Source organism: Melanerpes formicivorus, unplaced genomic scaffold (genome assembly GCF_026170545.1).
Source record: "Melanerpes formicivorus ecotype bairdi unplaced genomic scaffold, bMelFor1.0.p_v2 SCAF_135, whole genome shotgun sequence".
Classification (NCBI taxonomy): domain Eukaryota; kingdom Metazoa; phylum Chordata; class Aves; order Piciformes; family Picidae; genus Melanerpes; species Melanerpes formicivorus.
Window position 1 is genome coordinate 313949 of NW_027142487.1, and position 208481 is coordinate 522429.

The 208481-nt window shown below is 57.2% G+C and overlaps 4 protein-coding genes across 10 annotated transcripts; 2 read left to right on the forward strand and 2 right to left on the reverse strand.

Annotated features, from left to right (window-relative positions):
• Positions 1-4285: 4285 nt before the first annotated feature.
• On the forward strand, positions 4286-95116 carry LOC137456745 (polycystin-1-like). 3 transcript variants are annotated; one of them, XM_068168340.1, is made up of 46 exons: positions 4286-4715; positions 35024-35095; positions 35802-35873; positions 37227-37396; positions 39013-39681; positions 40182-40365; positions 45787-46001; positions 47451-47563; positions 47641-47767; positions 48753-49030; positions 49852-50601; positions 51829-51960; positions 52610-52785; positions 53150-53283; positions 54094-57716; positions 60069-60218; positions 63541-63684; positions 64897-65176; positions 66063-66279; positions 67125-67275; positions 67748-67900; positions 69313-69457; positions 70192-70794; positions 71229-71385; positions 72265-72517; positions 73589-73784; positions 76680-76850; positions 77411-77554; positions 77938-78148; positions 78578-78704; positions 79177-79293; positions 80185-80234; positions 80389-80591; positions 81273-81378; positions 81982-82100; positions 82364-82566; positions 83352-83546; positions 84064-84203; positions 85074-85201; positions 85924-86092; positions 86738-86863; positions 87460-87634; positions 88100-88387; positions 89195-89329; positions 89887-90201; positions 91096-95116. In XM_068168340.1, the coding sequence occupies exons 1-46, from the start codon at positions 4462-4464 to the stop codon at positions 91663-91665; spliced, it is 13110 nt and encodes a 4369-aa protein (XP_068024441.1). In that variant the 5' UTR covers positions 4286-4461; the 3' UTR covers positions 91666-95116. The 3 variants fall into 3 exon arrangements, with proteins under 3 accessions (XP_068024441.1, XP_068024440.1, XP_068024442.1); XM_068168339.1 differs by having other exon boundaries at positions 60072-60218; positions 78575-78704; XM_068168341.1 differs by having other exon boundaries at positions 60072-60218.
• A 99-nt stretch (positions 95117-95215) lies between these two features.
• Positions 95216-136862, reverse strand: LOC137456747 (tuberin-like). 3 transcript variants are annotated; one of them, XM_068168343.1, is made up of 42 exons: positions 136793-136862; positions 134473-134636; positions 133230-133316; positions 131945-132055; positions 130781-130925; positions 129642-129759; positions 129135-129183; positions 128270-128395; positions 127340-127413; positions 126850-126976; positions 125807-125950; positions 125555-125692; positions 124829-124932; positions 124490-124571; positions 123631-123786; positions 122869-122985; positions 122324-122446; positions 121386-121492; positions 120525-120678; positions 119054-119176; positions 118319-118453; positions 117398-117587; positions 116722-116815; positions 116001-116103; positions 115752-115846; positions 113651-113782; positions 112082-112246; positions 111555-111707; positions 111280-111392; positions 110403-110624; positions 109624-109839; positions 106959-107027; positions 104708-104868; positions 103503-104005; positions 102688-102763; positions 101842-101928; positions 101106-101292; positions 100191-100330; positions 99904-99982; positions 98690-98781; positions 98383-98481; positions 95216-97536 (listed from the first exon to the last, which is right to left on the reverse strand). In XM_068168343.1, exons 2-42 carry the CDS (start codon positions 134608-134610, stop codon positions 97369-97371), a joined length of 5502 nt encoding a protein of 1833 aa, XP_068024444.1. In that variant the 5' UTR covers positions 134611-134636; positions 136793-136862; the 3' UTR covers positions 95216-97368. The 3 variants fall into 3 exon arrangements, with proteins under 3 accessions (XP_068024444.1, XP_068024443.1, XP_068024445.1); XM_068168342.1 differs by lacking the exon at positions 136793-136862 and adding an exon at positions 135019-135041; XM_068168344.1 differs by lacking the exons at positions 106959-107027; positions 136793-136862 and adding an exon at positions 135019-135041.
• Positions 136863-136949: 87 nt separating this feature from the next.
• Positions 136950-143273, forward strand: LOC137456704 (endonuclease III-like protein 1). 2 transcript variants are annotated; one of them, XM_068168285.1, is made up of 6 exons: positions 136950-137058; positions 137796-138043; positions 138779-138949; positions 139570-139729; positions 141256-141361; positions 142756-143273. In XM_068168285.1, exons 1-6 carry the CDS (start codon positions 136992-136994, stop codon positions 142877-142879), a joined length of 876 nt encoding a protein of 291 aa, XP_068024386.1. In that variant the 5' UTR covers positions 136950-136991; the 3' UTR covers positions 142880-143273. The 2 variants fall into 2 exon arrangements, with proteins under 2 accessions (XP_068024386.1, XP_068024387.1); XM_068168286.1 differs by lacking the exon at positions 138779-138949.
• A 1383-nt stretch (positions 143274-144656) lies between these two features.
• On the reverse strand, positions 144657-186642 carry LOC137456733 (Na(+)/H(+) exchange regulatory cofactor NHE-RF2-like). Of its 2 annotated transcripts, none has more exons than XM_068168321.1 (7): positions 186252-186642; positions 180917-181174; positions 155345-155521; positions 153415-153568; positions 151415-151458; positions 150698-150760; positions 144657-148152 (listed from the first exon to the last, which is right to left on the reverse strand). In XM_068168321.1, the coding sequence occupies exons 1-7, from the start codon at positions 186459-186461 to the stop codon at positions 147994-147996; spliced, it is 1065 nt and encodes a 354-aa protein (XP_068024422.1). In that variant the 5' UTR covers positions 186462-186642; the 3' UTR covers positions 144657-147993. The 2 variants fall into 2 exon arrangements, with proteins under 2 accessions (XP_068024422.1, XP_068024423.1); XM_068168322.1 differs by lacking the exon at positions 186252-186642 and adding an exon at positions 183390-183419.
• Between the last annotated feature and the right edge of the window lie 21839 nt (positions 186643-208481).

Genomic DNA, 208481 nt, shown 5'->3' on the forward strand with positions numbered 1-208481 from the left:
TGCTGCTCCAGCCTTTACCCCACCCCGGGTGCGGCTGCGGAGCAGGGCGAGAGGGCGCCCGGGGACCGCGGTGCGGGGTGGGAAGGAACCCTTAAAGCTCATCCAGCAGGGACATCCCCAGCCAGAGCAGGTTGCTCAGAGCCCCAGCCAACCTGACCTGGGATGGTGCCAGGCATGGGGCAGCTCCCACCTCACCGGGCAACCTGGGCCAGGCTCTCAGCACCCTCCGTGTCGAACATTTCTTCTGTGCAGTCATCTGGGTCATGGGTTGCAGCTCTTTTACCGAGAGGTGATGCAGAAGCCAGGTCTGGGTGGAAGGAGGTGGCTTCTGGAAGGGTCGTTCTCCAGATACCCTCTTAGCAGGATGAGCATGAACAATACATTCACACAGCAACAACCTGCAGGGATGGAAACAGCTGCATCCTCCCATGACAAGGAGAGATCTTCACCTTCCCTGGGTACCTAGATCCCCTTCAAAAGCTCATGGGACAGCTCTGTCCCCCTGGACACCTTCTGAGAACATGCTGTACCACTTCCATCAGGCTAGAAAACTTCTAAGCAGGGAAATAAAAGCAAACAGAGCACCATGGCCATAGGTGGGCAGGGACCTCCCCTCCAAAGGGACCAAACACAAGGAGAGAGGACAAGTCCAGTGTTTGTCCCAGCCTGTTTTCAAACACAAGGTACAGAGGACACAAACTGCTGGAGACAGAAGGCTCCCTGTCCTGGCCCAGCTATCCCAGCCCCAAACCAACCTCCAGTTGAGACACAGAGCTTCCCCTCCATGGGCCAGAGATGCACCTGTGTGATGAGGTGTCCCCATCCCTCCAGCCCATGCATAAATGTGACAGAGTATTTCTGGATGAGAGAAAAAGCAGCAAAGTAAGGCTTTAATGCCCAGAAATGCAGTGCTGAAGAGGGGTGCCGCAGGGTTTGGGGCTGCCGAAGGCATCTGCAGTGTCTTTGGGATCTGGATGGAGGGGCCTGGAGGCAGTAGTGACATTCCCAGCTGGCCATAGCTCCATCATGTTTTGCTGACCACAGTGTATCTGCTGCTGCTGCTGTCCTGGGTGAGTTCAGCCTGCAGGACTGGTGGGACAGTGAGAATTAATACTCTCTTAGTTGGGGGGTGGAATTGCACTGCAAGTAAACAGCATTGAGAAACTCTCTGCGTGCTTGCCAGTAGGAGGACCCAGAAGAATCCCTTCCCCAGGAGCAGCCGTTCCCAGCTTCACCATGAGCAGCAACCTCCCCACTTGCATTATTTTTAAGCAGCTTGGGTTTCTAAAACCCATCCCAACTCCGCCACAGGACCTTCCTCCAGGATCAAACATTGTGATCCTGTATGAGCACAGAACGTCTGTGGCTGTGTTGAGATTTGCTGTCTCCTTTCCCACTCACTCAGTGACTTCCTTGTTCCTAGCCCTCATTCCAGCTTGGCAGCTCCAGCCTTCTGAGGGAAGAGCTCTTAGGTTCTCTACATCTGCTAGGTAACATCAGCTATCTGAGCTGCTGATTACAACTCATACAGAGGGTGGTTTCTCCTTGCTGTTATCTGAAAAAAAGTACAGACATCGGTACAGCAAAAAGGGGGGAAAAAAACCAAAACACCCCCCAAAAAAAGCAATTTACAGCTGAGGGAGAGGAAATAAATCCACCGTAGTCACATGAGGAAGTAGTAAGCACTGAGCTATTTTGGGCACAACGCATCCTGCAGGAGCCTGTGTGTCTTTCAGGCAGGTTTGGAGTCCAAAAGGCACAAAATGGTTTTTTGGAAAGTAAATTCTCACATACATTAAAGCACCTTGTGAAGAAGTGAAACTGGAGTCTGGCAGGTTGCTCAGCATTAGGGTAAGGAAATGTGGAGCCCCAGCTGATACAAACCGATACCGTCCCTAGGGTTTCAGTGGGACAGTACCTAACACCATGTAGGCCCTTCTGGATTTTATGGGATCAGCCCCATCCCGAATCGATCACTCTGGGTAGAGCCCCTCTGGGGTGTAAAGCAGCTCCCTAACCACAGTGGGTCTACAGCCAGTGCTGTCAGCTCAACCCCTTGTTCCCTGGAGAATCACTGTGTCCAAAAATAAAAGCACCTTAAAAACTCCTCCATGGTTCAAACCCCCTTGGCTGGTTGTCCTCCTCTCTCCTGAGCTCTCCAAGGGTACCTCATGCCAGAGGGAGAGTGAGCTCAGCAGTCATCAGCTCTTTTCTCTCAGGTGAAGGAAAGCTGCCTGTGCCTCTGAGCTTGGAGGAGCTGTGGTGCACAGGACCACAGCAGCCACGAAATCCCATGCCCTGGCCCCAAAGTGAGTGTGTGCCCATGGGGTGACTCCATTGAGGGCACAAGCACTAGGCAAGGCCAGCTGCCAGGAGAGGCAAGCATGCCTGCACATCCCTCCTCTCCCCCAAGTCTCTTCTGAGAAGAGAAGCAGGCTTGGAGGCTCCTGTCCTTCATCTGGTGCAACCAAAGAGCTGTTCTGGCTCCCTGATGCCTGAGCTCAGCAGATGCCCATGGACAGCTAAAGTGTCTCTTTCCCATCCCACCACTCCTCCTGTGGTTTCTGCCTTGAAAACTGCCAGGCAGGTTTCCTGAGCCTCTCTGTGGATGGGTGACTTCGCCCAGGGGTGCTGGTTGGACAGCCCAGACTGAACAGGCTGTGTTGTGACAGGACAAGGGGTGGTGGTTTAAGAAAACAGAAGGAGATTTGGACTAGAGAGAAGCAAGAGGTTTTTGCCCCTGAGGGTGGTGAGACTCAGGTCACCCAGAGAGGTGGGAGATGCCCCATTCCTGGAACCATTGCAGGTCAGGTTGATTTGGGCTCTGAACAACCTGCTCGAAATTGAACATGTCAGCTGACTGCAGGGGGTTGAACTGGATGGGTTTTAAAGGTCCCTTCCCAGCCAAACCAGTCTGGGATTCTGGCACATGGGTAGCGCTGGGGACTCCTGGGGACGCCTGCATGGCTGACACCAGGGCTGAGGGGCTGAGGGCTGATGTGCTGTGCTGAACCTCAGCATTACAGAGGAATATTTGAAAGGGTGTGGATTGCTGCAGGAGTTAATGGGATCACAAAAATTAAGAGAAAGATGCTCATTTGCATTTAGCAAAACCCCTGCTGAAAGGCTTGCCCGGGTCAGAGAATCTTTGGTTGGTACTTGAGATACCAGCCCCCACTGAGCAAACCAGCCGCAGTGTCTGGAGGATGTGCCTGTGTCCCCCAGGGATGGTCCCTTGGGATGCCACTGTCCCCCAGGATCTCCCTGCCCCTCGGGATGCTCGTGTTTCCTGCACTTCCACGTCCCTCGGAATGTTCCCGCCCTCCAGGAGTGCCCATAGCCCCTTGATGCTCCTGCTCCAGGAATGCCTTTGCATCTTGGGATGCTCCTGCCTGTCCCCAGAGACGGCCCCTGCCCCACGCGATGCCCCTGCCCTGGGATACTCCTGCCCCATGGCATCCTCCTGCTCCCGGGACACTCTTGCACCCTAGGACCTCTCTGGTTCCCGGTAATACTTGTGCCCCTCGGGATCCTCCTATCCCTGTGATCCCCCTGCTCCCCAGGATTGCCCCTGTGCTCCGCGATCCTCCTGCTCCCTGCGATGCATCTGTTTCCCGCGATGCCCTTTCCCTCCGGGTTCCTTACGCTCCCGGGACACCCCCGACACACGGGATCCCCTTGCTCCCCGGGGTGCCTGTATCCCCTGGGATGCCCTTATCCCCGGGATGCTCCTGTCTCCCGGGATCCCCGTTACCCAGGCATGCTGCCGAGATCCCCCCCGGTCCTGAGACCCCACCATATCCACAGAATCCTCCTGCTCCCCGAGATACCTGTGTACTCAGGGATAGCCCTGTTCCCCAGGGATTCTCCGGCCCTTCGACATCACCCTGCTCCCAGGACCCCTCTGCTCCCCGGCCCCCCTGACCCGAGGGGTTCGCCCGCATCCGGGATCTCCCTGCACCCCCGCTGCCGAGCAGGGAGCCGCGGCCCGTGTGTGCCCCGCTGCCCGGCCCGGCAGCGCTGCCGGGAGCTCCGCATCAGCCCCCGGGCTGGGTAGCGGAGCTCTCCTCTCTCCCCGGCGAGGCTCGGGCGGGCGGCGGGGGCGGCCCGGGCCGGCGGCTGGGCTGGAGCGGCGCCGGGTTTCCGCCGGGCGGGAGGCGGAGCGGGGGAGGTGGCGGCCGCGGCCCGGGCGGAGCGGAGAGCGCAGAACCGAGAGGCACCGGGCCGGGGCTGTCAGCGCGGCGGGGAGCAGCAGCGGGCCGGGCCGGGCCGGGCCACCGCAGCGCATCGGCAGCCCCGCGGCGGTGGCCGCCATGCCCGGCGCGCGCTGAGCGGGGCGCGCGGCGGCGGGAAGCGGCGGCGGGCGGCGGCGGAAGGGAGCGGAGCGCAGCGGAGCGGGGCGCGGCCGGGCCCGGCCGGGGGAGCGGCGGGGCCGGGGCCATGCCATGCCCGTAGGGAGAGATGCCTTTGGGAAATGCAGACACTGGATCACAGCGCAGACATGGCGCCCCCGCGGCGCGGCTGCCGCTCTCGGGCTGGTGCCTGCTCTGCTCCCTGCTGTGCGGGGGGATGGCGGCGGCGCGGGCACCCCCGGGCCCCGCCTGCCAGCCCTGCGCCGCCGACTGTACCTGCACCGGCCCCGCCTGCCTCCTCAATTGCTCTGCCCGAGGGATGGAGCGGCCGGGAACCGGCTTCCCCTCGGCTGCCACCGAGCTGTGAGTACCGCGGTGGCCTCGGGGCTGGGCCCGGGCCCGGGGCTCTGCTGCGGGTCGGGGGCTCTTCCCGGGGCCCGGGGACTCCTCTCTGGACTGGGGATCGGCTCTGGGCCGGCAGCCCAGCAGTTCCAGTCGCCCTCGAGCGTTGCTCAGCCTGATGGATGGGGCAGGGACGAACATCGAGACAGAGCAGAAAGTTTGCTAGGAGCCCGAGGGGGCAGGCGTGGGCAGAGAGGAGGAAAGGGGAAAACCTGCTTTAGGAGGTGCAGGACGTGGGCCCGCAGCCCCTAGGAGCTGTGGCTGGGTGGATGTGCTGCCTTCACGGCTGGGGACAAGTCTGCAGGGCTGAGCCCAAGCTGGGTCATCTCCTAACGCGTTGTCTTGCCAAGAGCTGGTGCTGAGGGAAGTGGTCTAGAACCAGACTTGGTAGAGAAGAGCTGGACTTAATGATCTTGAAGGTAAATTCCAACCCAAAGGATTCTATGAACTGGCTGGGTAACACCAGGGAGTGAGGTTAGAAACAACCCAACAGGTATGTTGGGGGGACCTTTGGACAACATTCCCCATGAGAATGGGGTCAAAGAGAGCTGGGAGCTGCTGTGATGGAGGTTTTGTGCTGAGAGTTTAATTTCTGAGGTTTTGGGGGAAATGGCAGGGGGAGAATGGTGTCAGGAAGCGAGCAGTTGGATGTGGTTTGAACACTGCTAACGGTGAACCCAGAAGACTCAAGAAACAAGGTCAAATATAAATTTATCCATGGAAGTGCTGGGATGGGATGACAGTTTTGTTTGTGCCTGGATGCCGAGTCTGCTGTTTGGGAAAATCATTTGGAAAGGTGTTTCTTGGAGGGGCCTGAGAATGATCCTTGTGCTCAGTCACTTCTGTAAAGTTATGACACAGAAAATAGAGTTAGGGGGAAAGTGCTTTGGGTAAAAACCCAAAATGATTTTTGAACCTCAATTTGTTTTCCTTAGGGAGCAACTTTTCTGTCCTTGAGAAGACAAAAGCGTGGAGTGATTCATGTAGGCGAGGTGACATGGGGCCCAGCAAGCAGAAAAATCTCAGCAGCACTAATTGGTGCTGGTATTTCAATAAGCTAAAGATCTGCTTTTCTATTCACGTATTCCAAAGTTTCCACTTTCTAGTGTCAGCCTGGGCTAAGGCACATTGCAGAAGCACCACAGTGAACATGAAATTGGAGGTCAGTGAGATGTGTCTGGAAAGTGTGTGTCTAAATCCAGCAGGCAAGGTGTTTCCCCACTGTGCTCTTACAAGATACTCTTAGGCTTTTCCAGAGAGCCCAGCCGTTGGTTGCTGCAGACAGTCCCTGCCTGGGGCAGGCTGATTTCTGCTGCAGGGTTTCTGGTGCTGTGTTGTCTGCGGTCCCCTGGCCATGGGGGTCTGCAGCTCTGGAGACCAAACGCGCTGCTGTGATGGGCAGAACGTGCCTGTGCCTCGCTGGTGATCACAGAGCAGCCTGCTGAGGGCTTTGGAAGTATTTGGGGTTGTTGCAGTGTGACTCTAGGATTATTCACTTAGGTAGTAAGTGTTTGAGACTGTTTATATTATTGTTGTTCAGAGGCATCGAGTGGTAGAAGCTCAGCTCCCAGAATGTCTTGGATCAGATTCTGTTGTGCAGTGACAAAGGGAAGTTGGGCATAAAGCTCTTGCAGGTTCACAAAACGATGTGCCCAAAGCTCATGCAGATCTACAAACAAAGTGCCTGGAATATGGAAAGGGGAAATCTGCTGAAGCAGAGAGAACACTAATGGACGTTTGGATGTTAGGAAGAAGGTGGTGTGAAGGTGGTGGGATGCTGGAATGGCTTGCCTAGAGAGGTGGTGGAAGCCTCATCTCTGGAGACATTGAAGGTCAGGCTTGATGGGACTCTGAGCAATCTGCTCTAGTTGGGGATGTCCTTGCTTACTGCAGGGGGGTTGGACTGGATGACCTTTAAAGGTCCCTTCCAACCCAGTGTGTTCTTTGACTCTGTAACTGAAATGGGAGGATGGTGTTTGTGACATCTCCCTGTGATTTCAATAGGGAAATGTTTGTTTGCAGCAGTGTCAGATCAGCGTGATGAGAGGAAGAGCTCTGCTGCGCTGAGGGATGTGTCTTGGAATTCAGAGAGTGGAGCCTTCTTTGTCAGCCAGCAGATCATCTTCTGTGTCTAGTCTTGGCTCAGCTGAAGGAGTGTGCGCTGGTCACACTTTGATGACTGGTCTAGGATGTGCTGGAGCAGTCTGTGGCACATGGATTTCCTTTGGGGAGAAGTTCACTGCCCTGCTTGACCTCCTGATGAGGGGAAAGAAGGTGGGTGTGTGTCTGTGTGTCATCACTGTGCCCATGAAAGACTGACAGATTGATTTCTGTTGCGATGAGAGGGACTCTGGCTCTGGCACAGTGACATTATGCAAGCAGTTTTGTCTATTCATTTCATGTTCTCTTGACTGAATGCTGACAGATAAAGTCAGTAACACTTTTAATGATTGCTGTCTGGTCTTTCATTAGAGAAAAGCATTTTAGTATCTCAACAAAACATTTTTTTTTGGTTAACCCAACATGACAACAGCCTTCAAAAGGCTGAGTGCAGAAAATTAACCGAGACTGGAGCTTCCTGATTCTGCGGCAGAAGCCTGCATGAGCAGTTGCTCTCAGCAAATGGGACACCTCTAGCTGTAGAAGCAATCTGCTAGGAAAAATGTCTTCACTGCAGGAGTGGTCAGGGATTGGAACAGGCTGCGCAGGGAGGGGGTGGAGGCACTGTCCCTGGAGGTGTCTGAGAAATGTGTGGCCATGGCACTTGGGGACATGGTTCAGTGGCCGTGATGGCCTGAGGTTGAAGGTTGGACTAGGGGACAGGCTATGAGAGCTGCAGTTGTTCAGCCTGGAGAAAAGAAGACTCCAGGGAGACCTTAGAGCTACCTTCCAGTACCTGAAGAGGGCTACCGGAGAGCTGGAGGGGCCTTTTACAAGGGCTTGTGGTGACAGGACAAGAGGGAATGGATTGAAGCTGGAGGGGGGCATATTTATACTGAATATTAGAAAGAAATTCTTTCCAGTGAGGGTGATGAGACACTGGAAAAGGTTTCCCAGGGAGGCTGTGGCTGCCTCCTCCCTGGAGGTGTTGAAGGCCAGGCTGGATGAGGCCTTGAACAGCCTGGGCTGGTGGGAGGTGTCCCTGCCCATGGCAGGGGGTTGGAGCTGGATGAGCTTTAAGGTCCCTTCCAACCCAACCCATTCTATGAATCTATGATCTTAGAGGTCTCTTCCAACTGAAACAATTCCATGATTCCATGGTAAGGCCTAGGAAATGAACTGCTCTGCTAGCAGACGTTCTGGACGCAGCAGCCGCGAAGGAGCAAATGCGCCACGCTGTTACTAGGAGCAGAGAAGTGCCCCATCCAAAGAATCACTAAGGAAATGAGCTCTGCTGCTTGCAGACGCTACAGAGCTAGCTGGAAGCGGTCTCCAGGCAGAGTGAGTGGGAATATTGGCCCTTTCCCACCGCCAGAGTCGGGTTCTTGAAGCGTAACGCAAAGTCTGGCTGGAAGCAAGAGCAAAAGTTCTTTTTCCAAAGCATCTGCAGACAGGGAAACAAACTCCACTTCCAGAGCAACGTGCTTCAAGTGGCAGCACTGCACTTCCAAGTCCCTCTGTCTGAGAAGCTCTCTGATCCGAGCTCTTTTCAAGTGTTCTGCGTTCAGAGCTATGGATTTTCTTCATGTTCACTGTGAGACTGAGCTGTTTCAACCAGCCCATGTCCTTTCTTTTATTCCTCAACTGGAAGTAAACCTTGTAAAGATGTTCTGACTTTTCCCTTGCAAATGCTGGCTCCCTCTGTCACATCTTCAGGATGGTGACAGTTTTGAAGTGGAGATTAGAGTCTTGATTTATGAGACTAGAGGTGAAACTCCCTTCATGAATGTGAAATACTACTGAGAATCGTAGAATTGTTTCACGTGGAAGAGACCTTTAAGATCAGGGGGGTTGGACTGGATGACCTTTGGAGGTCCCTTTCAACCCAAGCATTCCATGATTCTGAGATTCTATGATCATCCAGTCCAACCTTCAACCTGAGACCACCAGGGCCACAGGTTTCTTGAAAGTGTCAAGGGACAGTGACTCCACCACCTCCCTGGGCAGCCCATTGAATCCACTCATGGATGGGTGAGAAGGAGGAAATAACAGAGCAGTTCTGCCATCAGCCTACTCGTCAGGAGCTTCACAGATCTGGAGGGCCTGAGCTTTCATCTGAACCCCTGTGGGGCTTGTGTGCATTTGTGAGTCCCCAGCGCTATGCTGCCCAGCAGTGACTTCACCTAAGCAAACCATCCTAAAATGAGCAGATTTTCTGATCTGGGGTATTTTAGTCTCAGGGGTTGGCAACAATCAGTAGATTTTGGTATGGTTATGTGATGCTGTAAAAAACTCTTAAAGGCTCAAGGGATGTTCAAAATTTATCTATCTATCTATGGGGGAAATTACAATTAAGACTAAAACCCAGTTCAGGTAGAAGCAGAAGAGGTGCAGTGTCTATACAGCAGTGCTCAGGCTGGTCTGCCGAGTTCCTAGAGAAAATTCCTGCAGCCTGGAATGTCATTCTTATAGGAAGCCACATCCCCCTCAAAACAAGGCTGTGCTTCTCTGTTGTAAGGGATTTTGGAGGGGGGAAAAGCCCAAATGAGGTGCTAGATAAATATTTTGCAAACGAGGGTCATTCAGCCTGTGGAAGGGGCCAATCACGGAAGCAGACTGTAGATTAAGCCCCAGACAAAGAGGTAGTTCTGTACTATTCTGTGAGAGCATAATGATCCCTGGTGTTCCTGGAGTGTCACCCTAATGCCATTGCAGCACCAGCAGAAGGGCTGGCTTGGTTACTGTGCTCCATCCTGAAGCCTCAGAGAAGTCCAAGTCCCATGAGCAAGAAACTTACTCAATTTCAAATTAAAACCTTGGATGTTTGTTTTTTGGGGCATTTTTATGGTGTTTAAAGATGTGCTAACACAACCATCCTTCTCGGTAAGCAAAGGCTTCCCTGGAGAGGCAGTGTTTGGAGATGTTCCTGCACCATGTTGTAATTAAATAATCTCAAGCAGCACCCAGGTGTTTCACTCCCTTGATGTTCATGGAAAGACTTGGGATTTGCACTTTGGTGCAGCTACAGCTGTAAGCCCTGGTAGTGACAGAAACCCACACATTTAAACCCAGGAGATTCCATCTGAACAGGAGGGGAAACTTCTTTGGTGTGAGGCTGCTGGAGGCCTGGAGCAGGCTGCCCAGAGAGGTTGTGGAGTCTCCTCTGGAGAGCTTCCAACCCCCCCTGGGCACTGTGCCCCTGGGCAAGCTGCTGTGGGTGCCCTGCTGGAGCAGGGGGGTTGGAGTGGATGATCCCCAGAGGTTCCCTCCAGTCCCACCATGCTGGGATTCTGGGACTTCATCATCAACATCCAAAGCAACTGCACAGAGCCAGATGAGCTTCTTGATACAAGGAGCTGTCTGCATGAGCAACTTTAAGTTGCAGCTGTTAGGACAAAAAAGAAGTTGCCCAGGTGACCAGAAGGAAGAAGGCCATGGATTGGTGTCTTGGTACAGTCTCAAAGACCAGGAACAGGCTGGCAGAGTCCTGGCTTGGATCCACAATTCATGTCACTACAGACAGTCCCAGTGGCTTGTCAAAGGCAAGAACAGCTGCAGACAGCTGCTGTTAGAGGGAGCACAGTCTTCTGACAATGCTCAGGAGCATCTGCCAGCACGACTGTGTACCTGGACACCGTTCTGTGGCCTTTTTCCTTCTAGGGGGGGGGCTGGGCAATGTATATTCCTTGCACCTCTTCAGGCAGCTCCTTGTATCAAGCAGCACATCTGGCTCTGTGCAAGTGTTATTTTGCATGTTGATGATGAAGTCATGAGGTCTAATCCCAGAATCCAAGATTGTGGGGCTGGAAGGGACCTCTGGGGATCATCCACTCCAACCCCTCTGTCAAAGAAGGGGCACTGACAGCAGCTTGCCCAGGGTCACAATGACTAGAGGGGGTTGGAATCTCTCCAGAGGAGACTCCACAACCTCTCTGGGCAGCCTGCTCCAGGCCTCCAGCAGCCTCACACCAAGGAAGTTTCTCCTCCTGTTCAGATAGAACCTCCTGGGTTCCAGTTTGTGCCCCCTGCCCCTTGTGCTGTCCCTGGGCACCACTGAGCAGAGTCTGGCCCCAGCCTCTTGCCGAGCAGTGCTCAGATCCCCTCTGGGGCTGCTCTTCTGCAGGCGAAACTGCTCCACTGGTTTGAAACTGAGATTTCCAGGGTGGAGTTTGTAGCCTGGCTGGAGCCTGTGCCCACCTCCTTGGATGGACATCACTAATGGTACTTGCAGATCCCCAGCAGCGGCCTCCTCACAGCTCCATTGCAACATCCCCTGGCAGGACTTCGGCCCTGGCTCCCGCAGAATCCCTGCTGTGCTGGGCTCCTCTGGCAGGGAGGAGAACTTCTGCAGATCCAGAAGCGAAAGAGCAGTTTTCTCTGCAGCTGCGACTGAGGCGGGCAGGGAAGCTGCTCCTTGCTTTCCGTGGTGCAGGGCTGTGGGGTTCTGTGAGCACCTTTCCTGCTTGTCCCAGGGCACGGCTCCTGCTGGGAATGGGTTAAGTAGGTCTTGCTACAGCCTAGGCTTCTTGGTCGGGAGAGGTGGGAGTGGCTGTCTAAAAAGAGGATGAAGGGTGTGGGTTGAGTCCTCCTGAGGGAGGAACCAGAGGAACAGCTAAGCCTGGGAAAGCAGGAGCCCAGACCAATTGTGTTGGCCAAAGCTCTTCGTTTCTCTCTAAAGCCACGCCTCGGGAAGGGGTGGAGTGACCCTGGCCTGAAGTGTGCAGCTCTGGGTTGGGTCAGGTCGGTGAAAATAGCCCTTTGGGGACCACGAGTGGCAGCGGCTCTGCACACAGCCCCGTGGTGGTTAGCTGCGGGGTGGTGGGGAATACCCCATGGGTCTTGAGAGGATCGTCCCTGTGCCGCGCCGCAGCCCTCGGACAGCTGCGAACCCCCCGAGTGCTCCTCCTCTGTGTTTGTTTTTGTAGGGCAGGCTCGTGTGGCTTAAAAGAGCACGACAGGAGAGGCTATTTTTGTCCTTCTCTGCTCATCTGCTGGCCTCACAGCTGGGCTGCTTGTGTTCTAGGGCAGGAATACTGCACAGCTTCTCCAAGTGCGGCTCAGAGAAAACCCAGATGCTGCAGTCCCTGTCTCTGCTGCTGCTCTCAGATGCCATGTTTTCAACCGCAGGACATAGGTGCTGGCACATGCGTTCTAGACTGTGCACAGGAGTGTTTCTGTGTGCCTTCTCTAGGGGACCCTGCCTTGGCCAGGGGGTTGGACTCGATGATCTCCCGAGGTCCCTTCCAACCCCTGCCACTCTGTGATTCTGTGAATCCACCTTCTGGGGCTTAGAGAGCTGAGGAAAAGCTGGAAACTGCAAATGACATGCAGAGTGGTGTCCCTAAGAAAAGTGTTGCAGCCACATTTGTTATTAGCTAGGTTTTTTACAGACACCTCTGTTCAAGCTACTCTTCTTGAGAGAGAGGAGTGGGATGAAGGTTTGGGGACAGTGTCTTGCCTTGTCACCCACAGACATATTTCAGGAGCATTGTGAAGACCTTGTGAAAGAGTCTGTGCTGTGCCTGGGCCAGTGCAAGGCAGCATTGTGTGGAGCTGGCCCTCAGCAAAGAGCTGTGTTTCAGCCCTTCCCAGGTGAAAGGGGATTGGAAAGCTGTCTGGAAAGAGTGAATTTTTGAAAGGAGGATTTGGATATGGAAAGTGCAGTCAGCTGGCACCTTTAGTATTTTGTACTGCTGTATCACCTCTGGGAGCTTGTAGCTCCTGCACAGTGCAGGCAGGGCAGGGGGCCAGCCCTTACCCAAGAGCTGCAGGGGGTCCAAGCAATGTATTTTGTACTGCTGTACCACCTATGGGAGCTTGTAGCTCCTGCACAGTGCAGCCAGAGCAAAGGGCCAGCCTTATCCAAGAGCTGCAGGGAGTCCAAGCAATCCTGCAGAAGCTTAAGTTGTGGGATATGGGCACTTGGCTTTGAGGTGTTAGCCGAGCTGCTGCCATTCTGGGCTCATAAATGATTCCAGCAGTGATTTGTGTCACAAAGCTCTCCTCCCACCTAAGCACAGCACAGTTAAAAGAAATCTTCTCTCTCCTGAAAGAAAACAAAGCACTCAGCTGAAAGAGGATGCAGGGTGATTCCCTGGGAGAAGAGTTTCCAATGGAAAAGATGCTGGCTCTTGGCCAACCTTCTATAAGGGAGCTGGAGAGCACAGGTCGTTCTTGCAGCCTGGGCTTTCTGCACGAGGAGTGCTACATAAGCAACAGGTTGGTGAAGCCATTGGTCAGGAAACCTTCTCTGCTACCTGGTGACAAAAGGGTTCCCTGTCCTGGACGCAGGAGACAGCTGGGAGCAGAGAGCCACTGAAATGAGCGGTGACGTTGGCCAGAGATTCATAAGTAATGAATTAAATCTGTGTGGAGCAAAGGTTTCTATCAGAGTGTGGGAACGTTATTGTACTCCTGCAGAGGCAAAACATGAAGTCATTTTGCTTTATAGACTGCCTAGATGTGCAGCCTCTGAGTACATGGAGCAGCACAAAGCTTCCAGCGGGGGCCTGAAACCATTTGGTGGAGTCAAAACTGAGGTGGCAAGACAAAAGCTCTTGGAAGAGGCCAAGATCTGGGCTGTGTCAGTCAGCTTGTTGTGTTGAGGAAGTTTGCTGCAGCCCTCGTGTGTGGTGGGTTGTGCTCAGAGCAGCGAGAAATGGCTGCACTTGGAGAGCGAACAGGAAAACTGCTTTGTGCAGGAGAGCTGTTGTAGGGCACAGTGCCGTGGAAACAAAGCTTGAGCTGTCTGGGTGGTGCTCCAGACTCTGCTAGACTGACACAAGACAATTCCCAAGTTTTAGAGAGAAGACACTCCCCATTTTTTGGAGGGTGTGCCAGAAGCATCACTGATTCTCAAGTCTGTGTTTCATACAACAGAAAACAACTTCAGTAGCTCAGCAGCCAGAGCTTGAGCTCCAAGATTCCTGGTCCTCACTGCTTTGCCTCACGTCATTGATTGCAGCCAGTAGCTGGCCAGATGTTCATCACCTTTCTGCCTTTCTGGTGCTTGCAGGAGACTAAATTGTCAGTGCAGCAGTGTCACTGTCCTTGGGTAATTTAATTTTGATTGCCTGCATGGATTGCGCCTGACACAGCTTCCAATTTCAGTTGTGTTGCCATGGGCTTGCTTTGCACTGATTGGAGTGATCCATGACCTGATCCCTAGTCTCAGGTGATAGAATGAGAGGAAAAGGCCTGAAATTGTGCCAGAGGAGGGTTAGATTGGAGATCAGGAGCAATTTGTTTGCTGCAAGCGTGGTCAGGGACTGCCACAGGCTGCCCAGGGAGGTGTTGGAGTCCCCATCGCTGGAGGTTTCAAGAAAGGTATGGCCATGGCACTTGGAGACGTGGTTTATGGCCGTGGTGGTGTTGGCTTAATGGTTGAACTGGATGAGCTTGAAGGGCCTTTCCAATCCAAACCATTCTGTGATTCTGCCAGCAGTCAGACTGGGTGTTTTCCTCTGGCATCATTTGGAACAGGCAGCATTTAAGGGTTTATTGCTGCTAGCCATCAGAGCTCTACAAGAAGACAGCAAGGCTACTGCTGTGGTCTGTCCTCCAGAGAATGAGCTGTGACACATCCTGTAGCTTGATCCCATAGCTCCAGAGAGAACTGGGAGTGGAGACTGGGTTTGGAAATCAGTCTCCAACACCCCCATTCCCACAGGACACAAGCATCTCCTGAAGTAGTTTCAGTGGTATCCCACGATAGGACAAGGGGCAATGGGCACAAACTGGAGCCCAGGAAGTCCCACCCCAGCAAAAGGAGAAACTTCTTTGGCGTGAGGCTGCTGGAGCCCTGGAGCAGGCTGCCCAGAGAAGTTGTGGAGGCTCCTTCTCTGGAGCCTTTCCAGCCCCATCTGGATGTGTTCCTGTGTGCCCTGCCCTGGGTGATCCTGCTCGATGATCTTTTGAGATCTCTTCCAGCCTCTGCCATTCTCTGATTCCTGGAAGGTGCTAAATTCTGCAGCAGCCAAGGAGACTGCACATGGTGTGCTTAAGGCCAGGGTTTACTTCCCACTTTGTCCTTCTCCCTTCCACAGCCAGGGAATTGCAGTGCATACCTTAGCTTGGGAAGGAAGCCGAGCTACTGGGGGCAGTGTTGTCTAACATCTGGAGCACAGAGCGGGACCTGGGGCTCGGTGTTTTGTTTCCAGCTCTGACCCCGGTGGGGTGAGCTGGGCTCTCATTGCTTCCTCTGCCCTCAGCCTGCCCTGGCTGGGCAGTGGGGCTGGGGGTTATTTATGGGAAGCCAGTGCCTGTGGAGGGCTGGAATGCTTGGCTACTGGATGAATGCCCTGGATTGCTGATTCCTGCTTCCTTGGTGCTGTGCCATTCTTGTGGGAAGGCAGCAAAGGGTTCTCCTAGACTAGCTCTTTGGGCATCTGAATCTTGTCTGAGCAAGATAAAGAGCACAAAACACAGACTCATCCTGACCATCTTGTTGATAACCTTGGTTCTACCTTCAGCCCCTTCTTGCCATCATCCTTGAGCTAAACACTTAACCCTGTGCTTTGGTGGCACGTGCTGTGACTCTGACACTGTGGCAGGCAGCAGGAGCTCACTGTGCCATCCTTGCTGGACAGCCATTTGTTTTGCTTTTAAACCACCTAAAATAAAGCAAAGTTGTGTTTTCTGCACAGCTTTGCCCTTTCTTTCAAGGCAATGCCATCAGTTTTCCAAACAGAGACATCTCAGCTCCAAACAGGGACTCAGTGCTGACTCCAGCCCAGTCTGTCAGCTCCTGAGAGGATGTGGCTGCTCCCTCTGGGCTCCTCAGGGATGAAGGACATGGAGCTGGGACCTGAGCTTGTAGCACCAGGCTGCAGGTACAGAGAATGATGTACAGAGCCAGAGGAATTCTGCTGGGACAAGGTGGTCCATCTCAGCAGGCCTTGGCCATGTTCCTGGGTCTTGATCTGCTCAGCAGGGTGATTTTTCAGTGCTGCCAGCACCTCCAGTCTGTCTTTAACACCGTGAAACTCATTTCAGTACCAGTTTTTGGGGTTGTTTTCTTTTTCCTTTATTAATGATCTAGAGTAAAAAAGCCCTCAGCAGGAGCTTGATCCTACTGCTGGGATGAGACATGGGCCTGTGGCATGGATGGTCTCAATTCTCTTTCTGTCTTCAACCCAACTTTTGCATTTGTTTCTTTTAACTTCTTGGGGTCCTAATTCTTGTTTCTCCTGGGCTGTCTGGCAGTAGCAGAACCAGTCATTGGGTGATGAAGCACAGAATCATTAAGGTTGCAAAAGACCTCTAAGATCATCAAGTCCAACCTTCCACCCAACACCTCCATGGCCACTAGACCATGTCATGAAGCACCACATCTGCTCACTTCTTGGACACCTCTGGGGATGGTAATTCCACCACTTCTCTGGGCAGCCTGGGCCAGTGCCTGACAGCTCTTGCAGCAAAGAAACTATTCCTAATATCCAAATGAAGCAGCATTTACTGTGTGGAGGGACCAGAGTGCCCAATATAAAACACAGAGGTTTGGTATTCTCTCTGTTGCATGGTACCTGTGGGCTTGTGCATGGTCTGTGTGGGCTTGCAGAAAAGACCCAGAGCTCTAGGAACTGGGGTGGTGGGGCTTTTGGGTGTTGTGCTGAGAACTCTGGGCAGGATTGGGACCTCATGGTGCTGGCCACTGTGCACAAGCACATGGAATAGCAGACCTTATCCTCAGGATCTGGCAATGAAAACAGACAAGGCAGAAGCAGAAGGAAGTCTTCCTGGTTTTCAGCTGGGTGAGACTGCACAAGTTCTATGCTCACAGAGAAGGGAGTTGCCTGAGGTCATACAGCGAGCTTATGTCCCAGCCCAGCACTGAGCCCTCCCAGCCTTCTGAGGGGCAGCTGAGTGTGATAAACACGTGGGCTTGCACGTGGGGCCAACCTGATGTGAAGGTCCTGCTGTGTGAGGGGACTTGTTGGGGATTCAGATGGATCTTAATGCCACTGCTTGGAAGCATCTGCAGCCTGGCAGAGCTTGCTGTCCTTGTAGAATGTTTTTGGATCTCAAAGATCATCAGTCACCAGCCCCCTGCTGTGGGCAGGGATGCCTCCCACTAGACTTCCAAGGTCCTGTCCAGCCCCAACCATTCTAGGATTCTGTGACTGTAGACCAGGTTGCTCAAGGCCTCATCCAGCCTGGCCTTGAACTCCTTCAGGGAGGGATTCCACAGCTTCCCTGGGCAACCTGTTCTAGTGTCTCACTGGAAAGAACTTCTTCCTAATCTGCAGTCTGAATCTCCCCTCTTCCAGCCTAGAGAGGTGGTGGAGTCACCATCCGTGGAGGTGTTCAAGAAATGTGATGGTTTGATGGCCACGGTGGTGTTGGTTTGATGGTTGGGCTTGAGGGCTTCGAGGGCTTTTCCAGCTGAAACAATTCTATGATTCTATCCCAACAAAGCCTTGTAAAAGGTCTCTCCAGAGCTTTCTTCAGGTACTGAAAGGCTGCTCTAAGGTCTGTCCAAATCCCAAAGGTGTGCTTCATTTCTGGGGTGAGTAGAGGAACATCCTAGGCAGTGCCTTCTTTCGCTGCCTCACAGGGGGCTGTCCTTGCAGTAACCTTTGCTCCTGGTGGTCATGGAGGTCCTGCCTCTGCAGTCCTCTGCAGAGACCTCCAGGAAGCAGAATTTACTTAGATCTGTTTGGTGTGACAAGAAGAACACCATTTCACCATGAGCTGAAGGCAGGGTTGTGGATTAATCATTACTGCACTTAATGAGGTTTAACTCGAAGCTAGACCCATCTGCATCACCTGACGCCTCGGCAGGTCAGGCCAGTGGGGTATCAGGTTTTGGCGTGGCTTTGCTACCTGGAGCTGGGCTTTCTGCAGGGCATCAGGGAATGGAGAGCAATAGTTAATAGGTTGGATGGAGTTAATCATTCACTGAATTTCTTCCCTACAAACTCTCTCCTCGCTACGTTTTTCTTGGTGTGTTGCTGGAAGGGCAGTGGGGCTGTGTGAAGCAAACCCATCCTTTCCTAGTCACAGTAGCCCTGGTGTGTGGAGCATTCCTTGCTTTTTGCTGAGGGTGGAGCTCCCCTGAGGCAAGAGATGCTTGAATGGTCTGTTAGAGCTGAGCAGGGCTGGCAGACCCGAGAGATCTGCACTGTTTTGGGATGCTTGGGCCTGAGATTGGAGGAGGAATATCTGACCTTTCTTTCCCCTCCCTGAGACCAGAGATTGGTATTTTTCTCACAGCAGCCAGTGGCATCCCCAACACCTCAAACAGAAGGGGGAGAACTTATCTTAATTGATGAAATAACAAGGATGCAGTTACTTAGAAGAGACTGTCCCTGGCAGCCAAAACATGAGTCAGCTCCCTCTCATAAATCCTGAGATTAAAAATACACCAAAAAAGGTCAAATGTTGCTGCCTTCTGGGTTTTGAGCCTGAAATGTTATCTAGGAGACACTTGAAGGCATCTGTACTTCTTAATAAGGAGATGTGGAGGAGAAAGAAAGACTTTAGCACAATAAAAGGGGAGGGGAAATTAGAGATTATCATTGAATGCCATGGTTCTAGGAGACAGCTATAGGGATCCCACTGCTTCTTCTACAGCAAGGCTGAGTATGGCTTCTGATTCCCTTTTTGGGGTAAAAGTGGGACATCTGGAGCCAGCTACTATGGGACTAGCTACAGGAGCTGGTTAGGGTTAAGTGAGGTTGCTAGAGAGGCAGCTGAGGGTCAGTTTTCACAGAGTCACAGAATGGCTTCAGTGGGAAGGGACCTAAAGGTCACCTGGATTCAACCCCCCTGCCATGGGCAGGGACACTTCCCACTAGCCCAGGCTGCTCAAACCTCATCCAGCCTGGTCTCAGACACTGCCAGGGATGATTTGTCATATGACCAGATGGATTGTCCAATTTTTCTGCTGTTTAGAGGTAAAGATTTCATCTGCAGCTAACCCAGGGCTGTGCCAAAGCCTCTGATCCAGGAATCCGAGTCATCCTTCCTCTCCTCCCTAGCCCTGATACACCTCCCAAATACCTCTCAGACATGGTGAGCTTTTATCTCTGATCTTCTGCCTTTTCCCTTTTTCTGAGTTTGTAGGCTTGGGGATGGTGGTTGCAAGGGTGGTTCTCGAGTTGGGAGTGTGATGTGCCCAGCCCTGACTGATCTCTGCCCTTCCTTGGGAGCGCTGTCTGAATCCAAGGGCTGTGACTGCAACTGGGACCTGTGGGTTCAGGATGTGTTCAGTAGCTAGCACCAAATTCAAGCACTCTGAAGTATTTAAGGGGAAGGGCAAGCTCCTGCAGCTCACTCTTTGAGTTCCAGTTCTCCCAACTCTGCCACTTCCCTGGGCAGCCAATTGGAACAGGCTGCTCAGGGAGGTGGTGGAGTCCCCATCCCTGGAGCTGTTCCAGAACCCTGTGGAACATGTGCAACCCTGGAACATGGTTTGGTGGCCATGGTGGTGGTGTGCTGAGGGTTGGACTGGATGACCTTAAGAGGCCTTTGCCACACCAAACCATTCTGTGATTTTTCCAGCATCACCTTCTCCCCATGTTCAACAGGACTAACTTGGCACTCTTTCCCTCATGCTTCCTGAGGACTCTAGTAAAAATTGGTGACTTGCAGCCTCATTCTGCTCTGCCTCCCAGCAAGGATCCCAGTGTTGTTCAGCTGAGTGCTGTAAGCTCACACCAGCAGCACAGAAGTGGAACAGATTCAGACTTTTCTGTCCATAGAGCTCATGATCCTCTAAATGCCAACTCTAACAGCTCATACCAGACACCCATGGGACACCTAACAGAGGTGGATGGATTGCTTGTGCAGCTGTTTGTTCCCAGTTTGAAACTACCCCCTCAACTGCTCACTCTTGAGTTACCCAGACCCCCCTGTGGAACCTCATTAGAGAGCAGAGGTCATGGGAGAGCAGGGGGAGCATTTAAAGTGTGTTTGATGAGATGTTGAGCTAAGGAAGATTAGTCCAAGAGTACAGATGCCACTAGAAGGGGAAATCTTCCTGCAGTTCCATTCCCCACATCTGAGTTGCAGGACTGGGGCTGTCTTCACATCATGAAAGGTAGATTACTACAAGAAAATGATAGATTTAATTTACTGGCATGGTTTTTTTGAACCTTTTTAGATCCCATCTAGGATGAGCATGCTGGCTGCTTCAAGGATCCTGTGGGAGCTGCTGGTTGTGCAGGGAGGGACTCCTGGAACTGGCTCTGTGGTTGCATGTCTTGGGAAGTCTCTCCCATTTCTCTTCATGCCATTAGTGATGTTCCCAGCCCAGTTTGCCTCCTCCATTAAATGAAGCCACAGCCTGGCAAGGAGGAGGGGAGGTTGTGGAGGGAGAGCTCTGAAATCAGAATCCACAGTTTGTGAAAGGCTTTTCCTGGTAGGGGAAAGTGTTGGTTCCACAGGGTGTTCCATACACCCCTGCATGCTTCCTGGGCCTCCTGTCTCTGGCCAGTCTTCTACAGGTATATTAATGGGAAGAAGAAGACTAGGGAAGGTGTGGGCCCCCTCAGAAAGGAAAATGGTGACATGGTTGCAAGTGATGAGGAAAAGGCTGAGGTACTTAATAACTTCTTTACCTCAGTCTTCACTGCAAGGGCCTCTAGCCACACTCCTGATGTTATGGACGGGGAGGAAGAACTGCCCATTGTAAGTGCAGATCAGGTTGGTGATCACCTGAAGAACCTGAAAGTGTTCAAGTCCATGGGACCCGACGGGATACACCCACGGGTACTGAGAGAACTGGCAGAGGAGGTTGCTGAACCCCTCTCTATTATATTTCAAAAGTCATGGCAATCTGGTGAAGTCCCCACAGACTGGAAAAGGGGAAACATTGCCCCCATCTTCAAAAAGGGCAAGAAGGAGGAACCAGGGAACTCCAGGCCAGTCAGTCTCACCTCTGTGCCTGGAAAGATCATGGAGCAGATCCTCCTGGAGTCACTACTCGCTCAAAAGAATAGTGAAGAGGTGATTGGGAGCAGTCAGCATGGCTTTGCCAAGGGCAAATCCTGCCTGACCAACCTGGTGGCCTTCTATGAGCAGGTGATAAAAATTAATAGCTGAGGGGCAAGCAACTGATGTCATCTACCTGGACCTGAGCAAAGCCTTCGACACTGCCCCGCACCACATCCTGGTCTCCAAACTGGTGACACATGGGTTTGATGGGTGGACCACTAGATGGATAAGGAACTGGCTTGATGGCCGCACCCAAAGAGTGGCTGTCAATGGCTCCATGTCCCAGGGGAGGCCAGGGACAAGCGGAGTCCCTCAGGGATCAGTCCTGGGACCTGTCTTATTCAACATCTTTGTGGGTGACATGGACAGTGGCATTGAGTGCACCCTCAGCAAGTTTGCTGATGACACCAAGCTGTGTGGTGCAGCAGACACGCTGGAGGGAAGGGATCCATCCAGAGGGACCTTGACAGGCTGGAGAGGTGGGCACAAGCCAACCTCATGAGGTTCAATAAGAGCAAGTGCAGGGTCCTGCATCTGGGTCGAGGCAACCCCAGGCACAAATCCAGGCTGGGTAGTGACTGGCTGGAAAGTAGCCCTGAAGAGAGAGACTTGGGGGTGCTGGGGGAGGAGAAGCTCAACAGGAGCTCTCAGTGTGCACTTGCAGCCCGCAAAGCCAATCAGATCCTGGGCTGCATCAGGAGAAGTGTGGCCAGCAGGTCGAGGGAGGTGATCCTCCCTCTCTGCTCAGCTCTGCTGAGACCCCACCTGGAGTACTGTGTCCAGTTCTGGAGCCCCTATTACAAGAGGGATCTGGAGGTGCTGGAAGGTGTCCAGAGAAGGGCCACAAGGATGATCAGAGGGCTGGAGCACCTCTCCTGTGAGGACAGACTGAAGGAGTTGGGGCTGTTCAGTCTGCAGAAGAGAAGGCTCTGAGGTGACCTCATTGTGGCCTTCCAGGATCTGAAGGGGGCCTACAGGAAGGCTGGGGAGGGACTGCTCAGGATCTCAGGCAGTGATAGGACTAGGGGGAATGGAATGAAGCTGGAGGTGGGGAGATTCAGGCTAGATGTGAGGAGGAGGTTCTTCACCATGATAGTGGTGAAACCCTGGAATGGGTTGTCCATGGAGGTGGTTGGGGCCCCGTCCCTGGGGGTGTTTAAGAGCAGGCTGGATGAGGCTCTGGCCAGCCTGATCTAGTGTGGGGTGTCTCTGCCCATGGCAGGGGGGTTGGAACTAGATGATCTTTGTGGTCCCTTCCAACCCTGAATGATTCTATGATACTATGATGCAGTCAGCCAGGCTGTTGGTCACTTTTCAGGGAGAAAAAAAGGAAGGGAGAAGATCCCCAAACTCCTGGAAGCACAGAGCCAAGCATGGATTGTAGAAGCATTGCTGAAAATGCCACAGAACTCAGCTAAGGCAGCAGGGGTCCTGCAGCTCTTCACTGGTCGGGGGGCTGTGGCACTTGGCCTGTGAAGATGGTCTGAGAGAGTTGGGGTTGTTCAGCCTGCAGCAAGGAGACCTTCTGGTGGCCTTTCACTGCTTAAAGGGGGCCTGTGGAAGAGACAGGGAAGGACTCTTATCAGGGGCTGTAGTGATCAGACAAGGAGCGATGGTTCGAAATTAGTAGAGGCCAGGGTTAGGTGAGATTTTGGGAAGGAATTCTTTACTGAGGGTGGGGGAATGCTGGGATGGGCTGCCCAGGCACATGGCAGTGTCCCATTTCTGAAGCCATCCCAGGCCAGGTTGTTTGGGGCTCAGAGCAACCTGCTGTAGTTGCAGAAGGCCCTGCTGACTGCCCGGGGGGTTGGACTCGGTGAGCTTTAAAAGTCCCTTTCCACCCAAACCAGTCTGGGATTCTGTGGTGGGCTGAGGGCAGCCTTACGGGGACAGTCACCTTCTTGCTTTAGCTTCTGTAGCAGTGACCTTCCTTCTGTACTTGTGTCCTGCCCAGCCTCATGGGCTGCAGCTGCCTTTTGTCTAAAAGAAAACCAACGAATCATGGAATGGTTTGGGTGGGAAGGGACCCCCAAAGGCCATCCAGTCCAACCCTCTGCAGGCAGCAGGGACATCCTCCACTAGGTCAGGTTGCTCAGAGCCCTGTCCAGCCTCACCTTGAATAGCTCCAGGGATGGAACCTCTACTGCTTCCCTGGGCAACCTGTTGCAGTGTTCCAGCAGCCTCCTGGTGCAGAACTTGTTCCTCACATCCAGTCTCAGTCTGCTCTACTCTCATTTCACACCATTGCCTCTGGTCCTGTCCCTGCAAGCTTTTGGGAACAGTCTCTTTGCAGCCTTCTTGTAGCCCCTTCATGTACTGGCAGGCTGCTGTGAGGTCTGCCTGGAGCCTTCTCTCCTCCAGGCTGCACACCCCCAGCTCCCTCAGCCTGTCCCTTCTGCTCACTGTGCTGGGGAATGCAGCAGCTTTTCCCCACACCTCTCCACTCACAGATTTGCTGGTGAACTCTCATCCCTGCTCTGCCCACACCCTGCATAGTTTATCCCTCACCTCTTAACTCTGCTGCTCTCTTTGACTCTCCTCTCTGCTGTGACAGGCAGATGGAGCAAAAGATAAAAAAAAGCAAAAAAGAGCTGAATGAGAGTGAGAAATGAGGCATCTGGAGTTAGCCCTGCTGCAGAACACTTAGCAGCTCAACAATGGCCTTAAACACTTAGTGGGATCCAATTTAAACACATAAAAGTGAGGAAGTCTGGACTTGGAGCCTGTTGTTCTACCTGTGGAAGCAGCCATGTGTGTAGTAGCTGTGGCACAAGCAGCTTCCCTGAAATTCATCAATTTGATCATAAAAATAGATGAAAGCCACGGAGCAGGCTGCCCAGGAGGTGGTGGAGTCCCCATCTCTGGAAGTGTTGGGGAAACTGTGAGCATGGCAGCTCGGGACATGGTTTGCTGGCTGTGGTGGTGGTGGGTCAGTAGTTGGATTCCATGTTTTCCAGCCAGGCAGGTCCATGATTTTGAAGGCTGGGCTGCAGCCACGAAGAGCAGAACCTCTCTGCAGAGAGCATGCTTCGGGGAGCTAAGCTGGCAATCCCTTTTGGATCAGGAAAGAAGGAGGGTGCTATGGAAACTGACCTTGTTATTAGGAATGAAGTTTGTTACGTTGCCCTTCTGCCTCACTTTGTGATTACACCATGGAACAATTCTTAGCCTTGGCGAGAAGATGATTTAATGTCAGAGCAAAGATGAAGCTTAGCTTCTTGTCTGCCATAAATCCTGGGAAGTTGTGCTGCTCTCTGAGCCTTGATGTACCTCAAGAACTGGGCAGATGTTCTTTCTGCTAAGAGAGCTGTTGTAAGGGCTGATTCATGAGTGTGACACTTCCCAACACGGCTGTGCTGTTCAAGGATTACTAAGGATGTTTACCAACACTCTCCAGAGTCTCCATATGGAGTCCCAGTTTGCCCCAGGGCAGGTGTAGGTTGGAGCTGTCAGCTCTTCCACTGCAAGAGCAGAGAGATGTTCCTCGAGAGATGTTATGCAGGGGACAAGTGGGTAACTCACTCCTGTGCCTTTCACCAGGCCTTCTAGAGGTAGCAGCTCTGCTGCAGAGCTTGGGATCCTGTGGAGGCCCAAGCAGGCTGCACATTTCCCTTTGTACCTACTTTGGGGCCTCTGAAGATCAGCATTTTTGGAGCAGAAGTATTTTGCCTGCATCACAGAGGACTTTCTAATGCTAAAAGGAAGCAACCCAACCACAGATTATTAATGCCAGAAACATGCAGATGCATTTTGCACTGGAACCAGCAGGTCTCTATTGGGTTCTGATTGTTTTTTGTTTGCAGAAGGAAGATGTTTAAGTATCTTTAGTGAACATGCTCCAAACACATTCTGAGCAGAGCCCTCCAACCCAAACAACCATGCTGGAAAACATAAGGGGAGCTCATCTCAGCAGCAGAGCACAGGGATTAAGGGCAGGCCTGTCCTTTGGCATCTGGTAAAGCAGTTCCCTCTGTCTGTCTGTCCAGTTGCAGAGCAGGCTGGCTCTGGGTTTCTACTGTGCCCTGTGATTTATGGCACCGAACGTGGAGCACAGCTGCTGTTTAATGAATTCCATGAGTGTTTCTGTTCCAGGAGGGCTTCATGGCCTGACTTGGAATGATGGTGCCCTTGTGCTGGGGATGTTTGTAACAGAACAAACTGGAAGCCCTTTCTCCCTGGGAACTGTGGAAATAATGTTACCTCCAGCTTCAGAAGGAACTGTGGTGCGTGGAGACCACCCCAAGTGCAGACCCTCCTGCCTGCAGAGCACCTCTGCCTCTGCTTACACCTCCACTTGCTTTGGGTGGCTTAATTAATCAGCTTTGAGGTTGGTTGGGTGTTTTTTCCCCTTAAAGAGAGGAAATCTCTAGGCTTGATTCTAGATCTCTGTTATTGCCCAGCAGGCCAGGGTGTGAAGCAGACATTTAGGCAGGTTCTGCAGTGTTGTCCCCTCCCTGGAGGGGCTCAAGGCCAGGCTGGACAAGGCCTTGAGCAACCTGCTCTAGTAGGAGGTGTCCTGGCCCATGGCAGGGGCTTGGAACTGGATGAGCTTTAAGATCTCTTCCAACCCAAACCATTCTAGAATTGTGTGATTCTGTGAAGTGTTTTTTTGTAGCTGATAGACACAGCAACTCCTGCAGAACTGCTGCCTGGATCCTCTAATGAAACACATATTTAGGCATTTGAAACAGCAGCCCCAGCTTGTTTCTGTAGTTGATAACATATACTGGAACAAGAAAGTCCAGTTAAGGGCACAATCTCTGTCTGCCTGCCTGTCTCTCTGATTTCAAACACGGAATGTTTGGGTTGAAGCCATGGCTTTGCCAGCTGATGCCTCTTCCTACAGGCTCTCCATAAAGGAGCCCATCAGAAAATGCACCAGGGAGAGGGCTGGAGGCCAGCAGTCTTCTAATTTTCATCCACATGACAGAGAAAAAGAGCTGAGAGAGAGCTTTAAGCATAAGGAAGGGAGTTGTAGACTGGAGACACTGGCACAGGCTGCCCAGGGAGGCTGTGGATGTCCCCTCCCTAGAGGTGTTCAAGGCCAGGCTGGATGTGGCTTGAGCAGCCTGGGCTGGTGGGAGGTGTCCCTGCCCATGGCAGGGGGCTGGGACTGGATGGTCTTCAAGGTCTCTTCCAACCTAAACCAGTCTATATAACACCCAGGGATCCAGGGAGCATAGAAGTGAGCCAGGAAGGGGAAGGAGATGTGCTCTAGGAACCAGCCCCTGGGGGTCTTTAGTGTGGAGGAGGCTGGTGAGCGGAGACCTCGCTGATCTCTGGGACCCCTGAAAAGATGCTGGAGCCAGGTGGGCATTGGTGTCTTCTCCTAAGGACCAAGTGACAGGACAAGAGGAAGTGGACTCAAGTTGCCCCAGGGGAGGTTTAGGTTGGACATGAGTAGAAACTTCTTCCCTGAAAGTGTTGTCAAGGCCTGGAACAGGCTGCCCAGCAAGGTGATTGAAATCCCTGGAGGTGTTTGAAAGAGGCAAAGGTGTGGTGCTGAGAGACATGGTTTAGCACCAGACCTGGCAGAGGTAGGTGAAGGTTGGACACAAGGATCTTAGAGGTGTTTGCCAGCCCAGGTGACTGATTCTCTGGTTGCTGTGGCACTGGACTTGCTCCCCTTGCATATTCATTCCACTTCTCTTCCTCTTGTTCTTCAGGCTGCCAAACGTTTTGTTCCTTCCTCCCCCATAGCTGTGTCTGCACCCTCTGCTGTTTGTGTTGCTGCCTTCCTTTGGAGGCTTGTGTTGGGGGTTTTGAATGTCAGTTGCATTTTCATCATGTTTGGCTCCTGTGAGTTTGAGATCAGTGCACAGTGCGGGGCGAGGACGCTGTGCAGACAACCTCCCTGCTCTGGCCCCTGGCCCCTGCCAGCTGACCAGCTTGGCTGCAGACAAATGCCAGAGGGTTTTACCAGCAGACCTGTAGTTCTTCCTCCTCAGCAGGCCACGGTGGGAGGCAGCCAAGCTTCTCTTTGCCTCCCATTGTGCTTGCTTTGATGTAGAAGTGACTGAGAAACCTCTTGTCTGTGGCTGTCCTGAAGTCTGGTTTAACACTAGAAGAAATTGGGCACCAGCAAGGAGTGTGGCTACCAGGCCACAGAAGGGGTTTTTTGTCCTCATGGCCAGTGGTAGTGTGGCAGGGCAGCAGGTGGTGAGACCCTTGGTGTCCCCTGGCTCTTGGTGAAGAAAGGGAAGCAGGGCACTGGGACTGGGACAGAGAGGAACTGGGCACCAGGATGGGGCTAGAGAGGAGCTGGGCACTGGGGCAGGGCTGGAGAGCATCTGGATGCCAAGGTGGAGCTAGAGAGAAGATGGGCACTGGCATGGGGCTGGAGAGGAGCCAGGCTCCAGGACAGGGCTGGAGAGAAGCCAGCCAGAGAGGAGCCAGGCTCTGGGAGAGAGCTGGGCACAGGGAAAGGGCCGGAGAGGAGCCCGGCTCAGGGCTGGAGCAGCATTACATAACGCAGTGCCCTGCTCCAGAGCCATGTTCAGATGATTAATCTGAGGCTCTGGCAGCCTCTTCCCTGTAATAATATTTTAAACGTTACTTTTCCACTGCTCCCTGCCAGCGATCGCTGCTTTGCGCCGTGCAGGCTGTAAAGTTTCACTTCAAGGATGGGTTTCACTCCCCTTACAAAATGTGTCTGGAATGTGCAGATGTTTCCTTCAGGGACCAGGGAGCCAATGGGCTCTAGCACAGCATCCCCATGGGGAGGACTCAACGTGCTGAGCAGCCCTATTCACAAAATCACAAACAAACACACACACAGAGCCTGTGGAGCTGGACCTGGGCTGGGCACGGTGCTCAGAGCCCTCTCGGTGTGAAAAGCTCAAGGTCTGGGCTGGCGCTGCAGAAGCGTTTGGGTTGGGCTGCTGCTGGGCTGCAGGGACGTGTGGAGTGGTGGCAGAGAGGTCCTGCTCTGCAGTCTGTGGGAGCTATGTGTGGTTTCTGCAGTTGTGGCTTTTAAGTCTGGGCCTCTCACCCCAAGAAGGACATTGAAGGGTTGGAGCCTGCCCAGAGAAGGGCAACAAAGCTGTGTCCTGTGAGGAGCAGCTGAGGGAACTGGGAGAAAATGAACCGGAGGAAAGGAAGCCGAAGGGAGACCTCACTGCTCTCTGCAAGGAGGTTGGAGCCAGGTGGGGCTTGGTCTCTCTTTCCAAGGAACAAGTGATGTGACAAGAAGAAACAGACTCAAGTTGCCCCAGGGGAGCTTTAGGTTGGACATGAGGAACAGTTTCTTCACCAAAAGGGTCTTTGGGCAGGTATCCAGGGCTTGTGCAGGCCAAGGACAGAGAGGTTCTGGAGTTAATGGGGAGATGGGATTTCAGGGGAGAGTGGAGAACACTGAAAGACGTTTTTTGTGGAGCAGCCACCTTGTGTATGGGAACCCCAGTGCCTGGGACCTCACAGTGAGGCTGTAGCCATGCCTGAGCAATGTTTGACCAGGCTGCTCCTGGCTTTGCAGTTCTTCACCAGGAGGCTGCTGGAACACTGCAGCAGGTTGCCCAGGAAGGCAGCTGAGGCCCCATCCCTGGAGCTATTCAAGGTGAGGCTGGAGAGGGCTCTGGGCAACCTGACCTAGGGGAGGATGTCCCTGCTGCCTGCAGGGGTTGGACTGGATGAGCTCTGGAGGTCCCTTCCAGCCCAAACCATTCTGTGATTCTATGAATTCTCTCCCTGAGGTCCCTTCCAACATGGCATTCTGTGATAGATGGAACTGCCTGCACCCTGTGTCCAAACCAAGTAGGACCTGGAGAAGAAATGAAGGCAGTTATGGAAAATAAATAGATGAGCTGCAGCACATTGAAAGAGAAATGTGGATAGTGATGAGTGTGGACAGGGAGCTCGAGCCCATCAGACACTGATAAGCAAAGGAATGGGAGGGAAAGTCTGTGGCCAGCAAAGCTGAGAAGAAGAGAGAGTTTTTCCAGTTGGGAATTAAAGGAATTAAGTTCTCCTGGTCTGTTACTAGATGGCCATGGTCAAATCATCAATGAAAGCAGAGCCCAGGCAAGAGTGTTCAGTAAATATTTCTGTTTGCTGTTGGGCACAAGCCAGGTGATGTATTTCTGTCATATGAGGATGATGAAACGCTTCCCACTCCAACCGTAACTGAGGAGGATGTTAAACAGCTGCTATTAATGTCAGATCTTCTGAGACAGCAACTTCTGATGGGTTCCATCCAAGAACTGGAGCAGGTCTGGCTGAAGAGCTCTCTGGGCTATAAATGGTCACTTGCAGTGGGTTTGGGGGGCGTTTGGGGAACCCGAGAACTGGATCTCATTGTATCAGGTGATAGAATCATAGAATCAGTCAGGGTTGGAAGGGACCACAAGGATCATCTAGTTCCAGCCCCAACTCTTTCAGTCTCTCCTCATAGGAGAGGTGCTCCAGCCCTCTGCTCATCCTTGTGGCCCTTCTCTGGACACGCTCCAGCACCTACAGATCCCTCTTGCCATAGGGGCTCCAGAACTGGAGGCAGTACTCCAGGTGGGGTCTCAGCAGAGCTGAGCAGAGAGGGAGGATCACCTCCCTCGACCTGCTGGCCACACTTCTCCTGATGCAGCCCAGGATCTGATTGGCTTTGCAGGCTGCAAGTGCACACTGAGAGCTCATGTTGAGCTTCTCCTCCCCCAGCACCCCCAAGTCTCTCTACTCAGGGCTGCTTTCCAGCCAGTCCCTGCCCAGCCTGTATTTGTGCCTGGAGTTGCCTCGACCCAGATGCAGGACCCTGCCCTTGGTCTTGTTGAACCTCATGAGGTTGGCTTGTGCCCACCTCTCCAGCCTGTCAAGGTCCCTCTGGATGGATCCCTTCCCTCCAGCGTGTCTGCTGCACCACACAGCTTGGTGTCATCAGCAAACTTGCTGAGGGTGCACTCAATGCCACTGTCCATGTCACCCACAAAGATGTTGAACAAGCCTGGTCCCAGGACTGATCCCTGAGGGACTCCACTTGTCCCTGGCCTCCACTGGGACATGGAGCCATTGACAGCCACTCTTTGGCCATCAAGCCAGTTCCTTATCCATCTAGTGTCACCCATCACACCCATGTGTCACCAGTTTGGAGACCAGGATGTGGTGTGGGGCAGTGTCAAAGGCTCTGCTCAGATTCAGGGGAAGGACATCAGTTGCTGGCCTGGAGTTGGGAATGAGGAGAAGGAGTCAGTGCAGTGTAAGAATAATTTGTAAGTGGAGCTGTGCTGTGGGTCTGCTGCATGCAGACATGCAGCAGTGCTCCAGTTCCTGGGAGCCTCCTGCCTGGAATGCCCAGCCTCAGCCCTCCTGGCCAGAGGGGAGAGGGATGGGGAGCACACGATGCCATGTCCTGGGAGCTGGCCCTGGCAGAACACGCTCCATGAGGTCACACATCCCCCTTGCTCCGGTGGCTCCATCCCTGCTCGGACTTCATAACCATATTTGGGAAAGGCTGCCAAAAGCTGCTGGCTGTGGGATCTGAGGAGCTGTTCCTTGAGTCTCTGCTGCATTGCAGACAGCTCCCACCTGGAGGGTCAGGATGCCCTGACTGTGGTGGCATGGCCTGGCTCAGACATCCTGCTGGCACTCACAGTCACAGCCTTGCTTCCTTTGGAGGTGGGACATAGGCAGATGAGCACAGGGAGTGTGGATGAGCAGTGGATGGGTAGGGACTGCCCAGGTGTCACCTAGGGTGTCCCAAGGTCTCAGCTTGGTTTTGTGTAGGGCTCAGGGATTGGTCTTTCCCAGCTGCTTGAAGCACAGGCTATGACAGCCCCTGTTCTTCAGGGTCAGGTTGGACAGGATCCTGAGCAACCTGCTCTGGTTGGGAATGTGCCTGCTGACTGCAGGGGTTTGGACTGGATGAGCTTTAAAGGTCCCTTCCCACCCAAACCAGTCTGGGATTCTGTGATACTATTATTGCTGTCTACAACTCCCTGAAGGGAGGTTGTAGCCAGGTGGGGGTTGGTCTCTTCTCCCAGGCAAGAAGCACCAGAACAAGAGGACACAGTCTCAAGCTGCACCAGGGGAGGTTTAGGCTGGAGATGAGGAAGAAATTCTTCACAGAGAGAGTGATTGCCCATTGGAATGTGCTGCCCAGGGAGGTGGTGGAGTCCCTGGAGGTGTTCAGGAGGAGGCTTGATGGGGTGCTTGGTGCCATGGGTTAGTTGATTAGGTGGTGGTGGATGATAGGTTGGATGCAATGATCTTGAAGGTCTCTTCCAGCCTGGTCTGGTCTATTCTATTCTATTCTATTCTATTCTATTCTATTCTATTCTATTCTATTCTATTCTATTCTATTCTGTTCTGTTCTGTTCTGTTCTGTTCTGTTCTGCTGCCAGCATGACCAGCAGGATTTACTCCTGGTGCTCTGGGAAAAGCTTGCAGCAGGATGAGGTGGGAAGGGAACACAGCTCCACAGAATCACTGCTGGGGTTTGAAGTGATCTCTGAAGATCATCTAGAACAGGATCACCCAGAATAAATCACACAGGAGCTATCCAGGTGGGCTCTGAATGCTTCACTCCATTGCTCAGAGCAGAGCCTGCAGTGGTGGAGTGAACTCGTGGTCCTGCAGCAGAGCTGGGAGTTACATCTGGGTCTGCTTCGAGTCAAACCCACTGTCTCCTGGCACAGATGCTTTCAGGGGCATGTGTGAGAGTGCTTTGGAGCTATCCCAGGGGAGCACAGAGTGTTCAGAACATTGCAGAAGTGCTGTCTCCTTGCCTTCCACTTTCATATCAGCAATTAAGGACTCAGTTGTGGGGAGGAAAATGTGAACTTTTCAGATGGCTGTTTGTGACCAAAGTCTTCTGGGGCAGGTTCCTTAGAGAGGGTGAGGATGTGGGCCAGCATTTGGCACTCATAAATTCACAAGGAGCAAATGAATTGTCATCATGCAGTGCCAGCTGCAGGGAGACAAAGGAGCTGGCTGCCAGCAGGCAGCTCTGCTCAGGACTCGCTCACAGCAGCTCCTGCTGTCTTCCACTCAGCCTTTCCCTGGACAGTCCCCTTCATCCTGAGCATTCTTTGGGTGCTGATCTCTGCAGTAGAGTCTTATGGCATGTGGGGCAGCATCCTGGCCTAGATCAGGAATAGTAGTGGCCAGCAGGAGGGAAGTTATTGTCCCCCTGCTCTCAGCACTGGTGAGGCCACACCTCAGATACTGGGTTCAGTTTTGGGCCACTCACTCCAAGAAGGACATAGAGGGGCTGGAGCAGGTCCAGAGAAGGGCAATGAAGCTGGGGAAGGGTCTGGAGAGCAGGGCTGGGGAGGAGCAGCTGAGGGAGCTGGGGGTGTTCAGCCTGGGGGAAAGGAGGCTGAGGGAGACCTCACTGCTCTCTGCAGCTCCCTGGGAGGAGGCTGCAGCCAGGTGGGGGCTGGGCTCTGCTCCCTAGTCTCAGGTAACAGAAGTGAGAAGAAATGGCCTGAGATTGTGTCAGAGGAGGGTTAGGCTGGAGATGATGCAAGAGTGGTCAGGGACTGGAAGAGTCTGCCTGGGGAGGTGGTGGAGTGCCCATCCCTGTGGGTGTTCAAGAGGCCGTGGCGGTGCTGGGCTGATGGTTGGACTGGCTGCTCTCAGAGCACTGTTGGAATTGAAACAATCCCACGATTCTGTGGAGCAAACACAGCCTCCCCAGGGCTGGGAAGCACCGGGTCACAGTGAGCTGCTGCATGGCCCTGGGGAGGAAAGTGGTGAAACCTCCAGGGAATGGCCCCATCTTTGTGTTCAGCTGCACTGGGTGATGTGTGGTGGAGCTGGAATCCCTTTGCCCCGAAAGAGTCCTCCTTCACTGTGACTGAAACCAGGAGCTGGTTGTGAAGCTCTCCAGGTGCTGCTGCCCGTCTGTCTGCATGAAAGGCTGAAGGCTGCTCGCAGAGCAGAGCTGGTGAAACCCTTCCTGGTAGCCTCGTGCACGGTGCCAGCATTGCTCCCTGTGCCTGGCGCTCTGAAAGAGCAGAGTTGGTTTCAGGTTTCTGTAGCCCCCGTGGCAGGAACCTCCGTTCCCCTCCTGCACAAGTCCTGTCACTTCTGCTGTGCTTCCTAGGGGAGCTGCAAGCCAAAGATGAGGTCCAAAAGGAGCCAGGTCAGCAAAAAAACCTCATTTTTCCTGGCTCAAGCATGCAAAAACACACAGGGTTTGTCCTCCTCTCTTCTGGAAAGTCTGTTATGGACTCAGGCAGCTGAAGCCCAGCACAGGGGGCATGGGCTGCCCTTTGCTCCTTGGCACTGACACCTAAGGCAGTGGTTGGTACCTCCTTGGTGGTTTGCTGCCTAGGGAGCACTGGGCTCCTTGTGTCTCACAAGCCATCCTCTGTGCCCCTCTGGCCATTGTCCTCTCTGGTTGCCTGGTGTGGAGTGGTGCAGCCTGGCTTTTGGTGGTGGCATTGCTGGGATCACTACTGGATGTTTCTGGGCATCACTGGGAGCATTACTGGACTTTGCTGGATATCACTGGGCATTGCTGGGAGCATTGCTGGGCTTTACTGGGTGATGGTTGGACTCAGTGATCTTGGAGAGCTTTTCCAACCAAACCAATTCCATTATTCTATCTCCAGAGGTCCCTTCCAGCCCTTCCATACTGAATTTTCTGGGATCTCTGTCACTCTCCCTGAGCCTGCACTCAGTCTCCTCTCTGCAGTTGCTTCACCCTGTCTGTGGATGCTTTTCCCATTACTCTTCTGGCTGAGCTCCACACACCAAAAGGGCTGGGGAAGGCAGAAGCCAGCAATGTTCCTCCCTTTTCTTTCCTTTCCTTCCCTTTCCCTTTCCTTCCCTCCCTTTTTCTTTTGGTGAAATGGAGGCAAACTGGGGCCACAAATGACATAATGAGAGCATGACATCAGGCTTGGCAGGCAGGGGCTGCTATCCTCTGCTCCACGCTGGCTGTTCTCTGCAATCCAGAGAAACCAGCAGTGCACCAAGAAAAGCCTGTCCACCACCACAGCTGGGGAAAGAACCCCCAGGCTGCCAGCTGTGAGGCCATGGAGCCCATCTGAGCAGCAGGAGTGGGTCCAGAGAAGGGCAATGAAGCTGGTGAAGGGTGTGGAGGGGCTGGTGCGAGCAGCTGAGGGAACTGAGGTTGTTTAGTCTGGAGAAAAGGAGACTGAGGGGAGACCTTCTGGCTCTCTACAGCTCCCTGCAAGAAGTTTGGAGCAGGTGGGGGTTGGTCTCATCTCGTAAGTCACAACTGATAGGACAAGAGGAAATGGCCTCAAGTTATGCCAGGGGAGGTTTAGGTTGGGCATGAGGAAAAACTTCTGTATCAAAAGGGTTCTCCTGGCCCTTCCTGACCACAAGCTGCAGGCCACAAGCACAGCACCAGGCGTCCTGCACCCTTTGGGTTCCTGTTGGATCACTCCTCTTCGCCAGGAGCCCTTCCCTCGTGCTCAGGCAGTGACATCTAGTGTCAGCCCATCACGCTGTGGGAAGGGCAGCACCAAGCTGGGAGCTCCTGCCTGAGGTTGTGTTGTCCCTGGCTCTTGAGGCTGACGGCAGCAGCTCTGCCACTGAGCATCTTCCTGCACAGCTTCCAGGTCTCAGTCATCTCTGATCCTGCTCTTGTGTGAGAATGGAGCTGACTGACTCCGGGGAGTTGAGGGTTTGGGGTCTTAGCCTTCACTTATGTGAAGTTTAAAAGCTCTCTCTGAGTTGGACTGGAGATGATGATTCCAAAGGGATGTTTGTAACAGTCTGGGGGAGGCTCAGGTCCAAAATCAGGGAAAATAAACTCCAGAGACATCCATCCTTGTTACCTGTCCCCAGAGCTCCCTGGAGTCATCATCACTCTCCTGCCAGTTTGGAGAATTCTTTGAATTGGGATAATCTGAACTTGAAACGTCAGCTCAAACCAAGAGCTGGTACTGGGATCAAAATGAGAGGGGAGGCAGCAAGGAGGAGTAACAGAAGAGGGACATAAGCCAACAGTGTGAGCTTGCAGCTCAGAAGGCCAAGGACAGCCTGGGCTGCATCCAAAGCAGTATGGCCAGAGATGGAGAGAGGGGATCCTGCCCCTCTGCTCTGCTCAGACCTCACCTGCAGGGCTGTGCCCAGCTCTGGGACCCCCAGCACAGGAAGGACCTGGAGCTGCTGGGAAAGATCTGGTCTTTGTCTGCTCCACTTGGCACCCTACATCTGTCTGCTCTGGAGTCTGGCTGGGGTTTGGGGTTTGCAGCTCCAGTGAGAGTGCTGGGGGAATGGCAAAGTGAAGTTGGAGGAAAGCTGAACATTGTGTTTTCTTTCCCTAGGGACCTTTCCAGGAACAAGATCAGTGGTTTGGGTGTTGAGATATTCGAGAGCCTGACTTCTCTGCAGAAACTGTAAGAACATCCTGGGCCCTTCATCTCCCCACTTTGAGCACATCCTTGAGTTCCACAGGCCTGACCTCCTTTGCTGAGTCCCAGATTGATGTACCAGTGGACTTCTTCCTCAAGATCTTTCACTGCATGGTCCAGTGATTCACTTACTGGCATTCAAGAGAGTTGGGCAGGATTTGACCCTGCAGGTCAAACTGATGTGTCAAATTGACCCTTATCATTGCTTATCAATATCTAAGGAGCAGAGGTCAAGAGGCTGGGGCCAGACTCTTTGTCAGTGGTGCCCAGGGACAGGATGAGGGGCAGTGGGCACAAACTAGAACCCAGGAGGTTCCATCTGAACAGGAGGAGTAAATTGATTGGTGTGAGGCTGCTGGAGGCCTGGAGCAGGCTGCCCAGAGAGGTTGTGGAGTCTCCTGGTCTGGAGAGCTTCCAACCCCCCCTGGGCATTGTACTCCTGGGCAAGCTGCTGTGGGTGCCCTGCTGGAGCAGGGGTTTGAGTGGGTGATGCCCAGAGGTCCCTTCCAACCCCCCTGTGCTGGGATTCCATGACTTAGTGCCTGGCTGAACATTTTGCTGTCATGTGCACCAGACTGAAGATGCTCAGAGAGTAGCTAGCACCCAAGCAGAGCCTGGAACAGGGGTTGGTCCTGCCTGTTGGTCAGGCTGTTGTCACCATTGTGATGAACTTCCACTTTCTCTTTTACAGAGATATAAGCCACAACAAGATTTCTACATTAGAAGATGGAATATTTGATAATTTATTTAATTTAAGTGAAATGTAAGTTCCTCCTCTCTTCCTCAGCTCTTCCTGTAGACCTTTCCTTGAAGCAGCTGTCTATGGGTGCCTTAGGGTGCTATGGAGCATGCACCCAACCAAACAGCTGCCTTCTGCACTCTCTCCAGTTTCTTCCTTCAGTTGTGTCCTGCTCCTGACTCTTCATGGTGCCCTTCAAGCCTGAACTATTCTCAGTCTTTGCTTCTTCCTCCTGGATTCATCCAAGCCTTGCTACTGCTTTGTTGGTTTCCTTTCTTCTTTCCCACACCAGCCCTAACTATTTGTTCGTCTCTGGCAAGAAGTGTGAGTGGCAGATCCTGGAAAGTTCTCTTCCCCCTCTACTCTGCCCTGGTGAGGCCACATCTGGAATATTGTGTCCAGTTCTGGGCTTCCCAGGTCAAGAGAGACAGGGACCTGCTGGAGAGAGTCTAGTGGAGTATACAAAGCTGCTGAAGGCCCTGGAGCAGCTCCGTGAGGAGCAGAGGCTGAGAGCCCTGGGGCTGAGAGCCTGCAGCAGAGCAGCCCCAGAGGGGAGCTGAGCAATGCTCAGCAAGAGATAGAGGCTGGGGGGCAAGAGGCTGGGGAGCAAGAGGCTGGGGCCAGGCTCTGCTCAGTGGTGCCCAGGGACAGAACAAGGGGCAAGGGGCACAAAGCGGAGCCCAGGAGGTTCTGTGTGAGCAGGAGGAGAAACTTCTTTGGTGTGAGGCTGCTGGAGGCCTGGGTGAGAAGGCCCAAGTAAGGCTGTCCCTCCTTAGGCTGGCCAGTGAAGTGCTGCTTGCAGTTCCAGAGCTGGTGGGCCCAGCCCCTGCAGCAGCCCAGCCTGGCTGGCGTCAGTTGAACAAACATCCTCCCACCCCTGTCCCGCTGGCAGCAGAGTGCCGAGGGCTGTCATTTGCATCCAGCTTGGCTGCAATTAAAGTTTCCATCTTGTCATTAAACTGCCACATGGAAGGATTAGCACTGACTTGGCCTTTCTTCTTGACAGATCAATTTTGTTCTCCGAGCTATTTTTTGTCATGGAGCTGTAAATAGTCCCCCGGTGGCTGCAGGAGCTGCTGCTCCACCACCAGGGCTCTTCTCTGGCAGACTGCTTGAAATATCAGGCTGGGGCTGTAATTTGCTTCTAATTGCAACAATTATTTGCAAAGTTAAAAAAGTACTTGGAGTGCTTGCCTAATTCTAGCCATCTAGAAAGATGATGTTAATTGTTGCTTGATTCCCTATTCAATCCTTCCCCTCCCAGCCCTCTCCCAGGCTCGCAGATGGGAGCAGGGAGGGATCTGCACGTGGCTGTGATTAATGCTCCACACGTGTCACCTTGGGGCTGAACTTCTCCCTCTGATCTCCCTCTTGCAGAAACTTCAGTTGGAATCCATGGGTTTGTGACTGCAGACTTGCCTGGCTGCCCCGCTGGGTGGCAGACAGAGGAGTGAAGGTGATGCAGGTGTCAGAGACGAGGTGTGTCCAGCCTCCAGAGCTGGCAAACCTCTCCCTCTTTGATGTCTCCTTCATCAATGCCACTTGTGGTAAGGAAATGCTGTGGGTTGTGGTGGGAGAGACAGCCAAAGGGTGCAAAGAAGGGGCCCAGGGGCAGCTGGTGATCACATCCAGACCCCTTCAGACCTCAGCTCACCAGTTCTGATCTGATTAAACAAATAATGACAGTGCCTGACTGTAGCCTGATGCCTTAAGGATTGAGTCCATCTGAAAAGGAGGAGAAACTTCTGTGGTGTGAGGCTGCTGGAGGCCTGGAGCAGGCTGCCCAGAGAGGCTGTGGAGTCTCCTGGTCTGGAGAGCTTCCAAACTCGCTTGGACATTGTGCTCCTGGGCAAGCTGCTGTGGCTGGGTTTAGCAGGGGCTTGCACTGGATGATCTCTGGGGGTCCCTGCCAACCCCCCGTGCTGGGGATCTGGCACTCTGTGTAAGCTGGATCTTTGCAGGTGACAGAGCTCCTTGTTGGGTGTGTTCAATGAGCACTGCCCTCATCTACAGCCTGTCACCTCCTGTCTACCTTGGCTAGCAGAACTATTGGGCAGTGTTTAACTGGAGGGTGGGAAGGGGAGCCTTAAGGAACAAATCCTGCTTGGGTGCTCAGCTGTCTGTAAGTGAGAGAGGCAGGGAGAGGGAGTCCTTCCCCCCAGCATGCATCAAGCATCTTCTGTGATGCTTGATGGGATGATGCAGTGTTGAAAGCTGAGGGAACCAGGGCTGCAGGGAGCCAGCTGAGCTGCCTGGTGAAGTGCAGAGCTCCCTGGAGAAAAAACCTGGGTGGTGGTTGCTCCTCTTTCTCCAGCAAAGCTCTCCCAGCCTTGCAGCACCTTGAGGAGATAGCACCAGTACTGTCACTCCCCTTGATAATGAGTTCTTCCCTACTCTAAGTTAGTATGGGGTAATGTGGGGCTGCTTTCTGGGTAGTTCAGTGCAGTGGGAGGTGGCTGGGAACACCCTGCCAGCTACTGACAGAAGAACACCAGGCTGGTGTCGAAAGGCAAAGCAGTTCCCATGCCGAGGTCCTCCTCGGGGGCCTGCTCTTAAGAGAAGTGGCTCAAGTTTTGCAGGAAGGCTGTGGAGAAAGCTGGGCAGTTGGATGGATGTCTTGTGGGAAGATCACACAAGGCCAGAGCTGTTGAGATGTTTGGGGTAGATGTTGTAGCAACCAGCAGAAACAGAGGAGCAAACACGCCTGGGGTGCGTGGGCAGAGCTGGGGAGGAGGCCAGGCGGTCCCAGCTGGGCTGCGGCTCCGCAGCGTGCTGGGGCCTCTGTCTTTGTGGCAGGGGAATGTCCCTCCCCTTCCAAGGGAAGGAAGCTTGAGGGAGGGAGCTGCTGCTCTGAGCTGCCGTGGCTGTAGGAGCCTGTGCGTCCCTGCATGTGTGTGGCTGTGCTCCCTGCAGCCAGGCACCTGGCTGTGCTCTGCACCTTGCCCACCCTGTGCATCCCTGCACATCCCCTGGGTGCAGGCTGTGTGTGGCACCACAGAATCCCAGCTTGGGGTGGGGGGTGTGTGTGTAAAGGACCTCTGGGGATCACCCAGTCCAATCCCAAGGCCTCATCCATCCTGGCCTTGACCAGCTGCAGTGAGGAGGCAACCACAGCCTCCCTGGGCAGCCTGACTGCAAGAGAATCTTCTGCTCTGTCCCCCAGGAGCTCAATACATAACATGTCTGGTGAGCAACCATACGGAAGGAGCTGAATTTGTTATCCTCTTCACATCTGTTCACCCTGGGAACCTCACAGAGGAGACCTGCAGTGCGCTGTGCTATGCTGAAGATCAGGAGTATGGAGGTTTCAGCCCTCAGGGGCAGTGCTGGTGTGGAACTGCCCAGGAAACAAACTCTTCCTCCAGCTGTTTGCCATTTTGCACTGAGCCTTTGTCTGGGCAGGCCTGTGGTGGCCCATCCCTTGTCCCCTCTCCTTTCCAGGCACAGCTGCCTGTGTCTTTCAGAGGACTCCAGTCCCGCTACAGCCTGCACCAGGCCGTGCTCTTCAATGTCAGTATTCCCATTGCTGCCAGCACTTTACTGTGGGAATTTGGGGACCACACAGAGGTTCTCAACACCACTGGAAATGCAGCTGTCCATGTCTATGCCTTACCTGGGCAGTACAACGTCACTGCCACTGTCTTTGTGGGCACCAAGATCTTACCTGTGCAGGCAGAAATTGAGGTGGTGGCTTCACCTCAGGAGCTGGAACTGCAGTGTCCTTCCTTGGTCAAGACAAATGAGAGTCTGGACATAAGGATCCGCAACAGAGGTGGCACTGGCCTGCTGGTGCTGTCTGGTATCACCACGGGGGCTGGAGAGCTGGGCAGAGGTAAGGAGGGTTGGCTGGATGGGTGCTGGACAGGGAGGGATGGCACTGGGTCCTGGGCCTTCCCTGTCCCTTCCTACAAGGAACGAGAGATCACAGATTCAGAATTGTAGATGGTTTGGGTTGGAAGAGACCTCTAAGAGCACCCAGACCACCCCTCAACCCAGTGCCACCATGGCCACCAAACATGTCCCAAAGTGCCATGGCCATGCCTTTCTGGAACACCTCCAGGGATGGGGACTCCACCACCTCCTTCTGACCTAAACCTCACCTGGCACAGTCTTAGGCCTTTTCCTCTCATTCTGTCACCTGATTGAAGGGAGTGGACTCCTCTGGGCTCCCTTGACAGCATTTTGCACCCTCCTTGGCCACAGAGTGCACTTCAACAGCAGAGGGGCTTTGTGGGCTCCAATGAGGACAGGACATGCCTGGAAGCTCACGCTTCACGGGGGTTGTGAGCCCATAGGAAGGACATCCTGTTTGTGTTCTTCCACCTCCTGCAGCAGTTCACCCCCTGTGTCCCCCTGAGGGCCTGGTGTTCCCGGGAAACAACCATTGCTACCAGCTGGTGGTGGAGAAGGCTGAGTGGTGGGAGGCCCAGCAGCACTGCCAGCAGCATGACAGTGGAGATCTGGCCTTCGTGAGCAGCCCTGAGATCCAGAGCTTCTTGGTGGCTCATGTCACCAGGTAAGTGAGGAGGTCATGCTATCATTTCCTAGGGTCCTGGTGTGCCTGGGGTCACATCTGAAGAGGGCTCTAGGAAGAGGGATCCTGCTGAGCCTGGCTGCTGACTCAGGCAGCAGAGGCACACAGGGACAGGCTGAGGATGGGGAGGTGGCTCCAGCAAGACCTTCTAGTGGTCCTCCAGTACCTGAAGGGGGCCTACAAGAAAGTTGGGGAGGCACTTTTGACAAGGGCTGGGAGTGCCAGGATGAAGCAATGGCTTTGAGCTGGAAGAGGGGAGACTGAGACTGGAGATGAGGAAGAAATTCTTGAGAGTGAGGGTAGGGAGACACTGGAACAGTTGTCCAGGGAGCTGTGGATGTCCCCTCCCTGGAGGTGTTCAAGGCCAGGCAGAATGAGGCCTTGAGCAGCCTGGGCTGGTGGGAGGTGTCCCTGCCCACTGCAGGGGCTGGGACTGGATGATCTTGAAGGTCCCTTCCAGCCTATTCTGTGGTAGAGGTGAAGCTGCTGAACAAAGAGGAGGAACAGGCAGAGCCAGAGTGCTTGCTAAAGGTGGCTGTGGATGGAAGAGGAGGAATGGGGCAGAAAGGCCAGAAGTCAGAACTGGGAATTGCGGGGTGCTGCTTGTGGGCTTCTGGTACCTACCTGTGTGCTTGTAGGTGCATCTGAGATGGTGTAAATGGTGCTGGGCTGAGCACATCTTCCCCTGGGACTTCAGCAAAATCTGCAGGCTCAGGCTGGGTGATGGAGAGGGTCAGAGGTACTGGTGTCCAGAGGATGTGTGTCTGACAGACTGGGCCTGGGGGTGATCTTGCAGCCAGCTCCTTCCATCACCAAGATCACAGCTGGATTGTCCCACGTATGACACCACAGTGTGGAGCAGCTGGGATCCTGCACCCTCCCAGGCACAACTTGGAGCCCTTCTCCTCTTCTTTCACCTCTTGAGAAGGAGCAGAGCTCCTCTCTGAGTGTCAGGCTGCAGCACCATCTGTTCCACTTCACACCTTGGGCTTTATAAACAGATAGCACTGGAGCTGTCAGCCTGTGCTGAAGTCCACATCTGCGAGTGCCCCTCTGCACCCAGCCAGTGCCTGGGGGGAGGACAACCAGAAGAGCCTGCAGGAAGCTGACAGCCCTTGTCAGCACTCCCAAGTGTTGGAGATGTTGGACAAGGCCTCCTTGTAAATAGCTCAGGAAGCACATGTGCAGGGAATCACAGAGACATGGGATTGTTCTGCTTAGAAGAGTCCAGCCATCAGCCCAGCCCCACCATGGCCACTGGAGCACCTGCCCAGGTGCCATGGCCACAGGGTTCTTGAGCATATCTAGGGATGGATATGTGGACATGTCCTTGTGTGGAGAGCTTCCAACCCTCCCTGGGCATTGTGCTCCTGGGCAAGCTGCTGTGGGTGCCCTGCTGGAGCAGGGGCTTGGAGTGGATGATCCCCAGAGGTCCTTTCCAACCCCCCTTGCTGGGATTCTGGGCTTCTGTGTGATTCCTCTTGTTCCTCTCTTGAAGCTGTGGGCCCAGTAGTGTGGCAGGGTTGGGTAGCAAGCCAATGAGACTATTCATCTCGTTTCGTCCTGCTGCCTTGCAGTTAGGTCACAGCTGGAATTGGAAGAGGAAGCTCTCCATCGAGTGGCTGGGATGGCAGCAGCAGAGGGGCAGCCTCCTTGCCCCTCTCCCTCATCCCCTGCCAAGGGGTTGGGAGCAGAGGTCATTTGGTTTCTCACTTTATCTGCAAGGACAGACACTGATTCATGGGGCAGTTATTTTCATCCTTGTCCTTTGTCAGCATGACCTCACCCAGCACTCCATCTGGCTCAGCCCAGTGGTGCAGAAACACCAACTGCCTCCCTGGGCTGCTTGTTGCAGAGCAGTGGTAGCACCCTGGGAGCACACAGGAGCTGAAGGCAAGGCCAGAGCAGAATTGATTGCAACCTGCCAAGAGAAGGAGCTGGGGGCTTTGAAGTGCTCAGATAATCTTTCAGGTTGCTTCCAACCCAAACCATTCTATGATTCTATGATCATGAGACTATTTCCCCCTACTCCAGAAGTTACTATGGAGCAAATGCCTCACTTTCTGCTGGGTGTGATTAGAAACAGTTGTCCAGGCTGTTTGTGGCTGTGAAAGACCACTCAGCACTTTCCACCACTGGGCTTCGGCCAGTTTCCAAATGTGGAAGGGACAATTTCATCTTAGAATCATAAAATCCTAGAATGGGTTGGGTTGGAAGGGACCTTCAAGATCATCCAGTTCCACCGCCCTGCCATGGGCAGGGACACCTCCCACTAGCCCAGGTTGCTCAAGGTCTCATCCATCCTGGCCTTGAGCACCTCCAGGCAGGAGGCAGCCACAGCCTCCCTGGGAAACCTGTTCCAATGTCTCCCCACCCTCCCTGGAAAGAATTTCTTCCTCCTCTCCAGTCTCAGTCTCCCCTCTCCCAGCTCCAAGCCATTGTCCTTCAGCCTGGCACTCCCAGTCCTTGTCAAAAGCCTCTCCCCAGCTTTCTTGTAGCCCTTAAGTGATTCTGGAAGTTCCTCCTGCATGTGGGGTTCATCTGCCTGCTGTGCTGGGCTCTTGTTCCCCCCACAGCTGCTGCCTTTTGGTGGAGGCTGAGAAGTTGGTGGTCTTCCAGCAGCTCTATCAAAGACCCCCCAGTTTGAATAGGAGTTCCTATACCTGGGACCATCCAAGGTTTAATCCTACACTGGTGCCAGTTCCACTTGCAGTGGAGAGTGACCTGCTGGCAGATTCCACAGGTCTGCAGACATAAAGCAAAGGCTGCAGCTCTTTCAGATGGATCTGCGTGACCATCCTTCCTCTGGAGTGATGGCTCACTGTGGGCCTGGAAGTGTCTGTCGGGGGCACTCCAACTGGGGCTTGCACTGGGTGACCTTTAAAGGCCCTTTCCAACCCCAAGCACTCTGTGAGTCTCCATGCAGTTGGAGGTTGTCCTGGGAATTTCTGGAGGGGAACACAGTTACTGAGGATGAGGATAAAGCTGAGGTCCTGAACACCTTCTTTGCCTCAATGTTTAACAGCAAGGCAGGAGTTCAGGACGAGTGGTCTCCGAAGCTGGGCGTTGGGGTCGCGGAGCAGAGTAATACCCTGGAAATCCATGAGGAGTTAGTTCGGGACCTGCTGAGCCACTTGGATATCCACAAGTCCATGGGACTGGATGGGATCCATCCTAGGGTGCTGAGAGAGCTGGCGGATGTGCTAGCTAGGCCACTCTCCATCATTTTCCTCCAGTCCTGGCTCACTGGTGAGGTCCCAGATGACTGGAAACTGGCCAACGTGGTCCCCATCCACAAGAAGGGTCGGATGGAGGAACCTGGAAACTACAGGCCAGTCAGCCTGACCTCAGTGCCAGGGAAAGTGATGGAGCAGATTATCCTGGCAGCAATAACTGCGCACCTGAAGGATGGCCAAGGGCTCAGGTCCAGCCAACATGGATTCAGGAAGGGCAGATCCTGCCTCTCCAACCTGATCTCTTTCTATGATCAGGTGACTGCCTGGTGGATGTGGGGAGGCCTGTGGATGTGGTCTACCTAGACTTCAGCAAGGCCTTTGACACCGTCCCCCACAGCAAACTGCTGACTAAGCTGTCAGCCTGTGGCTTGGACCACTACACTCTGTGCTGGGTTAGGAACTGGCTGGAGGGCCGGGCCCAGAGAGTGGTCGTGAACGGTGCCACATCCAGCTGGAGGCCAGGCACCAGTGGTGTCCCCCAGGGATCAGTGCTGGGCCCTGTCCTCTTCAACATATTCGTTGATGATCTGGATGAAGGGGTAGAGTCAGTCATCAGCAAGTTTGCAGATGACACAAAGTTAGGGGCAGATGTTAGTCAGTTAGAGGGTAGAAAGGCTCTGCAGAGGGACCTCGACCGACTGGACAGATGGGCAGAGTCCAATGGGATGGCTTTCAACAAGTCCAAGTGCCGAGTGCTGCACTTTGGCTATGGCAATCCCATGCAGAGCTATAGGCTGGGGTCGGAGTGGCTGGAGAGCTCCCAGACAGAGAGGGACCTGGGTGTGCTGATCGACAGCCACCTGAATATGAGCCAGCAGTGTGCTCAGGTGGCCAGGAGGGCCAATGGCATCCTGGCCTGCATTAGGAATAGTGTGGCCAGCAGGAGCAGGGAGGTCATAGTGCCCCTGTACTCTGCTCTGGTTAGGCCGCACCTTGAGTACTGTGTCCAGTTCTGGGCTCCTCAGTTTAAGAAGGACATTGAGACACTTGAGCGTGTCCAGAGAAGGGCAACAAGGCTGGGGAGAGGCCTTGAGCACAGCCCTGTGAGGAGAGGCTGAGGGAGCTGGGATTGTTTAGCCTGGAGAAGAGGAGGCTCAGGGGTGACCTTATTGCCCTCTACAACTACCTGAAGGGTGGTTGTAGCCAGGAGGGAGTTGGCCTCTTCTCCCAGGCAACCAGCACTAGAACAAGGGGACACAGTCTCAAGCTGTGCCAGGGGAGGTTCAGACTCGAGGTGAGGAGGAAGTTCTTCACCGAGCGAGTCTTTCGGCATTGGAATGGGTTGCCCAGGGAGGTGGTTGAGTCATCGACCCTGGAGGCGTTCAAGGGGAGATTGGACGTGGCACTTGGTGCCATGGTCTAGGCATGGGGTCTGTGGTGTCAGGTTGGACTCAATGATCCTCGAGGTCCTTTCCAACCTAAGTGATACTGTGATACTGTGAGCACAAAAGCAGCCTGTGGTTCTCCTGTCCAGCTACTGTAATTTCCTCCTGTGCTGCGTTACCCTCTCTGGTAGGGTCACAGAATGGATTTGGGTTGGAAGAGTTCATGGAGTCCAACCCTTAGCCCAGCACTGCCAGGGTACTACTTGGCCTCCAGTCCCGTATCTTTGTGCTGTACCAGTTGTGGCTGGTAGGAATAAGTGCTTACCAGTGTGTCATGGGCTCTGTGGCGCTGATGGGGCCTTTGGCAGCTCCTCTTGTTACCCAGGCTAGAGGATGGCACTGTTGCCAAGGAAGAGTCAAGCTGTGGGGCAGGGAACATCAGGTGTCTGAGGCAGTGACACACATTGGTCCTCTGAGCTGCTTCTCTCTCTTCTGCCCTGCCCTGTGGTGTTGACTGCTCTGCCTGTGTCCTTCTGGCTCAGTGTCCCCTCAGATTACCAACGGGCAGGTGACTTTCTGCAGCTCTCAGGCCAGGTCTGAAGGGCTGGCAGGTAACCAGGGTGGTGTGTTATGAACGAGGTGCTGGTGGTCTGATGGATACTGAAATCCCTCAGGAACTAAAAGGCTCTGTTGAGCACAGCCTGTGACATGTGGCTGGAGCTGTTGTTGTTATTGTCACAGAGGAGCTGTGGATGGCATCTGGCCCAGGCCTTCCTCATGCTCAGGATTCTCTCAGATCCCCTCCCCCTACTGGTTTTTTGTTGTTGTTTTTTTTCTTGAAGGGGCCTCGATGTCTGGATTGGATTCAATGATTTTGCAAGCCCTGGAGCACAGCAGCGAGGAGAAGGATTTAATCTGGAGAGCTGTCAGAACTGGCTGCCAGGAGAGCCCCATCCGTCCCACGCTGACCACTGCGTGCGGATGGGCCCCGCGGGGCAGTGCAACACCGACCTCTGCATGGCCAAGCACAGCTACGTCTGCCAGTACAGGCCTGAAGGTGGGCTCTGCTGCACGGGGGCAAGCAGCTGCCCTGCTCCCTGGCACGTGCCAAGGAGAAACAGGGCTGCAGGGAGGGGATCATCCTGGGCACCACCCCCAGAGCAATTGGGAGGGGCAGCAACTGCCAACGAGCCCCCTCCAGTTCTGGGCTTGCCAGATAAGGAGGACAGGAACCTGCTGGGGCAGGTACAGCAAAGGGCTATGAAGATGCTGAGGGGACTGGAACAGCTCTGTGAGAAGGAAAGGCTGAGGGACTTGAGGGCTTTTAGTCTGCAGAAGAGCAGACTGAGAAGAGATCTCACCAATGTTGATCAATACTTACAGGGTGGGTATCAGCAGGATGGGACCAGGCTTTGTTCAGTGGTGCCCAGTGATAGGGCAAGGAGTAAGGGCACAAACTGCAGCATCAGAAGTTCTGTCTAAACATGAGGAGGAACTTTATGTTGAGGGTGGTGGAACCTGGAGCAGGCTGCCCAGAGAGACGGCGGAGTCTCCTCTAGAGAGCTTCCAAACCCAGCTGGACAGGTTCTGAACCTGCCTGGACACCATGCTGTGCAACCTGCTCTAGGTGAACCTGTTCTGGCAGTGGGGCTGGAGTGGATGATTTCCAGAAGTCACTTCCAAGCCCTATCATTCTGTGATTCTGTTTGACTGGTGCACTTCCAGAAACATGGCCTCAGGCTGCAGATAAGAATTTGGCCCACTGCAGTCTTTGCCCTCAGTAAAGCAGAGAGAGGAGCAAAGCTCTGAGACAGAGCTTTAGAAATGGCTTTTTGCTTTTATTTGAGCTGCTGCCAGGATCTGAGGCCCTGGTGCCAGTTGCCTTTGTGAGAGGCTATCTTGTGGCTTAGAAGATTGTAGAGGCCTGGAGGTCATGAGGTGTGTGCTGTGTGGCTTTGTGTTTATGCAGCCTCTCAGATCTCCCAAAGCTTTGTAGGGAGTAAGAAAGGGAAGCAGAAAGAACATGAGATATAGGAAAAAGCGTAGGTAAAAAGGAAAAGCTATCAGTAGGAGGAGGGCACAGTTGCCCTGGGAACTGGGACAGCATTAGCTAGTAGTGTTCAGTCCCCAGAGCCTGACCTGGCTTTGAATCATCCAGAAGTGTTTGCCACTGGTAAAAACCAGCTGGTCCTGGCCACATTTCCCATGATCCAGGGGGCTGGGAAGTGCACCTATGCTCAAAACCTCAAAGTACATGATGTTGGAAGGGAGAGGCACTTGCAGGATTCCCAGAAGTCAGGGTTGCTGAGAATGCAGAGACTGCTGGTGTCAGAGCAGCTGTAAAGGGGAAGAAGGAAGCAACAGGATGGCAGCAGCTGCCTCTCCAGCGGAGCTGGAGCTAGAGTACTGCCACAGCTTTGCTGAGTGGGGTGAGCAGGGTGGGGGGAATCTCCTCAGGCCTTGGTGAGTCTCATGGGCTCTGTTCAAACGTGTCCTTTGCAAACAGGAGTTCTCTTAAACGCCGAGAACTTCTTTGTGGGGGACCCTGTGTTTGAGGCGCGCGAGGCTGAGAGAGCTGTGGCCGAAGAGGTGGCGTCCGCTCCACGGCAGGCTCTGGAGGTAAGCAGTGTTTGCTCAGCCTGCTGCTCCCTGAGCCCAGGGAGGTGCAGCTGGTGAGAGCCTGGTTTGTTCTGCAGGTGCTGGTGTTCCCTGAGCTGCCATTCAGGCATGAGGGCTATCTGACTGCCCTGGAGTTGGTGACACAGGAGCTGCAGCAGCCTGTTCAAGTGAGGTTCCAGGTGCACAGACCCAGAATCAGAGAAGGTGAGGCCTCCCCTGCCCTCACTTGTGGGCAGGAGAGCTGATGCCATCAGGGCTGCATCAGAGCATTCTTGGCCATTGGTGCCTTGTCTGTCTTCAGAGCAGCATCCTTACAGGATAAGAGATTTGCTTTGAGAGGACTTGCAAAGTCTGCAGGGGTGGTTGGACAGCCTGAGGTTGCCTTGGAGTAGTGATTGTTCTGGGGAAATTAATTAGTCTCAGTGTGAGAGGAGCTTGTGAGTGCAAGGAACACATGTGAAAGTGAGGTCGTCTTCTGAGCTGGACTCCTGTGCTGGGGAAGACATGACGTGGCCAAGGGGAATGTTCTGGTCCCTCTGGCCCCCCAGGTTAACAAGGAAGAATATTTTCCTGAGCCCATTCCTTCCCCATGGATGAGATAATCCAATAAGCTCTTTATTCCTTGTACACAAGCTCAGCAGTCACAGCTCTGGCAAGAAGGAGTCCTGCAGCAGAATGTTTGCTCTTAGCTGTAGAGTTGGCTGGTTACAAAAGGACCTTTTTTTGACACTGCAAAGCTGATCCTTTGACAGGGAAACATTAACTTAAGAGAAGTTGCTTAATGTGTTTTGAGTGTCAAAGCCAAGCTCTGCTCTTGCTTGGACTGGCTTTGGCTTCAACAGAGATGCTTTTCAGATTGCAAAGTGGTGGTATTCTTAGAGGGAGAGATTTGGTGCTTTGTGAAACAGGACCCTGAGCTTTTCTAGCACCAGGGCTTGGTGTAGGTGCAGCTTTTACTCAGCACAGAATGGGGGGGGGGTTGGAAGGGACCTCCAAAGCTCATCCAGTCCCAAGCCCCTGCAGGCATCAGGGACATCCTCCACTGGATCAGATTGCCCAGAGCCTTGTCCAGTCTGAGCCAGCCTCGAAGTGGGAAAAACCAAAAAGGTCAATTTGAAGGAAAGGAGAAGTCCTCTAGAAGTGTTCCTGTGAGAAGAGTGACTGTTCCTTTCTCTTTCACTTCTTCCAGACTACCAGGAGGAAGAAAATGCCACAGAACCTTTTCACACTGCTCAGGATGATAGAAACTGGACACTACCTGACTGTCGTCCTGGTTTCCAGTGGTGTCCTTTGACTAATCTGTGTTTGTCCCTCCATGAGTGCTGCAACAAGAGCGAGCGTGCCAACAGCTCTCTTGCCAGCAGCCCTGCCCTCCTGGCCCTTCAGCAGGATGAAAGGCAGCTCAGCTATGAACTCATCAAGGACTTCCTCTTTACACTACCAGCTGGCCCTTCTTCCCCATATCTGGTCAGTGTTTGTTCACTGCTGTACACAGGGAGTAGATGGGGCAGTGTCCTCCTGAGTGCTGAAATGTCCCAGTTTGCAGGGGGAAATACCAAAGTCCATCCAAATGAAGTGACTTGCCTTGTGTCACACATGCCACCAGAAGATCACAGAATGGAAGGGATCAGCTCCCCTGCCAGAGCAGGGCCTAAGGGAGGTCACACAGGAACACATCCAGGCAGGTTTTGAGTATCTCCAGAGAAGGAGGCTCCACAACCTCTCTGGGCAGCCTCCCCCAGTCTTCTGCCACCTGTAAGATCATCACGTCCAACCCTTAACCCAGCACATCCAGGCCACCACTAGACCATGGAATCCTAGATCTTTTGAGGTTGGAAAAGGCCTTTAAGGTGTAGTCCAACCCTTACCCCAGCACTGCCAGGTCACCACTAAGCCATGGCCCTCAGCACCACACCTCTGTGGCTTTGAAGCTCCATTCAGAGATGGTGAAGCATTTCTATCTTCCCCAACCCTTAGCCATGGACTTGCTGCAGTATCCTGCTGCAGCATCACAGTTGGTCAGAAGGTTCTGCAGATGTCCTAGGCTGCACCCATCACCCTCACACAGTGGAGATGGAGCAGAAAGCAGTTTCCATGTCAGCACTTTGGATTCAGAGTGGCCGAGGAGAGCAAGGTGCTGAAGTGTCTCCTCATGCTGTGGCTGTACCTGTGGCTTTTCTGTTGGTTTCCACTTGGCAGGGCATCCATCCGCCTTGCCCAGGCAGGAGTTGGGTGCTGAGTCCTCTTAACATGAGACATAAACCCAGGAATCTCTCTTCCTCCTGCAGGTCTCATTTAGAAAGGAGAACATCTTGGTCAGGGCCGAGGATATCTTCAGCATCCAGCACGACGCAGGCCCGGGCTTGCTGCTGCGCTGCCAGCTGAGCTCCACCTCCCCTTACAGAACCAACATCCTCAGCACAAACTCTTCAGCATGGGCAAGCAGCCTGTCCCCGGGCTGGCTGGGTGGCTCCTGGCTGCAGGACACCGTCTGCTCGCTCCGCGTGCGCTACGCCCAGGAGCAGCTGGTGCCGGTGCTCCAGCCCCGCAACGCAGGCCTGCAGCGGCCAGGTCCCTACACGCTCAGAGCCAGCGTGGGCAACGGCATCTTCAGCACCAACCTCTCCTGCAGCTTCTGGGTGGCTTCCTGGGTGTCTGGCTTGCGTGTCATCCACCCTGCTCCTCAAGGCAGCAAGGTCTACCTCCCATCCAACCACACCACCCTGGTCGTCAAACTCTCCTCGGGGGTGAATGCCACAGCAAGCTGGCTGGGGGACAACTACACCTTCCCCTTTGAGGGCTCCTGCCCAGCAGCAATCACCCAGCTGACAGCGGAATGTGCCAGGGAGACTAATGACACCTGGTTTGCTGTGGTCACCCTGAGGGGCCTCAGGGAGGGGGTGAGCACCCACGTGCTGATTGCAGAGAACGCGGTGAGCCGGCAGAACATCACCATCACAGTCAAGGTGGAGGAGCCCATCCGTGGGCTGAGGGCCACCCCTGACCCCGAGAACAGGGTCCTGCTCAACACACGAGTGGTGAGTGCTGGCTGCTGCTTCCTGCTGGGTGGGTGCGGCTGGGGAGGAGAGCCAGGGCTCAGCTCCACACCCATGAGCTGGGGCCCTGCTTGCTGCTGAGGCCATACAGACAGCCTGCTGTGGGCACAGGGAGGAGGCACAGAGCCCTGGTACTCTGCAGCCAGAAGGAGCTCAGCTGAACCTTCACTTCAGTCCCCTCAGCTACAAGGCAGCACCTCCTGCAAGGGGCAGGCTGACTTTGCAGCTCCATGGCAAACCAGAGCCACCTTCTTTGGCTGGTCAAGATGGTTATTCCTTTAGGTGCTCAGATTTGCTCTACTAAATCCTCACACCCTATAATGGTTTTGGTTCAAAGCAACCTTACACATCATCCAGTCCAACCCCTACCCCAGCACTGCCAGGGCACCACTAGACCATGGCCCTCAGCACCACAGCTACACAGCTTTAGAAGCCTTCCAGGGATGGGGACTCCATCACTGCCCTGGGCAGCCTGGGCCAGGGCTTGACAACCTTTTTGGGGAAGAAATTGTTCCTTACATCCAACTTAAATCTGCACTGCTGCAACTTGAGGCTTTTTCCTCTTGTCCTATCAGATGATTGAAGCTACTAAAATATTCCATCCATCCATGTCTGGTAGGTGCAGCCTCTTTGGTCTCCAACCCCCAGTCCCCTCAGCTACAGCTGAACCATGGGGAACTGTTCAGGAACTGCCTGTTGGTGACTCTGAAATGCTCTGCTCACCCTCTGGCTACTTCTAGCAGATCCCTGTGCCTCCAGTATCTCTTGGCCTCACCCTTCCTGGCTGCCAAAGAGGCACTGTATGAGTGAGGAGGAAGCCCACCCTGTCCAGTGCAAGTCAGCCAGCCACTGGGTCAGGCGCCATGCAGGGATGAGGGCCAGAGACTTTTGAAGCTAAAGCTGAGTTGTTCCTGCAAAGACCTTCAGAAGTTTTGCAGCCATCAAGAGAGAAACCTGATCCCAGAGCAGGAGGCTGTGGGGCAGGCATCTGGGTTCTGCTCCCTGCTCTGCTCTTCGTTTGGGGAGTCAGGGTCTGTAATTTCCCTGCCAGCAAAGCCACAGCTGACCTTGTGCCTCAGTGTCCTGCTCTGAGTACTGGTGTGTGATGCCTCCCGGTCTGGCCCTGCTCCCTCTCCAGCCGCAGATCTCCCGGGAGGCACTGGAATACCTCTCTCTTGCCCTAGTCTGAAGTGCTCTCCTGCCTTTCAGAGCTACATCCCAGTGATGGAAGCTGGGTCAGACGTGACCTTCCGATGGACAGTGGATGACAAACCATCTTTCACTTTCTACAACGTTGTCTTCAACGTCATCTACCAAAGCCCAGCTGTCTACAAGCTCTCGGTGAGCCCAGGCCCTTCCCGCGGCTCCATTTCCACCCTGCCCTCGCCTCACCCCGTCAGCCGAGCAGGACAGGCAGCAGGCAGAAGGGAGGGCACAGTTGAGGCTTGAGCTGCTCCTGCCAACCTGAAGTCCTTCCCTTACAGCTGACTTCTGTCTGCCTCCTCTCTCTTTGGTTTCTCACCTTTTCTCCATTTCCTCTCTGGTCATAGAGTGTCCTTCCTCCTCCCCAGCAGCAGTGAGGCAGGAAGCTGCCACAAGCTCCTCTGGTCTCTGTCCTGCTCTCTTGTACTGGTGCAGGCCAGAGTGCTGGGTTTTGTCATGACCCTAGAAGAAGGGTGGAGTGGAGACCCTGCAAAGAGAGAGGTATCTGTTATGGAACAGGAATTTCTCTCTGACCAGAGCATCTTTCTGTGTCATGCCCTGTCCTGCCATGCAGAGCCCTAGTTGGCTCCAAGCTGTTTAACTGCTGGTGGGACACCAGCCCAAGCTGTTGCCTCTGCCTTCTTGCCCCAGAGACAGCTCTTCCCTGACCTAAGCTGCTCACCTGCCTGGTGCAACCTCCTCAGTAGAGTGAAACCCCTGTCCTAGGAGAGTGGTCAGCAGAGCTAGGTGATGCCAACTGTGTTCTTTGTCCCACTGTCTTCCCCAGCTCACCGCCTCCAATCACGTCAGTAACTTCACAGTCAATTACAATGTCACAGTGGAGATGATGAACAAGATGAAGAACCTGACTGTGTTGGGTGTCCTGCCAGTGCTCCCCCAGAACAGCAGCGTGGAGCTCACAGCCAGAGTTCAGGTTGATTCTGCAGTGGAAGCCCTGTTCCTGTGAGTCCTTTGCAAGTTGCTCTAGCTTTGGGTCTTGCTGCACCATTTCTCCTGCCAGGGCCAGCTGATGCCAAAGGGTCACCTGTTCTCCTGCAGGTATGCTGCAGGCACCTGCCCAGCTCCCCTGCTTCAGGCTGAAAGACCTGAGATTGGCACATGGCTTTGCCCTTGGCTTCCTCCTCCTCTTTCCAGTGCCGTGCTCTTCTCACAGGGACTCCTTTCACTGCTTTCATGCTCGACATGATGCTTCCTCTGGAAACACGACCCCTGAGCCTGAAGGGAGGCCTAGGCCCAGCCAAGGCTGCTCTGGAATTTTCATGGTTCTCCTCTTGTGCAGCTTCACACAGTTTGCTTATTTCTGCAGGTGGGACTTTGGTGATGGTGCCCAGGAGACATGCCTGTTCAAACCTCCCTACAACAAGTCCTTCCTTGTTCCTGACCCCAGTATCCATGAGGTTGTGATTGAGCACAATGTCTCACACATCTATCAAGACCCAGGTATGCTCAGCATGGTTCTCTAGGGACAAAGGGGCTCAGGGGGTAACTCTATCCTGTCTCTGTTGGAGAGGAAAAAGATCAATTTCATTTAGAAAATCTACCATGGTACTGACATATGGAACCTTGGTGGTGCTCAGCATCTTGTATGGATGTGGCTCCTGAAGTGCTGGAAAATAGTTAGTGGTTACCTTTCTAACTGCAGTCATGAAGTTGTTCTGAATTCCAGCAGCTGATAGGATCTTCTGTTTGTGGAGCTGGTGGGAACACTCATGAGAATAAGTTGTAACCACGCTGAAGAGAGCAGCAGGTCAATGACAGATTGCTTGGAGGGCCACAAAGATGCTGAGGCACCTGGAGTGTCTGAGGGGCACAGGCTGAGAGCCTGCAGAAGAGCAGCCCCAGAGGGGAGCTGAGCAATGCTCAGCAAGAGATAAAGGCTGGGGGGCAAGAGGCTGGGGCCAGGCTCTGCCCAGTGGTGCCCAGGGACAGGACAAGGGGCACAAACTGGAACCCAGGAGGCTCCATCTGAGCAGGAGGAGAAACTTGTTTGGTGTGAGGCTGCTGGAGGCCTGGAGCAGGCTGCCCAGAGAGGTTGTGGAGTCTCCTGGTGTGGAAAGCTTCCAAACCCAGCTGGATCCTGGGCAAGCTGCTGTGCGTGCCCTGCCTGGTCAGAATTCTTGCTGGTCCTGGTTGGAGGAGGGGAGCACAGTGCAGAAGCAGAGTCCCCTGTCATGCTGCCCACACTGCTGCAGCACTGTTGCCACCAGCATCTTCCCATGACTGCTCTTTTTCTGCTCTCTTCCCACACAGGTGAATATGTCCTGATGGTTCTTGTATCAAACCAGTTTGAGAACCTCACCCACTTCACCCCGGTCCATATCCACAGTTACCTGGTTGATGTGAAGGTGGAAGCAGAGGAGGATGTTCTGGTTGTGAGCCGTCCAGTCACCTTCAGAGCCAGCCCACTGCCATCTCCTTACAGTGTGGTGTACACCTGGGACTTTGGAGATGGGTCCCCACCGTCCACAGGGAGCCAGCCCACAGTGACCTACAGCTACTCCCAGAGAGGTGTGTACAACGTCACCCTGACTGCAAACAACACCATAAGCAGTGTGGAGGCAGTGGAGACATACCAGGTGTTTGAAGAGGTGACTGGGCTCCAAGTCTCCGCAAGGGAGGCAGCAGAGCTGGGGGCATCTGTGACCTTCAATGCCTCTGTGGAGACAGGGGACAGCATCACCTGGACCTTTGACCTGGGGGACGGGACAGTGCTGAGGAGCCTGACGCCTGTGGTGGAGCACGTCTACGTCAAGGATGCCAACTGCACTGTCACCGTGACCGCCTCCAACCCAGTCAACAACGTCTCCCGGGCGCTGCCGCTCCGCATCTTTGTCCTGGAGGTGCTCAGGATCGAGCCTGCGTCCTGCATCCCAGAGCAGCCCGAGGTGCAGCTCACTGCCTACGTGACAGGGGACCCCCAGGACTACACCTTCGACTGGACCTTTGGGGACGGCTCCCCCAACGTGTCGGTGCGAGGGGCGCCGGTGGTGAGGCACAACTTCACGCGCAGCGGCACCTTCGCGCTGTCGCTGACACTCTGCAGCCGCTTCAACAGGGCTCACTACTTCACCAGCGTCTGCGTGGAGCCACCGCTCACCAATGTCACCCTGCTGCCGCCCAGGCAGTTCGTGAGGCTGGGAGAGGAGAGCAGCTTCCAGGTCAGCGCCCTACCCCCCTACCACTACCGCTACCGCTGGGACTTCGGCAACAACGACTCTGCCAGGTCCGGTGGCACGGAGGTGACCTACACCTACCGGAGCCCGGGGGTGTTCCTGGTGACTGTCACCGTCTCCAACAACGTCTCCTTCAACAACGACACCGCCTTTGTGGAGGTGCAGGAGCCGGTTGGGGTGGCCAAGATCGACTACAACGGGACAGATGTCTTGGAGCTGAACCAGATCTACCTGTTCTCAGCCACCATGAACGGCACCAATGTGACTTACTGCTGGGACTTTGGCGATGGCACCGTCCAGCCTGGCCGGGTCGCTGCCCACGCCTATGGCAGGACAGGCGACTACGCCGTCAGTGTGCTGGGCCGCAACCACGTCAGCTTCAACCGGACCGTCCTGCACCTCACAGTGAGGCGGCGGCTCCAGGGGCTGACCATCAATGCCAGCAGGACAGTGGTGCCATTAAATGGCTCGGTGAGCTTTGTAGCCACCCTTGTGGCTGGCACTGCCACCCGCTACTCCTGGATCCTCTGTGACCGCTGCACTCCCATCCAAGGCTCCTCCACCATTTCCTACACCTTCCGGTCTGTAGGCACCTTCAATGTCATTGTGACAGCAGAGAACAAGATCAGCTCCTTGCAGGACAGCATCTATGTCTATGTCCTGGAGCAGATTGAAGGCCTGCAGGTGCTCAGCAGTGACCTGGTGGAGGGCCTCTATTTCCCAACTAACAAAACACTGCACTTGCAGGCAGCGGTGAGGGAGGGCACAAACATCTCTTACAGCTGGGTGGCCCAGCAGGATGGCAACGCTGTGCAGACCTCCACAGGGAAAACCTTCTCCTTGAGCATCCTAGAGGCTGGAAGCTACACAGTCTACCTGAAAGCCACCAATATGCTGGGGTGTGCAACCACCAACAGGACACTGGAGTTCATTGAAGCCCTTGGTCTTCTAAAGCCTTGTGCCTTCCCCAGCCCAGCGGCCATCAACGCCTCTGTCAACATAAGTGCCACCATAACCAGTGGCACTGGCATCACCTACATATGGTACCTGGTAGATGGCTTCTCTCAAGTCACCTCTGAGCCCTTCATTATACACTCCTTCCAAAGCCCTGGGGTGATGGAGGTCACCATTGGTGCAGAAAACAAGCTGGGCTCAGCCAATGCCTCAATTGAGATCTGCGTGGAAGAGGTGATTGAGGGGCTGAGCATAAGCACTGCAGAACTGGACTGTAGATACGTGTCCTCGGGCTCCACCGTGGTCTTTGTGGGGGAGCTGCAGAAGGGGACCGCAGTGACATGGCTCTGGGAGGTCCCAAATGGCACCTTGGCTGGCCAGTCCGTGGCAGTCACCTTCCCCACAGCAGGGATTTACACGGTGCACCTGAACGCGTCCAACGACATCAGCTGGGCCTCGGCCAGCAGGAACATCTCTGTCCTGGACAGGATTCAAGGCCTGGAAGTTCTTGCCAGCAGGAAGGTGGTGGAGCCAGGAGAGCAGGTCACCTTTGTGATCAGGATGTTGTCAGGGACCTCTGTGAGTTACTGGGTGAGCATCAGTGGGGACTACTCTCTGAAGCTCAACAGCTCCAGGTACACTCACCGGTTCCCCGAGAGCGGCGACTACCTGGTGACAGTGACTGTGCAGAACCAGATCAGCATCGCCCACGCCCAGCTGCTCATCTCTGTGCTGGAGCCCATCCGTGGCGTCAGGCTGCTGAACTGCTGCGAGGCTGCTATCCCCACGGGCACTGAGAAGAGCTTCAGTGCCCAGGTGGGCAGCGGCTCCCGGGTTTCATTCTCCTGGCACTTCTTCCTGTGGAAATATCAAGGTCCATCTGTGGTCACCATGGCAGGGGAAACTGTTTCCTACACTCCAGAAGCTGCAGGGCAGCTGGAGATTCACCTCCATGCCTTCAATGACTTGGGAGGTGTCAATGTCACCAGGACCATCCAGGTCCAAGACCCAATAGTCAAAGTCTCCCTGACTGCCTCCAACACCTTTGTCAACAGGACAGCACTGTTTGAAGCGGTGGTGGTGCCCAGCAGCAGGAGTGTGGAGTTCCTGTGGACCTTTGGGGATGGCTCTGCTACTCAAGTGACCAGGGCTGCAGTAGTCAGCTACTCTTACCTGAGCCCTGGGGACTATCTGGTGGAGGTGAATGCCACCAATCTCATCAGCTTCTTCGTGGCCCACCTCACTGTCACTGTAAGAGTCTTGGAGTGTGAGGAGCCTGAGGTGGAGTTAGCCTTGCCCCCTCAAGTAGTCATGAAGAGGTCCCAGAGGAACTACCTGGAGGCACAGATTGACCTTCGAGGGTGCATCAAGTACCAGACAGAGCACCTGTGGGAGATCTACCGAGCACCCAGCTGCCTCAGCCTGGATGCCTCCAGCAGGATCCACCTGCCGAGTGTTGATGTGAACAGGCCCCAGCTGGTGATCCCCAAGCTTGCCCTGGAAGTTGGAAACTACTGCTTCAGCTTCATTGTCTCCTTTGGAGATACCCCGCTCTCCAAGAGCATCTTTGCCAATGTCACTGTGATACCAAGCAGGCTGGTGCCAATCATTGATGGGGGCTCCTACCGTGTGTGGTCCAACACCCAGGACTTGGTCCTGGATGGGGAGAAGTCCTACGACCCCAACTTGGATGATGGTGAACAGACTCCGCTGCTGTATGACTGGTCTTGCACCTACTCCTCCAAGGTAAGGGCAGTTAAGGGCAACTAGACAGAGGGAACCGTTGGGAGCTGCCCCTCAGCTCCACACAAATGTGGCTGCATTGAAGTGGTATTGAGGGAAGCTTTTGGGAGCATCTTTAAGAAAGCCACTCCAGAAGGAAGGTTGCAAAGGTTTCCCAGTTTCCAGCTTAGTGCTTTACCAGGAGACTGCTGGAACACTGCAACAGATTGCCCAGGGAGGTAGTTGGGGCCCCATGCCTAGAGATAGTCAAGGTGAGGCTGGACAAGGCTCTGAGCTCTCCTGGTTCCCCCAATCCCCTTCTTCATCGTCCCAAAGCAGCTCCTGCTCCCTCTACGCCATCCTCCACCCTGCCTAAACAGCTCTTGCTCCACCACTACCATTCTTGCATCCATCCCAGAGACAGGGGCAAGACCCTCAACCAACCCAAGAGACCACACAGAGAAGCTCAGCCCCAGCCAGCACCCGTGGATGGTGTTGGAGTAGCAATCAATTCTGGTCCTAACAGCCGGGGGGCCACCAGGCCCCCCGGCCTTTTGTCACCACCACCATCACCCAGTGCACACCATGGGGAGGCCATGGGTACTCACCAGAGATGAGAGGAGGATCCTCCAGCCCCGAGGGGCTCAGCTTAGGGCTGCTGCCCTTCCTGGTGGGGATTACATAGGGGAGTGGGTGGGGAGGGCCAAGTGGCCACACCTGGGGTGGGAGGAGACTCCAACAAAGCCCAGGTGCTGTGGGTTTGAGGAGAAAAAGGGGGGAATGGGGTGGGTGGGATAGGAAAGTGGCAGAGATGGTGGTGAAAGGAGGAGATGCTAAAATAACTTTATTTTCCATCCATCTTCCATGATGCACAACTGCAGCTCATGGTTTGCTTTGCCTCCATACAAAAACACCAAGCCCATCCATGCTTCACAAAGCAAAGCACAGTGGTGGCCAATACAGTGAAACCTTTCCCTCAGTATCATTCTGCTTGGCAGCAAAACCTGTGCTTTTCAGATCAAAATAACAAGTTTTAACAACAACAACAAAGTTCTCCAAGAGTGAATTTTCTCCCTGGATAGCAGTAGACAACACCAGGATGCTGAAGGGACTGGAGCATGTGCCCTGTGAGGAGAGGCTGAGAGCCCTGGGGCTTTGTAGTCTGGAGGAGAGAAGGCTGAGAGGGGATATAGTAAATGTTTATTAATATCTGAGGGCTGGGGGTCAGGAGGGATGGGACAGGGACAGGCTCTGCTCAGTTACACCCTGTGATAGGACAAGGGGCAATGGAGATAAACTGCAGCACAGGAGGTTCCACCTCAGCATGGGGAGGAACTTCTGCACTGGAGTCACAGAGCCCTGGAGCAGGCTGCCCAGGGAGGCTGTGGAGTCTCCTTCTCTGGAGCCTTTCCAGCCCCATCTGGATGTGTTCTGTGTGCCCTGTGCTGGGTTCTGTGCTCCTGCTCTGGCAGGGGCGTTGAACTCAATGATCTCCTGAGGTCCCTTCCAACATCCTATGATCTAGGGAATGATGTCCCTGCTGCCTGCAGGGGATTGGGCTAGGTGACCTCTGGAGGTGCCTTCCAACCCAAACCATTCCATGACTCTGTGAAGTGGTTGTCAGGAGCTGTGCAGTAGAGGCTGCTGAGGTCAAGTTTGTAGTTGGTGTTTCCCTTGTGCTTGGCCTCTGGGTCATGGTTTCTGTGTAGCTCTATGACCTTCCATGACCTGAAGGAATTAGAGCTGCTGATCACAGCTGAAGGTTCTGGTTCCTCTCCCATTAACAGGTGAATGTTTCTGAATCCAGCAGGGGCCAAAGTTAGGCTCTGAAGGAGTCAAGTGACCGCAAGCCGTGGTCACTGTGGTCACTGTCCTCATACACTGAAATAGTCTAACTCTAGAGAAGGGCAAGGAGGAACTGTCCTTCAGATTGTTACAGGAGATCCACCTCAGGAGGGGTTTCTGGTGGGATTCTTTTGATTATTAACACTCATTAATTCCTATTTTTACCTCAAAAGAGAAAGATCAGGAGAGTTTGAGCCTGGTGTGAGCCTTTTGTCTCATTTGCTGTTTAATGAAGCATTGAGTTAGTGAAGAATTAAAGTGGGGTTGGACTGGATGGCCTTTGGAGGTCCCTTCCCACCCCAACCCTTCCATGATTCTATGATTAATTGCTGTAAAATAAAGAGTCTGAAGCTCACCTGAGGGCATCCTACATGCTGCTTACTAACCAGCTTGCTGTTGTCCACACACCACCTCGTCTGTGCAGCCCCTGTGGCGGCTTTGCGCAGCAGGGTCTGTGGCAGTGGCTGTTGTGGACTGACCTGATGTGGACCCTTACCAAGGAGGGTTTGAAAGTTCTTTTCTCCTTGCAAGCAGAGCTCGGCTGCAGGGTGCTCTCTGAATTTCAGTGCCAAGGAAGGAATTGTCACAATTTCCAAAGCTGCCTTAGAAGCAGATGTGGAGTACACCTTCGACCTCACCATCAGGAAGGAGGGGATGAGTCCCGAGGCCACCAACCAAACCGTACGTACCGCGGGCAGCTGCCACCTCCTGTCCTCTGGGCCTGCTGTGGCCACTGCAGCTCCACAGCTCTGGAGCAGAGCGTTGCTGCCTCAGGACCATGCCCAGCCCTGGTGACTCCCAGGCTGTGTCCCCCTGGCCCCATCCAGAGCTGGTGCCCTTTCAGCTGGGGGTGTGAAAGCAGCACTGCCTCCCCGCAGCAGCCAGTGTGGGGAAAGCAGACTTTAGGCCATTGCTGGGGCTCCATAGCTGATCCTGTCCAGGCCATTGGAAGGAGCAGACATGGCCAGGCTGGAGGTGTGGGTGCAGGGAACCTCATGAAGTTGAACAAGGGCAAGTGTAGAGTCCTGTACCTGGGGAGGAACCTCCTGCAGCAGGACAGGGGAGGGTGACCTGCTGGGAAGCAGCTCTGGGGAGAAGGACCTGGGAGTGCTGGGGGACAACAGGTTCTCCATGAGCCAGCAATGTGCCCTTGTGGCCAAGAGTGTCCTGGGGTGCATGAAGAAGAGTGTGGCTGGAGAAGGGCAGCCCCAGAGAGGATCTGTTTAATGCTCAGCAAGAGATAAAGGCTGGGGGGCAAGAGGCTGGGGCCAGGCTCTGCTCAGTGGTGCCCAGGGACAGCACAAGGGGCAGGGGGCACAAACTGGAACCCAGGAGGTTCCATCTGAGCAGGAGGAGAAACTTGTTTGTTGTGAGGCTGCTGGAGGCCTGGAGCAGGCTGCCCAGAGAGGTTGTGGAGTCTCCTCTGGAGAGCTTCCAACCCCCCCTGGGCAAGCTGCTGTGGCTGCCCTGCTGGAGCAGGGCTTGGACTGTGGGATCCCCAGGGGTCTCTTCCAGCCCCCCCATGCTGGACTCTGGGATTTCCCTGGTTTCATTTTACGCTGCCTTCGGCAGCTCTTTTCACTTGTCCTGCCAAGTCCTTTTGGCTTCCTACTTCCTTTAGACCTTGTGTTAGTCCCTGTCTGTGCAGAGTCTGCGCTGGTGACCCAGCCCTGCACAGTGCTGGCAGCCAGTTCTGTGACTCTGTGACCACCAGTCTGCTGTGGGAGGACAGCTCAGGAGTCCAGGGGTGGTAGCTCCGTCCCTGTGTGCAGGGCTGGGCCCTTCACCTGTCACAGCACCAGGCTCTTCCCTGACTTTTTCCCCAGAGGGAGCTTCCCAGGGACTGTTCACAGTCTCTCTCCTCCTGGATGTTTCCTGGGGAGGTTTTCCTTAAGTGCACATTGTTTGTGTCACGTTGAGCCTGAGGCTGAGCTCATCTGCAGGCTGACAGCACTTCTGGCTTATGTCAGAGGCATTCGACGTGGTGCCTTTGGCATCAGAGATGGAGTTAGCCTGGAAGTGGAAACTCTTACTGCCTGTGTTTGAAACCAAAGCTGGAGGATGAAAGGCGAAAAAAATAGCCCTAAATTGATAGTCTTTCCAGGACATTCTGTACTATCTGGTTTCCATGCCTGAGCACAACACAGTGATTCCAGTGCACAGACTGCAGCAATGAGGGAAGCTTCTCTGTGCTCCACCTTGGTGAGGCCACTCCTTGAGTCCTGGGGTCAGTTTTGGGCCCCTCACTCCAAGAAGGACATGGAGGGGCTGGAGCAGGTCCAGAGAAGGGCAATGAAGCTGGGGAAGGATCTGGAGAACAGGGCTGGGGAGGAGCAGCTGAGGGAGCTGGGGATGTTGAGCCTGGAGGAGGCTGAGGGAGACCTCATTGCTCTCTGCAGCTCCCTGAGAGAAGGTTGGAGCCTGGTGGGGGTTGGTCTCTTCTCCCTAGTCTCAGGTGATAGGAGAGAAACTGGCCTGAAACTGTGTAGGTTCGAGATGAGGAACAATTTCTTTGCTTCAAGAGTGGTCAGGGACTGGCACAGGCTGCCCAGGGAGGTGTTGGAGTCCCCATCCCTGGGGTGTTCAAGAAACTGTGGCCATGGCACTTGGGGACATGGTTTGGTGGCCATGGGGGTGTTGGGCTGATGGTTGGACTGGATGAGCTTAGAGGCTTCTTCCAACCAAAATGATTTGATGCTTATGGTTCTTTTACACATCTGCCATATTAAACAGTGTCTCCAGGGCTGTCTTTGGGTTCAGAATATTCCTTATGCCAGGGCAGAGGGCTCTGCTGAATGCTGGCCAACCTCATGTCCTGGGGATTGCAAGGAATTTAGATCAAGTACAGGGATCAGAGCTCAACAGCCACGGTGTGTGAGCCACCAGAGCTTGTGAAGCTCTCCTCTCCCTGAGTGCTTGGCCAGGGAGGTGTGGTGCACATCTCGAGATGTGCAACTTAGGTCTCAACTACAAGCCTAGAACAATGCTGGTTGGACTCAGTGACCTTTAAGGGAGCCTTCCAACCAGCATCACTCCATAGTTTTGTGACTCTGATTTCCTGCTTCTCTGAACACACCACCCCCTGAAAAAGGTGGTTCCTGCAGGCTGCACAGTGGGAGCTGGCTGTCTTTGTCACCTTCCTGCCTCTCAGGGACATCATAGGCAGTGTCACAAAGGATGATGGTGATGATGGTTCTGCACAGGCAGGGCAGGTCCTGAGGTATGGTTCTGGTCTGAGGTCAGTAGATTAGCATGGAGGCAGCAGGACCATGCTGGGTTTGAACAGGGCAGCACATCCTCAGCAAAACCCAGGCTCTTGATCCTGCTCTGGACTGGAAACACTTCCCATTTAGCAACCTTCCAAGTCAAGGACAGGGACCCACAGTCTCACACTCCTGTGTCCATTGCAGATGTGCTCTGTCCCCACCAGGTCAGTCACTCCACATCTGCAGAGGGAGGACCAAGAGTTTGGCCCACAAGAAACAAAGGAGAGCTGCAGTTCCTTCCCAGGGCAGGTGCTCACCAGCTGTGTGGGCTTTCCTGCTCCCAGTTAGACTGCTCCTCTTCTCCAGACTCAGACATGGATCCCCTTTCTCCAGGGCTGACAGCTGTCCTGGGATGGTGGGAGCAGCAAAGTGCTCCAGTTAGCTTCATCCCAAGCTGGACTTGCTGGCAATTCAGCACAGGGTACTGGAAGGACTCCCTGGAAGTGATTTCTCTTGTTAAAAAGTATAAATTAAGGAAATCCAGAACTACCTGGGCTGGCCCAGCTTGGGACTGTGTGGCTTTTGCAGATGAGTAGCAGGAGAACTGGGCAGAGTGAGACAAGTGAGGCAGCTTCACCCTGAAATCCTTTGGGAATCCCTTTCAGCTGTTCCCTTGCACAAACTGGGCTGGTGCAGAGTGATTCCCCTTGCAGAACCAGGTGCTGAGAGGTCTTCTTCCCTGTTGGATAGCTGTGTTTTTGTCTCAGGCTTTCTGATTGAGGCTCTTACTTCCCCAGGTATTCATCAAGAGGGGGGGCATCCCCATTGTGTCCCTGGAGTGTGTTTCCTGCAAGGCTCAGTCTGTCTATGAAGTCAGCAAGAGCTCCTATGTCTACCTGGAGGGGACCTGCCAGAACTGCCACGACGACTCCAAGCTGGGGGTAAGGTCATCAACAGCATTGGGCTTTGCTTCATCTTTGGTGGGCTTCAGAGAGAATGGGAGAGTTAGAGAGGACAGGGTGGAAAGAGCTGTGTGGGAACTAAAGTCCTGGACCTAAAGTGCTGTAGCTGCAAGGAGGGGGAACAATCTGTGAGCATAAATGCAGCAGCAGGCTGGGTCTGGCTGAAAGGAGGCTGACACCTGGCTGGTGCTGGCCTCTTCATCCCAGTCTCTGGAACTGGCTACAGGACAGGCTTGCAGAGTCACAAGTTTAGAAGAGGCCCTTGCCTGGTGTGCTGTGGGGCTCCCACATGCTGTGCCGTGTCTCAGCAGCACAGAGGATGCTGGGAGAGCCTGTGAAGCAGGGTCCCCATGTCCTGTAACCTCTGAACCCCTTGTGAGATGTCCAGAGCTTCCACTTGCCCTGGATTGTGACTGTAGGCAGCAGGACATGGACTCGTGGCCTGTTAGTGCTCCATCAGTGCCTGCACCTCCCCCAAGGCAAGGCCTTGCTGTCACTTCCCAGCCAAGGCCAGCACTGACCACACCAAAGCCACTTTTCTTCCTAGGAGACATCTGCAGAGCATTTTCTTCTGCCTGCTGCTTGCTGGCTCATTCTGGTGGCTGAAGCAGAGGTGGTTCAGTCTCTTCTATCTCCCAAATCCCTCCCTAATTACAGATTCTGCTCCACAGCATCTCTGCAACCTGCTGAGCAAAGTAGGTCTCAGAGGTGGCAGTCCTGTGGTGGCAGCCAGCCTGTGTTGCTCCCAGATGCCTGGATGGCATTTTCTGGTTGGCTTCTCACTGCTTCTTGTTATCCCAGCTGCCCCTCAGTGCTCAGAGCAGTGACCCTGCAGCACAGGGTCAGCCTGCAGCACATGACCCATGGTGTCCCTTGGAGACTCCACCACTGCTTAACTTATTTCCTCTGTTTGTGTCCTCTATCATGAAATCTTCTGCTGGAGGGTGATGTAATCCCAGAGCCCAAAGTAGATCTCACAGGGGAAATATTCCCACCAGACAGTTTGGAGAGGTTCCAGTCCTTGTTGCTGTAGCACACAAGCCTAAAAGCTGAATGATCAACTGCAGCTTTGGCAGCCTCTCCCCCTGGAAATCTGCTCCTGGATCAGAGGCTCAGCCGAAAACATTTTAAGGACGTAACTCCAGATTTAAACCAACCTTCTCCTGTCTTTCCCCCACTTCTTCTCCACAGAGATGGGCAGCACATAGCTTTAAAAACAAGTCCCTCATCCTGGACAAGAGAACCACCTCCACTGGTGACACAGGAATGAACCTGGTGCTGAGGCAAGGGGCTCTGAAGGATGGGGAGGGCTACACCTTCACCCTGCACGTCACAGACCTCACCACAGGGGAGCAAGGCTTCGCCTCCATCGACCTCCTCCCCAACCAGCCACCGGTGGGAGGCTCCTGCCAGCTGTCTCCCAAAGGCCCCCTCAAGGCTCTGATGGCCAAGGTGCACTTTGAGTGTGCAGGTGAGAGCGCAGGGACAGCTGTGCTGGGCACCTGCCACCGCCTCCAGCTCTGCTCCTCAGGGTCAAAAGGTTCTCATGAGCAGCATGTCACCAGCTGCCCTGCTTCCCAAAGAGAGACCCAAATGATTGTGGTGTTGGAAGAGATCTTTAAGATCATGAGGGACCTGGGGGTGTTAGCCTGGAGAAAAGGAGGCTGACGGGAGGCTTCATTGCCCTCTGCAACTCCCTGCATGGAGGCTGGAGTTAGGTGGGGGTTGGGTTCTTCTCCTGAGAAACAAGGGATGGGAGGAAAGGAAACTACAACTAAGGAAACTCTACAACTACCTGAAGGGAGGTTGTAGACAGGCAGAGGTTGGTCTCTTCTCCCAGGCAGCCAGCACCAGAACAAGAGGACACAGTCTCAGGCTGCACCAGGGGAGGTTTAGGCTAGAGGTTAGGAAGAGGTTCTACACAGAGAGAGTGATTGCCCATTGGAATGGGCTGCCCAGGGAGGTGGTGGAGTCACCATCACTGGAGACTTGATGGGGTGCTTGGTGCCATGGGTTAGTTGTTTAGGTGGCTTGGATTGGTTGATGGGTTGGACACAATGATCTTGAAGGCCTCTTCCAACCTGGTTTATTCTGTTCTATTCTAAATCAGAAATGGCCTCAAGTTGTGCCAGGGGAGGGTTAGGTTGGAGATTAGGAACAGGCTGCCCAGGGAGGCGGTGGAGTCCCCCTCCCTGGAGGTGCTCAAGAAACCTGGGGACGTGGTTTAGTGGCCGTGGTGGTGCTGGGCCTGTGGCTGGACTGGATGATCTCTGAGCTCTATTCCAGCCCAAGCCATCTGTGAGTGTGGCAGCTGCAGCCCCAGCTGTGCCCCTGCCCACTCTGGCTTTGCTCTGCAGGCTGGCGAGACTTGGAGGACGCGGAGGGGCCGCTGGTGTACATGCTGCTGGTGTCGCGCCGCAGGCCTGGGCACTACCACGAGTTCTGCGTCTACAAGGGCAGCCGAGCCGAGCACGGAGCCTTCCTGCCGCCCGGCTTCCGCGACAGCGGCTTCCTCGTCTCCGTCTCTGTCCTGGTGCAGGACCAGCTGGGTGCCACCGTGGTGGCCATTAACCGGTGAGCCCCACTGCTGTTAGGCTGGGCTTGGCCAGGCTGGGCTCCTGGGGAGGCTCAGCAGAAGGAACAGAGTGTGGCTCATTGCTCGACAGGGAGACACTGCCCTGAGTTGCAGCTTTCCAGACCGCCTTCATTCGCTGGTGACACCTTGCTTTGAAGGCATCCTCTCACTTTGTGGTCTGTGCCCCACCTCCTCTGCATCAGGAGCCCTTAAAGCAGAGGGAATTAGCTGTGCTGATTGAGAGGCTGGGGCCAGACTCTGCTCAGTGGTGCACAGGCACAGGGCAAGAGGCACAAATGGGAACCCAGGAGGTTCCATCTGAGCAGGAGAGGAAACTTGTTTGGTGTGAGGCTGCTGGAGGCCTGGAGCAGGCTGCCCAGAGAGGTTGTGGAGTCTCCTCTGGAGAGCTTCCAACCCCCCCCGGGCATTGTGCCCCTGGGCAAGATGCTGTGGACTGGATAATCCCCAGAGATCCCTTCCAACTCCCCCATTCTGTGAGAGTTGGTGGCCCCAAGCTGTGGTGCTGTGGGTGGCCTGGTGTCTCACTGCTCATGTAGCCAGGGTGGGGACCTGGACTTACTTTCTTCTCTGGGCTCAGTGTGTCCCCTCCACGTGCAGCTTCACAGAGCAGGACTAGTGAGGACCCAGGCTTCATGTCTGTGATGTTCCTCCATAGACCTGCTGCAAACTGGGCACCAGCACAAGCATCAGCAATCTTGTCTCTGTTGTTTAACCACCTTCTTCCCACCTCATCTTCCTTCCCAGCTGAAGGGCAGGTTCTGCCTTCTTCCCCCTGCTCCATTCGATAGCAAGAACTTAACCCCAGTGCCTCTTCCCTTGGCAGCTCCATGGAGATCAGCTTGCCTGAGGGCTTTCCCAGCCTCTCCTACTGGCTCTACAACCAAACTGACACTGTGCTCCAGGGCTTAGTGAAACAAGGGGACCCTCAACAGGTCATCGAATACTCTCTGGCCCTCATCACCATCTTGAATGAGGTAAAGCAGCTCTCTGCCCAGGAGGGGCCTCCAGGAGTGTTCTTTGGCCAGGTTCTCCAGCAATGCAGTGACATGACTAATGCTGCAGCTTTTGATGTAAACCCATGGGTGTGCATGCTGGGAGCTAGGCTGGAGCAAGGCCCAGGCACCAAAAAGAGCAACAAGCTCCAGACAGACAGGTGACCAGGAAAAGCAGAAGGGTTGCAATGTAAAACAGAGGTCCCAGAGCAGGTGGTGGCCTGGGTGTCTCCCATGCAGCTGCTTTTGTGTCCTCACCCTGAGAGAGCTTTTCCTCATTGTTGCCAACCTCAAGTCTAATTCTGCGTTTAGAAACAGAAAACTTGGCCCAGCTTCCTCCACCTCCTCCATGCTTCCCCTGAGCACCCACCCCACTGTGGCTCAGCAGGCCTGGAAGCTCCCTGGAGCTGCTGAGGTGTTGCCCTCCCTGACCCTGCCTGGCTTCCCTTCCCAGTACGAGCGATCCTCGCTCCCGGAGCCGGCGGCTGGGAAGGAGTTGGAGCTGCGGAGCTGGACACGGAACAACATCACCGACACCCTGAACGCCCTGAGCGTGAACACCCTGGATGACATCCAGCAGATCTCCGCGGCCCTGGCACAGTGCACGGTGCGCTGCCCGTCACCCCTCCTGCTCCCCGGCTGCAGACGGATGTTCTGCAGTGCTGCTCCTGCTTGTGTCTCTCCCCCCTCACACCACGCAGCTATCTCTGGCTGCCGTCCTGAAGGTGACTGTGGTGGTGTCCTGTGTGTATCAGCTCTTGCTACTGACCACAGAGTTGGTTGGAAAAGACTTCCAGGCTGAGCCGGTCCAACCACAGGCCCAGCACCACCATGGCCACAGGTTTCTGGAACACCTCCAGAGATGGGGACTTCATCACCTCCCTGGGCAGCCTCTGCCAGCCCCTGACCACTCTTCAAGTGAAGAAAAAACCTCCTGATCTCCAGGGCTCTTAGAGCTGCCTTCCAGAAGCTGAAGGGATCCTAAAGGAAGGCTGCAGAGGAACTTCTCATCAGGGTGTCTAGAGACAGGACAAGGGGGAATGGTTTGAAGCTGAGACAGACCAGGGTTAGATTGGAGTTGAGGAAGAAGTTCTTCAGTGTGAGGGTGGTGAGACTCTGGAACAGGCTGCTCAGGGAGGCTGTGGATTCCTCCTCTCTGAGGGTGTTCAAGGCCAGGCTGAATGAGGCCTGGAACAGCTGAGTCTATCTGAGAGGTGACCCTGCCCAAGGCAGGGAGGTTGGGGAAGATGATCTCTGAGGTTCCCTTCCAACCTGAGCCATCCTAGGATTCTACAGTTAAAAGAAAAAAATAAGAGAAATAAGAGCTAGGCACAGGGTTATGGCAACAGCTTCCATGTGTTGCCTTAGTCCCTCCCATCCAGCTCAGGGAGCTCCAGGCCATGGCAAGAACATCCTGTTTGCTGGACACATCTGGGAGCAGAGGGAGGGACATCCATCATGCTGGAGTGGCAGGATCCCTCCCACAGCTTTCAGGAGTGTTTGGATACTGAAATGGATTCAGTAAGGGCTAAATCTTCCTTCCACTGGAGATAGAGTGGGTGCAGGAATTCTTCCCAGCATCCTTTGGTGGATTTGTGTAGAAAGAGTGGGTGGCCACAAAGTGCTGCTCCTGAGATGGAAGAGCTCACAACATGCTTGGTCCTTGCAAGTGAGCTCTGGGGAGCTTGGATGTGCTGCTCTGCATCGCTCTTTCCAAGCCCAGTGCTTCCTGCAGCAGAACTTGGCATGCCTGCCCAGGCCCTGGCCAGCTGTAACCTGAGGGGAGGTGGATGAAAGAGTCCCAGAGACCACCAACTTCTTGGCATCTCTTGGTGGAAGCAGAGCAGCCATGGCTTCTGCAGTCACCTGGCTGGGCTTGGAGAGAGCAGAGGTGGCTTTGGCAGGGCCAAAGGTGTTTGAGGATGGTCTCTGCAGCACTGAGCCACCTGAACTTGCTCACGGCTGCCTTCATCTGCCTCTGGGAGTGTTCCTTCTGACCCAAACTGTGTTCCTGTGCAGGTAGTGAGCAAGGAGCTGGTTTGCAAGTCATGCCTGACTAGGACCCTGAACAAGCTGGAGACCATGATGACCATTCTGCAAGGGGAAACTACCCAGGGCACCATGACACCGACCGGCATCGCCGACAACATCCTCAACATCACAGGTTGGCTCTGCTCAGGGAGCTGGGGGGGGCAGCTGACCAAGCCCCATGGGGGACAGGCTTTGCCCAGGGCTGTCCTGGCTTGGGCAGCTGTCTCTGCAGACATTCAGCTGTAACAGCTGTTTCCAGACTCACTGACACTGCAGGGAATTCTGTTTGGTAAGCAACTTTGGCTTCCAGGAGTGGCCCTTCCTGGCTGCAGTTTGAGGAAGCAGCTCAGGCTCACTGCAGCATCTAAGACCACTGTGTGGAACTTCACAGAAGCACAGAATGGGTTGGTTGGAAGAGACCTCTGATGTCATGGAGTCCAACCCTTACCCCAGCACTGCCAGGGCACCACGTTTCCATGACTGAAACCCCTCCAGGGGTGGGGTCTCCACTGCCCTGGGCAGCCTGGGCCAGGCCTTGACAGCCCTTGTGGGGAAGAAATTGCTTTTCAGTCCCAGGCTGTCCCATGGTGTGTGTGAGGGGTGCTCAGGGCCTTGCTGTGGCTTCTACCAGGCTGCCTGACAGGACTGGTGCTGTTGTAGCTGTCCACTGTGCTCCTTTGTCCTTGGAGGAGGCAGCTGTGTCCTGGGCAGGATGCTGCAGACTCCCTACACTCCAGCACTGGCACCTCTGCTACCCTGGCACTCCCACCCCTACCACTCTGTGATTTGATTCTGTGATCCAGACTGCAGCAGCTGTGGAGGCTATTAACCTCTTCTCTCTTTGCACCTTTCTTTCTCCCCTGGCAGGAGACCTCATTCATCTTGTCAACACAGTTTCCCAAGAGTCCAAGCCCCAGGAGCTACTCTCTGATGCCCACAATCTCCTGCTGGCTCCCAAAGCCTACAACCTGTCCTCCAGCCTGATGCGCATCCTCATGAGGTCTCGCGTGCTGAACGAGGAGCCCCTCGAGTTGCTGGGAGGTGAAATTAAGGCCACAGGCAAGAGGTCTGACCCCTTTAACTTGCTTTGCTATGAGAACACACCAAACTGCCAGTTCTCCATCCCCCAGGCCTTCAACACCACCCTTTCCAACCTGACTGATGTCATTCAAGTCATGTTCCAGGTGGACTCCAATCCTTTCCCTTTCGGTTACATCAGCAACTACACTGTGTCCACCAAGGTGGCCTCCATGGAGTTTCAGACACACACTGGGGTGCAGATCCCCATAGGGAGCCTGGACTCAGAAAAAGCCATCACTGTGATGGTGTCAAACAGCACAGATCCAGACAATCTCTCTGCTGGCACTGAAGTCATTGAGCCAAGAACTTCTGTGAACCTGATTGTGACAATGGAGAGCAACAACAGAGAAGCAGGGCTGCACTTCCAGCTCACTTACAGAGTCCTGAATGGTAGGGCCAGCTCCTTGTGCTCTTTGCTGTTTCTTCCAGTGGGAGAGGAGGGCTGCCAGGGGAGAGCTTGTGCATGTCAGGTACAGCCAGCAAGTTCTGTGCTGCATGACTGAGGTTCTGGCTGTCACAGGCATTGTCCAGTCCCCAGTGTCATCATTGGGGCATTCTGTCTCTGAGCAGCTTCTGCTTTCCCCAGCCTTTCTGTTAAACCCTGTTGGCACTGGAGGGACCTGGGCCCAGCTCTCCCTTAGTCATGGACTGTGGTAGTCTCTTCCCCAGGGGTCTTCTGAACTGCAGGCTGAGAGTGTACACTGTGGAAAAGATCCCTCCTGACTTTGTGTTGCTGATGCTTCTTCATGAGCATCCTCTGCTTCTGGTCAAGCCCCCCCTGGTGTTTCTGAAGGACTTTTGCTTTCTCTGCCCTCCCCACACAGAGCAGTACCTGGCTAGGGAGCCCGAGCCATTCATCATGGCTTATCTCCATCACGAGCCAGAGCCCAACCAGCACAACTGCAGTGCCTCCAAGAAAATTGGTCTGGATGCCCTGGCTGGAAGTGACCACAAACTCTACACCTTCTTCACCTCACCCAGGTAGGAGCAGCCTCTCTTGTAAACATTGCCATAGAATTGTGGAATCAGTTTGGTCAGAAGAGACCTTTAAGGTCATGAAGCCCAACCCTTACCCCAGTACTGCCAGGTCACCACCAAACCATGGCCCTCAGCACCACAGCTCCAGGGCTTTGAATCCCCTCCAGGGACTTCTTCACCAAAAGGGTTGTCAAGGCCTGGCCCAGGCTGCCCATAGAGAGGGGAGATGCCTCATCCCTGGAGCCATCCCAGGTCAGGTTCTCTGGGGCTCTGAGCAGCCTGCTGTGGTTGGGGATGTCCCTGCTGGCTGCAGGGGGTTGGACTGGATGATCTCAGGGGTGACCTTATCACTCTCTACTACTACCTGAAGGGAAGTTGTAGACAGCTCTCTTCTCCCAGGCAGCCAGTACCAGAACAAGAGGACACAGTCTCAGGCTGCACCAGGGGAGGTTCAGGTTGGATGTTAGGAAGAAGTTCTACACAGAGAGAGTGACTGCCCATTGGAACAGGCTGCCCAGGGAGGTGGTGGAGTCGCCGTCATTGGAGGTGTTCAGAAGGAGACTTGATGGGGTGCTTGGTGCCATGGGTTAGCTGTTTGGGTGGGTTGGATTGGTTGATGGGTTGGACACGATGATCTTGAAGGTCTCTTCCAACCTGGTTTGGTTTATTCTAAATAAAGGTTATCTCTAAAGGGTCTCTTCCCACCCAAGCCAGTCTGGGATGCTGTGAAGTTACACCACATTCCCTGGGCTCTTCCTCTGTGGGTGCTTGCCTGTCCCTGCAGCAGGATGCTTTCCATGGACACTCATCCATCACAGTGGGCTTTGTGTCCCTTCACCAAGCAGATGAATGATGTTCCCTTCCTGTCCTGCCCTTCTGCAGAACTGATGACCCAATCCAGAAATACTACTTCAACATCACAAACCACTTCAGCTGGACCCCCGTGGAGGTGACCCTGGGGCTGTACACCTCCCTCTGCCAGTACTTCAGCGAGGAGGAGAGACGCTGGAAAACAGAAGGCATCATCCCTTTGGAGGAGACCAGGCCAGACCAGGCTGTGTGCTTAACCCAGCACCTCACTGCCTTTGGGGCCAGTCTGTTTGTCCCCCCAAACTCCGTCCAGTTCATCTTTCCTGTGAGTAGGACAAAGCAGAGGCTCTGCAGCGTTGCCACAGGCTGAGCAGGTTGCTGTCACTAGGCTCCCGTGGGCTTGGTGTGGAAGCTGGGTCATGGCTGACTCGTGCCCAGATTGCAGACCAACACCTGAGAACCTGTGGGAGCTGCAGGTGGGCACAGCTCACAGAGAAGCTTGGTCCTCTGGTTATGAATGCTGCTTGCTCCTGCTAAAACCAGACCTTTGCAGATGGTTTAATTCCCTAGTCTGGGCCCCTCACAGTGTGTTCACCTCTTAGTGAGGTGCAAACCTTCCTTCCAGTATGGTCTTATCTCACCCAGCTTGCACCTCTGACCTGCTGCTTGCCTCCCAGAAAGCTCTGCTTACTCTCTTGGTGTGACATAGGTGGAAGCAGAGAGCCCTTGGCAGCTTCAGCCACCTGCTGCACTTACTCTGCACAGCCTGTGCAGGGAAAGGTCTCTCTCTGAGTATAAAAATGGTTTTGGTTGGGAAAGACCTTTAAGATTGAGTCCAACCCCTACCCCAGCACTGCCAGGTCACCACTCAACCATGGCCCTCAGCACCACATTTCTATGGCTTTGGAACCAATCCAGAGATGGGAACTGCACCACTGCCCTGGGCAGCCTGGGACAGGCCTTGACAGCCCTCAAGGAGAAGAAATTGCTCCTCATATCCAACCTGAACCTCCCCTAGGGAAATGTGATGACGTTTCCTCTTGTCCCCTTCGTTGCTTGTTCCTCCAGAGCCCAGCCCCCACCTGGCTCCAATCTCCTTTCAGGGAGCTGTAGAGAGCAGTGAGGTCTCCCCTCAGCCTCCTATTCTCCCAGCTGAACACACCCAGCACCTTCAGCTGCTCCTCCCCAGCCCTGTTCTCCAGACCCTTCCCCAGCTTTGTTGCCCTCCTCTGGGCCTTGCCCAGCCCCTCGATGTCCTTCTTGCAGTGAGGAAGCATTTGCCTGCAGTGTCTGTGAGCAATGGCACAGCAAGGAAAGAAGCAGCACAGCTCCTGGAGAATGGAGGTTTCCCCCTGGGAAAGGAGTAGCTGCTTTCAGTGTGTTTCTTTTCTTGTAGGCTCAAGGCCCAGGTCTCAACTACATAGTTCTGCTGACTTGTGCTGTCTGCTTTGTCACCTACTCGGTGGCTGCACTGATCGTGCACAAGCTGGACGTGATTGACGTGGCCCGGGTGGGGGTGATCCCCTTCTGTGGCAAGAATGGGCTGTATAAGTATGAGATCCTGGTGAAGACTGGCTGGGGTAGAGGCTCAGGTGAGTCCAGAGTCTGCTCCTCTGCTCAGTGGTATCCCTGTGGCTTCCCTGAGGTCTCCCCTCAGCACATCATAGTCACTGAGGCTGGAAAGGCCTCCAAGGTCAGCATTGTGCACAGGGCTGTTCCTGCTGGAGGTTCAAACCAACACAGGGTGGCTGGGGTTGGATAAGCCCTCTAAGATCATCCAGTCCAACCAGCAACTCAGCACCACCATGACCACATGTGCCCATGTGCCATATCTGTGTGTTTTTTGAACCTCCCTAGGGATGGTGAGTCCACCACCAGCCTGGGCAGCCTGTTCCCATACCTGACCACTCTGTTCCCTTGCAGGCCCCAGCACTGGGCTTGTGCTTGGAGCAGCAGCTCAGCAGTCAGTTCAGGGCTTCCCACAGCATCACCTCCCACAGTGTGGTGATGGGGCAGGTCAGCAGAGCTGTGCAAAAGAATCACAGAATCATAGAATCAATAAGGTTGGAAAAGACCTCAAAGATCATAGAGTCCAACCCATCACCCAACACCTCATGACTACCAAACCATGGCACCAAGTGCCACATCCAGTCCCCTCTTGAACACCTCCAGGGACGGCCACTCCACCACCTCCCTGGGCAGCACATTCCAGTGGCTAGCAACTCTCTCAGTGAAGAGCTTTCTCCTCACCTCCAGCCTGAGCCTCCCCTGGCACAGCTTGAGATGGTGTCCTCTTGTTGTGGTGCTGGGTGCCTGGGAGAAGAGGCCAACCCCCACCTGGCTACAACCTCCCTTCAGGGAGTTGTAGAGAGCAAGAAGGTCTCCCCTGAGCCTCCTCTTCCTGCTCTGGAGAACTGCCCTGTGAGGAGAGGCTGAGAGCCCTGGGGCTTTGTAGCCTGGAGGAGAGAAGGCTGAGAAGGCATTTAATAAAAGTTTATTAATATCTGAGGGCTGGGGGTCAGGAGGAAGGGGACAGGGAGAGGCTCTGCTCAGTTACACCCTGTGATAGGACAAGGGGCAATGGATGGTGTTGGAGTAGCAATCAATTCTGGTCCTAACAGCCGGGGGGCCACCAGGCCCCCCGGCCTTTTGTCACCACCACCATCACCCAGTGCACACCATGGGGAGGCCATGGGTACTCACCAGAGATGAGAGGAGGATCCTCCAGCCCCGAGGGGCTCAGCTTAGGGCTGCTGCCCTTCCTGGTGGGGATTACATAGGGGAGTGGGTGGGGAGGGCCAAGTGGCCACACCTGGGGTGGGAGGAGACTCCAACAGAGCCCAGGTGCTGTGGGTTTGAGGAGAAAAAGGGGGGAATGGGGTGGGTGGGATAGGAAAGTGGCAGAGATGGTGGTGAAAGGAGGAGATGCTAAAATAACTTTATTTTCAATCCATCTTCCATGATGCACAACTGCAGCTCATGGTTTGCTTTGCCTCCATACAAAAACACCAAGCCCATCCATTCTTCACAAAGCAAAGCACAGTGGTGGCCAATACAGTGAAACCTCTCCCTCAGTATCATTCTGCTTGGCAGCAAAACCTGTGCTTTTCAGATCAAAATAACAAGTTTTAACAACAACAACAAAGTTCTCCAAGAGTGAATTTTCTCCCTGGATAGCAGTAGACAACACCAGGATGCTGACGGGACTGGAGCATGTGCCCTGTGAGGAGAGGCTGAGAGCCCTGGGGCTTTGTAGTCTGGAGGAGAGAAGGCTGAGAGGGGATATAGTAAATGTTTATTAATATCTGAGGGCTGGGGGTCAGGAGGGATGGGACAGGGACAGGCTCTGCTCAGTTACACCCTGTGATAGGACAAGGGGCAATGGAGATAAACTGCAGCACAGGAGGTTCCACCTCAGCATGGGGAGGAACTTCTGCACTGGGAGGAACTTCTGCACTGGAGTCACAGAGCCCTGGAGCAGGCTGCCCAGGGAGGCTGTGGAGTCTCCTTCTCTGGAGCCTTTCCAGCCCCATCTGGATGTGTTCTGTGTGCCCTGTGCTGGGTTCTGTGCTCCTGCTCTGGCAGGGGCGTTGAACTCAATGATCTCCTGAGGTCCCTTCCAACCCCTAACATCCTGTGAGCCTGTGTGCTCTTGGGCTGGGACAAGCTGGAAGGAGCCACCCAGGGCACAAATACCCCAGGCCTGCTTCCCTGGACTGGTCTGAGGTTGCAATAACAGCCAAGAGGCAGCAGTTGTTCCTCACATCTGACCTTCTCCCACAACAGCACTCAGGTCCTGTGGGCCCCTTCGACCATTTGCCATTCTCCAGCTTCCATCACTTTGTTCCACCATCTGAATCTTTCCCAGCAGTGTGAAGGCAGACAGCTTGGGTCTCTGATCCAGGGCTGGGTTGGTAGCTAGAGCTGCCAGAAACATCATCCTGGCCTTAGAAATCCAGGCAGCTGGGATGTGGAGGCTCTAAACAAGGTTGGAGGTAGAACTGCCACTATGTCCCTGCCAGAAACCTGCTACTGCTGCTCTCAGTGTAACCACTAGTGTCACTGGGAGCAGCTGTCTCCTGAAGCCACCCAAAGGACCATCCAGGTTGAGCAGGTGGACTAAGGAGCATCTGGCAACTGGTACCAGAGACAAGACAAAGAAAAGAAGTCATTCTTGATGGAAATTCCCTCCACAACAAACATTTTCCACCAGGGTGTTAGCAAGGCAAGGAATGGCAGCTTCAGTCTCCTCCAAAGAGGAGAACCATGAGCATGGCAAGTCTATGCATCAGGCCAAGCTGAGCAGCTGCCCTGCAGGCTGTGTGACACCATCCTGGGGTATGGGGTGGCTGTGGAGCACGTCCCTCCCTCCCAGGTTTCCCTTCCGAGGGCTTGTTGCATCTGTCCACAGGTTGCTGGCAGTCAGGGCTGGGGAACCCCTCTGGCTTGGCTGGGCTTTTCTAACCAAGTCCCCTGACCTCTGCCAGGTACCACTGCGCACGTGGGCATTGCCCTGTATGGTGTGGAGCACAAAAGTGGTCACAGACACCTGGATGGGGAGAACGCCTTCCGCCGCAACAGCCTGGACGTGTTCCAGATCGCCACCGAGCGCAGCCTGGGCAGCATCTGGCGCATCCGCATCTGGCACGACAACAAGGGTGAGGCCTGAGGGGCTGGGGCCCACCACACCTGGGGCAGAACCAGGCTCTGCTCCACCCAGGACCTGGGCCTGCAGTCTGGATCAACCCTGGTGGGACACTGTGGCTTGGGGGGAGGGTGTGTGGGGGAGCACCGGCACAGGTTGTCCAGGGAGGCTGTGGCTGTCCCCTCCCTGGAGGTGTTCCAGGCCAGGCTGGATGAGGCCTTGAGCAGCCTGGGCTGGTGGGAGGTGTCCCTGCCCGTGGCAGGGGGTTGGAACTGGATGGTCTTTAAGGTCTTTTCCAACCCAAGCTGTTGTATGAATCTGTGAGGGTGAAGTCCCCACCATGAGTCATCTGGGCTGCACTCCCATACACACAGGAGGCAGCCTGCTGGCACAGTCTGAATGTCCATATGACCAAGGAGGTGACCTGGCTGTCACTCTGCAGTCCCCAGGAGAAGATGGCATCACAGGATGTCTCTGCCGTCCCACTGAGGGGCTGTTGCCTGGTTCTCAGCTCTGCAGCTCCACACAGGCAATGTCTGCATGAAATACATTCCTTCACCTCTGCACTTGCAGGCCTCAGCCCCTCCTGGTACCTGCAGCACGTCATAGTGCGGGACCTGCAGAGCAGCAAGAGCTACTTCTTCCTGGTGGACGCCTGGCTGTCGGTGGAGAGCGAGGACAGCGACGGCCTGGTGGAGAAGGAGGTTTATGCTGCTAGTGAGTGCTCACCCAGGCTGTTGGGTGTGATGGGGGAGCAGCATGGTCCTGAGCAACATGGCCCTGAGCCAAGAGGGAGATTCAGACTGGAGAGAAGGGAGAAAGGCTTGACACAGGCTGGGGAGAGCCTGGCCCAGGTTGCCCAGGCAGGTGGTTGATGCCTCATCCCTGGCACCATCCTAGGTCAGGTTGTTTGGGGCTGTGGGCAACCCGCTGTGGTCAGGGATGTCCCTGCTGGCTGCAGGGGGCTGCGCTGGATGAGCTTGTAAGATTCTTTCCCACCCAAAGCAGCCTGGGATTCTGTAGCAGCAGTCAGAGGAGGGCCCACTGCTAGGTGCCCTCTGCAGGGCAGGCGTCCCTGAGCGTCCATGTGTGTGTGCCAGGCGAGGCTGAGCTGCGGAGCTGCTGGCGGCTGCTGCGCGTGGAGCTGCAGCGAGGGTTCAGCGAGAAGCACCTCTGGCTGTCGCTGTGGGACCGGCCGCCCCGCAGCCGCTTCACCCGCCTGCAGAGAGCCTCCTGCTGCTGCCTCCTCGTCTTCCTCTTCCTCTGTGCCAACGCCGTCTGGTACGGTGTGGTGGGCAACGCTGGCCTCAGGTACGCCCTGCCCTGCCCTGCCCTGCCCTGCCCTGCCCTGCCCCGTGCTGCTCTCCCCCAGCCCTGCCCAGCCCTGCCCTGCCCTGCCCCGTGCTGCACTGCCCCAGCCCTGCCCTGCCCTGTGCCGCACTCCCCCAGCCCTGCCCTGCCCACGCTGCTACCCTCCTGCCCTGCCTGCGCTGCCCTTCACGGCAGGACGAGGCCTCAGGGCTGCTGTCTGTGGCTGCCCTTGAGTCCTGCTCTTCCTGTTCCAAAGAACATGGGACCAGGACATGGCTGACCAAGGACAAACCAACTTTCCCCTGTCCCTGGCTGACACAGCCCACACCTGTTTCCTTCTCTTGCACATCTGGAGGGCCAGCTGTGCAGTTTAGCTGGCAACCCCGAGTGTCCCTGCTGACTCTGGCCTCTGGTCTTGCTTCAAAGCAGCAGTGTGGCCGTTTCCAACCTGGTCCCAGTTAATGTGGACACGGTGGCTGTGGGTCTGGTGTCCAGCGTGGTGGTCTACCCTCTCTACCTGGTCATCTTATTTCTCTTCCGGATGGCTCGTGGCAAGGTAATGAGGGGAGGTAGTTGCAGGCTGCTCAGGTGGGTGTGGTGCCACCAGGTTTGCTCACCTGAGGCCAGCTCCTGCTGTTTGTGGCTCATCATTCCTCCAGCTGCTCTCTGTAGTTTCACAGTCGTGCCACTGCCCTGCACCATGGCCAGACCCTTGCCCGCAGCAAGTCTCAGCCTCCCTGCTGAGCTGGGAGCAGCCCCTGATCTCGGAGGTCACTGCCTACTTCTGAGCATGCACACACAAACCTAAGTGGGCAGCTTTTACAAGTATCAGAGGGGTGGTGGGCTGTGCTATGTGTGGGTAGCAGTGCTCAAGGTGGCTGGCAGGCAGTGGAGGATGCCTCAGCCCTTCCTGCACGAGCGTGGAGCTCCCCAGCCGAGCAGAGAGCTGATGGGTTCCACTGAGCTGCAGGATTCTGAGGCCACCTCCAACCCTTGCTTTCCTGCTCTAACCTTCCTGCCTCCTGCAGGTCTCAATCACCCCTCCCCTCACCCACTCAGACCAGCAATCCTTGGAGATTGACAACTACCTGGACTCCTCCATCCTCGACAGCTCCTTCCCCACCTTCCCTGGGCTGCGGGCAGAGGTAAGCTGCTTCCCACCCCAGGGCTGGATAAGCTGCAGGGCTCTGTGTGCTCCCCTGCATGGACAATGTCCATCCTCAACTGCCAGTTCAGGAGATGGTGCCTCTGGTGAGGAAGGAGAGCCACAGCCCTTCATCTCTGCCAGCCCCAGGTACTGAGCACAAGCTGACTGCACCTCCTGCTCTGCCTGGGGTTGAGGGAGGTGATGCTGCCTCTCTGCTCTGCTGAGACCCCCTTGCAGTGCTGGGGCAGCTCTGAAGTCCTCCGCTCAGACGGGGACCTGTTGGAGCAGGGCCAGAGGAGGCCACAGCAATGCTGGGAGGGCTGGAAGCCCTCTGCTGTGAGGCCAGGCTGAGAGTTGGGGTTGTTCAGTCTGGAGAAGAGAAGGCTCCAGGAGACCTTCTGGTAGCCTTGCAGTGCTTGAAGGGCTGAGCAGAAAGCTGGGGACAGACTTTTGAGCAGAGCCTATGGTGACAGGAGAAGGGGGGATGGCTTGAACTGAAAAAAGGAGATTTAGACTGGAGAGAAGGAAGAGAAGGAAGAGATTTGTTACACCGAGGGTGTTGAGAGCCTGGCCCAGAGCTGGTACAAGCCCCATGCCTGGCACCATTCCAGCTCAGGTTGGGGTTCTGAGCAGCCTGCTCTGGTTGGGGATGTCCCTGCTGGCTGCAGCAGGGTTGGACTGGATGAGCTTTGGAGGTCCCTTCCCACCCACACCAGTCTGGGATTCTGTGGGTATTCCCAGCATGCCTGGGCACCTCCTGGAGGCGTGGAGCCAGGGCTAGCAGCAGCTCAGGCTTCTGTCTCCACTGCCTGCTGACGGTGACAAAGTGCTGGTTTAGCCAGGCACAAACCAGTGTCAGGTGCCTGAGGTTTCTCCACTCCCTCCACAGGCCTTCTCTGAGCAAACCAAAACAGATCTGTTCCTGGAGGACTCCAAGAGGTGAGTGGGTTTGTGGGGGTGGAGCAAGCAGGGGTTTAGTGCCATGTTCTGCTTTGGTGGCTGGGGTTGTGCTCTTCCCAGAGCTCCTTCACACTGCAGCTTTGCCTTCCCCACACACCCCTGATGCTTGCACTCATTCTCTGTTTCTCCACAGCCTGGTGCGCTGGCCCTCCAGTGAGGCCCTGCTGAGCTGGCCAGACCTCCTCAGCGACCCCTCCATCATGGGCAACACCATCCAGAAGCTGAGGAGAGGCCGAGCCAGCCGCCACCTCGGCCTGGAGGCCCCGCTGCCTGCGGAGGAGGACAGCCTCTCGCTGGCTGTCCACCAGGGCCAGCCTCGCTATTTCTCTGCCTCGGGTGGGTCTGAGGGCAGCCTTGCTCTGGGCCAGGCTTTGAGTGGCCAGGGAAGGGCAGGAGGAACAGTCTGGCCCCTGGCAGAGCCTGTCCCAGCACTGCTGGCTGCAGAGTGAAGGGCAGAAGTCTGCTTCTCTAGAGATTTTAAGTCCCACCTGGCTGCATTCCTGTGTGACCTGTCCTGGGGGATCCTGCTTTGGCAGGGGGATTGCACTTGATGATCTCTGGAGCTCCCTTCCAACCCCCACCACGCTCTGGTTCTGTGGTTGTATTTTCTTAGTTGGGATTTCAGTCTGGGAAGGCAGAAATCCTGGTGTGGGTTGGACTGCAGTGAGTGGCCACCATGCTGCTGGCAGGCCAGGAGCAAGGTCCTGTGTTCCCATGGGATCTGAGACAATCAGAGCTTCTTCACTGGTTGCAAAGCCACAGTAAATGCCTGGGGGCAGAGAACGTGGCCTCCTGCACCACCAGCTTCATGCCAGGCTCTGCAGCCAAGCTGGAGATAGACAGGAGCTGGGGGTCAGGGTGCAGGGGAGGACTGTCCCGTGGAGAAGGAGCTCACCCTGGCCCTCCTCCTCCTCAGTTGCACAATGTGGCTGATCCTGAGGAGTACAGCACTGTCCCCCAGTGTGGGGCTGGTGCTGGGTGCTGGGCTCCTGCCAATGCTATCTGCTCTTTCCCCAGATGAGGACCTGATCCGTCAGATCCTGGCAGATGGAGCTAGTGGCATCTCCCACCCCCAGGACCTTGGGCCATACATGAGGGCTGAAACAGATCTGATCTCAGGCCTGTAAGTATCTGGGGAGTTGAATCCCCCTCTGAGCCTCCTGGCCCTTGGTCTCCAGCAGAGCTCCACAGTGGCTGAGCTGATCTGGGTTTGAGACATTGCAAGATGCCTGGGGCAGCCTTGTCATGGTCACTGTGTTCTTGCTGGCCATGAACCCTGCAGCCCCAAAGCCAGAATCAAAGCACAGGTCTGGTGAGGAGCAGCTGAGGGAGCTGGGAGCGTTCAGCCTGGAGAAAAGGAGACTGAGGGGAGACCTCATTGCTCTCTGCAGCTCCCTGAGAGGAGGTTGGAGCCTGGTGGGCCTTTGTCTTCTGAGTAACAAGCAATGGGACAAGAGGAAATGGCCTCAAGTTACCCCAGGGCAGGCTTAGGTTGGCCATGAGGAACAACTTCTTCCCCTTGAGGGCTGTCAAGCTCTGTCCCAGGCTGCCCAGGGCAGTGGTGCAGTCCCCATCCCTGGAGGGGTTTCAAAGCCCTGGAGCTGTGGTGCTGAGGGCCATGGTTGAGTGGTGCTCTGGCAGTGCTGGGTTGAGTTGGACTCCATGATCTTGAAGGTCTCTTCCAACCCAAAGCATTGTACAATTCTTCACCCCTTTGCCTTGGCAGTTCCAGCATGTTTGGGGAGAAAGTGGAGGCTGTCATGATGCAGAAGTTGAATGACAAGGGCCAGAGCATGGCAGCTCCTCCCAGGGAAGTCAGCAGATCAGCCAAATCAACATGGACAGGTATGAGTGCTGCAGTTTGCTCATCCAGCCCAAGCCCCTGCAGCCAGCAGGGACATCCCCAACCAGAGCAGGCTGCTCAGAGCCCCAAACAGCCTGGCCCGGGATGGTTCCATGGCTGGGACCTCCCAGGTTGGGATAACCTCTCCAAACTCGCCCAGGACTAGTGGAGAGCTTTGTGCTGGGCCAGCGGTGTGCCCAGCCCTTCCTGTGCCACTGGGACCTTTCTGCAGTGGCACTGCCCCTGGCTTCCCTTGCTCCTCCAGTGGCAGACCAGGCCTTCCGGAAGCGCTTGCTGCCGGCCTGGTGCTCCCGGCTGGCTCACGGCCTCAGCCTGCTGCTCTCGGCCGCCGCCGCGGCGCTCTCCGTCTGGATCGGGGTTGGCTTTGCTTCCAGCGTTGCCCTCATGTGGCTCATCTCAGGGATATTCAGCTTTCTGGCATCCTTCTTGGTCTGGGAGCCGCTGAAGGTAAGGAAAACGAGAGGGCACCAGCATGTATCTGCATGTGAGGCCACAGCTGGAGTGCTGGGGCCAGCTCTGGGCTCCCCAGTTCAGTACAGACAGGGAACTGCTGGAGAGAGCCCAGGGGAGGCTGCAAAGCTGCTGAGGGGCCTGGAGCAGCTCTGTGAGGAGCACAGGCTGAGAGCCCTGGGGCTGAGAGCCTGCAGAAGAGCAGCTCCAGAGGGGAGCTGAGCAATGCTCAGCAAGAGATAGAGGCTGGGGGGCAAGAGGCTGGGGCCAGGCTCTGCTCAGTGGTGCCCAGGAACAGGGCAGGGGGCACAAACTGGCACCCAGGAGGTTCCATCTGAGCAGGAAGAGAAATTTCTTTGGTGTGAGGCTGCTGGAGGCCTGGAGCAGGCTGCCCAGAGAGGTTGTGGAGTCTCCTGGTCTGGAGAGCTTCCAACCCCCCCTGGGCATTCTGCCCCTGGGCAAGCTGCTGTGGGTGCCCTGCTGGAGCGGGGGTTGGACTGGGTGATTCCCAGAGGTCCCTTCCAGCCCCTACTAGTCTGGGTTCTGGGATTAGCTGTAATTATCCTCCTGTCTAGGTACCAACCCAGCCAGCCTGGACACTGTCTGCATCCCTGCAGCATCCTGCACACCAGCTGCAGTAGCAGAGGCAGGGCTGGGGGCAGTTTGCTTTGGAGGACATCCAGCTGCTCTCAGAGCGCTCAGGACCTGTGCCCTGGTGGCTGTTGGTGCTCAAGGCCCACAGGAGGTGCTCTGCAGCCTCACCGCTCTGCTTGTGTCCCCAGGTCCTGCTGGAAGCCCTCTACTTCTCGCTGGTTGCCAAGCGCCTGCACCCCGAGGAGGATGACACTCTGGTGGAGCACCCCTATGTAGAGCATGTCTCGGAGAAGATCAGCAAAGTCCGACCCCCACAGGGCTTTGCCCTCTTCCAGGCCAAGGAGGAGGCCAGGAAGGTCAAACTGCTGCACAGAATGCTGAAGGTGAGCCACCTCCTGCCCGTGGTGCTGAGGGCAGAGAGCTGGCTCCAGGAGCTGAGATCAGTCTTTGTGTGTCCTCCCAGTCCAGCTATGACTCCCTGAGCTAGTAGGTGCATAGCTCCAGTCTCTGCCTCAGTTTCCCCATCTGTCTGGTGGTGACATTCCTCTTGTTTGTGAAGCTCTGAGATCTGAGGTGGCTGGAAAGCAGAACCATAGAGGGGTGGTTTGGGGAGGCCAGCATGTTTGACTCCGTAACTGGAGGGTTTGGGGTAGGCTGAGGTTTGCAGTGTGGAGCAGGTGGCAGCTTGCACAAGGAAAATCATTAGCTGAGGTTTGGAGGTATCCTACCTAGGAGCAGGAGTTCCAGTGGCTTTGCAGCTCCTTAGGTCTCATCCTGGGGACACCCAGCTGCTCTAACTGGGTAAGGGCTGGAAACCCCAGGACTGGTGGAAGCTGGGGATGGAAGTGAGGACCAAGCTCCCTGTGCTGGGTGCAAGCCCTTTCTCTCTCTGCATGCCAGAATTCCCTGATCTACATGATGTTCCTGCTGGTGATCCTGCTCACCAATTATGGAGATGCCTCCCGCCACAGCAGGGCCTTTCTCCTGCAGAGCTCCATCAAGCAGCAGCTGGGCAGCAGCGAGTTCCTGCGCATCAAGAGGTGACTGGGGCTGGGCAGGAGCTGGAACAAGCTGTTGCCTTCAACTGTTAAGCTGTGCAGGGCTGAAGTGAGGAGCTGGGGAGCAGCTTGTGCTCCACAGTTGCTCCTATAAAGCAATGCTTTGGCTTGAAAGAGACCTTAAAGCTCAGCCAGCTCCAACGCCCTGCCATGGGCAGGGACCCCTCCCACCAGCTCAGGCTGCTCAAGGCCTCATCCAGCCTGGCGTGGAACAGCTGCAGGAGGGAACAGCCACAGCCTCCCTGGGCAACCTGTGCCATTGTCTCCCCACTCTCACTCTCAAGAATTTCTTCCTCATCTCCAGTCTCAGTCTCCCCTCTCCCAGCTCCAAGCCACTGTCCCTCATCCTGCCACTTCCATCCTTTGCCACAAGTCCCTCCCCAGCTCTCCTGGAGCCCCTGCAGGTACTGGCAGGCTGCTCTAAGGTGTCCCTGGAGCCTTCTCTTCTCCAGTCTGAACAGCTCCAACTCTCTCAGTCTGTCCCCATAGGGGAGGTTCTCCAGTCCTCTGATCATCTTCATGGTCTCCTGTGGCCCCTCACCAGCTTGTCCCAGCCACCCAAAGCCACAGAAGCTTTTACTTTCCATGATTTGCATCTGGAAGGAATCCAGTGAAGTCGATGGAGTTCTGGGGTGAAGGTGGTGTGAAGGGAGCAGAGCAGAATCAGGTCCTTAAATGTTGTCTCTTTTCCACTGCACTGCCACAGCCCCACTGGTCTGCCCCTCCTCCAGGTGCCAGCTGGATCTCCTTTAGGTTAGGCAAGTCAGGCGAGTCCTCTGCTCCAGATGGTGGTGGGTGAGACCTGCAGAGCTGTCCCCGAGCTGTGTCTCTCCCCCCTTTGCCCTGTTGCAGGTCAGATCAGTTCTGGCTCTGGATGTCTCAGGTGTTCCTCCCATACCTCTACCACAACCGCTCCGCCCAGGAGAGCTCCAGCACCACGCTGGGCACCGCCCGCCTGCGCCAGCTCCGCCTGCAGGAAGGTACCTGGGCCAGGAGGGCACAGGGCTCCGCTGTCACCAGCTGGGTGGTGACATTTCTGGAGGGATGAAATGGCCATGGCTGGGTGCAGATGGGGCTGAGGGAAGCAAGGCAGAGGTGACAGAGGCAGCTTGTCCTTTGTGACCTGCATTGGTTCTGCTCCTGTCAAGCTGATCGGCGAATCGCAGGATGCGTTTGCCTGGGAGGGACCTTTCAGGCCATGGAGTCCAACCCTTGACCCAGCACTGCCAGGGCACCACTCAGACATGGCCCTCAGTACCACATCTCCAGGGCTTTGAAATCCCTGAAGGGAGGGGGACTCCACCACTGCCCTAGGCAGCTTGACCCAGGCCTTGACAGCCCTCAAGGGAAAGAAATTGTTTCTCATGTCCAACCTAAAGCATTTCCTCTTGTTCCTTGGGAGAAGAGCCCAACCCCCACCTGGCCCCAGCCTCCTCTCAGGGAGCTGTAGAGAGCAAGGAGGTCTCCCTCAGCCTCCTCTTCTCCACACTGAACACCCCCAGCTCCCTCAGCTGCTCCTCACCAGCCCTGTTCTCCAGACCCTTCCCCAGCTTTGTTGCCCTTCTGGGGCTCACAGGGATTTGAAGAGGGGTTGACTTTGTGGCCTTGTCTCTGAGGACATGGAGGTGGAGTGGGCTTGTGAAGAAGGGAGATAGCAGGTGTGACAGCTCTCTGTGGGGTGACAGTGTTGGTTTCATTCCAGCTGAGTGCCAGCGTAGTGCCCAGGACATCCTGCACAGCCTGGGCCGGGCTGGCAGGAGGAGCTGCACCGACCCTCACAGCTTCTCCACTGCTGACTATGGAGCTGGCTGGGAGAAGGCAGCTGTGAACTTGACAGCTGCATGGTCCCACTCACCACCTGACCTGACAGGGTAAGGAGCTGCCCAGTCTGCATCTACCCCCCTGCTCCATTCACCAGAGATGTGGCCCTCTCTCCAGTTGATCTGGTGCCCATCGTGCTTCCCAGCCTGGTCCCAGTGAGGCCAACTGCAGCCCCTGAGCCTGGCAAGGTGCAAATAAACACGGAAGTGCCCTGGACGTGTGCAGAGTGGTGATAGGAGTGGTGGGAGGCAAGTAGCTGCTGCTCGTCCAGCTTCCCTGGAGATGGACAGTACCACCGTGGGCTGTCTGAAGGGCAGCATCCTGCTGTTCTGGGGCCCAGGGGCATCTCCAAGAGCAAAGCCGAGCTGCAGGACAAGGTCATCCAAGCCCCCATGGGGCCCACAGAGCAGCACTGGCTTTCTGCTAAAGAACTGGGTTGTGGAGATTGGCCTTGACCAACATGCTGGGCATTAAATCAAGGTTAATTTCCGCTCTGGTTTGTTCCTGAAAACATCTTCATTGAAGTCTGAGGGACCAGAGGGGCTTGGGGCTGTTGGGAACACTGAGATGGATGCAGTGTGTCCTGTGAGATGAGTCGTGAGGCGGTTGTCACCCCTGGAGGTGCCACTCTGGGGGCAGGGTCACACAGGAGTCAGTGTCCTTCAGCTCTCCCCCCCGGCTCCTCTTCTCTGCAGGGTCTGGTACTGGGGCTACAGCTCCTTCTACGACAGCAGTGGCTACGTGCAGGAGCTGGGCCCCTCCCTGGAGGAGAGCAAGGCTCAGCTGGAGTTCCTTCAGCAGCACACTTGGATTGACAACATGTGAGTGTGGCAGGGGAAAGGAAGTGTTCTGCTCTCACCCAAGTCTGCAAGGGGTGCTCCTGGGCTGCCCCTGGGGGAAAGGATCTGTGGTCCTATCAAACAGTGACAGCAGAGTTGGGGTTAGAACCACAGGACTGTTGAGGGTGGAAGGGACCTTTGACCTCACCAAGTCCAACAGCTTGCCCAAAGCTCACAGCCCACCCCTGCTGCTGAGCCACTGCCACTGCACCACCTCCCTCAGCACCACATCCATGCAGCCTTCCAGGGACGGGAACTCCACCACTGCCCTGGGCAGCCTGGGCCAGTGCCTGAGAGTACTTTCTGGGAAGAAATTGTTCCTCACGTCCAACCTAAACCTCCCCAGCACAGCTTGACGCCATTTCCTGTTCTCCTGTCACTTGTTGCATGTGAAGAGAGCCCAACCCCCACCTAGCTGCAGCCTCCTGCCAGGGAGCTGCAGAGAGCTCCCCCCAGCCTCCTCCACACTAAACACCCCCAGCTCCCTCAGGGCTCCTCACAGACTCATTCAAGGCCCTTCACCAGCTTGCTTGCTCTTAGTGTTGTCCCAGTGCCCTGAGCTGCTCTTTTCTCCTCAGGAGTCAGGTGGTCTTTGTGGAGCTGATGCAGTACAACCCCAGTGTGGACCTGCATGTGGCCATCACCCTGCAGCTGGAGTTCCTGGGGGATGGCCAGGCCATGGCTGCCGTCACCATCAGCCCCTTCCCGCTGCTGCGGCTCAGCGAGGGAGTCACCCTGCAGCTCCTCATGATGGTGAGCCTGCTGCCTGCCCTCTCCTCCTCTTCCCTCTGGGTCACTGCACAAGGGACCCTGGGCTCCCAGAAAGGCAGTGTTGGTCACTGTGGACCTCTTCCTCAGGCCACTTGTCCCCATGCCTGGCACCACTCTGCTCCCAGGCCTGCACAGCACAGAGAAGCCGTGCCTGGCACCGCTGAGGGACAGGAGGTTCCCTGCCTGGGGCAGGAGGTTCCCTGCCTGGGCCAGGGGTCAGTGTGAGCAGAGCCTTCTGGCTGCTTCCCCCATGCCACCAGTGTGCTGGGCATGGTTCAGGGAGCTTGAGGGAGCTGTGAAGGTCTGGAAGGGCTCAAGGGGTGCCCCAGGTGTAGGCTGCCAGAACTCAGCCTGGGACTTGGAGCTTTTATTGTCCTGGGGTGGTGCAGCACAGCAGCCAAGCAATTGCCTTCTCCTTCCCTGGTAACTTCTCCATTCCTCTCCCAGGTCTTCCTCATGATGTTTGTGGTCTACTTCGTGGTGTCTGAGTCACTGTCCATCAAGAAGGAAGGCAGAGCCTACTTCACCCAGTGGGGCAACTATGGCCAATGGCTCTTCATCCTGCTCACTACCTGCACGGTGCTGGTGCACCTCAGCCAGGCCACCCTTGCTGACCAGCAGTGGCTCAAGTACCTCAACAACCGCAAAGGATTCACCAACTTCTACCAGGTGGCCTTCCTCAACACCATCTTCAGCAGCTTGGCTGCCTCTCTCCTCTTCCTCTTGACTGTGCAGGTATGGAGAGGGTTGGGTGGGAGCAGCACATGGACAGGGATGTTGCTTTGGTCCTCCTATGCCAGTTAGTCAGCCGTGTCCAGCCCCACGGCAGGGGCAGCAAAGGACCTCGATGTAAAAGGAAGTGCAAGGGTTCTTCCTGCCGTGCCAGACACACAAGAGGGCTGCTGCAAGGCAGAGCAGATGCCATCCACCTCTGCTGGAGACACTTCAGGTCTCTAAAGCCTCACAGCCCTCGGTTCCCTTGAGGACTTCAGCCTCACTTCAGCTCATGGCTGAGCTGATTTTGTCTTCAGGGAGCCTTTTGTGGGTAGGATGTGTCCTCCACTTTGCCAGTGTAAGCTTCTCCTGCTTAAAGGAGTCCAGGGGGGGCTGAGTGCTGGACATCCTCAACAGGGAGCACAGATTCACAGCATACTGGGGCTGCAAGTGCCAGAGCTCCCCTGCACCCTGGTGCTTCTTGGAGGTCCTTTGAGCTGGCAGGGAGCAGAACTGGTCCCACATGTGGAGGCTGTGAGGCATTGGGGAAGCAGCTGAGGGCCAGCTCCAAGGACAGCCCTGTGTGCTGATCCCAGGGACTCTGGCACAGTGTGAATCATGGAACCACAGAATCAGTTTGGTTGAAGGACCCCCTCAAGACCACCAAGTCAGAGCATTGTGTATCTGTAGCTGCAGGACAAGAGCAGAGCACACCAAAAGGTCCATTCCTCATGGCAGGGCAGGGCTGGTGTGGAAGAGGCTCTGCAGCAGCACACTGGGCTGGCAGGACCTCAGGGCACCTCACAGCCTCCTTTCTCCTGCCCCCAGGCCGCGCAGCAGCTGCGCTTTGTCCGGCAGTGGTCTGTCTTTGGGAAAGCCTTTCAGAAGGCCATGAAGGAGCTGCTGGCTGCAGGCCTGGTGTTCACCCTCCTCATCCTGGCCTACGCTCAGCTTGGCTTCCTGGTAAGGACCTGCTGTCCCCATGTCTCCCTGGAGAGTGGCTGGTGGCAGCAAGGGCTGCCCAGGCTCCTGCTGGGCCTTGCTCCTCACCACACCTGTGCGTCCTCAGGAATGCTTGTGTCTGCCACAGGCCAGGTATCTTTGGCCAGGGGTTGTGTCTTTGGCCTGTGCCTGTCCCAGCTGATTCATGGCCCCTCCTCAGGGCTCGTGTTTTGCAAGCTGGGGTGATGAGTACTGGGGGTCAGTGCTCGTAGTGATGGGATGAACTGGGAGAGGGGAGATTGAGACTGGAGATTGGGAAGAAATTCTTTCCAGTGAGGGTGGTGAGATGCTGGCAGAGGCTGTCCAGGGAGTTTCTGGATGTCACCTCTCTGGAGGTGGTGAAGGCCAGGCTGGATGAGGCCTTGAGCAGCCTGGGCTGGTGGGAGGTGTCCCTGCCCATGGCAGGGCCTTGGAACTGGATGATCTTTAAGGTCTCTTTCAACTCAAAGTGTGATGCTATGGATGTTTGCCTGCTGATCCCTTCCCATTCCATCCCGTCCCTGATGTCCACTCTGCAGCTCTTCTCCTCCTCCTCGGAGTCCTTCCGCAGCGTTGGCAGCAGCCTCCTGCTGCTCCTCGCCATGCCGCGGGGCAGTGTGAGCCTCCGGCCCGGCCTGCCCCAGCCCTCGGGGCTCTACTGCCTGTTCTGCTCCAGCTACATCATCCTGGAGGTGTGGATGGTGCTGAGGCTGTTCGCCGTGGTGCTGATCCACAGCTACCGGGAGATGCGCTTCGAGCTCTACCGCCCTGCCTTCGAGCCCCAGGACTATGAGATGGTTGAGCTCTTCCTGCGCAGGCTCAAGATGTGGATGGGTTTCAGCAAGGCCAAGGAGGTGAGCAAGGCCTGGGAGATGCTGTGGGGAAGAGCCCAGGAGCAGGCTTGCAGAGTCAGCCTGGGGTTGATTTAGTGGGGGTGGCTTTCTGAGCTCTGGCACTTGGTGACCCCAAAGGTCTCTGCCAACCCAACAGTTCTGTGGTTCTGATGTCCACATCGGGGAACCCCAGGCTGCTTTGGGACCTTCAAACCCCATCCAGTCCAACCCCCTGCAGTCAGCAGGGACATCTGCAGCTAGAGCAGGCTCACAGCCCCAAACAACCTGACCTGCAGTGGTTCCTGGCATGGGGACATCTCCCACTCTCTCTGGCCTACCTAGGCCAGGTCTCAGCACCCTCAGTGTCAAACATTTCTTCTGTGTCTAGTCCACATTTCCATCCTTACCCTTCCTTTGCCTCTGGCTGCTTTCTGCTGCTCTTCACAGTCAGGTTCCTCTGGCAGGTGACCATTCCTGGAGGCCCAAGAGATGGGTTAGCTGTGGGAGGATGTAGGGCCATCTGCTGCCAGTTCTGTCCCACAGTTCCAGGTGTGTTTATCTGGCATCTGTCCCTGACTCAGCCAGGAGTGGCTCAGAGCATCCCTGTCTGGGGCAGGACATAGTGGTGCCTGTGGGACAGGACATAGTGGTGCCTGTGGGACATTGTTCCCAGCTCCAGTGGCAGCCCGGACTGCACCCAAAGCAGTAGGGCCAGAGGTTGCTCAGGGAGGTGGCTGAGGCCCTGTGCCTGGAGATATTCAGGATCAGGTTCGATTTATCCCTGAGCAGCCTGCTCTGGCTGGAGGAGTCCCTGCTGCCTGCCCGGGGGGTTGGTAAAGATGCCCTTGGAGGGTCCCTTCCCACCCGACTCAGTCTGTGTCTCTGTGACTGTGAGGTGTCTCTGCCCCCACCCAGTTCCGGCACAAGGTGAGGTTCGAGGGCATGGAGCCGCTGCCCTCCCGCGACTCCAGCGACTCCAAATCCTTCCGGGGCCCCACGCCCAGCGCCGCCTCCGACAGCTCCAGGGCCTCCACCTCCTCCAGCCAGCTGGACGGACTCAGCCTGGTGCTGAGCACCCGCGACAGCCTGGAAGTGGACGCTGACATCCAGCGCCTGCTGTCGCTCTTCGAGCTGCTGCTGGCTCAGTTCGATCGAGTCGCCAGGGTGTCGGAGGACGTCTGCCGCATCGAGCGCCGGCTGCAGGGCTGCAGCTGCCGCCGCAGCTGCCCCAGCCTGCCCCAGGGCACTCCCGGCAGCTACAGCGTGGAGCAGGGACCCTCCCCGGAGGCCTTCTCCGACACGGACCCGCGGGATACGCCGGGCAGCCAGGGCTCCGTGCCCAGCCGGCTCCTCCGAGCCCGCAGGGGCCTCAGCGTGGCAGCCTCGGTGCTGCCCCCACACAAACCCTACCCTGCTGCGGCTCCTGCGGTGAAGAAGAAACGTCCTGGGCGGGCCAAGAACAGGGTACACCCCACCGGCAAGTAAGGGGCAGGGCGCCGGACGTGGTGGGGAGCAATGCCCTCAGAGGGCAGAGAAGGGGTTTGCAGAGGGTGGGCTGTGCCCACTGCCGTGCAGACCTGGAGCTCAGGAGCTGCTGCTCTGCAAGCTCCTGCCGTGCTGGCTGGACCTGTTGGGGGCGTGCGGTGGGGCTGCTGCCCGTGCCGAGGCTGGCACCACCACCACCCTCCACAAAGCAGCTTGTGCCCGTGAGATGTGCTGACCTCACTGCTGGGGCTGCCCAGCGCCTGGGGTTGGGTGGGGAAGGCTGAGCCTTTTCTCCAGGGAAGGCTGCACAAGGTGTGGTGGTCAGCAGAAGGTCCCCTTGGGACCGAGGCAGTATTATGGACGTTGTGTTTGGTTGTCTTTGGTTCCTGTTCCTGGCTCCCTGTGCACCACAAGGACACTTTACTGGGGGCTGCTGGCACAGGGTCACTGCTACCGAGCTTCCCTCCCTTCCCTGCTGGCTGTGCCAGGTGGGAGCGGGCAGAGGAGAACCTCAAAGTCTTGGAAGGGTTGGACTGAGTCTCTGGAGTGGTGTTGCCCAGTCCCCCTGTGGAGGAAAAGCTGCAGGTTTCAGGATGGTATTTACCCATAGGTGGGGTTTAAGCATAACTATATAAACCTAGCTCTAGCTAAGCGCTCTCTGCAGCCAGCTCAGCTCACTTCCAGTATTGGCTACTTCTACCCTCCAGAAATGGGGACTCTGCTCTCTATTTAAAGAACTCTCAATATTTAAACCCCAAGAGGGGACATTGAGGGTCCTCTGTGCCCACCTCAGGGCTAGGCTCAGAGAGGGGGACCCTGAGCAGCAGCTCAGCCCAGCCTGAGGGCCCTCTGTGCCCACCTTGGGCTGGCAGGAAGCAAGTGTGGGGTTACCAAGGTGCTGGCTTCACTGTGGTCCCCACCCTGGCCCCCTTGCCCGCCTGTGGTGGTCCATGGGGCACTGCTGCCTGCTTGGCTTTTCTAATCCAAGGAATGTATTGAGCTAAATCTCTGGATTTTTGGTTTACTTGTTGGTTTGTACTGCCCAGCACTTTAAATAAGGCTTTCCTCATCTACCCATGACACAAGCGAGCTGCCACCCAGGAGAAGACAGCACAAACCCAGTAGTGTTTGCTTGTTTGTTTGTTTGCTGAAATCATGACTGAAATGAGCTCCTGCTGGTGAAGCCAACACAGCCCCTCCCCTCCCCCCCCTCCCCAGCATGCCCCTTCCCGAGCAGAAGCACAAAGGCCTTGGGGAGGGCAGCTGCAGCCCCAGCAGAGATTTGGTCAGGGATTGGCACAGGCTGCCCAGGGAGGTGGTGGAATCCCCATCCCTGTAAGTGTTCCAGAACTCTGTGGCCGTGGCACTGGGGGACGTGGTTTAGTGGCCATGGTGGTGTTGGGCTGGGGGTTGGACTGGGTGATCACAGAATGGACCTCTGGAGATCATCCAGGGCAACCTCCCTGCCAAGGCCAGGGTCACCTGGAGGTCACACAAGAACACAGCCAGGTAGGCATTGGCAGTCACCAGAGATGGAGACGCCAGCACCTCTCTGGGCATCCTGCTCCAGTGCTCTGCACCCTCAAAGCACTTCCTCCTCATGGTTAGAAGGAAATTCCTGTGCTCAAGGTTATGCCTCTCGTCTTGGAGATCCCTTCCAACCCAGAGAGTTCTATGGTTTCGTGGCCATGGTGGTGTTGGGTTGGACTTGAGGATCTTAGAGACCTTTTCCAGCCCATATGATTCTATAGTTTCAGGGCCAGGGTGCTCTTAGGTTAAAGATTGGACGCCATGATCTGAGAAGTCTCCAACCAAAACCCTTCTCTGATTCTATTTATTGAGGTGTCCATCCCCTTCCCCCCACTCCTGTTACCCCAAAGCCCCCTGAGGACTGGCTGTGTGCTGAGCTACAGCTGGGCTGGGGGGTGCTGAGCAGCATCCCAAGCCCCTTCCCCAGGCCCTGGGCTGCGTTGGCTTCGCCACCCATTTCCCCTTGTGTCTAATGTCAGTAATTTATATGGGGTTGGGGTTTGGGTTTTTTTGTCCAAATGTGTATATTTTTATATCTTTGCTATATTTTCATAGCATCAGGACCATGTTTGAAGTGTCTGTAGATAGGAGACAGAACACTATTGTCAGAGTTATTTAAAGGATGTATGAAGTGCTGCTGCTGCTGCTTCTCCTCCTCTTCTCCTCCTGGTCTTGTCCCATCTGTGCAGTGTGAGGTGTCTGTGTGGACGTGGTGTGTGTGCTCTCCTCCCAGCCCAGGGCTGGCTGGGCTGCCTTGAGGGTTCTACTGGGGTCCATTAGGAGCCCCAAAGTGAAGCAGAGCCTGCTCTATGCTTTGGGAAGGTGATAGAGTGGGAGGGAGCCTCACTGCAAGTGGGAAGCAGTGCCAGGGCTTGCCTGGAGGTGTTTGCCCATACCCATGGCAGGGGAGGCACTTGGTTGCTAATCACATCACCTCTGGAGCCTCCTCCTTCTTCAGCTCCTGGCACTTCAGCCAGGTACAAGAGGAACAGCCCCAAGGTGCCCCAGGGGAGGTTTAGGTTGGACATGGAGAACAATTCGTTCCCCAAAAGGATTGCCAGGCCTGGCCCAGGCTGCCCAGGGCAGTGGGGAGTGCTCATCCCTGGAGGGGACCTCAGGCCATGGTTCAGTGGTGCCCTGGCAGTGCTGGGGCAAGGGTTGGACTCCATGACCTTAAAGGTCTCTTCCAACCAAACCTATTCTACTGTTCCATACTGTAAAAGATTTCATCCCAGCTGCCCCTCTGCTTCCTGGGCTCCAGGCACCTCCCCATGTCCCTCTGGATGGCTGAAGGACACAGGGGTGCTCCTTGTGATGGCTCTGGTGAAAGTTACCTTTGAACTGAGAGAAGGACAGATGCTGTGCAAGGTTGCAGCAGGGTGTGGGTAGAAGTGAGCTGTAGGGAGAGGGTGTTGGTCACTGTGCAGGTTGCTGAAAGAGCAGATTGCAAAGGAGAGAGAGAAACATCCCAGCAGTAAGTAGGAAGCTTCCTCAGTGAGAAGCAAGGGCAGGTAGAAGAGCAGAGGATGAAGAGGGGCCTGCAGTTCAGTAACAGTTCTTGGAGATGAAGGATTCCAGGTGCCTGGAGCAGACAGAACCAGCAGTGAGGTCAGGGATGTGAGCACAAGCCCTGGATGAAGCTCAGGAACACTTCTGACCTTCAAGGCCAAGTTTCTGGCCAAGAGAGATGAACAAGGAGTTACTCAGGGGCAGGTGCTGCTGGCTGGGCCACCAGCCCTTGGTCTCTCTGGGTTCTTACCTGCGAGATCTCCTCAGCACAACTGCACCAGAACAGCCACTCCAATTCCACCCTGGCTGCACCCCAGCAGTGCCTTCCAGCCACCCCTGAGGGTTGTGTGGGAACTTCCAGTGAGTCAAGTCCAACCAAACAGGTCTTGGACACCTCCTGAGTCTTCCAAGAGCCAGAGAGGTTCAGGCCAGTTCTCAGCTGACGTTTGCTCAGTGGAAGAGGCTGTTGGCAGGGGTGAAGTGCAGGAGGGTGGGACAAGGGGAGAAGGTAGGGGTGAGGCTGCTCAGAAGCCTTTGATAAGCTAACAGGAAGAACCAGGATGGTCCCCAGGAGAGGTCAGGGTTTGTGTTCCCAAGTGCCTGTTGCTCTGTGTGTGTGAGACTCTGTGTGACTGAGGTGCAGAAACAGGAGCAGACAACTGCCCTACTTCTTCCCTTCTCCTGAAGTATGGGGAGCAGCTCTGAACCCCACAGTTGTTCCTTCAAGACACTCAACACCTCCCTCAGGGCCCACAGGCAGGATGGGCACCACTGCCAGCTTCCATAGTTCTCATCACAGTGTGGACTTGGACAAGCTGTGGCCACTGCTCCCTGGGCTCCTGCTCTGCCCCAGCTCAGCGACCACCTGCACGCTGCACCTGCTGCAGCCAGAGGTCCTTGGCCTGGGGTTACCCCCACAGTCCACTCCGACTTGCAGCCCCTAGCAATCCATACTCCTGGAGGTCTATTTCTGTGTTTGTAGGCATAAGAGATGGTTCTTATTTATTGGCTCACAAAGATGCAACCAGCATGGAGCTGCTGCAGCCACCCCCTCCTCGGCCCTCAGCTTGAGGGGGAGCTGGAGGGGACTTTGCTAAGTGCTTTGGTTTGTAAGAGAGGAGAAGGTTGTGGCCAACACTCCAACTGTCACTGCCTGGTCAGCTTCACTGCACACAGAAATAGCTTTGTAACTGTGGGGATGTTTCTGAGGTACTTGACAAGGTCAAATAAAAGATGACTGCTGACACCGGGCTCTGGAGCTTCTGTTGTGCTCACTCCATCCCAGCGAGAGCTCAGCGAGGCAGGGACAGCACAGAGGGAGGCAGGGACAGCTTCCCCTCCCCCTCAGTCTTCTCTTGTGCTCAGGGGCTGGCACAGGCTGCCCAGGGAGGTGCTGGAGTCCCCAGCACTGGAGGTGTTCAGATGGTGGCCATGCAGGTGGGGGAAGAACTTCCATGCTCATGAAGCAGCAGGATGTGTCCCAGGCCAGCAGGAAGCCACCAACCATACCAATGTTTTATTTCCTTTACAGTTAGAAACACCCAGAACACAACAAACACCTCGAGGTCCCCAGGCTCCCTGCACAAGCCAGTGCCATCCCTTTGATCCTTCACCCTGCCCTGTGCAGAGGACACTGGGCACCCTCTCCAGGGCCAGGCTGTGGCTGCTGTGTCCCCACAGTGCTGCTCTCCCCCGTGACAGACAAAGCAGCAGATGAAGGCTCCCAGTATCCTCCCTGGGCTCTCCAGGGTGGTAGTGTAGTGTCTGATGAGCTTACCTGAAAGTGGGCTCTGTGATCCTGCTCCACCTGCACACTCATGCACTGGAAGGACATTTCCTGCTTGCTCCAAGGGGCCAGCAGGAGACACTGTCCCTGTGCTTTAGTGCAGCAGGCAAAAGCTTCCATGGCCCAAAGCCATGGCAGAGGTCTCTCCAAATGGGATGTCCCCAGTTGCTACAGCCCTGGGAGATGCCAGGTCTGGCCTCTGGCTGAATCCCTGCAGTCAGGGATCAGGGTGGGCAGCCCAGAATCCACGGCCCAGCTCCACCATAGGCCATCCACCTCCCATCTGTGTGCCAGCTCTGGCAGTGAAATCCTTCCTGCTGCATGGGCTGAGGGTTGCCCTGCATCTGTCAGAATGGAGAGGAACCCTTGGGAGGTGAAGCAGAACCCAGATGAGCTCCCACCACAGCTGGTAGCAGAACCAGTCTGAGCCCCTGAAGAGTTGAAGTGCCGAGAGGCCAGGAGGGGAGCTGGAGTCCCAGGGTGCTTAGAAATAGCAGCTGGATTTTCAGCCCTTCATTTTTCATTCCCAATAAAACCATCCAGATGCCCACAGTTCCTGCACCATCCAACTCCACTATGAGCTGCAGAAGATGAGACTCTGTCTGCCTCCACCAGGTGCTGGTGTGGAAGGAGTCCAAAGAAAGGTTCTGCACCCACCGGAGATGGAAGCCTTGAAAGAGCTGAACCCAAAGCCAAGCAGGAGAGCTGGAGCTGGTTCTCCCTTGGAGCATCTGCTGGGCTTCCTCAGCAGGCAGCTGGAGTGAGTGCAGCACCGGAACCTCCAGCTACAGTCCCATGCCAAGCACCTACAGACCCTGCTCCCCCACCTCCCTGCAGCCTCAGGGAGGCCCAGCACAGCGCCCCCCAGCTGCTGGGGGCTACACGAACTCGGTGAAGTCGTCCACCGAGGAGATCAGCCTCTTGCGCTGCCCGGTCTCGTAGGTGGCAGGAGGGTCCTGAGGGAGCTGGGAAGGGGGCTTGCTGGGAGCAGAGGGATGCACCTGCAGGGGAAGGCCAGGAGTCTGGTACTGGGTTTCTTCACGTAGCTGAAAGTCAAACAAGAACAGATGAGCTCTCACACTCTGCACTCTCCATCAGGGCAGGGCAGGACAGGCTCTTCAGGACAGCTTTGTTCTACCGCCCCTAGCATGGGATTGTGGGGGGCAAGACCCTGGCCCAGGTTGTCCAGAGAGCTGGGAGCTGCCCCATCCCTGGAACCATCCCAGGTCAGGTTGTCTGGGGCTGTGAGCAGCCTGCTCTAGCTGCAGATGTCCCTGCTGACTGCAGGGCGTTGGACTGGATGAGCTTTAAAGGTCCCTTCCCACCCAATGTATTCTGTGATTCTATTCCAGTCTGTGGTGCCAACTAGGTGCAGCTCTGGGTGCAGCTATTTGGTTCTCCAAACCCCTTTGCCAGCAGGGAAGCTGCCTAGACCTGCCTCACTCCACTGCTCATTCCCACAACAGCTGCACTCTGCCTTTCACACACATCTTGTAACTAGCACCAGCCTTGGCAGAGTCAGAGATGGTTGGACTTGAGGATCTCGAGGGGAGATTGAGACTGGATGTTAGGAAGAAATTCTTTCCAGGGAGAGTGGGAAGACACTGGCACAGGTTGCCCAGGGAGGCTGTGGCTGCCTCCTCCCTGGAGGTGTTCAAGGCCAGGCTAGATGAGGCCTCGAGCAGCCTGGGCTGGTGGGAGGTGTCCCTGCCCCTGGCAGGGGGCTGGAGCTGGATGGTCTTTAAGGTCCCTTCCAACCCAAACCATTCTATGAATCTTCAAAGTTTTCTCCAACCAAAATGCCTCTGCTCCTTTTGCCTCATGGTCTGGTCTGTAGCAGGACTCTGAGGCAGGGCCCAGTGCCCCACAGCACAGCAGAGCCCTGGACTCACCCTGTGCCTCAGCCTCTTGATGTGCCGCAGCCTGGCGATCCACTTGGAGGGGTAGGTGTCCGTGGGGTTTGAGCGGCTGTGGTGCACCTGGGAAGCCATCTGGTGTGGGGAGAGCAGGGAGGGGACACCTGAGCATCACCATGGCCACAACCTTCATTAGAAGGCTCCAGTCGAGTTTTACAGCAGCTGGAGCGCAGCCCCAGGTCCTAACTGTCCCTGAAGCAGACAACCTGCTGCAGCGAGCCCCCTGGCCTGCAGCAGGAGCCCAGCTAGGGCCGGGAGGTCTGAGGGCGCCCAGGGCACTCACGTTGGCGTGCAGGGCCATCTGACGGGCTACAAAGGGCAGGTTCTTGTCAGAGATGATCTTGGCCACGCTGGTGTCCACCAGGCCCTCCATGTCTGTGTTTGAAAGCAAGAAGACCTTTCCTGGGAGGCAGTTCAGGACAAGGCAAGGGCTGCCAGGAACTAAAGCAGCAAAATAACCTGGAGGCCACAGAAGCTCAGAAGTTCTCCTCGAGCTCTACAGCTTCAACTGCAGCAGAACCTGCACATAGCACAACTGGCTCTCAAATCCTGGCTGCTCTGTGAAGGTCTGAGGTGACCCTGCTGGGCTTCTCACCACATGAAGCAGTGTGAGCAAACACTACCTCAGAAGTGCTCCTTTGGTAAGATCCAAGCAAATGCCCCTGCAGAAGGCACCAGCACTGCTGAGCTCACAAGGAGCCAAGACTTGCTTCCAGGTCCTGCAGAGGCCAAAGGTACAGGGACCTCCACCCCAGATCTCCTCCAGTATTCCCAAGCAATTGCTAAAGGGACTTGCTCTACTCTGCTGGAAGATAGAAGAGGCAGCAATGTGCTCTTGTAGCCAAGAAGGCCAAGGGGTGCATGAAAAGGAGCACAGGCAGCGGCTAGAGGGAGGTTTTCCTCCCCTCTACTCTGCTCTAGGGAGGCCACAGCTGGAGTCCTGGGTCCAGTTCTGGGCTCCCCAGTTCAGTACAGACAGGGAACTGCTGCAAGGAGTCCATCAGAGGCTACAAAGCTGCTGAGGGGCCTGGAGCAGCTCCGTGAGGAGCAAAGGCTGAGAGCCCTGGGGCTGAGAGCCTGCAGCAGAGCAGCCCCAGAGGGGAGCTGAGCAATGCTCAGCAAGAGCTAAAGGCTGGGAGGCAAGAGACTGGGGCCAGGCTCTGCTCAGTGGTGCCCAGGGACAGAACAAGGGGCAGGGGGCACAAACTGGAACCCAGGAGATTCCACCTGAGCAGGAGGAGAAAGTTGTTTGTTGTGAGGCTGCTGGGGGCCTGGAGCAGGCTGCCCAGAGAGGCTGTGGAGTCTCCTCTGGAGAGCTTCCAAACGCTTCTCTTGGGCATGAACAGGTCATACCCAGTCATATGTAGCAGCAAACTATTTTCAGAGAGTTTCTCCTGCAAGCTTTGACTTTTGAGACACAGAAGCCCTGCAGGTGAAGGCAGCTGTGGAATCTGCCAGCAGAGGAAAGGCCAAGAGCAAAGGCCGGAGGGTTCCTACCTTTGCGGCACTGCAGCGTCACCAGGTTGCAGTCGTAGTCCAGCGGTGTGATGATGACATGCACAAAGTTGAACTGCCCCTGAGGAGAAAACAATCGGGGGGGGGGAGGGAATAATCATGTCCCTGGCAGCCAGAGTGAGCCCTGTCAATGCCACCCATAGGTGACCCCAGCAAGGCCAACAACCCCCAGGACATCCATGCTGTCTGCTGACAGAACAGACGAGAAGAAGGTTCTGCAGGCAGCCACCAGCCTCTTTTGGAAGCCACCCCCAAGTCAAACCTTGTACCTTTATGGTGCCCAGTTTAAAGTCTTCCCCAGAGTCGTTGTAAATGATAGAAACAAAGTCATTGCCAAGGTGTCTCTTCTTGTCACAGCGATACTTGTCCAGGTCCTTCGTGGGCATCAGGGTGGCGATGTGGAAAATGGCTGCAGGGGAGGCAGGGGAGGCCTCAAGGCTGGGCTGCAAGCAGTGCTGCAAGCAGCAGCGTGCCACAGAGTAGCACCAACAGCACCAGAATGGAAAACAAAAGCTCTGCTCTCCCAACACAGGGGCCAGAAGGAGCAGGGCAGGGATTGTGTCCCTCTGTCCAGCGCTGGCAAGGCCACACCTTGAGTCCTGGGGTCAGTTTTGGGCCCCCACCCCAAGAATGACTTTGAGGAGCTGGAGCAGATCCAGAGAAGGGCAATGAAGCTGGGGAAGGGTCTGGAGAACAGGGCTGGGGAGGAGCAGCTGGGGGAGCTGGGGGTGTTCAGCCTGGGGGAAAGGAGGCTGAGGGAGACCTCACTGCTCTCTGCAGCTCCCTGGGAGGAGGCTGGAGCCGGGGGGGAGCTTGGTCTCTTCTCCCTAGTATTAGGTGACAGAAGGAGAGGAAATGGCCTGGAACTGTGCCAGGGGAAGGTCAGGTTGGAGATTAGGAATAATTTCTCTCCTGCAAGAGTGGTCAAGCCCTGGAGCAGTGTGCCCAGGGAGCTGGTGGAGTCTCCATAGTGGGAGACATTCCAATCATGTCTGGATGTGTTCCTGTGTGACCTTCTCTGGGTGACCCTGCCTTGGCATGGGGGTTGAACTAGAGGGTCTCCAGAGGCCCCTCCCAACCCCTGCCATTCTGTGACTCTGTGACAGAGAAACAGAGCCCCAGCCCTAGAAAGGAAAGGCTCAGATGAGAAGAGACCATCCCTCCCCGACCTGGAGCCTCCTTACCTTGCATGATGTCATCGTGCCAGCAGTAGGTGAACTGCCCATCCTCCCCACACACATCCAGGCCCCCGAGGTAGATCTTGTCTGGCTGGCAGTCCTTGAGCTCGATGAGCTTCCCCAGGCCGGTCAGGAACTCGGTGTAGCGGTAGGAGCCGTGCTCGTTGGACAGGATGGCGATCTCGTTGTTGCTCTGGGGAAGGGGCAGTGCTAGAGCACTCCAGCAGCACCAGCTGCTGCCTTAGTGCCCTCCTAGAAGGCCTGCATCAAGGCACTGATTTTAGTACAAATAAGGAAAGAAAGGGACACCACAGGAGAGGGAAAAACTGTTCAGCCTGGAGAAGGCCCCAGGAGACCACCTGGTGACCTTTCAGTGCTAAAAGGAGATGAGAAGAAAGCTGGGGACAGACTTCTGAGCAGGGTCTGTGGTGACAGGACAAGGGGGGATGGTTTGAACTGAAAGAGGGAGATTTAGACTGGAGAGAAGGAAGAGAATTGTTACACTGAGGATGGTGAGAGCCTGGCCCAGGCTGCCCAGAGAGGTGGAAGCTGCCCCATCCCTGGCACCATCCCAGCTCAGGTTGTTTGGGGCACTGAGCAGCCTGCTCTGGTTGGGGATGTCCCTGCTGGCTGCAGGGGGTTGGACTGGATGACCTTAAAGGTCCTTTCCAAGTCAAAGCAGGCTGTGACTCCATGAGATCTCAGAGCTGGAGCAGTGGTGCCCATGGAGGGCTGAGCTCACCTGGCCCTCCCCAACGTAGAGCACAGCGATCTTGTGTGTGTCATAGGAGGGGATCTGGTCCAGCAGCTGCACTGACCTCTCGAATGTCTGCAAACAAAGCATGGCCCACAGCTTCACAGCCCCACCTGCACAACCCCACTGCCCTCCCTGCAAGGGCAGCACGGTGACAGCACAGGGCCCTGACCCTCCCTGCTGTCTGCCTGGGGGAGTCTGCCCTACTCTGCTTGGCAAGGGCACAGAGCACCATCGGCGCGAGGTCCAGAGCAGTGCTCCGTGGCACCCATCCCCACACTGCCCTGTTCTGTGCCCCAGGTGAGCTTCACCTGGCAGACTCCAGGGGTTAGATGCAGCTGCCACAACAAATAAAGCTCCAGGCATGAATCTCTCTTGCTCTGAAGACCATTTCTAGCATCAGCCATCACTCAGGCTTCCCACCCCCTGATCACCCAAACCTAAAGGGAGGGAAGCGATCAGGAGCTCTGTGGGGCTCCGTCCTCAGGAGCCTCATTCCAGCACTACTTCTCCAGCAAGTTTATCACCAATTTTCCACACAACCACAGAAAGCTTCTTGGCCACTCCAAGTGTCTCTCCCAGTGACATCCTGCCACGGTCACCTACTGCTCAGTTTTCATCCTGAACTCCTCCCAGGAGCTAAAACCCAAAGCTCCACAGATCACCCTGGGAGCCTGGCACAGCACCAGCCAACTCACCCAGCACCTCCAACTCAATCCAAGTGGGAGGCAGCAGGATGGGGGCTTTAAATCACACCATCTGAGCTGGACATTCACCTCCCCAGAGATGAACTCCAAGAATTTAAAAAGGAAAGCCCAAACCAGCTGTGCCTACCTCGTTGGGCAGCAGAAGGGGCTTGTTGTTCTCATCACCAAAGAATGGGGAGTGGTACAACTGCAGAAACACAAAGCTGAAGGAGATAGGAGGGGAAGGGTCCTGTTACCATAAAAATGTATCCAGTTTGGATCTGCTGGATGTAAGATGCATTAGGTACAGGAAAAAAGAGAGGCAGTTAAAAGGCTACCAGAGAGTTACTCATCCTCTAGAGACACTTCAGAGGATGGTTTGTAATAGAGCCCTGCCAGGCAGGCAATGCTGGTGTCAGACAGCAGCAGCTGCACTAAGCCCCTGCTCCAAAGGCAGGCTGGAGGAGGAGTGGGACTTGACTCCTGCCTCACAACCATGGAGGTCCTCCCAGGCAAGCAGAGAAGTGATTTTACATCTCTCTGCATTTTACCTGCCCCTGAGAAGATGAACACTGTCTCATCATGGAATTTTGGGCAACTACCAACTATTCTAAACTCTGCTGGCAGTGCAAGAGCAGCAATTCATCCTGTTGGCAGCCAGACTAACTCTGGGTGACCTGCATTCCAGCCACACACATTGGGACTCTAAGCTGGGAGCGACTCTGACATGAGCAAACTCTTCATCTATTTCCTTCCCCACTCCTAAACCACCAGAGTGCTTTGGTGGCTCTGGGTTGAAGGTGTCTTCATTAGCTGCTGCCAAGCAGGTCATTCATCTCCAGGCTCTGAGTCAGGCACTGATTTCTGGATCCCACCACACCAGCAGAGCAGCAGCTCCAGCAGCCATGGCTGCAGCAGCTCTGAGCTCATCATTTCTAGCTTCAGCAAAGCCCCAGCACCCACCTGGGGTTTATTCCAGGTACTTTCTCAGCGTTGGAAGCTGCAGTTCTGCTCCTGAGGGCATCTCTCTCGATCCTCTTGCCCCTCCTGGATGGGGCTGAGTCGGAGATGGTGTATCCTCGGGGCCGGTGCCCGCAGGGGGAGCGAGGCGAGGTGGCAGGGCCGGTGCCGTCCAGCCCCCCCGGCCCAGCCCCTCTGGTGTCTTCTCCCTGGCCCAGCCAACTGCCCAGCCCTTCCCCTTCCAGGTTCCCTGACTGGGACTTGCACTTCACTTCTGTGCTCAGCCTCCTCGTTACTTCTCTGCCGTTGGCATCCCGGAGGACCTCCTGCAGAGTCTGCAGCTCGGGGGAGGAGCTGGACTTGCTGAGGGGCTGGGCCGGCTGGAAGGAGAGCTCCTCCAGCGTCCGCCCCTCCTCCGACGGCAGCACTCTGCCGATGGGAATGCCACCCTCCACCAGCTCTTCAGACTTCAGAGACTTTTCATCTTGGCTGGAGGTGGAGGAGGACTTAAAAGTGGAAGAAACAATGATGAGAAGTTTTCCTGGCAGGGAAAATAAAAGCTGACAACAGTAATGCTTGAGGCACCCCTGAAGGTCCAGTGAGAGGTGAGCAGAAAGGTCCCACTGGAGGGCAAGGACCCTGCACTACATGGGCCTGTACTGGTGCTGCTCTGCCACCCAAAGTCTCCAGCAGGGTTCCATCTGCACCTTGGCATCACTAGTGAGCTCTTTCAGATGGTGCCAGGAGGGGTTCATCAGGGCAAGCTGGAGAAGTAGAACCTCCTGAGGGTCAGCAAGGGCAAGTGCCAGGTCCTGCACCTGGGTCAGGACAATCCTTGGTATCAATCCAGGCTGGGGGATGAAGGGCTGGAGAGCAGCCCTGTGCAGAAGGACTTGGGGGTGCTGGTGGGGCAGAAGCTGGGCAGGAGCTGTTGCTGTGTGCTCACAGCCCAAGAGGCTACAGGTTTGAAACTAAAAGAGAGAGACTTGGACTACAGAGAAGGGAGACATTTTTGGCACTGAGGGTGGTGAGACCCTGGCCCAGGTTGCCCAGGGAGTTGAGAGCTGCCCCATCCCTGGCACCATCCCAGCTCAGGTTGTTTGGAGCTGTGAGCAGCCTGCCCTGGTTGGGGCTGTCCCTGCTGGCTGCAGGGGGTTGGGCTGGATGGGTTTGGAAGGCCCAGAACTGGTCAGCCTGTTTCCTCTTACCCTGCTGTAGGACTCGTGGGGTTTACCAAACCTTTCCTCACTCAGGACTTGTTCAGAGCACGAAGTGTCAATGTCCTCACTCTCTGGAGACTCAGCTGGGGACTCAGCCTCCTTCAGCTCCATCTCCAAGGGGCTGCCCTCCTCCAGCACCACCGCGGACTCTACCGAGACACAAGGCAGAAGAACTGAAGTCTGTAGAGAGGCCCAGCTGGCCAGGCCCCCTCCTCTCCTCTCAAGTACCAGCCTTTTCCCTGTGGGATTTCAGTGGAAGGCCACATTGACTGAGTGCTCTGATTGTCTGTCCTGTCAGACTTGCTCCTGGCTGCCCTTTGGTGTACAGAATTACTGATCACCTCACCCTCACAGCAAAGGGCTGCATCTCCTTGGGTCCAGAGCAGTGCAGCTGGTTCCAGTTGTTACTGATGAACAAGCAGGGGACAGGATGAGGAAATGGGACCTTGGACACCAATGCTTGGTTATCAGGACAGACAGGAACTACAGAGATGTGAGAAAGTAAAGGCTAGCGTTCAAAGTTCATCACCATCCAGGCGAGGGAGACACAGGCTAGGGGCAAGAGCGTGGCTCTCATCCTGCAATGCTCCTCTGCCTTCTGGTGGCCTAGGAGGAGATAAGGAGTTCCACCAGGAGGTGCAGTCTGGCAGTTTTCCAAGTCTGTCTCAGCAGAAGCAAAACAATTCAGCCCTGGGGGTCTGAACGGCCAAAGAGAGCAGGGGCAGCACTGCAGCAGCAGAGAAACCTGCAGCTGGTTTGATGGAACCACCCCCACAGGAAGGCTCCTGGGAAGCCCTGCCTGTGGTGCAGGGGGCAGGACCCTGAGCACAGGGAGGAGTCTGAGCAAGGGCTCCACTCTTAACCTTTTTGGTTATGCATTTTTTTATCCTGAGGAAAAGGCTGGAGAACAGGAGGCTTCCCATAATGCACACAAGGGACTGGAAGACCAATCTGAAAGGCCAAGATTTGTGTTCCAAAGTAAAAGAAAATCAGCACACACACACACAAATTATATCCAAAAAATTACCAAATCAGCAAAATTAAAGTAGCAAACCCCCCAAACAACATAAATCACTAAAGCAGCTTTTCCTGGGGTGATTTCAGCTCTCAGGACCCAAGTTATTTCAAAGAAGCAATTAAGAGTTAGCACTGCACACACAAAACCTTCTGAACACACACCCAAAACAACCCCAAACAACGTGCTGATCTGGTTAGCTGTCCAAGCCAGAGCACAGCTGCACACTGCCAGTGCTTCCAAGCTCCCTGGGCTGCCCCACAGCTGCCAACCTCGCTGCTGGCTTCACACAGTCTGAGCACTGCCTCCTTATGCTTTAGGTGGGAAGAGCAGAACAGGAGCAGAGAGGAGAAGCAGGGATCAGGACTTTCCTGCAGTGTGGTTGTGCTGCTGGCAAGAGGCTTGTGACAACCACCACCAGAGCTTCCAAACACCCTGCTGCTCTGAGGGTTTTCCAGTGATGGAAGAGGAGGCAAAAAGCCATTTCAGGCCCTCCAATTCAGCAAGCACTGCAGATTAGCAAAGCAATGCAGGTGCTGTGCTCATAAGGTAGGCAACTGGATCCCCACTTTGCTTCATTTTACTGAAGTGGAGAAAGATTTGATGCTGCTTTAGAGCCCCCAGGAGAGGCTCTGAGCAGGTCTTGCCCTGGAACAGGTTTCCTCTTCATTATAGATACAACTTGGAAGCAGCATCTGTGGTACTGTCAAGTTTCATATAGACCTCAGATACATAAGTCAGCTCCTGCCAGCTTTTCTCTGCCCAGCTCTGACAGACTCTTGTGGGCTGAGTCCATAGGAAGCCATTTTGGGGCAGCTTGTCCCTGAAACCTGCTCCTGCTGCACTGTTTTGAAGTGTGGGAGCTCACAAAGGGCCAGCTGTAACATGGAGCTGGAAAGAAATTAATCAATCAATCAGGAAGTGATTAAATGAATCAAACCACTCAGTCTTTTGGCCACAGCCTGTAATTGATGTCCTGCCTGGTGCCTCACAGCTAAAACCAAAGCTGCTTTAAGACATGGTCTGAGCTTGCAGGTGTTGGGTCTGGCTTGGACTTCTTCATGCTAGTCAAGATCCCATTTGCTGAGAGTAATGAGACTGGGTACAGACAGGAGACATGGAAGGGGAGATGAAGGATGAGGGATACATTGTCTATGAATCAGAGGTGTTCTTCCATGGCAATACTTTGGTTGGGTTTGTTTCCTTAAAGATATATAAATATACCTGCCCAGGATATGCTCCTGTGCAACTTCCCTTGACAACTGGACTGGTACATGGAAGAGAAAGAGGCCACTGCAAAGGGAAATCAAGTGAGCAGCTACATCAAAAAGGAAGGAGAGACTATATGAAAAAAAACCCAAAACCAAACCAAACCAAAAAGCACAGAGTTTAAAATGTAACCAAGAGCCTAGTGAAAAACAAAGAAGTAGAGAGATCAAACCAAAAGGAAGGAGCAAGCTGGGGGTAAGCTCACCAGACGCCCAAGGGACACTCCAAGGGCTACAACAGGAGTAAGGAGGCACAAAGACATTCAGACAAGGCAGACCTGTGGCAGTCTTAGGCTGCACCTTTAAATTCTCCACAGATCTTGAGCACAAAGTGGTAGAATGTAAATAAATGCCCACTGGGTGCAAAAAGGAAAATAAAGGTAAGCTCTGAGCAGTCCACTGGAGAGAGAATCCACACAGGCAGGGGATGGGAGCTAACTGCCTCCCTCTTTGCCTCCTGGCTCTGGGAGACGAACCTGTGCCTCCTGCTTGGCTGCTGACCTTGGCTGCTGACCTTGGCCCAGGCTCAGCACAACAAAATAACTCTGCTCTCTTCTCCTTTTGTGTCCAGGGGGGAAGGAGGGGGCAGGGAGGGGGGAGCTGTTGCAGCTCCCCTGGTTTTGGCCAGGGGGGTTCTTGTGCTGTCTATCAGTTGTAAATACCTGTCAATATTGCATTTCATTGTAGATTGGAGTCTTGCCTGTAAATACAGCTTCATTTGCTTCCAGCTGGGCTGGGCTGGCAATTTAATGCTGGGGGGAGTGTTCAACCCACTCCAAGACCCAAACTGCTCTATGTGAAGGATGCATCCTGGTGAGGTTTAGAAAGAAGAAACTCCTCAGTGATGTCCCAAGCACAGAACCCTGCCTGAGCAGTTCCTCACCTGCACACTGTGGGCTGAAAGAGAATTACTAACCCCAGGGACAGCCTGAAGAGGAGAAAAATGAGCAAGATTCACGTGGGTTTAACCTCTGAAGAGGCAAACCAACATGAATGTGGCAGTCAGACAGCAAAAGATCTTCCACACATTCATTCAGCAGCCAGCTCTGGCAAGTAGGAGTTGTGTTAAGAAGGATGTGGCCAAAAATGGTCTTCTCAGCCTGCCAGAGGAGAGGCCTTTGGGTGGGTGCTGCCTTCAGCTGGCACCAAACACCACAGCTCAATAGAACTGGTCATGGATAAGGATTTAAATCCTTTTTTATAAGGTGATCATTTGAGTTTTACTCTGATTTTGTGCCTGCACGTTCTGAAATCCTAAAGATCAAGGAATCATTAAGGTTGGAAAAGACCTTTAAGATCATTGAGTCCAACTCTTATCCCAGCACTGCCAAATCCCATCCTGGCCTGTTTCAAACACACCTGAAAGCCAGAATGTGTATCCATCCTGACTCCACATAATCTATAGCCACAAAAATGACCATGGGGCTGGAGCAGCTCTGCTGCAAGGCCAGGCTGAGGGAGCTGGGGGTGTGCAGCCTGCAGGAGAGAAGGCTCCAGGCAGAGCTCACAGCAGCCTGCCAGGAGCTGAAGGGCTCCAGGAAGGCTGCAGAGGGACTGCTCCCAAAGGGCTGCAGGGCCAGGAGCAGAGGCAATGGTTTGAAATGAGAGCAGAGCAGATTGAGATTGGAGGTGAGGAACAAGTTGTGCCCCAGGAGGCTGCTGGAGCACTGCAGCAGGTTGCCCAGGGAGGTGGTTGAGGCTCCCTGCCTGGAGCTGTTCAAGGTGAGGCTGGAGAGGGCTCTGAGCAACCTGATCTAGGGGAGGATGTCCCTGCTGCCTGCAGGGGTTGGCCTGGGTGAGCTCTGGAGCTCCCTTCCAACCCAAACCATTCTGTGATCCTGTGACTGATGCCACCTCCCCAGAAAATCCCCTGTCTGCTGTGAGCACTGCTCAGAGCCTCAGTGTCAGAGGCTGCTGACTCTTAGCAGGGATTACACAAAGCTTTACAACTTTCAGCTGCTGGCCACCACCAACAACCATTCACAGCTCTCTTAGAGGTGAAGCAGCCCCCAGACTACAGGAGATCCCTGGGCACTCTGGTGAAATGAAGCCATCAGGAGAAACTGATTCATCTGCACCAGTCTGAAGGCTGAGCACTCTCTAAGAGGTGAATAAATCTGCAGCCCCCAAGAGTTGCATTCTGCTGTCTCCTGCTGTAAAAGTCAGCCTGATTTGGGCCAGCCCAAACAGCAGCAGGCAGCTGCCCCAGGCTGGCCTTTGCACCGGGCCATTGCCTCAGGAACGCAGCCCCCTCCACGCCCAACACAAATGCCTATGCTGGAGACAAATGGAAATGGAAACACTGCATGGGAAGATCTGTCCACATGTGGGATGCCCAGATCAGCTCCAAACAAGTGGAAGAGGGAAAAGATCCATGACTTGGTTCATTTTCATTTGGGAAACAGCATGAAAAGCATGAACCATCCACAGAAGCTCCATTCCTCCTCTTTCTTCTCTCCAAGAAAGAGAATCTCTTTTCTGAAGCAAGGGGAAGGGAATTTCCCACTGACAGTTTCTAGGGACAGGAACTGGTTCCCCTCCTCACTGCTGTGCTAGCTTGACCGCTGCAGAAGGCCTGCAGCAACCTGGAGAGGCTCTGCAGAGGCTGCCGCGGCTCTCACCTGTGTTGGAGCGCTGCAGGAGCGACGGCTTGGCTGTCCCAGTGGCCAGGCTGGAGGAGGGGACAGAGAGGGACTTATAGAGAGCTGTTTCTCGGTGCTCCTTAAACCTCTCTGCAGCCATGAGAGCATTGGAGAGCTCCTGCAGGGGCATGTTGTTAATGTCTGAAGAGAAGGGGCTGAGGGGGTTCTCCAGACTCATCAGCCAGCTGGTGTTACCTGGCAGGAGAGAAGGAGGGAGGAGCATTGAGCCACCCAATGCCAGGGAGTCTACAATTCCCAGGCACCAACTGGGTTGGATTTTGCAAGTGAAAAATCAAAGCAGAGCAAGCCCTGAGCTCTGGTTAAGCTGATTGATCATAGATTCATCTCCTGTTTGCAGGAAGCAGCTCCCAGTGCTCAGCTCTTCACCCAAGCTCTTCAAACACCATCCCTGGAGACTCATGCCTATGGCAGACCCCCCACAGGCAGCCAAAACACTCAGGTCCTTTAATCAATGAGAGCATGGCATGGGCTGGGTTGGAAGGGACCTCCACTGTACAAATGGAAGTCTTTGCTTCAACCTTTTCCCAGGGCTTTTGTAGACTTGAAACACTGCAGAGTGACTGCAAAGCATCCAGGCTGCTCTCCAAGGTCTAGTCCAACCCCAACCATTCTATCTGTTAGTTTCAAGAGGCAGTGTGCAATACAGAGGTCCATTTCCAACTAAACAGAGGAGGCTTCCTTCTTCACCCAGGCTCTGGTGCCTGTGGCAGTCAGAACTGCCTCCATGCTTTAGATACCTGTGGGCCTGCGCACGAGGATCTCTGCCCACCCCTGTGTCAGCAGTGGCACATAGGCAGCTAAGTTTGCTTTTTCCTTCTGCAGAGGTGTCTGTGGAGCAGCAGCAGTCTTCTCTGATCGAGATGCAGAAGCAGGAGGAGCCTGTGTCCCTTGGGAAGCTGAGCCACTGGGAAAATGGGAGGCTGAGCTGTCTAAGGCACCCACACGTAAGGCATGACCACCTAGGAAGACAGGCAGAAACCAGGAGAGCCATGGTTAGCTACACCAAAATACCTCAGAAGCGAGAACTCTGCAGCTGGAGAGAGTCCAGGGGAGGCTACAAAGCTGCTGAGGGGCCTGGAGCAGCTCTGTGAGGAGCAAAGGCTGAGAGCCCTAGGGCTGAGAGCCTGCAGAAGAGCAGCTGGAGGCCTGGAGCAGGCTGCCCAGAGAGGTTGTGGAGTCTCCTCTGGAGAGCTTCCAACCCCCCCGGGCACTGTGCCGCTAGGCAAGCTGCTGTGGGTGCCCTGCTGGAGCAGGGCTTGGAATGGGTGACCCCCAGACATCCCTTCCAACCCCCCCATGCTGGAATTTGTGAAGCTTTTTCAGCTTGGGAACCTAAGAGAACTTTTCCTTCCCTGTGCTTCCTATAAGCCACCAGGTCAGCTAACCAGAGGTGATTCTCTCTGCTGGTGCTCACCACTTCATACCAAAGCTTTTCTGCAAGGAGCAACAAGCAGGAGCAGCACCACCCCTCCTGGGGCCACTGCTCCCTGCCCACTATCAAGCACCACACAGGTCCAGATTCCCAGATCTGTTTAGACTGAGGTCTCCTCAGCAGGCACTTGGAGACTCAAGCCTGTGTCCCAGCAGTGGCAGCGCTCCAGCACAGGCACTTACCAGACATGGATCGGACTCTGTTGCGAGAGCCTCTGCAGACCTGCTGCCCAGCCTGAGACTCCAGTTTTGCTGGAGCCTCTTTGGTTTGTCTCACTTGCAAAGCAGGCTCTGAGCTGTGGGCAAAGAAGATATTGATGGTACTGAGAGAGGGCTCAGCCATGCTGGACAAGTAAGACATTGCTCTTCTGCTAAGGGGAAAACTCCAAAGCTGAACTGTAACAGGGGTTAAGTGACTTTGGTAGGTGGAAAGTTCTAGAAATGGGAGTAGAAATTACCTTGATTCTGTGCTGCTTTGGAGCTCTACAGAGTCTAGGCCAAGCAGGGACCTTGTGCCTGTTCCAACGCTCGTAGTGATGGTCACCAGCTTGTTGCCAACCAGCCAGGTCTTTGTCCTTCCTCCAGCCAGCAGAAACTCACCCACAGGAGACCTACAAACACATTTGTGATGAACACAGCTCTGAGGCTGCAGAGCACAGAGCCTACACAGGAGGTTCCTCCATGATAGAAGAGGAGGAAATGGCCTCAGGTTGTACCAGGGCAGGTTTAGTTTGGACATGAGAAGCAATTCCTTCCCCAAAAGGCTTGTCAAAGCCTGGCTATTCCAGGTGAGGCTGTAGAAGGCTCTGCTGAGCAGCCTGATCTAGGGGAGGATGTCCCTGCTGACTGCACTCTGCAGGTCCCTTCCAACACAGCCCATGACTCTATGGTCTCACACAGGCCATGGTTGTCCTCCACTCCTGAAGTGAACCGTGCACCTCAACCGCAAACACCTCTGCCCCACTCACCACGGGCTGAGCCCTACCTCTTGGGCACTGCAGTGAAGTTGGAGAAGACATAACGAGCCATCATGTCCAGGCAGGTCTCAGTCAGCTCCAGGTGGAGGGTTTTTAAGTTGTCATCAGCCTGAGCCATTGAATTTTCATCTGCAGAGCCCAGGCTGGCACTGGTGATGGACGTTTGGATCCGGCTAGGAGAGAAGGTTTCCAAGTGACAGATCACAGAGCACAGGGCCTGGTCCTGCCACCCCACAGACTCTGCTGCAGCACCACCTGCCACACATGCATGTGCCAGATCAGAGAGCTGGCCAGGCCTCAGGACTGCATGAGGCTGGTTTTGGCAGGGCCTCACCTTATGCTTTGTGGATTGTCCCTGCAGGAAGCACATTTTAGCTGGAGAGACTGAGCCAGGTGCCAGTGTCCATCAGCTCTCTGATGCTGGCTGGCCCATGGGCAAGTGCATCAAGCAAAGAGTAAGCAACAGCACCATGCTTTGAGTTTGCTAATCTATCATGAGAGCAAGCATCCCATGATCTGCAGTTTCCCAGGCAGCATGCTGCCTGTGAGCCACAACCAGAGGCACCTGAGCCTTAGCTTCAGAGCTCTGTGTTTTGTTTTCTCTGCTGCATCCCTTTTGCATATTGATTGGGAGTTTTTGGTGTGGGTTTTTTTTACCCCTCCAAATTCAACAGCTTGGTAAAACCTAATTTGAGACAGAAAACATTTGCACTCTGAACAGGAAACTGGCACAAGACCAGAGAGGATTTTGCCTTCAAACCAGCCACAGCAGCAAGGCAGTTTGAAAGGGCTGCAGTAACAGGCTGGGGTGCAGTGTCTGAGCGAGACAACTCCTTGTGCCATTGACCCACAAACCATGCTGAGAGCAGAGCAGATTGAGACTGGATGTGAGGAACAAGTTCTGCACCAGGAGGCTGCTGGAACACTGCAGCAGGTTGCCCAGGGAGGTGGTTGAGGCCTCATCCCTGGAGCTATTCAAGGTGAGGCTGGAGAGGGCTCTGGGCAACCTGATCCAGTGGAGGATGTCCCTGCTGCCTGCAGGGGGTTGGACTGGATGGCCTTTGGGGGTCCCTTCCAGCCCAGACCATTCCAAGATTCTATGATCTCTGTGTACCTAAGTTTGCAGAGGAACCAAAAGCCTCTCCTGGGGCAGGTCACTGCTGAGAAGGCTGCAGGTTGGCTGAGTCTGGACCAGGTCTCTCCCCTGCACACAATGCAACCTCTTCCCTTTTCTGGTTTTTTTTGGTGTTTTGTGATTGTGGTTGGTGTTTTTTTTCCTTCCTTCACCACCTTTACTTTGAAACCAGCATTTTTGGGTGCTAAAGCATCAGAGAACAGGGCAAAACAACCCAAACTCACCCCACAGGGTGCAATGCGACAACCCAGCAGGCAGCGTCGGGAAGCCATCAGATATCCACCAACCTCTTCCCTGTGCCTGAGGCCAGGTTCTTCTTGGGGCACCAAAGTCATGCAAGCATCCCACATGCAAAATCCACCCTGCTGCCACCCACCCTCACAGGTCAAACTTCCAAGTGCTGAGTTGCTCTTGGATTTCTCCCCACTTAAAGTGCCTCTACCTGCGGACCACATGTTCAGACACACTGATGCTGCGGGACCGGAAGGCATCAACTGCAGAGGGTTCTTTCAGCTCTTTCACTGGAGGAGAGTTATTCAAGCCTTGCTTTGCATTTTTGCCTAGTCTTAAACTACTAGGTGGAGAAGCACCAAGCCCCCAAAAGAAGGGAGGAAATCATTTGTAGGGTTGAAAGGTCACCCAGGTGCCAGGGTCAGTGTTTGGGAGGGGATGCCGGAGGGCGGTGCAAAGGTCAAACCAAAGCCGAAACAAAAACAAAAAGGAAACGGGAAATTAAAAAGGGACAAACAAGCAGAGCTGAAAGCAGTAAAACAGACAAACAACATCCTGAAAAGGAGGGGTAAAAACGTGCTACAAACCAAAGGAAATCAGGGTAAGCTCAAAACCAACCCAAACACTGCTCGAGAGGGCAGCTGGACACTGCTGCTGGGCGCTGGAAGCCAGAGGAGCAGCAGAAGGGCTGGCGGGAGGGGTCCCTGCCCGTGGCAGGGGGCTGGAGCTGGATGGCCTTTGCAGGTCCCTTCCAACCCAAACCATTCTGGGAGCCTACGACAGGACTGCAGAGAGCCCTGCCCATGCTCTGATCACCACTCAGACCATCACCACCCCACTCAGCAACCTTGGGAACCACTGGGGTCTTGATCTCTTGGAGCCCAGCACCTCAGCCCGGGCACAGGAAAACATTGTTGGTGCTTAAGGAGTGGAAGCTACCAGGTACAGCAGCAGGGAAGCAGATTTATCTGCTCAAACTATTTCCCCTCTCACTTGGCCAGACTCCAAGCTCAGAGGCATCCCGTCTGAGGGCTGCCCACACTCCTGAGCAGAGACTTCTGTGGAGAGTGATCCAGCAAAAGCCTTTAGGTACAGCACTGTTCCACCCTGGGAGAATTCAACAAATCTGGGGGGGGAGGAGGGAACCAAACCAAAAACAGATTAGTTGAAATTCTGGTTTGAGAGATGAGTGTCAAAGGCTTCTCTTCCAAGCTTCTGAATGAAAGAGCAGGAGGTGAGAGAGATGGAAGACAAAACAGGGGTCAGCTAGAGCAGCAGGGCAGGGATGGGGCTTCTTCATTGCAAGACCCTGGCTGAGCCTTGCAAGTTGAAGTAGAGGCACTTTCCCCAGGGTCTGAATGCTGCTGTCTGCTTACAGCACATCCACACAAGCAAGTCAAGTGAACCAGTTTAGGTGAAGTCCTGCAGGTCCAAGGACATGAGAGACATCCTGAATGCCTCACAGGGTGTAGTCACACAGGGAAGCCTCCTTCTAGGAATGCCTCTCTCTGCTACCCTGGCAAATGCTGCTTTGAAAGGGTGCTGGTGAGAGATGTTCTGACTTCTACAGACACCAGGCTTTGCTTAACTCTGACATAATGGCTTCAAGATTCAGGCTCAGGACATCTTCAAGGCCAGGCTGGATGAGACCTCGAACAACCTGCTCTAGTGGGAGGTGTTCCTGCCCATGGCAGGGGGCTGGAGCTAGATGACCTTTTAAGGTCCCTTCCAACCCAGCCAGTTCTGTGAATCAGTTCTATGAACCTAGATGCCCAGAAGGCAGCTGCCTGCTGCCCAGCACACTGGGCTGGTGGAGGACACCATGGGGAAACACTGCACAGGCTCTCTGTTTGCACAGGTTGCTTCATCACAATCTCTGGCCATCATTTTGTACATTACCTCTGAGGAGGAATTAACACCACTGGAGGAACGTGGTACTCTGCTGCTGCTGCTACCAAGCCTTCCTTCTGGGAGCACTCTGCTGACACACATCAGCCTGAAAGAACTCCTGGGTTTAAAAATCACCCAAAAAGAAACACCCTCACCCTACTGCAAAGGCTTAAAGAACAGCCAGCAATGCTTCTGAAGTTTGGTCAGGTTTGACTCTAGCTCCTCACCACCTTAAGTCTGGTCTAAGTCCTGAGACCTAAGCCTTTTCCCAGTCCTCTGACCTAAAGAGGTTGACTTTGCTTGCTTAAATGCACTGTCACATTTTGGCTATCTGGACCCAGCCTCCTTCAGACCAGCACAAGGAAGGGTGTGAGCACTAGAAGGGGGACCACAAGAGCCTGCTGGAGTCGATCATCATTTACCTCTTTGGCCTCTCATTCAGGCTTGTGCTTCGAGCCCTGAAGCTGTCCTTCTCGGGGGTGTCATCGAAGGACAGGAGGACATTGGAGCGCAAACCCTGCGAGGGGGATGGGGACACAGTGGTTTGGGTGGGCAGGGTGGACAGCTGAGGCACTGCAGCCACGAGAAGTAGAACTGCTCAAGCTTCAGAGAGCTTTCCAGCTTCTCAAAGCACTGCTGCAGCCCAGCGTGGAGCCAGCAGCGTGCATTACCTTGGTGATGTAGGGCACAAAGTCCTTCCGGAAGGGGAGGCGACAGCGAATGAACCACATGGCTATGACGTGGTGTGCCAGGCAGACAATGTACTGGTTAAACCTGCAGGGCAGAGAGGACCTCCAGAGTTAGTGCTGCATGAGGATGTCACTCCACAAATGAACAGAACTGTTCCTCCAGCCACAGCAAAGAAAGTTCTCCTACCAAAACCAACTACTTTGGCCCAGGTGCATGCATCCCTTCCTCAGAAACAGCCTGGAGAGCAGTGTCCTAGAATGGCTCAGGCTGGAAGGGACCCCAGAGATCATCTCCTCCAACCTCCCCACCATGGGGAGGGACACCCCTCAACTAGATTTGGCTGCTCAAGGCCTCACCCAGCCTGGCCTTGAACACCCCCAGGAAGGAAGAATCGACAGCCTCCCTGGGCAGCCTGTGCCAGAGCCTCACCACCCTCATACTGAAGAACTTCTTCCTCAGCTCCACTCTAACCCTGCTCTGCCTCAGCTCCAAACCGTCCCCCCTTGCCCTGTCCCCCTGATGAAAGTCCCTTCCTGTGGGATCCCTTCAGCTACTGGAAGGCAGCTCTGAGGTCCCCCTGGAGCCTTCCCTTCTCTAAGCTGAATATCCATACATAACCCTGACCCAAAGTGCTGCAAGCTAAGCATTCTCTTGAAGAGCGTTGAGTTTCACAGAGGAAGCAGCAGCTGTGCTGAGGCTTACTTGGAAGGGTTTGTGTAGGGCAGGGAGATGGCGAAGACGCTGGCGTACTGCTCCGCCGCGAAGTTCCGGTAGAGGTGAGGCAGCCGCGCCAGGGCTAGGAGAGAGCAGGGAGCCTGGGTGGGGAGGGACCTTCCAAGCCCATCCAATCCAACCCCTGCTGTCAGCAGGGACAGCTGAACCAGAGCAGGCTGCTCAGAACCCAAACCAACCTCACTTGGAATGGTGCCAGCCAGGGGGCAGCTCCCACCTCTCTGGGAAACCACCAGGGTCTCACCACCCTCAGTGTGACAAGCCTCTTCCTTCTCTCCAGTCTGCATCTCCCTCTTTCAGTTCAAGCCACCACTCCTTGCCCTGTCACCACAGGCCCTGCTCAAAAGTCTGCCCCCAGCTTTCTGGTCAGCCTCTTTCAGTACTGAAAGGCTATTAGAAGTTCTCCTGGAGCCTTCTCCAGCTTGAACAATCCCAACTCTCCCCAGCTGGCCTCACAGCAGAGGGCTTCCAGCCCACCTGTCATTGCTGTGGCCTCCTCTGGCCCTGCTCCAATAGGTCCCTGTCTGAGCTGGACCTAGCACAGCAGGTGGGGTCTCAGCAGAGCACAGAGCTGCAGAATCCCCTCCCTTGCCACGCTGGCCACAGCCCAGCACGACTGACCCCATGCAGGAACATTGGAACTTACTTGACAGGAACTCTAGGAGGGGGATTGCCATGGTGGCTGTAGCAGAGATGTGTGTCAGTTTGACAATGAGGACAGGAAGGGCCTTGATGATGATGTCTGGCATCTCCACGCTGCAGACAGAGAGTGCCAGCACACACTGGTTGGCGCAGCGGTAGATCAGGCCGTGCTCCAGGCAGTACACCAGCTCACGCTGCCAGGGGGAGAAGGCACAATGCAGGGGCAGCCTCCTCTTCTCAGCCACACTGCCCTCAGCTGCTCCTCACCAGACCTGTTTTCCAGACCCTTCACCAGCTTGGCTGCCACTCTTTGGGCATTTTCCAGCCTCTCAATGTCCTTCTTGGAGTGAGGAGCCCGAAACTGAACCCAGTCCTCAAGGAGTGGCCTCATCAGTGCCCAGTACAGGAAGACAATCACTGCCCTGCTCCTGCTGGCCACACTGCTCCTGATCCAGGCCAGGATGCCAGGATACCCTAACCCTGGCCACCTGGGCACACACTGGCCCATCTTCAGCTACTGCCAACCAACAACCCCCAGGTCCTTTCCTGCTGGGCAGTCTCCAGCCCCTGTCCTCGGCCTGGAGCATTCGTGGGGTGGTTGTGACTCAGGTGCAGGACCCAGCACTTGGCCTTGTTGAGCCTCATCCCGAGGGCTTGGCCCACTGATCCAGCCTGACCAGCTCTCTCTGTAGAACCTTCCTGCCCACCAGCAGATCAAGACTTCTGCCCAGCTGGGTGTCACCTGCACACTTGCTGAGGGTGCTTTGATCCCCTCCTCCAGATCCCTGACAAACTGGCCCCAGCGCTGAGCCCTGGGAACACCACTGGTGACCAGCCAACTGGATCACATGGGATGGGAAAATGCTCTACCAGCCAGGCTCAGGCCTTGTCCCTGTCCCCCTACACCCTCTTCCCTTCCCTGTACCTGTTTAGCCTTGTCCAGGTAGTTGTGGTAGGATATCAGTGCTGTCAGCACCGGCACCACAGCCAGGTGCAAATCGGTGCGAGAAAAACCTTCTGGGGTTCCGTGGAGCCTGTCCGTGGTCTTCTTGTCTGTGAGCTGACATCACACAGCAAGTGAGAACCCTCCAGCTACAGACATGGCCCACAGCTCCCTCCTAACACCTCTACTCTCCTAAAGACCACTCAGCATCTTCTTCTGTACCAGAATGGGAAGATCAGAGACATAGAATGGTTTGGGGTGGAAGGGAGCTCAAAGCTCAGCCAGTTCCAGTCCCCTGCCACGGGCAGGGACACCTCCCACCAGCCCAGGCTGCTCCAGGCCTCATCCAATCTGGCCCTAAACACCTCCAGGGAGGGGGCAGCCACAGCCTCCCTGGGCAACCTGTGCCAGTGTCCTACTACCCTCGAGGCCTATCAAGAATTTCCTCCTAATGTCCAGTCTTAATCTCTCCTCTTCCAGTTCAAATCCATTCTCCCTCATCTCACCACTACAAGCCCTTGGCAAAAGTCCCTCCCCACCTTTCTTGGGTGATGATGAGTGAGGATTAACAACCAGCACGCTAAGGCTTCAAAATATCAGACTCAAGGGAAAAAGCCAAGCCTAACCCTGCCCCCACCCCAAAGAAACCACTCCAAGCCATCTCCCAGTTAAACCAAGAGCCTGCTGAATGCCCAGCAGCATGCCCTGGGCCATTACCATGTAGCTCAGTGCAGAGGCCAGGAGGTCTATGTTGCATGGAGAGGTTAAAAACAGCACTTTGTACCGGAGGGACTCAGGCAATTTGTTGAGGACCAACTTCAACACCTTCCAGTCTGTCTCCTGCAGAGGAAGGCAAAGTTAGGATGGAAACTTCTGGGAGCATCTGAGTTCATCTAGAAGTGAGATGAATGAAGCCTCTGCCTGCAAGCCATCTCCTGGGCAGCTGTCACTCTTGTCACAGCAGCTATAGGAAGAGAAGTGGCATTTAGCGGCTCTAAGTTCCTTGCTGCCTGTCAGCCAGCCCCAGGTGCAGTACTGGCACCACAAGCTGGAGGAGAACTGGGATACAAGTCTGCCAGAGCTCACAAAGGCAGAGCCAGGATTCAACTCTCCCAAGCACCAGCACAAATTAACTTCCAGAGCAAGCCAAGTCCACAGCACCTAACTGTGTCCAACAATTTATGTAGAGTCATGGAGCCCCAGACTGGCTTGGGTGGGAAGAGACCTTTGAAGGTCATCCAGTCCACCCCCTGCAATCAGCAGAGCAGGCTGCTCAGGGCCCCAGACAGCCTGACCTGCCATGGTTCCAGGGATGGGACAGCTCCCACTTCCCTGGGAAACCTGGGCCAGGGCCTCACCACCCTCAGTGTAACAAACCTCTTCCTTCTCTCCAGTCTGAATCTCCCTCTGCTAGCTCAAACCCTCCCCCCCTGTCCTGTCACCACAGGCCCCACACAAAACTCTGTCCCTAGCTTTCGTCTAAGCCCCTTTTAGGTCCTGAAAGGCCACCACAAAGTCTCCCTGGAGCCTTCTCTTCTCCAAGCCCCTCCAGGTCCCTCAGCCTTGGGCCCATCATTTGTTCCAGTTCACAGCTGTCTTCAGTTTATTTGTGACTGAAAGAGTTATCAGTTCTCAAAACACTTCCAAACTCTGCAGGAGGAGGAGAGGACTTTCTCCTCCTTTGAAGACTTTCAAAAGCCACCTGGTCATGACCCTGGACAAGCTGCTGCGGGTGCCCTGCTTCAGCAGGGGGATGGGCTGATCCCCAGAGGTCCCTTCCAACCCCCCTGTGCTGGGATTTGATCTTTGTTTAAGAAACACTTTGTGGTCTTTGCTCTGAAGCAGAGCAAAATGAAAGCTCTGCTTAGTTTCTGAAGAGCTGAACTGCTGCTCCCACTGGTGGCTGGAAAGCTGCACAGTGACACCCAGACTCTGCCCAGGAAGGGCAATGGTTGGAAAAGACCTCTAAGATCATCAGACCCAACCCTTACTCCAGCACTGCCAGGGCACCACTGAACCGTGGCCCTCAGCACCACATCTGCAGGGCTGTGAAGCCCCTCCAGGGATGGGGACTCCACCAATTTATGTGTTGCTTGGTCAGCTGCTCTGGGCTAGAGCTTTGCAGCCAGCTGGTTTGACTTGGCACATTTCATGTGAAGATGACAACCCCCATTCAGAGTGCACCTACTTGCTTCAAACACTGCAGGAGGACCCCAAAGACCATGGAGTACGGCAGATGACCCACACGGATGGTGGCACTCTGGGAGGGCACACTGGGGCTCCCTGAGGGTGGGGAGAGTGTGCCAGCAGGCTTTTTCTCAGAACTCCTCTTCTCTGTTTCTCTACACCAGGGAAAGAGAGAAAAAGGCAGGTTAAAAATCTAGCTCAAAAGAGCCAGGCTGCCCAGGGAAGTGGTTGAGGCCCAGTCCTTGGAGGCACTCGAGGCTCTGAGCAGCCTGATCCAGTGGAGGATGTCCCTGCTGCCTGCAGGGAAATGGATGAGGTCCCTTCCAACCCAAAACATCCTGTGATGCTGTTTGTGTGGCCTACAAGTGCTGCCTATTTGGTAACCATTTTAATGGCCAAAGAACAATAGGAACTGCACTTTCAATGAAAACCCCAGAGGGCTGCCCAGCAGCCAGGCCAAGGGAGGCATTTGGGGCAGGTTAAGGACTTTTCTCTCCAGGCTCCCAACAAACACAGAGAGATCTTTGGGGCACGCTGCACAAAGAACTTCAGACCAAAACCAGGTTTGTACAAATGATTCAATCAAATCCCAGTGTGAAAAAGGGTTCCAGGCAGTTATTTTAGTGAAGTTTTGTGTGCAGGGCAAGAAATGTCCTGTGTGAGGCTGAGAGCTCTGCAGCTGAGTGAGCTGCAAGAACCAATTCACCAGCAGCTATCAGCTGAGGCAGTTCCAGGCCACAACTATAGCCTTGGCCAGCAGCGGATTGATTCATCTGGATTTGGAAGGTGCAGATTGCTACTGATGGACAGTCAAGCTGAGGCAAAAGCAGCAAAGAGTTTAAAGTCACAATGAGAAACCTACACAAAATCACACAGGCAGTAGGGGCTGAACCTCACTGCTCCATCCTTGTTGGCAAGGCCGAGACGGTGGAGGGAATCAGCTCGAAGCATCAGCAGGAAATCAAAGACCTGGAACAAAGAGGAGACTGGAATCACTCAAACAGCCAGTGGAAGACCCTCCCACCTCCTCAGGTGATACTTTATGTGCAAAGGGATTTTGAATAGCTGCTGTGGCTGGCTCTGTAGGAGGCATCGCTTCTGGAACTGTCACATAGGATCATGGAATGGTTTGGGCTGGGAGGGAGCTCCAGAGCTCACCCAATCCAGCCCCTGCAGGCAGCAGGGACATCCTCCCCTGGAGCAGGTTGCTCAGAGCCCTCTCCAGCCTCACCTTGAACAGCTCCAGGCAGGGAGCCTCAACCACCTCCCTGGGCAGCCTGCTGCAGTGCTCCAGCAGCCTCCTGGGGCACAACTTGTTCCTCACCTCCAATCTCAGTCTGCTCTGCTCTCATTTCAAACCATTGCCTCTGCTCCTGGCCCTGCAGCCCTTTGGGAGCAGTCCCTCTGCAGCCTTCCTGGAGCCCTTCAGGCCCTGGCAGGCTGCTGTGAGCTCTGCCTGGAGCCTTCTCTCCTGCAGGCTGCACAGCCCCAGCTCCCTCAGCCTGGCCTTGCAGCAGAGCTGCTCCAACCCCCTGAGCATTTTCCTGGCCCTCCATCAGCTCCAGGTCCTTCCTGTGTTGAAGGGTCCAGAGCTGGACACAGCCCTGCAGCTGAGGTCTCACCAGCACAAAGTGGCAGAACCACATCTCCCCATCTGCTGCCCACACTTCTATGTGTTTCTAGAAGCCAGGAAACTTCTGCTTCTGGCAAACTCTGGATCACAAATTCCCCACCTGCCACCTTAGAATTCCAAGCCAGCAGGCAGCTTTTGACCTGGAAGCAAGAGGTTGCTGCTCATACCTGCAATCTGATGCTGCTGGCCACAGCCAGGCTGTAGGCATAGATGTAGTGGCGCTGGACGTGGTGGATCAGCATCTCATACACCCTCATGGCATGGCTGGAGGGGAGGCTGTACAGCTTGGTCTGCACAAACATGAGGCAAAAAGGCAGGCTGACATTTGGTACTCAGATATGTCCACCTGCACTGAGAAATCAAGGACACCACAATGGAAAGAACACAGCTTGCCCAGAGAAACTGTGGACATCTCATCAGGATCAGGCTGGAAGAGGCTGTGAGCAGCCTGGGCTAGTGGGAGGTGTCCCTGCCTACAGCAGGGGGCTGGAAATGAATGATCCTCAAGCTGCCTTCCAACCTAAATCACTTTATGAATGTATGAAAGCTGATGAACAGATGGCTCTGGACAGAACCTCTGCAAAGACTTCAGACCACTCTGCCTGGAACAACCAGGCCTTCACAACTCAACCATGCCTCAGGGCACTCTACCCAAACTCAATGGATCCAGCAGAATGCTCTGAAGATGTGCTCAATACCCTGCAGTGCTTACCTGAAGAATGATCAGGAGTCCAAGAACTGCTGTCTTGACATCCTCCAAAGAAGCTGAGTATGACAGCAAGTCCCTTTCCTCCAGTTCAGAAGGAGATGAGAGAGAATGTGCAGCCACCTTTGAAAGAGTAAAGCAGCACATGGTTTAAATCCACTTTGATTCACAGAATCCCAGCATGGGGGGGTTGGAAGGGACCTCTGGAGACCACCCAGTCCAACCCCCTGCCAAAGCAGGGCACCCACAGCAGCTTGCCCAGGGGCACAGTGCCCAGGGGGGGTTGGAAGCTCTCCAGAGGAGACTCCACAGCCTCTCTGGGCAGCCTGCTCCAGGCCTCCAGCAGCCTCACACCAAAGAAGTTTCTCCTCCTGTTCAAATGGAGCCTCCTGGGTTCCAGTTTGTGCCCCCTGCCCCTTGTGCTGTCCCTGGGCACCACTGAGCAAAGCCTGGCCCCAGCCTCTTGCCCCCCAGCCTTTAGCTCTTGCTGAGCATTGCTCAGCTCCCCTCTGGGGCTGCTCTCCTCCAGACTCTCAGCCTTTGCTCCTCACAGAGCTGCTCCAGGCCCCTCAGTGGACTCTCTCCAGTGGAGAGAGTTTCTGAAGCTCCCTCCTGCCCTGCCCTTCAGACCAGCCCCCTCCCCAGGTGTACAGTGTCCTGTTGAGCCAGGCAAGTGGTCCCAGCTGTGGGTTACTCTCCACAGCCACACTGAGAGGATCTGGCAGAAGATGTGGTGCTGGTAGGAGCAAGTGGCAGTGTCAGCCTCACCTTCTCTATGATGTCCAGCAGGCTGTTGAAGTGGTGAGTGTTGCAGCCCTCAGCCAGGTCCACCAGCAGCTGTGTCGCCAGCTTCCGCACCTGGTGGTCCTTGTCCTCCGGGATGTGAGCCAGCTGGGAGATCACCACCACATTTATCAGCTCCTCCTGCAACAGGACAGACCTTTGTGAGACATTCTGCTGTTGGCATGGTAAAGACACAAAGAACACTGAGATGCTGGATCCAGGCTTGTTCCTCAGCTCCACTGTTTGGTTCCTTCAGCTTCCCTTTTCCAGCCAATGAGGTCTCTCTGGCTGCCATTCCTCCAAACATTTATCACTTCTGTTCAGCTTGGATTCAGGGGTTTGGTTTTTAACCCTGTCCTACAGATTTGATAGCCAAGGTTCCAACAGACTCTTGTCAAGGCCTCAGAGCAGCCTTCCAGTACCTGGAGAGGGCTGGGGAGGGACATGTGACAAGGGCTGGGAGTGCCAGGCTGAGGGACAATGGCTTGGAGCTGGGAGAGGGGAGACTGAGACTGGAGAGGAGGAAGAAATTCTTTCCAGGGAGGGTGATGAGACACTGGCACAGGTTGCCCAGGGAGGCTGTGGCTGCCCCCTCCCTGGAGGTGCTCCAGGCCAGGTTGGATGAGGCCCTGAGCAGCCTGAGCTGGTGGGAGGTGTCCCTGCCCGTGGCAGGGGGTTGGAGCTGGATGAGCTTTGAGCTCCCTTCCAGCCCATTCTATGGGTCTGTGAAAAGCATCCTAAGGAGGCCACCTTTATAGCAGAGCTCTGTGCCTTGCCTGGTGGCACAGATGAGCTGAAGCAGCCCATACAGAAGGCTGGGGCAAAGCCCTTCCCAGGCACACACCTCATAGAACTGCCTGTTGATGCTCAGCACGAAGGACAGCACATCCAGCACCTTAATGCGAACGGCACTGCGGCTCTCGTTCCTGCCGGGGGAAGAGCACAACTCCAGCTGGACCCAAGAGAGCAGCTGGCACTCAGGGAAGAGCAATGGAAATAAGGAGACACAAACAAAGCTTAAAGAACTCAGGGCAAAGCTTTTCCTTAGCTCAACAAACTTTCATGCCCTGTTCCCACAGCTCTCCACAGTCCCTCCCTAGGGCCAGCCCCTCAGGCACCAACATCACCTCCAAGGACAGCAGCCCTGGAAGTGCCTCCCAGGCACAAAGCTGTAACTCCCTACCTGAAGAACCTCTCCATCAGCATCTGCAGGTTGTGGATCCAACCATCTCTGGCAGGATGAATGGACTGAGCTCTGTAGGTTATCAAGTTTAACACAGAAGATTCCTGCCATGGAAGGATCAAGAAGGAGTTCTCAGTGCCTAAAACAACAGAGCAATCTTCCCAACTCACACCCCAGGACAAAGGCTGATGGGGTCCTTGCTGTGAGGAAGTCCCTTGCTTTGGGGGGCTGGAGCAGCTCTGCTGCAAGGCCAGGCTGAGGGAGCTGGGGCTGTGCAGCCTGGGGAAGAGAAGGCTCCAAGCAGACCTTACAGCAGCCTGCCAGGAGCTGAAGGGCTACAGGAAGGCTGCAGAGGGACTGCTCCCAAAGGGCTGCAGGGCCAGGAGCAGAGGCAATGGTTTGAAATGAGAGCAGAGCAGATTGGGATTGGAGGTGAGGAACAAGTCGTGCCCCAGGAGGCTGCTGGAGCACTGCAGCAGGTTGCCCAGGGAGGTGGTTGAGGCTCCCTGCCTGGAGCTGTTGCAGGTGAGGCTGGAGAGGGCTCTGAGCAACCTGCTCCAGGGGAGGATGTCCCTGCTGCCTGCAGGGCTTGGACTGGGTGAGCTCTGGGGGTCCCAACCCAACCCATTCTGTGGTCTCCTGCTCACTTGCTATTTGAGGGCTCCAAACTTTGAGTAACCAAATGGATTCAACTGGCAGCAAGGGAAGGCAGGAATAAAGCCTTACTGGTCTCTGATCAGCACATCTTTCCACCAGCTCAAAAAATCTCTCCTCAGAGCCATGGAATTCGTTCTGGTCACAGAGTTCCTCGACTGTAGTCAGCAGGTCATGAACAATGGCCCTCAGCTCCTGGCTCTCCAGGCTCTGGAAGGCAAAGGTGTAGGCAAGGCTCCCGGGGCCCCGGCGGGCTCGGGCTGACGGCTGGACCGCAGGATCCCAGCGCAAGCAGCAGGCTTGCAGAGGCAGGCTGAGGCTCACCTGCAGCTGCTGCAGCAGGCGCTGCATGATGTCCAGCAGGGTGTCCCAGGTGACAGCCTGCAGCTCCCGGCCGTACTTCTTGATCAGCCGCGTCACCGACAGCACGATCTCGTAGGACACCACCGCGTTGGGACAGGTCATGGCCTGCCACAGAGCTGCTGTCAGCCAGCAGCCACCAAGCAGCAGCCAGGCAGCCTCCTCCCTCCAATGGAGCACCCCTTCCTCAGGAGGAGCTTAACCTGAGGGCCTCAGATGAGCAGATTCAGGCCTCTCACACAGAGGGCAGAGCGAAGAGCCACTTCGCTGAGCCAGGGACTGTGCTCTGCCCACAGCTGCGGCTCAGAGGGCAAACCCAGACCCCTCCTCAGAGCAGGCACAGGCTAGAAGCCAGGAGCTCTTGCCTGAGGCACTTCACTCAGACAGCTTCACCAGAGCTCTAGGCTGCCACTGAGTTCACCATTCCACCAGGCTCACCCGGAGCAGTGCCCAGCTCTGGAGCCCCCAGCACAAGGACCTGGACCTCCTGCAGCAGCTCCAGAAGGAGCCTTGAAGGTGACATGAGTGCTGGAACCCCTCTGCTGTGGGGACAGGCTGGGGGGGTTGGGGTCATTCAGCCTGGAGAAGGCTCCAGAGGGACCTCAGAGCAGCTTTCCAGTAGAGCTGGAGAGGGACTTCTGACAAGGGCTGGGAGTGGCAAGGATGAGGGACAGTGGCTTGGAGCTGGGAGAGGGCAGATTGAGGAAGAAACTCGTTGCGGTGAGGCTGGGGAGACTCTGGCACAGGCTGCCCAGGGAGGCTGTGGCTGCCTCCTGCCTGCAAGTGTTCAAGGCCAGGCTGGAGGAGGCCTTGAGCAGCCTGGGCTGGTGGGAGGTGTCTCTGCCCGTGGCAGGGGGCTGGAGCTGGATGATCTTGAAGGCCCCTTCCAACCCAACCCATTCTATGAACCCATGAACCTGAATCTCCCAGGCACACAAAGATCTCCTTGCTGCAGGGGACCCCAGATGCATACCTGATGACAAAGCCCCTCCAGCATCCCATCCTACCTTGAGGAATGAAGGCAGCACTGAAGTTGGGGAATTCTTGAGGGAACTGAGGCGGTGAGCACCCCACAGAGCCATCCCAACAAAGAACACAGCTCCTCTCAGCAGTGCTGCATCTGCCATGTAAGCTCTGAGAAGAGGTGGAAGGGATTCTCAGACCATGCCACAGCCATTCCGCGGGAAGAGTCAGCAGGGACACAGGCGTCCCAGCTGTCACACACCAGAGCCTTGCACAGCAACTGACAAACACTAAAAGCAGAGAATCACAGCAGCCCTGCAAGGTGAGGGTTGGAAGGAACCCCTGGGGGTCATCCAGTCCACCCCAGGCTTGCCCCAGAGCAAATCACTCAGCACCATTTTAAACCACACCTGAGAACTTCAGCAGCCTGACCAAGGAGGGAACTGATTTCCAAGCACCAGCTTGGAGCTTGTTGCACTGAGGTCAGTGACTGTGTGTCTGAAGCCCCTGGGCCCTGGCAGCCAGCTCCTTTACCTGTCCTCCATGATCCTGCACATGTTGTAGATGGCACTGTGCCCCAGGTGGGTCCCCAGCAGGTTCCGCATCAGCTGCAAAGGCAGAGAGAAGGTCAAGGTCTGCACTCCTGGCCCAGCAGCCTGGACATGCAGCTGGCTGCCCCAGGGGCACACCTCTGGCACCTCCATGCCACAGCAGAAGCCTGGCACACCACCTGGACCTCCATAGAGTCAGAATGGGTTGGGCTGGAAGGGACCCTGAAGATCACCCAGTTCCAAGCCCCTGCCCTGGGCAGGGACCCCTCCCACTGCAGCAGGCAGCTCAAAGTCTCACCCACCCCAGGCTTGAACACCTCCAGGGAGGAGGCACAATCACTGAATGGTTTGGGCTGGAAGGGAGCTCCAGAGCTCACCCAGCCAAGCCCTGCAGGCAGCAGGGACATCCTCCCCTGGAGCAGGTTGCTCAGAGCCCTCTCCAGCCTCACCTGCAACAGCTCCAGGCAGGGAGCCTCAACCACCTCCCTGGGCAGCCTGCTGCAGTGCTCCAGCAGCCTCCTGGGGCACAACTTGTTCCTCACCTCCAATCTCAGTCTGCTCTGCTCTCATTTCAAACCATTGCCTCTGCTCCTGGCCCTGCAGCCCTTTGGGAGCAGTCCCTCTGCAGCCTTCCTGCAGCCCTTCAGGTCCTGGCAGGCTGCTGTGAGCTCTGCCTGGAGCCTTCTCTCCTGCAGGCTGCACAGCCCCAGCTCCCTCAGCCTGCACTCACAGCAGAGCTGCTCCAGCCCCATGGTCATTTTTGTGGCCTCCTCTGGACCTGCTCCATCAGGGCCATGGATACATGACAGATCCACACTGACAATGTGCTGAAGTCTGAATACTTGAAACAGTTTACTCTCAAAAGCAAACAAGGCCAAAAGAGTGAAGTCACCAAACCCCAGAAAGCTCTGACCTTCCAGCAGGGCTCACAAAGCTCCTTCACATTGATGGTCCTGCACAAGGTGATGATGAACACTGGCAGGTTCTCTGAGGGCAGGCAGTTATAGCAAACAACTGCATCCAGGACCTGCAAGGAAATCTTGGGGAAAGAGAAGGACAAAATGGTCAAAACAATGATACAGGGCTGGGAGGAGAGGCTGACACCCTGCCAGGCAGTGCTGGCACTGAGTGAGAGCTGAGCAGGAGGAAGAGCTGGGTAGAGGAAACCTCATGAGGGTCAACAAGGGCAAGTGTAGAGTCCTGCACCTGGGGAGGAACAACCTCCTGCAGGACAGGGGAGGGAGACCTGCTGGGAAGCAGCCCTGGGAGCGCTGGGGCACAAGAAGTCCCCATGAGCCAGCAAGGTGCCCTCCTGGCCAAGAAGGCAAAGGTGTGCTGGGGGGGGACAGAGAGCAGCATGGGCAGCAGGCTGAGGGAGGCTCTCCTGCCCCTCTGCTCTGCCCTAGGGAGGCCACAGCTGGAGTGCTGAGGCCAGCTCTGGGCTCCCCAGGTCAATACAGGCAGGGAACTGCTGGAGAGATCCCAGGGGAGGCTCCAAAGCTGCTGAGGGGCCTGGAGCAGCTCTGGGAGGAGCAGAGGCTGAGAGCCTGCAGAAGAGCAGCTCCAGAGGGGAGCTGAGCAATGCTCAGCAAGAGCTAAAGGCTGGGGGGCAAGAGGCTGGGGCCAGGCTCTGCTCAGTGGTGCCCAGGGACAGCACAAGGGGCAGGGGGCACAGCCTGGAACCCAGGAGGAGAAACCTCTTTGGTGTGAGGGTGATTTTGTTAGTTAAGTTACAGTCTCAAAGCATTTCACACAACTCTGAGGCACAAATTACTGACCTCTATGTCCATAGATGATGAAGTCTGAATGCACAAGAGACAGATCTTGCTGTGAGGAGAGAACATTGAACTCAAATGATTTGCTTGATGTGATCTGAGGTGAATCACAAAGAGTCAAAGCAGGTACATTGGCACACTCTTGTACTCATCATGCCCCTCACTGAGAGGTGGTTGGTAACATCCCCAGAGCCACTCAACACCAGCAGCTCCTCTGCAAGGTTAGAGCTGCACTCAGACACAGCTGGAGATGCCTGCACTGATCCCACAGCAGAGGCCAGACTGAGCCCTGCACTCAGGGGCAGCACAGCACAGGAGGAAAGCTCTGCAGTTAAACTAAACCAGCTGTGACCATTGCAAGAGAAGCCAAACACTGCTCAGAAATGTCAGGTGTGGCCTGGAATGGAACAGACCCAGAGCAGAGGAAACAGAAATCCACTTCTCTGAGCCTTTTGCCTGCAGTTTCCTGAGAGCAAGCATGCAGGGCTTAAAAAGCCAACAGCAACTTACTGCACCATGTCAGCTACATAGTCTTCCAGATAGCAGCTGTTGAATTTCACCAGGTTCACTAAGACCAGGAGGAACTCAGAGGACAAACCAACATCCATCCACTGCAGCACAAAGTCAGCTAAGGAAAGAAGGAAGCAAACTGTTACACCCAGAGCTGCTGCCCACCCAGAGCTGCTGCCCTGCCTTGCTCCCTTGCTGCACCTCTGTCCCTGGGACTTCCTCCTACCAAACCCTCAGTGAGGCTGCAGCTGGCACCCAGCTGGGTGGCTGTGTCCATTTGCCAGAGGCTAGGGAAGCTTTACACTGGGATCTGGACAGGTGACACCCAGGGGCCAAGGCGCATTGGGTGAAGTTCAATGAGGCCAAGGGCCAGGGCCTGCACCTGGCCCACAACAACCCCATGGGGAGCTGCAGACCTGGGGAGGTGTGGTTGGGAAGCTGCAGCTTGGAGACAGACCTGGGGGTGCTGGTTGAGAGTCCAATGGAACATGAGCCAGCAGAGCCCAGGGGGCCAAGAAAGCCAATGGCAGCCTGGCTTGGGTCAGAAGCAGGGTGGGCAGCAGGGCCAGGAGGTGACCACCCCCCTGTGCTCAGCACTGGGGAGGCCACAGCTGCAGTGCTGCGCTTAGCCCTGGGCCCTCACTCCAGGAAGGACATTGAGGGGCTGGAGGTGTCCAGAGCAGGGCAGCCAGGCTGGAGAAGGGCCTGGAGCCCCTGGGCTAGAGGAGGGCTGAGGGAGCTGGGGGGGTTCAGGCTGGAGAAGAGGAGGCTGAGGGAGACCTCTTTGCACTCTGCAGCTCCCTGCAGGGAGGTTGAGGTGAGGAGGGGCAGCCTCTGCTCCTTGGTGGCAAGGAACAGGAGCAGAGGCAATGGTTGCAAGCTGCCCCAGGGGAGGCTGAGGCTGGAGCTCACTGGAAGGGATCTGAGAGGTGGGAAGAGGCTGCCCAGGGCAGTGCTGCAGTCACCTGGGGGGGTTCCAGCAGTGCCCGGAGCACGCCCTTAGGGACAGGGTTTAGTGATGACCCTGCAGGGCTGGCTCACGGGGGGCCTGGCTCAGGGGGGGCCTGGAGGAGTTTTGAGCTCTCCTCCAAGCAGCTCTGCCCTGTGGCTGTGTGAGGAGAGGCAGGGCCAAGGCTCACCCAGCTCTTCTTCCAGGTAGGTGATGTAGCGCCCGTTCTCCGTCAGGGCCTTGAACACCTCCAGCCGCTCCTGCAGGTCCTCGCTGCTGGGGTAGTCCTTGATGACCTTGAAGAAGTGTGCCCTCAGGATCCCTAACCTCTCACCCTGGGGCAAGAGGGGAAGAGCAGGGGCAGTATTCAATGCTGACAGCTAAGGCCAGGACCCTATCATGGTCTACAACATTAACCTCCTTCAGGCCATGACAGTGCCCTGAGAACAGCTCCAGCCTCAGCAGCTCAGGGCTTCCCAACCTGCCCAGCAGCACACAGCCAGGATGCAACACACAGAGTGATCCCTGGGAACTGCAACTCCAGTGCTCCAGCAGAGGATTTTGGAGCCACCAGACCACACAGCAGTGGAAACCAGAACCTTGGTCTGAGCCTCAGGTGTGCAACCTGGTGTGAAACCTGGAGCACTCAGTGTGCTCTACTTGGCCAGGACAGAAACGGCTCACACAGAAGTTCTGGCATGCTTCACCTGCTGAAACATCCAAACCAGCTGCAGAGGAAGGCTACAGGGTCTGGGAAAAGTCCAATCAAACTCTGCCACATTCTGTGGAACTTAACCCAAGCAATTTCCTCTTTGTTTCTTTTTCCTTGCATCATTTTTGGTCTCATTTGCAGATGACACCAAGCTGGGTGGTGCAGCTGATAGGACTGGAGGATAGGATGGCATCCAGAGGGACCTGGACAGGCTGGAGAGGTGGCTGACAGGATGAGAGGCAATGGTTTGAAATGAGAGCAGAGCAGACTGAGATTGGAGGTGAGGAACAAGTTGTGCCCCAGGAGGCTGCTGGAGCACTGCAGCAGGTTGCCCAGGGAGGTGGTTGAGGCTCCCTGCCTGGAGCTGTTGCAGGTGAGGCTGGAGAGGGCTCTGAGCAACCTGCTCCAGGGGAGGATGTCCCTGCTGCCTGCAGGGCTTGGCTGGGTGAGCTCTGGAGCTCCCTCCCAACGAGTCTGTGAGTTTTCCAAGAGCCTTGCCCCAAACCAGCAAAGTTTTCTATGAGCTGTATGAAAACTTTTGCTCTGAGGTGAAACCAAGACTTAAACTGGGATTCCATTCAGTAGCACAAGCAAAAGGAGAGGCAGGGAGGGCTGGCAGAGCCCAGCTGCATCTGCTGTCACCTGTCCCTGCACGATGGCCCTCAGCAGGTGGAGCACGGCGTGCCTGGCCTCGGCGGGGCGCTCCGGCTGCAGCAGGTCGGCCACCACCCTCCAGATGGCTTCCACTGCGTGCTGCAAGCAAGCACAGGACAGCAGCACCCAGGTCAGCCTGCTTCTGGCATCCCCACCCAGCACAGCAGACATCACAGCAAGGAAAGCAGCAACATCTCCAGGGGTTTCACATCCTGCCCCATCAACTGGCACAGGCTGCCCAGGGGGGCTGCCCCCTGCCTGCAGGGGCTCAGAGCCAGGCAGGATGAGGCCCTGAGCAGCCTGGGCTGGTGGGAGCTGTCCCTGCCCATGGCAGGGGTTAGAGCTGGGTGATCTTGAAGGTCCCTTCCACCCAAATCATTCTGTGAATCTGTGACCTCAGACAAACCACAGGAGACACCAAATCCTGTCCCCAGTGACATCTGCACCCCAGCCACTCAGGCTCCCCCCTCACACTCCCTTCAGCATGGCCATTCCTGCACAACCCCCCACTCAAAGATGAGTTTGAAACCAGCTGGAGGCTGCTGGTTAGGAAGGTCAGAGAAAGGCAACCAAGCTGGGGAGGGGTCTGGAGAACAGGGCTGGGGAGGAGCAGCTGAGGGAGCTGGGGGTGCTGGAAGAAAGGAAGCTGAGAGAAGAGCTTCTGGCTCTCCACAGCTCTGTGCAGGCTGCACAGGCAGGTTTGGTCTCTTCTGCCAGGGGCCAAGTGACAAAATGAGAGCAAATGGCCTGAAATTGTGGCAGGGGAGGTTCAGGTTAGAGATGAGGAACAGTTTCTTTGCTGCCAGAGTGGCAAGGGACTGGCACAGGCTGCCCAGGGAGGTGGTGGAGTCCCCAGCCCTGGAGGCATTGAAGACACTGTGGTCATGGCAGCTGGGGACAGGGTGTATGGCCAGGGCCTGTTGGGCTGACTGGGTGACCTTAGAGGTCTCTTCCAACCCAAGCAGCTCTATGATTACACAAGACAGGAGCCAGCAGACAGCTCCTCTAGAGGGCTACCATCTCCCATAAGCTGTCCTGTGCACCCTCCTGCTCAGCACAGGAAGCTCACCAGCTGTGTCCTCCCTGCTGCACAGCTGGGAGCTGACACAAGATTCACTTCCTTAGCCTGGGGTCCATCCTTGTGCAGGCTTGGAGAGCTCCTGGGGTTATCAGGTTTGAAAGGTACCCAACCTACAGAAGCCTCCTGTGAGAGGTGAAGAGCCCCAGTTCCAGGGCCACCCTCCCAGCCTCCCCCAGCCCCTGCAGGCTTCACCTCTTCGATCTTCTTTGTCTTTGCCACCTCACAGAGCTGGCTGATGGCTCGGATCCTGTTACTCAGTCCACATTCTGTGCTCAGCTCCTGGAAGGGGATGTGGAAAGAGACTGAAGTTCATCTTCCTAGACACCCCTGGAAAGCAGCCCCCACACCTGCCCCAGGTGATGTGACCACCACTCAGCACTGGAGCTCTGCAGAACTCCTCCAAACCCTTTCAATTGTGGGTTGGTTTTCTCCCCATTAGGAACTGATCAGCCACAACTACAACCCTCACACAGCTGCAGCCAGCAGCCTCTCAGCCCAGCAGGCACCTCATGCTCCTCAGGGAACAGCTCTCTGGCTTTGGTGCTGGCCCAGCTCACAGGAGAAGGGCAGAGAAAAGAGGGACCTGGGGCTGAGAGCCTGCAGCAGAGCAGCCCCAGAGGGGAGCTGAGCAATGCTCAGCAAGAGCTAAAGGCTGGGGGGCAAGAGGCTGGGGCCAGGCTCTGCTCAGTGGTGCCCAGGGACAGCACAAGGGGCAGCAAGGGGGCACAAAGTGGAACCCAGGAACCCATCTGAAGAGGAGGAGAAAGTTGTTTGCTGTGAGGCTGCTGAAGCCTGGAGCAGGCTGCCCAGAGAGGTTGTGGAGTCTCCTCTGGAGAGCTTCCAACCCCCCCTGGGCACTGTGCCCCTGGGCAAGCTGCTGTGGGTGATCCCCAGAGGGCCCTTCCAGCCCCCCCAGCTGGGGTTCTGGGACTAAGGGGTGGCCCCCAGCCCTCCAGCAGGTTAGAGCTTGGCTGCTCCAGCACAGGCAAGAAAAGATTTTGGACTTCTTTGCCTCCCTGTCTGCCAACTCCTCTGCTCACAGCCTTGCTGCCCCAGCTGTTAGCATCAATTTATTGTTTCATTTTCACAGAGCTCTCTCAGCTGCTGCTGACTGCCAGGGCAAAGGACTTCATCAAGCTCAGCACTCAGCCCTTCCTCAAGCATTCTGAGGTAACACACAGGAGACCAACACCAGGCGAGCTCATCCCACCTGCCAGGCAGCCTCAGCCCATCAGCTAGCCCCAAAGAACTCAAACAGTGAACAACTGCACACTGGCACTCCCAAGGGGGGAGTTCTGCAACCCCCTCCCTAGAGAACTGGGAGAGAGTAAAAAGGCAGAAGAGGAGAGGGCTGCAGTGGCAGAACAGGCAGGAGCATGAGCAAGTCCTCCTCCCAGAGCCCTCAGCTCAGCTGATGCAGGCACCCTGCTCACACCTTGAGGATCTCTGCAGTGATGATGAACTCTGTCTGCTTGCCCTCGGACGACTTGGAGCTTCCTCGAGATGTTCCCAGCCCCAGCAGGTTCCTGAACCTCTCCTTCAGTCCTGAATCCTTGCTCTGAGGCTTTGCCATTGCTGACAAGCAGGCAGTGCTGAGTCCTGCAAACACAGATGGGATCCCTGCTAAGGGCACTCCTTCAGCAGGAAGAGACCAGCAACAACCTCAGAGTGTGGCTTTTCCTGCCAGCTGCCTGTCTCAAGCTGCTCCAAACAGGAGAGAAGCCCAGCACTGAAGATCAAACAGCACTGCCCCTGCCTTCAGCACCCACACCCTGCAGCTGCCTGGGGATGGGGCAGCACCACCAGAGCACCCAGCCCCCCAAAGCACTGAGCTGCTCTGAGGCACAGGCACAGAGCTGTGGTGGCTGTGAGCTGAAGCCCTCCTTCCCAGTCCAACAGCAGTGGACAAGCACACAGCAGGGTGAGGCAGATGTTGAAAGCAGCTTCTGTGATTCTGTGCCATGAGGAAGGAATTACAGACCTGAGTGCCGGGCCATCCAAGCCCTGCCACGGTGAGGAGAGGAGGAGCAAGGAGCAGCACACCCACTGCATCCATCAGAAACTGTGCCCCAAGCCAGCCCCAGCCTGCTGCCCCGGCCACAGCCCCCTGCCCCGGCCACAGCCCCCTGCCCCGGCCACAGCCCCCTGCCCTCACCACAGCACCCTGCCCCGGCCACAGCCCCCTGCCCTCGCCACAGCACCCTGCCCCCGCCACAGCACCCTGCCCCCGCCACAGCCCCCTGCCCCCGCCACAGCCCCCTGCCCTCACCACAGCCCCCTGCCCTCACCACAGCCCCCTGCCCTCGCCACAGCCCCCTGCCCCGGCCACAGCCCCCTGCCCCCGCCACAGCCCCCTGCCCCGGCCACAGCACCCTGCCCTCGCCACAGCCCCCTGCCCTCACCACAGCCCCCTGCCCTCGCCACAGCACCCTGCCCCGGCCACAGCACCCTGCCCCGGCCACAGCCCCCTGCCCCGGCCACAGCCCCCTGCCCCGGCCACAGCCCCCTGCCCTCGCCACAGCACCCTGCCCCCGCCACAGCACCCTGCCCCCGCCACAGCCCCCTGCCCCGGCCACAGCCCCCTGCCCTCACCACAGCCCCCTGCCCTCACCACAGCCCCCTGCCCCGGCCACAGCCCCCTGCCCTCACCACAGCACCCTGCCCTCACCACAGCCCCCTGCCCCGGCCACAGCCCCCTGCCCCGGCCACAGCCCCCTGCCCCCGCCACAGCACCCTGCCCCGGCCACAGCACCCTGCCCTCACCACAGCCCCCTGCCCTCACCACAGCCCCCTGCCCCGGCCACAGCCCCCTGCCCTCGCCACAGCCCCCTGCCCTCACCACAGCCCCCTGCCCCGGCCACAGCCCCCTGCCCTCGCCACAGCCCCCTGCCCTCGCCACAGCCCCCTGCCCTCGCCACAGCCCCCTGCCCCGGCCACAGCCCCCTGCCCCGGCCACAGCACCCTGCCCCGGCCACAGCCCCCTGCCCCGGCCACAGCACCCTGCCCTCGCCACAGCCCCCTGCCCTCACCACAGCACCCTGCCCTCACCACAGCCCCCTGCCCCGGCCACAGCCCCCTGCCCTCGCCACAGCACCCTGCCCCGGCCACAGCCCCCTGCCCTCGCCACAGCCCCCTGCCCTCGCCACGCTTCCCACAAGCTCAGAAGCCTCCCAGCGAAGCACCAGGGGCACGGCACGGCCCGAGCACAGCAGACAGCAATCCGCTCTGCTTCCCAGGCGTGTGCCCCGGGCCCTGTCCCGGCCCCTCAGGGGACATGCTGCTGCCCCCCGCCAGAGGCCAGGCCACGGCTCCCAGCCCAGCCCATCGCGCCAGGGGACAAACCACAGCCTAAGGCCACGGGAGGGGACAGCGCCGCCCCCAGCCCGGCGCCCCGGGGACACCCACACCCCACAGCCCAGCTGTCACTGCGGGACTCACCACGGCCAGCCCAAGGCGACCACAAGACCCCGCGCAGCCCCAGCCCGGCGCCCCGACAGACCCCGCGCAGGGCACAGCGTCCCCGGCGCTCCCCCGCGTGCCGCAGGCACCGCAGCGCACTCCCCGCACCGCCCCCCGGCCCGGACCCCCGCCCGGCACACCGCGGCTCCCCGAGCGGCCACCCCCGGGCCGAGCTCGGCCGCAGGGAGCCTCAGCCTCCCGCCAGGCCCCGCGCGGAAGGCAGCTGCCGGCGGCGCGGCCGCGGTCACCGGGGGGGGTTCCCCTCCCGACCCTCCCTTCCTCCCTCACTCACTCACCGGCCGGCCCCGGCCCGGCCCCAGCGCCCCCGGCCCGCTGCCCTCGCCGCGCCGGGCCGCCCCGCGCTGCGCCCCGCCCCCGCCGGAAGCCCCGCCCCGCGCCGCGCCCCGCCCCCCCCCCCCGCCGGAAGCCCCGCCCCTTCCGGCGCTCGCGCCCGCCGCGGGGCATGCCGGGGCCGGTAGTGTCGGCGCCGCCGGCATGGCCGCCGCGGCCCTGTCCAGCGGCGGCGGGAGGGCGGCCCGGGGGCTCGGCAGGGCGGCTGGAGGTACCGGGAGGGGCCGATCGGGGCCGCGGGGTGCCTGCAGCTGGGGCCTGCCGGTACGGGGGGCACAGGGGCTGGGGCCTCGACACCTTCCCCGGCCCCGGGGCTGCTCAGCCTGGAGACGAGAGGGCTCCGAAAGACCTCCTGGTGGCCTTCCAGTGCTTGAAGGCCCCGACCAGAAAGCTGGGGACAGAGCTCTGAGCAGGGCCTGCGGGGACAGGGCAAGGGGGGAGGGCCTGGAACGGAAAGAGTGGAGCGAAGGGAGAGATGGTTTATGCCGAGGGTGCCGAGAGCCTGGCCCGGGCTGCCCCGAGAGCTGGGAGCTGCCCCAGCCCTGGCACCACCCCGGCTCGGGCTGGCTGGGGCTCTGAGCAGCCTGCTCTGCTTGGGGCTGTCCCTGCTGGCTGCAGGGGATTGGGCTGGATGAGCTTGGAAGGTCCTTTCCCACCCAAGCCAGTCTGTGTGGGTCCTTCGGTGGTCACTCGGTGCTTGGCACGTGTCCCCAGCTGGTGTCAGCTCTTCCCCAGGTCCTTCCCAGACGTTTCTCACCCATCCCTGGCACCAGCTAGAGCTGGCTGGATGTGAAACGCTGCTGCTGCTGCAGTGAGTCTCTGGGGAGCAGGAGTCTGGCCTGTGCCGGGGTCCCCTAGGCTGGCTGCTGGCACTCGTGGCCAGCCCTGGGCTCCGAAGGCTTCTTGGCCCTGGCCTCAGGGCTCAGCTCCCTCTCCCATCTCGTGCAGTGAGCCAGGCCCAGCGCCCGGCCAGCGCCCCGCGGCGCAGCAGGAGGAGGCAGAGCGTTGCCATTGCCTACGAGTCCGGGCAGGGGGATGGTGCTGAGCAGAGCAGGGCTGAGCCCCAGAGGCCACGCTGGGAGCCAAGGAACTGGCAGCAGCAGCTGGAGAACATCCGGGAGATGAGGAGGAGCAGAGATGCTCCTGTGGACCAGATGGGAGTGCAGAAATGCTTCGACAGCAGCGCAGCCCCGAAGGTAACAGCACCCTGCTGCCCTGCCCCAGCAGCCCCCTCAGCTCCCTGTGCCCCTGGATGTGCCCCACTGTGGGTGTCTCTGTCAGGCCTCTAGGCTGGGGTTGGTGCCACAGAGCTTACTGCAGGAGCAGGCATGTGGAAGAAGCCTGCCTGGGGTTTCGCCCTGCTGGAGAAGTCAGCTGCTGCCTCCCTGCTCCTGGGCTGCTTGGCCTCAGACAACCCTTGTGCTTGCTGAGCTGCTCTCTGATCATCTGCAGCTGTGCTGGGCATTGGAGAGCAGTGAGCAGCCTGGGCTGGGAGAGCTCTGTCCTCTGCCTGAGCTGCTGCCAGACCGCAGCTGTGGGCAGAGCAGGGCATGGGGGCAGGGAAGCAGGCTTGGTGCTTCCAGGGAGTGGATGCTGTAAGCCTGAGGGCACACCAGCACTGCTCACAGCCTCCACAGGATGACAGAGCGGTTTAGGCTGGCAGAGGCCTTTCTGCTCAGCCAGCTGCAGCTGTGTGTGGGGACAAGAGCCAGGCTTTGGACAAAGGCAGGGGGTGACAGGGCCAGGGGTAAGGGCTTCTGGCTGGCAGAAGCTCTACTGGGATGAGACATTAGGAAGAAATTCTTCCCCTTGAGGCTGGGGAGGCACTGGGACAGCTGCCCAGGGAGGCTGTGGCTGCCCAGGGCGTGGGGAGCGGAACTGGATGAGCTCTGAGAGCCCTCCCAGCCCAGCCCCCTCTCCCCCCTGCCCAGGTGAGGCGCTACCAGGTGCTGCTGGCGCTGATGCTCTCCAGCCAGACCAAGGACCAGGTCACCGCGGCTGCCATGCTGCGCCTGCGGCGCCACGGCCTCAGCCCCGACAGCATCCTGCAGCTGGATGATGCGGCCCTGGGGGAGATGATTTACCCTGTGGGGTTCTGGAGGGTGAGTGGAGGCTGCCAGCAGCTCATGATGTGTGTGTGGAGGGACCCCCTCTGCTGGTCCCTGCTCCTGTGCAGCTGAGCTCTCGGGGAGGAGCACAGGGCAGCTGCAGGCTTGTCCTGAGGCTGCCCTAGCTGCAGGTGATGCAGCAGTGCTGGCTGACAGCAGCTGAAAAGGAGCCAGCACTGAGCTCATGTGGCCAAGGAGGCCACCAGCATCCTGGCCTGAATCAGCAATGGTGTGGCCAGCAGGAGCAGGGCAGGGATTGGCCTCCTGCACTCAGCACTGGGGAGGCCACAGCTTGAGTCCTGGGCTCAGTTTTGGGCCTCTCACTCCAAGGAGGACACTGAGGAGCTGGAGCAGGTCCAGAGAAGGGCAACAGAGCTGGGGAAGGGTCTGGAGAGCAGGGCTGGGGAGCTGGGGGGGTTCAGCCTGGAGAAGAGGCTGAGAGAGACCTCACTGCTCTCTGCAGCTCCCTGAGAGGAGGCTGGAGGCAGGGGGGGCTTGGGCTGCTCTCTGCCAACCCCAGTGTGTGCCCCCCAGGTAACACAGGCTCAGGAATGGTTTCTGAGCTGTGTCTCTCTTCCCTGAACAACTTTCTGCCTTTCTCCTTGGCTCTGCAGAACAAAGTGAAGTACATCAAGCAGACAACAGCCATCCTGCAGCAGAAGTATGGGGGTGACATCCCACAGACTGTGGAGGAGCTGGTGCAGCTGCCAGGAGTGGGGCCCAAAATGGCTCACTTGGCCATGAGCACTGCCTGGGGCACTGTGTCTGGCATAGGTAGGTCAGGCCTTGGCTTTCCCATCCCTCTCCTCAGTGCTGCCTGAGCCATGCCCCAGGCAGTGGGGGTGAGATGCCTGCTTCAGAGCCTGAGAGCATCCTGTCAGTTTAGTCATCTGCAGGGCTGGGTTGGGTGAAGGATGTGATCCTCAGCCACTGCCAGCAGGTCAGCTGCTCCAGGATTTCAGTCTCTCCTGAACTGGAGAGCCCAGAACTGGCCATGGGACTCCAGCTGAGGCCTCACCAGGGCAGAGTAGAGGAGGAGGAGAACCTCCTTGGACCTACTGACCACACTTCTTAACACATCCCAGGAGCCCATTTGCCTTCTTAGCCAGGAGGGCACCTTGCTGGCTCATGGGCACTTGTTGTGCCCCAGCACCCCCAGCTCCTTCTCCCCAAGGCTGCTTCCCAGCAGCTCTCCCTCCCCTGTCCTGCAGGGCAGGTTGGCATCTCCACAGCTCCCAGGTGAGCAGCACCCTGGCAGCAGCCAGCAGATGGAGCTGGACAGCTGCAGGCTCCAGCCTGGGAGCCCCGGGGGACAGATTAGTATTCCAAGTGGCTTTGCTTCTTTCTGGAGGAGCCTTGGGAAAGCTGGGAACAGTTCCTGCTGACCAGTGGCCACCACCAGGGCCAGCACAGGGCCCAGGCTCTGCCTGGGCAGCCACTGCCGACCGCCGGCTGCACACAGCCTGGCTCCTGCCCTGCAGCCCAGGGCTCTCCTTGCTGGGGGGGAAGGCCAGAGGGAGCCAGAGGAGCCAACTGTTCCCAAAGAATGGTGTGCTGGGGGTTGGCTGAGGAGGCAAGGCTTTGGCTTCCTGTTTACAGGCATGTGCTGGGCTTTGCCCAGTCAGCCTGAGACAGCTTTATCACTGCTGATCTAACAATAACACACTTTGCTTCAGAGCTTTCTAGCTCAAAGCACTTGATAAACACTGCTGTAAGCCTCCCAAGCCCTCCTGTGCTGCTGGCTGTTATGAAATGTGTTTTGCAGCTGGGGAAAGCAGGGGGCAGAGACTGGGGCTTGCATAAGAGCAGCTGAGACAGAGGGAGGAAGAGAGCCTGGGACAGGCTGCCCTGTGCCTGCCAGAGCAGGCACAGGAGCCTTGGAAGCCAAGCTGGGTCATGGGGGCTCACAGAATGGGCTGGGTTGGAAGGCATCGTGAAGATCATCTAGTTCCAGACCCCCTGCCATGGGCAGAGACAGCTCCTGCCAGCCCAGGCTGCTCAAGGCCTTGAACACCTGCAGGGAGGGGCAGCTCCAGCCCCCTGGGCAGCCCCAGCCCCCTGGGCAGCCCCAGCCCCCCTGGGCAGCCTGATCTGGGGAGAGTGTAGCTTGTGTGGTGTGAGATCTCCCTCCCAGCTGCCTTTGGGCTTTGGCCCTATGCAGAGAGCTGCTCTGTGGGTGACTCCTCCCCTCATGTCCCTCCTGCAGCCCTGCAGAGGACTCTGGCAGGGAGCTCCTGGCTGTGCTCTCTCCTTGTGCAGGTCTGCCTGCCCCACCTAACCTCTGGGCTCTCCCTTCCCAGCTGTGGACACCCATGTGCACAGGATCACCAACAGGCTGAGGTGGGTGAGGAAGGAGACCAAACACCCTGAGGAGACTCGGCTGGCACTGCAGGAGTGGCTGCCCAGGTGAGGTCTGAGACCCCAGCCCCCCTCTTCCACACCAAGCCCCCTTGAGCTGGCTGCAGGAGCCATGGCTGCAGCTGGTCCTGCTTGCAGTATTCCCAGGGACTGCATTTTGGGTCCCCCCTGGGCTGCAGGTGTTTGTCCTCTGCCAGAGAGCTGAAGCAGCAGCAGATCACCTCTTTGCCTCCTGCCTGATGTATTGGTCACCCCCAGAGCAGCCAGGGTCTGCAGGCCCTGAGGCCTGAGTCTTCTTTTGACAGGTTTACTGTAGAATGGTTTGGGTTGGAAGAGACCTTTAAGGTCATGGAGTCCAACCCTTACCCCAGCACTGCCAGGGCTCCACCAACCCAGGGCCCTCAGCACCACATCTGCACTGCTTTGAATCCCTTTCAGGGATGGGGACTGCACCACTGCCCTGGGCAGCCTGGGCCAGGCCTGGACAACCCTTTGGGGAAGAAACTGTTCCTCAAGTCCAACCTAAACCTTCCCTGGGGCAACCTGAGGCCATTGCCTCTTGTCCTGTCCCTTGTTCCTTGGGAGCAGAGCCCAACCCCACCTGGCTCCAGCCTCCTCTCAGGGAGCTGCAGAGAGCAAGGAGGTTTCCCTCAGCCTCTTCTCCACACTCAACACCCCCAGCTCCCTCAGCTGCTCCTCCCCACACCCCATGACCAGGTGCTCCCCTGCACAGGGCTTTGCTGAGCCTGATGGCCACAGCAGCATCAGCCCATGGTTGGAGTCTGGCTGTCACTGATGCTTGACCATCAGTATCAGACTACAGCTGATGGATACTCTTGCACCTCCACATGCCCTAGCAAGAGAGCATTACCACAGCCCCATCCCTGGAGCCGTCCCAGCTCAGGCCTGGAACGGAAAGAGACTCAGAGTGGAGCGAAGGGAGAGATGGTTTATGCCGAGGGTGCCGAGAGCCTGGCCCGGGCTGCCCCAGCCCTGGGAGCTGCCCCAGCCCTGGGAGCTGCCCCAGCCCTGGGAGCTGCCCCAGCCCTGGCACCACCCCGGCTCGGGCTGGCTGGGGCTCTGAGCAGCCTGCTCTGCTTGGGGCTGTCCCTGCTGGCTGCAGGGGCTTGGGCTGGATGAGCTTGGAAGGTCCTTTCCAACCCAAACCAGACTGTGATTCTCTTGCCTGTCCTCTGCTCCCACCCCAGTTCAGAGGGATCACAGAATCATCATTTAGGTTGGAAAAGGCCTTCAAGATCATGGAGTCCAAGCAGGAGGGGTTGGGGCTGTGGTTCACAGGAGGCTGGGGCCCACTCCCAGGCTCCTTGGGAAGCCAGGAGGAGCAGGCAATAGGGGAAAGGGAACCATGTCACAGCATGGGCTGTTCCTTAGCCCCTCCAAGCAGCTGCATGGACAGGCTGATGCTTCTCCTCTGCCTGCAGAGATCTCTGGGGGGAGATAAACTGCCTCTTGGTGGGCTTTGGCCAGCAGACCTGCCTGCCCCTCAGCCCTCGCTGCACCCAGTGCCTCAATCAAGACATTTGCCCAGCTGCCAAGAGACACTGAGGGAGCAGCTGCCCTTGGAGCAACCAAGCTGGGGGACACTGAGGGAGCAGCAGCTCTTCAGGGAGTAAGGAAGCTGCCTCTGCTCAGCAGCAGCCCAAGGCTGAGCCCTGCTGCAGCCACGTTTCACATGGGGCTGGCTGTGTGACTGCAGGGCACAGGAACTGCTGCAGCCTCACCAGGAAGGGAGCAGCTGCTGGCAGGGGCTGAGATCTTGAGAGCAGAAAGGAGGCTTTCAAAGTGCAGAGAGAAAGGCTCCAGCCCCCTTCCTTGAATGCCTCAGCACCTCCAGCAGAGCAGCCACCACGTTGGGAGGAGCTGCAGAGAAATGCTTTGTCCTGGGAGACCTCCTGCTGCTTATAAATACACATCCAATAAAGCTGCTTTTTGATTTCCACCCATGAGGTTTGCTGGCATCTGTGCAAGACAGGGCAGGGGGAGGAGGGCTGGAGTGACCTCATCAAGTGTGAGACCATAGCAACCAGTCCTGCAAGCTGGGAACAGGCAGCTGCAACCTGCCAGATTGCCTGCCCAGGCTGGGCAGTGGGCACTGCAGTAAGGGACACCAGAGAGAGTCCAGAGAGGGCTATGAAGATACTGAGGAGCCTGGAGCAGCTCTGAGCAGCAGAGGCTGAGAGCACTGGGGCTGAGAGCCTGCAGAAGAGCAGCCCCAGAGGGGAGCTGAGCAATGCTCAGCAAGAGCTAAAGGCTGGGGGGCAAGAGGCTGGGGCCAGGCTCTGCTCAGTGGTGCCCAGGGACAGGACAAGGCTCATGGAGTCTCCTGGCCTGTATTAGGAACAGTGTGGCCAGCAGGAGCAGGAAAGTCCTTGTGCCCTGTACTCTGCACTGGTTAGGCCACACCTTGAGTCCTGTGTCCAGTTCTGGGCCCCTCAGGTCAAGAAGGACATCGAAACACTTGAAGGTGTCCAGAGAAGGGCAATGAGGCTGGGGAGGGGTCTGGGGCACAGCCCTGTGAGGAGAGGCTGAGGGAGCTGGGGTTGCTTAGCCTGGAGAAGAGGAGGCTCAGGGGTGACCTCATTGCTCTCTCCAACTCCCTGAAGGGAGGTTGTAGCCAGGTGGGGGTTGGGCTCTTCTCCCAGGCAACCAGCACCAGAACAAGAGGACACAGTCTCAAGCTGTGCCAGGGGAGGTTTAGGGTGGAGGTGAGGAGAAAGTTCTTCACTGAGAGAGTTGTTGGCCACTGGAATGTGCTGCCCAGGGAGGTGGTGGAGTCCCCATCCCTGGAGGTGTTCCAGAGGGGATTGGATGTGGCACTTGGTGCCATGGTCTGGTCATGAGGTCTGTGGTGACAGGGTGGACTCGATGACCCTCGAGGTCTCTTCCAACCTTGGCAATACTGTGATACTGTGAGAGCTTCCAACCCCCCCTGGGCAAGCTGCTGTGGGTGCCCTGCTGGAGCAGGGCTTGGACTGGGTGATCTCCAGAGGTCCCTTCCAGCCCCCCCCGCTGGGATTCTGAACTGAAGGCTTCAGAAGCCAGGATCAGGAGGGCACCACCCAAGTGCCCTTTGGGGATGCAGGCGCCAGGGCTCTGTGTGCCAGCAAGGGTTCCAGTGGCCATGGCAGCCAGGCCCCTGGGTGCCTCAGCAGCTGGCAGAGGACAGCAGCACCCTCTGTGCTCCATCCTTCCAAGAAAGGGCAGCACTGGCTTCATGGTAGAGCTTCAAAGGAATGCCTTCAGCTCTGAAGGCTCAGGGGAGGAAGGGAGGTTGGTGAAGCACCGAGTCCCTGCTGCAGAAGGAGCAGAGCAGGAGCCAGGCTGTGGGCAACCCGAGTTTATTACTGCCAGTGCCAGGTGCAGGAGGCCTGCAGCATGCAGCTGACAGCCTCACACTCAGGGATTGTTACTTGTTTTTCTTTCCCAAGTTACATGTACAGGAACTGGATAATGAGGAGGGAGCTACCAGATGCCAGGATACACTGAGTGCTTGCACCAGGAGCAGCTCCTTGGCCTAAGCAGAGATTAAGAGTTTAGAATCTTATCAGTACACATCTGCACACCTGATTCCTTTTGATCTGCAGGCAAGACAAAGACCAAACTGCACCACCCTTTATTTCCCCCCTCCCTCTCTTTCCACTGCAGCAGCCCAGGCTCCGTGGTGCTTACAAGTGGCTCTTGCTCCCTGACATGCATCGGGGAGCAGAGGGGGAAAGGGAACACTCTGCCCTGCACAGCCCAGGGCACTGCCTGGGGCTTGGCTATGCAGGCACAAGAAGCAACAGCACAGCAGAAGGGCTCCTCCCAAAGGTTGAGAGGAGCTCCAACCACAGCTGGGGGATCATAGGACGACAGAAAAAGAGCAGATCTGGGAAGTGGGAGAAGGGGAGGAGAGAATCACAGAATCCTATTAGCCAGGGAGAGGGTGGGGTGGGGTGGAAGAGACCTCAAAGATCATCCAGTTCCAACCCCACTGCCCTGGGCAGGGTCACCTCCCACTGCAGCAGATTGCTCAAGGCCTCATCCAACCTGGCTTTGAGCACCTGCAGGCTTGGAGCCTCCACAGCTTTTCTGGGCAGCCTGTTCCAGGGTCCTACCACCCTCCTGGGCAAGAATTTCTTCTTGATGTCCAATCTAAATCCAGCTTCTCCCAGCTCAAAGCCATCACCCCTCGCCCTGTCACTCCCAGCCCTTGTCACAAGTCCCTCCCCAGCTCTCCTGGAGCCCCTGCAAGTACTGGCAGGCTGCTCTAAGGTCTCCCTGGAGCCTTCTCTTCTCCAGGCTGCACAACCCCAGCTCCCTGAGCCTGTCCCCACAGAGGAGATGCTCCAGGCCCCCTGAGCATCTTTGTGACCCTCCTCTGGATCACAAAGATCCTGGATGGATGCCAACTTCCCACATCTTGAGCTGTCATCCCACTGCCATTCCTGTCCCCATAGCCAAGCACTTGCACCAGTTCCTCTCCAAAGTCATTATTTTCACCCTGCTCAGCTCATCAACATTCCTGCAAGACAACTGTCAAAGAGTTGATCTCCATGGAGGCTCCATGGAGGCTCTCCATGCTCTCCTGCCAGCCAGCTCCCAGCATCAGCTGCTTCCCATGGTTAAGCCAGACATCCTGGGCTCCCCTGGTGCAGTCCCTCTGCCCCAAGCTGACTGCAACCTGCTGCTGTGGAGCAGGAAATGGTTCTTCAAGGCACCTGTTAGCTCAATGCTGCAGAAAATCACTCAGAGCTGTTCCCATGCCCACAGCACTGAGTGCCACCCAAAGCCACCAGCTTGTAACAGCAGAGGGCTGGAGGGACACAGGGCAAAGCCACAGAATCCACTGGGCTGGAAGGGACTCTCCAAGGGCCTCTTGTCCAAGCCACCTGCAGCCAGCAGGGACGCCTCCACCTGGAGCACACTGCTCAGGGCCACAGCAAGCTCGACTCCGAGTGTCCCCAGGGATGGGGCCTCAGCCCCACCGTTGGGCAATCTGTTCCTGTCCACCACTGGCTGTGAAGCCACAGCTCTGGGTGTACAACACCCACAAGAAGTTCCTCACTTGAAGAGTGCTGGAGCCTGGAGCAGGCTGCCCAGAGAGGTTGTGGAGTCTCCTTGTGGAGAGCTTCCAATCCCCCCCTGGGCACTGTGCCCCTGGGCAAGCTGCTGTGGGTGCCCTGCTGAAGCAGGTGATGCCCAGAGGTCCCCTCCAGCCCCCCCATGGAATCTGTGGTGTCCCAGGGATCGCTGTGCTTGACTGCCCTGCTGTGCCCTGTCCCTTCCCACTGCTGCCCTGGCATCTGAGCTTGAATCCACCCCCCGATGGGCTTGGGGAGCTGCTGGAGCATGGGAGGGAGGATCAGCCCCATCACAGCCAGGACCTTGCCCTGGTACCTGACCTCTGCAGCCTCCCAGAGGGCTGGAGCTCAGCTTAGCCACCTGTACTCACTGCCAGCCCAAGGCAAGCAGTAAGGAGCCAAACTGAGCTTCCCCTGTAGCACTGAGGCTCTGACACCAGGAGCTGGTGTTCCACAGAAAGCCAAAGCAACTGCCCACCCCTGCCAGCCCCATGGAGACCTCTCAGTCACCCTCCCTGCCCATGGAGCGGCTCACAGGCTGGAGGCATCAAATCCCAAGCCAGGAGGAACAAATTAGATGGGACCCAGACCCTGCCTCAGGACCCAGACACAACCATGGCTGAGCCCTCCTGCCCAAACCCACAGCCAGAGCTGGATCCCTGTGCTCCTCCCTGGAGACACATCGGAGTGTGCAGGCTTCCATGTCTGTCCAAGGAGGTTTGGTGGCATCTCACAGCTCTCTTCTTCTCAGGAGGCTGCTGGAGCCAGGCTGGCAGCACCAGTGGGGCAGGATTTGCCCCACTCCCCACCTTCCTCCACCGCATCAATAGCTGCAGATGGTGAGAGCTGTGGCACTGGGTGTGGGGTTTGCTTTTGAGTCCTGCCCTCTCCCCTCTGCAGAGCTGTCAGGGATCAAAAGGAGACTTTTCTTGCTGGGGCAGAAGTCACTGGTGGGGAGCAAAGTTCCAGCACTGAGTGGCAGCAGATGTGACCTCAAAGGCAACAATCCTCCTCTGCTTGTCTCAACAGCAAAGCCAACAAGAGTGATCCCAAGCACTGTCCATGTCCCATCCTGTGAGGAGCTCATGCTGCAGCCAAGCTGCTGGAGGGAGGATGCCAGGGCCAGGTCCACCCCACCCCACGGGTGCCCACTGCAGTGGGGGCACAGGGCATCCCATGGGGCTCAGCCTGGGACACCCCTGCAACAAACATCCCAAACAATAATTATTATAACAATAACAATAATTCAAAAAGGCAACAGAAGCCTCAAGGCTGCAGGCAGGGAACTCTCCCAGGGCCCTCTCAGAGGAACAGGGGACGGTGGGCAGCCGGGGCCAAGAGCAAGCAGGGAAAGGAGCTTTGGTCGCATTTGTCTGAGGAGAATCGCTGGTGAGCAACAGTAACAGCAACAACAATCATAAAAAATAGCAACAAGAAGGAGATAAACCCAGAAGAGAACCAGGGAGGGCTCTGAGGCGCTCCGGGGAGAGGCGGCCGGCGGAGGGCAGAGCACAAAGCAGCTCACTGAGGCAGGGCGCAGGCCCCTCAGGAGGGTCCGGGCCGGGGCAGGGCAGTGGCTGGCAGCCCCCAGGAGGCTCAGAAGTTGCTGAAGATCTCTTTCTTCTTGTTCCAGTCCATCTGGGGAGCTCTCTTCTTCACCCGCTTGGCCCTCACCTTCTCCTTGGCCTCGGCAGCCGTGGGGCTCAGGCTCAGCCCGCTCTCCTCGAAGGGATCCTTCTTCTCCAGCTCTCCATCCTGCGTGGGGAAGGCAGGGAAGAGCTGAGCCCCTGGCAGCAGCCCCACCAGCGCCATGGTGTGCTGCAGCACCTCCACCCAGCCACAGGGGAATGGCTTCAGGCTCTGCCAGGGGAGGGCTAGGTTGGCAGTGACACTAAGAGGGGAGGTGGAGGCTGGAGAGGAGCAAGAAATTCTTCCCAGGGAGGCTGGGGAGACTCTGGCACAGGCTGCCCAGGGAGGCTGTGGCTGCCCCCTCCCTGGAGGTGTTCCAGGCCAGGCTGGATGAGGCCCTGAGCAGCCTGGGCTGCTGGGAGGTGTCCCTGCCCGTGGCAGGGGGTTGGCACTGGATGAGCTTTAAGGTCCCTGGGTTCCAGTGTGTGCTCCGTGCCCCTTGTCCTGCTCAGGACACCACTGAGCAGAGCCTGGCACCTTTTCAGTGGCCATGACTGTGCAGCTTGGAGCTGCATGGTCATGCCCACAGAGGACAAGCACATACCAGGGGGACCTTGAGTTCTAAGGGAACATTTCAAACCTGCCTGCTCACATGGCTGCTCCACCACACAGATGAAACTCCAAACCCTGATTTCACAAGCCCTGCTGATAGCCATGGGCAGGCCTCCCACAGTGGCTCCAGTATTGCTCTGCCTAAGGAATGCAAACTCCTCAGGGTGGTGGCTTGAAGGAGCTGGGGGAAGAGCCACAGCCAAACCCCTGCCACCCACAGGGACTCTGGTTTCTGGGGCAGGGGTAGAAGAGAGCTCTCTGGAACAGCCAAGAGGTGACTCCACGAGAGGAACCACTGCCCTTGGGCAGCAGCAGCCACTGGAGCAGGACAGGTCGCACTGAATGGCCCTAGAGGAGTGGGGATGCTGGGCTGCAGGCTCCTGGCCACCCCTGGTGCCTGGGGTGTTGTAGGGGCTCTGGGTGCTCAGAGGAGCTGCATGGGCACTCCTGCTCCAGCTGTCCTAGAGTCATAGGTGGAAAAGACCTTAAAGATATCAAAACACAGACTGGTTTGGGTGGGAAGGGACCTTGAAAGCTCATCCAGTCCAAGCCCTGCAGCCAGCAGGGACATCTGCTGCTAGAGCAGGCTGCTCACAGCCCCCTCAAGCCTGACCTAGAATACCTTCAAGGATGAGGCCTCCACCATCTCCCTGGGCAGCCTGCTCCAGTGTCCTAACACCCTCAGACCTTCTTCCTGATGTCAAATCTACATCTCCCCTGCTCTAGTTTCAAACCATTGTCCCTCATCCTGTCACTCCCAGCCCCTGTCAAAAGTCCCTCCCCACCCACCTCTTCTGTAGCCCCTTCAGGCACTGGAAGGCTGCTCTAAGGTCTCCCTGGAGCCTTCTCTTCTCCAGGCTCAACAGCCCCAGCTCCCTCAGCCTGTCCCCACAGCAGAGGTGTTCTAGCCTCTGATCAGATGTGTGGCCTCTGGAAACTCACAGCTCTGCTCCTCCTGCCCTCTGGGCTCCAAGTTCCACCTCTTGCCCTGTGCCTTGCAGCTCCTCACTGTCATTACACTGAAGATCCAAAGCTCTTGTAGACTCCTTTCCCCTGACACCTTCCCTCAAACCACTGCAGCAGAGTCACTGCCCCACAGAGCACCAGTTACCTTGCTGCCATTGTCCTGTGCCCTCCTCCTCTGCTCAGCTTGGGGCAGTGCCACCTCCTCCCTGAGGTCAGGCTGACCGATGGGACAAGCACAGCCTGGAGCCAGGGCTGAGCATGGATTCACTCCCATTCATATGAGACCTGCTGCTGGCAGAGGCCATGCTCAGAACATCTCTGGCAGCTCAGAACATCTCTGGAGAGCAGCTTTGTCATCCCCAGGGGCCTGAGCCCCTGCCCAGCCACCTGCAGGGGTTACTGACCCAGCAGTGCGGTCACCTCTGCACTGGAACCAGCAGCTGCTGACAGCTCATGGCTCCAGTTCACAGGATGCAGCACAGGGGGGTTGGAAGGGACCTCTGGAGACCACCCAGTCCAAGCCCTCTGCCAAAGAAGGGCACCCACAGCAGCTTGCCCAGGGGCACAGTGCCCAGCGGGGGTTGGAAGCTCTCCAGACTCCACAGCCTCTCTGGGCAGCCTGCTCCAGGCCTCCAGCAGCCTCACACCAAAGATGTTTCTCCTCCTCTTCACATGAAACCTCCTGGGTTCCAGTTTGTGCCTCCTGCCCCTTGTGCTGTCCCTGGGCACCACTGAGCAGAGCCTGGCCCCAGCCTCTTGCCCCCCAGCCTTTAGCTCTTGCTGAGCATTGCTCAGCTCCCCTCTGGGGCTGCTCTTCTGCAGGCTCTCAGCCTCTGCTCCTCCCAGAGCTGCTCCAGGCCCCTCAGCAGCTTTGGAGCCTCCCCTGGGCTCTCTCCAGCAGTTCCCTGTCCTGGAACTGTGGAGCCCCAGGTCTGCATCCATCATGCAAAGGATGAAAGAAAACTCTGGATGGATAGAGTGCCCCTGTGAGATAAAAGTGAAGTGCCTGGAAGGGCAGCACTGGGCAGCACCATGGGGCAGGGAGGTACCTGCTAGGCTGTGTGAATGGGAGGGGGAGGGCCTGGGGGTTTACCTCTGACTCCTTCCCAGGACTTTGAAGGTCACTGTGAGATGAAGATGTGGATCCTCCGTTCAGCTATCAGAAATGAAAAGGTTAGTTCAGTTTGCACAGAGATAGGAGTGGAACAAAGGGAAGGGCAAAGGGGAGAGGGAGCAGAAAAAAAAGAGGAAAAAAGAATTAAAGAAGCAAAACCAAAAGAGGAGGAAAAGAAGGCAGGAGGCAGAGGACTGCTCCATCCTGGGGGCAGAGCTCACTGCAGCCCCCTGAGCAGCAGAGTGCTGTGTCTGGTGTGTCCCGGGACAGAAACAGAGCCTGGAGCTGACCCTGCCCACAGGAGGTGCCTGGCTGCCACTGCTCTCCTGCACCCCCCTGCTGGGCACACCTTGGCCCTCAGCCCTCCTCCCTCCATCACTGGGGACAGCCCTGGAATGGGGCTGGAAGCAGCCTCCTCCCACCCCTCAATTGCAGTTGCAGCAGGAAGCAGCTCAGGGCCACCAGCAGCGGCCAGGCTGGGTCACAGCAGCCAAGGGGACAGGAGCCTGAGGCCATTGATGAGCATCCCTCGTGCCAGGATCATGCCAAGGTGGGAGCCGAGGGAACCCAGCATGCCAGGAGCTTGGCATCTCCCCCACACCCCTCCTGAACCCCCCAGCATGCTCCCCCCCGAGCTGGGGCATTGCCCAGGCAGCACCCTGGTATCAGAGCATCCTGGAGCAGGCAAGGCCTCACCTGAGTCTGTGCAGATCCATTGGTCATGGGCTGAGGCACCACACCTGTGGGCACAGGGTGGCATCAGATGGTCAGTACACTCAGGAGGGACTGGTGGCCATGGGCCCAAGGCAGAGCCCCTCAGCACTGCCTGGAGGCTCTCTGCTTAGAGTCCACTTTGCAAAGTCTGTTCTGCACCCATGGTGTGGAGAGTCCAGCACCAACCAACCATGGCCCTCAGCACCACAGCTCCAGGGCTCTGAAACCCCTCCAGGCATGGGGACTGCACCACTGCCCTGGGCACTGCACCACTGCCCTGGGCAGCCTGGGCCAGGCCTGGAGAACCTTTCCAGGGAAGAAACTGCCTGCCCCTGGCACAACTGGAGGCCATTTCCTCTTGTTCTATGGCTTGTTCCTTGGAAGACCAACACCCACAACACTCCTTGGCTAAACACAGAGGTGCTTTGGGTCAGCTCCAAGGCTTTGTCAGCTGAGGTCCCAGCAGGTTGACTAAAGAGTGTGGTTATCATTTCCTCTTGTCCTGCAAGCACACCACAGAACAGCCCAGGGCACATCACCCCCACAGGTGCCACCCCTGGCCAGGCAGACCCAACTCTGGATCTCTGATGAGGTTCAGAATTGGTCATCAGCTGCAGAGCTGCAGCCACCCATGCCCTGGCTGGGTCCCCACCCCGGGCACAAGGGCTCCTTTATCCCTGGTGCCAGCAGATAGCTCTGGCCCCAGCTCCTCCTTGAACCGAGGAGCATCTGACACCGCTCCTGCCCCAGCAGCTTCTTCTCAGCATTGTCTGCCCTCAGCTCTCTGCACAAACCTCCCCATTGAGCATCCAGGGTGGAGATCAGATAAGGAACAGCTGTCCTGGGAGCACAGAGCTGCGCTGGGAGCACAGAGCTGCCCATTCAGCCAGGGGCAGCAGGGCTGGGGAGCGTCCCACTCCCTCCCCAGCCAGGAGCTGCTGCACAACAGGTTGGGGAGTGGACAGGCAGCTTTCTCTGCCAGGTTTCAGCTGCAAGGAAAACATTTCCTGCAAGAACCACCCCTGTGATCACCATGGCATGAAAACAGAGGCCACACCTTCAATCATGGCCTCAGGTTTGAGCACCTCACCCCAAGGAGGACATTGAGGGGCTGGAGGGGGTCCAGAGAAGGGGAATGAAGCTGGGGAAGGGTCTGGAGAACAGGGCTGGGGAGGAGCAGCTGAGGGAGCTGGGGGTGTTCAGCCTGGAGAAGAGGAGGCTGAGGGAGACCTCATTGCTCTCTGCAGCTCCCTGGGAGGAGGCTGGAGCCAGGTGGGGTTGGGCTCTGCTCCCAAGGAACAAGGGACAGGACAAGAGGCAATGGCCTCAAGTTGCCCCAGGGGAGGCTTAGGTTGGACATGAGGAACAATTTTTTCCCATGAGGGTTGTCCAGGCCTGGCCCAGGCTGCCCAGGGCAGTGGTGCAGTCCCCAGCCCTGGAGGGGTTTCAGAGCCCTGGAGCTGTGGTGCTGAGGGCCATGGGGTGGTGCTGCCCTGGCAGTGCTGGGGTAAGGCTTGGACTCCATGACCTTAAAGGTCTCTTCCAACCCAAATCATTCTGTCATTCTGTAGTGCCAGACCCTCTGCCTCCCAGGGCATGGATGCTGCAGCCAAAACCAGAGGTGCTGAAGGAACAGATGTCCAATAAGCTTCTCAGCCCAAGCAGACAGACTGGTCCCACCTGGACATCCCTCTGTGGGCTCATTGCTCACCCAGCTCCCCATCATCACACATCCCACCACCCTCTGCCTCAGCCACACTGGCAGCAGTTTCCCAAGTGAATTCTTCACTCTGTGAAGATCAGGAGTTATTGTGGGGCTGCAGTAGGAAACCTTCTCACGGTTACAAACAGCTGGGTGGTGCTCAGGAAGCCACTGAGGGATGAGACAGAAGGAAATGAGACCCTCCCTGCCATCCCAAATCCCACCCATGGCCGCTGAGTCACAGTGCAGGCTCAGCCAGGGAAAGCCACCAGAGCCTCACCTTTGGTGTGCTCCTCTGTGGGGGTCACCCCCAGCTTCTTGAAGTAATCATCTGTCTCAGGGTCCACCACCAGCAGCCTGGCTTCGTGCTCCCTGGCCTTGATGTGGGACACGACCTCGGAGTGCCGCAGCCCTTCCACGTTCATCCCATTCACCTGCAGAGAGGGCATCAGCAGCCAGCCCTAGGTGCCCAGCACAGCTGGCCCAGCTCACACCCCTGCAGCAGCCTCCTCACCACCCAAAGCATGCAGTTGGCCTTTCTGAACCCCTGGCTGCCCAGGGAGGTGGTGGAGTCCCCTTGGCCGAAGCTGCTCCGGAACCGTGTGGCCAGGGTGCTCCGGGGCTTGGTTTATAGCCATGGCGGTGCTGGGCTGAAGGTTGGTCTGGATGAGCTGGGAGGCCTTTTCCAACCACCATGAGCCTATGGCTGCATGACAGGAAGGCTTTACAGGCTTTTTCCTCCCCCTTTGTGAGCAAGCCATGGGCTCCTACCACCCCAACACCACCTCTGCCAGAGCATCCTTCATGCTACTGCATAGGTCCAGCTCTGCCCTCACCCCAAACATCTTTCAGGCATCACAGGCCTCAGACCATGTCCTGCTGAAATGCTCTGGCTGCCCCCAGTGATTCCAAACCCCACCTATGCTTTGGGTGCACCCAAAGTGAAGAAATTGTTCCTTGTGTCCAGTCTAAACCTGCCCTGGTGCACCTCGAGGCCATTTCCTCCTGTTCTAGGAGCTGAGTCTCATCTCTGTGCTGCAGGGGCATGGAGGTGTCCTCACCTCAGGGTGAACCCCAAACCCTCCCGTGGCAATGAGGCCATGGCCCTTCCTGCCAGCTGCAGAGGGGAAAGGAGTTTGCACTCCTGGAAGAAGCCAGCCCCAGGGAGTCCTGAAGGCCCAGGCAGTCCCCTGCTCTGCAGCCCCGTGGGAGCTGCTGCCTCTCTTCCCCAGCACCTGAAAGTTTAATGCTGGGAGCAGCGGGAGGCCGGTGGCAGCGCTCCTGGCAGCGCAGTGTCACAGCCAGGCTCCTCTTATTTATTTATCAGAGCTTGGCAGAGCTCCTGGCACACACAAAGCAGTGAAGGGTGAGCTGGAGAGCTCAGAAACCTGATCTCCTCCACCTCTGCTCTTTGGGGCTTGGATAAATATTTGATGCCCCCCAGTGCTGCTGACCTGGGCTTGCTGGGGGTGCTGGGAGGGGAGGGCAACCCCACCACACCCTGCTAAAACCTCTGCCTCCAGCTTCCTTTAGGTATTGAAGGACCACCAGGTCTCCCTGGAGCCTTCTCTCTCCAGGCTGAACAACCCCAGCTCTCAATTTCTTCCCCTTGAGGGCTGTCCAGGCCTGTCCCAGGCTGCCCAGGGCAGTGGTGCAGTCCCCATCCCTGGAGAGGTTTCAGAGCCCTGGAGCTGTGGTGCTGAGGGCCATGGGGTGGTGGTGCTCTGGCAGTGCTGGGGTAAGGGTTGGACTCCAGGACATTAAAAGACTCTTCCAGCCAAAGCACCCACCAGGCACTCCATCTGTCCATGGAATCCTGCTGCCCAAGGGGACACAGGGGCAGCAGCTCACCCACTGCCACCCTCCTTCATGCCAACTAGAGGTAGCAACACCACCCAGACACCAGCACCCACAAGTGCCTGGCTGGAACGAGCTGCTGAGGGCCACAAAGCCACTGCCCAAGTGCCCACACAAGTCCAATGGGCATCAGGGGAGTAAGAGGGGAGCTGATAGGAAATGTCAGGGATGGAGCTTTGTCTCAGGCTTCCCAAAGACCTCTCCACTCCCAGCAGCCCTGACCCAACCCACGAGACCGGGACGAGACCTGGCTGCTCCCGCCAGGCTGGGCAGGACTGAACCCCTGTGGCGTGTGCCAAGGACACCCCAAGAGCCTCTCCAGGCAGAGATGCTCCAAGCCTCCCCAGCATTACCTCCACCAGGCGGTCCTGGGGCCGCAGCCCCGCTCTGGCCGCCGGTGAGTCGGGGTCCACCAAGCGGATGAACTGCCCCGGCCGCGACTTCTCGCTGTGCAGGTTGAAGCCGTAGCCGTTGGGACCTTTCTTCAGGTGGCAGAGACGTGGGCACAGATCCTTCTGCCCATTTAAATCCTGGGTGAAGGAGGAGGGGAGACAAAAGCCTTGATGGATGGGTTGGGGCTTGCTCTAGAACAGACGGAGCCAGGAACAAAGCCCCCGAGGAAGCTCCGTATCTGCACCTCGTCCTCCCGACCCCCGAGCGGGGACAGCCTAACAAATGAATTTCCTCTCATTGAGCCTATTTTAGACAATCAATTGTCCAAAGGCAGTCCAGAAAAATCAAAACAAAAAAATCCATTTCCTTCACCAGAAGCAGCAGCCCAGACAAAATCCACCCAGCCACCAAGACCTGCCCCCAGCAGCAGCCGAGCCCTGGCGCTCCTCAAGGCACCGCAGCAGCCTGACTGCCTCGGCCTTGATCTGGGTCACACCAGCATCACCCGTGGGGCTGAGCACCTCCAGAGCAGGGGCTCTAGGGGCTGGGCTGATGAAGCCCATGGCTGATGGCTCCTAGTAAAATGGAAAGGCTGAGTTTGCTGCACAGTGCTCTGTGGGGGCTGGTGGAGCAGCAAACCTCAGGTCTCCTCCAGCCCACAGGTTCCATTATGTTCCCTTTATTGCTGCTGTCACAGAGCCCCAGCAGGGAGGGCTGGAAGGGACCTCTGGGGATCATCCACTCCAACCCTCCCACTAAAGCAGAGCACCCACAGCACCTTGCCCAGGTCACAATGCCCGGGGGGGTGGAAGCTCCCCAGACAAGGAGACTCCACAGCCTCTCTGGGAAGCCTGCTCCAGGCCTCCAGCAGCCTCACACTAAAGAAGTTTCTCCTCCTACTCAGACAGAACCTATTGGGTTCCAGTTTGTGCCTAGTGCCCCTTGTCCTGCCCCTGGGCACCGCTGAGCACAGTCTGGCCCCAGCCTGGTCCTCTGTCCACCAGCCCTGCCATGAACTGGGCAGCACCACCTCACAGCTCAGCACCATGGCAGGAGCCACCTCAGGGACAGAGGTTTCCATTGTCATCTGTGGCTGCAGGAGAACATTCCCTGTGGCTGAGTTTTGATCTTTCATGAACACAAACACCTCCTGCCCACAGACCTGACCTCATGCTGCAATCTCCTCCACTCTCTCCTTTCACAGCAAAAACCCACGCAGCAATTTCCTCCACATTCCTGCCCTGGCCAAGAGGCACCGTGCAACACCAACCCTCTGCTCCTTCCCATAGCATGCCTGGAGATGTTCTCCCTCCTGCAGCAGCTCCAGGGCTCCCACACAGGGGCTGGTCCTGCCTGTGCCAGCCCCACGCGCACGCAGCACCTTGGGGCTGCTCCTGCAGAACGCCCTCAGTGGTTCTCCAAAGCCCAGGAAGGGCTGTGGGAGCTGAGGGTACCCATGGCTGATGTCCAGGAAATCAGAGCAGCTCATCTGGTTGCAGCTGTCCCTGCTTGCTGCAAGGGGGCTGCACCAGATCAGCTTTAAGGGTCCCTTCCCACCCAAACCATTCTATCACTATGATTCTTTGACTGGCACAGGCTGCCCAGGGAGGTGCTTGAATTCCCATCCCTGGAGGTGTTTGAAAGAGGCAGAGATGTGCTGCTGAGGGCCATAGTGAAGTCAGAGGATGAGAATCCTTCAGGCTACTTAAGCACTAACTCAGAAGGTGCCTTGGGAAACAGCCCTTAAAAAACAAAGGGCCCAGGAGGGCTGCAGCTGCTTCCAGAAAGGAGTCCTGAAGGCTCAGAGCAGGCTGTGCCAATGTGCTGAAGAGAAGCCACTGGGGCAGACAGCCTGGATGGGCAGTGAGCTTCTGAATGAATTAAGGGGGAAAAGAGGAGGTATCACCTTTGGCAGGAAGGAGAGGTGAGCCATGGGGTGTGTAAGGATGTTGCTAGGTCTTGCAGGAAAAACATTAGAGAGGCAGAAGCCCATTTGGAGCTCAGCCTGGCACTGCTGTGAAGGACAACAAGCAATCCTGCTACACATACAGGAGTGGCAAGAGGAGGGCAAGGACAACCTCTCTTCCTTGGTGGACACGGAGAGGAACATGGGAACTAAAGATGAGGCAAAGGCAGAGGTGCTTAACACCTTCTTTGCCTCAAATTTTACCAGCAGGACAGAATGTCTGCCAGACAGCTGGCCTACAGAGCTGGCAGAAGGAGCCAGGGAGCAGCATAGCTCCCCTGTGATCCAGGGTGAGGCAGTTAGAGACCTGCTCAGCCACTTGGATCCCCACAAGTCTATGGGACCGGATGGGATCCATCCTAGGGTGCTGAGAGCTGGCAGAGGAGCTGGCCAAGCCCTCTCCATCATTTTTCATCAGTCCTGGCTCACTGGCGAGGTCCCAGAGGACTGGGAGCTGCCAACGTGGTGCCCATCCACAGGCAGGGCCAGTTGGATGAGCCAGGGAATGCCAGGCTTGTCAGCCTGACCTCAGTGCCAGGCAAGGTTATGGAACAGTCATCCTGAGTGCAATCACACAGCACTCACAGCATGGCCAAGGGCTCAGGCCCAGCCAGCAGGGATTCAGAAAGGGCAGGTCCTGCCTGACCAACCTGATCTCCTTCCATGCCCAGGTGACTGCCTGGTGGCTGTGGGGCAGGCTGGGGATGAGGTCTGCCTGGACTTCAGCAAGGCCTTTGCCACCATCCCCCACAGCAAACTCCTGGGCAAGCTGTCAGCCCCTGGCTGGGACAGCAGCTCTCTGAGCTGGGTGAGGAACTGGCTGGAGGCTGAGCCCAGAGAGTGATGGTGAATGGTGCCACAGCCAGCTGGCAGCCAGGCACCAGTGGTGTGCCCCAGGGAGCAGTGCTGGGCCCCAGCCTGTTCAATATCTTTATTGATGATCTGGAGGAGGGGATGGAGTCCATCATCAGTAAATTTGCAGATGACACCAAGCTGGGGACAGGAGTTGAGCTGTGACAGGGCAGAAGGGCTCTGCAGAGGGACCTGGACAGGCTGGGCAGATGGGCAGAGTCCAAGGGCAGGAGATTGAACACATCCAAGTGCCAGGGGCTGCACATTGGCCACAACAACCCCAGGCAGTGCTACAGGCTGGGGGCAGAGTGGCTGAGAGCAGCCAGGCAGAGAGGGACCTGGAAGTGCTGGTTGACAGCAGCTGAACAGGAGCCAGCAGTGTGCCCAGGGGGCAAGAAGGCCAATGGCATCCTGGCCTGCATCAGGAACAGTGTGGCCAGCAGGAGCAGGGAGGTCATTCTGCCCCTGTACACTGCACTGGTTAGGCCACACCTTGAGTCCTGTGTCCAGTTCTGGGCTCCTCAGGTTAGGAAAGATGTTGAGCTGCTGGAAGGTGTCCAGAGAAGGGCAAGAAAGCTGGGGAGGGGTCTGGAGCACAGCCCTGTGAGGAGAGGCTGAGGGAGCTGGGGTTGCTTAGCCTGGAGAAGAGGAGGCTCAGGGGAGACCTTCCTGCTCTCTCCAACTCCCTGAAGGGAGGTTGTAGCCAGGAGGGGGTTGGGCTCTTCTGCCAGGCAACCAGCACCAGAACAAGAGGACACAGTCTCAAGCTGTGCCAGGGGAGGTTTAGGGTGGAGGTGAGGAGAAAGTTTTTCACTGAGAGAGTTGTTAGCCACTGGAATGTGCTGCCCAGGGAGGTGGTGGAGTCCCCATCCCTGGAAGGGTTTAGGAAGAGCCTAGATGAGGCCCTTGGTGACATGGTTGATCAGATGGTGCTGGGGGATAGGTTGGACTTGGTGATCTCAGAGGTCTCTTCCAAGCTGGTCAGTTCTGTGTTCTGTATGAAGGATGTGGCTTCACTTCTCACAACCTCTCTGTACAGAAGTGTAACTGAGACTTCCAAGCCAGGCTGGAGTTTTTCCCCTCTGCATTTAGCACCATGAAACATAACCCCCCTGGAGGAGATGCAGCCCTGCCCTGTCTGTTCCTTATGACATTGGTCTTGTGATTCACAAGAAGTGATTCTCCCTTCCCCCCTGCCCCTCTTCCTGAGGGCTTCCTGCTCAGAGCTGATTGATAAGTGAATACTTTCTCCAGATCTGCTTTATTGCTTTTTCCCTCCTTTCCTTCCTTGCTTCTGAAGGGAGGCAGTGAGGGGAAGCAATGGTCTGAAAGTGAGGCACAACAGCAGAGATTTATTGATGAGAGCAGAGTCCAGGCCTCCAGGTCACTGCAGTGCAATCAGCATCACATCCTCTGCCTGAACAGCTCCTGCTCCACCACCACCACTCCTGCACCCAGCCCAGAGCCAGGGGCAAGACCCTCACCAGCCAAGACACCACCCAGAGGAGCTCAGCCCCAGCCAGCAGCCCCAGCCAGCACCCGTGGGTGGGATTGGAGGAGTCAATGTTGGCCCTAACAACCGGGGGGCCACCAGGCCCCCCGGCCTTTTGTCACCACCACCATCACCCAGTGCACACCATGGGGAGGCCATGGGTACTCACCAGAGATGAGAGGAGGATCCTCCAGCCCCGAGGGGCTCAGCTTAGGGCTCCTGCCCTTCCTGGTGGGGATTACATAGGGGAGTGAGTGGGGAGGGCCAAGTGACCACAGCTGGGGAGGGAGGAGACTCCAACAGAGCCCAGGTGCTGTGGGTTTGAGGGGAAAAAGGGGGAAAATGGGGCAGGTGAGGGTGTCAGGGAGTGATAAGACTAGGGGGCATGGAGCAAAACTACAAATGGGTAGATTGAGACTGGATGTCAGGAAGAAGTTGTTCCCCATGAGGGTGGTGAGAGCCTGGCACAGGTTGCCCAGGGAGGTGGTGGAAGCCTCCTGCCTGGAGGTGTTTGCAGCCAGGCTGGAGGTGGCTGTGAGCAACCTGCTGTAGTGTGAGGTGTCCCTGCCCATGGCAGGGGGTTGGAACTGGATGAGCCTTGAGGTCCCCTCCAACCCTGACAGCTCTGAGTCTATGATTCTAAAACAACTTTGCAGCTCAGGCTGGATGTGAGGGAGAAGTTCTTCCCAGAGAGACTGGCCACTGGGATGTGCTGCCCAGGGAGGTGTGGAGTCCCCATCCCTGGAGGTGTTTAGGAAGAGCCTGGTTGAGGCCCTTGGTGCTGGGTGAGAGGTTGGACTGATCAGGTGGTGCTGGGTGATCTCGAAGGTGTTTTCCAGCCTGGCTCATTCTGGGCTCTGTGAGGGTTGGACTGCATGACCTCAAAGGTCTTTCAACCAAAACAGTTCTGTGACCTGGCCTGGCCACCACCCACGCTGGGGACCCTGAGGACAGCACAAAGGGTCTCCAGCTGCACATGGGCCCTGTGTGGCAAGAGCCAAACCAGTGAAAGGCTCCTTCCCACTGCCACCACGGAGCTGGATCATCCACAGCTCCCTGCACACCCCAAGGTCCCAGGGAACAACCCCTTGCAATGGCACAAGGAGGGTTCTGGCCACTGCTGCTCGTGGTGGGGCACATACAGAGGGTGGCTCTCTGGATGCCCATGGGGACAGTGGTGACCCACAGAAGGAAGCCCTGGGGTCAGAGCCTAATGGCCAGAGGAGCACAGCTCACAAGCTGATTACTGCTGGCCAAGCCCTGCTGGTGAGCTGCCAGCTCCTGCTGCCAGGGCCACCATGGCTAAGCCACCTCAGGAGCTCTCATCTTCTTCATCCCTCAAAGAAGGCAACCCCCAGACCATCAGGGCAACCCCAAATCACCACTGAAGCATCAAGGGCATCAGTGGAACATCCACTGCTAATAAAAGCCCAGGTCCTGCCGAAGGGTAGGGCTCCCAAAGCCCTTCAGATACCTGCTCCTCACAAGCCAGAAGCAGCCCCTCCCCCAGCCATGACCCCACACTCTCACCCCTGCCCTCAGCCCATGTTTTCCCATGGCCCCAGCACGGTCACTTCACTCTCTCCACAAACATTTCCAGCTCCCTCCGAGTTCTTCACAGGCTGAAGAAAACAGGAAATGATTCAGCTGGCCAAGGAGGGTCAGGGGTGGGTGACCTTAGAGGATGCAGAGCACTCTCTGAAGCTAGGGAAGGGGCCACGGGTGGTGAGTGGAGGGGAATGCATCTGGGACAACCTATTTGAGCCTTTTTAATTACTTAGATTAAGCAAAGTGTGAGCAGCAGGTCAGGAGAGGCTCTCCTGCTCCTCTAGTCTGCCATGGGGAGGCCACAGCTGGAGTCCTAGATTCAGTTCTGGGCTCCCCAGTTCAGGAGAGACAGAGAAGTGCTGGGGAGAGGCCAGGGGAGGCTATGGAGGTGCTGAGGAGCCTGGAGCAGATCTGTGAGGAGCAGAGGCTGAGAGCCCTGGGGCTGAGAGCCTGCAGCAGAGCAGCCCCAGAGGGCAGCTGAGCAATGCTCAGCAAGAGCTAAAGGCTGGGGGGCAAGAGGCTGGGGCCAGGCTCTGCTCAGGGGTGCCCAGGGACAGCACAAGGGGCAGGGGGCACAAACTGGCACCCAGGAGGTTCCATCTGAGCAGGAGGAGAAACTTCTTTGGTGTGAGGCTGCTGGAGCCTGGAGCAGGCTGCCCAGAGAGGTTGTGGAGTCTCCTCTGGAGAGCTTCCAACCCCCCCTGGGCACTGTGCCCCTGGGCAAGCTGCTGTGGGTGCCCTGCTGGAGCAGGGCTTGGACTGGGTGATGCCCAGAGGTCCCTTCCAACCCCCCCATGCCTGGATCCTGGGATCTTCACCCAGTTTTAGGGGACACAAACTTGCTCCATGTTGCAAGTTTTCTGGCAGCAAACAGAAGTGGAGCTGTGGCTGCTGCTCCCCAGGGGATGTGAAGCAGCTTCACCCAAGTGCCCTCTCTGCCCCTGGCCTGGGTGCGTGGCAGAGCCTCCTGCAGAGCAATGCCCAAAGCCTTCTGCAGAGCTTGCTGGGGAGCCCAGGGAACATCCTGCACTTCCAGGCAACCTTTGGTTGCAGGGCTGGAATTTCACAAAGGCAAATTTTCTCCTGGGAGCTTAGGAAATATCTTCCCAGAACACAACCAGGGAAAGGTTGGCACCAGACAAAAAGAAAACAACCATCAGAGCTGGCAGCAGCTCCCACATGGAAGCCTGGAGGGTCTGAGCCTGTGCTCAGGGCTGGGTGAAGCCAGGGGAGCAGCCAACATCTTCCCTTACTCCCAGCAAGGAGCTTTGCACAGCTCCAGAACTTGTTGGCTTTTTTTTCCCAGGGGCTGAGGATTGTGTTGGTTGGGAGGGTTAAGAGCCCAGAGAAAGCCCCAGGGGATGATCGCTGCAGGAGGATAAGGATAAGGAGCTTCTGCTGGGGGATTTCTGCTGGGAACAGATGTTGAGCTGGGATTGCTGACTTGGGTCTTTTTAAAGCAAAGATCCAGAATTCATTTTATGTAAGGGCCTGGGATTCAAGGTTTGGCAAAGAGCTGAGCAAATCCATGCAGGACATGGACCCACAGACAGCTTTGGGTTGGAAGAGACCTTTGTGGTCATGGAGTCCAACCCTACCCAGCACTGCCAGGGCAGCACCACCCCATGGCCCTCAGCACCACAGCTCCAGGGCTCTGAAACCCCTCCAGGGATGGGGACTGCACCACTGCCCTGGGCAGCCTGGGCCAGGCCTGGGCAATCTAAACCTCCCCTGGGGCAACCCAAGGCTGCTGCTAGTTCCTTGGGAGAAGAGCCCAACCCCAGACTCCTCTCAGGGAGCTGCAGGGAGCAGTGAGGTCTCCCTCAGCCTTCTCCAGGCTGAACACCCCCAGCTCCCTCAGCTGCTCCTCCCCAGCCCTGCTCTCCAGACCCCTCCCCAGCTCCACTGCCCCTCTCTGCCCTGCTGCAGCCCCCAGTGCCCTGCTCGGAGTGCAGGGAGGTGGCAGTGGTTGTGACTCACAGCCCAAGGGTTGGAGCTTTTCCCACTGTGTTTATTTCTTCAGTAGTTTGGTTTCTGGCTGAGTCCTGGGGGATTCCCCAGAGGCAGAGGGACTGTCCCTGCTGCCATGTCCCCCTGTAGCCACATGCCAAGCCACAGGGATCCCCACACCAGGACAGCAGCCACAGCCCAGTGTTTTCATTTGGGGGGGGCAGAATTTCCTGGTGCTTCTGCACTGCTGACCCTGTAAAAATGGAGAAAGAGGAAAATCCCAGCGGGGGTGGGGCTGGAAGGGACCTCTGAGGACCACCCAGCCCAAGCCCTGCTGCAGCAGGGCACCCACAGCAGCTTGCCCAGGAGCACAATGCCCAGGGGGGGTTGGAAGCTCTCCAGAGGAGACTCCACAACCTCTCTGGGCAGCCTGCTCCAGGCCTCCAGCAGCCTCACAGCAAAGAAGTTTCTCCTCCTGCTCAGATGGAACCTCCTGGGTGCCAGTTTGTGCCCCCTGCCCCTTGTGCTGTCCCTGGGCACCACTGAGCAGAGTCTGGCCCCAGCCTCTTGCCCCCCAGCCTTTAGCTCTTGCTGAGCATTGCTCAGCTCCCCTCTGGGGCTGCTCTGCTGCAGGCTCTCAGCCCCAGGGCTCTCAGCCTCTGCTCCTCACAGATCTGCTCCAGGCCCCTCAGCACCCTCTCAGCCTCCCCTGGCCTGTGCCCAGCAGCAGCCAAGCCATGACACACTCCACCTGGAAGCATTATTGTCTGGACAGGGTTCAGGTGAGGTCACCTGGACACTGAACTCTGCCCCACAGAAGCCCTGGAGCTGCCACCTGAGCCAGCCCTTGGCCACTCCAGAGAAGTTTGGGAAGTGCTGCTCCTGGTGCTTTCAAACAGCACAAACAGCCATGGGATAACAATCAGCCACCCCCAGTCAGCAGAGTAGCAAACAATGAGCCCCCCAGCCGGGTGCTGCCTCTCACACCTCCCACAGCAGCTCCTGCACCACCTCTGTCCTTCCCTTAGAGCTTCCACTGCTGCTCCTGGGAGCTGGGACCCTCATGGACATCCCTCAGCTCACCAGGGTCCACAGGGACAGTCCTTGGCTCAGCAGGGGCCCCCAGAGTCACTCTGGCTCAACAGAGACCTCCAAAGACATCCCTTAGCTCTCCCTGCCCAGGATGCTCTAAGTTGGTGGTGGGCAGGTCCCAGGACCATCTCCAGTCCCCTCACCCCACAACTCTCCATGCTGCACAGATACCCCAGAATGAAAAGCACCTCCAAGAGCCACACCTCAGGGGCTTCTTCCAGGAATAAACCCCTGGTGCCAGCAGGGACACCTGAGGCTCCAAGGGCCTCCAGGAGAGGAGAAGGAGGAGGACCACACACACACAGACACAGAGCTAGTCTAGCAGGTGGTACCATCAGCTGTGGGAGCCCAGCAGGTCCTGGCACCCCGTGGGGCAAAGCAGCTCCTGCAGATCAGCACGCCGAGGGCACGGTGCTGCTGGGCACCTCAGCGAGGGGCTCAGCCCCGAGCCTGCCCCAGGGCTGAGGAGATGCTCTCAGCACAGCCAGGAAGCATGTGGGGTCCCACCCAGCCCCAGCAGGACAGGGATTTGCTCCAACCAGGCTGAGCTCATCTGCCCTGGGCCACCCCAGCCTTCTAATCACTGGAGATCAGGGCTGGTACCTAATCCCCTCAGCCCTGCCTGGCACCACCTCACCCCCGGCACTCCAAACCCTCAGCGCCAGCTCCATCCCTCCACAGCCCACCCTGGTGGGATTGCCACGTCCTGGGACACCCAAGCAGGTTCTAAGCACCACTGCTGGAAGCTGCAGAGCCTGCACACGCTCCAGCCTCAGACCAGCTGGGGACACATCCAACCTGCCCAGCTCTGCTGGAGGGAGCCCAGGCAGAGGCTCTGCTGCTCCTCTGCGCTGCTGACAAGTTGGCCTTGGTGCCACCGCCGCCGGCGTGCCAGGGGGCAGCCCCGGGGAAGCACAGGGAGAAACGCAGGAGGGAAGCACAAGGAGGGAAGCACAAGGAGGGAAGCACAAGGAGGGAAGCACAAGGAGAGCTCTCCAGCCACCTTTTGGCGTTGAGGAGGACAAAGGCAGCAGCAGCAGCACAAGACCCTGACCAAATCCCAAGCCCCAGCAGACGGAGCACGGAAGAGTGATGCTGGGAGCCAGGGAGGAGCCAAGCAAGGACTGAAGCTCCCGCAGGCCTGGGGCCACAGCAGAGCCAGAACAAGGGGTCCATTTCCCCCCACCCTGGCACAGGCCCCCCTTGGCAGCACTGGTTACAGTGGGAGCTGAGCTGAGCCGTGGGCCAGCTTTAATTGCCACTGTAATTAGCACAGTTGTGTTGGGAGCTCCAAGGCTGCCTGTGCTCGGTTCAGGATGCACTTAACTTTAAGCAGTTGCTTATGGCCTTGATCTGGGCAGGGGAGGGGGCAATCCCCCCATCCTAGATGCCTGTCACACTACAAAGGCAAGGGGAGCCGGCAGAAGCAGGAGCCCACACCCTGGCTGCCAGCAGTGCCCACAGCCCTGCTGTCTCTGAGCGCTGGGCAGGCTCTGGGCTTGTCCCACAGCCAGGGGTGGGATTGCTGCCTCCATTCCCTGCCCTGCCAGGGACTGGCTGCCTGCTGCAGCAGGGCTGGTTTGCATTCCCCTTCCCCCAGGAATGACTCAAGCTTTCCCACTAAAGCAGCACCAAAAGGGGACTATTGTAGCACTTCAACCCCTAGGGCCAGGAGGACCTCGGTGACACTCTGCAGGGGGGCACAGGGCTGGCTGCCGATGGTAAATGTCAAAGGGGCCTCAAAACGCAGCCAGAAAGCAGGGCTGGCAGTGCTGTGAGGGGGGCAGGCAGAGCACCCCCAGGTCTGTGCCACGTCAGCACCCAGCAGCTCTCCCACCGCTGGGAAAGGCAGGGAGGATGCTCCAGGGGCTTCCCACCCCTGGCTGGCCCTCAGCTCCACGCTGGGATGTGCAGCTCCCCACACCCTGGGGGGTCCACCCTCGCCTGTCCACACAGCCAGTTCCATCCCCCTCAGCTCCAGCACAGAATGGGCTCAGACTCCAGATGCTGGTGAAATGCTATAAATAAAGGAGGGGGAAGGGGAGAGGGGGCTGGTGGGAGGCCAAGCCCACCAAAACACAAGCAGATGTGCTCCCTGCTGCAGAGCTGGGCTGCATCCACCCTCAGCATGGGCTGGGGAGAGAGAGGGCTGGGAGCTCCAGCACCTAGAGGTGCTCTGGCTGGTCTGACCCCCTCCAAGCACCTGCAGAAGCGAGGCTTAATTCAGAACTTTTCCAACCACCCAGGCCAGGAACAAATCCTTGGGCAGGACCAGCTTGGTAAACAACCTGGATCCATTTTCACAGAGCCACAACTCTAATTGCCACCCTCCCCAGGAGCTGAGGAGGTGTTTTGGCTCCCACACCAGCACCCAGAAGGGAAAGACCTCACCTCAGATCTTCCAGCACAAACAGCCTGACCAAGACTCACTCTGAAAGGTTCTTCCTCCACAACATCTGAGCAGCTGAAGCCTCCAGACCACAAGAGGCAGGAGAATGATCTGGGGACAAGTGGGCACTGCAGCAGTGCCCACAGCGTTCTCCACCCCAAGAGACTCAAACACAGCTGAGCTGCCACGAAATTCCTTTTGCTGAAGCCTGTGGTCACCCCAAAAGGAGCAAAGTTACCTTCCCCATCCCCAGGGTGCTGCAGGCTCCTGACACATCACAGTGCCACCACCCTCCACCTGGCTGGCAAAGCCTCATGCCACCACCCACCCAAAGTGCCAGGCACCTCCTGCCTGCCCCAGAAGCGAGGTCTGGGCTTCCAGAGCTCCTTGAGGCCTCACTACCCAAATCACTCCAATGATTTCAATTGCTCTGAGTTTCAGCAACAGAGGCAATCAAAAAATGATTGATTTGTTTTCAAAGAGCCTTAAAAGAGCAGACCACAGCTCCAGCAGCAACACAAAAGCAGTCAGAAAAGATGACTGAGGCCCTTCTTTGTCCCTTGGCATCACAGGGTGGCATTCAGAAGGGTCACACAACACCCCTGAGCCATGCACCAAAGGGTCCAGGCCTCCCCCAAGCCTGTGCCCCCTGGCCTGGTCCCTTCTAGGATGCAAACCCCCCCAGGAGAGCAGGGCAGAGGTGCTAGCACCATTGCCACAGCCCCAGGCATAACAAAAGGTCATTATCCCAAGAAAATGCCAGGCAGGGGAAAACAAGAGCAGGAAGGATGTGAAGGGTGGGGAGGGTGCCTGGTGTCCAGCCCATGGTGCCAGTGCCTGCCAGGCTGGGCTGCCCCACAGGATGGAGCAGCTCTCACCCCCACCCTGGGCAGCAGAGCAGGGTGATGGGGAAAGCTTTTGCCTCCTAGAGCTGAACCTGCAAGCAGTTTGCTGCCAAAGAATCCGGAGCTCAGCCTCAGCTGCTGCTGCCCTGGGGCAGGGTAAGCCTGGATTTGCCCTGCGCCCAAATCCTGCCCGCAGCCGCTCCGGATGGGCATTACAGAAATCCCTGAGCACAAAGGGGCTCTCAGCAGAGGGGCTGCAGCCAGCACCCTGCCCTGGGGAGCCCCACAGCCTGGATTTGAGCCCAGCAAGGCCAATGGCATCCTGGCATGCACGAGGAATGGTGATGCCAGCAGGGCTAGGGCTGTGAGTCCCCTTCTGCCACCACTGCTGAGGCCACACCTGGAGTCCTGGGGGCAGCTTTGGGGCCCTCACTCCAAGAAGGACATTGAGGGGCTGGAGCAGGGCCAGAGAAGGGCAACAAAGGTGGGGAAGGGTCTGGAGAGTAGGGCTGGGGAGGAGCAGCTGAGGGAGCTGGGGGTGCTCAGCCTGAAGCAGAGGAGGCTGAGGGAGACCTCACTGCTCTCTGCAGCTCCCTGAGAGGAGGCTGCAGCCAGGGGGGGGTTGGTCTCCTAAGGAACAAGAGATAGGACAAGAGGCAACAGCCTCAAGTTGCCCCAGGGGAGGTTTAGGTTGGACATGAGGAACAATTTCTTCCCCAGAAGCGCTCTCAGGCACTGGCCCAGGGCAGTGCTGGAGCCCCCATCCCTGGAGGGGTTTCAAAGCTGCCTGGATGTGGTGCTGAGGGAGGTGGTTCAGCTGTGGTGGCTCAGCAGCAGGGGTGGGCTGTGAGCTCTGGGTGAGTCTTGGATTTGATGATCTCCAAAGTCTCTTCCAACCTCAACAGTTCTATGGTTCTGACTCCTGGTGGAGGCAGCTTCTGGAAAGGGTCTCCAAAAGGCATAGCATAGCCCATGGCTGGTGCAGGGGGATGCCAGCCCAGCTCCACAGGGTCAGTCTGATCCCACTGGCCTTTCCCCAGCAGCCCACAGCTGGGGAATCTCTCAGCCACAAGCCAGCAGAAGCAGCTTTTCCCCCTGCTTTGCTGGTGTTGGAGCAGTCAGACAGCAAAGGCTTCCATGCTCCTCCTCCAGCAGGGCTGGAGCCAGCAGCAGCAGCCCAGGCTTGGCTGGAGCAGGGACCAGCTGGCCCAGTCCATGCACGGAGTGGGAAGGAGGAGAGAGAGGCTGGAGGAGGGAGAGGGGCTGGAGGGGGGAGAGGGGCTGGAGGGGGGAGAGGGGCTGGAGGGGCGAGAGGGGCTGGAGGGGGGGAGAGGGGCTGGAGGAGGGAGAGGGGCTGGAGGAGGGAGAGGGGCTGGAGGGGGGAGAGGGGCTGGAGGAGGGAGAGGGGCTGGAGGAGGGAGAGGGGCTGGAGGGGGGGAGAGGGGCTGGAGGGGATATAGGGGCTGGAGGGGATATAGGGGCTGGAGGGGGGAGAGGGGCTGGAGGGGGGAGAGGGGCTGGAGGGGGGGAGAGGGGCTGGAGGAGCCCTGTGCCACCTGCAGCTGTTTGCTTTGAGAGAGACCTTTCCAGCACGGTCTGCCAGGGGATACCAGCAAGCTCCTCTGCTCCAGAGGGATCGGCTCTGGGACAAGGCAGAGGGCCCTGGCAGGCTAGGGTTTCTTCAGAAGGATGGGATCTCTGTTCTGGATGCAAAGGGATTCCACCAGATCCAGAGGGATCTGCTTCCTGGTGGGTGGGAGGGAAAGGAGGAAAAGAGGCCACGAAGTGCAGGGCTGATGGAACAGGGAAAAAGTCCTTCCCACACTCACTCTGAACCCCCTGGGTGAGGGGAGGGCTGCTGCAGGTGATGGGAGGGCAGTGGGAAGGAGCTGCCCAAGGCACACATTGGCACAACTGCCACTCACAGCAGCACCTCTCAACCCGCTCAGCACTGCTCCAGGGATGGGAGGTGGATGCCAGGCAGAGCTCCTGTGCAGGGCAGGATGCAGAGCACAGCTCACATCCAGCTCAGGCTCACTTGCAGCCACAAGTTCTGGCCAGAGCCCCACAGAGCTGCTGACCACACTGTACCAATCTGCCCTTTGGACTCCCCAGCTCCTGGCTGAGGCCAAGCCTTGAGCAATCACCAAACTGTTGGTTATTGCCAGCCCTGCTCAGGGCCTTTAACGACCCCAGGTCATTAGCAGGAATCCAGTCAGACCAGCTGTGAGCTCCCAAGGTGACCAGCTCAGCCCCACCACTGCCGAGGGCATCCCCCTCCAGTGCAGCACTCCTGCAAGGTGCAGGGAGGAGCTCCTGTGACACACTGGGAAGCTTGGGGAGCACCAGGAACCACCAGGAGCCCTGCTCCATCTCCAGAGAGCACCACAGGCAAAGCTTCCCCAGCCACATGCCCCAGGAAGGGTGAAGCTCCTCAGGTCCAGTCCTGGCCACGGCTGCTCTGTTTACCTTGCAGAGCCCAAGGCAGCACATGCAGGGTGGGAAACAGACCACAAAGTGTCACCCTGGCCCCTCCTGCTCCCACCTCCCATGCCCACCCTGGGCTGAGGGGTGCAGCCCCCATCCCCACCTCCGGCCCAGCCGTCCCCAGCACAGGGACACATCTGCACCCCCCCAGCCCGGCCCCTGCCTGGGCAAGGGGGAGAACAGGGAACAGGCCCTGCTCTGTGAGCACTGGGAGCAGGGAAGTTCAAGAGTTTACTCCCAATATTTGTCTTGGCTGGGCAGCACAGGCTCGCTGGAGGAAGCAGAACAGGGGGAGGGCTCCAAACATCCTCCACATTCCTCATCCTCAGAGCCCAGGCACCCATCTGGGGTTAACCCAATGTAAGGCCTTTTGTATCCCCCAGCCCTGCAGCCAAACATCCAGGGGTGCACTTCCCAAGCAGCAGGAGTCAGTGGCCTCCTGCCCAGCCCTTGACACGAAACCAAGCTGCCCCCTCCCCCCCAAAATCCCAAAGCTTCTGAAGAGAAAACCTGCCCAAGGCGCTGCTCTGGACACAGCACCCAAAGCCCACAGCCCTGCCTGGGGCTGTCAGCCTCCTCCTCCCAGCTCAGCCTTCCACAGTGACCACTGCAAACTGCTGGAGGCTGGAAGGAGCCTCTGATGCTCTGTTCTTACAGGTGACAAGCAACAGGAGGTGGCCTCAAGTTGTGCCAGAGGAGGCTAAGCTTGGACGTGAGGAGCAACTTCTTCCCCCAACAGGTTGCCAAGCCCTGGAGCAGGCTGCCCTGGCAATCACAGACTGCACTGGCTGGGAAGGGACCCTCGAAGGTCATCTTGCCCAAGCCCCCTGCAGGGAGCAGTGTCCAACTAGATCAGAGTGCTCAGGGCCCCACCAGGTCTGAGCTCAAGTGCCCCCAGGGCCTCAACCACGTCTCTGGGCACCCTGCATGTGGTGGAGCATGGTAGGAAGTGGAGCCCCCAGCCCTGCAGGTGCTCCCAGGCCATGCAGATGTGAGGCTCAGGGATGTTTAGTGGTGTCCTGGCAGTGCTGGGCTCCTGGCCAGACTGGGTGATGTTAAAGGCCTCTTCCAACCAAAATTATTCTATGATCCCACATCACTGCTGGAAAACATGGGACCAGACTGGAGCCTGGTGCAGGCAGGGACCAGCAGGACTTGCTCCCTCAGCTCATTCCCCTGCAGTGCTCCAGAAATGCCACATTCTTAAACCCAGCTCCTCAATAACCACAAGACCCCAAGAGGTGTCCCTTGCCAAAGGCTGGTGGGAGCTGAGCAACCTGGGGGCCAGGGGCTGGGGTGGCATCTCCACACTGGGGCAGATAGGGAGGTTTGGGAAGAGGCTCTGCCAAGGCCCTCAGCAGCAGTGGGTGCTCCAGGACAAAGCTTGAGGCAGAGCAGGAGGATCTGCAGAGATAACAGCCCCAACATGGCCAGCACCAGGCTCTGGCTGCTCCTGCTGATAAGGGGAAAAAAGCCCTGATAAGGCTGATAAAGATGGGTGGAGGGTGCTGGGCACAGGCTGGTGCTGCTGCAGGGCTCTGAGGCTGCTGTGATCCATGCTCATGAGGAGCAGAAATCCACAGGGAAAGTGGTCCCCTGGGAACAGCCCAGCACAGGGCTGGGTGCCCAGTAAAAACCAGCAGCTGCTTCAAGGTGACTGGGACTTGGGACTGCTCCAAGCACCTCTCCAGCTCCTCTGGAGCCTCCAACCCAAGGAGGGCAGGGATGTGCTGGAGAGGGTCCAGAGGAGGCCACGAAGGTGATCAGTGGGCTGGGGAACTTCTCCTACAAGGACAGGCTGAGGAGTTGGCTCTGTTGAGCCCAGAGAAGGGAAAGCTCCAGGGAGACCTCAGAGCAGCATTCCAGTGCCTGAAGGGAGCTCCAGGAGAGCTGGGGAGGGACTTGTGACAAGGGCTGGGAGTGACAGGACGAGGGGCAGTGGTTTGGAACTGGAGCAGGGGAGAGTTAAGCTGGACTTTAGGAAGAAGCCCTTTAGCAGGAGGGTGGTGAGGCCCTGGCACAGGCTGCCCAGGGAGGCTGTGGCTGCCTCATCCCTGGAAGTGCTCAGGCTGGACAAGGCTTTGTGCAGCCTGGGCTGGTGGGAGGGCTCCCTGCCCATGGCAGGGGGCAGAGCTAGATGACCTCTAGACTCCCACCCCAATCCATTCTGTGATGTGGGGTGTCCCATGGATCCCACCCCCAGGATGGGCTCAGCCCCCCTCGTTATCAGCCCTGCCCTCCCTGCCGGCCGCCCGGCAAGAGCAGGAACTCTTCCAGGCCAAGCAGACTATTCACCCTTATTAGAACTAATTAGGGCTTGTCTTAATTAAATCCTGCTAACCAGGAACAGCCCAGGGCCAGAATTCACTGATTTACCTGGGATGGCCTTTGGCTGCCCCTGAGGGACTGCCAGCCCAGCTCTGGGTCCCAAGGCAGGACAGGAGGGGTGGGAAGAGCCACCAGAGCCCCAGCCCACGGCAGGGGATCCCACTCCAAGGGGTGGGTGCTGGGCCATGTGAGGAGCTGACAGCACAGCCCGGGGTGGGAGCTCAGCACATCAAAGCAGGAGCAGGATCAGCCCTGCCCCCACTTGTGTGCTGCTCATTTCTTTAAGGGGATTAGTCCCTGTAAGCCCCTAAGAGGCTTTCATCACATCACACCCCAGGGTGATGGAGGTCCTGGGGCCACATCCAGACATCAGCTCACTGCTGCTCCCTTCCTGAGCACCTCCAGCCATGGGACACCCACCAAGGAGAAGCCCCCAAAGCAGCCTCACACACCACTGGGGCACTCCAGGCAACCCCAGAATGGTTTGGTTGGCAAAGCTCTCTAAGGTCATCCAGTCCAACCATCAACCCAGGACCACCACGGCCCTCAGTGCCATGGCCAGGTGGGATTCACCAGCCCCATGGCAGCATCCTCAGGTCCATGGTCAAACTCCTGGAGAGGTTAAAACATCAAGTGGTGGCAGCAGGGCCAGTGCTGCATCCATGTGGTGTGCCCCCTCCTCCACAACTGATTTGGTTGGGGAAATAAACAGAGTCCAAGGCCAGCCCTCCAGCCCCAACACTGCTTTAGGGTCTCCTCCACCATGAGAGTGCCACAAGCCCAACCAGCCCAGAAAGAAACTCCAAGGGACGCAGGGAAGCCCCAGCAGAGGCTCTGTGCAGCTGCCAGGGCACAGACAGAAGACCTTGACACTGCCAGAAGATGCTGAAGCTATCCAAAGCCATTCAGTATTTCCCACTGAACAGAGCCCTCAGAGGGCTGCGATGAGCCTGAGCTGCTGGAGCACATCCCTGCAAGCAGAGGCGCTGGGGCAGGCGGCATCCTCACCAGCTCCCATTGCAGAGCAGGTTTGCAATCCTCCTCAGGGGGTCACAGGATGGCTTCAGTTGGCAGGGACCTTACAGACCACCCAGGTCCAGCCCCGCTGCCACGGGCAGGGACACCTCCCACTCAAGGCCTCATCCAGCCTGGTCTTGGGAATGAGTTGTCCCTGAGTTGCTTCCCTGGGCCTCACCACCCTCATGGTAAAGAAGTTCTTCCTCATCTCCAGCCCAAGTCTCCCCTGCCCTGGCTTCAAACTGTTGTCCCTTGTCCTGTCACCCCCAGCCCCTGGTTTTGAGGCAAAGCTTTGGATCGTGAGGGTGCAGAGGGGACCATGCAGAGAGCCCCCAGCATCACCAATCTGCAGCCAGCCCACACCTCCTGCCCCGCTCTCAAGGAGCGGGGGGATGGTTCCAGGGGTGACCCCACCACCCTCTGGCAGGACCTGGTGTCCCTCGGGAGCGAGTGGCACCAGGAACAAAGGCTCCCAGCAGGGCGCAGCTCCTCCCGATGCTAATCTGCCTCCTGCTCCCTCCCACCCGCTTTGTGTTCCACTAAAAATATCCTGGGGGAGGAAGTTTCTGCTGCGGGGTGGATGCTCTCCGCCCCGGGAGGGGCTTCCTGCACTGCCCCAGCACGAAAATAACCCCCCCCGGACAAGCTCCTTCACGGGACACACTGCACACCCAGCCCAGGCAGGCAGCCCGCGGCTGGGGGACCGCTGCAGCCCACCCGTGGCGGCTGGGGGACCGCTGCAGCCCACCCGTGGCGGCTGGGGGTGATGGGGGTCAGTCACATAATCATGGAATTGCTTGGGGTGGAAGAGACCTTTCAGATCACCTCGTCCCACCGTGAGGGGTCTGGAGAACAGGGCTGGGGAGGGGCAGCTGAGGTTCAGCCTGGAGCAGAGGAGGCTGAGGGAGAGCTCATTGCTCTCTGCAGCTCCCTGAGAGGAGGCTGGAGCCAGGTGGGGTTGGTCTCTTCTCCCCAGGAACATTCAACAGGCCAAGAGGAAACAGTTTAGGTTGGACATGAGGAACAACTTTCCCAGGAGAGTGGTCAGGGCCTGGCAGAGGCTGCCCAGGGAGGTGGTGGAGTCCCCATCCCTGGAGGAGTTCAAGAAGCTGTGGCCATGGCACTCTGGGACAGGGTCTGATGGCCATGGTGGGGTTGGGCTGGGTGATCTCAGGAGGCTTTTGCAACCCCAACAGCTCCACAGCTGTATTCACCCAGCACTGCCAGGTCACCACTGTGCCACGGCTCCCAGCATCACTTCTCCACACGCTGCAGCCAAACTCCTCACAGCCTTGGGAGGATGGAAGTGGGTAGCATCTGGAGGGCTGACTCCACCATGCTCCATGCTGCCTTCTCCACCTTACACCACCATGGGTCAGTGGTCCCATGGATCAGGGATGAATCAGGTCCCACGAATCCAGCAGGAGGAGGCTCAGATCCTGCCAGAACCTCTGCAAGTGCTGCAGCAGCACCCAAACCAAGGCTCCAGCAAACCTGGGGGCTCTGTAATGCCAGCCCCAAGCTGAACCAAAGTCATTGAGAAGTCAGAGGGTAGCAGGTTGATGGTGCACAGAGGGCCATCAGATGGGCAGGAGAGAGCCAGTGGACTGGGGAACAAGGCTGGGGCTGCCCCAGTCCTGCTGTGGGGACCTGCAAGGCTTCAGGACTGGCGGGGGGCAACAGAAGTGCACCCAGCTCCTGGGACATCCCAAAGCTCATGCAAAGAGGTCTCTGCAAAGAGAGGTCTCCCCCTACTCCTGCTACCCAAGCACCAACCCCCAGGCTGTCAGTGACCAAAGGGCTGGGAAGGAACCCAGTTTTTAGTCTTTCTCCTATTTCTGCCTGCACTGGAAGGGGACAGGAAAGCAAAACATTCCAGGCCCCCCTAAGCTCTGCTGGGGTGCAGCACAACCTCCTGTGACCCAGACTGCCACAGGCCACCACACTACCAGGCAAGGGGAAAGCACATCCCCAGAGGTGCCACCTGCCCTAACCTCTGTCCCCAGGCTGCTGTGCTGGAGCTGCTGCAGGGCCCAGCTTGGGCAGCGACTCTGCCCAGCCCATGACACATGATGCCAGGGAGCCTGGTGCCATCAATAATGCAACAGGGTCAGTGCTGGCTTCCCCACGGCCTCACCAGCCCAGCTGCTGCCTCCAGGAGGGGACTGAAGCCCACCTTTGTGCCAGACCCTTCCCCACCACACCAAACCAGTGCCCCCTGCAACCCCACCCTTGGCAGGGAGGCAGCAGGTCTCCAGCCCCATTGCCCTGCATCCCAAATCCCAGTGGGCATCTTCCTCCTCCAGCAGGGATGGGGAAAACCATATTCCCACCTCGTGCCCTCAGCTGGGCACAGCAGAGCAGAAACCCCAAGTCCAAGCAGTCCTGGTGATCCAGTGTGAGGGATCCCTGCCCATGGCAGAGGGCTGGAACTGGATGATCCTCGAGGTCCCTTTCAGCCCTGACAGTTCTGTGATTCTGATGGGAAAACAGCACAGTGGCCACAAGAGCCTGTCTGGGACACAGCATGGAGCCATGGCCCTCCTGCCCCCTCCCAGTGACCTGGGGGAAGGGCTGGGGAGCAGGGCTGGGGAGCAGCAGCTGGGAGAGCAGAGCTGTGCCTGCTCAGTCCAGAGGAGGCTGAGGGGAGACCTCCTGGCTCTCTGCAACTCCCTGACAGGAGGTTGGAGCCGGGTGGGGTTGGGGTCTTCTCCCTAAGAATGAGTGAAAGGACAAGAGGAGGCAGCCTCAGGTTGCCCCAGGGGAGGCTTAGGGTGGACATGAGGAACAATTTCTTCAACAAAGGAGTTGTCCAGGCCAGGCCCAGGCTGCCCAGGGCAGCAGTGCAGTGCCCATCCCCAGAGCCCTGGAGCTGTGGTGCCCAGGGCCACAGGGCAGCAGTGGTGGTGCCCAGGGCAGTCCTGGACTCTCTCCACACCATGGGTGCAGAACAGACTCTGCTAAGTGGTTTTTCAGCAGGGAGTCAGCAGGCAGACACAGCCCCCCCCGTGCTGGGGACAGACACCACCACCCCCTGCCCAGCTCGGAGCCCGCTGCTGGGCACAGGGAGCTCAGGGAACTTCTTTAAGTCCGACCATGCTTTGATTTCTTTTTGCTCCTAATCACACAATTACCCAGGACATTTCTGCTCATGTTAGGCTTTATTACATCTTTGTGGTTGTTCTACAAACCCCACGCTCTGGGCCTCAGCTGAGCTGGCAAAGCTCTCCAGAAACATCTGTCCTGAGTTATTCTCCTTCCTGAGCCCTAGCCAGGAGCTGCTGGTGGGGGATGTTGCAACGCAGAGCCTCTGCTATCCAGCACGAAAAGCTTCTTACTCCTAACCCAAACAGGGGTGTAAATATTTACTGCCTGGATGTCAGTGCTGGCCCCACACCTGGGGGTCCCAACAAGCACCCCCACACTCATCCACCCTCCTCCAGGACACAGCACTGTGTCCCCAGCCACTCCAGCTGCTCTCAGCGTGGGCTGGTGGCATGCAGGAGGCTCCACAGCTGCTGGCAGGGAGAGCATCACAGCCTGCTTTGGGTTGGAAGGGACCTTCGAGATCATCTGGTTCCAATCCCCTGCCTCAGGCCATGACTGAGCTGGCCACAGTCTGTGTCAGCAAGGGGACAACCTTCTCCTGCTGACTGCGTGGCTGAGGTGTCCCCGGGAGCAGCAGCCCTGCCACCAACCAAGGTGTCACCTCCCCTCCCCAGGCAGGACCCAGTTAACAGCTGGTCACCAAAACCTCTCTGTTAGAGCTCCCAGACCCAAGAGGCTGCTTGAGCCCAGCAGCTCCAAGAGGAGGTTTTGTTCTCCAGATCCCTGGCTGTCAGGGTCCCTCTGCACAGCCACCCCCAGCTCCCTGGAGCAGCCATGGAGGGAGCTGCATCACCCCAACCACACCTCGGTGTCTTTGCTCTTGTTGATCCTCCAAACACACCTGGAGAAAGCAGTGGGGCAGCAGTTCCAAGGACACTGCTACAGTGGCTCATGAACCTGTGTGGCCATAACTGGGCTGCCAGTAACAGCACAGCCCTCCCACTGCACAGCAGGAGTGGGGACACTCAGGTCACAACTCCAGCCCTGACCACACTGCCTGCACACCACAAATGCCTCCAGGATGGCCAGCAGCTCCCATTCCAGCACCAGTCCAGCCCTGCAGCACTCTGTCAGCCCAGGCCATCAAGGACCAGCCACAAGCAGCTCACTCCTGCCCCAAAAGCACCTTCACAGGAACAGTGAGAAGGAGACACCCTGCAGCCCAGCCATGGGGATGGCTGCAGGGCTGTAGGATGGGGCAAGGCACCTCAAGCCTGACTTCAGTTTTGGGCCACTCACTCCAGGAAGGACATTGAGAGGCTGGAGCAGGTCCAGAGAAAGGCAATGAAGGTGGGGAAGGGTCTGGAGATCAGGGCTGGGGAGGAGCAGCTGAGGGAGCTGGGGGTGTTCAGCCTGGGGAAAGGAGGCTGAGGGAGACCTCACTGCTCTCTGCAGCTCCCTGAGAGGAGGCTGGAGCCAGGTGGGAGTTGGTCTCTTCTCCCATGGAACAAGTGATAGGACAAGAGGCAACAGTCTCAAGTTGCCCCAGGGAAGGTTTAGGTTGAACATGAGGAAAGAGTTATCAAGGCCTGGCCCAGGCTGCCCAGGGCAGTGCTGGAGCCCCCATCCCTGGAGGGGTTTCAGAGCCCTGGTGCTGAGGGCTGTGGTTTGGTGGTGCACTGGCAGTGCTGGGTTAATGGGTGGACTCCATGATCTGAAAGGTCTCTTCCAATCCAAACCATTCTATGGCTTCAAGGCAGATCCTGACCCTGGTGTCACCACAGGCACCCAGGACAAGTGCCCAGGGTGCTGTGTAGAGCTGCTGGCTGTCAGCTGCAGCACACTGCTCTGGGGCAGGCAGCCTGACTTCAACCACCTGCTGAATTATTCATTCCCATGGTTCCTGGACACCAACTCTCTGCTGGGGGGGCACAGTGACCTCCCCACCCACAGCAGACCTCCTGGGGCAGGGTGGTAGTGGTGGTGGTGTCATTCCTCTTGCAGAAGAGGGATGTGACAGCATGGAGGGGCTGGCAGGGCTGTGCCCAGCTGACTGCTCCATCCTCTCCCTGCTGCCCACCTCTACAACCACCCTGATGCCAGATTTCTCTCCTCTTTGCTTCACCTGCTCCTTGCTTTGGGTTGCACCAAACAACCCAACCTGCAGCCCCTGCATAAACACTGCTCAGAAGAATGCTGACCTCTGCAAGCAGCCCCAGATCCTGCAGGGACAGGCTGGGGCCAGGGCTCTGCTGGGGAATGGGAGCTGCCTCTTCTCCCTCACCAAACACCTCCAGAGAAGCTGCACCAAAGACCCAGGCACAGCTCCTCCCAGTGCCACCCAACTCACAGCCTGGCCTCCTCCACAGCTGCTTAGGGACAAGCCTCTGACTGGATCCCAAGCCCACAGTCAGGGGCTCCCCCCCGGGCCCAGTGCTGGTCAGCAGCAGGGAGACCTTAGACAGAATCATTAAGGTTGAAGGAGGCCTCCAGGCACTGCATGGTCCAACGAGAGCTGCCCCAGGCAGGGACACGGCGCTGGGGGGCTGACCGCTGGGGGACCCAGGGTGGCAGCACCACTCCACTGACCTCCAGTTACCTTGGAGCCAGGAGAGCCACAGCACCCAGCCCTGCAGCAGATCTCAGCAGCGAGCAGGACTGCAAGGCACAGGGAGCAGGACACAAGTCCATGCCATGACCTCCTACCAGGGTCACTCATGGTCCCGGCATGGAGAAGTGACCTTGGCCAGCAAAGCCAGCAGCACCCAGCTCTCCAAGAGCTGCTGACCGTGGGGGCAGGAGCAAACCAGCCTCTGCAAACATCTGACGTGCTCAGCACCACCCAAGCTCAGCACCTCCTGGCCCCAGCCCCACATGGTGGCCACTGCCCCCGGAGCTGGTGCCCTCTGTCCAGCTCATGCTCCACCAAACACCAGCCCCAGCCCTGAGGCACAGCAAATCCTCAGCCACACTGAACCAGCTGAAGCCCCCAGCCCCTCCAAGGGGACACAGTGGTGTTCCTCCCCCCTCAGACCCCAGCTCTGTCCTGCTCTCCGTGTCCCACCCTCTCCTCAGAGGAGCCAGACCCCGGAGGCCGGAAGGGACTGTCCTGTTCTCGCCTGACTTCCCGTCAGGACACTCTTGGACTGCACCCAGCAAACCAAACAGAGACAGGGGAGGAAATCCCCAGCTTGCAGAGCAGCCCCTGCCCAGGCCCAGAAGCCCCCTTCCCCCCAGGAATGGCTCCTTTCTCACCAGCCATCCTGGGGGTGACTATGCTCCCCATGTCTTGGTCTCCAGGAGGAACATAGCCATCACCATCACCCAGCTTCAAATGATGCAACAAGTCCAACACAGCCTCCAACCCCTCCCCTGCCAGCCCCCAAGAAGGGGGAACCTCCCCTGCCAGATGGCTCAGGAGCAAAGGACCAGAGGTGAGACCCCTCCTCACACCAGCAGCAGCTCTCAGCTGCGGGGGTGTTTCTTCAGCTGTCCTCCACGGGGGCTCCTGAGGACACAAAGCTTTCCTGCTGCCCCCACCCATGTCCTCCCAGCAGCCCCACGGCCACTTCTGGGCCAGCGTCCAGCCACCACCTCGGAGCGGGCAAGGAGCTCGGCAGCGGAGGCAGCAGTCGGGCACCAGCGCTGCCAGCTCGGCAGCACAGAGCAGCACGCCCGGGGGGGCACAGCCCCAGCGCCGCCCTGCCCCGAGCCCAGACCCCGCGCTCCGCCGCGTTGCCTCCCGCCGCCAGCCCAGCCCCAGCCGCGCAGCGGCCATGAAATTGGAGCCTTTCCACCCCAAATTCTTTCCTTTTTGGAAGGCAGCTGACCAATCACAGCCGCAGCTGCAGCCTGGCAGGCCAGCCCCAGGCCACTCGAAGAAGCCTTCATTTCCTCCAGCTTTCAGCAGAAGCGCTGGGAGCAGGCTCGCCCCAGACGGTTCCTCCCTCCAGCAAATAATGGAGGGGAGAGAGAAACTCATTCATGAGCTCCGGCTTCGCCACAGCCCTCGTCCACACAGGCAGAAAGGGCCCAGTTGAAACACAGAGCCGCAACCAAGGCACCGTGGGGTCACTCAACCCCTCCCCACCACTCTCTCAGAAGGTTCTGGGGGTCAGGAGACCCTCAAAGAGAACAGGAGAGGAGCAAGCAGCAGCCTCCAGCAGCTCATGCTCCTTTGAGCAAGAGCAAATACAGCCAAGGAGCAGCTTGCTCACTGCCAGACTGGGACATCACCCTCAGCCGAGGCACTTGGGGTCACTCATGCCCCCACCAGCCCCCCACGGCTCAGGAGACCCTTGAGGAGCACAGGAGGGGAACAAGCAGCAGCCCCCCGCAGCTGAAGCTGCTTCAAGGAGGAGTTAATAAAGCCGAGCAGCAGCTCAGCTTCGGGACACAGCAGGGCCCCCAAACCCAAGAGCCACACCCAGAAGGTTTCTCTGCAAGGGGAAGCAAGCCCTGCTTGCAGAGGGGGTACTCCCGGGGGGGTGCCCCCACACCACCCAGCCCTGCCCTCACCTTCCTGCTGCCATGCGAGGAGAAGCTGTGGGAGTGCCGCTGGAGGCTGTCCCCGCTCAGGTCCAGCTGTGGCTTCCAGACCTCCCCGTTGTCACTGCCCACAGACTTGGTGGGCGAGGTGCTGGGGCGCAGCAGGATGCCGCTGTGCACCATCTCCTCGGTGCAGGTCAGGCGCAGGCTGCACAGGTACTCATCGGTCTCCTTGTCCACCACCAGCAGCCGTGTCTCCGACTCCACCGCCTTGATGCGCTGCACCACCTGGGGAGGGGAAGGACAGCTGAGTGTTGGATACCAGCGACAATCCCTGCCCAGGACGGGCTCTCGGGCACTGCCCCAGGCTGCCCAGGGAGGCAGAGGAGTGCCCACCCCCGGAGGGATTTAGAAGGCACATGGAGGTGGTGCCGAGGGACCTGGTTCAGAGGCAGTGGCTCAGCAGCTGTGGCTGTGAGCTCTGGGAGTGTGGTTGGACCTGATGATCCCAAAGGTCTCTTCCAGCCTCCACAGTTCTGTGACTTCATGAACCATTGGGACCTCCCAATGGGGCAGGAGCTGGATCTGAGGACCAGCAACACCTCCACACTTCCCTGCAGCTTCAAGTCCTGCTGCAGGATGCCAGTCTGCTGTCACTTCCAGCCAGCAGTGATGGGCAGAAGGACAGCGCAGGGCGTTGGGGCACCCCAGGATGAAGCAGGTGTTGCCTGCAGCCCTGGGTGATGATGAGGATGGCTCTTTCCACTTCATACTTTACAATCCACAAGACAACTCAGCCCAGGACAATTGCACAGACCTCCCAGGATCACCCATCCAGCTCAGGAGCTTTCACAGAGGCTGCTTCACCACTCAAGCATCTGAAACTCTGGGCTTATCCTGCAGAGGGACAATACAAATTGCCCCACCAAGCCACCCCCCTAGCACACCCTCATTACAGTGCTCTAGGCTATCTTTGCAGGATGCAAAGGGAGGCACAGAGCTCTCACACAGGCATCCAGTGGCTGGGCTGCCCCTGCTGGGTGCTCCTCAGCCCCCAGGTACTGGACTGATGAGAGAAATACCCCAGTCTGCGCATCCACCCCCAGCCTGTGCAAGGGAGCAGCAGAGATAAGGGAAAGCAGTGCTGGGAACGGGAGATGTGCCCATCCCTGCTGGGACCCAGCTCCAGGCAGCACTGAATGGGGACCATTGTCCTGCCCGGCTCCTTCGCAGGGCTGGTGGCTGGCAGAGGCTCTGAAAGGAGCTCATGGTGTCAGCAGGGTGGGGAGAGCCAGGAGGAGCTGATCCCAGCTGGGCAGGGAGGCAAACCCCACCAGGGTGGGCTGGAATGGAAACAGGCAGGTCCAGGACACACACAGGAGCAGGACAATAGGAAATCACCTCCAGAACCCCTGCAGCAGCTGCTGGAAGCTGGCAGAGCAAGCAAGGGGCAGGGTGGTACTGCTGGGGATGCTTCCCCATAGCCATCTCCAGCCATGGGGTGCAGATCAGCCCCCACTTGCTGCCCTCCAGAGCCAGGATTCCTCCCCCTGCAAGCTGGGCTTCCTTCTGGGGCTCCTGCCCCGATCCAGGTCAGGCTGGGCAGACACAGCCAAGGTTCCCAGCACCAAGCCAGCCTAATGCGCAATTAGCTGGCATTTATTTACTGCCCTGCACACTCCACTCAAGGTCAGCAGAGCTGCTATCTGCACAGGGGAAAAGCCAACACCACAGCCAAGCAAGCACCACGAAATTTATAGACTGCAGCCAAAGCTGCTTGTCCTGAACCCACTGCAGCTTCCAGCTCCAGGGCTGCCAGCAGCGCCCAGGGCTGCCAGTCCTAACCAGGTGTGGATCCCTCAAGCCCCAGCAAAATCCATCTGCTCCCTCTCGGCTCTGTTTACAGGTGACATCAGATGGTGATGCTGACACCAGTCAGGGAGAGCCTGTGCGAGGCCACCTCTCCCAAAAGGGACCTGGAGCAGGCAGATGATGCATGGTGCTGGCAGGAGGGGCAGCTGGGCAATGCCTGCAGGAGAATTCTGCTGGGTCCTGGCACATTGGGTCTCCCAGATCCTGCAACTTGGGTGCTCCAGGCATCACTGCCAGGGAGCAGGGTCCCCTAGACCACCACAAACAACACAGAGGGACCTGAGAAGCACCCAGATCTGCCACAGTGCTGCCTGTTCCTGGCAGGGCAGGTGAGCTGCCCTAGCAGCCACCAAGGAGCAATGCCAGGGCTTAGCTGAGCTCCCCAACAGCCATGCCAAGAGCAGCAATGGAACAAGCATCCCCCAAGCCCCACAGCTGCCAGGGGCTGAGCCAGGCAGGGACAGGAGTGGGCAGAGAGCAGCCCCTCAGCCTCTCCCCTTTAGCAGAGGCAAGCAGAGGAGGCTTTCTGTGCCAAGCTCCCCGGGCAGCAAGTCACCCTTGGGGCAGAGCCAGGTGGAAGGCAAAGCAGCAGGCACGTCCTGCCCGGCATGGGCAGAGCCTGGCACCCTACCCGTTTCCGAGCCATGGTCACAGTCTCCAGCCTGCAGCTTTCTGGGGACAGCTCAGCCTCAGCCACACATCTGCCTCCTCAGGACCTTCTCAGCACCGCTCCTGGGTGCATCATTTCCGCAGCTCCACCCAACCAGGCTTTCACCCCGGGCTCACCAGCACCAGCCCAGCAGCAGAGCCTGCCCTGGCCATTGCACCCTTGCCACCAGCTGCCCACAGCGGTGGCTAACTGCACCACTGGGCCCAGCTCTGGTCACCCCTCCTGCTTCCGAAGAGTTGCCCAAGCACCACTCTGCCAGCCACACCAAGGGCCTGGAGGCCTTCCTCACTTTGGGCTGCTCTGCCCAAGTGGGCGAGGAACCCAGCCGCCAGGATGCAACTTTGCATCCAAGCCACGGAACGCCCTGAGAACAGCTCTGCCCTGGGCAAGGGCAGGAAAAAACAAGAGAACAAAGCCCACACCGCCCCGGCTCCGGCTCGCAACAGTTACACCCAGCAGCACGACCTTGCTCCCTGCAGGCTCCGTCCCACCGCAGCTTCGCAGCCGCACGGCTCCGAGTGTTACCAAGTGAAGGTCAAGAACCTCAGCAGCACAAGCAGGAGGCCGCACAGAACTGGCTGCTCTAACACAGCAGCAGGAGCCAGCATCTGCCCCACCACAGCATCACCCTTCCCACACCCACCAGCGCTGGGCAGGTCGTCGGAGGGGGAAGAGGTTCTTGTGCTTAGGGAGGAGAGAGGGTGATGCAGGGCACGTCCTGCGGCAGGGCTGCTGCTGCTCACACCACTCACACCCACTGCATCTTGGCAGTCAGCTGCACAACCTCCCACACGGGACCCCCCAGCATGGGACACCCCTGCTCTGCAGCAGGCAGCCAGTGCCAGAGCCTCATCCTGCCTCCAGCAGCAGGCAATGGAAGACAGGAAAATTTCTCCCTTTCCTCTCGACCTTCTGGAAGAGCCCAAAGCCCCTGCAGGCTGTCCCAGCCCTGTGCCACCCATTCCAGTACCCCAGTGCCAGCAGGCAGCTCCTGATGGCTCCCACCACGAGCAACTCCCGACAGGACCACAGCCCTCCCTTCTGCCCAGCCAGCCCAGGGATGGGATCCTCCTCTGAGGGTTTGGAAATCACATTCAAGACAAACATTAACTCTGTGCAGCTGCCTCAGATCAGCCAAAGAAGCTCCATTAGCCAGGAAAACCCACCCAGCCCACGGAGGGGAGGCCACAGGGCTGTACTGGAGCCTCCACCTCACCTTTAGCACATCCCCACCTGAAAGGCGAGGCTCAGGAACCCACGACCCCCCACACTCATGCCAGGGCCTGAAGGCACACAGGGTAACCCCCTGGCCTGCTCCAGTACGGCGCTGGCAGCAGAATTCAGCCATAGCCTAAGGTACTGAAGCACCAAGCCCCCAGGCTGGGGGCTCTGCCCCTGCCGGGCCCCATGCCTGCAGCAGACCAGGAGCAGTGTGAATCTCCCTGCTCGGTTTGGGGGGCAAAGATCACTTTCCATTTTGCAAGCAGCAAACGACAGAGCTTGAAGCCTGCAGCTGCTGGGGAGCAGCCTGCTGGGCCCAGCCGGCGGCCACGGGCTCCTGCCAGCCACTGCTTGCCCACCAGCCCTATCTCCCTGCAACCAGCCAGGCTGCTCAACATCTGCAGAGCTTTATCAGTAGATGTGGAGGCATCCTCACACGCTCTGCGCTGCAGGAGCAGCAGGAGGAGCAGCAGCTGGCCCAAAGTGGCCAAGAAAAACCCCCAGCAGAGGCGGAAATAGGACCTGGGTCTCCCCATTCCTTTCCACCACAGATTGCATAACGCCGGTGCCCTGCCCATGCCCAAACACCTTCGCTCCTCACACCAGCTGCTAGACCAGCACCACCCAGACACTCTCAGGGGAACTCAGAGCCCCCTGCTCTGCACCCCAGCCCTGGGATTGCTGGGGGCACCACCCCAGTGACCACCAGAACTGGCCAGGCCAAGCATGCTCCAGGGGAGCAAACCAGCCCAAGGTGGTAGAGCCAAGGTGGTGAGGGGGCTGGGAGCTGGGCAGGCTTGGCCAGGGAGGTCAGCTGGCCACTTTGCCCACACCCCTGCATATCCCCTGCCCACACTGCTGCCCATCTCCTGCCCGATCCTCTGCCTGCACTCCTGTTTTAAACCCTTTCCCACCTCCTGCCCACATCCCTGCCCAGACCCACCCAACTCCTGCCCATCTCTTCTCTGCACCCTTGCCTAACACCCTGCCCATTATCTGCCCACACCTTTGTCCATACCTCTCCTTGCACCTCTGCCCATCTCTTGCACACACCCCTGCCCATGCCCCAGCCCACCCTCTGCCCATTCCCTGACTGGACCCTCACCCACCTCCTCACCACATCCCTCCTTGAACATCTATCTCCTGCCCAACCTCTGCTCATCCCCTGTCTGCACCCTTGCCCCCCTCCTCTTTGCACCCCTGTCCATTGCCTACCTGCACCCTTACTCACCCACTGCCTGCACCCCTGCCCACCTCTTGCCCCTTCTGCCTGCACCACTGCCCAGCCCCTTGCTGCACCCTTGCTTGTATCCATGCTTGCACCTCTACCCACCTCCTGCCCAAACTCTACCCACTCCTTGCTCACCTCCTGCCTGTATCCCTGCCCATTCCCTGCCTGCACCCTTGCCCACCCCCTCAGCACATCCTTCCTTGCACCTCTGCCCATCTCTTTCCTGAACTCTGCCCATCCCCTGCCCGCACCATTGCCCACCTCTTGCCCGCACCCTGCCCACGCTCTCGTTCACCCCCTGTCCATTCTCTGCCCGCACCCTCGGAGCGCCCTCCTTGCACCTCTGCCCAACCTCTGCCCACCGCCCGCACCTGGTGGTGCGTGTCCTGCTCCACGTTCGTTCCGTTCACCTCCACGACGCGGTCCCCGGCGCGCAGCCCCGCGGCCTCGGCGGGGGAGCCGGGCTCGACCTTGCGGATGAACTGCCCGCTCTTGCCCTTCTCGCCGTGCAGGTGGAAGCCGTAGCCGCTCTCCCCCTTCAGCATGCGGCACAGCCGCGGCCGCAGCTGGTCCTTGGCCATGGCCGGGCCGGCGGCAGGGCAGCAGCGGGGGCGGGCGGGCTTCGGGGCTCCTTTTATAGGCGGCCCGGGGCGGAGGGGCGGGCCGGGAACGGGGCCGGGGCCGGCAGCGGGGCTGGGAATGGGGCCGGGGCCGCGGAGCTGCGCAGCGCGGCCATGCTGGAAGCTGCCCCGCGGCACCGGAGACCGGCGGGCGGGGACGGGGACGGGGACGGGGACGGGCCGGGAGGAGCCGGGGCGGAGCCGCCGCTGGGAATAGGCAGGGAGGTGGAACGGCACCGGGACCGGCAGCGGCACCAGGATCGGGACCGCCAGCGGCAACCCGCACTGGGATCGGAACTGACAGCGGCACCGAGACTGGCACCGGCACCCAGCATCAGGACCGGGGCCCGGAGTGACACCAGAACCAGAAACGGGACGGGGGTGTGCTGGGTCCCTACAGTCCAAAGAGGGGACGGCACAGGCCGGCAGCTCCTCTGCCCATTCGGCCCCAGCTCATGACCATGGGGAGAGGCCACACGGAGCTGATGCTCTTCATACGCTCCGTGTGGTCTCTGTGCCCCTGAGCCCCAGCCTGGGCGCATCAGCTCTTCCACCCCAGACATGCCTGGTGCAGAAGGGCTGCTGCTGCACCCCTGTGCCCCTGCTGAGGCTGTCCAGCTTGCACCCAGCATGAGCTTCTTTTGGTGGAGCACCGAGATCCCCAGCCTCACCTTTTTGCATTCCTGGTCTTCATTTCCTTGAAATCTCTTCCAAGAAGGAAATGACCCACAGTGATTGTCACACTGCTGGCACTGGTTCCCATATCAGAGGTTTACAAGCTCCTCTGTGGCCTTTCTCCATCCTCAACCACTCTCCCTCATGACTTTTGTGGAGCTGAAGCAACTGCAGCGGGCAGGAGGTAGATAAACGACTCCAGCAATGACTATTGATTGGCTTTTAATCTGCACCCTGCTTGAAAAATAAAGACTTCCACCGTGGCTGTACATGAGACACTTGATGCTTGAGCCACAGAGATGTTTGGTGTCTTGGAGGAGAGTCACTGTCCTGGACAAGAAATGGCACCACCAGTGCATCCCAGCCTCATTTCCTGCAGGTAACAGAGCTCCTGGGCATCCCCAGGGGAGCAGTGCCAGGACAAGGGGTGATGGTTTGAGACTAAATAAAGCAGATGCAGACTGGGGAGAGGGAAGAGAAATCTGACACTGAAGGTGGTGAGAGCCTGGGCCAGGCTGCACAGAGAGGCAGTTGATGCCCCACGCTGGGACCGTGGCAGGGCAGGCTGTTTGGAGCTCTGAGCAACCTGCTGCAGCTGCAGATGTCCAGGGGGGTTGGACTGGATGAGCTTTCAATGTCCCTTCCCGCCCAAAGCAGGCTGTGAGTCTGTGGTTCCCCATCTGTGGCCCATTGTGGAAGGAGAAGAGAGCCCAGGAGGACTCCAGCACTGACTGCTGCCACACAGCCATGATCAAACCCAGCAGACAAGGCCCAGGAGAGCTTTTCCCATTGCAATTTCGTGTTTTGATCTGAGTCCAAACTGAGCCAGAGGCTGGGGAGCTCACAGGCCCTGTGTGCTCACTGGCTTGGAGGATTCAGAGCTCTTTTTGTCATCTGCTTCTAATTCCTTGGGTGCACTTGGGTGAGCAGCCAGAGGGACTCACACCTGAGCCCTGCCCCACGTTTGCTGTGGCCCTGACCCTGTTGCTTCGTGCAAAATAATCTGTGAGAAGCTTCACGACAGCAGAGAGGAAGTTTGAGCAGCTGCTGAGTGGGCAGGATGGGCTTTGGGGGCCATAAAGTCCATCTTTGCTCAGGAACTGGGAAAGCCTTAGCTAAAACCTTGGGTGAAGGTGGGATCAGGGAGAGGGATCTTGGAGGAGGAGGATGGTTTAGGGAGGTTGGTGGTGGAGTCACTGGGCTGTGACACTGCCTCCACAGAGAGCTGAGCTCCCACATGTGCCTTTGGGCTGTGTCTGGAGGAGAGGAGGCTGAGGGGAGACCTCCTGGCTCTCTACAACTGCCAGAAGAGGAGGCAGGAGCCAGGAACAAGTGACAGGACAAGAGGAAATGGCCTCAAGTTGCACCAGGTGAGGTTTAGGTTGGACATGAGGAACGGTTTCTTCTCTGCACTGGCACAGGCTGCCCAGGGAGGTGGTGCAGTCCCCATCCCTGCAGGTGTTCCAGAAACCTGTGGCCAGGGCACTCGGGGCCATGGTTTGATGGCCATGGTGGGGTTGGGCTGAGGGTTGGACTCACTGACCCTAGAGGGCTTCTCCATGGTTCTTTTCTGCCACAGAGGACACACATGTTCCAGACGCCAGGAGCTCCACGTCTCGCTCCACCTCCTGCCTGTTAGACGGTTTGGGGCAGGCCCTGTGGCTTCTCTGTCTCCCCTCAGCTCTCAGCCCCTCTCCCACCATGCAGGTCACTCCCCTGTGCTTGTCCTTCTCAGGGCTGGGGACTTTGCCCAAGGCAAGGAGAGGGTGAGGAGAAGCCTGGGCCCCTCCAGACCCCCCTCCCTTCTCACTGGTGAGAGAACCATTTCCATCCCAGCCGTGGGAGCAGGAGGGAAGCTCTTCCTCCCCTCCCACTCAGCCTCCTCCTCCCCCCATTGTTGTGCTTTGGTTGGGGTTTATCCACCCCCTGCTTCACACCCAGCTCTCCACCCACCACAGAGCTGGAGCTCACTGCTGCTCCTGCAGTAATTTGCTCTGACTATTAATTAATGAGGTGTTGGGCTTTCTGCCTGGCATGGGTGGTGTAGCCACGCTCATGCCTCCCTCCTTTCACCATCACCCAGCAGGGAGTTCCTGGATCCCAGCTGCTCTCAAGGGATGGGCAGCTCACAGAGCAGGGAAAGCTGAATGGTTAATCTGCACTGCTGGAGGAGCTGGGGACGAGAGGGCAGCTCAGGAGAAGCACCTCTCATCTCCTCAAGGACTCTGTGTGTGGCACTATTGAGCTGTAAACATTTTCCAGGCTGGAGATAAAGAGCTGGAAGGAGGAGAATTGATCATTAGGAGGATTAATTAGGTACTTCTGGGGTTGTGGGAGTCCAGCAAGTTCAGTTATGCTGCTGGGAGCTGGGAGTCCCTCCTGGCTGAGCCAGCAGCTAGGAACCTGCTCAGGTCCTTTGTTATTTGCAAGGGTGCTGAGGTGGAGGGGAGCTCCTGAGCCAGGTGCCAGATGATGCTGGCACCAGTGCCACACTGGTGTCCTACTGCTTCTGCCACAGCAAGGATATGGACATGAGAGCAGCACTCAGCCTTTCAGCTGGCTCTGGGAGCGCCCACCCCCAGGAGTGCCCACCCCCAGGAGCGCCCACCCCCAGCAGCACCCACCCCCAGGAGCGCCCACCCCCAGGAGCGCCCACCCCCAGCAGCACCCACCCCCAGCAGCACCCACCCCCAGCAGCGCCCACCCCCAGGAGCGCCCACCCCCAGCAGCGCCCACCCCCAGGAGCGCCCACCCCCAGCAGCACCCACCCCCAGGAGCACCCACCCCCAGCAGCACCCACCCCCAGCAGCACCCACCCCCAGGAGCGCCCCCCCCCCAGCAGCACCCACCCCCAGCAGCACCCACCCCCAGGAGTCCCCACCCCCAGCAGCGCCCCCCCCCCCAGCAGCGCCCACCCCCAGCAGCACCCATCCCAGGAGTGCCCATCCCTGGGTTGCCCGGAGAGCTGAGAGCTGCCCCATCCCTGGCACCATCCCAGCTCAGGTTGCTTGGGGCTGTGAGCAGCCTGCTCTGGTTGGGGCTGTCCCTGCTGGCTGCAGGGGGTTGGGCTGGAGGAGCTTTAAGGTCCCTTCCCACCCAAAGCAGAGGGTGGTTCTGTGATGCCCAGGAGCACCAGCCCCAGCAGCACCCACCCTGGGCAAGGCTGTGGTGGAGCAGTGCCAGTGAGCACATCCACAGAAGTGCCAGCATGGCAGGGGGACTTCCCCAGGCAAGAATACACCCATGAGGTCCTTGCCAGTGCCAGCTGGATGGGCAAGAGGAATGTTGCCCAAGAGGAGCTTCGGTGTTCCTTCAGCTGCAGCCAGCTCCACTGCTGCCAGGGGAGGGAGCTGGACCCAAGCCCTGGGGGTGGGAGGGGCAGGAGCACCTTGAGAGGCTCTTGCAGGACTGGAGGTGGTTGGAGATGAGGCTGCTGCCAGCTTCACTCCAGGGACAGAACCCCGAGGTGCTGGGGCTCAGCTGCTCTGTGGCTGTGTCTCAACCTCACCTGGCTTCAACCCTTCTGTGCCACCAGAGCTCTGCTGCTGGCATGTCCAGCCTGGGATGCCACCCCCAAGCTCAGGGCAGCCTGTCGGAGCTGGGACCATTCCTGAAACATCTTGGCCCATGGACTCTGCTTCTTCCTCTGGGCATTGTCACAGAATACTCAGGGTGGCCTTGGCATTGCCCTCAGGACCCCTGAGAGGACATCCAGTGGTGGGAGCCTGTGGCCCAGCTTGGTGTTTCCCCTTGGACCCCCTGGGATGCTGCAGCTTGGCCAAGGAGATCTCTGCCTGTGTCTCTAGGCTGCTGTCACCTTATCAGCCCTCAGGACAGCTTGGAGATAGGCAAAGCAGCAGGCACAGAGATCTCCTTATCTCCTGCAGCTCCTGCCCCTTATCTCCAGTCAATTCCCCTGGGTGGTGTCAGTGTGGAGGTGTGGACAGCCTGCTGGATGGGATCCCCGGGATACCCCAGCTCAGAGCTGAGTCCCACAGCCCTGAGTTCTCTGCAGGGTCATCTGGGGCCACCCCAGAGACCATCTGGGCTACCCAGCTCTGCCCAAGGGCTTCTCATCTGCAGCCACCACTGCACCCAGCAGCGACCACCCAGCGGAGGGGAGCTTGGACCCAGCCCCTTGCATCCTGGAACAGGCTGCTCAGGGAAGCTGTGGGGGCTCTAAGCCTGGAGCTGTTCAAAGCCAGGCTGGATGGAGCCTAGGTCTCCAAACAGGTCTAGTAGAAGCTGTCCCTGCCCATGGCAGGGGGTTGGAACTGGATCCCTTCCAACCCAACCCATTTCATGATCCTATGATCCAGGTCCAAACCCTATGTGTTCTGCATGGGGAGCTCAGGAGCTTCCCCATCCCTGGGCTGCTGTGATCCAGACCTGGAGTAGCAGGAGAGGCTTTAGCCCACAGCTTCCTCCCCCTCCCAGACTCATAACCTGGGCTGGGACCACCCAGAGAGAGTAGCAGCCATGGGCACAGTTCTCTGCTCTGCGAGGGGCAGGGAGGGGGATGTGGTGGCAGGGATCATCCTCAGCCCTGTTGCAGCTTCCCAGCCCTTGGCATCAATGTGGCCACAAGAGGGCACGGCAAAGCCACCCTATTGCCACTGCACTCCTGGCACCCCTGCGCCCTGCACGGCCTCCCCAGCCCCACCCACCTGGTGAGACAGGGTAGGAGAGGAGGTCTGACAGGTTCCATCCTCACCTGGGGCTTTAGGAGCCCCCCCATCTCCCGGAGCCCAGGGAGATGCCAGGAGTCACCCTGCATCATCCTGCATGCAGTTACCCCACCCAGAGCTGCTCCTTGGGGGCCAGGACGGCACCAGGACCTTGAAAAGGACCAGGAGACAACGTGCTGGGCCTGTCCATGTGCCCCCAACAGCTGCTGAGCCTCCTGCTTTGCTCCTGGCTCTGAACCCAGGCTGCGGTGGACAAGGACCCAGCATCCCCCCCAGGAATCCTGCCCTGCTGCTGGCTCCCTGGGGCTGCACTGTGTGTTGGGGCAGTCGTGGAGCTCAGGAGAGAGGGTCCCCATGGTCTAGGCACACAGCCCCCCTGGGGGGAGTGGGACAGAAGGCACTGTGGGGAGAAGGTACCTGATGGCCATCCACCAGGGATGGCTGTGTCCTGCTCCAGGGCAGGAAGGGGATCAAAGATCTCCTTAAGCTCTCTGCTGTTTTGGGGAGTCACAGAATGGTTTAGGCTGGAAAAGCTCTGTAAGGTCACCCAGGCCAACCATCAACCAACCCAGCACTGCCAGGGCACAAAGGAAATGCTTTGCTGGCCCTGGGCTCACACTGCTCCACAGGAAAAGTGATGTGAGGAGGTGAAGTGAAGGGCCTGTGGTCAAGTGAGTGTCTCACTGGTGTTGTCCCAGTAATTGGCACCCACAAGTGCCAGTCTCTGCCCAAGCAGGGTGGCAGCAGGCGCTGGAGTGGGGCTCTCAGCACGGAGCCCTTCATCTGTGCATCCTCCACTCAGGAGCTGACCTTTGCGTTCTCTGCCTCATTTTCTCCCTCCCCTGCATCAAGAGGGACAATCTGCCTGGGTGGCTGCTCCACAGGCTGCTTGGCACCTAGGCAGATGTGGACCTTCTGGAGTGCAGCTGCCTAATGGCTTGTTGGCAGCGTGAGTCACTGAGCACAGCCGAGCACCAGGTGCCAGCCAAGCAGAGGCTGGGAAATCAAGGGGAGGAAGGGAGAGGGGACATGGAGGAGGAACAGCCCCAGGCTGTGTCAGAGCAGATTCAGGTTGGATATCAAGAGTGATTTCTTCCCCAGAAGCGCTCTCAGGCACTGGCCCAGGGCAGTGCTGGAGCCCCCATCCCTGGAGGGGTTTCAAAGCTGCCTGGATGTGGTGCTGAGGGAGGTGGTGCAGTGGTGGAGGCTCAGCAGCAGGGGTGGGCTGTGAGCTCTGGGTGAGTGTTGGATTGGATGATCTCAGAGGTCTCTTCCAACCTCAACAGTTCTATGACTGATTAATCAACTGTGGGACAGCAACCCCTGAGGTGTTACAGCACCCAAAGTCCCCCTCGAGATGTGGAGAGAGGTGATGGCAGCTCCAAACGTGAGGGACAGCAGCAGAGAGGGCTCAGTGTGTGCCCAGCTCCCCTGACAGGCACCACGAGGGTTGTGTTCCTACAAATCAACCCCCAGGCAGCACAAACCCTGCTGTGCCCACTCCTGGTGAGCTGCAAATGCTTGGCAGGACCAGGAAGCTCAGGCAAGAGGGGTGGAAAGATCTCTTTTTGCCTGATCAACTGCAAAAGCCACCAGAGCTGGGGTGCAGGAGAGCAGCAGCTCCTGGGGGCTGAACTTAGCAGCCCAGACCTTGGGTTTCCTACAGCCCAGATCCCACCTGCCCCAGCACACCCTCCCCACATGCTCCTGCTCCTCCCTTCTTCAGTGGGGACAACTTTTGTTTAACATTTCAGCTATGTAACATTTCCACTGTGTGCATGAGGAAGAGTGTGAGCAGCAGGTCCAGGGAGGTTCTCCTCCCCCTTTAATCTGCTCTAGGGAGGCCACAGCAGGAGTCCTGGGTCAGGTTCTGGGCTCCCCAGTTCAGTACAGACAGGGAACTGCTGGAGAGAGCCCAGGGGAGGCTGCAAAGCTGCTGAGGGGCCTGGAGCAGTTCTGTGAGGAGCAGGGGCTGAGAGCCCTGGGGCTGAGAGCCTGCAGCAGAGCAGCCCCAGAGGGGAGCTGAGCAATGCTCAGCAAGAGCTAAAGGCTGGGGGGCAAGAGGCTGGGGCCAGGCTCTGCTCAGTGGTGCCCAGGGACAGCACAAGGGGCAGGGGGCACAAACTGGCACCCAGGAGGTTCCATCTGAGCAGGAGGAGAAACTTCTTTGGTGTGAGGCTGCTGGAGGCCTGGAGCAGGCTGCCCAGAGAGGTTGTGGAGTCTCCTCTGGAGAGCTTCCAACCCCCCTGGGCACTGTGCCCCTGGGCACTGTGCCCCTGGGCAAGCTGCTGTGGGTGCCCTGCTGGAGCAGGGCTTGGACTGGGTGATGCCCAGAGGTCCCTTCCAGCCCCACCCTGCTGGAGAACAAAGACTTTCAGCAGCAGAGACATGAAATGAAGCTCTACACAGACAAACCACCCCGGGAGCAGTGAGGACTTGCAGAGCTTTTGTTCAGGCCAGGAGAGATTTCTGACTTTGTCATCTAAATTGACAGTGCTCTGGCAGTCCCTCCCTGGTGGGCAGTGAAAGAGATTTGCTGTGAAGCTGCAGAGGAAACCTGAGGAGTTAAATCATGGCAGAGGAATCTGGGAGTGACCCTGGGGCTGGATCAGCAGCCTGGTGTGAGGCTGTACCAGGTTCTGCTTCACCACGACCCCCCAAAGCACAGCAGCAGGCAGCCAGAGTTTCCTTTGATCAGCTCTGACTTTAATGAGGGCAGGCTCCTAGGAAGCTAACACAGGAGGTGTTTGTCTCATGGTGCAACCAAGCTCCTACAGAAACCTGGAAAATCAGCAAAAATAAACCTCTTCCCTCTTTGTTCCTCCCCAAGTTTGTGGCACTAGGCTGACCTGGACACGAGATGATTTGCCACTGCTCCTGGACAGTGGCCATGAGAAAATGAGGTGGGGGCTTGGCCCTTTGGAATGCCACTGTCTGTACAGGCTCAGAGAGGTGCCAGGAGGTCACTGATGAGACTCTGCCTTGCAGCCAGGGAGAAGGGTCCCACCTTGGGCAGTCAGTGCTCCTGCAGTGGCTGAAGCATCTCTGATGTGGCTCCTCAGTGGATCAGGGCCAAGTCTTCAAGCTGGAGAAGCTGCAAGAGGAGGAGCTGGCTTATTTGGGAGCATCCAGCTGCATATCCAGCTCCTGCTACCACCTCCCCACTGTGTGGGACCACAGCTCCCCTCCACACAGCACTCAGGTGGTGCTACCCATGCCATGGCACATGTACTGCTACCCAGCTTCACTCCAGGTGTAACCTGCCACAGGAACCCAGACCATGTGGACTTCTCTCACTCCCAGAGGGACACTGAGGGCTGGAGCAGGGCCAGAGAAGGGCAACCAAGCTGGGGGAGGGTCTGGAGAACAGGACTGGGGAGGAGCAGCTGAGGGAGCTGGGGGTGTTTAGTGTGGAGGAGGCTGAGGGGAGACCTTCTTGGCTCCCTAGGATTCCCTGAAAGGAGGTTGGAGCCAGCTGGGGCTGATTTTCTCCTCTGTGGGCTGAGATCTGACCTGTGGTGGCTGCAGGCTCAGCAGAGAACCCTCCCCCAGCCACCCAAGCCCAGGGTCTGGCTGTGATTTCGGCTGTGCCATCAGACAGAAGCCCTCACAGCTGCATGCCCAGAGCCCCAGGCATGGCACTGGGGCAGCCCTGCTTGGGGACCAGCATGTGGGAGGGTAGAGGACAAGGCAGACACGACCCAGGGCCGAGCTGCCCTGTCTGGGCTTTCCCAACAAGGTGTTAAATTAACACCACATTTCCTCCAGAGAGCCAAGGGGTGGGGGCAGGAGTGGAGCTATGGGTTTCAGGGGCTGATCCAACAGCTAAAAGCCTCTGCCGACTTCAGCTGGATGCTGGCTCCAGCTTTACATCAGAGGAAAGAGATTTCATGTCTGGATCCAGCCCCAAGCCAGTCCCACGCGGCCTGGCCGAGCCCTGAGTGGGCAGGCAGAGGGCTCCTGCGGAGGGGCTGTGCTAGGGGGGGCTTGGCATCACACAGAGCCCCTCCTGGCACCGGCAGCTCGGTCCCACAAGGACCAGGTGAGTGGCACAGGAATCTTCTGGCTCATTTGCTGCCCTAAAGCCAAAGTGAGAGACCCCAGACGTGTCCTATGGGGAGGAAGGACCCCCAGAGACCCCCAGACATGCCCCATGGGGAGGAGGGAGCACAGCCCCTCTGGGTCAGGCTAAAGAACCTGTGGGGACTTGCCAGGGTGAGCAGTGCCAGAGCCACAGCAGGGACAGGGCTGGAGTGTGCCCAGCACGGGGGCTGCTCCCCTGGCTCCCCTCACCCTCCCAGCCAGGGCTGGGCTGCAGTAGGTGCTGTGGGTCTGGGGGAGCAGCTCCCCACGTTGGGGCGACGCCATGGGGCAGCCCAGCTCTTTGCTTGGAGCACCCTGAGGGGTGAGAGAGCACAGCAAGGCTCTGTGCACCCCCAGTTACCTGCTGAGCCCCTCCCCCCGAGCCTCTGTGCACCCCTGGAACCTCTCCGGGGCTCTGTGCACCTCCCACTGCCTGGTGAGAGCCATTCCCAAGGCTGCCTGTGCCCCTCCCTGGCTCCGTGCCCCCCCCAGTTACCAGTGAAACCTCCGAGGTGCATCCCCTCTCACCTGGTGAGAACCCCCCCAGGCTCCATGCGCCCCCAGTTACCCGATGAGACCCCCCCCAAGCTTAATGCATCTCCAGTTACCTGGTAGACCCCCACCGAGGCTCCATGCACCCCTGGAACGCCCACAACAGGCTTCGTGCCCCCCCCCCCCCGTTACCGGCGGACACCCCCCCCTAGCGCCCCGGGGTGCATCAGAGATCCCCCCAAGTCTCCTGCACCTGGTGACACCCCTGAAGCCTCCCCGGGGGGGTCATCGTGTCTCCCCCGTCCCCAGTGACCCCCAACTCCAGGTCTCCAGAGTCGCCAGGTACCCCCGGTGCCCCCTCCTCCCTCCCACTGGGGTGCCGCTTACCTGAGCTCCGCGGGGCCCTGGCGGGGGGGGTCTGGCGGGGGTCGGTCGGGGACCCCCCCATCCCCATCCCCTCCGGAGCAGCCTCTGCAGGAGGCGACCGGGAGCAGGCGGAGGCAGCGGAGTGTCCGCGGCGGGGCGGGCGGGGGGCGGCTGGGGGGCAGCGGCGGCGGCGGGAGCGGCTGCCCCGGGCCGGTTCGCGGGGCGCTCTGCCGGTAAGTCCCGGCGCCAGAGGTAAGGGGAGCGCCGGACCCCCATGAGCAGCCCCGAAGCTCGTCCCACCGTGTGGTACCGGGGGCTGGCGACGTGTTTGTACCAAGCCCACGTCGGGGCTGCCGGCAGCATCAGCCCCAGCAGCACCAGAGCCCCCCAGGCGCCCCCCGACAGCCCCCGCTTCGCCATGGTACCGGGAGCCGGACGGGCAGGGCGCGGACAGGGTGCCAGCAGGGGTGCGGGCAGGCAGGGGTGCGCCCCGGCCCCGGGGAGCCCCAGATAAGGCTGCCCCGCATCCGAGCTCCTCCTCTTTATACCGCTGTCGGGAGGGGCCCCCCCCACCCCGCAGCAGCTCCTCCCCGGTAGCCCCCGACCCCCTGTACCTCCTCCCTGCTGCTTCCTCTGCACACACCACCCCCATTCCGCTCTCCTGCTGTAGCCTCCCCCCGGGCTGTCGGCATCCTCCCCATTACGCCCTGAGCATCCTTGAACAGCCCTGAGCATCCCCCTGAGCATCTCTCCAGTCCTCAGCATCTTCCTTCAGCCCTGAGCATCCCCCTGAGCATCTCTCCAGCCCTCAGCATCTTCCCTCAGCCCTGAGCATCCCCCTGAGCATCCCTCAGCATCTTCCCTCAGCCCTGAGCATCTTCCTTCAGCATCCCTCCCAGCCCTGAGCAACCCTCCCAGCTTCAAGCATCCTTCAGCAACCCTCCCAGCCTTGAGCATCCTCCTTTCAACCCCAAGCAGCTCCTCTCCAGTCCTGAGCATCCCTCCCAGCCCTCTTTGCCACTCCAAGCATCTCCCCGTGGCGATGCCAAGCACCTCCCCTGCAGCTGCAAGCATCCCTTCCATCCTTGAGCATCCTCCTGCAGCTCTGAGCATCCTTCTTCCTGCCCTGAGCATCCCTCTCAGCCCTGAAGATCCCCTTTCCCACCCTGGGCATCTCCCCAGGGCCCCCAAAGGACGAGAGATAGGAGAGGGAAATGGCCTCCATCTGTCCCAGGGGAGGTTTAGGTTGGCCATGAGGAACAACTTCTTCACTGAAAAGGTCATCAGGCATTGGCCCAGGCTGCCCAGAGGGGTGGTGGAGTCCTCACCTCTGGAGGGGTTGCAAAGCACTGCAGGTGTGGTGCTTGAGGATATGGCTTAGAGGTGGAGCTGGCTGAGTAGGGTTAATGGCTGGACTTGGTGACCTTGCTGTGGGGAGGTGGAAGAGGTGGGGAGGTGTGAGGTGGTCGGTGCAGAGCCTCACAGCTGTCCTCTTCTGGGAAGGCTGGGAGCAGTGAGATTCCCAGCTGGGAAGAAGGGGCTCCTGGCCTTGAGGAGTGCTGGAAAGCAGAGCTGTGCCAGGCAGGGATCAGCTATTCATGAACCAGACCCAGAAAGTCCGGCTCAGCCGAGCCCAGCTTCTGGGAAGCACCCAGGCTGCCCGGAAGGAGCACGCTGAGTTCCACCTCTCACCGAGCAGCTCCTTGCTGGGTTGGTTATTTTTGACCCCCTCTGAGTGCTGTGGGCATCAGGAACAGCCTCACCACTTCCAGGACTTAGAGAGCCATTAATGAATGGCATTGGTACAGCAGAGACCAACCCAGCCCACCCCTGCCTGGGCACCACGGCACAGGTGCTGCTGGCTTTCGCTCACTCCACACACAGCTCTTATTCTCCCTTCTGCTCCCCAGCTCTGATCACCTCAATGCTTGGAGAAGCCTCTTCCTCCTCTGCCCCTGCTCCTGAGCCAACACCCAGGTTTAGCAGCTTCTGCTTCGCTGCAGCAAAGGCACCAGCGTGGGCTCAAGCTTCCCACCAGGGCTGGAAGATCTCATTCCCAGGGATCTGCTGAGTGTCTCTCTGGGTATTTCTGGCACAATCTGAACGACTTGTCAGGCTGACAAACTCTCCAGGAACTGAACTGAACTCTCTCCTCCCAGAGTGTGAATGATTCCTGCTCACAGCCAGCCTGTTGTGTCTGCAAGGTGCTGGGAGATCCTTCATGGAATCCCAGGCTGGTTTGGGTGGGAAGGGACCTTGGAAGCTCCTCCAGTGCAGCCCCCAGCAGGGACAGCCCCAGCCCCAGCAGGCTGCTCACAGCCCCACACAGCCTGGCCTGGGATGGTGCCAGGGATGGGGCAGCTCCCACCTCTCTGGGCAGCCTTTGGTCATTCTCTCACCACCCACAGTGTCAAACAGTTCTTCCTTCTCTCCACTCTAAATCTCTCTCTTTTAGTTGAAGCCATCCCCCCTTGTCCTGTCACTACAGGCCCTGCTCAAAAGTCTGCCCCCAGCTTTCTGCTCAGCCCTTCAAGCACTGCGAGGCCACCAGAAGGTCTCCCTGGAGCCTTCCCTTCTCCAGGCTGAACAACCCCAACCCTCTCAGCCTGGCCTCACCAGCTGCCCACACCTGAGGCTGGCACAGAGAGGCTCTGGAGCAGGGGGCACCTCTCCTCTCCTCTCCTCTCCGATGAGGGAGCTGGGAAGCCATTTCTCACCTGCTGTCTATACTTCAAGAAGTTAAAAGATCATTCTAGCCTTGCCCTTCCCCTCGCAGGAGCCAACCTTCCTGCAGACACTGCACACCTCCCCTGTGCTGAGATGCTCTTTGTGCCAGGAACTCCCCCACAGGACCCAGATCCTGCTCCTTTTGGTAATAAGCAGCTGCTGAGCAAAGCTCCCACAGAAGCTTTCTCCAGACTCCCATGGGATGAAGATTTCAGCCTTTGGGGTCACTCCTATCAACTGCAGGAGGTTGGCTTCACCTAAGCAAGGTCCAGCTGATCTCAAGCCCCATTGGAAAATCTTCTTTCAGGGAGTTGTGGAGGGTCTTGAAGTCTCTCCTCAGCCTCAGGCTCTTCTGAAGACAAAACAACCCCAGCTGCTCCTCACCAGCCCTGCTCTCCAGCCCCTTCACCAGCCTCACCGCTCTTTGGGTGCTTCCCAGCACTTCAATGCCCTTCTTGGACTGAAGGGTCCAAAACCGAGCCTGGGACTCCAAGTGTGGCCTCACCATTGCCATCTCCACCGCAGCCCAAAGCCAAGAGAGCAGAGCATGAAAACTGCCCAGCAGGTGGGTGAGGAGGAGAGGAGCTGGAGGCATCACCGTGCCTTCAACCCTGCGATGAAGCCAGCTGAGCTCTTCTGTCAGACTCTCTCCCTGATTTAATGCCTGTTGTGCTCTCACCTCCCACCACACACATTACTGAGCCCAGCCAGGATTTGTGGCTTTTGAGAATGATCTAAATGAATTTGATGTCCCAGAAAGAGGCACTTGAAAAAGAAGCTGCCGTGGTTTAATGACAGCATTTTCCCTGCTTTTATTATCCTGCCCCTGCTCTTTATTGGGAGGTTTTTAGCAGCTCAGCCGAGCATGAAAACAAAGCAATTGGAGAGGCCAGGGCTGTGATGGGGTCTCTCCAGGCCTGGTCATTAGTGCTGGTGCCAGACATGACACTCTGGGGCCATTTGGCCTCTAGAGCAACTCCCTGCGGGAGGAGGATGAGAAGGTGAAGGATCCAACACTGCGGGTGAGGAACCTCTTGGACTCAGAGGGCTGCAGAGCCTCTGCTGTGGGCACAGGCTGGGGGAGCTGGGGCTCTTCAGCCTGGAGAAGGCTCCAGGGAGACCTCAGAGCAGCCTTCCAGTACCTGAAGGGCTCCAGGAGAGTTGGGGAGGGACTTGGGACAAGGGCTGGGAGTGCCAGGCTGAGGGACGATGGCTTGGAGCTGGGAGAGAGGAGACTGAGACTGGGGATGAGGAAGAAATTGTTGAGAGTGAGGGTGAGGAGACTCTGGCACAGGCTGCCCAGGGAGGCTGTGGCTGCCCCCTGCCTGGAAGTGCTCAGGACCAGGCTGGATGAGGCCTTGAGCAGCCTGAGCTGGTGGGAGGTGTCCCTGCCCATGGCAGGGGCTTGGGGCCGGATGAGCTTTGAGGTCCCTTCCAACCCAACCATTCCATGAGTCTGTGACCCTGTGAGAAGCTGCCCCCTGCTCAGGGGGAGCAGCACTCTGAGCCAACACTTCCTCTGTTAACTGTGGCTGTCCTGGTTTAGGGGAAACCAAGGTCCAGAGCGATCAAGACAGTTAGCTGAAGCCATCCCCCCTGCTCCTGTCACCACAGGCCCTGCTCAAGTCTGTCCCCAGCTTTCTGCTCAGCCCTTCAAGCACTGCAAGGCCACCAGAAGGTCTCCTGGAGCCTTCTCTTCTCCAGGCTGAACAACCTCAACTCTCTTCCCCTTCCTCCCCACAGGGCCGCTCCAGCCCCCTCATCATTTTCATGCCCCTTGAACTCCTCCAGCCCAGGAGTTAGGAGGTCACTGAAGCACCACTCCCACACACGTGGCTGCAGCCCCCCCGGCGCTTGCCAAGCCCCCGGCCCGGCGCTGGGTGGATCACAGGAGTGTGTTGTGCCCAGCAGTGGGGATGAGACCCCCGGGCCCCCCCTGACAGCACCCCAGGCAGATAGTCCTGGGAATAACAACCACCTTCGTTGTTTCCTTGCACTGGAGTGTCCTGGGGTAATAGATGCAGCTCGAGGAGTGATTCCTCCCCCAGTGATTCAGCACACGCTGGGTAAATGCTGCTTCTTTGTTCCCCTGGAAGAGAGGAGCTGTGGCTGATACAAACAAATTAGGGTTTCAAACTGTGAGCCGAGGCACACCTCGGCTCTGCTGAGAGCTGCTGCATGCTTCGGTGGCTCTGAAGAGAGCCATGGAATCATAGACTGCCAGCAGGGTGGGGTTGGAAGGGACCTCTGGGCATCACCCAGACCAAGCCCTGCCAAAGCAGGGCACCCACAGCAGCTTGCCCAGGGGCACAGTGCCCAGGGGGGGTTGGAAGCTCTCCAGAGGAGACTCCACAACCTCTCTGGGCAGCCTGCCCCAGGCCTCCAGCAGCCTCACACCAAACAACTTTCTCCTCCTCCTCAGATGGAACCTCCTGGGTTCCAGTTTGTGCCCCCTGCCCCTTGTGCTGTCCCTGGGCACCACTGGGCAGAGCCTGGCCCCAGCCTCTTGGCCCCCAGCCTTTATCTCTTGCTGAGCATTGCTCAGCTCCCCTCTGGGGCTGCTCTTCTGCAGGCTCTCAGCCTCTGCTCCTCCCAGAGCTCAGCCCTGAGCTCTCCTCTCACTCCCCTTTGAATGAAGGAACACTAAGTGGTGTTTCCAGACACTCCAAATGGTTTGATTAAAGTGACACAATTAATTCCTTCACCCTCGGATCCAGCTCCCTCCTCACTATTTTTAACCTCCTGCACTGCTGCTTTTTCCCTTCCCCAGGTCCAGACACGTGGCAGTTAAACAGCGAGCAGGGAAATCTCCGAAGGAGAACAAACTCTCTCCAATCGCTTTGCTAATGGAACAAAGAGCGCTGCAAATGTCACAGCCGGAGCAGCAGCCCTCACCTCCGACGAGGGCTCCATTAGCTGCGAGCTGCACACACACAGAGACACCTCCCCCTCCCCCTGCCAGCCTGCTGCTCCCTGTGCCCAGCCCCACCGAGCCAAACCGAGCTGCTTCTCATGCCAGCTCCCCACACAGCACCCAGCTGCTCTCCAGGCATTGATCACTTGGCTTTTCAAAGCCCTTCAGAGGCAATGAGGAAGCCCCCCCGTGCCCATCTGAGTCAGTGGAATTATTTCCACTTAGAACCAAGGCAATGAGTGAATCACTGAGTTGGGACCAAAACCAAACCTCACACAGACCCAGGTCCTCTCACTGCCCACCAAACCATCGTGGTCCTCACCCATCCAAGCTTAATGAAGCACTTCATCATCCTCTGAAATGCAGAGCTCTCAAGCTCCCCTTCCTCCATGACTCATTGAGACTCTGGCTCCGGTGGAAGGATGTGTCCCCCTGGTGGAAAAGCACCCCCAGATCACCAGGCCAAGGCTGGTTTGGCCAAGCCTGGTGCTGGCCAGCCTGGATTACCAGGCTGCCCAGGGCAGTGGTGGAGCCACCACCCCTGGAGGGGTTTAAAAGCCATTTGGATGAGGTGCTGAGGGCCATGGTGGAATGGAATGGAATGGAATGGAATGGAATGGAATGGAATGGAATGGAATGGAATGGAATGGAATGGAATGGAATGGAATGGAATGGAATGGAATGGAATGGAATGGAATTTCTTCCTCACCTCCAGCCTAAACCTCCCCTGGCACAGCTTGAGACTGTGTCCTCTTGTTCTGGTGCTGGGTGCCTGGCAGAAGAGACCAACCCCCACCTGGCTGCAACCTCCCTTCAGGGAGTTGGAGAGAGCAAGAAGGTCTCCCCTGAGCCTCCTCTTCTGCAGGCTAAGCAACCCCAGCTCCCTCAGCCTCTCCTCCCAGGGCTGTGCTCCAGACCCCTCCCCAGCTTTGTTGCCCTTCTCTGGACACCTTCCAGCAGCTCAACCTCTTTCCTAAACTGAGGGGCCCAGAACTGGACACAGGACTCAAGGTGTGGCCTGAGCGGTGCTGAGCACAGGGCAGGATGAGCTCCCTGCTCCTGCTGGCCACACTGTTCCTGATGCAGGCCAGGATGCCATTGGCCTTCTTGCCCCCTGGGCACACTGCTGGCTCCTGTTCAGCTGCTGTTAACCAGCACCCCTAGGTCCCTCTCTGCCTGGCTGCTCTCAGCCTGCAGCACTGCCTGGGGTTGTTGTGGCCAATGTGCAGAACAGTTGTGTAGAGGGGGAGGTTGGGCTCTGGTGAGACTTGATCTTAGGTCTCTTCCAAGGAAGTGACTCTCTGATTTCTGTGATTCTTCAAGAGTGATTCAGATGTGGTCCCAGCTCAGCTCCAGACACCCCTGAGGGTCCCACCCTGCCCAGAGCATGGCTCTGTGTTCCCCTCCAGCTGCCCAGCCCCCAGGACCTGTCATAGAATCACAGAAGGGGTTGGGTTGGAAGGGACCTTAAAGCTCCTCCAGCTCCAACCCCCTGCCATGGGCAGGGACCCCTCCCAGCAGCCCAGGCTGCTGAAGGCCTCATCCAGCCTGCCCATGACCAGCTCCAGGCTGGAGCATTGGCATCCCAGCACCAGCTCTCCTCCCTCATACAGTAACAGGGAGCTGCTGCTGCTCTCCACTGCAATGCTGCTCGCACAGAGCTCTCTGCAGGGCCTCATCCTGTGCTGGGAATTCACACCTTGGTGCTTCCCTTTGAGAGGCTGATGCCATGTCTTCCTCCCACATCAGCTCCTCTGAATTCCCATCAAGGGATTAGGTTCTCTGCTGGCTGCACTTACCCAGCTCTCCTCCTCCAACAAGCTGCTGCTAAAGAAAACTCTCTCCCCAGGCTGATGTTTATGAATGCCTCCAAACACAACTCTGCTTCCCAGCATGGGGCTGCTCCTGCAGGCTTTAAGGACCCTGCCTCTCCCTCCTCATCCTCCCCCCCTCCAAGGAACTGCTGCTTTTCAGAGCAGCTTTTCTCACCAAAACTTGGGGGGTTGCACAAATAAAGAGCTTGGAGGGCAATTCCCTCCTGCAATGTGAGGTCGTGAGTGGTGGTTGTGACAAAGCCGAGGGGTGAGGAACGTGTGAGCCTCAGCCCCTGGACTCAGACACAAAACCATCCTCTGGTTACAAAGGAAAAGGTGAAGAGCTCAAGTGGTTGATCCTGGCAGGCTGGGATGGGTCAAAAGACACAGCACCTTCCAGGGTCCAGAGACACTGCAGTGGGCTGCCCAGAGAAGTTGTGGCTATCTCCTCCCTGCAGGTGTTCAGGACCAGGCTGGATGAGGCCCTGAGCAGCCTGGGCTGGTGGGAGGGGTCCCTGCCCATGGCAGGGGGTTGGAGCTGGCTGAGCTTTGAGGTCCCTTCCAACTCAACCCCTTCTGTGATTCTGTCAGTGCCATGGCCAGGACTGTCAGGGCATCTGATGCAAAACCACTGCCCCTGTGCAGTCTGAAATGGCACACAGGGGGTTGACCCCCCCAGAGTGTGAGGGGGGATCTCAGAGGAAGGCAGCATCAGGTACCAAGGACAAACTGCTCCCAGCAATCTAAAATGGGGCTCTCAGCCTGGAACTCTGAACCATAAGCTCTGAAGGCTATGGATGGTCAGGGCTGTCATCAGGGTAGGGTTGGAAGGGACCTCTGGGCATCCCCCAGCCCAAGCCCTGCTCCAGCAGGGCACCCACAGCAGCTTGCCCAGGGGCACAGTGCCCGGGGGGATTGGAAGCTCTCCAGAGGAGACTCCACAACCTCTCTGGGCAGCCTGCTCCAGGCCTCCAGCAGCCTCACACCAAAGAAGTTTCTCCTGATGCTTAGTGGGAAAGCTCAGGCACCTGTGTAGAATCCTCACTAAGAAGAGGCTCTTTGAGACTCACTCAAAAGAAAAGAAGGCTGGGGAAATCCTCCCTCTTAACAGAGACTTTGTCAAGGGGAAGCAAATTTGCCTCTCACCAAGAGCCTTGAGTGCAGATGAGCCTCACCAGGCTCAAGCTGTGAGGATGAAATAAACCCAGGAGTAACTTTCAGCTCGCCACTGGCAATATTTTAGTGCCCAACCATAAATATTTCAGCTCTTGCTCTTCTGAGTGCAAGGATTTGCTCTGCTCTCCCAGCCTGTCATCAATTATCCCAAAGTACTCTTCCTGGGCATTCCATGACTCCCAAAGTGCCTTTTTTCCTGCTGCTGAGGAGGGGCAGGAGGGGATGGAGCTACCCCCAGCAGCACCATTAACTCTTTATCCTCAGGAGAACTTTCCCTGCCCGACAGCACCTCGAGCTAGAAACCAACCAAGACATTTCCAATCAGGTTGGAGCCTGATTAAATATAGATGATTGGATTTCTTCATGTTCTGAGGTCACTCAGTGCTAAGATGCAGCTTCCATTTCCCAGTCACTAGAGGAATAAACCAGCAGCCTGAAGCCATCACCAAAGGATGATTCAATGCCTTGCAGGAGTGTTGTAAACCTCTCTGTGCCGTGAAGGAAATGAATCACAGGATCCTAGAAGGGGTTGGGTTGGAAGGGAGCGCAAAGCTCATCCAGCTCCAAGCCCCTGCCCTGGGCAGGGACCCCTCCCACCAGCCCAGGCTGCCCAAGGCCTCATCCAGCCTGGCCCTCAGCACCTCCAGGGAGGGGACAGCCACAGCCTCCCTGTTCCAGTGTCTCCCCAGCTTCACTGCAAAGAATTTCTTCTGGGTCCTCCGTGCTCCCAGATGAGCCTGGGATGGAGGGCCATGGAATCATAGCATCACAGGGTGGTTTGGGCTGGAAGGGACCTCCAGAGCTCACCCAGTCCAAGCCCTGCAGGCAGCAGGGACATCCCCCACTGGAGCAGGCTGCCCAGAGCCCTCTGCAGCCTCACCTTATGAAGAAGCTCCTCAGTATGGGGGTGGTGGGGCTCTGGGGGGTGTGGGTGCTTCCTTCCTGGGAGTGTTTGAGGCCAGGCAGGATCGGGCCTTGAGCAGCTGAGCCTAGTTGAGAGGTGTCCCTGCCCAGGGGGTTGGAGTGGATGATCTCCAAGCACCCTGAGCTGCTCTGTGGAGCCTCCCTGGGCCACCCATGGCAGCGTTCCCAGAGGCACCAACCCCCTCCCACCCACCCAGAGCCTGCAGCACTGCCCAGGTCCCTTCTGCAGCCTCACTGCCCCGGGGTGTGGTTGCCCTGCGTGGCCCTGCCGAGGTGCCAGGGCAGTTTCACAGCCCAGTGCCACTCAAGACAACGCCAGGCTGGCAGCAGCCCGCTGCTCATTTCATGCTAACTGCTCCTCCAAATCGGGCGATGCACTTGGGCTGCACAGACCCCCAGGCACCCAGCCCCAGGCGCTGCCCAGCGCTAGTCCAAGGCGGGGAGGGGGAGACAGCTCCCGGCGCAATTACAGCCGCAGAGTCACCGCTGCCTCATTACCGAGCCCAGCCTCCCCCAAACACTTCAGTGCTGATGGGCACCCCCACAGGTGTTATCTGCTGGGCTCTGAAGTGCGATAAATGAGGCTCTCCAGGAGAAGGGAAACGTTAGCTGCAGCGGTCAATGATCCAAAACCTTGAAACCGTTCATTAGTCTGTTTCCAAAACACTCATCACATCCATCACTTCCTTTATTGGCTGGCACAGACCTCGCTGCGCGCCGCTGGGGCTGCAGCACCAGCGCCACAAGGCACTGGGCGAGCTCCCCGTGTTGGGTCTGCTCCTTGGTCCCACACTGCTGCTTGCGCTGCAGGGACTGTGGCCAGCAGCTCCGGGGGGGCTTCCTGCCCCTCTGCTCTGCCACCCGGAGGCCACAGCTGGAGCGCTGAGGCCAGCTCTGGGCTCCCCAGCTCAGTACGGACAGGGAGCTGCTGGAGAGGCCATCAGAAGCTCCAAGGCTGCTGAGGGGCCTGGAGCAGCTCTGGGAGGAGCAGAGGCTGAGAGCCCTGGGGCTGAGAGCCTGCAGCAGAGCAGCCCCAGAGGGGAGCTGAGCAATGCTCAGCAAGAGCTAAAGGCTGGGGGGCAAGAGGCTGGGGCCAGGCTCTGCCCAGGGGTGCCCAGGGACAGGACAAGGGGCAGGGGGCACAGCCTGGAGCCCAGGAGGTTCCATCTGAGCAGGAGGAGAAACTTCTTTGGTGTGAGGCTGCTGGAGGCCTGGAGCAGGCTGCCCAGAGAGGTTGTGGAGTCTCCTCTGGAGAGCTTCCAACCCCCCCTGGGCACTGTGCCCCTGGGCAGGCTGCTGTGGGTGCCCTGCTGGAGCAGGGCTTGGATGGGTGATGCCCAGAGGTCCCTTCCAGCCCCACCCTGCTGGGACTCTGTGAAAACAATAATCTATGCCTCAAAGAAAACGCAGATCATCTTTTAGCTGAAGTGACAAGGGCTGTGGGGAGCAGAAAGCAGAGCTGAGGCAGGGAGATGCTGCTGGTGCCACCTCCCAGCCAGGCTGTGCAGAGCCAAGGAATGTGCTGGAGAGTGGAATGTGGAATTCCGCCTGGATTCTCTCCATCTCCCTTCCCAGAGGCTCAGATCCTTGGGAGGTGTTTTCCCTTCAGGGCCATTTCACCCTGGCAGTCAGCAGCCAGGCACTGCCCTGTGTCCCGGCGGCACGGCGTGTCCTGGAACAATTCCTCACCCAGCCTCTCACTCCTGCTCCGCAGGCCACAGCAAACCCTCAGACAGACAAACAGACAAAGCCACCCGGGGGCCGTGCTGCCCCCCGCGGGCAGGCAGCAGCCCCTGGCTCAGCGGGCAGGGCTCCAGCAGGCTCCGCTCGGGGCAGCGCTGCGCTGCCAGCCGCGGACAGTGCCCTGGTGCGGCAGGGGCAGCGCCTCAGGGCAACAGCCTGCGGTCTCTCGGGGGCTCCCGTGTCGAGCTAGGCACAGCCCCCGCGCTCGGCAGGGACCTGCGGTGCCTCTTCACACGTGGAGAGAGACCCCGCTGCGCGGAGCGAGAACAGCGAGCGGGGAGGTCCTGAGGGCTGCAAACCTCTCTGGGTCTCCTCCTGCGCTGCCTCCCGAGCAGCTCCTGCGCCGCCCTCACCTTGCCGAGGAAACGGCAGCTGAGCC

Bases quoted from the DNA above. Each gene is read 5' to 3' on its own strand.
- LOC137456745 (XM_068168340.1), top strand. From the start codon at position 4,462: ATGCCTTTGGGAAATGCAGACACTGGATCACAGCGCAGACATGGCGCC. The intron at 51,961-52,609 runs GTGAGCCCAGGC...TGTCTTCCCCAG, and splicing joins CAGCTGTCTACAAGCTCTCG to CTCACCGCCTCCAATCACGT. The intron at 69,458-70,191 runs GTTGGCTCTGCT...CTCCCCTGGCAG, and splicing joins CAACATCCTCAACATCACAG to GAGACCTCATTCATCTTGTC.
- LOC137456747 (XM_068168342.1), bottom strand. The intron at 130,926-131,944 runs GTGACAGCAGAT...CTCTTGCCCCAG, and splicing joins GGGCCATCGTGCAGGGACAG to GGTGAGAGGTTAGGGATCCT. The intron at 124,933-125,554 runs GTAAGGCTTTAT...CTTCCATGGCAG, and splicing joins GATGTGCTGATCAGAGACCA to GAATCTTCTGTGTTAAACTT.
- LOC137456704 (XM_068168285.1), top strand. From the start codon at position 136,992: ATGGCCGCCGCGGCCCTGTCCAGCGGCGGCGGGAGGGCGGCCCGGGGG. The intron at 138,044-138,778 runs GTAACAGCACCC...CCCCCTGCCCAG, and splicing joins ACAGCAGCGCAGCCCCGAAG to GTGAGGCGCTACCAGGTGCT. The intron at 139,730-141,255 runs GTAGGTCAGGCC...CTCCCTTCCCAG, and splicing joins GGGCACTGTGTCTGGCATAG to CTGTGGACACCCATGTGCAC.
- LOC137456733 (XM_068168321.1), bottom strand. From the start codon at position 186,461: ATGGCCAAGGACCAGCTGCGGCCGCGGCTGTGCCGCATGCTGAAGGGG. The intron at 155,522-180,916 runs GTGAGGGCAGGG...TCCTTCACCCAG, and splicing joins CCTCGCATGGCAGCAGGAAG to GATTTAAATGGGCAGAAGGA. The intron at 150,761-151,414 runs GTGAGGCCTTGC...CATTTCTGATAG, and splicing joins ATGGATCTGCACAGACTCAG to CTGAACGGAGGATCCACATC.